Source organism: Mobula birostris, chromosome 18 (genome assembly GCF_030028105.1).
Source record: "Mobula birostris isolate sMobBir1 chromosome 18, sMobBir1.hap1, whole genome shotgun sequence".
NCBI lineage: Eukaryota > Metazoa > Chordata > Chondrichthyes > Myliobatiformes > Myliobatidae > Mobula > Mobula birostris.
In genome coordinates this window covers 62,278,549-62,560,062 of record NC_092387.1, presented here as the reverse complement: position 1 = coordinate 62,560,062, position 281,514 = coordinate 62,278,549, and the positions used below count along the sequence as shown (strand labels likewise).

The window sequence follows — 281,514 nt, the reverse complement described above, 5'->3', positions numbered from 1 at the left end:
CCATTTTTCTTTGTTGTCATTCTGTTGAATTGGCCACCTGTTGCCGGGACGGAATGCAAATCATTTCGTGTCGGCTCTCAGTTTCGCAACTGTTCTCCCGAACACATGCTCTTTAATTTTACCTACCGAGATCTGAACGTTAATGGCAAGCAAAAGGATCGCCTTACTTCAGCCGCAGGAGAGAGTGAAGCTACTAAGAAATGAAAGACCCTGTACACATTTTGCTTGAATATATTTCTTGTCAAAAGTTTTTGAACTTTTATTTTACATAACCTTTGATGTTGATGGCAGCTATCCTTTACAATTTCTTTTCATTTTGGTGTATGAGATCTTCATTAGGGCATAAGATGGACGTCTGTACACACTCTTCAAACTGTCATTCCATTTCAAACGCTCTGATGAGAGCTTCCAAAATGTTTTGAGTTCTATTTTAAAACAAATTATACCTCAGGTTTTCCCCTCCCCCAACCATCTTCTGTTCCGCACTCTAGCTTCCTACCTCTTCTCACCCCCCCCCTCACCGTGCCCCATCTCATTTCCTTTCTCCTACGATACATTCTCCTCTCCTATTAGATTCCTACCTCTCCAGCCCACTTACCTTTCCCACCCACCTGGCTTCACCCATCACTTTCCAGTTAGTCTTCCTTCCCCTCCACCCCCCCCCACCTGTAGATTCTGACGTCCCTTCCTTTCCTGTCCTAAAAAAAGGTTTTGGCCCAAAAGGTGGACTGTTTATTCATTTCCATTGATGCTGCCTGACCTGCTGAGTTCCTCCAATATTTTGTGAGTTGCTTTAGATTTGCTGACTCTGCAGACTTTCTCGTGAAAATTATACCTTGGCTCACTTTACTTGGTTCACCTTTTGCATTGGGATACATCATAAAAATGGTTAAAGATTTTTAAAAATGTGTGTTAATTGATAAGTATGTTAATATTATTTTAATTTAAGTTTATGTTAACATTTGGTGTGCTGTAGTAGTGCTGCTGCAAAATAAACTGATTTTCATTACATTTATACCCTGTGTAGCTATACCTATTACAGCAATAAACTTGTTGATTAAATGAAGCCCGTACCAGATTTTTGATCTATTCCTTCCTAACGTGATATATTACAGATATTTGGAAATAAAAGGACAGTGGTAATTTGCCACACTTGGAATATTGTCAAAGGTTGTGGGTCCCATATCTCAGAAAGGATGTGTTGTCATTGGAGAGAGGCCAGAGGAGAGGTTCACAAGGATGATTCCAGGAATGAAGGGGAGCATTTGGCAGCTTTGGGCCTGTACTCACTGTAATTTAGAAGAATGTGGTGGTGGTGGTGAGGAGAGGGAATCTCACTCAATGTTGAAAGGACTAGATAGGGTGGATGGGGAGAGGATGTTTCCTATGATGGGGGTATCCAGAACTAGAGGGCACAGCCTCAAAATTGAGGGGTGACCTTTTAGAAGAAAGGTAAGAAGGATTTTTTTTTTTAGCCAGAGAATAGTGAATCTGAGGAATGGTCTGCCACAGACCGCGGTGGCAGGTATATTTAGGGTAGAAGTTGATAGTTTCCTGTCGGTCAGGGCATCAAAGGATATGGCGAGAAGGCAGGAGTATGAAGCTGAGTGGGATCTGGGATCAGCCGTGATGGAATGGCAGAGCAGACATGATGGGCTGAATGGCCTAATTCTACTCCCATGTCTCATGGTCTAATATATGATAAATATATTGTTAGCATGAGGCTTGATATAGTATATTTTAAATAGACTATTAATGTAAAATCAAATACAGGGGTTACTGTACATCTGTAATCAGCAAAATCAAAGAAATCCAAGCTTTAGCGTACTCCATCCATGATTAAGAATAAGTAAATGGAGGAAGTCTGGGACCAGTACACAAAGGTTTAAATTTGGGGGTGAAAGGCAGATATGGAAAAATGTTTTTCTTTAAATTCTGAGAATAACTATGGCTGGGAATTCACTGCCTGAACCAGCGACAGAAACAAAATCAACCCAAGTTCAAAGTATATTCATTTTCAAAGTACATATAGGTCACCATATACAACCGTGAGATTCGTTTTCTTGCAGGCATACTCAGCAAATCCAATACCCATAAGATAAACAGTGAAAACCTGCACTCAAAAGGGTGGACAGCCAATGTGCAAAAGACAAAAAACTGTGCAAATACAAAAGATTTTTAAAAATAAATAAATAAGCGATAAATATAAAGGACATGAGATGAAGAGTCCTTGAAAGTGGATCCATACATTGTGGGAATATTTCAGTGATGGGGCAAGTGAAGTTGAATGAAGTTATCCCTTCAGGTTCAAGAACTGGGTGGTTGAGGGGTAATAACTGTTCCTGAAGCTGGTGGTGTGGGTCCTGAGTCTCCTGTACCTCCTTCCTGATGGCAACAGCAAGAAGAGAGCACATTCTGGGTGGTGGGGGTCCCTGATGGATGCTGCTTTGGTGCAAAAACACACTGTGTAGATGTACTCAATGCTGGGGAGGGGTTTACCCATGATTGGCTGGGCCGTATCCACTATATTTTATAGTCATAGTCATACTTTATTGATCCTGGGGGAAATTGGTTTTCATTACAGTTGTACCATAAATAATCAAATAGTAATAAAACATAAATAATTAAATAATAATATGTAAATTATGCCAGGAAATGTCCAGGACCAGCCTATTGGCTCAGGGTGTCTGACCCTCCAAGGGAGGAGTTGTAAAGTTTGATGGCCACAGGCAGGAATGACTTCCTATGACTCTCTGTGTTGCATCTCGGTGGAATGAGTCTCTGGCTGAATGTACTCCTGTGCCCACCCAGTACATTATGTAGTGGATGGGAGACATTGTCCAAGATGGCATGCAACTTGGACAGCATCCTCTTTTCAGACACCACCGTCAGAGAGTCCATTTCCATCCCCACAACATCACTGACCTTACGAATGAGTTTGTTGATTCTGTTGGTGTCTGCTACCCTCAGCCTGCTGCCCCAGCACACAACAGAAAACATGATCACACTGGCCACCACAGACTCGTAGAACATCCTCAGCATCGTCCAGCAGATGTTAAAGGACCTCAGTCTCCTCAGGAAATAGAGACGGCTCTGACCCTTCTTGTAGACAGCCTCAGTTCAGTTTATTGTCAATTCGTATCCCCAGGTATTTGTAATCCTCCACCATGTCCAAACTGACCCCCTGGATGTAAACAGGAGTCACTGGTACCTTAGCTGTCCTCAGGTCTACCACCAGCTCCTTAGTCTTTTTCACATTAAGCTGCAGGTAATTCTGCTCACACCATGTGACAAAGTTTCCTACCGTAGCCCTGTACTCAGCCTCATCTCCCTTGCTGATGCATCCAACTATGGCAGAGTCATCAGAAAACTTCTGAAGATGACAAGACTCTGTGCAGTAGTTGAAGTCCGAGGTGTAAATGGTGAAGAGAAAGTGAGACAAGACAGTCCCCTGTGGAGCCCCAGTGCTGCTGATCACTCTGTCAGACACACAGTGTATTTTGTAGGATTTTCTGCTCAAGTGCATTGTTGTTTCCACACCTGGCTCTGATGCACCCAACCAATATACTCTCCACCACACATCTATAGAAGTTTGTCAAAAGTTTTAGATGTCATGCCAAATCTTTGCAAACTTCTAAGGAAGTAGAGGTGCTGTCGTGTTTTGTTTGTAATTGCACTTACATGCTGGGCCCAGGGCAGGTCCTCTGAAATGGCAACACTGAGGAATTTAAGGTTGCATATTCTCTCCACCTCTGATCCCCTGATGTGAAATTCAGAATGCACTTGTAAGGGAATAATTTACAAAGCAAGAGGAGAGAGAGCAAAGAATCAGAACCATGTTTCTTCTCATTTATATGGCATGAATTTCAAATAGCCTTCTACACTGTAATAATTTTATGATGCAACCAGATTGCTGCTTACTGGCTTCCTCTCTCCAACTCAATGTCAGTGAGTTCCTCCAGCAGACTGTTGCAGTAGATGAGGTGTTGTACCTCAAGCTTCCATTAAACCTCACTGTAACAGCATGGTCTTAGACTGGTAGGTCAGAGTGGAAGTAGAATTGTCATGGGCCCTGTGAACCTCTGTGGCTAGCCATAGAGCATTGGGCTTCTAGGTTTCTTGAGCATCTGTATTTACTAATTGTTGTCTTAACGAAAGTCATTAAGCCCTTACATTTTCTGTTTAATCTCGTCAAGTTAATTGTGACTGGCATGGGTTTTCTGCATACTGTGATTACTTGAAGTGGTTTCTTGTTTAGTGCTTCGCGGAGTCCTTGTGTGTGGAGGATGGCTTATCTTGCTGTGCTGTTTGGTCTTGCCACCCATGCTTTGTTGGTATTCCTATGTATAACCTCTTGCTTCTGTCTCTACTTGGGACTCTGCCATTCCTCCACACCTGGGTTCAGTCATTCCCAGTGCAAACTGTGACAGGAATAAAGAATTTAAGTGGCAGATTGGAGTGCATTTCTATTAATAAGGGAAGAGATAAGAATTGATCTCGACAAGATAGATCTTGGTGTAGTGTTAGTTCAAGCTAATTACTAGCAGAGGACGGAAAACATTGGTAGATATTACTTAATGGCCACCACAATGTTGTTTTAATGCTAAGCATGGCAAATCAAGATATTAAATATTCATGTTACATGAGACTTTAATCTATATATAGACCAAATAAAGCCATCACTGAAATATTGAACTGCTGAACTTGAGGCACTTCTTCACATAGGAATCCATCCATGTTATTTATTGGATCCAGTGCAGACTCCTTTACATTGGTGAACCAGGTATAGACTGGGGGAACTATTTCATGAAGCAACTGCAATCCATCTACTTTGCCAGCTGGGATCTCCGGTTGGCCTGGCCATTTCAATTTTATTCCCATTCCCACACCAATATGTCTGTCCACAGCCTTTTCCAATGCCAGGTCACAGACAACCAAAATTAGAGGAACATCACCTCATGTTTTGCCAGACATTCTCCAAGCTGGCTGCATGATCAACAAATTCTCAAACTTGCAGTAACTGTTGCCCCTCTGTCTCTTTTCGCCATTTTCCTTTTTTTCTTCTTCTTTTTCTCTCCTGATCCAATTGACCCCATCAAACTATGTCATTTCCATCCTTTTATTTCATATTCCACCATCCTCTCCTATCATATTCCATCATCTTCCGCCCTTTGTAACTTCACCTATCACCTCCAAATCATCTGACATTATTCCCACTCTCATCTTTCAGACTTGCCCCTCTAGATCCACTTATCACCCATCAGCCCTTCTCCCACCCCTTCCCTCACCCCATCATTTTATACTGGCTATCTCCCCCTTTCTTTTAAATCCAGATGCATAGTCAACTGGCCCTCCCTTATAGATGCTGGCTGACTCACTGAGTTTCGCCAGCACCTTTTGTGTTGCTCCAGATTCCAGCATTTGCAGTCTCTTTTATCTCCAATAATCACGTCAGAAGACCTTTGGAAGAAAGTGGCCATAATCATATATTGAGTTTGAAAGAAGTGTCTACAATATGAAAGTAGGGTCTTCAATCTAAATAAAGAAAGTGATGAAGGCATGAGGGAAGAGTGGCTGTGCATAAATGGGGGAACATATTGAAAAGTCCTCGAAGAGGACCACAACCTTGTCGTAGGGTTTGGAGGCTTGCCTACCTCAATGACCCTGAGGGCTATATTGGCTGGAGTCAGGGCTTTGTGCTTTGGCTCTTGGTAGGATCAGCCATGCCAAACAGGTCAAAGGGTAGAGGTCAGACTAAGAGAAGTCCATAGGTCCTCTAGGTTCAGAGAACACTTAGAGAGAATCTGAGAACACTTCTCCTGTCATGCCATCTTGGAGCAGGTGGATGAGTGTAGTGAATTTCTGCGGGCAGCCAAGCTTTCTAAGGATGATCCACAGCACGTTTCTGTTGACCGTGTCAAACACCTTCGTCAGATCAATGAAGGTAGAGTATAATGTCATGTTCTGTTCCTGTATCTGCCTCACTGCGAAGATCATGTCGACAGTGCTGCGTTCGGGATGAAAGCCGCATTGCGACTCGGGAAGGTTCTCTTCTGACACTGTTGGAATCAGTCTGTTGAGGATGATGCGGGTGAGGATTCTTCTGGCAATGGAAAGTAGTGAGATGCCTCTGTAGTTCCCGTATGCAGTCCTTGAATCTTTATTTTTTTAGAGGGCGATTATCATTGTGTCTCTGAGGTCAGGGGGCATCTCTCTTCTTCCCAAATGCTAGTCAGGGTGCTGTGGAAAGCATCTTTTCAATATTTTTATTAGTTTCTACATAAAAGAATACAGAGTACAATGAAGTATATATAAAGGTCGAAAATAACAACTACCAATTACATTATAACTATTCATAATAACAATCTCATTACCCCATATTCATGTAGGTTAGTCAAAGTTTAGATTAGATTATGAGGACACGCAGTCCTCTTTTATTGTCATTAAAAATGATACAATATTCCTCCGGTGTGATATCACAGAAACACAGGACAGACCAAGACTGAAAACTAACAAAAACCACATAATTATAACATATAGTTACAACAGTGCAACAATACCAGAACTTGATGAAGAACAGACCATGGCACAGTAAAAAAGTTCAAAGTCTCTTGAAAGTCCCACATCTCACGCAGACGGGAGAAGGAAGAAAACTCTCCCTGCCATGCCCGACCACAGTCCGACTCTGAGTCATCCGAAAACTTCGAGCTCCGACACCGAGTACCGAGCACCATCTCTGCTGAATGCTTCAACCTCAGCCTCGGTCACAGCAGTAGGCAAAGCCAGGGATTTTGAGGCCTTCCCTCCGGAGATTCTTGATTGTACAGTAGCAGCGGCAGCGAACCGGGCATTTCAGAAATTTCTCCAGATGTTCCTCTGCTTCTCACGTCTGTCTCCATCAAATCAGAATTGTGCACGGCATCCTACTTACAAATACGATATCATTTCACCGGGGAGCTGCGCGTGCTGCGTCGCGTTGCCATCTTCTCCTCCCGCCTCCTCCAAAGTTATATTGAAATATACTAATTTATTACAAAAAAAAAGTCTAACTCCTACCAAGACCAAAGCTGTTTATTAAGGAGAAAAAAAAAGGTAAAATATCTTCTCGTATAATAAAAATTAATAATAGCCAACATCTAAATTTAAACAACGAATTGAGGGTTTTGAAAGTTTTGAAAATAATTCAGAAAGGGTCCCCACGATGTTTGAAAATCTTGACGAGATTCAGAAATTGAACAACGAATCTTCTCTAAATCTAAACATGACATAACATCGCATAATCATTGAGCATGAGTAGGAGGAGAAACATCTTTCCATTTAAACAAAAATGCCCTCCTAGCTATAAGAGAGCTAAAAGCCAAAATATGTAAATCTGATGTCTTCAACTTGATATCTTGTCCAGCAACAATACCAAATAGGGCCGTCAGAGGATTAGGCTTAAAATTGACTTTGAAAAGTAAAGAAAAAGCTTGAAAAGCTTCCTTCCAATATTTTTCAAGACATGGACAAGTCCAAAACATTTAAATTAATGAAGCTTCACTATCATTGCATCTGTCACAGTAGGGAGATATATCTGAATAAAAACGAGATAGCTCATCTTTAGTCATGTGGACTCTATGTACAACCTTAAATTGTATGAAGGAATGGCGAGCACATAGCGATGATGTATAACCAGTTTAAAAATTTCATTCCAAGTTTCCTCAGATATTGATGTCTGTAAGTCTTGTTCCCAGAGATTCTTAATTTTGCCTAAAGGAACATTCCTTGTCTCCAGTAACATACAATAAATATTAGATATTGAACCATTACAAAAAGGTGTCAAATTAAAAATTACATCTAGTAAGTTCTTATCTGGGCTTATAGGAAATGTACATAATTGAGATCTTAGAAAGTCTCTAATCTGTGGGTACAGTATCTAAAAAAGTGAGTTTTGAGTAGGCTATATTTAGATGACAATTACTCAAATGAAAAAAGATTTCCTCCAACAAACAGATCCCAAAAACATTTAATACCCAACCTGTCCCATTCTTTAAAAACTAAATCAGTCATGGAGGGTTTAAAAAATCAGAATTAAATGGGACTAGAAAGGGAAAATCTCAATAAACCAAAATGTTTTCTAAGTGCATCCAGATCCTCAGAGTATGTTTAACTATTAAAATTATCAGTAAGTTTACTTACAAATAAAGGAAGTGAGGATCCAAGAAGAGAAATAATAGAAAATTTATTAACAGAATTAGCTTCTAAAGAAACCCATACCAGACAGTCTGCATGATTAATATAATATAGCCAAAACATAAGCTATCGTATATTAACTGCCCAGTAATAAAACTTAAAATTAGGTAAGGCTAAACCTCCAGACTTTTTAGGTTTTTGAAGATGAACTTTATTTAAATGAGGATGTTTATTTTTCCATATATAGGAAAATAAAATAGATTCAAGAGAGTCAAAAAAGGATTTAGGAATAAAAACAGGTAAAGCCTGAAAAAGATATATAAATTTAGGTAGAATATTAATTTTAATAGAATTAATTCGTCCAATCAACGATATTGAAAGAGGTGACCAATTTAATAATATCTTTTTTACATGGTTCAATAAAGAAAGTTTTCTTTAAACAGGTATTTGTAATTCTTAGTGATTGTTACACCCAAATAAGTAAATTGATTCCTTACAATTTTAAAAGGAAGATTAGTATTAATTGATACCAAATTATTTAAAGGAAATAATTCACTTTTATGTAGATTCAATTTATATCCTGAAAACTGGCTAAAATGGGAGAGTAAAGAAAGTACACAAGGTAACGAAATCTCAACATTAGAGATAAAAAGCAATATATCATCAGCGTAAGCGAGATTTTGTGGGTGATACCTCTCCTTGAAATACCACAGATATCATTAGATTCTCGAAAAGCAATAGCAAGAGGTTCTAAAGCTAAATCAAAAAGCAAAGGAATCAAGGGACAACCTTGTCTAGTTCCGCGGTGAAGTTTAAACGGTTTGGAATTTTGAAAATTAGTAAGAGCTCGAGCAGAAGGAGATAAATAAAGTAATTTAATCCATTGAATAAAATCTGGTCCAAAATTAGGTTTTTGTAAGGTTTTAAATAAATAATTCCATTCAACCTGATCGAAGTCCTTCTCAGCATCTAAGGATATCACACGTTCCGATATCTCCTGAGAAGGAGAGTAAATAACATCTAATACACAGTATATATTAAAATAGGAGTGTCGGTTTTTAAGAAATCCAGTCTGATCATCAGAAATAATAGAAAGTAAAATATTTTCAATCCTATGAGCCAGAACTTTAGAAAGAATTTTAGTATCTACATTAAATAATGAAATTGGCCTATATGAAGAGCATTCAGTTGGATCCTTGTTCTTTTTTAGGATAAGTGAAACAGAAGCTTCATAAAAATATTGAGGCAATCTACCCAATTTGAAAGAATCCAAAAAGACTAAGTGAAACTGACGAAGAAAATGCCTTATAAAATTCTCCAGAAAATCCATCTGGACCCAGAGCCTTCCCCAGGTGTAATGAACGTATAGCCTCGGCTATTTCCTCATAAGACATGGGTTGATCCATCTGTTTGCAATTTGCAGAAAGTGCAAGGATATTTAATTGATCTAAAAAAAATGTTCATTACAGTACTGTATTATCTTTAGGGGAGTCAGAACTATAAAGTTTAGAATAGAATTCTCTAAAGGTATCATTTATTTCAGAGTAATTATTTGTCCTACGTCCATTAGTTTTGCAAATTTCTTTAATTTGTCGTTTAACTACAGAAGTTTTTAATTGGTTGGCCAATACTATGCCTGATTTTTCTCTGTGAATGTAAAATTGAGTTTTATCTTTAAGAAGTTGAGTTTCAATTGGATATGTTAACAGAAGATCATACTTAGTTTTAACTTCAACACTTTTATATAAAACAGGATCTGGAGATATAGCATATTTTTGATCTAATTGTTTTAATTGATTGGCTAATTCAATCCTTTCTTTATTATCTTTATTCTTAACACCCATAGTATAAGAAATAATTTGTCTTCTAATATAGGCCTTGAAAGTATCCCATACAATAAGATTAGAAGTCTCTTCCTTTTTATTCTCTTCAAAAAACAAAATAATATGCTTCTCTAGAAAATTTTAAAAATTCCTTATCAGATACCAAAGTTGTATTAAAACGCCAGAATCTGTTGGTTTGAAGAAGACCAGGGAGTTGTAAAGTTAAAAATATAGGAGCATGGTCTGAAACAGCAATCTCTTTATATTCACAGGAATGAACTGATGAGATCATTTGACTATCGATTTAAAAAAATCAATCCTGGAATATGTGTGATGAACATTGGAAAAAAACGAATATTCTCTATCTAAGGGATGTAAAAAATGCCAAATATCAACTATACCACACTTCAATAAAGAAAATTGAATAAACAAAGCTGATTTATTAAGAGACGCTGGTTTAGAAGATGATCGGTCTAAGATTGGGTCTAGCCAACAGTTAAAAGCTCCTCCCATCACCAAAGAATAAAGATTCAGATCTGGTGAAAAAGAAAAAAAATGTTCAAAGAATACTGGGCCATCTACATTTGGGGCATACACATTGGCAAATACTATTAACTTATTATCTAGTTTTCCCAAGACTAAGACAAAACATCCATTAGTATCAGCCACTACCTTATGTTGGACAAAGGAAAGTGTATTATCTATTAGAATCGAAACTCCTCTAGATTTGGCCTGAAAAGAAGAGTGAAAACAAAGTTCATTCCAACAGCTAAAAAAACCGTAGATTATCACATTTGCGTATGTGAGTTTCTTGTAAAAAATAATAGGGACCTTAAATTTCTTAATATAAGCAAAAATCTAATTACGTTTAACAGGGTGATTTAACCCTTTCATGTTAAAACTGAGTAAGTTAATAGTTTGGTTCATTTTTAATATTATTTAAAGGAAGGGTTAAAATGTAAGTTAAAAACCAAGCCATAAGCCTTGAGAAATGGTAATCAAGCAATAAATTGGCTAAAAATTCGAAAACAGCTTATAGGGGGGAAAAGACCATAACCCCGCCCACCTCCCAAAGAAAGAAAAACGACCAATAGAAAGTCGGCATCTACAACCTACTGACAACCCCCCAAAAAACCTGGTGATTGCTCCAATTAGTTCAAGGATATTTATTCCTACCTAGACTAAACAAAACCTAAACAAGAGATTCAGCTCTCGTATATCAAAAACATAGTATTAAAAAATACAAAAGGAAATTAGTTACAAAGGTTTAGCAAAAGTAAGAGATACAATTATTCATACAAATAGACATTGAACATTAATCTTATATCTTCATGGGAAAAAACAGACTAAGCAATTAGCTTTCAAATTTAAAAAAATCTTTGTGCTTCAACATTCAAATGAAGACATTCAAAGGATCCATCTTTAATTAGATTCTCTGTCAAACTGGGTAGCCAAGGGACGGGTTAAAATCCTTGCTAAAAAAAAAATTCCAACAGAGCTTGTTTAAACTTAACACAGTCCTGCATAACCTTAAGCGAATAACCTTCGAGAATTTTAATATTCCATCCTATAACCAGGATTTGCGAATTAAAAGTTTCTCATTTAATCTTATGTCTTTATGTAAAGAGAAATTAAACAGTTAGCCTTGGGATTTAACCTTCAGATTTTAAAAAAACTTTTGTGCTTCAATAGTCGAACAGAACCATTCGAAAGAACCGTTTTTAAGTGTAATTCTGAGTCGGGCTGGGTAGCAAAGGGAAGGCTTGAAACCCATATTAAAAAACTCGGACATAGCTTCTTTGAATTTAACACGTTCCTGCATAACCTCAGGCGAATAATCTCCAGCAATTCTAATCTTGCGACCATTATAGTCAATCATGCCCCTTCAACGAGATTCACGAATTAAGAGTTCCTTTGTTTTAAATTTATGAAAGCAGATTATCACTGATCTTGGTTTCTGAGCGTTAGGAGACCTAAACGGAGGAGATCTGTGAACTTGTTCGATCATAGGCACAGACGTCAAAATCTCTGGAAATAATTCTTGCAAAAAATTTGCAAAAAACTCCATAGGATGGTTACCTTCGACTAACTCTTCGAGACCCAGAACCCGTAAGTTGTTCCTTCTGCTTCTATTTTCTAGGTTGATAATCTTCTGTCTTAACTTTTTGTTGGACTTCGATTGCTTTTCACAAAGCTTCTGCAATTCATCCACTTCCGTTTCCAGAGACAACAAATTTTCCTCATTATTCCTCATTATTCTTGATACATTTATCATGTTTATTAAGGGTTTGTTGAATAGAGTCCAATTTACCATCTATTTGTTTAAATTCAGCACTGAATTGTTGAAACTTCTCAGAGGCTATTCCATAATAGAATCCAAAGAAGTAGGAAAATCATCCTTTTTAGTATCTCTGGCTCTCCTTCCAGCCATAATGAAAGATTATCACACTTAAAAAAAAAGAAGTTTCAAGACAGGCTAGAAATAGTAAGGTAATTAAAATTGGAGCAACGGCAGATTGCTGTTACTCCATCAGCCACCACCAGGAAATCTCGGAATGCCTCAAGTAATTCCTTGCTGAGTGCCTTGTACAGTTCAGCAGGTGTTCCATCCTTGCTGGGCGCCTTGCCACTGCTCAGCTGTGTTATAGCCTTCTTGACTTCATCTATCGAGGGAGGATCATCTAGTTCCTCGTGAATAGGCTGTTGGGGGGTTTGGTCCAGAGCAGACTGGTCAATCAATGAAGGGCAGTTCAGGAGCTGGCTGAAATGCTCTTTCCATCTGTGTTGGATGCTCTCTTTGTCCTTTAGCAGTGTGGTTCCGTCAGCGGACAACAGTGGAGATGAGCCAGATCTTGAGGGGCTGAAGATCATCTTGTTGGAGTTGAAGAGCAGCTTCGAGTTGTTGATGTCATCTTTCCTATCTCACCACAGGTCGTGCATCTTGAGAATTTCCTGTTGGGCATGGGCCTGAAGGGACTTGAACCGCTCTTTTTTAGGAATGGAGCTTGGGTCATTTTGCCACTCCATGAATGCTTTGTTCTTCCTGGCCAGTAGATCTTTGATGGCACTGTCATTCTTGTCAAACCAATCTTGGTGGTTCTGGTCCTTGGGGCCGAGGACTGATTTTGCTGTCTCCGTCACCATCTCTCTAAACTGATTTCACTTCTGGGTTGGCCCGCCAGTTAGTGGTCCGTTGGCAGACAGCTTCTCATCAAGGGTGGTCTGGAGCTTGCGAAGATACAGCGGCTCTTGGAGTCTGGAGGTGTTAAAAGCTGTTCTGATTAACTTAAGGCGCTTGGGATGGTGGGGAGCAATATGTAGCTTCAATGTGGTGCGGACAAGCCTGTCGTCAGTCCAGCACTCCGCTCCTCGCATGGTTCTGGTGATGAGGACATCCCAGATGTCTCGGTGACGTACTATAATGCAGTTGATCATGTGCCAATGTTTGGATCTTGGGTGCATCCATGTTGTCTTGTACTTGTTCACCAGCCTGAACACTGTGTTTGTGATGAGGAAGTCGTATTCTGCACATTTGCTAAGGAGCAAGAGGCCTTTGCTGTTCATATTGCCAATACCATGTTTGCTTAGAACCCCTTCCCAGCGACTGTGATCGCAGCCTACTTGGGCATTGAAGTCACTGAGCAGGATTAGTTTGTTGTTGGCCGGGACTGAGCACAGAACAGAGCTAAGGTCGGCGTAGTACTGTTCAATGGTCTCGTATTTGCTGGTCACGGTGGGGGCACAAGTGCTGATGACTGTTGCATGACGTTTGTGGCTGAGGGGCAGACGTAGCCACATAAGCCTTTCGTTGATTCCCACAGGCAGGTAGGAGAGTTGTTTCAGGAAGCTGGACTTGACTGCAAATCCAACTCCATGAATCCTCTCTTCATCTTGCCCTTTTCCTTTCCAAAAGAAAGTGTAGCCGCTGGTGGTTTCAGTCAGGGATCCTTCCTCCACAAGCCTGGTTTCACTTAGGGCTGCGATGTCGATGTTGTAACGTGAAAGTTCCTTGGCAACAAGGGCATCTCTTCTTTGGGGTCTTGCTGAGTTCTCTCTGTCCATGAGCGTGCGGACATTCCATGATTCTAACAGAAGTTTCTTTCTTCTCCTTTGAGTGTAACCGCATTGGCAGATGAACTGCCACCCGCCGCAAGCTGGCCGGCTATCCATCTTCTTAAGTGCTCTGCCATGCCCTACACGCTCCACAGTGCGCTGCTGCAATGCCTTCTCAACCGTTGAACCTCTGGAGTTTCCTCTGCCTGATCCACTGAAGCAGTCTTCGCATGCTGGGATGAGCAAATTCCTATCTCACCAAGGGTTTCAGACCCATTGGCTACCCTCACCTGCTTTAGCTGGCCTGTCGAGGCCGTTGCCCGGGGTGTGGCAAACAGCTACGAGGAGCCACAGGCGAGAGCTGGGCGTTGGTGGGGACCAATAGATGACGAGCCACTCCAAGGAGTGAGACAAGCCCCCGCATCTAGAGGTGCTACCCCTCCCATGCACCACATAGATATACACTTACACTTACAGTAATTCACAGTCTTCTTTCTATTATTATGCATTGCATTGTACTGCTGCTGCAAAGACAACATATTTCACAACATATTCTGGTGATATTAAATCTGATTCTAATTCTGACTCTCCTTGTGACTGCGTGGGATTCCCCTGCTAACTTAATTTTCATTCCACGTACCGGTTAACTTGTTACTGTAAATTACCTGCATTGCGGTTGGTAATAGCAGAAATGGTTGGGAGAGAGAGAGGGGGTCAGATAATATGATGGAGATCTGAGTGAAAAACAGAATGAATGTAGACAGCACCTAGACGGTTGATGATTAGCTTGGATGCAGCTGTGTACATACATCTATTGATGCTTCTGGACACATCTTCAGTGATGTCCCTAGAATCATCGGGTGTTTCGGGTCTTTCAACATCATACAACCTCCTCCAGGTGACCCAGCCAGGGCCGATCAGACCCCAACTTGTGTCCAGATGGCTAGCTACTTATGACTCCATGGCTCCCCTCTTTTGAGCCACAGCCATCTTGAGGCCCTCTCTGCTGCATCGGTGGTACTGCGGATGGCTCTCCTCTTCCTCTCTCCCTCGATGCCCAAAATGCTGAGGGCTCTAACTAAAGAACGGGCTACGAATCCCCTACAACCAACCACCACTGGGAGACACCTCGCTCTCCATCCAGCCTGCTGACAGTTGCTGACCAGTCCTGCGTACTTGAAGAGCTTCCTTTCAAAGGCCTCCTCCAAGCTATCTTCCCATGGGACTGTCAGCTCCAGCAGCACCACTTGCTTAGTCGACTCAGACACTAGGACAATAGCTGGTCACAGGGCCGTGGCTGCGATATGGTTGGGGAACTTCAGCTGCCCTTCGAGGTCCACCAACAGCTGCCAGTCCCTTGCAGAGGTCAGAATGTCTGCAGATGTTCATTTGGCAGGTATTGGCTGCTCCCCAGCTCTGACAAAGGCAATGGTCTGCTTGGAGGGTCGGGACCACTTCGCCCACAAAACTCCTGCGCTGACGGCTTCAGCAATGTTCTTCAGGACCTGATCATGCCTTCACCTGTCCCGTCCCTCACCAAGTGTCCTTGCACTGGTGGCATGACTTACTTAATACACCATTCAGTGTCAAATAGTTAGTAACATCATTCCCCTTTTAAGGAAAGACTGCCTTTTAATTTTTGGGATTGTTGTTGATCTTTTGTTTCTTTCCATCACCTGGGAATTTGAAAGAAAATGGGATTTTCCAGCCAATGGTTTTATTGTTCTCATGAAGTTAGATCGTGCATAACAATGTATCAAGAAACTATGGCATTGGAACGGCAATTAACAATGTTTAATCAACTTTTCTTATTTAACATCTCTGACACAGTAGCTGAACATGACAACATATAGATATAAATAGTTTCAGTAGTCATCTGTGAAACATTAGTGATTCATCCTTGCTCTAAATATTTAGTACACTCCATAAAGTATTCTCAAAAATGATTAGATTTATAGGGAATCAAAAAGGCTTACATAAAAACACGCATACAACCAACTCTTTATTCAATATCCACTCTGGCTACCGTCAATCTGACTGTTCACAATCTTGACATCCTCCCTGACCCTGAGGTTAATGGGCTTCACATTAAGTATCATCTCTGTCACAATATGAGCCTGTATCTATCTCTTAAACTTTGCCTGCCTGAGCTCAATTCAGCTTATGTTCTCATGTTATCAATGTTATATATTTTTACATTTTTATTATTTTTTATTTGCACAGTGTGTCTTCTTTTGCATATTGGTTGCTTATCAGTCTTTGTGTGTAGTTTTCCATTGATTCTGTTGTATTTCTTTGTTCCAATGTGAATGCCCACAAGAAAATAAATCTCAGGGTAAATATGGTGATATATATCTACTTGGATAATAAATTTATTTTGAACTTTCAAATAGTCATCGTTGCTTTGGCTACCTCTCAGCATCAAAGCTTTACTACTTCTTGTTTGTCTTCCACACCAAATAAACACGAGCTGCCTTAACCCATACCAGGTTGTGCTTGTCTGTCACGTCCATGGATCTTGACTTCAAAGTCCAAAGTACAAGCCTTGCACCAGCTGTTGAGTATCCTTTGTAAATATAGAATTGCCACTTTGCATGTGAGATGGCTTTCCGGAGGTCATGCCTGGACCTCTTGTATTTTACCAGTTTGTCAGATCTGAACGCCTCTGATCTGGCTCTCAGCAGATTGCAGATATCTTGGTTTATCCAGGGGTTCTGGTTAGGGAGCACTCTGAATGACCTTGTGGGGACACACTCATCCACAATTGTCTTTACACCTGCCCTACTCATGGATATTATGTTTCTTAACAGCAAATTCAAATCCCTCCCTATTTCTGTAACTCACCCTTCATACTTCCTCTCTTCCAGATCTTACTACCTTCTCCACTCATTCAGCTGCATATTGGAAGCTTCAATTTAAATAATTTAAACTCTGAATACTACTCCTAAATTTCCATCTTCCTTCTTCCCTTATGGCGCTCCTTAATAGTTACCATCTTATGACAGTGTTTAGCTACCCATCATACTTCCTTTGGCTGATTCTTCAAGTTCAAAGATTCAAAGTACATTCTCAAAGTATGCATGCAGTACACAACCCTGAGATTTGTCTTCCCATAGCCATGAAACAAAGAAAGAAAACCATGGAACCTGTTCAAAGAAAAACATCAAACACCCAGCACACAAAAAAAGAACAAATTGTGTAAACAGCAAAGAAAAACAAGCAAGAAATAAAACAGAATATAAAACACGAAACCACAAGGTCATTGAAAGTGTCCAGGCATATTCAGTCCAATTCAGTTCAGCCCAACCCAGTGCTGTGATTTTGTTACCTGCAGGTCAAAGAGCCAGTCTGCCCCGATCAAAATCGAACGAAATAACAACAACAAAAGGAGCAATCAGAAACCAGACACACACCATAACATGAACTACAGAGTGCAATCCATAAACCATGTCGATTCAATGATGTCACTTGAGCCAATCCCCAATTTTAGAGGTACAATATAAGTCTGTCAATTGTAATCACCCATTAGAACAATAATTTGTGCCTTTATGTGAATAATGAAAGGGCTGTATTGATACATTATCCTAACACATCTCTCAGGATATAGCCAAAACACTTCAAATACAATTAATTTCTTTGAAGTGTGCTCACAGTTGTCAGGTATGCAAATATAGCAAATATTTTGTCTGAGAAATTTATCTCACTAGGAAGAACATACTTAATTGAGCTTTGAGTAGTAACTATAAAGTTTGGTATGAAGTTAGTGGCCACATTAATAGCTACGGGAAATACCTAATAAAGTGGCCACTGAGTGTATCTTCGTGGTCTTCTGCTGCTGTAGCCCATCCACTTCAAGATTTGATGTGTTGTACATTTAGAGATGCTCTTCTGCACAGCACTGTTGTAACCAATGGTTATTTAAGTTACTATCACCTTCCTGTCAGCTTGAACCAGGTTGGCCTTTCTCCTCTCATCCCTCTCATTAACAAAGCATTTTTGCCCACAGAATTGCTGCTCACTTGGTGTATCTTGTTTTCTACACCATTCTCTGTAAAATCTAACTATTGTGTGTGAAAATCCCAAGAGATCAGCAGTTTCTGAGATACTCAAACCACCCTGTCTGGCACCAACAATCACTCCACAGTTAGATTTTATTTCGTCCCTATTCTGATGTTTGGTCTGAACAGCGAGTGAACCTCTTGACCATGTCTACATGCTTTTATGCATTGAGTTGCTGCCACATGATTGGCTGATTAGATTTTTGCATTAACGAGCAGGTGTACAGATGTACCTAATAAAGTGGCCACTGAGTGTACATGCTCACTTCACAGTTAAGAGAAAAACTGATTTATTCTCTGTAGATTGCTTTTGTAAGTTAGTATAATAAAATATAACTTTTTTTTCTATGTATTAATTTTAAGTTAAATTGGAATAGATAAATGCTTTTAGTAACACGAATGACAATTAAGTTTTGAAAATGTATAATCAAAAATTGAAATAATATTTTCCTAAAATGAAATGTTTTTCTTGGTTACAGTTTCCCTGTTTCTTGAATTTCAAGATTGTTCACAATTGTTTAATAAATACAAATATTTATTTATTTTATTGTTTATTTTATTTGGAGATACAACATGGAACAGGCCCTTCTGATCCAACAAGCAGCACTGGACCACAACCCACCTTTTTAATAATAATAAATAAGTAAACAAAAACAAATGTCTTCTTGCAATTTTATAGAATCTTAGTGAGACCACACTGGAATATTGTGCACAGTCCTGGAGTATGAGTCTTAAGACTGTAAGATATACTGTAGAATCAGAAATTAACAGAATTCACAGAATATATACTGGGACCAATTAACCAACTAATCGGTACACCTTTGTAATGTGGGAGGAAACTAGAGCACCTGGAGGAAACCCACAAACTCACAGGAAGGACATACAAACCTCTTGCTGGTTGTATCGGAACTGAACTCTGAACTTCGACGCCCCGAGCTGTAGTAGTGTCTCATTAACAAGTATGGTACCTGGCACCAATAAATAGGTAAGTACTTCCTTTGATCGCAATGATAGTTTAGTCAGAGCTGCATCTTGTTAATGTAACTCTGAATCACAGTAAATGTCAATGAACAGGACTGGCCAATTACTAAAGGAGAGGGTGCATTTATTTATGTTTGTCAATAATTATACTGTCTGAGAAAAGAGAGTGCAATCTCAAGCAAATTGCTCATAAGTATATATTTCTGAGGTCTCCATCAGTCAGGGTTGACTACAGATGTTGCGCCCTAGCTGTCAAGATATGCAAAGCTAGGGCAGTACGATATGGAGAGCAAGCTGTTGCCCATGTAGCAAGCTCCCCCTCTCCTCACATCTGATGAATCCAAAGGAACAGCAGAGACCAATGCAGTTTGGCACCAGCAGCTTCGCAGGAGTTGCCAGTCAGCATTGAAGTCAACATAGGACTGCCTTAGGTACTCCAGCTCCGGATTTTCCCTCAGGGTTTACTCCTGAAGCCTTCCCCATCACTGGATATAGCTGCGAGGCAGCGGAGGTTTGAGATCAGGGTTTTCCTTCTCCTAGATGAACCGCCTGTTGTGTCTATTCACATAATGGGCGGGGGGGGGGGGGTGATAGCTCTAAAAGAAATAGATCCATACATTACACTTCCTCCTCCTTTAGATTAATGTAACGTAAAACTGTGTATGCACAAAACATTCAATTTCCCTTTCATAAACCCATATTCCAAATAAACATACTTCCACAATAGCAGTCCATAACTAACTTCACAGTTCTAAAGATTTAATCTTTTGGATGGCGCTCTATTTCTCTCAGGGTAGTGCCTCTGGGCCTGCGGACTGGCATCAGATTTGGTAGGTGACTTGTCTAAGACAAGATTCTTGAATTTTGGTGTCACATTGCTGTCAGTGATATCATCACTGGGTGGTAAGTTCAGTGACTGTAATGTGCCCATCTTGTTGGATGCAGTTGACTCAGGTGTGTTCTTCGGTTGAGCATCCGGGGTCTGGTCCACATGATGTCTCCATGTCTGCTCTCCAACATCCATTGTGTACATCAGTGGTCCAGTTCTTGTAGCTATCCCACTTGATGTCCATTTGTCCTCTTGGTAATCTTACGCAAGGACTTTATTTCCAATCTCGAAGCTCATTGCTGCTTCAGTTGGCAACTAGCTGCACTGTTTATCCTGCACTTCCCTCCGGAGATCTAGTTCCAGGAGTCTGCAAAATCTCAAATTCCTGTTCATGAAGAGCATTGCAGGTATTTGACTTGTTATTGTGTGAACAGAGTCCTGATACACGAAAAGGAAGTTGTCCACCTCGAGCTGTAGAGGAATGTCCTCCTTGTCCATCACTTTAATGGACTTATTGAAGGTTTGGATAAACCTTTCAGCTAACCCATTTATTGCTGGGTGGTGAGGGAGGGAGAGTGGGAGGGGGAAGCAGAGAGGGAAGGGGTGGGGAGGGGGAGGGGGAGGCGGAGGGGGGGAGAGAGAGAGCGATTTAAATCCTACACCAATTGTGATTTCCAACAAAGTTGTTTGAACCCTCATTACTGTAAGATAGTCTGCATTTTTGCTTGCTAAATCTGTTAGCTGCCATGAAAGGACATACTGCTTTAAAAAATCTGTGAGTGAGACATAAATTTGATTTGTGTTTGAACAGAACACTAATTCTATTCAATTCAAATTTATCTTTACTTTTGTTCTGCTTAATCTTAGTTTGGTTAAAAAAATCTCTGTGCAGGAGGTGATTAAGGTTAATCCGTTTCAGAACAGACATTTAATCAAGGTAAGATCAATGTTAGCATGATTTTCAAGATTACATTTAATTTTTGCATAGAATCAAAGAACTAGGTCACGAAAGGCACTTGAGACCATTGGAATCAATGGGTCTATATCATTGTTTCCTCCGGGATTGGAGGTCCAATTTTCTCATGAGATTGAAATCGCTCTCAAGCAAAACCAAGAAATTTAGTAACAGATTAATGGCAAATGGATCCAGTGAATTGATGGGTTCCAACCTGTTGCACCATGCATACTACAGCACTGGCTTGCGGTGAAAAGGGAGCTTCAACTTTGCTCAGGTTCAACATTGAGATAAAGATGTTCAACAGAATGCATTTAATTATATCAGGCTGTACAAAATGAGATAGGCTAGGCACGTGTTTTTCCAATGCCTCTATTCCAAACACAGCCTCTAACTACTTAGCTGAGAAGCAATGGCATGACTGTGGTTGGCACTATTAGACACAGTCTTAGTAAAAGGCATCAAATTAATTTTATTTTTCAGGTGAGAATGGAGTTTAGTACAGAGGACTACAAAAGTCAGGTGGAGTTTATTGTCATGTGCACAAGTGAGGTACAGTGGTATGAAAAACTTGCTTGCAGCACACACTGAACATCGCCTTGTCATTCTGCTGTCAATGCACTCAGTGTGCACACTTCAGTGTTTTTCCTGATATGGGTTCTAAACCAAGGTGATATGTCGGGTTGGCTTTGTGGTATCCTTCCCACCATACATGATGAAATATTCCATTTCTTTAGTCATGGGGATGTGTAGATGTTGTTTGTATAATGTAGTTAAGGGTAGATACTCTTGTTTATTTTATAATATGATTGTAACTACATTGTGTGCTGCAACATATTCTAATTCATGTGTAGTCTTAAGTTAACTTTGTGGGTAATTAAAGATGATATGTCTCGGTACCTAATAAACAGGGCTCTGTTCTCAGTAGGAGACAGAAATAGAGACTGCCAGGATCCAATCACAAACAAAAGGAAATCTGCAGATGCTGGAAATCCAAGCAATGCCCACAAAATGCTGGAGGAAATCAGCAGGTCAGGCAGCATCTTTGGAAAAGAGTACAGTTGACGATTCAGGCTGAGACCCTTTGGTAGGACTCAGGAGTTCACACGGGACAAATATCGTACGGAGCTATTATTGTGTATTTTATTATTGTGTATTATTGTCTATTTTGTAAATATTGGCAGTTTTCTTTTTGCTATTTTCACTAGTTTGTGTTAGTTTGATTTTTGAGATACCTAATAAACACCCTTACACTAAAGTGCTGAGTGACTCCAGCCATTTTCCTTTTGATCAAAATCCACGTATCTAACTATATAGGCATCCGTTAGTCTCATCTGACCATGGATTTGTGCCTTGGAAGGTTTCCAAGGCGCAGGCCCGGGCAAGTATTGTACGGAAGACCGGCAGTTGCCCATGCTGCAAGCCTCCCCTCTCTACACCACCGATGTTGTCCAAAGGAAGGGCACTAGGCAGATACAGCTTGGCACTGGTGTCATCGCAGAGCAATGTGTGGTTAAGTGCCTTGCTCAAGGACACAACACGCTGCCTCAGCTGAGGCTCGAACTAGCGACCTTCAGATCACTAGACCGACGCCTTAACCACTTGGCTAAAAAAAGACAAAGATAACTGAAGAGAAATCCATGGTAGAGCAAGTGATGGTCAAGTTAAATCCATAGGTTAGAACAAAGCAAACTATTATTATTTTGTATCTCTTAAATTAATGGAAAACTTAATTTAAGAATAGAACTATGAGTTCCAGAATCATTCCAAGTTTATCACAAACATGGGACCACAATACTTTTGCAAATGAAGAAACCGAGTCCAACAGGAAGGACGTCATAGTAATAAACTTACACAGCATACTGATTTGGTCTTACCTGTGATCAGTTCTGGCCAAGCCATTTTAGTAAACATGCTAAGTAAGAGTGTAGGATTTGCTAGAATTAGGTACTTAAGTAAAAGGAGCAAATAAAGAAGCTGTTTAGTTTTGTTCAAAGGATAGATTACCAAAGATTGTTTTGGTAAGTAATTAAAGAAAAAAAGATTTCAGCAGTAGTCGTCTCTTCAGTCAGCAAGATTTAAGATAATTGTTGAAAGGTTGAGAGACAATATAGGATGTGGTAGGTTTGAAATGAGGACTTCGAATGCTTTGTCGATAAGGATGGTGAGGTAAAATCCAGACATTTAAAATTTTATTATCACCAACTTACATAATGTGATTTTTTTTGTGGCAGCAGTACAGTACAAAGATCTACAAGTTACCAATGACAACTTGCAAAAAATCTTGATGGGGATACTTTAAAAGGGCTGTCAGTAATGATTTTGCAGTGGGAAAAATTAAGTTGCTCTTTGAAAGAAACATTATGAACCAAATGGGCTGTTTTCTTCTGCTGCACTATTCTTTGATAATTCTAATTTCCTCATTTATGAAACATACTGTGAATTCAGTTCATTTCATGGGGAATGAGTCTTTCTACAATATGAGTTTTATCAATGACAGTGCTTTTAGTAAGCAGGAGAAAAGGAATATCGCATCACTCTAATGAGCAAAGTTACAAAGTGGATGTTATTGAGATATTGTTACAAAAATTAGAAAACACTGGAAATCCCCCACAGATATATTTATTAATAAAGTTTATCATCAGTCTCTAATTGCTCTTGTAATGAGGGTTAACCACATGGGTGGATCGGTTGTCACACGGAGGTCAGATTACTGAGGACAGAAAGATTTCCTTCCCGCAGGACTTTAGTGAATCAGATGTATCTGAATGATAATTCTGATGTTTCCTGCTTTCACAAGAGTCTGCCAATGCTGGAATCTAGAGCAAAGCACAAGGTAATCAATAGGTCAGTTAGCCACTGTGGAGGCAAGATTTTGAGTTGGGCCCTACATCAGGACTGCCAGTGCTGATTTAATCAGAGTCAGGTTTAATATCACTGGTGTATGATGTGAAGTTTGTTGTTTTGTGGTAGTACATATATCATCATCTTCATTATGTGTCAAGTCACATGACGCATTTTCATGACCATGATTGTTCTTAGCAACTTTTCCTACAGAAGTGGTTTGCCATTGCCTTCTTCTGGGCAGTGTCTTTACATGACGGGTGACCCCAGCCATTATCAATACACTTCAGAGATTGTCTGCCTGGCATCAGTGGTCGGATAGCCAAGACACTTGTGATCTGCACCAACTGCTCATTCGACCATCCACCACCTGCTCCCATGGCTTCACATGATCCTGATTTCGGGGTGAGGGGGTGGTGGGGTGTGGTGCTAAGCAGATGCTGCACCTTGTCCATGGGTGACCTGCTGGCTGGTGAGGGAAGGAGCACTTTACACTTCCTTCAGTAGAGATTTATCTCTACCCTGCCACTCTAGTAGTACATTACAATACATAATAATAAATTATACATTACAATAAGAAATACGTGTGTGTGTGTGTGTGTGTGTTAATAAAATTAAATAAGTAATGCAAAATGAGAGCAAAAAAATGGTAGTGTTCATGGGTTCATTTTCCATTCGGAAATCTGATGGCGGAGGGGAAGGAACTTTTTCTAAAATGTTAACTGTGTGTCTTCATGCTCCTGTACCTCCTCCTTGATGGTAGCAGTGAGAATAGGACTTGTCCTTCTTAGCTGTCATAATGGAATGCAAAAACATCCCTGGAGCCGTGGTCCAGAACTGCAGCTTGTGTGTATTTTGTTGCATAATCAACACACTGCAGTAACCTCACTTGCTTTGAAAAAGTTGACCTCAGATATTTAACTATTTCACTGTTCACAAGTGCAGCCTGACTTGCTGACTGTTTCTTGCAATTTCTGTTTTCCAGCTTCTGCAGTACTTTGCTGTTGCTTTACACTGAGATCTTGACTCTTGCTATATGATGACAGATGTTAATATACATAAAAAATCAACTTCAAATAAAATGATTATGAACAATAATATCATTGCTTGTTTTCCCCTTTCCTTTTCAGTTCAGAAGAAGGATCCCAGTCTGAAATGTTGACTGTTTATTCATTTCCCTAGATGCTACCAGATCTGCTGAGTTCCTCTAGCATTTTGTGTGTGTTGTTTAACATTATTGAATTGCTGTTACAAGTATGTTTTTTGTTGCACCTGTACTCAAGTAATGCTTAGCTTGAGTGTTTTTTAGGTTGTCTCTTTTGCTTTTTGAGATCACAGTGGCATAGTAGTAAATGATCTTTAAATGACAACTCATGCTTGATCCTGACTTCAACTGCTGTCTGTCCAAAGTTAGTGTGTTCTCTCCATGACCATGTTGGGCTCCCCTGGGTACTCTGGTTACCTCCACATCCTAAAAGCAAGGTAGTGAATTAAACAGATGCGTTGAGTACTGCTTATCCAAAATTCCAAAATCTGGAATTTTCTTTGAGCGTTGACATGATAGCACAGATGGAAAATTCCACAGGCGCTGGGGAAGTTCCCAGGCGATGCACAGGTCTCTGCGCACTACAGACAGTTGTGAGAAGTGACCTCAAATACAGTATGTAATGAACAGAAGTTAATGAAAAATAGAAAAACACTGCATAAAGCGAAAAAAGATGTTGATTTCTACTGAAAGAATGGATTCATCAGCATTGGAGTGAACATGTGCTGCTCAATGGTACGCTGATTCATGAATCAAGCAAAGATCTATCATGATGACTGAAAATTGAAGGTAATTGTGAATATTCAGATTTTTAAAAATTTTACTGATAAAGTATCTGCTGATTAGGAAACAACAGAGAAGTTCATTGATAAGTTTGCGAAAATTGTCATCGATGAAAATCTTACACCAGATCAAGTCTACAATGCTGATTCTTTTTATACCTTACATAAAACCTAAAATAAAGTAAAATACAAGTACAGTGGACAATAACCTTTTAATCAAAACACGGCATCATAGGTGGAGACTGAAAGCCTGCCATTGTTTTTGTTGTTCAGTGGCTGATTCAGGTATTCTTCCGATGGTGCTGTACTGCTTCCATTACCCTGCACACATTATATTTTCATTATATTAATGTTATGTAATAATTTTACTATTAAGGAGATATATGTGATGAACAAGTGTAAAACAAATACTGCTTACCAATAAGACATAAATTCAGAGTAAGAAACGATGGTGATTCCAAGCTGCCTCATTACATGTATATATTCTAAAATCTGAAAAAATCTGAAATCCGAAACACGTCCGGCCCCAAGCAATCTGTACTATAACGTATACGTTAGCTCAAGTTAATGACAAAAATAAATAAATGTACCAGTATAGGTGAGATCATTTTGAGGGTATAGGGATATAAGGAGATAGGAAATAGAACAACGAGATTTCTCCCTTAGGAGCTGGCATTGTTTAGTATTTCAATAGTGCTGAGCCTATTTTGCATGACTGTAAATTTAGTCACTTGTGTGAGCAACAAACAGATCATTGACAGGAGTAACGTGAACATGTGAAAATGAGTCTAAATCTTTCTGTAAAAGTGTGCCATTCAACCATAAAATCTATAGCTTCTCAATGCCAGAGATTATGATTTATCTTACACTTTATCCCATGTAGAATACACAAGTTTGTCTCCAATTTCCCAGACATTCAGATCTAATTCCTTGGATATTTAGCTTGGTGGAGTTCTGGCCTTCATGCATTTATGGAAAGTTGGGTTTGTTCTTTATCTTTCTGATGTTTATTTTGCCCTCTCATTTTTGATGTTTGCCTTTTAGGAAGCAATTCCAGATGCAGCAATCTTGATGGACATTCTTATGAAGGCAATAACAGAGCAAGGAAGAGCTGGTCAACTGACATGGTTCAACCAATAAGAGATTCTGCAGCACACAGAATGCTGGAGGAGCTCAGCAGGTCAGGCAGCATCTATGGAGGGGAACAAATAGATGATGTTTCGGGCTGAGACCCTTCATCGGGACTGGAAAGGACGGGGAAAGATACCAGAATAAGAACTTGGAGAGAAGGAAAGGAGTACAAGCTAGAAGGTGATAGGTGAAGCCAGGTGAGTGGGGGAGCAGGGATAGGAGATGATAGGTGTAGAAGGTAAAGGGCTGGAGAAGAAGGAATCTACCAGGAGAGTAGAATGGACCATGGGAGAAAGGGAAGGAAGAGGGGCACCATAGGGATGTGATAGGCAGATGAGGAGAAGAGGCAAGGGGGGGGCAGAGTGGGGAATTGAAGAAGAAGGAAACAGGAAGAGGAAATAAATTACGGGAAGTTGGAAAAATTGATGTTAATGGCATCTGGTTAGAAGTTACCTAAACGGAATATAAGGTGTTGCTCCTCTAACCTGTGAGTCACCTCATTGTGACAGAAAAGGAGGCCATGGACCAGTATGTTGGAACAATAATTGGGGATTGGAATTGAAATGGTTGGTCACCTAGAAATCCTGCTTTTCACGGATGGAGTAAATGTACTCAAAAAAGCGGACCCTCAATCCATGTTGAGTCTCAACAAGGAAGAGCAGTCCACATCAGGAGAACTGGATACAGTACATGACCAAAACAGATTTGCAGGTGAAGTGTTGCCTCACCCAGTTGGGCTTACAAACCCAGAAATTGGTTCCTAAATTGTTTGAAAAGATCTGCCTTATCAGGAAGGCAGCATTTTATTTCATTTGTTCATGGAATATAACTACTTACAAGGAAATTTATGGTCAGTTGTGACCCCCAATATTGTGTCCAGTTCTGGTTGCCTCATTATAGGGAGGACGTGGAGGCTTTAGAGAGGGTGCAGAGGAGATTAACCAGGTTGCTGCCTGGATTAGAGAGCATGCCTTATGAGAATAGGCTGAGAGAGCTGGCACTTTTCTTTTTTATTGAAGGAGGGCAAGAGATGACTTGATAAAGACATACAAGATGAACAGGGCCATATATAGAGTAGCCACCCAACACTGTTTTTCCCCAGGGTAGAAATGGCTTTTATGAGAGGGCATAATTTTAAGGTAACTGGAAGAAATTATAAGTGGGGTGTCAGAGGTAATTTTTTTAATACAGAGAGTGGTGAGTGCATGGAACCTGGGGTGGCAGCAGGAGCTGATACATTGGAGAAGTTTAAGAGACTCTTAGATATACACATGGATGAAATAAAAATGGAGGGCTATGTGAGAAGGAAAGTTTAGATTGATCTTAGATTAGGTTAAAAGGTCGGCACAACATCGTGGGACAAAGGACCTGTACCCTGATGTACTGTTTTATGTTCTATATGCCAATGATTCTAGAACTGCCTAAAGAATGTCACTGAGTGTCACCAGGAATTGTTTACATTTCCTTCTATCTAGCATTGCTGAAAGAATGCTTTCATACTTCCTTCTGAGAAAGGGTTAAAACGAGCTAGTAGCTTTGTCTCTCTGTACAATTCTTTCTACAATAGCAAAGTGTTGAAAATGTCCCTTTACAGGTGCTGATCTCTTTGCTCTTGTATAATTTTACCTTTCTGACATGATAGCTAACCCTGAATTCTTTGACCTATATCTACCTGCTTTAATTTCAGGGAAAAACATGCAAATGAATGAGACATATTCATCAACATGTATCTATAATATCTTTCCCTCAGGAAAACCAATTCCTGATTTTATCAACTTTGATACATACATTAAATAGGTTTTAAACAGCTAAAATAAGAACTAAAGATAAAGGGCAAGGATTAATTTGGAATCACAGTTACACTTCTTTTACAAAGTCGGCTAAAATTACTTGATTCATGACTAAATATGAATCACTACCTTGCAAAAAATAGAATCACTACAAATGTTTAAGGGGGAGTGAATGAAAATGTTCTGAATTTAATAGATGTTTTATACTTAAACTAACAATGATCATTTCTACATGAAATATGAATGAATCATTAGAGGAAGTGTTCTCAGGTGCTATATTGGTTATGGAGTGAAACAAATTAAGTACAGTATTAATCAAACCCATTACATGGTATGTGCAGGTACACTTTCACAGGCTGGGTGACTCTTAATCTCAAAAGCACATCTTTTTAAAAATTTATTGTGTTCATAGCCATTCAAGCAGGCCTCACTATTTCAGTAATTCCAATCTGAGATAAACTCATCAACGGCACCTTATCTCTAAACAGTAATCCTCTTATTACTAACCAGTTCCCATATTGCCAGACTGTTTGCATCTTCACTGATAGAAACATATTACTGACACATCCATGAAGAAATTTCTCACTTTGTGCTTTGACATTCACAATGTTTCTGGTGCTGTGAGGAGTACCACAAGGTGGTGTACTAAATACATTTCGATAGTTTTAATGCCTGCTGCAGTCAAAAGCTATGATAATTTCTGAATTATTGCATTGATAAAATTGGTCTAAAAACATATCTTTGTTTCTTGTTCTGATTATTCTTCTCACCATCAAAATCACCCCCGTTTGGAGGTTTCCTCCTTCCCTCTTCTTCTCAGTTATTTGTGATTAAGAAGACATGGTAAATTTTAAATTGTCCCATTCAGGCCAAAATATTTAATCGCTGTGGGGGATTTCTTACTCTTGTGGGACAATGTCTTTTCTGACAAGTGAGATCTCTCTGCATAGCAGGCGAGACTTGTGGCTGTGAAACAATCTCAGATTTTGGGGCCTCCTCCATGGTGGTTGTAGGAGTTGCCTCTGAAACTGTAGGAAGTGGTTCTGGTCATGGTAGCCACCTTTCTTCTCCTTCAATCTAATTCAATCCCCTTTTCTTTTTCACATTCTGTATCTCTTTCACACCATTCCCTTTCTCGTTCACATTCTTTCTCTCCATCTCCTCCCTCCTTTTTCTTCTTCTAGTTTGTGCCTCTTGATCTTGGGAAAGTCCTTTAGATCCCCAGAGTATTCTCTTATCAGTCATTCTATTACAATCTTGGTCTTTGCATCTACTTTTACAAGCAACTTTTTGTCTCCCACTTGAAGTTCATGGAATAACCTTAATACATGCTGAGTAGATTCTGGTTCTTTATATTCACAAAAGCTGAATGCTTGCAACTTTCCTGAAGCTCCTTGAACTCTCTTCCATCTTAAAACCAAGCCATATTTTGCAAATAACTACCTGATTAACATATCAGAAGTTTTCTCAAATATATTGCCTACAAAAACTTTGTAGTTGAACTGCAGCTTTCGTCACTTTCACGCTTCCTCTGAACAACATGGTCCTTTCTTGGTCCAACATGCTTTCCAACCAGAGGCACAGAGGTAGGCACCAAGAGCTGTTTGTTCTCTGTTGGTCAATGGTTCATGGTGTTCAACATGGAGACAGTTGTAGCATGACCTAGTACATTTCTCAATTTGCTTTCATACGGCTTCAATGCAGTGGATGTGGCATGCAAATTGTGGATGGATCACCAATCAAGTTGCAGTTGTCTCAGCCAGTCACACACCCACAATGCTGGTCCTTCTGTTTTTACTACATACAAACTCAACATGGCTTGTTTGTTGTTGTATTTCACTGTCACTAATGTCATGCCACAGGAGTTATCTTTTCTCTAGTATACTGTAAGTTCTTAGTTGGATATCTGAAGGATTCAATTTAGTACCTTTGTAATGCCGTTCAAACTCATTTTGTGGAATGACTGAAACAGCTGAGCCAGTGTCCAATTCCATTTTAATTAATTTGCCATTTACTTCTGGCGTAAGCCATATTGCTTGTCTGTTGTTAATTTTCACACTGTAAATCTCAAGGCTACACAATCCTGTGCCAGTCTCATCATTATCAGATTTGTCATCAACAGCATGCAGATTAGTGCTGTTTTTGAAACTGCAACTTGACTTTTAAGTGTAAGGGGTTTCTTCTTTTATGTTACTGTGAAGGCTAACAAAATGGCTTATTTGTTATGTTACAATTAAAATTTTTTTTTGTAATAATAACTGTGATGTAAGGAATTCTCTCTCTCTCTCTGCTTGTTTGGGTTATACTATTGATAAGAGAGGGAACGAACCAATTGGGATAGATGTTATTCTTTCTTGTGTGTCTGTAAGCTATTGTTTTGCGGGGTTTTGGCACAGAAAGTGGATGGGGACAGAGTGAGGGGACACGATGCTGTAAGCTGGGCGATGGGACGGACCCCGAGCGGGAGTCCGAGGCCCAGGGTCTTCGGCGAGGAGAGGAGACGAAGACAGACTCGTGTGGAGCATCTGGTCAACCACCGTGTTTGGTCCCAGGTGGCGGGTCAAGGGAGTCGGAGGGGATCGAATGGTGGAAAGAAGACTCCGTTACTTGAGCTCCAACTGTTGTGCACGAAGTGGTTGAACTTTGATAAGTTTGGCACCTTTTATTTTCCTTTTATATTTTATCTCTATTAATTACATAGTTCCAGTAAAATCTATAAAGTGTAATCATTTAATCGCATACGGTGTATTGTCTGTTATTTGGCGGGGTGGGGTACATCACACAGCATCCATACAAACTTGATAACTTCAAAACAAACTGTGTGCCTTTAAACCTAATGATCTTAGCAAAATTGGTACTTACTTCTCATTGGTTATTTTATTTGCTTCTAGGTACTGTTCCAATAGCTCAGTATAATTTGCAAGAGCCAATTACCCGTTGTGTAATGAAACTGATCAATCTTTCTGATGTAGCTGCCATTTATAGAACATAGAACATAGAACATAGAATAGTACAGCACATTACAGGCCCTTCAGCTCACAATGTTGTGCCGACCCTCAAAACCTGCCTCCCATATAACCCCCCACCTTAAATTCCTCCATATACCTGTCTAGTGGTCTCTTAAACTTCACTAGTGTATCTGCCTCCACCACTGACTCAGGCAGTGTATTCCACGCACCAACCACTCTCTGAGTAAAAAACCTTCTTCTAATATCCCCCTTGAACTTCCCACCCCTTACCTTAAAGCCATGTCCTCTTGTATTGAGCAGTGGTGCCCTGGGGAAGAGGCGCTGGCTATCCACTCTATCTATTCCTCTTATTATCTTTTACACCTCTATCATGTCTCCTCTCATCCTCCTTCTCGCCAAAGAGTAAAGCCCATCATAATGCATACTCTCTAAACCAGGCAGCAGCCTGGTAAATCTCCTCTGTACCCTTTCCAATGATTCCACATCCTTCCTATAGTGAGGCGACCAGAACTGGACGCAGTACTCCAAGTGTGGCCTAACCAGAGTTTTATGGAGCTGCATCATTACATCGCGACTCTTAAACTCTGTCCCTCGACTTATGAAAGCTAACACCCCATATGCTTTCTTAACTACCCTATCTACCTGTGAGGCAACTTTCAGGGATCTGTGGACATGTACCCCGAGATCCCTCTGCTCCTCCACACTACCAAGTATCCTGCCATTTACTTTGTACTCTGCCTTGGAGTTTGTCCTTCCAAAGTGTACTACCTCACACTTCTCCGGGTTGAACTCCATCTGCCACTTCTCAGCCTGCTTCTGCATCCTATCAACGTCTCTTTGCAATCTTCGACAATCCTCTACACTATCTACAACACCACCAACCTTTGTGTCGTCTGTAAACTTGCCAGCCCATCCTTCTACCCCCACATCCAGGTCATTAATAAAAATCACGAAAAGTAGAGGTGCCAGAACAGATCCTTGTGGGACACCGCTAGTGACAATCCTCCAATCTGAATGTACTCCCTCCACCACAACCCTCTGCCTTCTGCAAGCAAGCCAATTTGTGATGTATTTAATTATTATTATTATCTGTTACTCTTTATAAACCCGTGAATTCAGCTGTTTTCTTCGTTTCTTTTTAATTGTTCATGTCTTCCCTTCCGAAGAATATGGCTCCACTGCTTTTTGCTTAAAACTTGACTGTCTCCACATGCTGGGCTGCTTTTTTTAAACACGATGTTCCTCCACATTTTTTTTAGTTTGAACATCTCGCTGCACTTTGACAGGTTGATAGCCATGTCAGGTTCATTTAAAAAGTAACTCATTGCCAATGTTGTGTTTTGTAACCTCAAAACATTCAACTAATTCAGTGAAACTCATAGCAGTCCAAATGAAAATGAAAATGAGGGCTATTAGATTGAACGATTAAAAATTGCCAGATTCAAGAAATAAAAATAAATACAGAAAATGCTGGAGATACTCAGCCAGTCAGGCAGCATCTAAGGGAAACAGCTTAAGTTTCAAGTTGACAGTCTCATCTGAATTAGGAAAGTAAGATAACGGAATTGGTCTATATAATATGGTTTACATTAAAATCACAAAACACTTGCTTTGAAAATTCATGAGTCACATTGTTGGTCAAGAAAAATGTACAAGCGTAGGCAACAAAAAGTTCAAATACATTGTAGGACAATTATTACTAATACAGATGCAGTGGATTGTGTGCAATTGTGACCTATGTTGCTGTGTTTTGTTTTTTAGAAGTGGCCTATTAAAATAATGCAATTTTATATATTGTAAAGAATCTGGAGACAAATTATGAACATACGTTTCTTTACATGTGAATGTAAAGGAAAATGATGGAGAAAGAAAAAGCCCTAAGTGGAAAATAAAATCTGCTTCTTTACCATGTATTTTCCAGCACTAATAAGTGTGTCCTTGAACTTTCTAAAAACATTGAAAATAAAGGGGGAATCTTGGCTGGATCATGCTGCTGAGATACATCTTAAGATATGCCAGAACACATCATCAGTAATGTAACCTGGGATCTTCGGGTGCTTCAGGTCTTTCAACATTAGACGCTCTCATCCAGGTAACCCAGGATCAGGCCCTGACTTGTGTCCTGCAGCATTGGTCCACGGTCACACCTCTTGATCCGTAGCCATTTGGAGGCTTGCTCAGCAACCTCTGTGATGGTCCTGTTGGCTCTTTTCTTTGCAGCTCCCGCATGCCAAGCAGAGAGTAGGTTTTGCACAATGAGCAGCCAGAAAAACCTCTACATCCCCCTCTGTAGGCTCACATTGCACCCTCCACCCTTGTCTCTGGCACTGCTCTACCAGCTCCTGGTACTTTGCTTTCTTACATTCAAACTCCTCCTCAATCCGGTCTTCCCAAGGAACTCTCAGTTCTACCGTGACCAACTGTGTTGAGGTTTCTGATAGAATGACCCTGTCAGGCCTCAGGGATGATGATGTGATGAAGTCAGAGAACTTTAATTGCTGGCCACGATTGACTTCAGTTGCCAGTCAGATGCCCAGAGTACCACAAACCTAGGTTGTGATAAATTACAAACATTCCTGCACACCCATACTGGCCGATGAAATAGAGGTGAGAGTCACTGTTTGTCATTTTCTCTTGAATTTCAGCAAAAAATGTATACTGTAATCTTCATTTTTCTCAAAAGTTATCAGCTACCCCATTCCATTCCAATCCCATCCCCATTCTTAAGTCATTTGGAGCTTCTCCTAATGCAAACCTAGGAAAATAAATGTATGGAAATCCCCACCGAGTTTATTTCCTGGTCAACCATACTCCTTCCACTAATATTACAATGACCCCAGCTGAGAAGAAATGAAACAACATGCACACATACAGCAGTCTTCCTGACCTCAGGGCCTTCTAAAAAATCTTTCAGATGAATCACTGTTGAAGACTGCAATGTCCCTTATAAAACAAAGAGAAAGAAAGAATCATCTATTTCACTGAGTCTGGTTCAAGGTAACATATTGGGCAGGATTAGATCTTTACCTCACCCTCACCTCTGCTGCACTGCTTTCCAGCCTTCGCTAATTGATCTTTTCTTCCCATGCATTGTCCGATTTATTGCATATGGTATTGAGTTCAACCTACATAGCCACCCAATTCAACAAAGATGTTGATTGAATAATATATGATGACAGCTATTAAAGAGTAAATGAACTGCCTGAAATTCTAAGGTTGGGGTGCAATGAATGCTTTTAAAACTGATCTCCTAGACTCTCTTTCTGTCCCTGGCAGTGATGTACCAAGATCTCCAAATTTGCCCCATTTTATGAATACCCTTTCCTGCACTTTGGATTAGTGCAGTGGGTCCGTATAGGTGTTCCATAGTGAACAACCTAAGCAGCCACAATATTGCTCAAGGGCATAACAAGAATCATGGTTGAGACATGAGTTTGTGGTATGCTGTAGTTTGGAGCTACATGCCAAGTTTGCAGAGGGTACACCTGGTCTTCCAATGGCTATCCAATAGTTCTTCATGTGATATGAGCAGGTGAACTGACAGCCCATTGAGATTATTTGTATTTCCTGTACAGTAAACATTTACTTACGGTATGCTGTATCTGGTAGCCTGAATTGATTATATATTACTTATATTCAAGGAGATTATGAGAATGATATGTGGAACATATTAGTGCATTCCAAAGCCAAAGTCAAGTTTATTGACAGATGGACAAGTCCAGTGAAAGACTTGCAGCATCACAGGCACAAGTAAAAACATAAACATAAATTATACACATTTGTTACAAGAAAGGACATAATTAGAACAAAAAAAATTTAGTGCAAGGTTTTCAGTGTTGCTAAACTTTAGTGATTAAGGTTTTTCCGTCTAGTAACAAAATGGTTGAAGGGAGGTCCTGCCGAAGGGTTTCGGCCCAAAACATTGACTGTGCTTTTTTCCATAGATGCCTACTGAGTTTCTCCAGCATTTTGTGTGTGTTGGTTGGATTTTCAACATCTGCAGACTTTTTCTTGTTTGTGGTTGAAGGGAAGTAGCTGTGCTTGAACTTGGTGTGGGACTTCAGGCTTCCTTATCTCCTGCCTGATGGTAGCTGTGAGAAGAGGGCATTGCCCAGAAGATGGATTTTTGATGATACATGATGCCTTCTTGAGTATTGCCACCTATAGATACTACCCTCGTTACTTGTTCCACTATATGAGACAGGAAAGGAGACCTGGAAGATCAAAATGCCGCAAAGTTCAAAGTTTAAAGTAAATTTATTATCAAAATACATATTTGTCACCATACACAACACTGAAATTTGTTTTCTTGTGGGCATACTCAATAAATACATAATAGGATAATAATAATAGAATCAGTGAAAGCACATAGCAGCTTCACATTTTATGATTATACAATAGATATGAGGGTTTTTTTCAGTTTGTTTGGATGAATGTGTGATCAGCAGAGGGGATAGTTAATAGAACATGGTATTTGTAGTACAGGAAACATTTGAGTGGGGGCAGCAAACAAGAATTAAGTGATAGTAGGGGCAGGAATCCAGTGGAATTGTGATTCTCCACTACAGCAAAGAGCAAGTGTCCAGAAGGCTATGTTGTCCAATTGATGCCAGCATTCAGTTCTACAATTAGAACTGCTTTTGATCAAGATGTGGTATCAAATGTTCAACTTTTTACAATTTATACAAATAATTTTCCTTCTGTGGGAAGATTGCGCTTGCAAACAACACAACCAAGGGCAACATCCTTCGGATGGTTCACGAAACTACCTCTTTCACTTCTTTTACTTAATCTTTTTCTTTCAAATGTGGTTCTACGTTTGTTGGAGCCTGTAATCTACATTTTGGTGGTGTGTTTTCAGCCCGATTGAGTGATCTGGCACTTTGCTGTTTCTAAAGGGGTTCAGTGAGGTTTCAAATGAAGTGTGCGGCCTCGAGGCCAAGAGGGCTGGATATGGGGAGCTAACCTATGATTGACTCCACTTTTTGCCATTTTTGCTGATTAAAGTGTTGAGGACAACTGAAATGATTGAAGATGAGAGCAGCAGGTGAATGAGTGTTCAGCACTGTCTACCTGCAGGTGATTGGTCTCTCTCTCCCTCTTGCCTGCTGCTTCTGGAGGAAGGTCCCTGCATTTGAGTGGTTTCTGCCTCCCTCCTCGCTACATGCTGCCAGAGGTTGGTGCTGGAGTCCTGGCTCTTGAGCTAGGTTTGAATGACACAGTTTGGGATTGGACCCTGTGGTTAACATTATGATGTGCTTCTGTTTTCTGGTTGCCCTCTTTTGTTGCTATTTTGAATGATTTTGATTGTGCTGGACTGGCTCTGCTACCTGAGGTTAACGAATGACACACAGCTGGATTCAACTGAACTCAGCCAAACTGAATATGCTTGGACTGGTTTGTGTTTCATGTGGTCTAGTATTTTAGATTCTGTGTTTTTCACTCATTTTTTTGCTGTTTGCATGATTTATTCTTTTTTTGTGCAATGGGGTGTGATGGTTTTCTTTCTTTCTTTGCTCTGTGGCTGTCTGCGGGAAGACAAATCTCAGGGTTGAATACTGCATATACTTGAGATAAAAATGTACTCGAATAACTGATGAACAGTCCAATCTTGAAGAAAGGTCTCAGCCCGAAATGTCAACTATCTATTCATTTCCATAGATGCTGCCTGACCTGCTAAGTTCCTCAAGCATTTTGTGTGTGTTGCTTTGATGAACAAACCATTATGGTCATATATTAAAATATAAATTTATCAGTTGTCTAAATGATGAGAGATTGCAGAGCTTTGAGGTCCAGAAGGATCTTAGAGTCTTAATGCATGATTTGCAAAAAGCAAATGTGCAGCAATAGCAAGTAATAGGAAAGCTAACCATTGCCCTTGAACACAACAGTAGGAAGGCAGCGGCATAGTGCACTGGAGAGTTCACATCTTCAAAAAATTGTTCAGGACTGTTCTCCTTTTTTCAGGATGTTAATGAGTTAAATCCAATTCAGGGTTCAACAGGGGAATTAAGGGTTATGGGGAAAAGGCAGGTAGGTGGAGATGAGTCCATGGCCAGATCAGCCATGATCTTATTGAATGGCAGAGCAGGCTCGATGGGCCAGCTGATCTACTCCTGCTCCTATTTCTTATGTTCAGAGAGGGTTAACATAGAAATATAGAAATGTACAGCACATTACAGGCCCTTTGGGACACAATGATTACCTAATTCCTGGAATAGGCAGGTGACCTTCTGAGGAAAAGTTGGGCAAGCTGAGCTAGTCTCTGCTGGTGTTTAGAAGAGTGAGTGAGGACTTGATTGAAACAAATAATGCCTGGGGATCTTAGCAAGACATTTCCTCTTAGGAAGAACTAGGAGTCATGAATCATTAGAATGAATCCTGGGCTGAATTGGCGTGTATCATTCCAGGAGGAAAGATGTAACAGACTGGATTCATGATGTAAGTACAAAAACAAGAGGTTTCAAGATTGAATGAGGCAGAAACAACATGGAAGAAATGGTTCATTGGGGATAAATAGGAAGTTAATCACTGCGATAGAAAACAAAAGACATTAAATATTCATAAATGGTGAGCAATTGGGAAATGTTGATCCCCAAAAGGATCTGGATTCATGTCCGACCAGCAGTTGGAAATGCAAATGATAAGTTCACCTTTATTATTGTAGAACTTGAGCACAAGAGTAAAGATATTGGATCACAACTCTACATGTTCTCGGCATTATTTATTTATTATTTTTGTATTTGCACAGTTTATCTTCGTTTTCACATTGGTTGCTTACCAGCCTCCCAACTATTGAGTGCAACTATGTGAAATGTTGCCATAGAAAAGCAGCATCCATCATCAAAGATCCTCACCACCCAGGCCATGCTCTTTTCTCGCTGCTGCCATCAGGTAGAAGGTACAATTGCCTCAGGACCCACACCACCAGGTTCGAGAACAGTTACTACCCCTCAACCATTAGACTCTTGAACAAAAGGGGATAACTACATTCATTTAAGGACTCTTTTATCTTGTTATTTCATTATCGTTATTTATTGCGATTTATTTATTATCTGCATTTGCACAGTTTGTTTACAGTTTACAGATCCTGTTTACAGTTACTGTTCTATAGATTTGCTAAGTATACCTGCACAAAAAAGAATCTCAGGCTTGTATGTGGTGATGTGTATGTACTCTGATAATAAATTTTACTTTGAACTTTTGAACTTTAGTTTTTCATTGATTCTAATGCACTTCTTTGTTCTACTGTGAATGCCTGCAAGTAAACGAATCTAAATGGAAGTACAGTAGTCAATGGTGACGTGCATACTTTGATAATAAATTTACTTTGAACTTTCAACAGTTATGATGGGCATTGGGTGAGATCATACAGAAAATATTCTATGCAATTTACCTGGGGGTGTCTTTACCTAACAAAAGGATATACCTACAATAGAACTTTCATCAGACTGTTTCCTGGGAAGACTGCTCTAACATTTGTGAATACACTGACTAGATGAGGCATCTTTCTTCGTACTTCAGAATGAAAGATGATCTCAGTGAAAAGTGCAATTTTTTTAGAGGGGTATACCAGATAATATTGGGAAGAATGTTTCCCCTGGCTGAGAAGTCTTGTTTCTATATACATGTATATAGATAAATGACAATAAACGACTTGACTTAATATTTAAAGTGGAGGTTAGAGTTATAGAACACTACAACGCTGAAAGAGGCCTTTGGTCCATCTAGTCTGTGCCAAACTATTAATCTGTCTAGTTCCATCAACCTGCAACTGAACCATAGCTCTCCATACCCTTCCCACCTACGTACCTTTCAAAATTTCCCTTAAATGTTGAAATCGAAACTGCCACTTCTGTAGGCAGCTGGCAGTTTGATGGATACTTAATTAATAAGGGCATCAAAGGTTGTGGTGAGAAGTCAGGAGAATTGAGTTGCAAAGGAAAATGAATCAGTCATGATCGAATGGCAGAGCATTAGCTAATTCTGCTCCTATGTCTTATGGTTTTACAAGGCTGAAGAATGGCATTGGATGGTGAAATAATCTCTAAGGGCTGAGTGATCTGCTCCTGGTCTTAGTTCTTATATTATTTCAGATTTCCAGCACCTATAGTGTTGTGGCTGGGAGTGAAGTCATCAGAGAGACACTGAAGCTTGGCGATATAAAAGTCTTCATTTGAAGTTCAAAGTAAATTTTCTTATCAAAGTACAGATATGTCACTATATACAAACCTGAGATTCATTTTCATATGGGCATGCTCAGCAAATCTATAGAACAGTAACTGTAACAGGATCAATAAAAGATCAACCAGAGTGCAGAAGATGACAAACTGTGCAAATGCAAATATAAATGAATAGCAATAAATAATGAGAACCTGAGATAATGAGATAAAGAGACCCTGAAAGTGAGACATTGGTTGTGGGAACACTTCAATGATGGGGCAAGTTAAGTTCAGTGTAGTCATCCCCTTTTATTCCAGAGCATGATGTTCTTGAACCAGGTGGTGCAAGTCCTGAGGCTCTTGTACCTTCTACTTGATGGCAGCAGTGAGAAGAGAGCATGACCTGGGTGGATGGGATCTCTGATGCAGCTTTCCTATAACAGCATTCTATGTAGATGTGCTCAATGGTTCATCACAACAAGTAGGTGTTCTTCTGGAGACTCTCATAGCAAACAGAAGTACATCACATTTTCATACCCTTAAGATCAACAGGTGATTCAATACAGTTTCAATAGTTACAATGACATTGTTTACTTCAAAACCTTGGGTTGATAATGCTTCCTTTGAATTGTATATCTACAGTGGGAGACAACTGAATGTTCAAATACCTTAAATGGGACAAGCTAATTGCAAACTTCCCTGAATTTATTTGCAATAGTACAAATTCCTTAAACCCATTGTTGATGCAGGACAATTAATACAATCTCATTGTCTTAAGTTTGATTGATGCATATGCAAACATTTCATGGTCATCACTATTTTGCAAAGCATATCTCTTAGAATGTGGGCAAGCTTGCTTGCAATTTACAATTAGAACTTAAGAATGGTTATTGCTTCAATTAATATATGCTATATTAATAGCATAATCCAATAATAATCGTAATCATAATCAGAAGCGCAGAATCAAATATCGCTGTGATGATTGTATGTTCTAGTATCAATTGTTTGGCGACAATAAAGTATAAAGTATTCACATAACTGCAGAATACTCCCTAACACAGTACATTAGTGAAACTGTTACATTCATTAGCATGTGATTGTGGACTTCAAAAAGAGTGAAATGAAGAGACACCAGCCTGATCGGAAGTGGAAAGAGTAAGCAGTTTCAAGGTCCTGGATGTGCTGTAGAAAGCATTCTAACTGGCTGCATCACCATCTGGAGGGGGTGGGGTGCTGTTGCGCAGGGTTGAAATAAGCTAAATAAACTGCAGAAAGTCGTAAACTTAGCTCCATCATGGGCACGAGCCTCCGTAGCATCCAGGACATCTTCAAGGCACAATGCCTCGAAAAATGCGGCATCCATTATTAAGGATGCCCATCACTCAGGACATGCCCTCTTCTCTTAGCTACCATCAGGGAGGAGGTACAGGAGCCTGATGGCACACACTTAACAATTCTGCAACAGCTACTTCCCCAATTTCTGAATGGATATTGAACCTATGAACAGTACCTCACTACTTTTTAATCTTTATTTTTGCAATATTTATTTAAACTATTTTAAACTTACTGTAATTTTTTTCCTATTATTATGTATTACATTGTACAGCTGCTGCAAAGTCAACAAATTTCATGACATATGCTGGTGACACTGGACCTGATTCTGATATTGCAGTCTAATTGCAAACTGGCAGCAGTATTTCCTACATTGAAATGTGATCAAACTTCAACAAGTATTTAAATTCCCTGGAAAGCAAGTTGGGGCCACTGATAGGGCCAGGTAAGGTGTAACAAAGATATAATATTTTTCATATTTAAAATATAATAGATTACTACTCACTGCTCTAATAGTCAATGTATATAAATAACAGAGGAAACTCAAGAGATTATAGATACTGGGATCTGGAGCAATAAACAAATTGCTGGAGGGGCTCAATGGGTAGCACAGCATCTGTGGGTGGAAAGGGATTGTCAAAATTTCTGGTCCTGATATAGGATTTCCACCCAAATTTTGAAAACTAATTTCCCCCCACAAATGATGCTCCAGCAGGCTGTTTCGTTTAAAAAAACAAGAAATGTTATTCTGAATTTGGATAAAGCCACAGTAACATAATTCTCAAGTAGCAATACAGTAAATGGCAGGAAGTTAAATTTTTTTTGTTTGATAACAAAATGTGGCATTCTTTTTATTTTTGGAGTACTGTCTTGTGTTCTTGGAGTATTATTTTAAGAGTATTATTTTCCGTTCTGATTACCTCTCTATAGGAAGGATGTGGAAGCTTTAGAGAGTGTGCAGAGGAGATTCATCAGGATGCCACCTGGATTAGAGAGCCTGTTTTATTAGCTCAGGCTAAGCAAGCTAAAACTATTTTTTAGCATTAAGGAGAATAAGAGGTGACTTCTTCAAGGTATATAAGACTATAAATGAGGCATAGATAAGAGTGGACAGCCAGAGACATTTTCCCACGACAGAAATGGCTAATATGAGGTGACATAGCTTTCAAGTGTTGGGAGGGGGATAAGGGGGACGTCAGAGGCAGTTTTGTACGGAGAGGACATGCATGAAACCGCTGCAGCGGTGCTGGTAGAGGTAGATACATTATGGACATTTATGAGACACTTTGGCACAGGGATGAAAAGTGGGAGGGAAGGGTTATTTTGATCTTGGAGTAGGTTAAAAGTCGCGCAACATTGTGGGCCGAAGGGTCTGTTCGCAGGTGTGCTCCTTCTCAACGAAGATTTGTAACTCAGTTTTCTCAGGTCTTGATTATACAATGTAGAAAACTTGGCCTGAAACTGCATACATAAGGCCCATCAGCAACAAGAAAGGGGAAATAAACGCAATCATCACAAATTGTTGTACTCTTACTCCAGTTTTCACATACTTATGTGTGAGAACCCGTTGCCACCACATCAACGCACTTTAACATCGAATAAAATGAAAGGCGCTTGCGCAGCAAAAAAAAGCCGAATTGGGTTACCGTCTGCTCCAGCCGGCAGATGAGCAGTCGCGCCTGCGCAATGTGCGATCCCTGCGAGGTTCGGTACGTCAACGCATCAAGCCCGGAGTTACCTGCGCACGCGCAGTGGGGAGTTGCGCTCAGTTTTGCCCTCCCCGACCTGCGCGCATGCGTAACTAGCGCCTGGAGTTGGCGTCACGCAGTGGCCGAGTGGAGAGAGACAGCGCGCCCTCGGAGCGGGAATGGGGCCGAGGAACGGCCTCTGTTACCGGTACCGAGCAGCGCCGGCTTCTCGCCATTCAAGTTCATTGCAGAGCAGATAACAGAGGATCGCTGGGGAGCGCTAAGGTAAGCGGGAGGGCGGTGCTGGGAGTGTCCGTGGTGGCAGCGGCCCGCCCGGGGGCAGGGTGGGTGGGTGTTCGCTGTGTGTCCCCACCACTGCCAAAGCCATCGCAGACTCCCGCACCCCATGCACATCATCTCCTGCAGATCACCTCTTTACTCAACACCACCCCTGCACATCGTCTCCTATAAATCACCCCTTCCTGCACAGCATATCGTGCAGATCACCCCAACACAACACTCTCCTGCACATCATCCCCTACAAATCACAACACACCTTTTTGTCGCGCAGATCACCCTAACACAACTCCCCCTGCTCATCATCTCCCGTAGATCAGCCCAACACAACCACCACACACTTCCCGAAAAGATCATCTTCCAACATAACACTCCCCTGCACAACAACTCCCGCACGTTACCTCCTGCAGATAACCCCCCAAACACAACATACTCTCTGCAACCACCACCTGCACATCCCTTCCTCAGATCATTTCCAGCATGCCATCCCCCCAATTCATTGTCGTCTTCGTGCAACCTTCCTGCCGAACTCTCTATACACCCTCCTCATTCATCCAGCAGTTACCACATCCTCACCGGCAGATCCTCACTCCCTCCCCCACAATCCAGCAGTTCTCCATGGTCTTCATTCCGCCTACACTCCCCAAAACATCCCCTCTAAACAACTTCCTACGCTTGTCGTCTGCAGCGGTGTCATCGTGCCCCTACTCTCTATTTCCTTGTACCCCTCCCTATGCAGCATCTTCCTTGCCCACCTCTCTCACTTTAGGTTCACCTGACCCTGATCACTCCTCTCCCTGCCCTCTTTTTCCCCATTATGTGACTCAGCAATCTCACCCATTTAGTTCCCACTCTACTCTCTACCTGATCTACTACTCATCTTGTGCATGTGTTTGAATGCATAAGGTCAGAATATATGATCTTTTTTTTCGGTGGGGGGGATAGAAACAACTAATTGTTGGAGAAACACAACAGGTTAAGCAGTGTCTGTAGCGGTTGTTGGTGTGTCAGGTGAACATCTGCGTTGGGATGTCTTAATCTAAGAAGTTCTACTCTTGTGTCTTTCATTTTTATATATGGTGGTTAGGAGGGTGGTTAGGGGAGCAGACAAGGTTATTGGGGTCTCCCTACCTTCTGTCGAAGACCTCCTTCAGAGTCGATGCCTCCAGAAGACTCGGTACATCATTAAAGACCCCTCACGTCCTCTCCATGAACTGTTTGTTCTTCTGCCATCAGGCAAACGTTACAGGAGCATTAAAACTAAAACCACAAGGCTAATAAACAGCTTCCTCCCACAGGCAGTCAGACTGCTAAATAGCTGCTCCACCTGACTCTGCTTTGGACACTTTTAACTTGCACTGGACACTTATAACTTGATTTTAACTGACATGTGGCTGTTGTGTTTTACTATTTATTATATTTATTACTTAGTGTTGCGTTTGTTATGATTGCACTGCTCCTGGGAAACGCTGTCTCATTCTGCCCTGCAGAGCTGAAGTACGGTTAGAATGACAATAAAGTTTTTTGAATCTTGAATCTTGGTAGTAATCCAGTTCTTATTCAGTGTTGTTTAATGTCATTTCAGAACTAGAATCAGGTTTAATATCATGGGCATATGTTGTGAAATTTGTTGTTACACGGCAGCAGTGCATTGCAATACATAATTAAAAACTGTGAATTACAGTAAGAAATAAGACAGTCCTTTAATTTAACAAGTTAGATTAAAAAAGTAATGCAAGAAAGTAGTGAGGTAGGGTTCAGTGTCCATTGAGAAATCTGAAGGCAAAGGGGAAGAAGATGTTCATGAATCATGCAAAGTGTACCAGTACACAAATGTAAAGGAGAACAAAATAATTGTTACTCCAGCTCCGATGCAGCTAAAAAAAACACAATAAAATAAAGGGAACAATAATAATTTAAAAAACAAAATAAAATACATTAATTGTATGTCCATAAAGTGACGCAAACACAGAAGTGTCTGTACATAAGATGATTGACAGGAAATGATAAAGTACTGGTGGTGGTGTGGAGGAGTGTGTATTAGTGAGCGGATATGTCCATCAGCCTTCTGAAGCTCTCCGTTGGTCAGGGTTGACCATGGATATTGTGTCCTAGCTGTCTTAGGTCATATGCAAGCCAGGGCAGTATGATATGGAGAGCAAGCTGTTGCCTGTGCAGCAGGCTCCCACTCTCCATGCAGCTGATGAATCCAAAGGAATGGCAGAGACTGATACAGTTTAGCACCAGTGGCATTGCAGGAGTTGACAGTCAGCATTGAACTCAACGTAGGACTGCCATAGGGACTCCAGCTCCAGATTTTTCCTTGTGGTTTACTCCCGAAGCCTTCTCCATGAGGCATAGCCACAAGGCAGTAGAGGTTTGAGATCAGTTTTCCTTCTCCTAGATGAGTTGTCAACCGTGGCTGACGAGCTCCATCTGCCCGAATCGACTGATTTTGAGATGCCAATAACCTGCTTTTGCCCCTTCTGTTCATAGAAACGGTTCTTCTGGGCTTAGTAGCCACATGTGAATGCCAGGAGATGGACTTGGTTGTCAGATGCTATTTGAGACACGCGCCATTGTGAGCATTTAATAGGTAGTGGGATCTTATTCCCACGACCAGTCCCGGCTATGACTACCTTAAGGAACTAAAGTTTACTGCTTGGGGAAAGTAACTGTTTTTGAGTCTTTTTTTGGAGTTTTGAGAGTCCTGTTGAAATTCCCTGTTTCTGTGATGAAAGACAAGCTTGTCTTTTGGAAAATGTATTTGTACACTTGTCTGATTTTTGAGACTGAGGTTGTTTACCTATGCTTTGTCTCTATTGGTGCCTAACTTTGTGTATGTTTATGTGTGACTTTCTGCATGAGTGTGATGTACATTCTAACATTACAGGAGCTGGCCCCAATATGTAGCTGAATGGACATTTGTCTGCACAGAACAGACGTTGGAATGGTCATTCTGTCTGTGCATTGGTGATTTATGAGAATAAAACTGCAATTTATGTATGTTTTCCATTGCTTGTGTCCATCTCAGAGCCAGAGACAGCTTTTGCCTGTTGACATAGTAATGCATTTCTTTACTTGAGAGATACTGAAAATAGAATGACATTCATGGTGCTAATTTAACTGAGTAATGATATCTGCCTATGAAATTCTGAATGAGTGTGTGAGATTGGGGAAGCATGTCGTAGTAGTAATGCGATCACTGAGTCGAGTAAAATGTTCTCCGAAGGGGGTGTCTGTTGCTGGGTACTCAGGCCACTGTGGAGACCGATCTGGGATCCACATACTCTGGTGCAGTGTGGGCATCTGTAAGTAGTGGCTGTTGGTTAGTGGTTGGGTCTTTTGGTTGTTCAGTCCTTCCTTTCATATCTGCCACTTATTCTCTGCTGCACAGCGAAGGTCGCTCTCATGTAGCGCAGCCTCCTCTTGAACCGATTTCCTGCAGGTGTATCTATTGAGTGTTGGTGCGTGGCCAAGTGGTTAAGGCGTTGGTCTAGTGATCTGAAGGTCGCTAGTTCGAGCCTCAGCTGAGGCAGCGTGTTGCGTCCTTGACCAAGGCACTTAACCACACAGTGCTCTGCGATGACACTGGTGCCAAGCTGTATAGGTCCTTGCCCTTCCCTTGGACAACATCGGTGGCATGGAGAGGGGAGACTTGCAGCATGGGCAACTGCCCGTCTTGCATACAACCTTGCCCAGGCCTGCACCCTGGAAACCTTCCAAGGTGCAAATCCATGGTCTCACGAGACTAATGGATACCTATAATAAATCTATTGAGTACATTATCTTCCCAGTGGTTAGATGTAATGTTGAATTTCTTCAGGCTGATTTTGATGTTATCTTTGAAGTGTTTCCCTTGTCCACCAGAGGCTTACTGACCTTCCTTCAACTGTGAGTAAAGGATATGTTTGGGGAGGTGTGATTTAGGCATCCAGATGACATGACCTATCCATCGGTGTTGGCATGGCTTTTATCATGGTGGAAATGCTGTTCATGTTGGCCTTCCCCAGAACACCGGTGTTAGTGCGTCTGTCCTTCCAGCTGATTCTCAAAATCTTTTGTAAAGCTCTTTGATAATTTTCCAGGGCTTTCTGGTGCATATTGTAGGTTGTCCATGATTCAACTCCATTCAGTAGAAAGGACAACTTTTTGTTTGGACCTGGAGGTCGTGGTCTTCAAAGACTCTTTTCCTTAATCTTGCATAGGCTCCACTAACACTACGCAGGCAGTGACTAATCTGAGTTGATGCCTACTTTTGAGGAGAGAATGCTGCCAAGGTAGGGAAATTGGTCTACACCTACAAGGGTGATATCTTCATTTTTTATGTGGTTGACAAGAGGAAGCATGTGCCACCTTACGAGAATATATTTTGTCTATGTTGGTCTCGCTGTCAGACAATGTATACGGGTGTTTCTGTACTTGTGCTTCAGTGATGCCATGCGCATGTCTGAACCTGCCAGTTTGCGAAAGCGTGTGCTACTTTGTTATGTCGTAGCGTGTACCTGTGCAAGAGTTCTTGTGTTTCCTTATGTGAGAAAGTCTGCAAACGAGTACAGGAGCTTTTCACGATCCTGCATTTGAGTAAAAAAAGGTTTTGTATCTGTTTCTGAATAGAACTTTAAATCTGTGTGTGCACAGCCAGTGTGCAAATTGACTCTATCTGTCCTTGCACAGCTCTGAGGGAATATTGTGCTGTTATGTCTTTGCTTAGATATCTATGTGTAATTGATTCTTTGGTTGAAAGAGAGAAATTTGCATGTATGATTGTGTACCTTTCTGTTTGAATGCTTTTGTTTACAAAGGTGAGGCTGCAGCTGCCAGCAAGGATAAGAGAGGGGGATGATGTTTCATTTGTGGCTGTTGGTGAGGCTTTGAATTAAGGGACATGCAAGTAAAACTAAAGCATTAAATTTACATTTGTATGTTACAAGTGAAAGATTTGCTAATCAGATTTCATTTTGTGTTTTAAATTTTTGCTAGTTGCTTGCAAAGAATACTCAACACTTTTTCATTGTACAGTAGTTTACAAGGTGACAACTTGGCCAGTGCTATGGTTAGTGGTTAGTGTAACACTATTACCGCTTGGGTTGTTGGAGTTCAGAGTTCAATAACGATGCCATCGGTAAGGACTTTGTACTACATTCTTCCCTGTGACTGCATGGGCTTCTTCCAGATGCTCTGATTTCTTCCCATGGCCCAAAGATGTACTGGTTAGTGAGTTAATTGGTCATTGTAAATTGTCCTGCGATTAGGCTTGGGTTAAATAGGTGGGTTGCTAGGTGGTGTGGCTTGTTGGGCCGGAACAGCCTTTTCTGTGTTTTATTTCTATAAACAAAAATAAAAGTTGAGGGAAGGAATGGTTCTGTAGTTGAGGAACATGAGAATATTTATAACAACTCATGTTTACTTACTGTCAAATTTGTAATACTGCTAAACACAGATCCGTAGAATATTCTGGAAGATAGATTATGATGGAAAGTTGTGCTTGCAGAATCAAAGTGCAAGGTTAGTTTACAGTTGAGAGGAAATTGGAGAAATGTTCTGGCTTTTTCTTCCTGAGCATGCAGAGTTCATTGTGATTCTCTTGCTTGCTGGATGTGCTAAATACACAGCAAATGTAGGAGCGATGAAACATCTTTCATAATTAAAGTATTGTCACTTGTGTTAATTGTGGCATCCAATTAGTACGTGATAAATTCCTAATCACAGTAATGTAATACTGATCAGAACTGTTCTTAATTTCATAAATAGATTTCTTTATATTCATTTACGCAGCTTTCTCTAATCTTGCTTTGCCATCAATTCAGTGCATTCTCTTACAGTGCAAGGGATCCTCGCATGTTTTTCTCTATAAACAGTGTACCTATGAAGTATTAGAAAGGCTATTATGCAGGGTTCAGCTTATCAATGACCAGGAGTGGCAAACCCTAGACTGTGGTCCTTCTCTACTGAGCATTCGCAGTGTCCTTCAATGTGTTCACCTGCACTTTAAAATCTCTCTTTTTATTGGAAGGCCAATAAGTTTTTGTCAGCCCAAGGGCATCTTTTGATCAATTTCTGATCTAACAGCAGCAATTGATGTTTGTCTCAGTATGTATCCCTGAGAGCAACCTATTGATTGCAGAGTCCTCTGTTATGTACTGCTGGGAGTGAAATGTGACAAGGACCATGCCATTCTTTCCCAGACCTTGGCAAATGCAGAGTCTGCGAGGAGCTGGACATTAGTTTCATCCACACCAATGCCATTTTAAGGGAAACGTACGGTGAGTCTGAAACTCTGAATACGCAGGAAGGATCTGAAGGGGAGAGCTGATTTCAGTACCAGGTCTTGGTGTTTGTTTGCGAGTACTGGTGATGAGGCTTCAGTTATACCATTCAAAAGGATATCCCAAGTCAAATCTCAGGGCTGTCAGGGCATTCTCCTGACTATTGCATGAAGGACTGATGAAGAAGCAATGTTTTTCTGCAGAAACTTTTCTTTGAAAGACAGGCACTGTGACAAAATCAGGCCCATGCTTCGCAGAAAGGGCCGATAGAAACTCAGCAGGTAATGGTATTTGCCATTTGTGTACTTGGCTCAATTCAAAGCTTCATGCAGCCACACACAAAGTTGCCATAAGAATCTCGCCTGTGAGTATGTTTCTTCCTATTCTGTCCCAAATACTTTAAAATCACAACATGATCCATTCTGGGTCTCTAGATGAAAAGATGATTCAGCTGATTGCTGTGATACAGTAATTGGGAATGGAACTCTTAAGCTACATGCTACGACAATGAGAGCAGCTCTTACTGATCATCAGGTTTTTGCCAACCACTGTGAGGGTGAATTGTTGGTGTGGCATTGTTTTAGCCTGAGTGATTTGTCTGTCTGAAGGCAGACTGGATTCAGTTGATAATTCCTTTTTCTTTCTACATGTAGATGAGGGTGATCTTGCCCTTTCTACTGGATTCTGTCATGGTGTCAGAAGCTAGTGTTGTATGCCTCCAGCAGGTCAGGCCTGTCCTGTCTGAGAGAGCCAAGTTCAGTGCTCCCTGGACATTTTCCATGTCAAAGAAACATAAAGCAAATTAACCTCAGGTTATATCTATGGGAAAACAGATGTATTAAGTTAGTACTGTGAAGGAGGGAAAAGAACTTCAATAAGCTGCAGGGAAGGTGGGATGTCTCTGATAGAGTAAAAATTGACAAATTATGCAGATAATTTAGTGAACAAGGGGATCTAGTGGATGAGTGAATAAGGGCATTTAGAGACTGAGAACATAGACATAAGAATGCAGCAATGGACACAAAATGCTGGAGGAATTCAGCAGGTCAGGCAGCATCTATGGAAAAGTGTACAGTCGATGTTTCGATCCAAGACCCTTCATCAGGAAAGTCCAATCTCTTTTCCATAGATACTGCCTAGCCTGCTGAGTTCCTCCAACATCTTGTGTGTGTTGCTTGGATGTCCAGCATCTACAGATTTTCTCATGATAAAAAAAAGCAGCAGTTGCAAAATGCAGAATAGGAATATATTCTGACAGGTCAAGCTGGGCATTTCCTCCACTTCCAGGGGCGGGGGTGGGTTGTGGAGGATAAAGAGGTAAAAACAGACAGGCTGAGCCAATGTCCTAGTTAGATACACCAATACAGACAGAGACTTCACATTACCTGAAGATTCAAAATATTATCAAAAAAGGTATTGTATTCAGAATCAGGTTTATTATCACCAGCATGTGTCTGAGAAAATATGTGTAATTAAGGGTGTAGCACACATTTAACACACAAAACTGATCAGTATCCTTAGAGAAATGTGAAAAATATTAGTTGAGGGGTTTATTATTGATCAGGGACACCCCTCTGCTCTGCATTGTCATCCACCTTGGATTTTGGTTTATCTGCTTTTTGGCTACACAGATTTCTCTCAGTACTGCATCAATGACAATGCACCATTTTACCTGAAATTCATGACTGTTGGAAAGTATGACTAGTGTATTTTTATTCACATCCTTTTTATCACATTGTCACTGATGAGGAGGCATGAGCGCTTGGGATGTTCTCCAATCAAAGCTTGGGGAAGGGTGGCCACATCATGATCTCATCCTTGTGAGATACGTGCTATGAATTGCAAATAATTTGTATTATCATGATTCATTTGACTTCTCTAGACGGTACAGAGAATTTTGAAATGATACAAAATCCTGCTGCATTTTATGTTCCAGCAGCCAGATAATTTCTTTTGTGATAACACTTGACATAATTATTCATATTTTTGATCTCACCATGTGAGTTAAGGTTAATCAATTTTACTTTTAATACGGTAAGGCTATTTAAGAAAATACTTATAATGAAACTATTAAAGTTCATTGGTTGCAATCCTGCAGCTGAGTTCTGTGATTAAGGTTTGTGCAAAGGCATTGTTTCCCACTCCATCCACTGTAGGCTATTGCAGACTCTGTTCAGGTGTTGATTGTAAATATCAATTTGTTTTTTTTATATATATAATGTAATCTGATACCTGTGTTTTAAGGTATAAATCTGTAACAGCTGTATTTACAGTTTGAATAAAATTTCAGAATCTGTAATTATCTTCAAAATTGTTTCTTATGAGGAATGCACAAGCTACTTTGATACTTCTTTTTCTGTTGACATATCTGCGAAATGTACACACTGACTGTAGTCTTGCATAGGTTTTGGACTGTGACAGACCAGAATTAAACATTTTTCTGATCATGTCTTTGTTACTTTATTCAATGCTTGTTTAACTTTATTTGGTTCCAGTGTGGCATTTTTATTAATTTTTAAGCAATGATATGCATGTAAAGACATCTGCAAGCATTCAAAATTCTGATTTTTCAGATGTCAAAATCAGCATCAAAATATATCTTGGATTGGGACCTGTTATTAAAAGCAGGAAGGCTGTCAGATGGATGTATTATACATCTTTACATTCCTTTTCATAAAACAACAGTTTGTAAGTTTAAAAGCATTTTTGGAAACTTTGCTTCATAAGCTTATTGGTGGTGTGGTGAATTCTACATTTGTACTGCCATCTTTGTAACTTTTTAATCATATTTTTCTTCCTTTACTTTAGCACCAATCTCCAGAAACAATAATATTGTCCCACAACCCTTCCTAATCTTGAAGATCTGTATCAAGTCATCAGCCATCAAAGTCGTTGACTCATTTTTTGTATCTTGTCATTCATGGATGTTTGAGTGGTTAGCAGCCTTACCTCTGAGGAAGGTTTAAGTATAGTTATCAAAACCTGAGCACTGATTTGAACTGATATAGCAGTTGAATCCCATAGAAGTGATCCCCTATTGACATCAGTGGATCTGGGGTTGAGAAGGTAAACAGCTTTAAGTTCCTCGGCATCCACATCACCGAAGACCTCAAGTGGTCTGTACACACCAGCTGTGTGGTGAGGCACAACAGCGCCTCTTTCACCTCAGACAGTTGAGGAAGTTTGGTATGGGTCCCCAAATCCTAAGAACTTTCTATAGGGGCACAATTGAGAGCGTCTTGACTGGCTGCATCACTGCCTGGTTTAGGAACTGTACCTCTCTTAATTGCAGGACTCTGCAGAGAGTGGTGTGGACTGCCCAGCGCATCTGTAGTTGTGAACTTCCCATGATTCAGGACATTTACAAGGACAGGTGTGTAAAAAAGGACCCGTAGGATCATTGGGGACCCGAGTCACCCCAACCACAATCTATTCCAGCTGCTACCATCTGGGACACGATACCACAGCATAAAAGCCAGGACCAACAGGCTTTGGGACAGCTTCTTTCACCAGACTATCAGACTGATTATCTCGCGCTGATTTGAGTGTACTGTATATTACATTGACTGTTCTATTTATTATAAATTACTATGATTGCACATTGCACATTTAGATGGAGATGTAATGTAAAGACTTTTACTCGTGTATGTGAAGGATGTAAGAAATAAAGTCAATTCAATTCAAGTGATGTTCTGGTACTTGTGGTGTTTTGGTAAGATGATTTAAAAAGGTCAGATCTGCCATCTCTGTTGGACTTGAACAATTCTGTGCTACTGCCTCAAAAGCAGTGATGGAAGGATATTCCCTCAATTGCATATCACTAAAATATTAATCAGACTTTGTAGTATTCTTTTTCTAAGATACTGAAGATTATTGTATTTCTTGTATGAAAATACTGTCCTGTGCTTTGGGATGTCCTGAGGTAATGCAGATCATGACATAAATTTAAGTTATTTTCTTAACACAGCACTTGTGATGAAATTCATGAAACTTCCTTCAGATCTCATTCTTGAACCATAAACTTTATTGGTTATCCTGCTCCTAAGCTGGGACAGAAAATGCTTAAAAAATATATTGGAGCCTGTATCCCAATGTTGCTGATATTTTCAGAATAAATGCATAGGGAGTGCTAGTTTCATTAATTAGCATTTGAATCTTGAATCAGAAGCCTGCTTGGAATTGTCTGATATTCACTTGCAGCGTTGTGAGGAATACTACATTAATGATGTATGGCACTCCTCAGTTGAGATGGAATATTCAAATCGTGTGTGCATGTTCCAGTTAGGTTAGCTGGTCATTAATCTCACTTGAATTTTGTAGAATGACTGCTTCATTTGTCCACATAAGTAATTGCATTTTAAATTATTTAATTTTAGAAGCATTATGAATTACAGGAGCAGAGGTGTTGTTCTTTTGAAGTTCTTATCATAACATCTGTCAAGTTTTACCCATAACTAAGGTGGAGCTTGCCAGAGTTCTAGAGGGTGACTGACTCTATTTAAACGAATCCTACCAATGAGTCAACTCCTTTGGTAAGTCCTGAAGATGGAAAAAAAATCCGTATTCACAAACACAAGCGATTCTGCACATAATGGAAATCCAATGTAACACACGCTAAACACTGGAAGAACTCGGCAGGTTGGGCAGCATCTACCGACAGGAATAAACAGTCGACATTTTGGGCCAAGACCCTTCATTTTAGAGGATCCATATCAAAATCATAGGCAATCATCATTTTTTTCCTTCGTAATTGCGACTGTTTTCTTCCAAGTTGAGAATCAAATTACTAACAATTTCTGATTTGATCCAAGATTTATTGATGTTGTCTTTAGCAATTACAATTTGGATTGTATGGGAAATTTAAGAGCCTTCTTTTTTTTCTATGAACTGGATATGTAAATATGAGACTTAAATATCATTTTGTTCATCCTGTATCTTTCATTAGTGTCCATTTCTGAATGTTTTGCAAGTGAAACCAGAAGGCTCGCACTTTGGATATTTTTGATCTGTTGTAACTAGCAGTGCCTAATGCAGTTTGGAATTTAAAGATTCGAAATTGAGTAACTTTTGAATCTAAGCTGTCTTATTGTTATAACACAGTCCAGAAGAGGCAAGGATTCTTCCTGTTATAACCAGAATAAGCATATGGTAAAACCAGTAGGTACTTTATGGATTCTTAAAGGACATATTGTATTGCAGTTATTAAAACAAGTGGTTTACAGCGTGTATCAGTTTTGTAAAATACTGAACTGCAATTTCAGCATTTCAGAAGGTGAATGAATGGTCTAGTTTTATTTCTGAGTGTAGTTGATGTACTTGCAAAGTGAAAAAGCCTTGGAGGACTATGGGGACAGGTTAGTCATTTTGGAATATTGGTCAGGGTGTGATGGAGTAACTCTTAAATGAGTTTAGTTTAAAACAACTGATACTCTATTCCTCATCTTTTTTCTCCAGTCTTGCTGAAGGCTCTCAGCCCGAAACGTCGACTGTACTCTGTTTCCATAGGTACTGCCTGCCCTGCTGAGTTCCTCCAGCATTTTGAGGCTGTCGCTTGGATTTTCAGCATCTGCAGATTTTCTCTTGCTTGTGATAGACCCTGTTACAGTATTATCTTTAAAAAAAATTCCCTTGTTTATTTCTCTTGAAACTGTCAATACACACAGTGTAGAAGGTCCAGTATACTGACCATAGATCAGAGGTTCCCAACCCATTTTGAATGAAAGCCCCATTGCTTCCAATGGTAAAATACATAACCCCCTTTAGGAACACTTGATGATTCACAGGGTACCATTTTGTAAAGATTTGGGAATCCTCAAAACCAACCAAATACATAAAAAATGTTTTTGATATTCAACCTGCTCTACTCTTAACTCTGATATATTGGGGAGTGATGGGAGGGGTGTAAAGAGATTTGAGATTGGAGATGATTGCCACTGCTGCCACCATCTCCAATCCCAGATTAGCAACTTTTCTTTTACAGGATTGATACTGGAATATGGAATATTTGAATATGGAACTGCCTGTGTGTGAATGATAATTTACAGAATTGAATATCACAATGCATTAATATGCTCCTCAGTTGAATGGGATTGTGGGCAGTTACACAAATAGCTTACTGGGATCAGGTCAAAGAGTATCCACAGCTTTTATGGTACAAAGAACTTTCTGTAGATAAGGAGGTTGGAAGTTCCCACCTGTTTCAAAAAGCCAACTATTATACGAGTGCCTAAGTAGAGTAGTGTGAGCTGCCTTACTGATTATCTGCCAATAGCATTCATATCTATGGTGATGAAATGCTTTGAGGGGTTGGTTATGGCTAGAATGAACTTCTGCCTCAGCAAGGACCTGGACCCACACAATAGGCCTATGGCAGGTGTAATCTCGATGGCTCTTAATACAGCCTTGCATCACCTGGGCAATGCAAACACCTATGTCAGGATGCTGTTCGTTGATTATAGCTCAATGTTTAACACCATCATTCCCACAGTCCTGCTCGATAAGCTACAGAACCGGGGCCTCTGTACCTCCCTCTGCAATTGGATCCTCGACTTCCTAACTGGCAGACCACAGTCTGTGCAGATTGGTGATACTATCTCCTCCTTACTCATGATCAGCACTGGTGTACCTTGGGGGTGCGTGCTTAGCCCACTGCTGTACTCCCTCTACACACATGACTATGTGGCCAGGTATAGCTCAAACACCGTCTATAAATTTGCTGATGATATGACCATTGTTGGTAGAATCTCAGATGGAGATTAGACAGCATACAGGAACGAGATATACCAGCTAGTTGAGTGGTGTTGCAACAACAACCTTGCTCTCAGCATCAGTAAGACGAAAGAGCTGATTGTGGACTTCAGGGAGGGTAAGATGAGGGAACACGAACCGATCCTCAAAGAGGGATCTGAAGTGGAGAGAGTGATCAGTTTCAAGTTCCTGGGTGTCAAGATCTCTGAGGATCTAACCTGGTCCCAATATATCGATGCAGCTATAAAGAAGGCAAGACAGTGGCTATATTTCATTTGGAGTTTGAAGAGATTTGGTTTCTCACCTAAAACACTCAGACTTCTATAGATGTACCATGGCTGCATCAGTGTCTGGTGTGTGTGTGTGGGGGGGGGGGGACGAAATGCTTCTGCACAGGACTGAAAGAAGCTACAGAAAGTTGTAAAATTAGTCAGTTCCATCTTGTGTACTAGCCGCCGTAGTATCCAATACATCTTCAAGGAACGGTACCTTGGAAAGGCAACATAAGGATGCCATCACCCAGGGCATGCCCTCTTCTCACTGTTACCATCAGGAAGGAGGTACAGAAGCCTGAAGGCACACACTCAGCAATTCAGGAACAGCTTCCCCTCTGCCATAGGATTCCTAAATGAACATTGAACCCATAAGCACTACCTCACTTTTTAAAAAATGTATATTTAATATACACAAATATACTTACAGTAATTGATTTACTTATATTTTCTTTCTGTATGATCATATTGAACTGTATTGCTACTGCTAAGTTAACAAATTTCACGACGCATGCTGGTGATAATAAACCGGTGATTCTGATATGCCGTGATGTTTGTTGTTTTTTTGGCGGTGATACAGTACAAAACTTAAAAATGATCATATGTCACAAAAAATAAATAGGATTTGCGAAGGAACATAAGATGATAAGTCATAGGAGCAGGATTAGGCTACTCAGCCCATCGAGTGGTGTTCATGGACTATTCAGAAGTCTGATAGTGGAGGGTAAGAACTTGCATGCTTTTTTTAAATGTCTGTCAGCATTTAGCTGTGGATACACATTTTGTGCAAATAAGTTGCTCAGTAACGTTTTCAGTTGTGAGTGGGATATCCATCACTGAAGGTAGGATGATCATCATCTGGGACATGCCCTTTTCATCAAGGAGCAGGTATGGGAGCCTGAAGACAGTCAGTGATTCAGAAACAACCTTTTCTCTGTCATCAGATTCCTGAATGGTCAATGAATACTGCTTTAGTAATTATTTTGCACAGTACTGCTGCCACAAAACACCAAATTTCACGCTATACAAGTCAGTGATAATAAATATGATGCTGATTTTTTTTTTTGTGTTGTTGTTTATCTGGCAATCCGAGAGTACCTTTTCCCCACAGATGGTGGTGAATATCTGGAATGAGCTGTCAGAGGAGGTAGTCAAGTCAGCTAGAATTACATTATCTAAGAAGCATTTGGACAGTTACTTAAGACCGGAATTGAGGGATTCGGGCCTAATAAGGGCAAATGGATTGATGTAGATAGGCGTCTTAGTTGGCATGGAAGCTGTGGACCAAACAACCTGTTTTTGTGCCGTATGTATAAATGAGGTAATGATTCTATTATATGTTAAACATTAAACGTAGAGGGGTACAATAAGCAGTTTCATATAAATTTCTATGCTATGAAGTACAATTTACATATCCATTTGATATTCTTGCAGCAAAAATTAATGTTTTCAGACAATCATTTTTTATATTACTAAATTACCCACAGCTAATTCTCGGTCATGAGTTGACAGTTAGCTAATATTTTATCCTTTGATGGCATGGTATCAGTTTACATCTTACAAATGTTAGACAAATTAAAGTTGTGTTCAGCAAAATATTTAGCAGCTTCCTTTGCAAAGAATATAACAAATTTGTCCTACACCTTGAATAGTTTAAATAGATTAATTATTGGAATGAATTGTTCTAGTTCTGTATGGAAAACGCCTGTGATATTTTATATTTGCATGTGGCATCAACTGAAGTATGATGGTCTGGCGGTAGTTTTATTTTTAATCTCCCTCAAAGAAGTATTCTGAGAAACGTCCTGTGCATAGATGTCACATAGATGGGATTGTTAATATTATAAACCTAATCCAATTTGTGGACCATGAGTGGTCAGTTTCTACTAACAGATATGTAATTTTGTGTGGCTTAGCTTGAAAATGTGCATATTGTGTGATGTACTGTTAAATACTTTTGGATAATATTATATTAGTTTTCCTGTACAATATTGAAAAGCTAAAACAGGCTAATTTTGTTAATAACGGTCTGAATGTGTCCATTAAATTCTAACACAGCCCTTCCCACAGACAGACCAATGCAAAGAAGAAGAAAAATAAATTAACAAATCAAAGGGTGCCTTAAGACATTGGAGCAGAATTAGGCCATTCAGCCCATTGAATCTGCTCTGCCATTCAATCATGGTTGATTTTATTTTACCTCTCAATCCCTAATCTACCAACCTCTGTTCCTAAGTCCCAGTTGCATCAACAAATAGATTTTTTTGTTCTCAATTAGTCTTTGACTGCATCCCTTAAAATGTACATATTTTCTCCTCTTTTTACATGAATGATAATCATTCAAAATAAATATTTTCCATGTTTTTTCTTCTTGTTGAGAAACATATGCCATTAATTTACTTCTCAATGCCAGTATGATGATATTCTGTCTATCCATATACTTTGTATTTTAACTTGTTCATTTGTAGAATTCTGAAGTCACTGGTAGTCATCTTGTAGTTTGCCAAATGGCCGTTCTTCATTTGTGAGGTCAGCAGGCAAACCAGTCACACAGACCATCTCAGCCAAGTCGAACCTTGTCTTTGCCAAAAGCCACAGATGTGAGCTTTCCATATGTGCGTAGTCAGTAGCAATTAAAAACAGGAATTGTGGTAAATCTCTTTTTCTTTTCCCCTGCCTTCTAGAGTGATATGGGTAAATGTCACTGAGATCAGTCACAGGATTTAACATTGTGGTCAATGTAACTTAATGTAGCATTGGTGGAGTTTAGAAAGAAAATTCCCCAATTACACAGTTGGGCTGTATATTATTAAATCTCTATCTGTTCTTTCCATATTTGATTGTGGAATTATCTAAATCATGATTACAAAAAATCTTCATCTCTCAGAGTAGTACCTTATCTGTGTCACATATTTTCAGAAGCCTGATTTTTACCAAATTATATTTATGAGACTAGAGCACTAATCGCTGTCTAGTGAATGTTAAATAAACATCTTGTTTGCTGAATTCCACCTGAATGCATTAACTCAAATGCCAAATCTCTCCATCTGCACTGATTACATAGTTACTGTAATTAATGTTGCCTTGGGTGCTTCTGACTGTGTTCTAATTGCAATTCTTTCAATCTGTCTTATAGAATGCGAAATTTGCTTCCTTTGTGGTTTTTTCTAATGCACTGGAATCAGAAAACTACCCTGTTCACAGCTAGACACTAGCAAAACAACTTTTAGCTTGAGGTCGTGGAAACCTTTTTTAAGGTCTTCTCTGATATTGGCACACATTTATTGAGATCTGTATAATTATTGATCTCCATATATTTTTGTAGTCAAGCAATGTTTTTTTTCTCCCTTGTCATCCACTCCCTTCATCATTTTTTTCCGTCATTTTTACGTGAAGTGTGTGAGTTGGTAGAAAGATGAAAAAGTAGAATTTGTAATATCTGTAAATGCAAAGTGAAAGAATATGGGTGGAGAGTCAGGTTTACTTGCTGCCATCATATACAGATCTGCACAATAAGTGTCGAGAACATGAAGGAGGGAGTTTTTATTTTGTATAGTTGGTGTTTTCTGGATGTCCCCTTCTCTGTTCTTTAACCAAATCCTTTCTATCAGTGGAAATTAACAATAAGTTGACTAAATGATGAATAAATTGTTATATACAGATTGGACTGCAAAGACTTGTAAATGAAGCTATTATCTATTAAATATATGTGGTGTTAATTATGCTTAGCTTGGGGTGTTACTGAGTATTGTGACTAATATAATATGTTGGGTTTATCAGGTTTCATCCAGTACCATAGACTTATGGTCTGGCGATATAGCGGTTAAATTACTGAGCTTGCATCAGAATTTGGAACCATTGATCTATATTTTCATGTTTGACATGGCAGTTTGTGAATGTAAAATAATTTAAATGTGGAATTTAGATAAAAAGCTATTTTCCAAAATTCCTGGACCATTATAAAATTTCATCTAGTTCAATTGTCATTCTTATTTGCCTATCCCCTAAAACCCTCACTAATTTTTATAGGTGCACTGTAGAAAGCATTCTTCTAGGGTGCATCACAACCTGGTATGGAAGTTGTCCTGTCCAAGACCGGAAGAAGCAGCAGAAGATTGTGAACAGGGCGCAGCATATCACACAAACCAATCTTCCGTCCTTGGACTCACTTTACACCGCACATTGTCAGAGCAGTGCTGCCAGGATAATCAAGGACACGACCCACCCAGCCAACACACTTTTCGTCCCTCTTCCCTCCGGGAGAAGGCTCAGGAGCTTAAAGACTCATACGGCCAGATTTGGGAACAGCTTCTTTCCAACTGTGATAAGACTGCTGAACAGATCCTGACCCGGATCTGTGCCATACCCTCCAAATATCCGGACCTGCCTCTCGGTTTTTTTGCACTACCTTACTTTCCATTTTTCTATTTTCTATTTATGATTTATAATTTAAATGTTTAATATTTACTATCAATTTGTAATCCAGGGAGCGGGAAGCGCAGAATCAAATATCGCTGTGATGATTGTACGTTCTAGTATCAATTGTTTGGCAACAATAAAGTATGAACTATTTGGGCCCCTTAACTCCAAGTGGAGCTAGAACATTGAAGACCTCCTGCGTTCATTGTCCTCCGAAGTCGATGGTATGGTTGGAGTTTGTCAATGTTTCTGCAATCCATTGCATCCACTGTACAGTGGCTTCACCAGCTGTCCGGCCTTACCCGTTTCCACCACAAGTGATGGGGATATAGGGTTGGACTTTTGAGAGGCTCAAATATCACTCAAGGGTGGAAACGTGTCAACCTTGCTTACCTAGATATGTGCATAAGACCCACTGATGTATTTAACTTCTTTTAAAAAAAGTTTTGTTGTGAAAAAGCAACCTTAATGTTATTTTGTTTTCAGTTGAAACAATAAACAAGTATGACTTACTGTATTAGCAGATGTTAACAAAACCATAAGACTTGCATTCAATGTTTCATTTTATGTTAATCAACTCAAAATTATTGTTTAAAAATTAAGAATGGTAAAGGTTAATTATATATGTGTTCTTAAATGGTCTTTTATTTTGTAATAGTTAGAAGTTCTTGTATATTACATTTGAAAAATAAATCTAAGTGATTTTAGCTTCTTCTTCATCCAGAATCTTAGCAATTCTTTTGATCAAATGTCAGGAAGGATTTATGAAATGCACCGGTGTGATTAATGTTTTGCATCCACTTTATGGTTCAAAATGAATTTTCATGTTGCGCTGTCAGATTAGTACAGCACATTAATCATATCCAAAATATTGCAGCAATCTATGTGATTTGATTAAATCCATGGTAGGAATTGGAGGCTAGTAGATTGGGTATATTTAAAGCCGAGGTTGATTTGTTCTTGATTAGTAAGGGCTTCAAAGGTTATGGGGAGAGGGCAGGAGAGTTGGTTGAGAAGGGTAATAGATCAGCCATGATGGACTGATGGAGGAGATTCGATGAGCGGAATGGTCTAATTCAGCTCCTTTGTCTTATGGTCAAATTGGAATTGGATTATTAAAGTCATATGTATTGGGGTACTATTCATACAGATCAAATCATTACACAATGCATTGAGGTGGAAAAAGATAAAACAAAGACAAAATGCAGAATAAAGTGTAACAGCTACAGTGAAAGTGCAGTGCAGTTTGACAATATAGTGTAAGATCATAATGAAGTAGGTTGTGAGGTCAAGAGTCCATCTGATATTCTAGTTTCAGAACAAGAAAACTCTAGAAATGCAAATGTGTACAGGAAAATGAAATACTTGTGTGTTTGAAGCATAAAAACCAGGACATATCTGACTAAGTGAATTTGCTTAAGAGTTACAGAAAGTCTGTTGAATGATTGGACATTTTCATTTCACTTTAGCTATGCTTAATATTTAAGACATTGAATAACTAATTTCTGTAAACCATGGAGGCTGTGGGATTAATTTGCATAGTCTCAGCCTGGCCAGCCTGCAAGGTATGATGTCATAGGAAAGTTGTGAGAATTATAATCATCATTTAGTGGAAGCACCTTGCGTGGCTCTTGGTTAGAGATGTGGTTGTGCTGGATTGTAAAGGCATTTATAATTGAAGTTGTTAGCCTCTCTTTATTATGTACAGATTAGCAAAGGTATTTTGGATAAAGTAGCAGAGATTAACGTGTTTCTGCGGAACTGCATTTCACTTGTCTAGGAGGCATGATTTTAAAATTAGAAAGATGGGTCTGTTTTGTTCTATCTTCCTAGGGTCAAGGATGACTTGCTCTCACTTCAGTTCTGTGAGTTCTGAGGTGACTGTTGTACCTCACGGCATTCACGAAGTGGTGTGCTCCTGCCATTTCTGATGAGGTACAGTATTTTGTTACATTATGAAATTAGTGCAACAGTTAGTACATGCATGTGTAGCCCAACAGGGGAATTCAGACAATCCTGCCACTGATGCATTCTGGTATGTCTGCTAATGTTGTAGAAAGTATAAGTTTTAATGGTGCACTAAGTGCTTTACACCTTCTCTGGTCCTAATAAATGAATCTTGGGTAGCAAGGATTGTCAAGTTACCAGCTTATTTTACAGAGCGCAATGTGAAATTAGTTAATCATTTTAAAAAGTTTCATTTTCAGTTTCAACGTTAATTATCCACTCTTCATTCTGCACTGTATAAAGTGCTTTAGAAAGTTAGATATTTGTGCTTTACATTTCCTTGTTTCCTTGATTGCCTTTGAGAGGTCTTCGTAGTGACTAGCTACTTGGTCTCTTCACTGCTGGATGTCACAGATTTCCCTGTAACTGACAAGGGGAGAGGTGAAATACATGTAACAGAGATTTGTAGGTCTTAATAGGTAACTGTATCCTCATGTTATGGTAGTTTGGGCAGCAGAAATTAACTTTTACAGAATCTACAGATCACTCCCAAAAGCTTTGAGGTATGGAATAAGAATTTGCTGTGACGCAGTTTATGTGTGGGTTGGGGGGGTGGGTAGAAAAAAAAACAAAAAATGCCCATGGTATCTGAGCTAATTTATCCAGGACAATAATCGTAGGCTGCCAGTTCTTAGTGGCGGGCCAATTAAACGATTTTCTTTGGAAATTGCCAAGGTGATATCCTTTTTTATACAATGCTACTTTATCAAACAACTTAACATTCGCTTCTAATGAATTAAAAAGACAGCCCTTTCTCCTCCGCCTACAATACAATCAGAATTCAATTAATTACAGATTGCATTGAAAAACTCAACAGCATCTCCACTTATATCATGGGATTCAATGGGACAAAGGGGTTTGCATAAAAGAAGATCACAAAATAGACTATTTTCTTAGAAAGCAACCCCTCCATAACATAAGGCAGCCTGTACCTTTTATTTGAGATTAGGAATGGTTATTATGCTGTTGTCTTTAGGAGATGGTTAGAGGTGAGAAGGGTTTTCATTATTGCATAGTACTCTGAACCAAATACCCCAGTGCAGTTCAGAGCAGTGCTGTTAACCTAATTCCAGTATTCTCACAGGTATATATATTGCCTGCAGCCACATGACATGGTGCAAATTAATGCCAATCATACGTTGAAATGTACTGATTCTAGAATTGAAGCATAGGTAGCCTACAATATACAATCTATCTATTGCCCTAAATATATAAACAACAGGAATTCTGCAGATGCTGGAAATTCAAGCAACACACATAAAAGTTGCTGGTGAACGCAGCAGGCTAGGCAGCATCTCTAGGAAGAGGTGCAGTCGACGTTTCAGGCCGAGACCCTTCGTCAGGACTAACTGAAGGAAGAGTGACTCACGTTCACCAGCAACTGTTATGTGTGTTGCCCTAAATATATAGAAGGCTTTGTCAGTCTCTTACAGATGATCTGACACGAGCTGTTACTGATCCTGATGCACTGTATATTAGTAAGCAACATTGCTGTTCATTAATTTTGGTTTTCATTTTGTGGAAGGAGATATTAATAGCAAGAGGATGACAGACTTGGATTATTAGTTTATCTTTATGTGACAATAAAAACTGAAATGATTTTAGATTTTAGCAAGTGCCAAAGGCTTAACACAGGGTTTTGTTTGATTAATGTTATACTTTCAGACTTATTTTTAAAATAGAAAGTGCTTTATATGTTCAGCTTCCTGGCAGTTTTAACACGTCAATCAGGTTTGGCTGCCGGTACATATCAGATAGGTTGTCTTTATGGAAGTTGGAAGCTTAATTTTCAATTATTTCACAGTTTCAGCAATGAATGTGAGAAATTGAATATATTATTTGTACCAGAAAGTCAAATGCATACTCTTTCAGTCTGACTTAATTGCAGCCTAGTCCTGGCAAAGTTTACTTTCAGGGGCGTGTATTTGATTGTTAATTCTGTTTAGTAAGTTCTGTTTAGGTGGTTAAGCTATTCTGTGTTAAAGCCTTTATAAAATGAGGGTCTTGCTAAGTCTGCAATTGTTCAGGTTTCATTGCAATGTTTCAATGTTATACTGTACCAGTTTGTGAATTACTTGCTCGGGCTACAGTTCCTTTTGCTTCACAGAGTTTCTCTTGCTTCACAGAGTTTCTCAGCTGTAGTGGAACAACTGGTTCCACCACTGAACCAATGGGTCAGATAACCTTTCTCAAAAGTTTGGTTACCAAAGTACACTCAAGAGTTGGGTGGATTATAAGGAAATAAAACAGAACTCGGGAACTAAACTGATGTGTGTTTGGGGTATGAGGAAATTTTTTTTAAAAAACCTAGCATTTCAATTTCTTTTCATTAATTCAGGCATTGAACAGTCACAATTATTAGATTAATTATGGATTTTGCATTCTAATTTTGTATACATGTTGAAATTTCAAATCGATAATCAGAATTATACCAGTCATTGTATTTTTAATTCTTGTGGATGATGGTATTAGTCATTTGAGCAATTGTCTAACAATGTAGTAACTACTTAAATTACAATATTTATTCCCTGTAGTTCAGATAACTTGACTGGCATTGCTTTGCTGCATTGGTACTGAAAGAAGAAATGAAGCCATTGTGCACTTGTTCTCAATATCATCTGGAGGCAATGGTAACCATGGCAAGCTGCCTAATTACTCTCAGTGTAATTTCTGCACTTCTAGTGCTACAATAAAATCTTGTTCATTGCAGCTGACACAACGTACCATTTGTGTACCCTGTTGGCGGCTTCACATCCCTGAGCATCTTGCATATCACTATGGTAACTAGTTTTTGCCTTACAATCCAATATATACTGTCAATACTCAAAATGCATACCTGTAAAATCTATGGTGATTTTTATTTCTGTCTGTGTAGCATTGTGACTTGGACATTGCAAGCAAGGCCTGCATTTATTGCTTATTCCCCGTTCCCATGGGAAGTTAGTGGGTAATAGAGAACTAAAGTGTTACGTCCAATTATGGTCATATTGGGAAGGATATTGAAACTTTGAAGGTGAGAATGCCTTGAATGGTGCTCAGGGTGGAACAATTATGGAAGCTTGGGCTGTTGTTATAGTTAGTTATTTGTGTGTTCAAAATTGCAGTGGTTTTGCTGAAATTAAAAGGAATAAAATGTTCTTTTGGCAGAAATATTGATGACAGAAAGCAATAGATATAATTAGCTGAAAAGCCAGAGACATGAGAAAAATGATATTTGTACAAGAAATTGTTACTGTATGTTTCCAAAAGTGATGCCTGAACCACAGTTGGAGGAACTTTGAAAAATGGAATTGGAATTATATTCTTCAGAACTCTGGGAAAAGAACAAAGAAGTAGATAGTTGTTAACAGTTAACACATGACATAATTTGCCAATGGATAGTCTGCTTCCCCAAATAATTCCAATTTAATCACAAAGTGTAAAGTTACATTTTAAAATTTGCAATGTATATTGCTTAATTTTCCAATCTGTTATATTAGAATTTGGATCCTGAAATGTTTAGTCAGATTTTGATAAAGTATAATTTTGTGAAATGCATAGGATTTGTTCAACTCTGTACCAGTTTGACCTTGGTGTTGTCTTGATTGAAGTACTAACAAATTATTGCTACTTTTAAACATTTTACTCATCTCATGTGCAATTTCTTTGTGATAACCAACTATATACCCCCAGGGCAATTGTAATTTTTTAAAAAAATCTCAGACTGATAATGTATTTACCACATTAGGAAATAACTACAGAGGTATACGTCTATGTGCATTGACTGGGTCTTAAGGCTATTCATTTAAAAGCTCATTGTGTAGTGTTCTGAAATATTACTATAAAAAATGACAGATTTGCATTTATCGTGCCTAGATCTGCGAGTCATATTTTGGAGAGCTGTCAGTCTCTCTACTGTCATGATGAGACCACACTTACGTTGGAGGAGCAACACCTTGTATTCTATCTGGGTAGCCTCCAATTTAATGGCATGAACATTGGTTTCTCAAACTTCTGGTAATTGACCGTCTTTCTCCTTCACCATTCCCCATTCCCCATTTCTGTTTCCCTCTCTCACACTAGCTCCTTATCTGCCTATCACCTCCCTCTTGTGCTCCTTCCCTTTCCCTTTCTTCTATGGTCTTCTGTCCTCTCCTATCAGACTCCCCCTTTTCCAGCCCTTTATCTCTTTCACCAATCAATGTCCTAGCTCTTTACTTTACCCCTCCCACTCTCCTGGTTTCACCTATCATCTGCCTTCCTCCCCTCCCCCCCATCTCCTTACTCTGATTCGCCTTTTTCTTTCCCATCCTGATGAAGGGCCTTAGCCCAAAACGTCGACCGTTTGTTCTTCATCATAGATGCTGCCTGATCTGCTGAGATCCTCCAGCACTTTGTGTTTGTTGCTTTGAGTTTCCAGCATCTGCAGATTTTGTTGTATTGAAAGCTCTGGTTGAACATATGTAGAACAGCTAGTGTAACATTCCTGAATTGGACTTAGGCTATTTTTGGCAATTATATAAACAAACCAATATAGCTATTTATCTTGCTACCAAGTTAATTTTTTCTTGTAGAAACAGACATAAGAAATAACATTTTCACTGCAATTCCTTCAACGCAGTGTTTCTGCTTAGCCACAGCGCTCTCCTGTTTTTACGCATGAAACCAAATTTTTGTTAAATTGCTGACCAGCTGAACATAGCATTACTTCAGTTTAGCTGCCATAGCAGGATGCGGGCATCATGGATTAACACTTGGCATGAATTAACAATTAACTGACATCCTTAGTGCAATCGAACAACAAAACCAATAAAACTTGAGTACTTCAGTGCTCAAGTGATCCAGTTTCCAAGAGGAGAAAAGGTGGATCAAACCTCCAGAAATTTAAAATCCTTCAAAATGTTGTTTGGCCAGAATTATTTAAATTGCCTGAACACTTTATGTTCAGTGTGACTGTAGACAGCAATGTGAAAGGTGGACTCTCTTTTATGACATCAGTGACACACAGATTATCCCATCATCTTCCAGGATTAGTAGTGTCACTGTGTGCAGCCATTTCCTAACACAATAACTGTAGCCTTGAGGAAAGTGGCATGGACTAAATGTATTTTTAAATACTGCAGTCAAGTAGATGTGAGCAAGTACCACGTCATATTTAGTGTGGCCAGATAGTGGTAATTGAGTGTTAATTTGACTGTGATGTATTCACCGAAACAATATTTTGTACTATTGCTTACTGCTTTGACTTGCAGTAATTAAAAGAGGTGAAATTGCTGATGTATACAATAGTTAGTCAAATTGTAGTTTCTGTTTGCTAACATATAGAAAGGTATAGCTTAAAGGTCAGGATTATTTTACTTTTTATTATACCTAGTGTAGTAGAATAAAGAGGAATAATTATGTGTCAGCTGTATATAAGATTTCGTAATTTACAAATGGACTCTGTTATATGTGAATTTGTATTCTTTTGTTTGTTTCTTTCAAACAAGTGAGCAGAGTTGTGCAGTTTCAACCTGGTTACATAGGTTTCAATATTGATAGTTCCAAAATATTTAAAATATGGGAGAACATTTACTTTCTGTATGAATATAGAACATAGAACCATAGAATAGTACAGCACAGAAAACAAGCCATTCGGCCCTTCTAGTCTGTGCCAAAACTTTATTCCGCTAGTCCCATTGACCTGCTCCCAGTCCATAACCTTCCAGACCTCTCCCATCCATGCATCTTTCCAATTTATTCTTAAAACTTAAGAGTGAGCCCGCACTTACCACGTCAGATGGCAGCTCATTCCACATTCCCACCACTCTCTGAGTGAAGAAGTTCCCCCTAAACCTTTCCCCTTTCACCCTAAAGCCATGTCCTCTCGTATTTATCTCTCCTAATCTAACACAGAATACTACATTACAATAGAGGGCCTTCAGCCCCAGAAGTTAGACCATAAGACATAGGAGCAGAATTAGGCCATTCAGTCCATCAAGTCTGCTCCACCATTCTATCATGGCTGATCCCGGATCCCACTCAACTCCATACATCTGCCTTCTCGACCTTCTAACCTATTCTAATATAAGTCTAACCCGGGGGTTTCCAACCTTGAGTCTTTTGGTCCATTGCATAACAAAGGTTGGGAATCCATGATATAACCCTTTCCTCCTACGTAGCCTGTCATTATTCTTTCATCCATGTGGCTCTCTTAAGAATCTTTTAAATGTCCCTAATATATCTGGCTCTACCACCACTCACCACTCTCTGTAAAATAAAATTACTCCTACATCCCTTCCTATACTCTCTTCTAATCACCTTAAAATTATGCCCCCTCGAATAAGCATTTCTGTCCTGGGAAAATGTCGCTGGCTAGTCCCGCGACTATCCGTTTTATTATCTTGTTCACCTCTATTGAGTAGCTGTCATCCTCCTTCACTCCAAAGAGAAAAGCCCCGTTTGCTCAACCTATCCTCATAAAATATGCTCTCTAATCCAGGCAGAATTCTGGTAAATACCCTCTGCATCCTGTCTAAAGCTGCGACATACTTCCAAGAATAAGACAACCAGAACGGAACATAATATTCCAAGTGTGAATATGCATACAATTTAAAGATGCACACTGCTATGCAGATCAATGATTATCAAATCCATAAAATTGTTTGAATCTCTCCCATTGGGTTAATACAGCTGTGACCCATGTGAAATGACCTTATTAGATTCTGTGTGACAGAGATTATGGCTTTATTACCTCTTGGCCCATCTGAATTTCTTTACCAATGCTTGCATTCTATCACAGCATGTGAAATGATCAGTTTGCTACATTAGATATGTTCTGGTGATGCTGCAAGTGATGTGTGCAGGTGTAAAACAATCGAGGTGTTATTCTGATGTTGCATGCCAGCTGACTACATGATATTGCAAGCTAGTACATAAGCAAGCCAGGGCAGTACGACATGGAGAGCAAGATGAATCCAAAGGAACGGCAGAGACCAATATAATTTGAAGCCAGCAGCGTTACAGGAGTTACCAGTCATAGTTGAACTCAATGTAGGTCTGCCGTAGGGACTCCAGCTCCAGCTTAGGGACTTCAATTTTTCCTCAAGGTTTACTCCCCAGTCTACCCCATAAGTGAGCAGGGCAGTCAGGGTTGGAGATCAGAGTTTTCCTTCCAGGTGAGCTCCCAATCATATCTGATAAGCCCCATCTGCCCGAAGCAACTTGTTTTGAGGCACCAGTAAACTGCCTTTGCCCCTTCCTCTGTCAGTAGAAACTTGGTTATGCTGGTCTTAGTAGCTAAGCCACATGTGAAGGCCAGGAGTTGGACTTGATTGTCAGAGGCTGTTTATGTTGTATGCCATTTGGAGCATTTAATAGATAGTGGGAGCTTGTCCCCACAACCTCCCACAGCTATGACAACCTTAAGGAACTAGAGTTGTTATTACCTGGCTAAGGAAATGTAACTTTCACCAATTTCACATGCCCCATCATTGAACAGTTCCCACAATCTTTGGACTCACTTTTAAGGACTCTTCATCTCATGTTCTCGATACCTATTGCTTATTTATTTATTATTATTATTTGTTTTCTTCTTTTGTATTTGCACATTTTGTTGTCTTTTGAACATTGGTTGCTTGTCCATCTTGATGGGTGCGGTCTTTCATTATGGTTCTATTCTGATTCTCTGATTTACTGAGTTTGCCCAAAGAAACCAAATCTCAGGGTTGTATATGGTGATATATATGTACTTTAACAATAAATTTACTTTGAACTTCGGATTTGTGCAAGAAGCTGTTCAGATCAGATTTACTGCCTTGTTCCTTGAAACACCTCAAGATTAGTGGCATTAAGCAGGCATGCTAATTGGTTGATAGGATTCTGATAAATATCCATGTAAGCATGTGGGACTTGGAGAATGCTTTTATATTTGCAGCTTTCCCTGTTTTGTTTTTCCGAGTGATGCAAACTTCGACTTATCTCTTGAAAAGCAAGTTAATTTCCAGATTTCAGCAGTCACTGACCCTTAAACTTCACTGAAAACTATTACTGGCACTTCCTGGGTTATGATTAACTGTTTGCCATATCTGGAAACAACAGATCGTCAGAAAGATATTGGCTCAGTTTTTCTCTCGTTACACAGTCCTTTATGGTGGCATGTCCTCTGACCCTGCATTTTTCACCTTTTAAGAGTTCTTTTGTTTGAGTTTGTGCTCTGATTGACCTCATCCTTATAGCTTTTTGTTTTATTTTCTCTCTCTTTCTCTCTACCTGACTGGATGACTTGTCCGGTTTATCCCCACTGCAACCCTGGCTCCATTCTAGCAGAGTCCTATCCATCTTTTACCCACCATCTCTGCAATTTAGAATTATCTCGTTTTTTTTGTCTTTAATCTAGTTATGTTCAGGTATCAATTGTTTGGCGACAATAAAGTATAAAGTATCTTCAATCTGAAATTTGTTTCTCTGCATATTTACTTCCTGACCTGTTGAGCATTTTCTGTTATGTCAGATTTCCGCCTTTAGCCATGCTTTTATTTTTCATCTAAGTTGATATAATTGTTTATTTATTTTTATTTTAACTTTTATTTATGTAGAGATAGAGCCCAGAGGAAATCCACGTGGTCACAGGGAGAACGTAGGAACTCTTTACAGATGGTGCCGGGATAAAACTCTGAACTCTGACTTCATGAGCTGTAATAGTATTGTGGTAACCGCTACACTACCGTGGCACCCCATTTGTTTGAAGAGCTTGATCAGAATCAGGTTTATTATCCCTGGCATACGTTGTGAAATCAATGCAATGCATAAAAAATATGATCAGTTACAATAGAAAATAAATAAGTAAGTAGTGCAATAGAGGAGGAACAAGGTAGCATGATAGAATAACATCGATTTATGTGTCATTCAGAGAAATCAGATAGTGGTAGGGAAGAAGTTGTTCCTAAAATGTTGAGTGTTCATTTTCTGGCTCTTGTACCTTCTCCTTGATGGTATGGTGTGAGGGTCCTGTTTGTTGACTTCAGCTCGGCGTTCACCACCATTATCCCAGAAACCCTCCACTCCAAACTCACGCAGCTCACTGTCTCCCCCGCCATCTGTCAGTGGATCACAAGCTTCCTGACTGAGAGGGTGCAGCAAGTGAGGCTGGGGAGCATCGTTCCTAGCACCCGGACAATCAGTACTGGTGCCCCCCAGGGATGTGTGCTCTCCCCACTGCTCTTCTCCCTTTACGCTAATGACTGCACCTCACAGGATCCATCTGTTAAACTCCTGAAGTTTGCAGACGACACAACTGTCATTGGCCTTATCCGAGACGGTGATGAGTCTGCATACAGACAGGTGGTGGAACAGCTGGCCCTCTGGTGTGGTCAGAACAATCTGGAGCTAAATACACTCAAGACTGTGGAGATGACAGTGGACTTCAGGAGGAGCCCCCCAATACTCGCCCCACTCACTATACTCAACAGTATTGTGTCTGCTGTGGAGACCTTCAGGTTTCTGGGTGTCACAATCTCCCAGGACCTGAAGTGGACACCCAACACGGACACTCTTATCAAAAAGGCTCAGCAGAGGTTGTATTTCCTACGTCAACTCAAGAAGTACAACCTGCCTCAGGAGCTGCTGATTCAATTCTATTCAGGAATAATCCAGTTTGTTCTCTGTTTGTTCATCACTGTCTGGTTTGGATCAGCTACCAAACAAGACCAGTATAGACTCCAAAGAATCGTCAGGGCTGCGAAAGGATTATTGGTGTGAAGCTGCCCTCGATCCAGGACTTGTATGCATCTAGAGTCAGGAAGCGAGCAAGCAGCATCATTGTAGACCCATCACACCCTGGACATCACCTGTTCCAACTCCTTCCTTCTGGTAGGCGCTTTAGATCACTGTATGCCAGGACAAATAGGTACAAGAACAGTTTCTTTCCGTATGATCAGTCTTATGAACACTTGAATTTTAGTCTATTATAAACCAAGTCCACCTGTACATACACAGGTATACCTCATTGTATATAGTGCATGACTATTTGCACTGTTGTTTTGTTTGCTTTTTGGTTCTGTACAGTGAGAGCTCAGGGAAACCGGCATCAAATTCTCTGTATGTGTCCACATACTTGGCGATAATAAAGGATTCTGATTCTGATTCTGAACCAGTTGCTGATAGTCCTGAATAAAGCTTGGCTTTATATTCATGGTTTTCAGAGGGTATCATCATGCACAACTTGTCCAGTATTTTGGCTGCAACCGACTCTATTGGATCTATTTAAAGTGGTAATTTGTCATTTTGACAGAATGTGCATTATCTTAGTTATTCCTATTTTCTTCAATACAAGTTAACAAGAAGAAGAATAGCCCTTAACTCGGCAGTGGAGTTATCGGGGCACCGTCTTTTTGACAATGTTTCCGTAGCAAGCTATTCTTGTTTTTACGAGGCCAAGTTGCTAGCTCGACTCTCAACCCAACTTGGATTCGAACTCGGGAACCTTCACTCCGGAGTCCGGCACTGATATTATTGCGCCACCAAGGGGGACAAGATAACAAGGATATCAGATTTTATTAATCAAAGAGACTTCTGCAAGTTTTACAATTTCAACATAACTACTAGGATGAGAGGAAAGTTTCTGCTGTGAATGGGCAGCATTTATTACTGCATTGTATTTCTGTTCCATTCAATATAAATGTTAGTACAGGTGTAGTTGAACCTTGAATCAAAGATGGAAAATATTCCAACAAAGCTATTTATTTAGAGATACAGTGTGGTATAGGCCCTGTGAGCTGCACTGCCAGCAACCCTCGACAGCCCTCAATTTAACCCTAACAGAATCAGAATCAAATTTATTATAGAAACATAGAAAATAGGTGCAGGAGTAGGCCATTTGGCCCTTCGAGCCTGCACCGCCATTTATTATGATCATGGCTGATCATCCAACTCAGAACCCTGCACCAGCCTTCCCTCCATCCCCTCTGATTCTCCTAGCCACAAGGGCCATATCTAACTCCCTCTTAAATATACCCAATGAACTGGCCTCAGCTGTTTCCTGTGGCAGAGAATTCCACAGATTCATCACTCTCTGTGTGAAGAAGTTTTTCCTAATCTCAGTCCTAAAAGGCTTCGCCTTTATCCTCAAACCGTGACCCCTCGTTCTGGACTTCCCCCAACATCGGGAACAATCTTCCTGCATCTAACCTGTCCAATCCCTTTAGGATTTTATACGTTTCAATCAGATCCCCCCTCAATCTTCTAAATTCCAACGAGTACAAGCCTAGTTCATCCAGTCTTTCTTCATATGAAAGTCCTGCCATCCCAGGAATCAATCTGGTGAACCTTCTTTGTACTCCCTCTATGGCAAGGATGTCTTTCCTCAGATTAGGGGACCAAAACTGCACACAATACTCCAGGTGTGGTCTCACCAAGGCTTTGTACAACTGCAGTAGTACCTCCCTGCTCCTGTACTCGAATCTTCTTGCTATAAATGCCAGCATACCATTCGCCTTTTTCACCACCTGCTGTACCTGCATGCCCACTTTCAATGACTGATGTATAATGACACCCAGGTCTCGTTGCACCTCCCCTTTTCCTAATCGGCCACCATTCAGATAATAATCTGTTTTCCTATTTTTGCCACCAAGATGGATAACTTCACATTTATCCACATTAAGTTGCATCTGCCATGAATTTGCCCACTCACCCAACCTATCCAAGTCACCCTGCATCCTCTTAGCATCCTCCTCACAGCTAACACTGCCGCCCAGCTTCGTGTCATCCGCAAACTTGGAGATGCTGCATTTAATTCCCTCATCCAAGTCATTAATATATATTGTAAACAACTGGGGTCCTAGCACTGAGCCTTGCGGTACCCCACTAGTCACTGCCTGCCATTCTGGAAAGGTCCCGTTTAGTCCCACTCTTTGCTTCCTGTCTGCTAACCAATTCTCTATCCACATCAATACCTTACCCCCAATACCGTGTGCTTTAAGTTTGCACACTAATCTCCTGTGTGGGATCTTATCAAAAGCCTTTTGAAAATCCAGATATACCACATCCACTGGTTCTCCCCTATCCACTCTACTAGTTACATCCTCAAAAAATTCAATGAGATTCGTCAGACATGATTTTCCTTTCACAAATCCATGCTGACTTTGTCCGATGATTTCACCGCTTTCCAAATGTGCTGTTATCACATCTTTGATAACTGACTCCAGCAGTTTCCCCACCACTGACGTTAGGCTAACTGGTCTATAATTCCCCGGATTCTTTTTCCCTCCTTTTTTAAAAAGTGGGGTTACATTAACCACCCTCCAATCCTCAGGACCTAGTCCAGAATCTAATGAGTTTTGAAAAATTATCACTAATGCATCCACTATTTCTTGGGCTACTTCCTTAAGCACTCTGGGATGCAGACCATCTGGCCCTGGGGATTTATCTGCCTTTAATCCCTTCAATTTACCTAACACCACTTCCCTACTAAATTCCTCCATCTCACTGGACCCTCTGTCCCCTACTATTTCTGGAAGATTATTTATGTCCTCCTTAGTGAAGACAGAACCAAAGTAATTATTCAATTGGTCTGCCATGTCCTTGCTCCCCATAATCAATTCACCTGTTTCTGTCTGTAGGGGACCTACATTTGTCTTTACCAGTCTTTTCCTTTTTACATATCTATAAAAGCTTTTACAATCAGTTTTTATGTTCCCTGCCAGTTTTCTCTCGTAATCTTTTTTCCCCTTCCTAATTAAGCCCTTTGTCCTCTTCTGCTGAACTCTGAATTTCTCCCAGTCCTCAGGTGAGCCACTTTTTCTGGCTAATTTGTATGCTTCTTCTTTGGAATTGATACTATCCCTAATTTCTCTTGTCAGCCACGGGTGCACTACCTTCCTTGATTTATTCTTTTGCCAAACTGGGATGAACAATTATTGTAGTTCATCCATGCAATCTTTAAATTATCACTGGCATGTGACGTGAAATTTGTTAACTTAGCACCAGCAGTTCAATGCAATGCATAATCTAGCAGAGAGAGAAAAAAATAATAATAAATAAAATATAATAAATAAACAAGTAAATCAGTTACGTATATTGAATAGATTTTTTAAAAATGTGCAAAAGCAGAAATTAAAAAAAGTGAGGTAATGTCCAAAGCTTCAATGTCCATTTAGGAATCTGATGGCAAAGGGGAAGAAGCTGTTCTTGGATTGCTGAGTGTGTGCCTTCAGGCTTCTGTATCCTACCTGATGGTAACAGTGAGAAAAGGGCATGCCCTGGGTGCTGGAGGTCCTTAATAATTGACGCTGCCTTTCTGTGACACCACTCCCTAAAGATGTCCTGGGTGCTTTGTAGGCTAGTGCCCAAGGTGGAGCTCACTAGATTTACAACCTTCTGCAGCTTTTTTCAGTCCTGTGCAGTAACCCCTTCATACCAGACAGTGATGCAGCCTGTCAGAATGCTCTCTACGGTACAACTATAGAAGTCTTTGAGTGTATTTGTTGACATAGCAAATCTCTTCAAACTCCTAATAAAGTATAGCTGCTGTCTTGCCTTCTTTATGACTACATCAATATGTTGGGACCAGGTTAGCTCCTCAGGGATCTTGATGTCCAGGAACTTGATACATAATCATGGGACAATTTACAATGACCAATTAACCTACTAACCCGTACGTCTTTGGACTGAGGGATGAAACCAGAGCATCCGGAGAAGACCCATGCATTCCATGGGGAGAATGTACAAACCCCTAACAGAAGACACCAGGATTGAACTTTGAGCCGTACTGGCATCATGCTAACTGCTATGCTACCGTTGCTTGTGTGTGATAACAGCGCGGACGACCATGGCTTCCATGTGGTTGTTCACAGACAGTGGTAGCATGACGGTTAGCGCGGCGCTATTTTTCAGGAAATCAGATTTCAGAGTTCAATTCTGACACCACCTGTAAAGAGCTTGCATGTTCCTTCCTGTCGTCGGGTGGGTTTCCTCTACCTGCTCTGGTTTCCTCCCCTAGTCCTGGTTAGTAGGTTAGTTGGTCATGAAAAATTGTCCTGTGATTAGGCTAGGTTTAAACAGGCAATTTGCTGGGCGGTGTAGTTCGTTGGGATGGAAGAACCTGTTCCACGTTGCGTCTCCAAATAAAATAAAATAAGAAAGGGAGCACAGTACTTGAGAAGAAGTGCACCTGATGCCAAAATCAAAATGTATATTGAGGCTGAAAATACTTTTATCACACATCATAAGTTGGGTAATCATAAATACCTAATAAAATGTCCACTGAATGCATGTTCATGGTCTTCTGCTGCTGTAGCCCATCTACTTCAAGGTTCAATGTGTTGTACATTTGGAGATGCCCTTCTGCATCTGAACCTCTTGACCCCGTCTGCTGCATGCTTTTATCCGTTGCGTTACTGCCATGTGATTGGTTGATTAAATATTTGCATTAACAATCAGGTGTACCTAATAAAGTGGCCACTGAGTTTAAGTTTTTTTCTGTGGTTTTTGGTTACAAGTTTAACCAGAAACTGGAAGTATGTTGCAGTCTGTGTGTACACCTTTTTAGTCCTCTCTATAGAGGAAGTGGACTGTGGTAAATCTTGAACTACACCACATAACTTCCTGAGATTACCGCAAGTGCCACAGAGTATCTGTGGGCAGATGTTATCTGATAGATTAAGATTTCACGCTTTTGTGTACAGTGATATAAAGAAATAGCAGGAATCTAAAGCCCATTCATTCTACATTTTATGGCATTGCAGATTTCAAGCATGTGAGACAGTATAGTGATGCTGCAGATTGTTCAGCTGTCTCATAGCTCTAGTAGCCTGGGTTTGATCTGTACAATATTATACTGAAGACCATATGGATTTCCTCCAAAGTTCCAAAGGTGTTAGTTTCGTAGGACGTTGTAAGTTAATATTGGTGTTTGCAGGAAGAATAAGAGTTTGTGGGCAATTGGGGGAGTGGTAATTTTGGGGTTGTTCTGAGAGCTGGCATAGAGATGAAGGGCCACATGGCCACCTCCTGTGTCATAAGAAATAAATAATTTAAATGAATTATTTTCAATATGGAGCAAACTGCACTCATTTTAAAGAGCTGCATTTGCTCCCAAGTTTTTATTATCTCATGAAAAAGGGGTTTGCATTAAATTCAACTGATCACCTTAACTTCAGCTAAGTTTCAGTTCATGTCAAGTCAGATTTCTTTTTGTTCTGTGAACATGTGCAGCCTCCCTACTTGAAAAGGGTTGAATGCGTCTACTCGAAGGTTTTTTAACTGGATTCTACTCAATGACCAAACAACTTTTCCTTTTTCCTCCTGTTATTTTTCGCAAGTGCGGCAGTTTGATAGTTCCATTAGTTCCATCAACCATTTGCCATTAGACATTAGTCACTAGTTATTAGACATTAGTCACTATCATTAGTTATAAGAGAAGTCATTAGGTGAAAAAACTGGTTACCTCTCCAGACTTCGTAGACGGATTCCGACCTGCACCTCTCCGCTCCTAATAGACCATTATGTTTTCAAACTGGGCGACCCTTCCCAAAGGTTCCCGAGCTCTTCTTAAACCTCGTGCCATTTCCTGGAAGCTCCTGCACGTGGTGATCCCCATGACGCGAAGCTAGCGCTGACCCAAAATGCAGTGACAGCAGTGCTCTCTTCCATGGAAGATGTCTCTAAAGTTATTTAAAGCTCAGCATCTTACCACAGATTCCAACACTGCTCCCGGACTGCCGCTGTGATGCTGCCGGGTCCTCCCGATGTTCTGGACAGAAGCAGCACTCAGGCAGTGGGTTCCATCTGGTCTATCAGTGGATTCTTGCTATTACTTTTAAATTTTATTTTCTTTTGCCTCTAGGGCCCAGTACTTTCTAGAAACTCTAGTTTGACTTGACAATTCATGATCAAACAGGATGAAGCAATGCAGGGCCAGAGGTGACTTGATCGAGATTTTCCAATTAGACATGGTTTTGATGCATAATTAGTAAGATATTTCCTTTGGTTCAGGAAGACTCTTAAAGAGGCGTGATAGCATAGTGGTTAGCACAATGTTTTACAGTACTGGTGACCCGGGTTCAGTTCCCACCACTGCCTGTAAGGAGTATGTATGTTCTCCCCATGACCACGTGGGTTTCTTTTGGGTGCTCTGGTTTCCTCTCACTGTCCAATAATGTACCAGTTGGCAGGTTAACTGGTCATTGTAAATTGTCCTGTGATTAGTCTAGGATTAAATTCAGATTGCTAGGTGGTGTGGTTCGAAGGGTTAGGAGGGCCTATTCTGCACCCTATTCAATAAATGATTAAATAAAATCATTATATTGTGTTTTTTTTTGTTATTATATGTATGATGTATCTTTCTCTTCTATCTGTAGCTATAAAGTAGTTGATATTGGTGCTTAGAGCAGGTCAGTTTTCAATAGACAAGAAAGCTTATGCATGTGGAGTTTGCAATACAGGGTATGTTTGCATTGTCTTGAAATGGTAAAAGCAGTATTGTGCTTTGAGGTGGGCTGTAAGGATTCGAGTTTGCACGAAGTCCACTTAAGAACTCAATGTGATTTCCATGAATTCTGTTTGGAATTTACCTTTTGGCTGAGTTATGTAAGTGAGTGAGTGAGTGAGACCTCTGTCATTCAGGGTCAACCATGGATATTGCGTCCTAGCAGTCTAGATATGCAAGCCTGGGCATTATGATATGGAGAGCAAGCTGTTGCCTATAGAGCAAACTACCCCTCTCCACACATCTGATGAACCCAAAGGAATGGCAGAGACCGATACAGTTTGGTACCAGCAGTGTCACAGGAGTTGCCAGTCAGCATTGAACTCAATATAGGACTACCTTAGGGATTTTTCCTTTGGGATTTACTCCGAAAGCCTTCCTCATGAGTGGTTATAGCTACAAGGCAGCGAAGGTTTGAGATGAGAGATTTCCTTCTAGATGAGTTGCCAACTGTGGCTGATGAGCCCCATCTGTCAGATGTAACTGGTTTTAAGTTGCCAGTGACCTGCCTTGGCTCCTTCTGTCAATAGAAATGGTTCTGCCAGGCTTAGTAGTAGCTAAGCCACTCATGAAGACCAGGAGCTGGTTTTCATTGTCAGAGGCTTTTTGAGGCACATGCCGTTGGGAGGATTTAATAGTTAGTGGAAGCTTATCCCTATTACCACCCCGGTTATAATAACCTTGAGGAACCAAGCCTGAGTTATGTAGATCATCGTGAAATAAAAGTTCATTGTTGCTGAGAACACAAATTCTATAGATAAATTAAAGATCCTGTGTTTTTATTGACAAACATTATTCATGTTGAAATGAAGGACTTCCACTTCTGCAGAACCTCCCACTGCTCTCTCTCTATTCCCACGAGCACTTGGCAGCCAATGAAGAACTGGAAATATATTCACAGTTGCATTGTAAAATTTATGGTAAATGGTTTCCACAACTACGTCCATAAATAGCGGTGAAGTGATAATCAAAATTAAATATTGACAAAGGCATTTGAGGTAATTTTTTTGCACTTCTAAGAAATTATACCATGAAATGAATCTACTTGAAAATGCAGGCAGACCTTAAAGTTAACAGATCTGAAAGATGGCACTTCCAATGTAGCATATCTCTGCTGGAGTGTCAGCCATTGTTTTAAGTTTGAATTATTATGTTTGACTCAGAATGAGTCACTGAGCCACTGCAGAATTGTTGAGATTCAACTGTCTTCTTATTAGTTTTAAGCATTTGTTTCAATGGGTCATTAAAGCCATCAATATTGAAAGAAACACTATGATATTCATCCATTCTTTACCGTCCTTGCTCCTTGCAATGACGTAGGTAGGAAAAGGGAAGAGGTCCTGAAAAAAGACTACAGGGAGTTAGGAAGGAGGTTGAGAAGTAGGACTGCAAAGGTAGTAATCTTGGGATTACTGCCTGTGCCACACGACAGTGAGAATAGGAATAGAATGAGGTGGAGGATAAATGCGTGGCTGAGGGATTGGAGCTGGGGGCAGGGATTTAGATTTCTGGATCATTTGGACCTCTTTTGGGGCAGGTGTGACCTGTTAAAAAAGTACAGGTTGCACTTGAATCCCAGGGGGACCAATATCCTGGTGGGGAGGTTTGCTAAGGCTACTGGGGAGAGTTTAAACTAGAATTGCTCGGGGGTGGGAACTGAGCTGAAGAGACTGGGGAAGAGGAGGTTGGCTCACAAATAGAGAAAGCTTGCAGACAGTTCTAGAGGGAGGATAGGTAGGTGATAGAGAAGGGACACGCTCAGGCCGAAGGTATGAGATGTGTCTATTTTAACGCAAGGAGTGTTGTGAAAAAAGCGGATGAGCTTAGAGCGTGGATCAATACTTGGAGATATGATGTGGTGGCCATTATAGATACTTGGATGGCTCAGGGACAGGAATTGTTACTTCAAGTGCCGGGTTTTAGATGTTTCAGAAAGGACAGGGAGGGAGGCAAAAGAGGTGGGAGTGTGGCACTGTTGATCAGAGATAGCGTCACGGCTGCAGAAAAGGTGGACACCATGGAGGGGTTGTCTACAGAGTCTCTTTGGGTGGAGGTTAGGAAAAGGAAGGGGTCAATAACTTTACTGGGTGTTTTTTATGGGTCGCCCAATAGTAACAGGGATATCGAGGAGCAGATAGGAAACAGATCCTGCAAAGGTGTAATAATAACAGAGTTGTCGTGATGGGAGATTTTAATTTCCCAATTATCGATTGGCATCTCCCTCTAGCAAGGGGTTTAGATGGGGTAGAGTTTGTTAGGTGTGTCCAGGAAGGTTTCTTGACACAATATGTAGATAAGCCTACAAGAGGAGAGACTGTACTTGATTTGGTATTGGGAAATGAACCTGGTCAAGTGTCAGATCTCTCAGTGGAAGAGCATTTTGGAGATAGAATTATGATCACTATCTCCTTTACAACAGCATTGGAGAGAGATAGGAACAGGCAAGTTAGAAAAGCATTTAATTGGAGTAAGAGGGATTATGAGGCTATCAGGCAGGAAATTGGAGGCTTAAATTGGAAACAGATGTTCTCAGGGAAAAGTACAGAAGAAATGTGGCAAATATTCAGGGGATATTTGTGTGGAGTTCTGCATAGGTACATTCCAATGAGACAGGGAAGTTATGGTAGGGTACAGGAACCGTGGTGTACAAAGGCTGTAATAAATCTAGTCAAGAAGAAAAGAAAAGCTTACAAAAGGTTCAGAGAGCTAGGTAATGTTAGAGATCTAGAAGATTATACGGCTAATAGGAAGGAGCTTAAGAAGGAAATTAGGAGAGCCAGAAGGGGCCATGAGAAGGCCTTGGCGGGCAGGATTAAAGAAAACCCCAAGGCATTCTACAAGTATATGAGGAGCAAAAGGATAAGACATGAGAGAATAGGACCAATCAAGTGTGACAGTGGGAAAGTGTGTATAGAACCAGAAGAAATAGCAGAGGTACTTAATGAATTCTTCAGTATTCACTATGGAAAAGGATCTTGGTGATTGTAGTGGTAACTTGCAGCAGACTGAAAGGCTTGAGCATGTAGATATTAAGAAAGAGGATGTGTAGGGGCTTTTGGAAAGCGTCAAGTTGGATAAGTCGCCAGGACTGGATGAGATGTACCCCAGGCTACTGTGGGAGGTGAGGGAGAAGATTACTGAGCCTCTGGCGATGATCTTTGAATCATCAATGGGGATGAGAAAGGTTCTGGAGGATTGGAGGGTTGCAGATGTTGTTCCTTTATTCAAGAAAGGGAGTAGAGATAGCCCAGGAAATTATAGACCAGTGAGTCTTACTTCAGTGCTTGCTAAGTTAATGGAGAAGATCCTGAGAGACAGGATTTATGAACATTTGGAGAGGTATAATATGATTAGGAATAGTCAGCATGGCTTTGTCAAGGGCAGGTCGTGCTTTACGAGCCTGATTGAATTTTTTTGAGGATGTGACTAAACACATTGATGAAGGAAGAGCAGTAGATATAGTGTATATGGATTTCAGCAAGGCATTTGATAAGGTACCCCATGCAAGGCTCATTGAGAAAGTAAGGAAGCATGGGATCTAAGCGGACATTGCTTTGTGGATCCAGAACTGGCTTGCCCACAGAAGGCAAAGAGTGGTTGTAGACAGGTCATATTCTGCATGGAGGTTGGTCAGCAGTAGAGTGCCTCAGAGATCTGTTCTGGGACCCTTACTCTTGGTGGTTTTTATAAATGACCTGGATGAGGAAGTGGATGGATGGGTTAGTAAGTTTGCTGATGACACAAAGGTTGGAGGTGTTGTGGATAGTGTGGAGAGCTGTCAGAGGTTACAGCAGGACATTGATAGGATGCAAAACTGAGCTGAGGAGTGGTAGATGGAGTTCAACCCAGATAAGTGTGAAGTGGTTCATTTTGGTAGGTCAAATATGATGGCAGAATATAGTACTAATGGTAAGACTTTTGGCAGTGTGGAGGATCAGAGGGATCTTGGGGTCCGAGTCCATAGGACACTCAAAGCTGCTGCGCAGGTTGACTCTGTGGTTAAGAAGGCGTACAGTGTATTGGCCTTCATCAATTGTGGAATTGAATTTCGGAGCCACGAGGTAATGTTGCAGCTATATAGAACCCTGGTCAGACCGCACTTGGAGTACTGTTCTCAGTTCTGGTTGCCTCAGTACAGGAAGGATGTGGAAACCATAGAAAGGGTGCAGAGGAGATTTACAAGGATGTTGCCTGGATTGGGGAACATGCCTTATGAGAAAAGGTTGAGTGAACTCGGCCTTTTCTCCTTGGAGCGACGGAGGATGAGAGGTGTATAAGATGATGAGAGGCATTGATTGTGTGGATAGTCAGAGGCTTTTTCCCAGGGCTGAAATGGTTGCCACAAGAGGACACAGGTTTAAGGTGCTGGGGAGTAGGTACAGAGGAGATGTCAGGGGTAAGTTTTTTACTCAGGGAGTGGTGAGTGCGTGGAATGGGCTGCCGGCAACGGTGGTGGAGGTGGATACGATAGTGTCTTTTAAGAGACTTTTAGATAGGTACATGGAGCTTAGTGAAATAGAGGGCTGTAGGTAAGCCTAGTAATTTCTAAGGTAGGGAAATGTTCAGCACAGCTCTGTGGGCTGAAGGGCCTGTATTGTGCTGTAGATTTTCTATGTTTCTGTGATTCTATGTTCCACATCTTCTCTGTTGGCACTGTTTTATTATTTTATAAATAAACTTCAATCATAGTATAGTGAGAGAGGAGCATTGCTTTGTTACAGTATAATCCAGTATACAATCATAGAGTTGTCAAGTTAGTACATTGGTAATGTCATCCATGTACAGATCACAGATGCTCCCCCATAGGGCTCTCTGAACAGTTACACTTGAATTGTTTGCAGGGCTCTTAATCAGTGTCCAGTGATGGCAGAACCTTAGATTGCAGTCCTTCCAAACAAAGCCTTTGAATTGTCTGCCGTCAGCTTCCCAGTGTTGCAACCTGAAATATGCAGGGAGGCAGAGTTGGAGGTAGTCTTCATATGCTGTCAGCTCTGTTTAAATGTCCAGCACATAGATGATGTAGTTCAAAGCACCTGTCAGCATTTGCTGGGAGCTGATTTGAGGGCAACCAACAGCTTGTTCTGTAGATGCAAGGTGTACAAAGTGATGAGCTGAAGTGGAGTATTCTTGTACATTACATCTATCACGAGGGAGAGTCCACCAACTAGCTCTTTGACCTCAGTAACTGGAAAGCTGCCTTCCTGTACCAATGGTGTTACATAGGTACAAATAGTTCAGCCACTGCCTCACAGATCCATAAATGGGTTCAATCCTGACCCTTCGTGCCGCCTATGTGGAGTTTGCATGTTATTCTGCAGACTACATGGTTTTCCTCCCGCATGCTATAGATTGTGTGTGTGTGTGTGTGTATGTGTGTGTATGTGTGTGTGTGTGTGTTGCTGGGTTAATTGGCTGCAGTTATTTGCGCACACACACACACACCTTTTTATTCTGGCTTTTGCCCCTTTCCTTTCCAGTTCTGATGAAGGGTCTCGGCCTGAAACATTGACTGTTTATTCCACTCCACACATACTGCCTGACTTGCTGAGTTCTTTCAGCACTTTGTGTGTGTTGGTCAAGATTTTCAGCATCTGCAGAATTTCTTGTGTTTAAAATTTTTAAAACCAGAGGTTGGTTTTTCCGTGTGTTTGTCTGCATGGACTTGCTGGTCTGGGTTTGCTACTTCTATGCTGTTTCTCTATGAAACCCAGGCTATGTTGTGTCTGACAAAAACTATGCCACACAGAAGCTTTATCTGGGAAATATAGAAGTCTTTATTCACACAGGAAACATTCAGGAAAGAGATAATCCAAGAGTATCTCACTCTCCTGACACGATCTTTTATTCCGATTCAGCACAAAGATAACAATAAATAATTAACTACAATTTCTTTGCCATGATCACCAACTTTAACATTTGGTATATAGTCCGATACATTTATAGAATTACATATTTTCAATGGTAGCACATCCCAATAGCAGAACCCTTTGAATGTTGAATACAGTGTCTGTTCCAAAAGCCCCTGAATACAAAATCCAGACACCCAAAACATGTCCCTTTTGTTAGAGCATTGAAGAATGGCGCCATGAATATACGGCAGACCAGAAGGTTGAGTGAGAAAACAAACCTGTCCTGAACTGCACATGAAGTGGCAAGGATACACCTTTAACAATGTGCCAATAACAAGATCATTCATCTATTGTCTTCCTCTGTGTAGTTTCAGTGGGTCAGGACAAGCCCTCTTCTCATTGCTGCCATCAGAGAGGAGGTACAGGAGCCTGAAGACACACACTCAAGGAACAGTTTCTTCCCCCCGCCATCAGATTTCTGAATGGACAGTGAACCCATGGACATTACCTTGGATTAAAGCATATGCGGATTTTCTGTAGTTTGTGATAATACCACTTCATTATTGTTTCCATTCCTTTTTGCATAACTTATTTATTTCTTCTCCGTGGATTGTCACCTTGTCGTGGTGGAGAAGCTTGTGTGGTCCTGTGATCTCGAGAGCATTGCCGTCTGGAGCTATGCTCCTGGTAGGGTCACCCATGGCGGTAAGGTCGAGGATGAGGTCTCCCTGACAAAGAACAATCCAACCAAGACCTCAACAGTGGAACAGGCGGACGAAGTTACTTCAAACTCAACGGTTGTGAAGGCGGATGAAGGCTGCAACAAATCCATCAGCTCCAGTCACGTGGTTTCCATGCCATTGGAATCAGTTGGTTGATTTGTGAAGTATCGTGTGCTTCTTGGAGTGCAACATCAAGTACACGTTAAACAAATACACGCACAGGTGTCTTCACTCTGTGGGCCACTTCTTCAGAACGAAGACCATCATCCTCGACCTCGACTTATTTAATTTGTTTTTATACAGGTTTCCCCCGCCATCCGAAGGTAAAGCGTTCCTATGAAACAGTTCGTAAGCCGGAATGTCGGAAAGTGAAGCAATTACCATTTATTTATATGGGGAAAATTTTTGCGCGTTCGCAGACCCAAAAATTAACCTACCAAATCATGCCAAATAACACATAAAACCTAAAATAACAGTAACATGTAGTAAAAGCCGGAATGATAAGATAAATACACAGCCTATATAAAGTAGAAATTCTTTTCTGCAATCACTGCTGCACTGTCCACCGTAGCGAAAATCTCACGCAAGTGCTTTCGGCAGAAACACTCTCTTCAGTAACCTTTGAGCTATGAAGCTGCCAAATCATACCAAATAACACATAAAAATACACAGCCTATATAAAGTAGAAATAATGTATGTACAGTGTAGTATCACTTACCGGAATCGGGAAGACAGCAAGCACACTGATGATGGTGTGTTAGGCTGAGTCGTTGGAGGTTGGGGTGGTGGGACACTGGGGTGTCATCTCATCATCGTCTGTTTCTATCATGGCAGATAGGTCATCTTCTTCTATGTCTGCCTGCCTCGGTGTCGAAGGTCGAGGTTCGTTGTCTGCTGTGGCTGATGTGGAAGGCTTGAAAAACGACAGTATGCTTGACTGCTTAGCCGCGCGCATTTTTCTATCATACAGTTCTTCGTAAGCACTCAAACTATCCTGCAAATATGCCCTAAACCTACGTACCCTTTCAAAATTAAAGTCGTACTTTTCTGCAATCATTGTTGTCATTTGCAGCGAAAAACTCACGCAGTTGCTTCACGTTCAGTTCCTGGATGACTTCACTTTTGGTCCGTTTGCTACTGCATTCGGTTTCGATTGTTATCCTTTCCTCTTCCAATTGCATCAGCTCTTCATCTTTCAGTGCTTGGTCATGGGATGCCAAAATCTCTTCAACATCATCTTCGTCAGCTTCCACAAGCCGAACTCACTTTGTCCTTACGTCGTTCACCACGAACGAAACACTTAATTATGTCTAGTTTTACACTAAGTGTAACGCCCTTATGAGCTCTCTTAGGCTTTTCCGATACCTTAGAATTTATCTTGCTAACGGATGCTCAAAATAAATTGACATAAAGCACAGATGCTCACAGTCACGTGTTTAAGCAATGCCGGCTAGAGTGCAGTTCTGGGGGAGGAGCTTGGCTGCTCCGGGCGCGCGCTGCCTTTTTTCATAACAGTGAAAACACCTTCTGTTAGCGAAAACAGGTAACTAATGTAGGTCTTTCGTAACAGCGAGGTGTCGTAAAGTGAACGTTCGAAACGTGGGGGACACCTGTATAGACTTATTGTAATTTATGGTTTGATTACTATGTATTGCAATGTACTGCTGCCATAAAATGACAAATTTCACAACATAAGCTGATGATATTAAACCTGATTCTGAATGTCCCTCCTCAATGATTTGTTTAACTAACCATGGAATATCAGAAATTAAATTGTGTACAGATTTTATTTCCTGAAGACTGGTTCTAATTTTGGTTAATCCATAATTATGCTATCCATAATATTATAACTCCTGAATGATTCCTGATAGGCTTGACAATGTCATAAGTTAACACGAGGTTCTGCACACAAATGTAAGTAATACCTACAAAATGCTGGAGGAACTCAACAGCTGAGCTTGAATAAACAGGTGACATTTCAAACTTAAACCCTTCATCGACTGGAAAGGAAAGGGAAAGAAGCCAGGTATTAACAGTCGTTTTGACCACTACCAGTAGTTTCAGGGTTGTGATATTCCACTGTTGCTGAAAAGTCACAACAGCCTTGACCTTGGCAAGGTATTCCAAGATGGCAATACTGTACATGTTGAATGATACAATTTTCACATCCATAGTTCATGTTTTAAAGCTTTTTGTCATTTAAATGTTTAATTTTTGTGGGCAATTGTCCTGAACTGCTGTTTCTACTGTTTTTATGTACTGCCACGTTGTTTAATTTTTTATTATAATTTTTGTATTATTTATTTATTATTATTTTTGTATTTGCACTGCTCATCATCTTTTGCACATTGGTTGTTAGTTATTCTTTATAGTTTTTCATTGATTCTGTTGTATTTCTTCTACTGTAAATGCCTGCAGGAAAATAGATCTTGGGGTAGTGTATGGTAACATATATGTACCTTGATAATAAATTTACTTTGAATTTTGGTTTCAGGCTAGGGTACTGGCACTGATCTCCTTTTGGGAATGGTTTCCCCTGTGAAGCTGGAAGTGTTGCTGAGGGAAGTCAGCTTATTTTCCCTTTTTTTTTTCGTATCGAACTATGTCTGGTCCAAGTTAGTATTCTCGGTCTCCTGATGCCAGTGTGCTCTAGGCACAGTACTGCTCTTAGTGTTTTGGAGATACGGTGTAACGGACAGTGCGCTGGTCCCCACATTCAGGATCTGGGCTGCAATGGGCTGGTTTCCTCCTCAACAGAATCCTAACTGAGATTTTCCATTCTCTGCCTGTATCATGGAGCTGTTGAGGCATCATCTTCAGGTGAGCAGAAGTTGCTGACACCTGACATGGTCTTTTCATTGTGGTTGTTATCTGAGGCCTGTTGCCTTTTGGGTTGTTCAGCCTATGTTCTTTTCTCTTAGCCTCATGCCAATCTCCTTCTTGTTTGTACGCAGGCCCCTCTTGTATTGAATCTACCTCCTGGGGGAGAGGTGTTGACAGCTGGGGCTTGCAACATGTAAAACATTATCTGAACATCATATTCCTGCTTGTGTGATTCTGTGCACAAGGTGATCAACTTTCCTCTCTCCTCCAGTTCTTATTGTCTGCTGAATTCTCCACAGGAGGAGGGATGATGTTTGTATTCCTTGGATGTTGCCGGGGTGGGGGAGGATAGCTTTTGCACAAGTACAAGTGTTTTGCAGATTATAGTGCTTGGTCTCTTTTGATGTCCTTGGTCTGTTGGCCTTCACATTTGTGTACAACAAATTCAGGACATGTGTCAGTGATATTAAACCTGATTCTGATTTTGGCCTTCCTGCTTGCTGTTCCTGCAGATGATTGCATTGCACTGAACTTTACGTGCCCAGGTCTGTTACAGGTTTTAATGTTCACAAGGATGCCTGTAATTGTTAAGGGTGGATTTTTAAAATAAGAGTTCATGATTCTACTTTATAACTTCAATTTTTATATAATTCTTTATAATTGTGAATGGTGTTTTTTATTTCATATCACACCCCGACCAACACACCACAACAAATTCCTAATGCACGTAAATGTATATGGTAAATAAAGTTGATCCTTGATGTTATCCTCCTTATTTCCTACTAACACTTATAGGTACATTGACATTAGTATCTATATTGGTTAATTAACCAGCCTTTTGGTAGATTCACATTCATTAAGTTCTTGCATTTAAATCCCAAATCCAGTACTGCATTATCATTTATTTATTCTTACACATGTTAACTCTTGCATTAAACCTCCTCAAAACCATTACATCATTTATTCTTTTGGAAGTCATTAACTACTCTTACGTGTTAGATCTTGTGATGAGTCCTGTTACAACGAATTTCATTTGGTCCCATGTGTCTCAGATTACTGTAAATCACTTGATCAAACTAATGTTAACTATCACCCTAGAGTAGTAAAAGATTTACTTTTTGCTTGGTTTCAACATAAGTTGGTTGGCGGTTTTACTATAACAATGTTATTTGATTCCATCATAGGAAGAAGCATGACTGGCACTACTGTTGTATTCAGAAATTCAAAAGTTGCAAGCTGAATCATTCTAGACCAAGCAGAATGTTGTAAAAGAAACATGGCTGAGGATTGTGTTGGTGAGTACTATGTCACAGGCTGTTTTGACAATTAATTTTGACTACAGTAAGCTTTAAACACTGAACTACATAATAAGTCACCTATAAATGATCTGCAGTTAACAATCCATCTTTAGGCTTAAGGCGTTCGATCCAAATTCGGTGTTTATACTTTTCCTCCTAGAAGGTAGCCAACTTTGGCAATGCTGTGCTAAGAAAACAGACCAGCAGAAAATAATCAAGCAGCAACTGTGGAGAGTGTCCCTTTTAAAGGGCACATGGCAAAGCTGTATTTTGTTCAAAACCATACAACTGTTTGGTTTGCAAAGTTATCTCAAATTCAGAATAAATGTCTGTGATCTTGTTTCCTTCTCTAGAGCATCATTGAACCGCGTGTCATTTTCCCCATCCAGCCTACTAGATTCATTTTAGTGTTGCTTTAATATTCACTACTTAAATGTTCTCCGTAGCACTAGCTGTTACTGAAGCAATATTTTAAATACATTATGTGCATATTTAAAAAGAGATGCTGTTTATACATGAGGTAAAAGAAAACACCTAGCTTTGGTTGTCATGACAATGGTGATATTAATTAAATAACTAAATGAAATTAATAACAGTTTATTGAGTACTTTCAGATTTGTATTGCTTTTTTCTGAAATCTCAATTTGTTAGAATTTGAGAAGGGTTATACAAGCAACACACATCAAAGTTGCTGGTGAACGCAGCAGGCCAGGCAGCATCTCTAGGAAGAGGTACAGTCGACGTTTCAGGCCGAGACCCTTCATCAGGACTAACTGAAGGAAGAGTTAGTAAGAGAGTAATCGCTTAGTAATCTCTTACTAACTCTTCCTTCAGTTAGTCCTGATGAAGGGTCTCGGCCTGAAACGTCGACTGTACCTCTTCCTAGAGATGCTTCCTGGCCTGCTGGGTTCACCAGCAACTTTGATGTCTGTTGCTTGAATTTCCAGCATCTGCAGAATTCCTGTTGTAAGGGTTATACAAAGCTGTTTTGAGTTAAAAAAGCTGATATTTGGAAGATAGACTATTTGCTTATGAGATAGACAATACACTTGGGCCTTTAGGTTCTGCTGCAATGAAGAACAGTGTTGTATTATCAACAATAAAGAAACAATGTCATATGGCACTCCACAGTCACCATTAACACAAAAGGACAATTGCTCTTATAATGTGGACAAACGTGCCATCCAATTTGTGTACAGAATCACACAAGCAGGAATATGATGTTCAGATAATCTGTTTTACATGTTGATTGAAGAATAAATGTTGGTCTGAACACACAAAGTACTGCCGTCTTTTGAGTAGTATCAAGGATAACTCTTAAGAGTGTCTCAAGGTCTCAGTCTCATCTGATAGTGGAGCTTTTCGTTAGTGACAAACTGAAATGTCCAGATTATTGGATGCTGATTATGAACTTTAAACATTTTGAAACTGCAATAAAATGAATGAAGGGGGTCCCGAATATGAAATGTAAAAGGCAAGCTGGAAAAATTCTGATTGTTATCCAGGAATAGAATTTCACTGAAATACAATCTAAAAACATTACATACAAGCAAAATACCATCGATGCTGGAAAATTTCAAAATAAATCATTATGTTTTGAAACGCAGGCAGTGTCTGGGAGCAGCAAAAGTGCCGATGATAGTTTTTGCTTAATAACATCTTGTAAAAAAAAATGCTGTCTGACTTCCTGAGCACATGATAGAAATGTACAAACCTGAGTGAGCTTGGCAGGATACTTGTGGAGAGGAAGTCTTCTCTTGTGGGAGAATATAGAACTAAAGATAACAATAAAGAGTTGCCCATTTAAGGCAGACGACTATGTGGAAGCTTATGCCTCAAAGACCAGTGGAGTCTTTGAATATTTTTAAGATATACAGGTTGATAAGCATAGAGGTTACTGGGGTAGGTGAGAATACAGAGGTAAGGTACAATCACATATTATTGACCCGTGGAGCAGACTCAAGCAGCTGAGTGGCTTGCCCTCTGCACCTGATTCATGTTTGTATATATTTAATAATTCAGTCTCCACCACTCTGCAGCAGAGAATTCCAAAGATGCATGACCCTCTGAGAAGAAATTCCTCCTCATCTCTGCCTTAAATGGGCAAACTTATATTCTGAAACTGCTTCCTAGTTCTATACTCCCTGTTGAAAGGAAACATCCTCTCAGTTGCAGCAAGGCTTCCCTACTTTTATATACTTCAATCACTAATAGCTGGCCAGTGGTGTAGTGACGTCAGCACCAGACTTCGAGGCCAGTGGTCCCGGGTTCAGATCCAGGCAGACCCTTACATGCTTTCCATCCACGCTGGGTTGAGCATTGAGCTAGCAACTAGGCCTTGCAAAAAACAGTCAAAAGCTACAGAAACAGCAAAAATGCTGCCTGATGTGCTACAAGGTGTGAAAAGGAACAGCAATCACTTTAATGAAGGTCAGTATTCTATTTACCTTCCTAATTACTTGCAGTATCTCCTTTCTATGTTATATAAATGGAATTCAATCTCTCAGTACTAGAACATTTTTAGTCCCTCTCCTTCTAAATGACCTGTTTTTTTCTTTCTGTTGGGATGGGTAACTTCCTAATTCCCCCCATTCAACCCACGTGCCAGATTTTTGCCCACTTACAAACCTCTTTCCCCTTGCAATGTCCTTCCGACTTTCTTTCCTACTTACCTTTGGATCATCAAATTGGCTGCAGTATATTCAGATATCCAAGTCATTTGCAAAAATAAAGTTGTGTCCTCATCACTGATCTCAGTGCCACTCCATTGTTTACATTTTGACAGTGACCAGTTTATCCAACTGATTTTTGTTAGTTAATCCTCTGATGATCATGTGAATACTCTTAAAAACTTCAGGTTTTCTCCTTTGTGTTACTTATCATATAACTTCCGGAAATCCAAGTGCAACATTACTGTTTCACTTTTAATCTAGCTTGTTCATTATATACTTAAAAAAACCTAATTGTTTGTCAAATACCATGTTACTTCAATAAACATATGCTAACTTTGATTGGTTTATGATTTTCTGAATGTACTTTTAAGTACGGTGCTTTGTTTTGGGCTAACTGCAGGAGGATTCTCAGAGTTGTATTCTGTATACATACTTTGATAACCAAAGATTCAACATACGTTTATTATGTTTCTTTAATGGATTCCAGCATTTTCCAAATGATATGTGGTGTGCTAACTAATCTCTTGTCTCTTGCTTTATGCCTCTATCCCATCTTGTAAAAGAGTGTGATATTTGAGGTTTTCCAGTACACTGGGATCCTTTCAGAAGCTTGGAGAATTTTGGGAGGTTATGCACACCCCTCCACCCATGGTCTTTAAAGCTAGTATCTTTAAAATCCTGGGATTCAGCTGAATAATTTGAAAATAGATAAAAATATTTTATGAGATGGTCAATGTTCTCTGTTTCTGTGGCACATATGTTTTTCTTTGCTACATCCCTTGCCTGTAAGTCACCGAGATCTTGCTTCATATCACCAGAGACTACTTCATTTGCTGAAGAGTTGTAAGTGGAATTGAATATTGTAATCTCTGTGAAGCAGTCCACTTCTGAGCTCAGGGTGGCAGGAAGGTCACTGATGAAGTGTCCAAAGATAGTTGAGTTCTTGATGAATTGCTGCAGCGACGTTCTTGAGCTGGCCTGATTGATCTGAGGAAAAACAATCATACTTCTTTATGTGACTGGACTGTTTTCCCTTTGGCGCTTCTGACAAGTTTTACCAGCACTCTTTGATGTCCCACTGGGTCAACAACTGTCTCAATGTCAAGGACTATCACTCTCAGTACACAGAGGACATTGTGTGCTGTTATTACTTTAAGTGCTGTTTAGAATTGTTATTCAGCAAGGAAGAAGCCTGATTCTATAGCTGAGGACGGACTGTGTGCAGGAATCAGGGAAGTTTCCTTTTTCGTCTTTGATTTGATAGCATAATAATTAATGGGTCAGGAGTTAATGTTGAGGATCCTCCAAACTGCTCTGGTTCTGCCTGTGTACCATAATGCTGTCACCTCTGGTTGGACTGTATCCCCAACCCAAGATGCATCCAGGAAATGTACTGTAGGAGTCTGACATGTTGGCAGGGTTTGATTCTGTGAGCTTGATTAGTCTATGGGACATTTATCCCAATTTAGACACCAGTCCCCAAATGTTTAAAGAGGACTTTGCAAGGTTGTCTGCACCTGGAATGACTAGTGTCTGGATTGTGAATGGATAAGACTACCTGACAGTTTTATTTCAAAGTAAATTTATTATCTAAGTACATATATATGTCACCATATGCTACCTTGAGATTCATTTTCTCGCAGGTATTCACAGGAAATACAAAGAAACACAATAGAATCAATGAAAAACTACACACAAACATGACAGACAAACTGCAATGTAACACATTGTGCAAATACAAAAGAAGAAAAAATAAATAGGCAATAAAAATTGAGAACATGAGGTGAAGAGTTCTTGAAAGTGAGTCCATAGGTTGTGCGAACAGTTCGGTGATGGGGCAAGTGAAGTTATTCCCACTGGTTCAAGAGCCTGATGGTTGAGGAGTAATAACTGTTCCTGAACTGGTGGTGTGGGTCCTGAGGCTCCTGTTCCACCTTCCTGGTGGCAGCAGTGAGGAGGGAGCATGGCCTGGGTGGTGGTGGGAGGGAGGGGTCCTTGATGATGGATGCTGCTTTCCTGCAACAATGTTCTGAGTAGATGTGCTCAATAGTGGGGAGAGGAGGGGAGGTCTCCAAAGTCAAGGCAAAATTATGTTGCCAGTTTAATTCAACCAAATCAGTATTTAACATAACAGTTGGTTAGGCTTCAGTGTTCTAGGACCAAGTGCAGAGATCCAGGTTACTTGTGATCCTTGCCCTTGATTTCTCATTTACAGATCTACACAGTCATTTAGAATAGGATTTTGTTTGTTCAGTTATGTTTTGTAGACTCTGGCTGCAATTAACCTTTTAAACTTGATTCAATGCACATTTACTCTGCATTATATAATTTCCATTGCAATTGAACATCCAAGAATTCTTGCTAAATAAGGGCAATCTCTGTTGATTTTGTTATTAAAGTCAGTTCTGTGATTATGTTTTGGTAGGAAAATAAATAATTTTACTAATTTAATAAGCAGCCTTATTGCTACCTTGCACCATGGCTTTCCATAGCATTTGGCATTCTTCCAATTGTAATAAAATTCTTGTGCACACAATGCTCTGAATGTCCCTGGAGTTCTCAGATTTTTGTCTTGCCATGCCTGTAACAACAGCATAAACCTCAGTTGTAATGTTTAAATTCATAAAACAACCTTTTAGTGCTTTTCTAGAACTTGTATAGAAAAGAGTTCCTTAGAATGCTATGAATACCTGTTTAACAGACTTGATACCATAAGACCATAAGGTGTAGGAGCAAAATTAGACCATTTGACCCACTGAGTCTGCTGCTCCATTTCATCATGGCTGATCCAATTTTCCTCTGGGCCCCAATTTCCTGCCTTCTCCCCACATCCCTTCATGCCTTGACCAGTCAAGAATCTATTAAACTTTGCCTTAAATATACATAAAGACTTGTCCTCCACAGCTACCTGTGGTGAAGAATTCCACAGATCTGTTGTATGTTAAATCACTGTTGTATACAAAGAGCCACTGGCTGTCAAGTTTATAACGAGGCAAGTAATTGGAATTTGTACCAAGATTCACGTTTCTTTTTATTAATGCTGTGCTTCCTGTATCTAGTACTTTGAACTATTAAAGCCCATAAAATATCATGTGGACTAGATAGAAAATGACAGATGTTTTTCCAACCAGACATTGGTCAAAATACCAAAGATTATCATAACAAAGTGTTGGCGTCACAATAATAATAAAATGAGCTTTAATTTCTTCTGCTGTCTGCCATTGCCAATGTTACGAAAATTACCCCCAAACTGTTCTGCAGTCAAAAATAACTAGCCTTCCTGAGCCAAGTTTCTCTGTATATAAACAATGAAGTTCAAATTCTTTTGATGTTAGCGCATTTGTTAACATATTACTAGAATGAGATTGAATCCTTTAAAAAGAACTTTAAATAAAGTTAATAACTTTAAATTTATTTGTTGCCCTTGGGAAGTGTGCTTTTTGGCTGTATAAAAATGACTGCAATACTTTGTAAACTGTAAATACTTTTGTTACACTACTTTTTTGTTATCTTTATTTTTGTACTTAAGGAGCAACTTGTTTTTATGCAAAGAGTGATATGAATGTGGAAATCAGCTGCCAGAGTTAGTGGTTTGGGCAGATACAGTAACAACTTTTAAAAGACAGGTACCCAAATTTATAAAATGTTATGGGCTAAACTTTGGCAAATTGGACTAGTGTGAATAGGGCATCTTGATTGGTATAAACCAGTTGGGCTGAAGGGCCTGCTTCTGTGCTGCATAACTCTATGGCTGTGACTTGCGTAGATTAACTTCAGGTTGACTAATTTTAGCCTTACATCTTCAGTTTTTCAAAGTTTTGGAGAAGTAATCAAGTCCAGATTTTCTGCTTTTTAAAAGGCAATCAACTTTACTTCAAATATAAATTTTGCACATGTTTTATATAAGACTTGTGTTCAGCTTGAGTTCAGAAACATATTCATTCAGGTGGTTAATACACTTGGGTTTGAGGTTAATTGCACCTTAAAACAAAAATGTAGTTTGCATATAGATGAATGCTGTTTCATGTACAGGACCTCAAAATTGTTTATTTAAAAATTACTGTGATATTCCTTTGAAACATTATTCTTCTTCTAATGCAGAGATTCCCAACCTGGGGTCCATGGTGTTGGTCCATGACACAAAAAAGGTTGGGAACCCCTGTATTAATAGCTCACTGTATGCATTATTGTATGGTATTGAACAGAAAATGCCAAAAATACTCAGCAGGTCAGGATGTATTTGGAAAACAAGTTGAGTTTGTTATTTGATGCTGCCAGGGGCTGGGTATTTTCAGAATTACCTTTTTTCCCCCAGATTTACAGCATATGCAGTTAAAAAAAAATACTTTATATTTAAATGGTTCATTTGAAATCTTCTACAAAAATTAAACTGTATTTACTCATGACTAAAATGTGTGTAAATCTAGTGGAAGAGAGCCATGCATTTTACTATGATGAAATTATAAATTCCAATTCCTTAACTTCTACAGTTGGGTAAATGTAATTTATTGACATTTGAAAGTTGATCTTCAATTTGTTCTTGCGATGAAAACTTGTTGATTATTTCATAATAATCGTCATTTCAATTTGAAGTTACTTTGATATAGTTAGGAAATATTCTGGTCTTGAAATTGATTTGAGTTTAAAGTTTTAAGAAATTTATCTCAATTGAATAAAGGTACCTTTCTGTACATGGGCATTACAATCTTAATATATTCCTAGTTGAAGGACAAATGAGGAAATGTTACTGATAACTATGTTGTATGCTGGCCTTTTCAAAATTATGGAAAATTTGCACCTTCAGAAGCCAATTAGCTCACCATGTTCATACTACTTTAAAAAACAGGGGTTCACTATCTTTTTAATGCCATGGGCCCTACCATTAACCGAGGGGTCTGTGAACCCCAGGTTAGGAAAGGAAAAGGAAAGGTACGTCGCATCCGGAGTTTCTCCGTTTAGCGGACGATTTCCCTCCACACCTCTGTGATGTAGTATGAGGTAAGTTACAGCAGTGGTTTGCCATTGCCTTCTGCCAGGTGAGTTTCCAAAGAGATTGCCAGCTCATAACCCAGCACGGATGGAAAGCGTGCAGGGAAAGCTGGCTGGATTCGAACTCGGGACCTTTCGTCCCGAAGTCTGGCACTGATGCCACTACACCACCAGCCGGATCCCAGGTTGGGAACCCCTATTAAAAAGAGAACCGTCTGGCTTAATCCCATTATCCAGAGTGGTTAGAAGCTGATGTCTCTTCAGTTGTGTATCAAATTTTTATTTACACGTTGTATCTTTTAATTACCTCCACCATCCTTACAGGTGGCATTCCATACCTTCAATATCCCATTATCCAGAGTGGTTAGAAGCTGATGTCTCTTCAGTTGTGTATGGAATTTTTATTTACACGTTGTATCTTTTAATTACCTCCACCATCCTTACAGGTGGCATTCCATACTTTCAATATCCTCTGGATGAAAATATTTTTATCTCTAACAGTTTAAATGTTTGATCCCTAGTTAAAAGCCCCTCCCTATTTTCTCCTATCTGGCCTAAACTTATGCCTTTTTACCACCTCTGCTGCTGAACATTTGATGAGTACTACTCTGTGATACACTTCTTAACTAGTTTTGACTGGTGCTTTTGTCCTTGGTCAAACTGATATTTGCTTCAGCAGTGTCAATAATGTGAATAATTAAGTAGTCTATTCTCCACAACATTCAAAATGAGGTGCCATAGAATAAACTGATCTATTTTTCTCTGGGTTTAAAAAAACTAATTAGTATTGCATGATTCTGCATTGAAATCTATTGAATTTTGATAGAGCGAATGTGATGTGTCCTTTGGTAGTGGAGTTTAAGAGCAGATGGCATCGCCTCTGAATAGAGGGGTGTCCATTTAGAACAGAGAGGATTTTTTTTAGCCAGTGGGTGATGAATCTGTGGAATTCATTGCCAGCTGTGGAGGCCAGCTCACTGGGTGCATTTAAGGTGGAGGTTGATAGGTTCTTGATTAGTCGGGACGTGAAAGTTTACGGGGAGAAGGCAGAAGACTCTGCAGAGTATTTTGTGAGAAGAATGGTGTTGAGAGGGAAATAGATCAGCCATAATGAAATGGCAGAGCAGACTCAAGGACCATACAGCTCCTCTGTCTTATGCTCTTATGGTGTTACATACACTTGTAGATGTGATAGTTGAATCCTACTTGGATTTCTCCAAAAACTTTTATTATTTTGTGCTTGAAAATCAGCAATGCTGTTGTAATACAGATATCCTTACCTTCTGGATTAACATCATTCACCCAACACAAATTTCGTTGCTGTCAATTTTTTATTTAATCAAGAGAATTTGAAACTTATTATTCTAATTACTGCAATAGAGACCATAAAAGGTGGTGTTGTATTATAGCTACAGATTGTATATTATATTATGGTCCTTGGCCAAAAAGCCGAGAAATTATATGTTATTCAGAACCAGAGTATGGTAGATTGAAGTTTCAAATAAATTTTAATTTTATGTATTCCTGAGTTAATATCTATCAAAATCATTAAGACTATATTATTATATAATTTCCTTAACTTGCAATTTCATAATTAGTCCTAAAATAAAAATTCTACTTCAGAATGTCCTAAAGGCTTCACTGAAATATACCATTGATTCCAATTTAGGAAGTCTGGCAAGCAATTTTAAATAATGTCCAAGTAGATAAAGCAATTTTAGTATGGTTGGTGAGGAATAGACAATCTCATCACAACTCTTCCATCCATCAGAGGAGTGGAATAGATTCTTTAACCATTTGAGAGGGAAGACGACCTTTGATTAATGTCTCAGCCAAAGAAAAGAACTATTGCAATTTCAGTTTAAAAGTTCAAAGTAAATTTATTTTCCAAGTATGTATACCATATACAACCCTAAGAATTATCTTTTTGTGGGTACCCACAAAACAAAGAAATATAATAGAATCCATGAAAATCCACATGCAAGACCGAAAAACTTCCAGTGTGCAAGAGAGGACAAATTGTGCAAATAATAAAAAAGAAATCAAACAATGCATAGAATATGAACTGTAGAGTCCACAAGACCAAAAGGAGCATCCTCTTTGATATTATTGGCTAGCTTACCTTCATATTTAATCTTTCCTCTCCCTCTGGTTTTTTTTTTTAGTTGCCTTTTGTTGGTTTTTAAAAGGTTCCTAATCCACTATTTTACAATTAGTTTTTGCTATATTATATGCCCTCTCTGTTGCTTTTTTGCTGCCTTTGACTTCCCTTGTCAGCCACAGTTGCTTCACCCTCCCTTTGGAATTCTTCTTCATCTTTGGAATATGCCTATCCCACACCCTCTGAATTGTCCCCAGAAACTCCGACCATTGCTGTACTGCCGTCATCCCCACTAGTGTCCCTTTCAAATTAGCTTTGGCCAGCTTCTTGCTCATGCCTCTGTAAATTCTTTTACTCCACTGTAATCATGATACATCTGACTTTATCTTTTCCCTCTCAAACTGCAGAGTGAAATCTAACATATTACGATCATTGCCTCCGAAATGTTCCATTACTTTAAGCTCCCTTATCAAATCAGTTCATTACACAACACCCAATCCAGAATTGTCTTTCCCTAGTGGGTTCAACCACAAGCTGTTCTAAAAAGTCCTCTGAGGCATTCTACAAATTCCCTCTCTTGGGATCTAGCATAAACCTGATTTTCCCACTACCTGCAAATTTAAATCCCCTATGACTATCATAACATTGCCTTCATTTCATGCCTTTTCTATCTCCCATTTTAATTTGTATCCCACATCCCTGCTACTGTTTAGGGGCCTGCGTATAACTTTCATCAGGGTCTTTTTACCCTTGTAGTTTCTTAAATCTGCCCACAAAGATTCTGTATCTTCTGATCCAATGTCACCTCTTTCTAAGATTTGATTTCATTTTTTACCAACAGAGCCACCCCATCCCCTCTGCCTACCTGCCTGTTCTTTCAATACAAGGTGTAGGGAAAAGAGTAGCACTTGTTCTGCTTACAAGGATAAGTGCCAGGACAGAGATCAAGGAGTGATCCCTGTGGAAAGCAGAAAATGGGCGGGGGGGGGGGGAGAGGAAAATGTGTTTGGTAGTGGGATCCAGTTGGAGGTGGTGGAAGTTTCGGAGAATTATATGCTGGACGCGGAGGCTGGTGGGGTGGTAGGTGATGACAAGAGGAACCCTATCCCTGATAGCGTGGCGGGAGGATGTGGTAAGAGCAGACGTGTGGAATGGAAGAGGTGCAGTTGAGGGCAGCATTGATGGTTGACGAAGGGAAGCTCCTTTCTTTGAAAAAGGAAGACATCTCCTTCATTGTAGAATGAAAAGCCTCATCTTGAGAGCAGATGAGGCAGAGTGAGGGATTGAGAGAAGGAGATGGTGTTTTTATAAGTAAAAGGATAGGAAGAGGTATAGTCCAGGTAGCTGTGAGAGTCCATGGGTTTATAATAGACATCAGTGGATAAGCTGTCTCTGGAGATAGACAGTGAGATCGAGAAAGGAAAGGGAGGTGTCCGAAATGGACCAGGTGAACTTGAGGGCAGGATGGAAGTTGGAGGCAAAGTAGATGAGGTCAATGAGTTCAGCATGGGTACAGGAAGCAGCGCCAGTGCAGTCGTCGATGTAGTATAGGAAAAGTTCAGGATGGTCACCAGTGTAGGCTTGGAACATATAATTTTCACATAGCTGACAAACAGGCAGGCATAGCTGGGACCCATGTGAGTATCCATGGCTACCCCTTTTGTTTGAAGGAAGTGAGATGAGTCAAAGGAGGAATTATTTAGAGTTCAGCTAGGTGTAGGGGAACTTGTTGGGTTTGGTGTCCAGATGCAAATGGAGAGCTTTGAGGCCTTCCTGGTGGGGGATGGAGGTGTATAGTAACAATAAGATGATGGGGGCCAGGGAACCTGAAATCACTGAAAAGATCCAGAGCGTGTGAAGTATCACGGATGTAGGTAGGAAAGGACTGAACTGGGGGGATAAAACAGAGTTGAGGTATGCAGATATGAGCTCAGTAGGCCAGGAACAAGCTGAAACAATGGGTCTACCTGGAGAAGTGGGTTTGTGGATTTTGGGTAGGAGGTAGAAACGGGAGGTGTGGGGTGGCACCTCTATGAAGTTGGTGGCAGTGGATGGGAGATCCCCAGAGTCAATAAGGTTAGTTATGGTGTGGGAAACAATGGCTTGGTGTTCCTTAGTGGAGTCCTGTTCGAGGGATAAGTAAGAGGGAGGTGTCTGAGAGTTGGCACTGGGCGTCAGCAAGGTAGAGGTCAGTGCACCAAACTACTACAGCACCCCCCCCCCTTATCTGTGGGTTTGATCCGTTGGGATTGGTGTGAAGGGAGTGCAGAACAGAGAGTTGGAAAGGAGTGAGGTTGGAATTGGAGAGTGGAGTGTTGAAGTCTAGACAGTTGATGTCCCATTGGCATTTGGCAATGAAAAGGTCCCGAGGGTAGAGTGTCCAGGAAGAGGAGGAGGGCTGAAGATGGGAGAAGAGGTCATTGGTGTGGGGTGGAGTGTTCTTGCCAAAGAAATAGGCTTGGAATTTACTGAGGTGTGGGTGCAGAGGGACAAAGGTGAGGCCCTTACTGAGGGCAGAACGTTCTGCCTCAGAGAGGGAAGGTCAGAGGGGATGATGAAAACCCAGATTGGATGTGAACTGGAATTGCAGGGGGGAAGAGGGTTGTTTGTGTGAAAGTGGATGGATGTTTGGGATGTTCAGGGATGGTGGGGTGAGAGGAAGCTGGAGTCTCCAAGGATTGAAGCAGGTTAGCAGCATCAATGAAGTGGGATAAACAGTCCATGTTTCATCAGAACTTGGAGAGGAAGGGGACAGAAGCCAGAATAAGATTCTGGGGGAAGGGGAGGGGAAGGATTATAAACTGGCAGGTGATTCGTGAAACCAGGTGAGGTGGGAAGGTGTGGAATGAAATAAGAAACTGGGAGCTGATAGGTGGAAGAGGTTAATGGCTGAAGAATGAATTTGATAAGAGATGACAGGGGACCAGGGAAGAGAGGGAAGAAGGAGGAGCACCAGAGGGAGATTATGGGCAAGTGAAGAGAAGGGATAGGAGGGGAGCCAGAATGGAAAAAGAGGATGGGAGGGGGGAGGAGAAACTATCAGAAGTTGGAGAAATCGACTTCTGATGTCAGATTGGAGGCTACCCAGACAGAATACGAGATTTTGCTCCTCCAACCTGAGTGTGGCCTCATGGCAGTAGAGAAGGCCATGGACCGACATGTCAGAATGGGAAGTGGAATTGAAGTTGTGGCCGCCGGGTAATCCTGCCTTTTATGGCGGATGGAGCGACATGCTGTTTATTCCTGGAGCAACCCTGTCAATGAACCAATCAATCTCCAGTATTGTGCGCAGTATCTTTTTCTGTAATTTTGTTCAATAACCTTTTTATGTGGCAACTTAGTGAAGCTTCTGAAAGTCCAAGTAGTTCTGATGTAATACGTCTCATGACACAAGATGAAGTTGATGAATTAGGGAACACTATTTCTGCAAAATACTTATTAATTTTAATTAATTAAGAGATTTGGATCAGGAACTAGAGAACAATTTAAGTGTTACTTTGGAAATTGACAAGCAGGAAAAAGCTGTCTTAGGAATTAAAAACTGTTTCCGTGTAACCTCCCTTCCCGCAGTAATCAGACACCATTGTCACTTTAAGAACACAGGCTGCTAGTTCTACCATGGGAGGCCATGGAAATTACAAGCAATTTTTCTATTGTCTTGGGCAAGGATACTTTATTAAACAATGTAACATATAGCCTTTAATGTTTTTAGCTTGCAGTAACAAAGTGAACTTGTAGCTAATTAAAACATCTTTAGTTTTGAAAATCCTGTGGGGGAAATAGCTTTCCTATTGTGAGTCTGAAACATTCCAGCCCCTATGCCCGTTTTCCCCATTTACACAATTGTTTTTATAACGTGATTTTCTATAATGCAAGGTTTCTTAGGATCAACTTTATTTGTCATATACATTTATATGTATTAGGAAGTTGCTATGTTGTGTTGGTCAGGCGTGATATGCAACAATTTAGTATAGATATGGAATAAATTGCGCATAAATACATAAATACCAGCATGAATTTACAATGTAAGTAGCATTCATAAAAAGTGGTTTAAAGTGCAGTGCAATAATGGGGTAATAAAGGGTGGGGGTGTAACTAAAATAGCTGATTAGATTAATTGTCAGGGGAATGAAACCTTTGATAGTCCTATTCCGGTTTCTGGAAGGGACTTCTGGAAAAGACAGTTTGCAGAGTGGGCAGTGTCCGCAACACCCAGCCTGCAAACGGAACTACCTGCGCACCGCGTCAACAGCTTTGCCCTTATCTATTCTGTTAGTTACATCTTCAAAGAATTCAAACAAATTTGTCTTCATAAACCCATGTTGACTCATTTCAATCTGGTTATTACTTCCCAGGTGTCATGTCACCACTACCTAAAGGATTGTATATTAAGAGTGAAAGTAACTAAGGAGAGAGTAGGTCCCCCTTTAAGAATCAGCACAGTCATCTATGTATGGAGCCATGGGAGATGGGTGAAGTCAGAGTACTACAGCACAGAAACAGGCCTTTCAGCCCATCTTAAAAATGCTGAACAATTCAAGTTCAAAGTAAGTTTAATTTCAAAGTGCATATATCACCATATACTACCTTGAGATTAATTTTCTGTGGGCATTCACTGTAAATACAAAGAAACACGATAGAATAGCTCAGGTGCAAGTCAATGGGACCAGGCAGAATAACCTCCTCTGATTTTACTGTGGAGAACAGTACGGAAGCAAGTAAGTTCAGTGAAGAAGCCAGTATAATCCTGAAATATATTACTATTATGAGAAAGAAGATGTTCACAGTCTTTATTTAATGATACAGCATGGAGTAGGCCCTTCTAGCCCTTAGAGCTACATAGCCCCAGCAAACCCGGACAATCCCGATTGACCCGAACCTAATCACGGGACAATTTACAATAACCGATTAATCTACCTGATACATCATTGGATTGTGGAAAGCAACGAGAAAACCCAGAAAAAAACCCACGCAATCCACAGGTACAACATACACACACTACTTATAGAATGACACCAGTATTGAACTCTGAACTGCGGAACACACTGAGCTGTAATAGTGTTGCGCTTGCCACACTGCCCAGTCTTGACGCGCATGAAGGTAAATCAGTTTCCAGGACCTGACCAACTTCCTAGGATCACGCACAAAAGAGTCTCAGCCCAAAGCGTTGACTACGCTTTTTTCCATAGATGCTGCCTGGCTTGCTGAGTTCCTCCAGTATTTTGCATGTGTTGCTTGGATTTCCAGCATCTGCAGATTTTCTCTTGTTTGTGATTGAACTTCTAAGGTGTTGTGGGAAGCAGGGGAAGAAACATGCAGGGCCCTCACAGAGAGTTAGCCAGAGGTGAGGTGTGGGAGCACTGGATGATGGCTAATATGTCTTTATGTTAGAAATCTGCAAAGACATGCCAGGAAATAACAGTCTTGCCTTCCCCCTTTTTTAAATAGTGGGGATATGCTATATTTGCTATCTTCCACTCTTTGCGCATTGTTATAGCATGAATGCAAATTTAAATGGTGACAATCATTGCATTTTTCTCTCTCCATAGCTACAACCTTCAAATCACTTGGGTGCAGCTTATCAGATCATGAGGAATTATTACCTTCCAGTTGCACTAATTTCTCAAATTTCATCTCTCCTCACCTCCACCTTCCCAGCACCTCACCTCCACCCTCCCCACACCTCACCTCTGTCCCAGTCCCTGTCCCCGCCCCCAACTCGGGACATTTTACAATGATTAGTTAACCTACTCGGCATATCTTTGGATTGTGGTAGAAGACAGGAGCACCCAAGGGAAACCCCATCCATTTTACAGGGAAGGCGTACAGACTCCTTACAGACGATGCTGGATTTCAACTCCAAACTCTGACGTCCCAAGCTGTAATAGTGTCATGCTAACAGCAGTGCTACTGTGGTGTTTTAGTTGTTTAACTAATGCTAATTTCTTTGAATGCATTTACTTTATATTAATAGTCCTCCAATATTTCTTGGGGTTTACTGCATCTCTTGTTGTTTACTTTCTGGTATCTTTAAATTGTCCATGTAGTTTTTTTTTATCATCTAAAGTAATTTCTCCAGTCTATAAGCCTCCCATATTGCAAGCTAATCTTGCTCTTTTTGCAAATCCAGTGAAACCCATGCACTCTTTATAAAAGGTAGTCAATTTTTACAGCAAAAAAAATTAATTTGAGTTATCATAATTAATCCTAGGACATTTTTAGTTTCAGGCATCTATCTAATTAGACCAAATGTAGGTGATATTTTCAAATGGTGGGTGATAGTTTTAGTCACAAGGATTAACACAGTGGTGGTGCCTTTGAACAACAAGAATGCAGTTGTGAATGTAATTTCTCTTCTCCCCTCCTCCTTTCATTCCCCATTCTTGTTCCCCTCTAACCCCATCTCTTCTCATCTACCTAGCACCAGCGTTTGGTGCCCCTCCTCCTTGCCTTTCTTCCATGGTCCACTGTCATCTCCTATCAGATTACTTTCCTCCTCAGCCTCTTCCACCTATCCCTCACAGCTTCTTACTTCAGCTAACCTTCCCCCTTACCTGCTCTCACTTTGGAAAATCTGATCATTTGGCTGTCCTTCTCCTATCTGCATTCAAGCGGAGGATAAAGAGCAAGACTCCAGATATTAGGATAACAACAAAGAGGTGGTCACAGCAAGGAGAGGAGCGGCTATGGGATTACTTTTGAGTTGGTGGATTGGGCCATGCTCAAGGACTCATCTGTGGATTTGAATGTATCCACCACAGTTGTATAAAATCTTTAGAAAAACGCTTGTAGACAAGTATGTCCCCAGAATCAGAAGCCTTGGATGAACCATGCATGAGATTCACAATCAGCTGAGAGCCAGATCTGAGCTATTCAAGTTTGGTGACCAAGAAAGTTATACGAAGTCCGGGTACGATCTCCAGAAAACCATCTCACTGGTGAAGTGACAATTCCTGACTAAGTTTGAATCAGGAATGCTCGACAGCTGTGGCGGGGCTTGAATGCTATTACACCTTAGAAAGTGAAATCAAACAACATAGATGGCAGCAGGAATGGCTTCCAGATGAGATCAATGCCTTCTATGCTGGCTTTGACCATCAAAACATGGAGGAATCATCATAAACTCCAATAGCCCCTGGTGATCCTGCGATTTCAGTCTCTTGAGACCAACATGATAGCATCCTGCCCAGATGGGGTACCTGGCCGAGTACTGAAGACCTGTGTTGAACAACTGGTTAGAGTGTTCACTGAGAACAGTAACTTCTCACTTCGACAGTCTGAGTCACCCACCAGTTTTAAGCAGGCTTCAATTATTCCGGTGCCTAAGAAGAACTTGATAACCTGCTGCAATGGCTTTTGTCAAGTAGCACTTAAATCCACTTTTATGAAGTGCTTTGAGAGGTGATGACATTTCTGCCTGAAAAGTGTCTTGGATCTGCTTCAATTTGCCTGCCAGCACAACAGGTCCATGGCAGATGTCATTTCATTGGCTCTATACTCTATCCTGGACAGTAAAGATGCATACATCAGGATGCTCTTTATTGACTACAGCTAGGCATTCAATACCATCATCCCCTCGATACAGATCAATAAGCTTCAAGACCTTGGCCTCAATATCTCCTTGTGCATTGACCATAAGAGATAGGAGCAGAATTAGGTCATTTGGCCCATCGCATCTGCTCCATCATTCAATCATGGCTGATCCTTTTCTCGCCTTCTTAACCCCACTCCCCGACCTTCTCCATGTAACCTTTGGTGCTGTGTCCAATCAAGAACCTATCAAGTGCTTAAATACACCCAACAACCTGGCCTCTGCAGCTGTCTGTGGTAACATTCCACAAATCCACCACCCTCTGGATAAAGACATTTCTCCACACCTCAGTTTTAAAGTTTTGCCCCTCTATCCTGAGGTTGTCCTAGTCTCCCTCACCATGGGAAACATGGTTTCAACATTTATTCTGTCTCAGCCTTTCAACATTTGAAAGCTTTCAATGAGATCCTCCCTCACCCTTTTAAATTCCAGCGCGTACAGACACAGAACTATCAAATGTTCCTCGTATTAAAAAGCTTTTGCTCCCGGAATCCTTGTGAACCTCTTCTGAACCCTCTCTAGTGCCAGCACATCTTTTTTTAGATGAGGAGCCCGAAACTGTTCATAATACACAAGATGAGACCTCACAAGTGCCTTACCTCAGCATCACATCTCTGCTCTTTGTATTCTAGACCTCTTGAAATGAATGCTAACATTGCATTTGTCTTCCTCACCACCAACTCTACTTGCAAGCTAACCTTTAGGGTGTTCTGCACAAGGACTCCCAAGTCCCTTTGCATCTCAGAGTTTTGGATTTTTTCCCCATTTAGAAAATAGTGCACACATTTATTTCTACTACCAAAGTGTATGACCATGCAGTTTCCAACATTGTATTTCATTTGCCACTTTCTTGCCCATTTTCCTAATCTGTCTTAACTCCTTCTGCAGCCTACCTGTTTCCTCAATGTTATCTGCCCCTCCACCGGCCTTCGTATCATCTGCAAACTTGGCAACATCTAAATCATTTGCATCATCTAAATCGTTGATGTACAGCATAAAAAGAAGCAGTCCCACCACTGACCTCACGAGTCACTGGCATCCAACCAGAAAAGGATCCTTTTATTTCTAGTCTAGTCGTTGCCTTCCACCAATCAGTCAATGCTCTAACCAGGCCAGTAGCTTTCCTGTAAGCAGCCTCATGTGTGGCATCCTGTCAGGTTTTCTGAAAGTCCACATATACAACATCCACTGCATCGCCTTTATCTATCCTACTTGCAGTCTCCTCAAAGAATTCCAACATGTTCGCCAGGCAAGATTTTCCCTTAAGGAAACCACGCTGACTTTGTCCTATCTTGTCCTGTGTCACCAAATACTCCATAACCTCATCCTTAACAATTGACTCCAAATCTTCCCAACCATTGAGATCAGGCTAACTGGTCTATAACTTCCTTTCTGCTGCCTTCCTCCTTTCTCAAAGAATGGAGTGACATTTGCAATTTTCCGGTCTTTGAAAGACCATTACTCATGCCTCCACAATCTGTACTGCTTTGTGGTAGCTATCACATTAGCTTTGACTTCCCTTGTCAGCCATGATTGTACTATTTTGCCATTTCTTTGTTGTTGGAGTACATCTATCCTGCACCGTTCTCATTTTCCCAGAAATTTGCGCTATTGCTACCCTGCTGTCATCCTTGCCAGCATCTCCTTCCTATTTACTTTGGCCAACTCCTCTTTCATACCACTTGCAACTTTTACTCCACTGAAATACTGCTACATCAGACTTTACTTTCTCTCTATCAAATTTCAAGTTGAACTCAATCATATTGTGATCACTGACTCCTAAGGGTTCCTTTATCTTAAGCTCCCTAATCACCTACGTTTCATTACATAACACCCAATCCAGTATAGCTGATCCCCTACTAGGCCCCATGACAAACTGCTCTAAAAATCCATCTTGTAGCCATTCAACAAAATCACTTTCTTGTGATCTATTACAGACCTGATTTTCCCAATCTTCCTGCATGTTAAAATCTCCCATGACCATCATAACATTGCCTTTTTGACATGCCCCTTCTATTTCCCATTGTAATCTATGGTCCATATCCCAGATACTGATGGGAGGCCTGTATATAACTGCCATCAGGTCCTTTTACCTTTGCAGTTTCTTAACTCAACCCACAAGGATTCAACATCTTCTGATCCAATGTCACATATTTCTACTGATTTGATGCCATTCTTTACCGGCAGAGCCATGCCACCCCCTCTGCCAACCTTCCTATCCCTCCCATACAACCTGTAACCTTGGACATTCAGCTCCCAACTACAATCATCCTTCAGCCATGATTCAGTGATGACCACAACATCATACCTGAACATCTGTAATAGTGCAGTAAGATCATCTACCTTACTTCTTATATTCCGTGCATTGAGATATAATACTTCTGAGTACAGTATTTGCTACCTTTTTTCATTTTGCAACCCTAATGCACTGGTACCCGCCTTACTGGCTGCAATTTTGTCCTATCATCTGCCTGTCCTTCCTGATAGTCGAACTTCATGCTATCTTTGCTTTTTTACTGTCCGTCCTATCCCTGAGTCCCTTCACTCCGGTTCCCACCCCTTACCAAATTAGTTTAAACTCTTCCCAACAACTCTAGCAAACCTGCTCGTGTGAACATTGGTCCCATTCAGGTTCATGTGCAATCTGTCACTTTTGTACTGGTCATACGCCAGAGGAGATCGCAATGATCCAGGAACCCGAAGCCCTGTCCCCTGCACCAGCTTCTCAGCCATGCATTAATCTGCCAAATCATCCTGTTTCTATCCTCACTGATACGTGGCACAGGCAGCAATCCTAAAATTACTACCCTGGATGTCCTGCTTCTCAGCTTTCTGCCTAGCTCTGGCTAAATTCTCTTGGATCCTCACTTGCAGAACCCAGTCAGTTTGGAGTGGCAACAACATCTCCTCCACTATTTCCATCAGCACAGGTGCACTACAAGGCTGTGTGCTTAGCCTCCTGCTCTACTTGCTTTTCACTTATGACTGTGTGCCTAAGCACCGTTCCAATGCCATAATTAAGTTTGTTGATGACAGCACTGTTGTAGGCTGAATCAAGGGAACTGATGAATCAACATATAAGAGGGAGACTGAAATTCTGGCTGAGTGGTGCCACAGCAACCTCTTACTCTATGTCATTTGTTATAATTTCAGAGGATATGTCCTGGGCCCAGCACGTAGATACAATTACGAACTTTTGCAAGCTCTTACTTCCTTAAGAGTTTGCGAAAATTTGGCATGAAATCTATGACTTTGACAAACTTCTATACAGTAGATGTGTGGTGGGGTGTATACTGACTGGTTGCATCATGCCCTGCTATAGAAACACCAATATACTTGGAACAGAGAATCCTACAAAATTTAATGGATACGGTCCAGTCCATCATGGGTATAACCCTCCCTACAATTGAGCACATCTACATGGAACATTGTCACAGGAAAGCAGCATCTGTCATCAGGGTCTCCCACCACCCAGGGCATGTTCTCTTCTCACTGCTGCCATCAGGAAGAAGGTTCAGGAGCCTCAGGCCTCACACCACCAGGTTCAGGATGATTATTACTCCTCAGCCATCAGGTTCCTGAACCAGAGGTGATAATTTCACTCAACTTCACTTACTCCATGACTGAAATTACTGAACTGTTCTCATAATCTATGGGTTCTTCATCTCATATTCTCAATATTTATTTATTGCTTGCTTATTTTTCAGCTTATTTACTTGTTAATTAATCATTTTTTTTCTTTTTTTCATTCTATATTTGCACAGTTTGTTGCCTTTTGTACGCTGGTTGTCCGCCCTGTTGTCTGTCATTGAGTCTATTATGGTTATTGGATTTACTGGGTATGTCCACAAGAAAATGAATGTCAGGGTTGTGTATGATGACATGTATGTACTTTGATAATAGATTTACTTTGGACTTTGAACTGTCACTTGCTAGTTTATACTCTTTCCCTCTCTGTCCCCACCCCAACATCATCTTATTCTGGCTTCTTCTCCCTTTTCAGTCCTGATGGCATGTCTCGGCCTGAAACGTTGACTGTTTATTCGCATCTATAGATGCTGATTAACCTGCTGAGTTCCTTCAGCATTTTGTGTTTGTTTCTGTGGATTTCCAACATCTGCAAAATCTCTTGTGTTTTAGTTTATCCACCTACAAAAGGAGAGCAAGTGAATATCAACTGAGTCTCATTTTATATATTATTGCATTAATACATACCTCTCTATGCCCTTGTAATTGCCGGATTGTTTTTGTCAGTTTGTTTGCCACCTAAAATGTAACCTGAATGCATTGTAGGTGTTTTGCTACTTAAGTCCAAGTTCATTCTAAGGAGAGTAGCAACAGTACTGAATTTCCTCTATTTGTAGATAATTTTTCTTACTGTGTGCTGATGAACATTCAAGTCTTTAGAAATGCTGTTGTGGCTTTTTCCAGGTTCATGCAGCTCCACAATTCTTCTAAGGGCCGCTGAAAGTTGTTTTGATTGCGGTATGGTGTATATAAACATCTTGACTTCCAGTCAAGATGGTGCCTGTATGCAATGCTCCTTTGGTCAAATCTGGATAGATAATGAAACCATATATTTCACTTCTTTTATGTCTTTTACGCTTGTTTTTTTTTGTCTGGGATGTGATTCTGGAATTGTTGGAGCCTGTGATTTGTTTCTTGGAGATCTTTTCGGAGTTCCAACTGTCTGCAGTCTCCAAGAGGGTTCCAGAAGGCAAAGGCAGCATGCACGAACCTCACTGAAGGCAGGCTACGAGCTGAGGTTCGACTCCATTTCACCGATTAAAGCTTCCATCATTTACCAATTAAAACAGTGAGGGAGATTGAAACATTGAGGCAAATGTGTCAGCTTGGATGTTATTTGGATGCTTCAGCACTTTGCAGTCTCTGAGAGAATTCCGGGAGACAGAGGCCGCATGTGTGAAAATTGTGGCGAGAAAGCTGCGGGATGGGGCGCAAGGCATTGTTAGACTCCATTTTGCCGATTAAAGCCATGAGGGAGATTGAAGCATCAAGGCAAGAGTGGAGGACGAGTGCCAGCTGCCTGTCTTTTGATTGATCTGCTAAAGAGAGAGAAAGGTCTGTCGCTGGGTCCAGAAAGTTTCTCTGCTTTAGATGTGGACTTGGACGATAAACTTTTTTTTAGTCTTACAGTTTCATATATTCATATATTCTGTGATTTTCGTCTGATCTTTCTTGTTTTTTTTGTGCAGGGATGGGCCAATGTGCCTGTTCTGTTTTCTTAGTTTTTTTTGTGTGTGGGAAGAGGAATTTGACAATAGACAATAAGTGCAGGAGTAGGCCATTCAACCCTTCGAGCCAGCACCACCATTCACTGTGATCATGGCTGATCATCCACAATCAGTACCGTTTTCCTGCCTTCTCCCCATGTCCCTTCACTCCGCTATCGTTAAGAGCTCTATCTAACTCTTTTTTGAAAGAATCCAGAGAATTGGCCTCCAGTGCCTTCTGAGGCAGAGCATTCCACAGAACCACAACCCTCTGTGTGAAAAAGTTTTTCCTCAACTCCGTTCTAAATTGTCTACCCCTTATTCTTAAACTGTGGCCTCTGGTTCTGTACTCCCCCAACATCGGGAACATGTTTGGGGATCAATGTGCCTGTTGCATTTTTTCCCTTTTTTTTGGTGTGGTGGGGGGGGGGTCGATGATTGTGCTGCTGTTTTTTTCTTTCTTGGTTTCATGGCTACCTGGAGAAGAAGAATTTCAAGTTGTATACTTCGACAATAAATGAACCTTTGATCTTTCTTAAGAAGAGCAGGCTCTGTCAGTAACCTGATATTGTGTGTCTTTTTTATAGGGTAGGGCACCTCTTTAACCCATTTTTCCAAGCTCATCTCATCGATTGGGATATCTGACTCCAAATTACTTTTGTAGAAGGCATTACTCCAGAGGTTCACATACTTTTTGAATCTAGACTGATTGTTTAAATTGTGTACTTAGTATTGACCAGAATTGTTTTGTACAGTTCTTTGTGGGTTATTAGTGTTTGTCTATTATTATGTCTTAGATGAAGGTCAGACCACATTTTATGAGTAATTAATGCAGAAAACCAGGTAATTGCAAAGGGTTCACAAACTTTTTCTTGCAACTGTGTATAATTTATTCACAGGACAGTGATGTCTGAGAGTGCAAAGTGAAATTACTTTATCACATTATAAATTAGGCCTGCAGTACATTATTGCATGTACAAGTATTCTATTTTGTTAGCTTTAGTCTTCTTTGCATTTACTGTGCTCAGTCATGTGACTTACTGGAATAGTAATTGTGTATACTGCTTTCTGACAGTTCTTGGTAACACAGACCCATGGGAAAGAACTGTCACTGAGATTCAGTGTGGCACATTCATGTGATGTCTTCTCTTCAGCCACATTGTTTTTGATGAAGAAATGTGAAAGAACTTTACAAGCTGGGTCTCTTCCAATTTTAGTCCAAACTGCTGGTACCCCACACCAAGCTGGATTGCCTCCAGCTCTTCACTTTGGGTAGCTACATAGAGTAAACTGAAGTGTTTGTCTGACTCATAAAAATAGTGAACATTAGGTCTCACAAAACAAGAGAAACTGAGAGCTGTTCATAAACTCAAGGAGTTCTGCAGATGCTGGAAGTTCAGAGCAACACACACAAAATGCTGGAGGAACTCAGGTCAGGCAGCATCTATGGAAATGAATCAATAGTCGGTGTTCCAGACCAAGAACCTTCATCGGGATGAGAAAGAAGGAGGAAGCAGCCAGAATAAGGTGGTGAGGGGAAAGAAATTCCTTTTGAGGAGAAGAAATACATTTATTTCAGAGGCTAACAACTCTTACAGTTCATTTAAAAATTGATCTTTCTAAGAATATAAATCTTTCAACTTAATATTCTCAAAATCAGCTGTATTTTTATAATCTCTTGCAATACTGAATAAAATTCAAAAGTAACATTGAAGTTTGGTGTGTTAGTCATTGTTAATGTGGATGTTGCCTGGAGGTGTACCTGGGTAAACTGAAGTTTTTTTTTATATGGAAGACTAATGATCTGACATGTCTATGTTATGATCATGTCTTAGATGATTTAGCAATCTCCTACACTGATCCAAAAGTGCATAATGTGGAAAGGGACACTGCATCTTCCATCTGGATATATTGCAGCACTTGGGACTCAAATATTGTATTCAACTGTTTTGGCTACCAGACCTTTCATTGTTGGGTAGTTCACTTCCAGTTTATTTCTTTGATATCTAATTGTAAGTATTTAAAATATATGGATATTTTAACCACTCTTCTTTCTGCATTTTAAAACACTTTACGTTTCCACTCCTCTGAAGGTATACTGACCTAAGGCTGTTTCTTGGTCTACCAATACTGCCTGACCTGCTGAGCACCAATGGCATTTTCCGCCAATCTTTATTCTTAACTACAATTCTCCAATCCTGCAAATGTCCTTGTACATGCCCTCTACACCCTGTCTAATGCAGCAACATTCCTGTAACGTGGTCAGAGCCAAAAGTTGTACTGGAGTCTTGACATAACTGGTTTCAATTACGGATCGTACGATAGTGGTTAGTGTAACACCATCATAGCTCCAGTGACCTGGGTTCATTTTCCGCCACTGTCTGTAAGGAATTTGTACTTTCTCCCCTTGACCGCATGGGTTTTGTACAGGTTAGAACACAGAACATAGAACATAAAAATCTACAGCACATTGCAGGCCCTTTGGCCCACAATGTTATGCCGACCATGTAACCTACTCTAGAAACTGCCTAGCACTACCCTACCACAAAGCATTCTATTTTTCTGAGCTCCATGTAGGTATCGAAGAGTCTCTTAAAAGACCCTATTGTATCCACCTCCACCCCTGTTGCCAGCAGTGCATTCCATGCACCCACCAGTCTCAGTGTGAAAAACTTAATCCTGATATCCCCTCTGTACCTACTTCCATGCACCTTAAAACTATGCCCCCTCATGTTACCCATTTCAGCCCCAGAAAAATCTCTGGCTATCCACATGATCAATGCCTTTCATCATCTTATACACCTCTATCAGGTCACCTCTTATCCTCCGTCGCTCCAAGAAGAAAAGGCCAAGTTCACTCGACCTATTCTCCTAAGGCACATTCTCCAATCCAGGCAACATCTTTGTAAATCTTCTCTGCACTCTTTCTATAGTATCCACATTCTTCAAGTCATGAGGTGACCAGAACTGAACGCAGTACTCCAGGTGGGGTCTGACCAAGGTCTTGTATAGGTGTAACATTACCTAATGGCTCTTGAACTCAGTCTCACAGTTGATGAATGCCAAAACACCATACACCTTGTTAATAACAGTAGGTGTATTTGGGCAGCATGGGCTCTTTAGGCCAGAATGGCCTGTTATCGCGCTGTATCTCTAAATAAATAGCATCTACTCCTTGTCTTGTATTAGTGTTGCCTGTGATGAGTTTTTTCAAAGCTAACCACCATCTTTGTCATTGGTTAGTTTTCCTTTACTTTGAAAGGTAGGTCTTTGAAGTAGTTGAAAGAAGTTCTGGACACATGAAAGTTGTGTGGATGTGTGTTGTAAATTCAAGCTCTTCTCATTTGCACCTCTTGTCCCTTGATTTATTATGGCCTTAAATTACCTTCAGAAGATAACCATGGACACAGGAAGCATTCTGCATGGAACAGTGATATTCTTGAACTATGTGGAGTGTTCATAAATTTAAGTATTGAATTATGTCATCTTAATTGTGATCATCCCTCTATCTTTTCACAGGAGTCTAGTTTCATAGTTTCAGATATTGTAATGGTCATATTTAATTGAAGGCTTTTTGCTGTGAGAGTACGTCAAGTCCACAGACAGCCACAAGGTAGCAAATTAAATAATAGTGAAACATAAATAAGAATGGGTCAGCCAATTTTTGCAGAGCAAACTCTCCCTTATAGCAATGTAATAACAACAAGGTAATCTGGGATGAGTATTGGCACGAAAATTAAAATAACATCAGGATGTTCTTAATGTCCACCTTGGGAAATAGATTTGATCTTGATTTAACTGCTTGTCTGATGGCACCTCTGATTGTGCAGCACCTCTTTGGTGCTACAGGATTGTGAATTAACTAAAGGAAGCCATTTGGTATTGAGTTAATACTCTCTTCATGCAGAAGCACTCTAGCTAGTGTCAATCTCCCCACAGCCTTGATTTTTATTTCCTTTGAATTCACCATGATAACACCATGATTGAATTCACAACTGAGACATTGGTAATGTTCCTTTTGAGTATACTTAAGTTCCCTGGCTTTGTCATTACAAGTATTAGGTCACAAGACATTAGAGCAGAACTAGGCAATTCAGCCCATCAAGTCTGATCTGCCATTCGATCTGGTTTGTTTGACGCTCTTGCTAATCAGGAACTTATCAACCTCTACTTTAAATGTACCCAAGACCTAGCCTCCACAGCTGTCTGTGGCAATGAATTCTGCAGATTCACCACCCTTTGTTTAAAAAAAAAATCCTCCTCACTTCTGTTCTAAAGGATCATCCTTGACATATGTTTCGCTGTTGTCTGGGTGCTCCAAAGTTGAGTGTAGAGCCAGTGATTTTGCATCTGTTGTCGACCTGCTGTGGTGATCCGAGACATGAGTGCTATCAGGTGATGGTCACTGAGGCAGCTCATCGTGTTCTTCTTGGGCATTGGTATGATTCCTACTCATTTGAAGCAGGTGGGAACCTCCAACTGCAGCAGTGAGAGATTGAAAAAGTCCTTAAGCATACCAGCCAGTTGGTCGACATAGATTTTCAATACACCTCTGAGACAGAGATCACAGAGGTCTCCAGATGCTGCGGGGATTCTTACAGGCATGATGTTCTTCTCCCTTTCAAAGCATCACCTGTGATTGTTGTCACAGCAACAACAATACCTTCTATTTTCGTAACATCTTTAATGAAACCAAAAAAATTGGAGAGCTTACAGAATTGCTTAGTGAGAAACAATCCCCAACAGATCCTACAAGCACCAGCAATGTTTTTTTTTACCCACACCTGTAATTATAGTTTCATCTCTGGGGAAATTGATCTCGGAATTCCCACATCTCACGCAGACGGGAGAAAGAAGAAAAACTCTCCCTGCCGTGCCCGACCATGGTCCAACTCTGAGTCATCCGAAAACTTCGACTCTGATCAGCTGTCCGACACCGAGTACTGAGCGCCATCTCTGTCCGAACGATTCGACCTCCTTCTCGGTCGCCAAAAACAGGCAAGGCTGGGGATTTTGAGGCCTACCCTCCAAAAGATTCACGACATCACAGTAACGACAGCAGCGAAGGGGCATTTCAGAAATTTCTCCAGATGTTCCTCTGTGCTTTCACGTCCATTCTTCATCAAATCAGAATTGTCCACAGCCCCTATGGGTATTACATTGAAATTCTCAGGAAGCACATAAGTGTATCAGTGTTAAGATGGGTTGTTAAGTGAGAACCACATCTTCCTTCAATATGAGGCTTGTTCCTTGACATTGTTGGAAGGGGAGCGGTGTTATGGTTCGCATCTAATCTTAGAAACTGTTCACAATTAAAACATTAGCTGATTATTTGTTGTTGCTTGTTAGTTAACTAGCATATTTTCCTATGCTACAAGCATTTACACATGAATAGCATCCTAGGTCTATTAATATCCACTTAAAATTTATTTTGCAGGATCTACCTATAGTGTGCTGTCAACAATGCCTTCTGACTCAGAAAGTAGCAGCTCCCTCAGCAGTATTGGTAAGTTCTCAGCTTCCACTCTGATTGATCCCTGGAATGACAGATTGTATTAAGCTTCTTTAATATGTGTGAATCCAAATGTGAATATGTGAAAATGGTGTGAATAGATTCATTCCAATCATACCACTGAAAACTCATCCCTAATAATGCAGCCCATCCATAGCACATTCCAGAAATCTCCCTGCAACTCTAAAGCAATTACATGAGACCTTGGGTGGTTTAGATTGAGATGCACCACAACAGCACCCAATCACATTGTCCCTTTCCTCCTTGCTCTTTTTGCAGCTACTAAACATTTTGAAGCTCATTCAAGAAGGCTGTGTTTCAAAGAAAAGTGTATTTTCTGGTACTTACTATAATTGTTGTCCTTAATAAATTTTGTAACCTGCCGTTAATATGGCTGCAAAGCAGATTTACTCAAATAGATCCAGGGATAAGGGATTTAAGTTGTATGACTGAACTGGAAAAGGCAGGGTTCAGTTTAGAATAGATCAGTAAAGACTGGGCATATTCCCTGGAGATAGTTAAAATGTTTCCAAAGGCAGAAGGGAGTTAATGAAAAGTTAAAAACTCAAGGAACTTTTCTACAGAATGAATGGTTACAGATTAGAATGTTCTGACAGGTTGATGCAGTTTGATTCAGTTAATAACTTACAGAGGGGAAGTGAATAAATGCTGTGAGGAGAAATTGCCAGATTATTTGAAAATGTGACTTAACGATGAAATATGGAGTTGAGTGACTTCCTTTTGTGCCATGCAAGTCTATGAATTGCATAATTTTTTTAGACGTCTCCATGTATCTATTTCCTGTAAGTCTAATTCAATGGTGTCAGTACAATATACTAATACAAGTTATTAGACCACAGAATTCTTTACATATCCTTTAAAATGCAGGCTACCCAAAAAACGTCAAAACCATAAAGATGGGGCAAAATAGATTCACAGGTTTGGTCAAAACCAAAGGCAAGTTTATTGTCATATGTACAAATACAGTGGATTCCAGTTGTTTGGGCCATTGGTTAATTGGGCCAGTTGCTTATTTAGGATAACTCTTAAAGAATAAAAACTAATTGAGAAAATAGTCAGGATTTTCTGTGTTTAGTTGCAACACTTTGGGATACTGTGGCAAGCATTTGGTCTATGATGACAGATGACAAGAGCTCGTTTAACAGAACAGCTGCTTCTTTGTGACAAGCACAAAAACAGACTAGGTACTATAACCTGGGGAGAGAACCCACTCCTCCACATACACACAGGGGAGTTAATTATTACATATCCCGGCTACAGTCAGGGTGACCCACAAAAACACGTGTGAATAACTGTATAACCCAAACTAAAATAAAACAACAAATGAACATCCCCCCCCATAAACCCACAATAGCATTTTAACGCAAAAGCAATAAATAGTGCTGGTCATTAGGAATGCTGGGGTGGTCTGTTGACCACACCCCCCACCCCAGAGCCACACTGTCCCCACCTAAGGGGTCAGCTGTCCCCAGCAACCCCAGAGTCCACAACAAAGTCCAAAAGTCCCGGTGGTGGTCAACGCTGCTGCCTGGGGCGCTGTGTGGTGTCTGTAGATTCTTCCCCCAAAGGGAGGCTCTTTTTGGTGAGGCAGGGCACCCAGAGTGTCACTTCCTTCCTTTGGCCCCGCTGAGTCGCTGGTGACCGAGGGTCAATTTGGTGTCAGCTAGTCCTCATGCAGCACAACTGCCTTCTGCTGCTCAGGCAACCCCACCCAGTATACCATATCAGAGGTATGGTTGAGCACCTCTCCAGGCCCCTTCAGCGGCTTCCAAGAGTGGGGGATAGTCCCTTATTCCAGATGGGGCAGTGTAGACCCATACTCCGGCCCCCCACCATGTAAGCATTGCAGCCGTGCGTGAACAGCTCCACGTCCTGCCTGTACCTAGACCAGGAGAAGCGTTCACGCAGCTTGCCCAACGTCTTTGCGACCCTGAAATGAATGTCCCCCACCGGTCCATGCATTGACCGCAGCACTGTTGAGTGGAGCCCCCGGGGGACTGTCACCTTAGAAAAACAGTCACCACTGAAATAGCAACATCATACATCTCCAGCGTACCTCACTGAGAGTATAGGGCTTTGATCTCTAGATCCAGGGTGGAGGCTTGTGCCCACTCTGGCCACCATCCCACGCTCAGCCATCCCCTTGCCTAGGACAGAATGGGATCACTGATATTACTACCCATCCCGGTGCTTGCTATGCAGTTGCTGGTCAATGGTGGGGAAGTCTAATTCGCTGTTGGCTCCCACCTGAAGTGCTACCATCGCTGCTTGCCCCTGGTTGTTTGGTCACTGCGGGATGTGCTGCTTGATGCTTAATTCCCAGGTCCTCCCTCTGGATTCCATCTTCAGGAGCCTGGCCTTGAGATCCGGGGGAGGCATACTGCTCAGTTTCATGACTTGTTCCCCAGATCTTAAGGCACTCCATCAACATCGTAGCTCTTCAGTCTTGTCATTCGAATCCCACTCTTGACACCAATGTGGTGAGTATTTGGTCCATGATTACAGACGAGAAGAGTTCATTTAACTCAACAACTATTTTATTGTGACAAGCACAAAAACAGACTGGGTATTATGACCTGGGGAGAGAGCCCATTGCTCCACATACAGGCAATAAAGGTGATTATTGCACACCCGGTGACCACAAATATAACAATAAATTAACTTCAATGTTGCCCCATAATCCCACAAAAGCATTTTAACACAAGATCATTAGGATTGCCGGGGTGGACTCTCAACTCCCCTGCCCCCAGAGCGCCACAATACTATGCTGCTTTGTTGGGGCAGAAGACTGTTGCTGAACAGTTTCTAGCTAGCTTCAGTCGCGTGCACTTTTGTGGCCGTTAAACACTACACTGTGCTTAGAGTGAACAGTTTTTAAATAGCATCAGTTGTATGTGCTTATGTTATCCATTTTGGACCAATGAAAGCCGATTCAAATCAGTGATTTTTGATAATCTTGTTTTTAATTTTGACTTTAAAAAAATTCAGACCCTTGCCAAGATGCCATAGAAACATTTGACACTAGCCAAAAAAATTACCCTCGGTGTTTGCGCTGACTTTTGTTCATTTACAGTAAATCAAAAGAACATAACAACGTAGACTGGATGAATTCCTGTGCTGCTAACTATTACAAATTAATACACAGTTTTCTAGTACTGTAGTGTTCTAATTTCTTTATTGTATTTCATTTAAATACATAATTTGTTACTCAGGTGACTCAGATAATTGATAGTTTGCCTTTTTTATATATTTTTAAACTAGTTCCATGAACTTCAGCTAATTGGGGTAGCCGTTTAATTAGGCCAAAACGTACTGGTCCCGATGTGTCCCAGGTATCCCAAATCCACTGCATATGTATGCAATGAGAAACTTACCTGCAGCAAGAATAAACATCAATTAAACATAAACTCTACACAAATTTGCCTTGAAAGAACAACACAAAGTCACTTGTAGGGAAAAGTGGTCATAATGTTACTATACTGAGATCGTGACTAGGGATGTGCAGGTTGGTTCAAGAGCTGTTTGGATGAAGGAAGTAGCTGTTTTGAACCTGACGGTGTAGGACCAAAGGCTTCTGTATCTCCTACCTGATGGTAGCTGCGAGAAGATAGCATGGCCTGGACAATGGAGATCTTTGATGATAGATGTTGCCTTCTTGAGACAGTACCCCATGCAAATACTACTGACGGTAGGGAGGCATGCGCCTGTGATTATTAATCAGAGTTCACAACTCTTTGCAGCTTCTCACATTCCCACTTATTCAAATTACTGGACTAGACCATGAGGCAGCTGGTCAGGATGCTTCAACAGTCTATCTGTAGAAGCTTGTTAAGAGTATTTGGTGAGATGCTGAACCTCCGGTTTTCTGATACATTAATGCCCAAGTATTTAAAGCTTAAATATTAGATATAAATCTTTTAAGTTTGATTTGCTGTATTTCTAATAAGTAAACAAAAAGTAGAGTCATTGGTGGTGATCATGAAATTAATGAATAACCATAAAAACTCATTTGGTATGCTCACAAGCTTGAGGATGGAAATCTGTCATGCTTCCCTATTCTGATAAAATGCAACTCCAGACATGCCAATGTAATTGACTCTTACTTGTTCCCTCAGTTCAGTGAGAGACACTAACTGCGGCATCCACATCCCCTGAAGGCATTAACATATGTAACTGGAACTCTTCATTGGAATGAAGAGGGAGGCAGATACAGTTGAACTGTTCACAATTGGGGGGTAGCATGGTAACATAGTAGTTAGCACAAAGCTTTGCAATACAGGCAATCCACGTTCAATTCCCACACTGCCTGTAAGAAGTTCCTACTTTTTGCCTGTGGTTGCATGGGTTTCCTCTGGGTGTTCCAGTTTCCTCCTACAGTCCAAAGACTTATGGTAGGTTAATTAGTCATTGTAAATTGTCCTATGATTAGGCTCAAAATAAATTGGGGATTGTGGGGTGGCGTGGCCCGAGGGGTAGAAGGGCCTATTCCATGCTGCAAGTCAATAAATTAAAAAATAAAACTAAAGTTTTGATCAAGTAATTTGGAACTAAATACTGCGAGGTTTATATTGAATCACTGAATCTGTAAAAGAAGGTATTAGTCTTCATGACAACCACGTCTGAAGGAAGAGGCTGGGAGAATATGTTTTCAACCCAAGCTATTATTATGATAAAAATATGGGGAATAACCTTTTGTTGGCACCAACAGTACTCTGAGCAAAAAGACGAGGATATCTGCAGATGCTGGAAATTCAAACAACACACACAAAATGCTGGTGGAACGCAGCAGGCCAGGCAGCATCTATAGGAAGAAGCACAGTCGACAAAGGGTCTCGGCCTGAAACGTCGACCGTGCTTCTTCCTATGGATGCTGCCTGGCCTGCTGCGTTCCACCAGCATTTTGTATGTGTTGTCTGAGCTGTAAGTTTGTGTTTTTGTTTTATGGAAGGTGAATATGCTATAATGAGCATGCCACAGAATGTTTAAGAGCATAAAGTGAAAATTAAATACATGTGAATCAGTCTTTTCAAACTCAATGCCAGATAACTCTGCAGTTTGTAGATTGGAATGATTTTTAAAAGAAACTTATATTTTTGTATTTAAATTTCAGTACTTTGATGCTGGCAAGAGATTTGTATCATTTTATATAGTAACTTAAGTTTCTAATGAGTTTACCACTTTAACATTGTAATAAATAGATGTTCATTTACAGTGGTTGTTTTGTTTTACATAGAACATAAGAAATAAGAGCAGGAGTAGGCTGCAAGTAGCTGTGGTTGAAGGAAATGTGCAGATTCATTGAAATCATTTTGGGGAAAAACACAGAAAAATACATAAGTGGTCTACATAAGTTTCATAAGGAAATGTACATGTATGTTATAAGTTGTTTTACTGAGAAGGGAAGAGTTAGCATTACATGGTTTTACAGTGCCTTTTGTTTTCTAACACTTTTTTAATCTTTGAAACTGACAAATTGTATGCAAAGTATTCAGGGATTATTGTGTGATGGGATCAACCTTATTGTGGTTTCCTTGATTTTTTAAGGATTTAACAAAAGGCTTCTATTCTAACATTAAGAAGTTTTGGAACAAGATGATTGTTTATATTAATATCTTGTTTCCACAACTGCAAATAATAATATTGTGTATATATGGATATATGAGTAACTTATGAAATAAAAAAAGGGTAGATTTCTTTTGCATTTAAGTAGTTCTGGTATTTGTGCAGTGCCATATCATGTCTCACACTGTAAGTAAATAAATCTTTGCGTGCAGAAACTGTTGCTCTGGCAACTGTGGGATTCATTTTGTGCCAGCAAGTTCCCAGAAGCAGCAATAAGATTAATCAGCAATTAATGTATTTGTTGTTTGAGGAGGGTCGTTCACTTGGATTGTGTGCTGATGTCTTGATGCGGGGGTATTGAACATCAAGCTATGTTAGCAGAGACTTTAAGCAAACTGACTTTTGCTCAGTAGTCTGTGTTGCCAAGAGGCTAAAACACCAATTTAAAAATATAATGCATATTAATTTAAAATACATGAATAGTTTGTTTCTTTTCCCTTTATTTTCAAAGGTGTGTTATGCTCAGATTACAAATAAATAATTATTTAACAAAAGTACTAAACATAGTATGTTCCCCAGAAGGTGAAATTTAGACATCATAATTTTGTTTGGTCTAAGTACATTACTCAGCTTATCAATATCCAAGATTAAAAGTTTCTGTTGATAATTGGTTAATAATCTTGAAGAACAACAATTGTGCATCTTTTTATTCTATTTTTCCTTACCACATAGAAATAGGCCATTCGGCCCATGGAATTTATGCCAGCTTAGAGAATATGGACCACAGAAAAGTACAGCACGGTACAGGCTCTTCAGCTTACAGCGTTGTACCAGTTCCTTAACCTACAATAATATCAATTTTAACCTCTGCCTCCCACATAGCCCTCTATTTTTCTTTCATCCATGTGCCTGTTTAGTGTGTCTCTTAAATACCCCTAATGTATCTGCCTCTACCACCAACCCTGGCAGAACGTTCCACATAACCACCACTTTCCATTTAAAAAAAATACTGCCTCTGACGTTCCCACCTATACTTTCCTCCAATCACCTTAAAGTTATAGTCCCTTGTATTGGTTGTTTCTACCCTGGGAAAATGTCTCTGGTTGTCCACTCTATCTGTGTCTCTTGTTATCTTATACATCTTTATCAAGTCACCTCTCATCCTCCTTTGCTCTAAAGAGAAAAGTCCTAGCTCGCTCAACCTATCTTCATAAGGCATGGTCTCTGCTCCTGGCAGTATCCTGGTAAATCTCCTTTGCACCCTCTGTAAAGCTTCCTCATCCTATAATGAGGGGACAAAACTGAACACAGTACTTTGAGTGTATCTAACCAGGGTTTTACAGAGCTGGAGCACTACCTCGTGGCTGTTGACTCAATCCCCTGACTAATGAAGGCCAACACACCATACGCCTTCTTAACCACCCAATCAAATTGCACTGCAACTTTGAAGGATTTAGAGCCATAGACTCCCCAACATCCCTCCTTTCCTTCACACTGCTAGGAATGCTGCCATTAACCCTGTATTGTACCTTCAGGTTTTGCCGGATCTACACTGTTTGCACTAAAGAAGGTGCCAATCAGTATTAGGGAAGTTGAAGTTGTGCTCAAACCCTGTTATTTTTGCATCTTTCTGCTGATTGATGTGTTCCTCAGTGTCTCTCTTGCTGTGGTTGGAGGGCGGGGGTGGGGGGTGGTGGTGGTTTATAGAACACTTCCAAAAGAGTAATTGCTCCCTTTCTGCTTTTGACTTCTACCCACACTGACTCAGTAGACAATCCCTCCATGATCTCCTGCCTTTCTGTAGTTGTGATTAGTAATGCCACTCCCCCACCCCTTAAACGCACTCTTCTTGTCCCTTTTGAAATATCAAAAGCCTGGAATATCCAGCAGCCATTCCTGCCCTTGTGACAGTCATTTCTCTGTTATGCAATAATGTCATAGTTTCATGAAGTGATCCATGCTGTTAAGTTCATCAGCCTTGTTCCTGATAATAGACACATTTCATCCCACCCACCCTATCCACTGGCTATCCTCGCTCAGTCTCTCTGTATGTACCTTTACACCAACTGCTCCATCCTCTAATCTATCACCTTGGTTCCCATCCTCCTGCCAAACTAGTTTCAATTCACCTCAGCAGCTCTAGCATGGAGTCATCGCATTTTCCCACTGATTTGCCTTGTAACCTATTCTCTCCATATTTGTATTCTGTTTCCACTGGGGGCAGTTTAGAGTGACTAATTAACCTATCAACCCTGTACATCTTTGTCATGCGAGAGGAAACTAATGAACCCATGCATGTGGGGGGTGGGGGGGAGGCACTATACAAACTCCACACAGACAACACTAGATTGAGCCGGGCTTGCTGGAGTTGTAATACAACAGCTTTTCCAGCTGCAGTGTTTTGTGCTGCAAACTTGTTTAACAACCAGCACACCAGAGCATAATTTCTGATCTTAATGTAATGGAAAGTATGTAAAACTGCCATTATCAATTACCTGTGCTTGTAAATCCACAATGCAGTGGGCTAGATACTGGAGTATTTCAAATGGTTCAATCTAATATCAGAGAATGTATACCGTATACAACCTGAAATTCTTATACTTCACATACATCCATGAAACATTTGATAAAAGCGAAGTTCTATTTTTAACCTGGAGCCAGGAATCAAATAGTTCAAAGCCTGGGGCTTTTCAATACTGTCCAGATTGTCATATTGTCTGCGATTATGTAGTTCAGCTTCAATGCCAGCTATTGTAAAAATAGTCAAAGTTCGTAGGGCCTTTAGATCATTGGAGGAGGGGAGTGAAAGGAGTTGGGGAATTGGTAATGGAGCACCAGAAACTGGGGGGCTTAACTTTGTGGACATAGAGGATCATTCCATTGGATCATAGACAAAAGAAAATTGAATTACTTAACTGGGCCTTTGGTCTTGATCTTGATTGAAAAGGCCTCAGCATCATTCCTAAGGCATCTTTAAGGGAGATTTTTTTCTGTGCGATTTCCAGTGGGCAGCTTTCTCAATGGGTCAGATGAACATGTTAAAACTAAAATATGGAACTGTGCAGGATGTTGACAGCTAAGTGAGCAGCAGTAGTGCTACTGCCTCAAAGCTTTGAGGACCCATGTTCAACCCTGACCTTGAGAACTGGATGCATGGAGTTGGTTACTGCATGAGTTTCCACTAGCATCTCTGGTTTCTTCTCTCATCTCAAGGACATGCTGCTAAGCCCGTTGTAAATTATCCCTTAGTGTAGGTAATTAACAAAAGATTCAGAAGAAGTTAATGGGCATGTGAGAAAGAACAAGTTGAAAGGCTATTGGAAAATGTGACTTGCAGCAGTCTCTGCCAGGAGCAAGCATGGACTTGCTGAGTTAAATGGAGACTTCCTGTACTGTAATAAGTAAATAAATCCTGAAGCTGATTTTAGTCACATGTCGAATTCCCACTAGGCTTAGCTTAAAATATGACTGAAAATATTTCACAAATATTTTATTTGTGCGGCACGGATATTACTTGCCAAAGGGTCTGTGTTCTAAATCACTTACTTTTATTTCAATTAATTTAATTTCTAGCAATCATCTGTTACTTTACTTCCCTGACCAGGTACAGGCACCTCTGGGAAGGCAGCTTCTCCTCCACCAACACACATGGACACCAGGCAGATGAGTGAGAAGTTAGAAGCCATTGTGTACCAACTTCGGCAAGTCACTCGTGAACGGGATGAGTTACGCAAACAATTAGCACTTTCTTCCCCTGGCTCTACGTTTGACGATTGCAGGTATAAGTCATACTCTGACACTACAGTGGTCTTATAAAACTGCTCTTTAAAGCTTTGAAAGAGTCACCTGTAAGATTGTCATTTTCAAAGTTTTATTCAATGCACTCTGACCTCTTCTGTTCCCGATCCTGTAATTTTCTCCAAGTTTATCATTGACTCAACAATAGTAAATTCTACTTACAAGGTGGCTTTTATGTCATAATGTGCTTAATGTCGTCAAGGTGCTTAAATTTTCTGAGAACTTTGTGTTTCTTCTGAGAACACTGTGGCGTGTGGCCAAGTGGTTAAGACATCAGTCTAGTGATCTGAATGTCGCGAGTTCGAGCCTCAACTGTTGTGTCCTTGAGCAAGGCACTTAACCACACATTGCTCTGCGATGACACTGGTGCCAAGCTGTATCGGCCCTAGTGCCCTTCCCTTGGACAACATCGATGGCGTAGAGAGGGGAGACTTGCAGCTTGGGCAACTGCCAGTCTTCCATAAACCTTGCCTAGGCCTGCACCCTGGAAACCTTCCAAGGCGCAAATCCATGGTCTCATGAGACTAACAGATGCCTATTTGTGTTTCTTCACTTCAGAATTACGTTTATTATCACTGACTTGTGTTGTGAAATTTGTTTTGCATCAGCAGTGCAGTGCAATACATAAAAATATTATTATAAATTACAATAAGAAATGCGAATGTAAAAAAATAAGTAGTGCAGAAAGAGAGCAAAATATGAGATAGTGTTTATGGGTACACGGTCTGTTTAAAAATCTGATGATGGAGAAGAAGCTGTTCCTAAAACACTGAGGGTGTGTTTACAGGCTTCTGTACTTCCACCCTGTTGGTAGTAATGAAAAGCAGTCGTGTCCTGGACGGTGAGGGTCCTTTGAATGGGCCCATGATGGACAAGAGAAAATATGCAGATGTTGGAAATCCACGGTCCTGCTGAAAGGTTTCAGCCTGAAACGTCAACTGTACCTTGTTCTGTAGATGTGCCTGGCCTGCTTGGTTCCTCCAGCGTTTTATGTGTATTGCCCATGATGGAACTGGCTGAGTTTGCAATCCTCTGTAGCTTTTTCTGATCCTGTGTGGTGGTCCCTCCTATCAGATGGTGATGCAACCAGTCAGAATGCTCTCTGCGCTACATCTGTAGAAATTTGCTGGTCTTTGGCGACATGCCAAATCCCTTAAACCTCCTAATGGTGAGCCTGCTTCTTCTAGACTCTTGTCCATGATGAACCTCTTTGTCTTGTGCCTGGTGACTATATAAAGGCCCAAGCTCTGAACTGCTCTAAGGTACAGAGATGAAGTGGGGATGTAGCTTGCCTTGTGCAGAAATCATCATTGATGAGTATCTGAAGCTGCCCTCAGATAATGTGCTATGCAAAATTCCTGTCAGAATTCCAAATACCTTTGAAAGAGATATCAGCAGTATTTTACACCAATTGATAGCCAATTTTAAAATAAATCAACACATGAAGTGCACTTACTTATAAGAAAAGTATTTTGCACTATGATTCAAGGCTTAAACAGCCACAATGGCTATGCCATAAAACTAATTATTGATATGTTTCAGTACAATTTTTGTAAAATTTAAATTACTTCTGCTAACAGATCATAGTAAATCAAACTATCAAGTGGAATACTTGTGAGTTTGGTTCAGACTTTTTGTTAATTAAATTGTGAAGAGCTATTTTTAATTTTGCTTATGGATATTGTAAAACTTAGCATTAACTCACATTGGAAAGTAATCAGCATGAGCATGTTGAAAAGTACATGATTTAAAATGCAGCACTAAACTGCAGTTTTTTTTTTACTGTTTACCTAATGTCATCTTAAAATTCTTGTAAAATCTGAACTGAGACCATGTGTGTTAGGATCCATTTTATTTAACTGGTACTGTTTTCAACAGCAGTATCTCGGCTTAATAAATGACCTGTGTGTTGACAAAATTGAAATGTGTACTAATGGGCCATTTTAACTGTAACTTAGAATTCATTTAAAAAAGCTCAGCATAACAACCCAGCCAGTTCCCTCTTTTGTATTTTTAGTGATGCTAAAATAACCTGACAGAACAAAGAAAAACTATTATGCCAAATGTGGAAATTAGAACATAATTTTAACGTGTGCCAATAATGAAGCACATTTTCATACCCAAGGTTTTAAAAAATGGCAATGTTAATACAGAAGGTGCTGCATTTAGAGGTTCATTTAAAGCTTTCAAGATGGATTAATTCTTCTTAGGTTTGTTCAACAGTATTGAACAGAGCCAGGGAAACGGATTGGAGGTATAATAATGTCATACTGAAATAGATTTCACTAAATTTTGAGGCAGTTGAGGACAGGATGCTCTGTTCATGTTTCTGATGTCTTCACTCTCATGTTGGGGATTAATTTTGCTCGTGTTTTTTCCTTGCCTCTCCAGACCCAGCCCAAAGCCAAGCCATGACTATGAGAGACTGAAAATGCAGTGCATGAAAGCCATGTCAGATCTGCAGTCTCTGCAGAACCAGCATACAAAAGCGCTGAAGAAATGCGAGGAGGCAGTCAAAGAAGCAGATTTTTATCAGTAAGTAGAGTTGTAGTCACAAAACATAGTAGCTGCCACTTCAGCTCACTGAATCACTGCCAATCACCATTTATACAAAAGCTGTACTAATTCCTGCATTCAGATCAGCTCACAGCAAATTCTACCAGTCTCCTCCACACTTGGGGCAATCTGCAGTGCGTCAATTAACCTCCTATTTTCTATGTCAAAATGTAAAACAAATTGTTCTACATTGCTAAGACTTTACAATCAGCAGCAAAGTGACAGCATTTGCCCCTGACCTCGAAGGAACCTGCCCATGAAGATCTGGTGACCTGTGATTTCCAGTATAATTTGCTGTTGTGCTTTAGATTCCTGGTGTACAGCAATGCCGATCTTAACTGAACAGCCAGTCCAGAATAAAGAAATTTCATAGCAGTGGCATCAGCACTGGACTTCGAGGCGAGTGTCCCAGTTTGAATCTGTTTGGCTCCTTGCACTCTTTCCGTCCATGCTGGATTGAACAGCGAGCTAACAAATTGGCCTCATGAGAAACATAGAAAATGCTAGAGAAACTCAAAAGGTTGCCGCCCAATGCACCACAAGGTGTGGAGACGAATAACGACCTATCAGGGTGGAAAAAGTACATTTTTCGCTGATGCAAACATTTTACTTAGCAAAAAAATACAGAAGCACAAAGATAATTATGGTAGAAGCTGGAATATCATACATTTCCAAGCAAAAGTAATTACTCTGAATACATTGCATTTAGAAATAGTTGTTTTTTTAAAAAAATTACTTGTTGAGATGCAGTGTGGAATAGGCCCTTCCAGCCTTTCAAAGTCTGCCGCCCAGCTATCCCCGGATTTAATCCCCACCTAATCATGGGACAGTTTACAATGACCAATTAACCTACCAACCAGTATGTCTTTGGCCTCTGGGAGGAAACCGGAGCACCCAGAGGAAACCTTCACGGTCACAGGTAGATCATACAAATTCCTTACAGCGGGTGGCGGGAATTGAACCTGCGTCACTGGTACTGTAAAGCATGTGCTAACCACTACAGTACCATGCTGAAAGGAATTACATAAAATCAGATTTTTTTACCCAGAGGGTTAGAATAATAATTATCCCTTTGTATGCTTTTAGTAACTTACTAATGTCTGATCCAATAAGGTTCATTTTACACCAAAAACAATTTGAGAATGCTTTAAAATTTCATCAGTTTTCTGATTTCTGCAATTATGCTGGAGGGAACTGCAAATATGCAGCTTGTCATTGAGAGGAATTTGGTATGTCCAGGTTAAACTATGTATGAGGGGATTCCTCAAATTTACTGTCAATTTCATGATGTAAATAAACACAACAGCCACTGGTAATTGTGAAATTCTATCCGATATATTTTGTGCATGTACATCAATAATTGGTGTTCATTGATCTGCTTCAGTTCTGCAGATGCATAATATAGGAACATGAACTTTATGACCTTCATGTTCCTGGTCTGCAAGTCCTTTTGCAATCAGACTATTTTTCATATTAGAAAATTCTTGGAAGTGATTGCTTTCAAAACAAAATATACTCTGCATACCTTTGAAATTTAACAGTCTTGTAAGCTTATATTTGGAGAGAAGTTGAAGTCAATGCACCATCTTTAAGGCCTAATCTATATTGGAAGAACCATTGTACAGATATTGCTAACAAACATTCAGAGCAATGCAACTCAGTAAATTTAATGAGAAATCTTGGACTGCAGGCTACTGGTTGGAATAAAATTAAAACTACTGGAGATAATCAGCAGATCAGACAGCAACTGTAGAGAAAGCAACAGATTATGTTTCTGGATGATGAGTTCCTCAAAACTGGAAAACTGAGAAGAAAAAACATTGGCTGAAGTTGCAAAGAAGGACAGGGGTGGTAGGAACAAAGGAAATACCTGTGCTGTGATGGAGACCAAGCAAATACAGGTGACACGCATGCTATTAGGGTGTGCCATAGAAAGGGCCGCAAGTTCCTTTTTTCATTCGTTGGTGAGCTGAATGGAGGAACTGTAACTAAAGGTAGATGAGTAAGGTCAGAGGAGAGAAGGGAGAACATAAAAACGAAGCTGGAATGCTGAAACAGCTGTTAGAAATGTAGCTCAATCGTGATAAAGGGTGCACTGGCATGACCTTGCCTAGTTCAGTGTTAGGAAGAAATTGACTTCATTGACAACAAACCTAGTGGAGTATCTGCTTCTAGACCTCAGTTTCCTCTTTAGTGGCTTCTGTGACAGCATGCACACTGACCTGGTGTCTCTCATTCAATGAAACTTGCTATTGTAGTTTAAAAATAAGGAGCAATCTGAAACTCATTTTTGTATAGTAACATATGCAAGTGAGAAACTTGAGGTAATAATGGTGAAGATTGCTGGAAATGCTTAGTGGATAGGCAGTATCTGCAGAAAGAGAATGTTTTAGGTTGAAGACCCTTTGTCCAACGAGCTTTGGCCTGCAATGTTAAAAGGCCCCATTCTGGCCTTTTACCTCTTCTCACCTGTCACTTTTCTGTGTGACCCCTCCTCCTTCTCTTTCTCCTACGGTCCACTCTCCTGTCCTGTCAGATTCCGCCTTTTTCAGCCCTTTACCTTTCTCACCCTCGTGGCTTCCCCCTCACCTTCTAGCTAGCCTCCTTCCTCTCTCCCACATTTTTATTCTGCCATCTTCCTCCTTCCCTTCCAGTCCTGAAGAAGGGTATTGGCCTGAAATGCCAACTGTTTATTCATTTCCATAGATGCTGCCTGACCTGCTGAATTCCCAAGCTTTTTGTGTGTTGCTCTAGATTTCCAGCATCTGCAGACTTCCTTGTGTTCACGTTAACTCTATTTTTCTTCTCACAAATAAAGCCTAATCTGTTGAGTATTTTCAGAATTTTACATCAGATTTCCAGCATCTGTACTTTTTGATTTTTATTAGCAGAACACATGGCAGATGAGTGAAATGGTGGTATTGGAATAGGTTCTGAAACTGAAAGGAAGGAGCAGGTGTTGTAATATCAGTATTATTATCAAAATCATTTTAATATCAATGTATTTCCAGCTATGTGAGAAAACAGTATTTGTTGCATCCAGTGTAGTCACACAAAATATAAAAGCATTTTGTATTTATGCAATTAAAAATCAATTGTACAATCTACTTACAGGCTGTTTAGTATATTTATTAAACACATTTTAAGTAATCAGAAATTGAATAGTTAAATGCAAAATATTAGACTTATGTACTAAGCAAATGAATAGATTTTGAAATGATTCATGAATTGTTAGGTAATGTCTTTTAGTGAAAAATCTCTGTGGAATATCAAAAATATTTCAGTGTATCAATGCAGGGTTTATTGAGCACAGTGTATGAAATAACTCTTGAAAAAGCTCAATACACTAACGTACAAGGAGCAATGAAATATAGCATAAAGGCTCTTTGGAAAGCAGGTACCAATGGAAAGTCTCTGTTTATGGTACATTAAGGCATATAAAACGATCAAAGGAGGAGACTGGACCCTTCTGTTTAGATTCCAGTATTACCCAATTTGTTTTGTGATGGCAATCTGATGTGTTGGATTTTGGCTTGTGTTAAACCCTGAACAATTTTTGCATTCATCTTTGGAAGGTAATAGAAACACCCACACTAAAATGAGTGGGCGTATTTAAAAAAAGGTGGCAACTTATTTTGTGTTGTTGTGTAAGAAATCAATCCAAGATTGCTAGGTGATGGGCAAATGAAAGAAATCCATTGAAAGAGTCACATTTGCATTATTTGAATTTGTTTTTAGGATATCAATGTAGACAAAGCAGTCTTTATTCCCCATCCCTCATTACTCAGAAAATATTAAGAATCTACTAAGCAGTATGAAATATAGGCACCAGACTAGAACGATCTCTTTTAACAGCAATGCAGTGACTTTCATGCCAATGTTTGGTAGTACCAGCCAACAAATTTTGATGTGTGTTTCTAGATTTATCATATTTATTTTCACAATCTGTCGTGATGTTTGAGCTTTTGATTTCTGGGTAGTTAACTGTTAGGTATAATACAGTACTTAAAATTTTGTTAGACTTTTTGCTTCTCCTTTATATTTTTCCTGTGACTTATCTTTGTGTTATTCCATATCATCACTGCCTGCTTTTAATTCTCATCTTTAGTCTACGTGCATATTTTGTTTCCACATTGACAATTTGCCCTTTCCTTTGCAGGTGTGACTGAGTGACTAGTAAATGGAAGCTTGTAGCTATAAAAGGTCTTTATTCATTGCAAGCAGGCTTTCTGGAGAATTTAATTCTCCTATCCCAACAGTATAATGATGTTTCATATTTTTTAAACACAAAGACAAGTGCAGCATCCATCATCAAGGACCCCCACTATTCATGTCCTGCTCTCTTCTCATTGCTACCATAAGTCCCACACCACCAGGTTCAGAAACAGTATTTGCCCTACTCAGGCTCCTGAACCGACATGGATAACTTCACTTGTCAACTGGAAACTGATTTCACAACCTCACTTTTACTTTCAAAGACTCAGCAGCTCATGTTCTCAGTATTATTTATTTTTATTTGCACTATTTCTCTCCTTTTGCACATTGGTTGTTTATCAGTCTTTGTTTATGTATTTTTAATAAATTTTATTGTACTTCTTTATTTTCCTGTAAGTCAACTTATCTCGAGGTAGTATATGTAATATATCTATACTTTGATAATAAGTTTTACTTTGAATTTGACTTTGAGCCTTGCCTTTAGCATTCACCGTAGCTATGGATGGGGATATTCTTGGACATCTCCTCTTGTTAGCTATTCATTTGTCCATTTAGATATGGTAGAACTACAGAGCATCGATCTGATCTGTAGGTTGATGAGGCAGAATTCTGGTAGGATGTTGATCATTTTGGTAAACAAATTTAGCTGGATGCTAATGCTGCCCACTTAGAGTAAAATTACAATGATTATGCATCTGTATGAGACCTGCTTTTGTTTGGTTCTGCATATATAGCTCATCAAAATCTATTTGAGACCTTTGTAACATGTCCCAGTTTCCCATTATTTGCTATAATTATTGTGCTTTTGTAACTTTACACGTTAATTTGCAACTACATATTCTTAGTGCCAGAACACTAAATCACCTTGCTCATAAAGAATAGAGTTTATTTTTGAGTCTTGAACCATTTCAGCAGTAGGTGAGCTGCACAATTGTGCTACAAAAATAATTGTTAATCAATCTGACATACAACAGCCAATGGCAAGGTTGGATAAGTGTAGCACTATATATATAGAATTCAAATTGCTCTTTGGTTGGATGAATCTGGTTTCATTTTGCACTGCTGGTTGCAGAATAAAAAGAAATCTATATTTCTTTCAGGCTGCTTTCCTTTCAGTAATCTATGAACTGGCGTCCTGTAATTAATTTTTCAACTCCCTGTAGTTATCTTTTCCATTGCAAGTTCTTATTCAGTGAAGTATAATAATGAACCATGTCATTTCCTTAACCCTTTGACAGCATAGGTACAGTTATCACATGGTAGTTAGGCCATTGTGACTGTATGGGATCTTTGAAAGAGCTAACTAATTAATTTACTTCCTCTTTGTCTACCATGTAGCATTCCAAATTTTTCCTTGTTAATTGCATATTGATAATAAATTATAATCATATCGAGTTCAACTGTGCTAAGGGATTTCACTGAGTATAATAGAATTTGACTATATAAATGTTTTGGAATCAATGGTTCAGAACTTGTGTAGGATTGAGAAAATGTCAACAATATAATGTACTTCATTTTTCAGTTTTCTTCAACTTTTTTGCTCTTCATTCAGATTCAGATTAATTATCACTAACATATTGTATGTTGTGAAATTTGTTATTTGGCAGCTGCAGTATAGTCCAATTCATAAGAATGACTATAAGTTACAATAAGAAATGTATAAAAATATGAGTGTAAAAAGAGAGTAAATAGTGAGGTAGTTTTTATAGTTCATGAAATCTGATGGTGATGGGGAAGAGGCTGTTCCTAAAATGTTGAGTGCACATCTTCAGGTTTATATACTTCCTCCCGGATGGTAGCATTGAGAAGACGGCATGTCCTGGATGGTGAGGGTCCTTAATGATGGATGCTGCTTTCTTGAAGCACAGCCTTTCAAAGATGTCCTCGATATTGGGTGAAGGGGGGGGATGTCTAGAGCCCAAGATGGAGCTGGCTGAGCTTACAACCCTCTGCAGCTTCTTACGATTCCATGCGTTGCAGCCTCCATATCAGATGGTGATGCAACCAGTCACAATCCTTTACGTGGTACATTTGTAGAGATTTGCTAGTCTTTGGTGATATACCAAATCTCAAATTCTGAATGAAGTATAGGCACTGGTGTACTTTCTTTGTGTTTGCATCAATATATTGGGCATGGATAGATCATCTGAGATGTTGACACCTGGGAACCTGAAGCTGCTCACTCTCTTCACTGATGACCCATTGATGAGGACTGGTGTGTGTTCTGCTGACTTCCCCTTCCTGAAGCCCACTGTCAATTCCTTGGCCTTCCTGGTGTTGAGTGCAAAGTGTTTGTTGTGGCACAGCTCCCCCAGGCAATCCGTCTCTATAATGGAGTATGATTCAATTGCTCCCTTGTCCAGATAACTGTTGTTTATGAATGTAACAGATGTGGATAATGCTGATTCCACATTGTTTAATGTCATTTCCAGTATACAAGTGTAAAGGAGAATGAGATAGTTGTTACTCCTGATCCGATGCAGCACTAACACACAGTAATAAAAAAACACGATAAATGTAATTACATAATATAGTTAATAATCAATATATATAGATTGATTATATGTACATAAAGTGACACTAGGCACAGGAGTGTGTGTGAGGTAACTGACAGGAAATGATAAAGTAGTGGTGGTGGAGGGTGTGGTATGGTACGATAGTGGGTGGAGGTGTTGATCAGCTTTACTTGTCACAGTAACTGTTTTTGAGTCTAGTGGTCCTGGCGTGGATGCTAAGTTGTCTTCTCTCCGATGGGAGTGGGACAAACAGTCTGTGAGCAGGGTGGGTGGGATCGTTTATAATATTGCTAGCCTTTTTGCTATCTTCCTGTATATTCATATGTCCTTGATCTTGAAATACATGTCTAGTTCCATGAGGGGCTACTGAACAGAGAGCAGGACTAGGATTCATCATCTTACTTTAGCTAACAGACTTGGATAATGAGTTGTATTTCTCTGTACTGACTCGAATCCTTTGCTTTGCTGTACTATGTTCTGGAGCAGTTGGTAATCTTTGGTAACTTACTTAACTGGCTGTTATTTATACTAGAGCATTAACGATGAGTGTGAAGAGGTTGTTAAATTCCAGGGGTTCATCATCAAGTCTTATTCTGCAGATCCTGGAAATCCAGAGTAACACATACGAAATGCTGCTGGAACTCAGTAGGCCCTGATGAAGTGCCTCAGCCTGAAACATTGACTATTTATGCCTTTCCATAGATGCTTCCTGACCTGATGAGTTCCTCCAGCATTTTGTACGTGTTACTCTATCTATGGAAAGTCTTCAGGAATGAAAACCAGTGAGTTGTGATATCTACCGAAGAGTTGAAGTTTAATTAGGGCAGCAGTTTCCATATTGAGACAACACAGAGATCGTGATTTTAATCACTGAAGCAACCTGTTTCCCCATTTTTACTTAAAAGGCTGCAATTTGCTTTCAGCTTACACAGAGCCCGAGACATTCTGGATTAGTGTCAAGACACTCTTGTATGTAAGGTTTGCTGTCAAGAGAACATCTACACAAAGTTGCTTCGTGAACAGGGCAAACAGCAATGCATTTTTTTAAACCCCAGTGTGTTTGACTATTAAATGCTCTCTAAAATGGTTTGAGCAATTTTTTTTAAAGATATGTTTATTATTGGTAAGACCAGAATCTATTGTGTATCATTTGTTATCCTTGAGAACTGTTAACCTTAAATTCTTCTGGTGAAGACACATTCACGGTGGTGTTGGGTAGAGTGTTCCAGGATTTGGATCCATTTATAATGAAAGAATAAATATATTTTCTACTTACAATCATGTTCAACTAAGAAGGGACTGACAACTGGTGTGTTACCAAGTGCCTTTTGCATTTAAATTTTGATGGTAACTTGAAGTTAAAGAATCCTTAATGATTGATGATCATGAGAATCTTGAACAGGAATTGTGCATTAGCTAAGTGTGTAAAAACTTTGGGTATTAAAAGTAAAATGAAGTTAGAAGAAGAGAGTTAGATTGAGAGCATAATTGGGGAGAAAAAAACAAGTGTGGGGCTAATTCTAATGCCTTCTGTGGTTCCATTCAAAAGGAATGCTCCAGTCCAATACTCAGTGCCAAAGAAGCTGGCATTAAGACCCGTCAATTCACAAGATCACAAGATCACAAGACAAAGGAGCAGAAGTAGGCCATTCGGCCCATCGAGTCTGCTCCGCAGCTCCCCCATGAGCTAAACTATTCACCCATCTAGTTCCAATTTCCGGCTTTTTCCCCATATCCCTTGATACCCTGACTAATTAGATACCTGTCAATCTCCTTCTTAAACACCCTCAATGATCGGGCCTCCACAGCCATATGTAGCAACGAATTCCACAAATCCACGACCCTCTGGCTAAAAAAATTTCTCCTCATCTCTGTTTTCACTGGATACCCTCTAATTCTAAGATGATGGCCTCTCTTCCTGGACTCACCCACCAAGGGAAACAACCTTTCTACATCTACTCTGTCCAACCCTTTCAACATTCGAAACGTTTCTATGAGATCCTCTCTCATTCTTCTATACTCTAATGAATACAATCCAAGAGCTTACAGACACTCCTCATATGTTAGCCCCTGCATTCCAGGAATCATCCTCGTAAATCTTCTCTGAACTCTCTCCAACATCAGTATATCCTTTCTAAGATAGGGGGCCCAAAACTGCACACAGTGTTCCAAATGAGGTCTCATTAATGCCCCATAGAGCCTCATCAACACCTCCTTACTCTTATTCATTATTCCTCTTGAAATGAATGCGAACATAGCATTCGCTTTCCTTACCGCCAGTCCAACTTGGTGGTTAACCTTTAGGGTATCCTGCACGAGGACCCCCAAGTCCCTTTGCACTTCCGATTTTTGAATTTTCTCCCCATCTAAATAATAATCTGCTGGATTATTTCTTCTTCCGAAATGTACAACCATACATTTGTCAACTTTGTATCTCATCTGCCATTTCTCTGCCCACTCTCCTAAACTGACTAAGTCTCTCTGCAACCTTTCCGTTTCTTCAACATTTCCTGTTCCTCTACCTATCTTGGTGTAATCCGCAAACTGGGCCACAAAACCATTTAATCCATAATCCAAATCATCGATACACATTGTAAAAAGAAGCGGCCCCAACACTGACCCCTGCGGAACACCACTAGTAACCGGCAACCAATCAGAATAGGATCCCTTTATTCCCACCCTTTGCTTTCTGCCTATCAGCCAATGCTCCACCCATTTCAATATCTTTCCTATAATTCCATGGGCTCTCATCTTATTAAGCAGCCTCATATGCAGCACCTTATCGAAGGCCTTTTGAAAATCCAAATACACAACATCCACAGCTTCTCCCTTGTCAATCTTATTCGAGATTACCTCAAAAAATTCCAATAAGTTGGTAAGGCAGGATCTTCCCTTCATGAAACCATGCTGGCTTCCGCCTATCTTGTCCTGCACCTTGAGGTATTTCTTAACCTCGTCCTTGAGGATTGACTTCAATATCTTTCCAACCATCGATGTCAGACTAATAGGTCTGTAATTTTCTTTTTGCTGCCTCCTTCCTTTCTTAAATAGCGGAACTACATTTGCGACCTTCCAGTCCTCCGGAACCATGCCAGAGTCTATTGATTCCTGAAAGATCATTTCCAATACTTCCACAATCTCCAAAGCCACCTCCTTCAGAACCCTTGGGTGCACCTCATCCGGGCCAGGAGACTTATCTATTCTTAGTCCACTTAGCTTCCCAAGCACTTTCTCGCTAGTTATCTTGACCGTACCTAATTCTATTCCCTGATACCTCTGGCTATCAGGTATATTGCTCATGTCTTCCACTGTGAAGACTGATGCAAAATACTCATTCAGTTCCTCCGCCATCTCTTTGTTATCCATTATAATTACTCCAACATCATTTTCAATTGGTCCCATATCTACCCTTGTCACTCTTTTACTATTCATATATTTAAAAAAAACTCTTAGTATCCTTTTTTATATTAATCGCCAACTTCCTTTCATAATTCATCTTTTCTTTCCAAATGACTTTCTTAGTTTCTTTCTGTAAGTTTTTAAAGGTCTTCCAGTCCTCATTTTTCCCACTAATTTTTGCTTCCTTGTACGCCGTTTCTTTTGCTTTTATTTTTGCCTTAACCTCTCTCGTTAGCCACATTTGTGCCATTTTTCCGTTCATGATTTTCTTTTTTCTTGGAATATATTTTTCCTGCATTTTCCTTATTTCTTGTAGGAATTTCATCCAATTCTGCTCTGCCGTCCCTCCATTTAGTTTACTTTTCCAATTGACTTGGGCCAGTTCCTCTCTCATACCACTGTAATTTCCCCTGTTCCACTGAAATATCGATACACCTGATACCAGCTTCTCCTTTTCAAATTTGAAACTGAACTCAATCATATTATGATCACTACTTCCAAGAGATTCCTTTACCTCCAGCTCCACAATCGCCTCAGGTTCGTTACACAGCACCCAATCCAAAACAGCCGGTCCCCTGGTGGGTTTCTGGACAAGTTGCTCCAAAAAGCCATCCTGTAGGCATTCTACAAACTCACTCTCCTGAGATCCATTACCTTTCTGACTTTCCCAATCCACTTTCATATTAAAATCCCCCATAATTATCTTGACATTGTCCTTCTGACATGCTTTTTCTATTTCCAGCTGCAACTTGTAGTCCACATCCCAATTGCTGTTTGGAGGCCTGTATATAACTGCTATTAGTGTCTTTTTACCCTTGCCATTTCTTAATTCTACCCATAAGGATTCTACCTCTTCTGATCCTATGTCCCTTCTTTCTATTGATTTGATATCGTTACTCACCATCAGGGCCACTCCACCCCCTTTACCTACCTTCCTATCTTTCCTGTACACTGTCTATCCTGGGATATTCAGCTCCCAATCACATCCATCATTTAGCCATGACTCGGTGATGGCCACAATGTCATATCTTTTAACCTGCAGCCGTGCAGCAAGGTCATCCACTTTATTTCTAATGCTGCGTGCATTTAAGTACAGTACATTTAGATCGGTACCTGTTGCCACTTGTGCTATATATCTATTTTGCAGCAAATTATCCTGTATATTCACCGGCCTGTCCTTCTTACCATCTTTGCTGCACAGTATTTTTGACTTATTTCTATTTTCCTCTTCCTCGATCCTAACACCTTGGTTTCCTTCCCCTTGCCAACTTAGCTTAAACCCTCCCTAACAGCTATATTAAGCAATCCCGCTAGGATATTAGTACCTTTTGAGTTCAAGTGTAATCCATCTTTTTTGTACAAGTCATACCTTCCCCAAAATAGATCCCAATGATTCAAGAATTTGAAACCCTGCCCCCTGCACCAGCTACTTCACTAAAAGGGTGCGTAAACTGGAATAACTTGTCTTGGTGGGAAGTTGCCGTTCAGCCTGTTTTTTTGCTGCTTCAAGTGTGGGATTTCATTCTGGGTTAGCAGAATTTAATCACCTGACATTGGATTAGATTAGATTAGATTCAATTTTATTGTCATTGTGCTGAGTACAGATAACAAAGCCATTGAAATGCAGTTAGCATCTAACCAGAAATGCAAAGGATAGTATTATTTACAAAATAACTGCAAATAAAAAGTAAGTGCTGCAGCACACAAATATAAAAGTACTGAGACAGTACAAGCAACACACATCAAAGTTGCTGGTGAACGCAGCAGGCCAGGCAGCATCTGTAGGAAGAGGTGCAGTCGACGTTTCAGGCCGAGACCCTTCGTCAGGACTAACTGAAGGAAGAGCTAGTAAGGGATTTGAAAGTTGGAGGGGGAGGGGGAGATCCAAAATGATAGGAGAAGACAGGAGGGGGAGGGATGGAGCCAAGAGCTGGACAGGTGATTGGCAAAAGGGGATACGAGAGGATCATGGGACAGGAGGTCGGGGAAGAAAGACAAGGCGGGGGGGGGGCACCCAGAGGATGGGCAAGAGGTATATTCAGAGGGACAGAGGGAGAAAAAGGAGAGTGAGAGAAAAAATGTGTGCATAAAAATAAGTAACAGATGCGGTACGAGGGGGAGGTGGGGCCTTAGCGGAAGTTAGAGAAGTCGATGTTCATGCCATCAGGTTGGAGGCTACCTAGACGGAATATAAGGTGTTGTTCCTCCAACCTGAGTGTGGCTTCATCTTTACAGTAGAGGAGGCCGTGGATGGACATGTCAGAATGGGAATGGGATGTGGAATTAAAACATGTGGCCACTGGGAGATCCTGCTTTCTCTGGCGGACAGAGCGTAGGTTTTCAGCAAAGCGGTCTCCCAGTCTGCGTCGGGTCTCGCCAATGTATAAAAGGCCACATCGGGAGCACCGGACGCAGTATATCACCCCAGTCGACTCACAGGTGAAGTGTTGCCTCACCTGGAAGGACTGTTTGGGGCCCTGAATGGTGGTGAGGGAGGAAGTGTAAGGGCATGTGTAGCACTTGTTCTGCTTACACGGATAAGTGCCAGGAGGGAGATCAGTGGGGAGGGATGGGGGGGACAAATGGACAAGGGAGTTGCGTAGGGAGCGATCCCTGCGGAATGCAGGGGGGGGGGGAGGGAAAGATGTGCTTAGTGGTGGGATCCCGTTGGAGGTGGCGGAAGTTACGGAGAATAATATGTTGGACCTGGAGGCTGGTGGGGTGGTAGGTGAGGACCAGGGGAACCCTATTCCTAGTGGGGTGGCGAGAGGATGGAGTGAGAGCAGATGTACGTGAAATGGGGGAGATGCATTTAAGAGCAGAGTTGATAGTGGAGGAAGGGAAGCCCCTTTCTTTAAAAAAGGAAGACATCTCCCTCGTCCTAGAATGAAAAGCCTTTTTTAAAGAAAGGGGCTTCCCTTCCTCCACTATCAACTCTGCTCTTAAACGCATCTCCCCCATTTCACGTACAGCTGCTCTCACTCCATCCTCTTGCCACCCCACTAGGAATAGGGTTCCCCTGGTCCTCACCTACCACCCCACCAGCCTCCGGGTCCAACATATTATTCTCCGTAACTTCCGCCACCTCCAACGGGATCCCACCACTAAACACACCTTTCCCTCCCCCCCTCTCTCTGCATTCCGCAGGGATCGCTCCCTACGCAACTCCCTTGTCCATTCGTCCCCCCCATCCCTCCCCACTGATCTCTCTCCTGGCACTTATCCGTGTAAGCAGAACAAGTGCTACACATGCCCTTACACTTCCTCCCTTACCACCATTCAGGGCCCCAAACAGTCCTTCCAGGTGAGGCAACACTTCACCTGTGAGTCGACTGGGGTGATATACTGCGTCCGGTGCTCCCGATGTGGCCTTTTATATATTGGCGAGACCCGACGCAGACTGGGAGACCGCTTTGCTGAACATCTACGCTCTGTCCGCCAGAGAAAGCAGGATCTCCCAGTGGCCACACATTTTAATTCCACATCCCATTCCCATTCTGACATGTCCATCCACGGCCTCCTCTACTGTAAAGATGAAGCCACACTCAGGTTGGAGGAACAACACCTTATATTCCGTCTGGGTAGCCTCCAACCTGATGGCATGAATGTCGACTTCTCTAACTTCCGCTAATGCCCCACCTCCCCCTCGTATCCCATCTGTTACTCATTTTTATTCACACATTCTTTCTCTCACTCTCCTTTTTCTCCCTCTGTCCCTCTGAATATACCTCTTGCCCATCCTCTGGGTCCCCCCCCCTTGTCTTTCTTCCCGGACTTCCTGTCCCATGATCCTCTCGTATCCCCTTTTGCCTATCACCTGTCCAGCTCTTGGCTCCATCCTTCCCCCTCCTGTCTTCTCCTATCATTTTGGATCTCCCCCTCCCCCTCCAACTTTCAAATCCCTTACTCACTCTTCCTTCAGTTAGTCCTGACGAAGGGTCTCGGCCTGAAACGTCGACTGTACCTCTTCCTATAGATGCTGCCTGGCCTGCTGCGTTCACCAGCAACTTTGATGTGTGTTGCTTGAATTTTCAGCATCTGCAGAATTCCTGTTGTTTGAGACAGTACAATATGGGTGCAATACTGCTTAGCGCTGTGATGTCATAGTCATACTTTATTAATCCCGGGGGAAATTGGTTTTTGTTACAGTTGCTCCATAAATAATAAATAGTAATAGAACCATAAATAGTTAAATAGTAATATCTAAATTATGCCAGTAAATTATGAAATAAGTCCAGGACCAGCCTATTGGCTTAGGATGTCTGACCCTCCAAGGGAGGAGTTGTAAAATTTGATGGCCACAGGCAGGAATGACTTCCTATGACGCTCAGTGCTGCATCTCAGTGGAATGAGTCTCTGGCTGAATGTACTCCTGTGCCCAACCAGTCAATTATGTAGTGGATGGGAGACATTGACCAAGATGGCATGCAACTTGGACAGCATCCTCTTTTCAGACACCACCGTCAGAGAGTCCAGTTCCAACCCCACAACATCACTGGCCTTACGAATGAGTTTGTTGATTCTGTTGGTGTCTGCTACCCTCAGCCTGCTGCCCCAGCACACAACAGCAAACATGATCGCACTGGCCACCACAGACTGGTAGAACATCCTCAGCATCGTCCGGCAGATGTTAAAGGACCTCAGTCTCCTCAGGAAATAGAGGCGGCTCTGACCCTTCTTATAGACAGCCTCAGTGTTCTTTGACCAGTCCAGTTTATTGTCAATTCGTATCCCCAGGTACTTGTAATCCTCCACCATGTCCACACTGACCCCCTGGATGGAAACAGGGGTCACCAGTACCTTAGCTCTCCTCAGGTCTACCACCAGCTCCTTAGTCTTTTTCACATTAAGCTGCAGATAATTCTGCTCACACCATGTGACAAAGTTTCCTACTGTAGCCCTGTACTCAGCCTCATCCCCCTTGCTGATGCATCCAGCTATGGCAGAGTCATCTGAAAACTTCAGAAGATGACAAGACTCTGTGCAGTAGTTGAAGTCCGAGGTGTAAATGGTGAACAGAAAGGGAGACAAGACAGTCCCCCTGTGGAGCCCCAGTGCTGCTGATCACTCTGTCGGACACACAGTGTTGCAAGCACACGTACTGTGGTCTGCCAGTCAGGTAATCAAGAATCCATGATACCAGGGAAGCATCCACCTGCATCGCTGTCAGCTTCTCCCCCAGCAGAGCAGGGTGGATGGTGTTGAACGCACTGGAGAAGTCAAAAAACATGACCCTCATAGTGCTCGCTGGCTTCTCCAGGTGGGCGTAGACACGGTTCAGCAGGAAGATGCTGGCATCCTCAACTCCTAGTTGGGGCTGGTAGGCGAACTGGAGGGGATCTAAGTGTGGCCTGATAATAGGCTGGAGCAGCTCCAGAACAAGTCTCTCCAGGGTCTTCATGATGTGGGAGGTTCAGCAGGGTCACAGCCTCAGGGAAGAATCTCTTCCTGTGCCTGCTGGTGTGGGAGCAGAGGCTCCTGTAGTGCCTACTGGATGGGAGGAGAGTAAAAAGTCCATGGTTAGGGTGAGATGCATCCTTGATAATGCTTTTCACCCTGCCCAGGCAGCGTTCATGGTAGATGTTCTCAATGGTGGGCAATTGGGTGCCGATAATCAGCTGGACAGTTTTCACCGCACGCTGGAGTGCTCTGCAATCCGATTCGGGACAATTGCCATAACACACTGAGATGCAGTTGGTGAGTATGCTCTCAATGGTACAGCGGTAAAAGTCCGTCAGTATCCTGGGACAGAGGTGAGCTTTCTTGATGCTTCGCAGGAAATAAAGGCGCTGTTGCGCCTTTTTGATCAGGATGGAAGAATTCAGAGACCAGGTGAGATCCTTGGAAATATGGACACCAAGGAATTTGAAGCTTGATACATGCTCTACTACAGCTCCGTTGATGTAGATGGGGACGTGAGTGTGGCTCCTAGCATGCCTGAAGTCCACAATGATCTCCTTGGTCTTCTGGGTGTTAAGGGCCAGGTTGTTGTCAGCACACCACACGACAAATCCGTTGTTGTTTCAAAGTTTATTTGAGACTCATGTCAGCAACTTTTGGGTGTAAATATGTATGTGTAGTTCTGGATTCTTGTTCTCAGTAAACACTCAAGAAGATTGCTTAGCCTCCTTAACTTGTGGTAAATTAAAATGGTTTATTATTGTCAAATGTGCCAAAGTACAATGGAAGATTTTGTTTAGCATACAGATAATTTCAACACGTAAGTACATTGATGCAGTATAAGGGAAAAGAAATAGCAGAATGCAGAACATAATGTTGCAGTTATAAAGAAAGTGCAGTGCCGGCAGACAGTGAGGTCCATGGCCAATACCAGATAAATTCTGAGGTCAAAAGACCACCTTGTCATGCAAGGCACTGTTCAATAGTCTTTTACAATGGATTCGAAGCTGTCCTTAAGCCTGGTTATACGTGCTTTCAGACTTATGTATCTTCTGACAGATGCAAGATAGGAGATGGGAGAATTCCCTGACTGGGTGAGATCCTTGCTTATGTTGGCTGTTTTTCCAAGGCAGTGAATCCATGGAGGGGAGGCTTATTTCTGTGTACACAGCTGTCTGCTATTTCTTCTGGTCTTCAGCAAAGCAGTTGCCATACCAAATTGTGATGCATCCATATAGGATGCATTCTGTGACGCATTGATAAAAATTGGTGGTGGTCAGCGGAGGTGTGCTGAATTTCTGTAGCCTCCTGAGAAAGCTGATGTGCTTTGTTAGCCATGTCGTCTATGTAGTTGGACCAGGACTGGCTATCTCACACCCAGGCATTCAAGCTCTCAACCCTCTGAAGTTCAGCATTAATGTAAACAGGAGCATATGTGTTACCTCCTTCCTGAAGTTAATAAACAGCTCTTTTGTTTTGCTGACATTCAGGGGAAAGTTGTTGTGATAGCACTGTGCCACTCAGCTCTTATCTCCTTCTCATACTCGGTTCAACACAATTTAAGATTCAGCCCACGACAATCTTGTGAATAGAGTTAGAGCAGAATCTCTCCATGCACTCATGAGTGTCTAATGAGTAAAGTAATGAGTGCCTTGTTGGGGGGGGGGTGGCAGCCTTGTGGGCCACCAGTATTGAGGATTGTCACAAAAAACTGTGGGTCAGTTGTTTAAGAAAAATAACAAGATGGCTTGAGTGGCAAAAGTAGATCGAGGTGCTTTCATTTACCTCAAAACAAGACAAAAAACTGGGGAAAAAAACTATATGCATTCTATATGCATAACTATATATATAGCCACCCTCAGACTAAACATAAAAGAAAACTAACTCCAAAGCCTTGGTAACTTGAAGCTTATAACTGCTAAGCCCCTCCCCCTAGACCAACCAAAAGCTAATTAACTCAGTTATCCAATTAAAGATGGTATCCTCCACCATCAGCACACCTGTGCAGGTTGCTGCTGCCTCTATATGAGACAGATCCATGCAGCAGCTCTGTTTCAGAGCCAGTCACTATTTCTGCTGGGGATGAGTGTTTTACTGAGTGTGCCATGTGCCGTCCGTAGTCAGTGACAGGCCTTCGTCACAAGGATAATTATGGTGAGGCTGTTGCAACCTATCTTTCCTGAATGCAGTCTGTTGGCCACAAAGTCAAGGATCCATTTGTGAGCTTGTTTAGGGGTCTGTAGTGGATTTCATTCAGCATCAGATGATAATTGTCCAGTCCATGCATCAAACAAAAACATGGTACTACACTTCAAAAGGTATTAAGAGTAAAACATGTAATTTAGGATTAGATTTGCACAGTACACGAATTGGGTGCAACACAAGTGCTGGAGGCACTCAGTGGGTCAGGTAGCATCAATGAAGGGAAATGAACAGTCAATGTTTCTGGTGAAGACCCTTCTGTTTTGTACATTTTTGAAACCTAGCTGATGCAGATTTTATATTTCAGCTTTAGCTTTGTTGGAAATGTAAAGTATATAAACAATAATTCGCAACTCAAGGAATTTGTGTTTTCTATTAGATAAAATTAGCAAAGACTTGAGACTGCAGATGCTTGAATCTGAAATAAAAAGCAAGTTGTTGAATGAACTCAACAGGTCAGGAATCATCTGTGGAGCCAAAGAGATAGTGGATATTTTGGGTTGAGACTCTCTATCAGAACTTGATTAAAGAACTCGAGTGCAGTTTCAGAACTGCTTCAGCTTGTAGTTTACTTTTGACTGCAACCTATGTATTTCTTACATGTGCAAGCAGTCAGAGACACTCTGATTCTGCTTATACTGCAGTTATTAAAACTTAGAAATCAGGTTTAATATCACTGACGTATGTTGTGAAATTTGTTTTTGCAGCAGCAGTACAATATATAAAATATACTATAAATTACAAAAAGAAATATATATTTTAAAAATTAAATAAGTGGTGAAAAAGAGAGCAAAATTAGTGAAGTAGTGTTCATGGGTTCATTGTCTATTCAGAAATCTGATGGTAGAGGAGAAGAACCTGTTCCTAAAATGTTGAGCATGTCTTCAAGATCCTGTACTTCCTGATGGTTATAATGAGAAGAGGATATGTCCCGGATAGTGGCAGTCCTTATTTATGTTTTTTTTTCTCTCTTTCTCCCTCTGTCCCTCTCATTATAACTCCTTACCTGCTGTCCACCCTCCTGGCTCACCTCTCCACCCCCCCCCCCTTCTCTTTCTCCCCAGGCTTCCCGTCCCATGATCCTCTCTCTTCTCCAGCTCTTAGATCCACCCCTCCCCCTCTTGTCTTCTCCTGTCATTTCGCATCTCCCCCTCCCCCTGCCACTTTCAAATCTCTTACTACCTCTACTTTCAGTTAACCCTGACAAAGGGTCCCGGCCCGAAGCGATGACTGCACCTCTTCCTATAGACGCTGCCTGGCCTGCTGCCTTCACCAGCAATTTTTGTGTGTGTTGCTTATTTATGGTTGCTGTCTTTAGGATTGTCTTACACTTATGAGTCCTGCAGACTCATTGCATTGCAGATAAATAAATCATATAATTTTTTCTGACATCTGCATATCTAAATCTAGACATACAAATCTACCTAGATGCAGTTGCACTCTGGCAAATAAAGGTTTAGAGGTTTGAGCTACTTCTGCAAAGTTGCTGAGTTGAAAATGAGAGAACATGAATTAACATGAACAAGGAATACAGTTCTTTATTCCATGTAAGATTAATTCATGGAATCAGACTACAGGCACAGGTTTTAAAATATTAGGTGGATAAATAATTTTTAAAAAAGGAAAGCAAAAAAAGGTAATAATTGAATAGCACTTGCTGAGAGCAAGTGCACGTTTAATAGATCTGTGAACAGATTGTATTTCAAATTACTTAAAAATCATATATATATACACACACACACACACACACACACACACACACACACACACACACACATTTATTTATTTATCTATCCATTGCCCCTTATGGGTGCTGTGTATGTGTTACTTTTCCCCCAATCTCAGGTCCTCTACCAGTGGCCTGGGAGCTTGAGAATTTAGTGCAGCATCCTTGCTGGTCCTAGTAGTGCACTCTTCTGGACCAAAATCTCAGATGTTGTTTCCGGGATTTGTTGGAACCACTCTCCCAGTCCAGGAGTCGCAGCTCCAAGTGCTTCTATCACTACCAGGATTACTCTGGTGTTAACCTTTCACATCCTTTCTATTTGCTCTTTCAAGCCCTGGTATTTCTCCACCTTCTCGTGTTCTTTCTTCCTGATGTGGCAATCCTGAATGACAGTAACAGCTATTACTATTGCTTTCTTCTATTCCTTGTCCATTATTACTATGTCTGGTTGGATGGTCAGTACCCGCTTATAAGTCTGTATTTTGAAGTCTCACAGTACGTTAACTCTGTCATTCTCCACCATCTTCCACAACCCAATCCATACTTAGTGCAGACGTTCCTGTACACAATTTCTGCAACTTGGTTGTGCCTTTCAGTGTATACTGTCCCTGCCTGCATCTTGCATGCTGCTACTATGTGCTGGATGGTTTCCAGCAGATTCCTTGCACAGTCTGTATCTTGGGTCTTGTCCACTGTGATGGACCCCTGCTTCTACTGCTCTGATTTCTGGCGCTGGTACATTCTGTGCGGTGGCTTGTCCTGCCATGGCCTCTGGTCCTCTGGCTCTGCTTAACCCACATCCATTTCCATATCCCCTGCTTGCTGTCTGAGGTATTCTCCTAGTTGTCCTTAGGGAGCCATCTCCTTGACATCCTCATGGATGTTTTGCATTTCCTCCAGGACTGTGGCCTTGGCATTTCCAAGTCCCCATCCTCCTTTATTCTGGCAGGTGTATAGTTGCTCATTGTTGGACTTTGGATGGAATCCTCCATATAGTGTTAGTAGTTTCTGGGTCTTGATGTCAGCGGCTTCCAGGTCGTTCCTTGGCCAGCACACTATTGTGGCTGGGATCTGATGACTGGTAGGGTGAATATGTTGATGGCTCTGATCTTGTTCTTCTCATTCAGCTGGTTTTTTAAGACCTGTCTCACTCTTTGGAGGTACTTGGATGTTGCAGCTTTCCTTGGGTCCTCATTATGGCTTCTGTGCACCTGCAGGATCCCCAGGTATTTGTAGCTGTCCAGTATGTCTGTTATGCGGCCTTCAGGTATCTCAATTTCTGCAGTTTTGATGAGTTTGCCTCTTTTCACTACTATCCAGCTGGACTTTTCTAGTCCAAGTGATGTCCTGATGTCTCCGCCTTACACTCTTGTCAGGTGGATTAGTGCAGGAGTCCCCAACCTTTTTTGCACTGCGGACTGGTTTAATATTGGCAATATTCTTGCTGGCCGGCCAACCCGGGGGGGGGGGGGGGGGCGGGGGGTCGGCGGCGCTGGGTAGGGTTGCCAATGGACAAGAGTAGCAGTCAAATACGTTGTGTTTACTCAGGGAAAAACTACAATGACCATGAAGCCTTGCGCGGGCACCAGTGCGCATGCGTGACCCGCCCCTGCGTTTACCTGCCGATTTTTTTTCTGCAAATACTTTTTGGCGATTCTGTTCGGTGGTGGGGGGTGGGGGTGTTAATCACAACCAGAATATAGGTGATAAGTGGCTAATACACTCAATTTCGTTTGTAAAAGAGTTTATCTAACGAATTTAATATTAAACACACAGCGCATATTTTCCTTGTATGAATATAGTGATAAGTCAAATATCAGGGGAGGACAGGGGAGCTTGAAGTAAGTGTTGAATGAACTTCCAATAGAAGTGGCAGAAGCAGGTTCGATATTATCATTTAAAGAAAAATTGAATAGATATATGGACAGGAAAGGAAAGGAGAGTTATGGGCTGAGTGCAGGTCGGTGGGACTAGGTGAGAGTAAGAGTTCGGCATGGACTAGAAAAGCCGAGATGGCCTGTTTCCATGCTGTAATTGTTATATGGTTATATAAGTAAGTCAATAGCATCATAACATTTTACGTAACGTTTGGATATTAAACACACAGCATATATGTTCCCCGTATGAACATATAAGATCATTGCAACACACCAATATCGCTGAATCAGTGGGAGCCCTGGGCTTGGTTTCCTGCAGCCACACGGTCCTATCGAAGGGTGATGGGAGACAGCGATACTTGAAGGGGATTCCTTATGTCCAATCTATTCCGCAAATTAGTTTTTGTTGCATTCATTGCAGAAAACTCCGCTTCGCAGAAAAATGTTGGAAATGGAAGCAATGTTTTCAGTGCCTTCGTGGCTATCTCAGGATATTTAGCCTTGACTTTGATCCGGAATACCGGCAGAGATGTTATGTCAAACATTCTTTTCAGCCCACTGTCATTTGCAAGCTCGAGGAGTTGATCTCCTTCCTGCGCTGATATGGATGACGCGCGGGTAATGACCTCGCATGCGTTCAAGATCAACAGTGGCTGTGACAGGGAATGAGGAAAGGTGCAGCTGACTCATATCGCCAAATCATATCATTTCTTCGCGGCCCGGTAGCACATGCCTTGCGGCCTGGTCGTTGGGGACCGCTAGATTAGTGAGTCTCTTTCATTTTTGGTATACAGCTTGATGTCATCCATGTACAGGAGGTGGCTGATGGTCACTGCACGCTTGAACCTGTACCAGTACTGTGTGTTTTTGAAGAACTTGAATGATATTTTGTTCGTAAAGATCTCCATGACAATTTGGCAGCTTAATTTCTGGCATTTTGTTTACACATGGCCTCCTAAGGCTAAAATTGAAGAAACCATCTGAATCAGTAAGATGGCAATTTCTACAATTTTCTAGGGTCTGAGGGACCAGACTTAAAATGTCAGTAATGATGCTAAAATGTAATAATTGGAAAAAAATAATGTGTGCAGCAGGTGGAATATGAAGTCTGTTATTTTGCAATCCAGCAATCTCTCCTTATCAGTCTTCTGGCAAAGTTTTGTGTACGTGTGATTCACCTCTGTTGAGGCATTGAAGGGATCATAGGTCAATTCATCTTTCATAAACAAGAGCTCATTTAGCTTGCAAAATGGAGGCAGTGTTTTGATTAATTGTAACTTATTTACAGTAAAATTTTAAATTTGTGTATCATTGTTCAGTGTTTTCAACTGATGCTTTGATGATGTAGTCAGTAAATCGTGATTCCCAAAATATTTTTAACTCCCTTCTCAGCACTTTACATAGTCGCCTGCGAATTGATCAGTCTCAACTCAAGGAAGATATGGAGGTCATCAAGAGGGAGAACTCCCAGCTGTTACGGGAACACAATCATGCACAACAGACCTGTGAGGAACTGAAGAGACTCCATGAGGAAGATCAGAAGGAAATCACGGACCTGCGCAGTCAGCAGCAACAAGTAAGTGTTCAGTATACGCTTTTGGATTTTCATCACCAACCAGCTGAATTAAAGAGTGCATGTTTTTTTGAATTGTATGATAAGGGTATCCTGGTGATTTTTATTTTAAAATTCCTTCCCTCTGACACACAGTAAATAGAATGGACATAGGACAGCATATTGCTACAAGAGCTGGGATTTGCCACTGATCTGTTTCCAAGCAATAAGTGACAGTGAAAAGGATTATTGTTATTTTGGTTTGGGTATAAAATGATTATTGTTTCTATTCTGCCCCAGATAAAGTGCTGGCTGGAAAATGAATAATTGAAATGGAAGGGACCGGGGAAAAGTTCACTGAGATAAGATGAGGGATTATCAAAATTTAACAACTAAGTTCAGTCTTTCTTGAGCATTGCAGCTTGCTTCTCTAATGTTTCTTAATGGTTCTTAAAAAAAATATGCACTATTTCCATTCCAGTATCAATAAGAGTGTGAATTTACTTTGCCATCCTACTTGTCCACAGAATTTGTTAGTTGAATTGTGTCAAGTGCATAACATAATATAGATTTCTTTTTTTGAATATGATTTTCAATCTGTGTCTGTACATTTAAAGCCATCCTTGTTGTTATCTATGTACGAAGCAAGAACGACAACAGGAGTGGTATGATTAAATGTTTTTACTGAGTCATGCTAGTAATAGTACATGCTGGGCAACTTGCAGTGCAGGAACCACAAACCAGGCCTGTCTGCACCAAAAGAGAGTACCTCCCTTGCTTAGGAGGCCCAGTCGATCCACCGCACTATCAGTCGGCCACGTGTGCACTTGCCACATTCTCGCAGTCGATCCAATACAGTTGCTTGTGTTTTAAGTAATTGATGCTAATACATTGTTTGCTCTTTATAAGATACCAATAGCGTGAGCACAGGGAAGTGGGCTTGAGCTGTGCTTTAAGACATGTGATATCAGTTCTTTGTTGGAGTTGCACTTGAGTGACATTGATGATTTCCGGAAGTTCACTACCAAGTTCACCCTTCAGTCATAATGCACAGTACAATGTGTAGCGGTTAGCATAATGCTTTACAGCACCAGATGCAAGATTATTTGTAAGGAGTTTGTTCATTCTCCCCATGACCACGTGGGGTTCCTCTGGGTTCTCTGGTTTCCTCCCACATTCCAAAGACATATGGGTTATGGTTAGTAAGTTGTGAGTGTGCTCATTGGGGTCAGAAGGAAGGAGACAGTTGTGGAATACTCCCCAGCACACCCTTGATGCAAATAGCACTTTCACTTTATGCTTTGATATACACGTGACAGACAAATAAAGCTAATCTTTATCTTTGAACTCAAAGATCCAGAGCTGGATTGGGATGGCCACAATTCCAGAGGTTTAGAAGTCAGCAGGGAATAAGCTGTAAGACAATTTCAGTTTCTGCTAATTCTGCAAGATAGAAGACAGAACATAGAAAACTACGGCACAGTCTAGGCCCTTTGGCCCATGATGTTGAAGATGCCCAATACATTTAATTTTCTTCAATTCCTTTTTCTGTTTGCCCCACCTAAGTAAAAGAAAACATTCTAAGGTTCATATGGTAGGAAAAACAATGTGGTAGATGCCTCTGTTTAGTTCAATGTAGCAAACAGGATTGGGCAGCCTGAACATCAGGGACTTTTACAAAGTACTTTTATGGAAGAAAATCTGACAAACTGGTGTGCAGGGGTTTGTACTACCTGCAGTTTTGCTTGTGAAATGGTGTATGTTGAAATTAAGGCAATTTAACCAATAAAAAATTTTCATGGGTTTTGGGGAATACTAGGGACAAGTGAATAAAGCTCAGAAATGCCAAGGATGCAAAGGGACGTAAGGGAGGAGATTGCTGTCTGCATCTTTGGTATCCATGTTGCATTACTGCACGGTATGGAAACTGCACTTCAGTGGACAGGAAGGCTCTATCACAGGTAGTTAAAACTTTCCACTGGCATCACCAGTACCCAGCCTACCCACCATCAAGAACACGTATACAGAAAGGTGCCAGGAAAGGGCCAGTAACATGAAAATCCCACCCTTCTTGGGATCCTCCTTGGACTTTTTGTCCCACTCCTATCATTGAGGATGCTATGTAGCATCCACACCAGGACCATCAGACTCAAAAATAGTTACTTTCCCCAAGCAGTAAGACTGATCAACACCTCAAACCACTGACCCACCCCTCCACACCCCCAACCACCATAACTTTATCATATCCTGTCAATCACCTATGTACAGGCACTCCTGTATACCTAGTGTCACTTTATGGGCATGCAACCAATCTATGCATATAAGATATCTTATGTATTTATATTTATTGTGCTTTTTTATTGTAATTGTGTTGGTGCTTTTTTTGTGCTGCATTGGAGCCAGAGTACCAATTATTTTGTTCTCCTTTATGCTTGTGTGCCAGAAATGATACTAAACAATCTTGAATGTTGGGCTAATGTACCAGAAGACTGGAGGATAGTTAATGTTGACTCTTTATTCAGGAACGCCGGTAGGAATAACTCGGTAGTTACTGGTGAGTGAGCCTTAACATCAGGGACAAGAATAATATTTGCATGAAGTTAGGAGTAGACAGCACAGTTTTTTTTTTAGCCGAGATTATCTTACTCAGATCTTCAAAGCATAATTTTCAAGAGCTAAATGTTGTGATCTACCCAACACAGCACCATGAAAAAGGCTGTACTTTTATAATTGTGTAACCTGATCAATTTGAAATTCAGTGGTGTTATATATCTGCAAGACTCTGCCAAATTGAACCACTTTAGAACTTAATTGAATCATATTCTTTGTGAAGGGAGTTAAATGATTGAATACATCGTTTTTTGTTGTCAGGCTGAATAATGGGTGAAAGAATAGATTTGCTTTCTGTAAAGTGTCTGGGAAGATCTATGAACAATGAGCAGTGCATTAATTATAAATCATTTGCTCATGTTCTCTGATCTGCCAAATTGTAATCATCCTTTACAAATCAAATGTCCTAACAAAGATTCTCAGCCCAAAATGTTGACTGTTTATTCCTTTCCATAAATGCTGCCTGACCTGAGTTTCTCTAGCATTTTGTATGTGTTACTGTGGATTTCCAGTATCTGGAGAATCTCTTGTGTTCTTGTTACCCAATATGGTTCCAAAGGGTGAGTGCATCATGAGCTAGCAGTAGTTTGTCAACCTTCTTACAGGAAGCCTTCAGATAAAGAACTATGATAATATTCCCCTTCTTCCATTTCCCACTAGAAAACTGTTGATTGAACTAAATGGATACAGATCTAGTGAAGGTGTGAGAGTACAACTACAGACTCAGAGGGAGGCAGTGCCTCTGATCTAGACAGTGTTTGGGACTGGAGGGAAATGTGAAACAGAATAAGCGCAAACCACAGCCTTGGGATGAAAGGACATTTATGAAGGGGGAAAAAGCCAACAGTATACTGAATGTGGATCAAACTCTTATGTTGTATTCATTATTTCAATCTATTATCAAATTATATGTATGTCAGAATATACTACCCTGGTTTTGTGTGCGAGAGGCCACATCTGATGAATCTTTTGGAGCTTTTCAGAGAGCTAAGAGAATAGCTAAAAGTAGGGCAGTGAATGTTGTTGGGATGAACTTTAAGGCCTTTGACAAGGTCCCATGTGGCAGGCTGATCTGTATGGTTGGGTCACACGGGATTCAAGGAGAGCTGGGGAGGTGGATTCAGGATTTGCTCGATCTTAAGAAGCTGAGGACGATGGTTCCCGGTCAACTCTCTCACTGGAGACCTGGGATCAATGTTGGATCTCTTGTTCATTACTTATGTAAATAATGAATGACAGAGACCTTGTGGTGGCACCTGCTACAATACCCTCTGTATTCTTCGGCCTCCAATTCTGCCTATTTAATCATCTCAGTGAAGGACTGCATTATCTGCACTGTATCAGTTACTCATGACTGCTGCACTAACCTTCACTCAATCCACACTTGTGTCTCCATTAACCCGCCCCTAAAACAGCAATATCATTTGAAAGGTTGTCTTATAGCACTTTACCCTGCAAAGGGAGCTCCTTCTGAGCAGTACCTCAGAGAAAATCTGTCAACTTCTAAACTGAAGCCACGGTATCCAGAGTAACACACACATAATGCCGGAGGAATTCAGCAGGTCAGGTACCATCTGTAGAGAGAAATGAAGTGCTGATATTTTGGGCTGAGGGCCTTCCATTAGGACTGGAAAGGGAGGGGGTAGAAGCTAGAATAAGGAGGTGGGGAGGAAGGGGAAGGAGTACAAGCTAGGAGGTAATAGTGAGGGAGAAGGTAGTTGAGGGGAGGGGGGAATGAATTGAGAAGCTGGGAGGTGATAGGTGGAAAAGGTAAAGGACTAAAGAAGTAAGAATCTGATAGGAAAGGAAAGTGGACCATGGGAGAAAGGGAAGAGGACCAGAAAGTGGTGATAGGCAGATGAGGAGAAGAGACGCAAACACGAGGAAATCTGCAGACACTGGAAGTTCAAGCAACACACACCAAATGCTGGTGGAACGCAGCAGGCCAGACAGCATTCACAGGAAGAAGCACAGTCGACGTTTCGGGCTGAGACGCTTGAGTCCTGACGAAAGGTCTCAGCCCGAAGCGTCGACTGTACTTCTTCCAGTGGATGCTGTCTGGCCTGCTGCGTTCCACCAGCATTTTGTGTGTGTTGCTTGAGGAGAGGAGAAGGAGTTTCCAGTCTATTGCCTTGCAATCCATAATAGTTGGTATTTGTGAAGAGATTTTTCGCTTTTCTACTATGATCTCCCAGGATAGGTATAATGAGAATGATCAGAATATCCTAATTAATTGTAGCCGTTTCTGGCTTGTAAGACTTGCCTTGCCTCAAGACCAAAGAAAGAATTCCACTGGTACCTGAATTCCAAGGGCAACAGAAAACCCATACCCTTAAGGACAGATCAACACACACAAAATGCTGGAGGAGCTCAGCAGGTCAGTCAGCATCGATGGAAAAAAGTAAACAGTCGAAGTTTTGGGCCGAGATCCGTTAAAGAGTCCCTAGTGCACCACGTTTCATTGACAGTGAACACATGTATCCGTTCTTCAGTGCTGTCAAGGTATCTATGGCCCATGATCCCAAGGCTTCCTACCTTGGTTAGTTCATCTACATTCTTAGATCTCAGTGGGACAAAGTGCAATCAACACCCAGCAGAAGGAGCACTCTAAATACCATATCAACTGTGACTTAATCCTTGACATTAGTGTCCTTGACTACAACCTGCAGCAACCCATTTGAATCAGGCTTGCACACTGTTGACTGATAAGAATTCAAAAGCACATATGCCATCTAATAAGCAAAATCTTGGGAGAAGCGTGTTTCCCTTCTGTGGTTCTAAAAATTGGTTACCATGGGTTTCAGTCACAAATTCACTGGTTCATGGCCCACATGTGGGAAGAGGAGGATATGTCACAGGATCCAAGGGACTTGAAAACACATACTGTGAGATGTCAAGCTGCAGTAATGGTAGAAGGTCCTTTGTGCTCTCTGCCTTGAGAGGTCACACTCCTCAGCTGCTGTCTCCCAGTGGCAGGAGAGCTAGACCTCAATTGGTAGTTTGGATTTTGTCCACCTAGAGGAAAAGATCTGCACATGGCAGGAAGCAGCACCTGTCACAACTTGTGGTTTTTTTTTTTGACCTCAGTAATCCCTTGACGCCAGTGTGCAGGAGGGACTATAGAGAACCCATTTGAAAATTGTCTGCTTGCAGAAATTCATCTTGATCTTGTTTCACAATTGCATGCTTGCACAAGAAAGAAGCTATGCTGGAATCTGGAGCCAAAATCAAACTGAAAGCCGGTAAGTCAAGCAGAATCCATGGAGGGAAAAGGACAGTCGATGTTCATGGTCCATAAATATTTCCAAAATGTTGGTGAATCTCTGGAATTCTCTGTCTCATGGGGTTGTGGAGGCTAGCCCTATGCCCGTTGTGGAGAAGTACTTAAAGTGGAAGGTGATTTTTTTCAAAAATTGGGAGTAAGGGTTTAGTGTGGATCTGCCATGATTGTATTGAATGGTGGTGGTGGGGCGGGGGGGGAGCTTCAGGGGCAGCTGGCCTGTTTTCTTGAATGTACTTGTTGTGTTTTAGATTCAAATTCATTTATTTATCACATTTCACATATAGTGAAATGAGCCTTTTGTGTTAACAACCAACTCATCTTAAGGATGTGCTAAGGGCAACCCGCAAGTGTCAACACACATTCCAGTGCCAATTAGCATAAGCAAGCCTTACCTTCCTCCCATCCATCCATCCATCTCCTCTCCCTCCTCCTCTCCCTCCCTCAGGTTAGGTTGCCTCCCAGTGTCCAGGCTCCAGACTTGTGGACTCACTGGCATCGGGCCTCCAGACTCACCGATGATGGGACCCAGAACTCCAGCCCTTGAGCTCTGGACTCACATACCAGGGAGTCACCAGCCCTCATACCTCCTACCTGCAGAGACCGTTGATCGTGTGGGGGTCCCTCTGACCTTCTGGGTGGGAGCACCAGGCCTCATCCTTGCTGGTCTTTGTACATAGCATATGATGCCTCAACATCTGTCCATTGAATGTCCTTCGTCCATGCTGGGAAAGACACATGGGGTTAAAATATACCAGCAAAATTTATTGTGGCCCAGTTCTGTCACTCTGTTTGATTAATGAACCTTGCATTTTGTGCTGTTTCAAATCAGTTTCTCCATTTCTAGTGGGAACTTTGTGATTTCTGAGCAGTTTTGACCATATCTGATGAAAATTTGCAGATCTCTCTCCAGCTGACAAAACCAAAAGGCATCAAATCAAATTCTTGTAGATACATAGGGTTCTTTATTTCTATAAATGAACAGAGTTCATAAGATACACTTAGACTTTCCTTCTCTTCATTAACTATGAAGAAACTATTATTTTTAAATAGTATAATCAAAAGAACCTTTTATTTTACAAATTCTGATGAGGACTTTCTTTGGATTCTTGATTTAGCTGTGTAAGGAGAAAAAAATTCGATGGTGATATTTTTTCGTGTAATGATCTTTGAAAACAGTTTATTTTCTAACCATGTTTGCACTGAAGTAAAAATTTAAACAAAAAGGGGTAAAAAAAAGCTTTGATTAAGGTTAATTGTTGGTGAATGTTGGTGTTTTCGTCCCTGATATGACGCATTAGATTTGTTTGTTTTCCCGAGACGTTGCAAAAGATGATTTCTCCCTTTAGCCTGAGACACTTAAAGGGCAAAGGAATGATTGAATAAAGCTGCTCATTCAGGTTCACAGCTTCCATTCATGTCGGACAATGCTGCTTGTTTGATGAATGCTTTTTAAATTCAGATTAGAAACAGAAAACCATTGCAAATTGAATGAAGTGAACATTCTGGAACTATATATAAACATTTAGCTGACACATCTCCAAGGGGGAGATTTTATAGAAAAGTTCATGGTTTGCAAAGAGAGAACTGTGGCAGCAAAGCCAAGGTTCTTGGAAATGTTAAGCCCACGCTTCATTTGATGTAAGAAAAGAACTTAGTATGTATAACCAACCCCTGTGCATTCAAATAATGTGTGAGTGGAGCTGACTTTATTTGACTGCAGAAAGTGATTCCTGAATTCCAAGTTAAAACTAAACTTTAGGAATCAAAATAAAGGTTTGCACAAACAGAGTAACCCACTTAACAGTCCAGCGAGTCAAAGGTCACTGAACAGCACAAGTGAAGGTTTGTCCCTCCTGAATTTGTTTTTTCTTCACATTTGGAAAGCTTCTAAAATTGAAAGACTGCTTGTAATTTTAATGCCTGTTTTGTACGTAAATTAGATTTTTATAAATGCTACTTTTTAATATGTATTAATTTGTGGCAAATCTGTGTGATACTTGGAATTTAATTTGTCTTTGCCAAGTATACACATGTTCTGCACCATATGTGATGAACTGTGATTGATTAGTTGTAGTAGATTATTTTGATAATGTTGCTAGCTGTTCCAGAACTTTGCTTGGCATTTTTATTGCATGATTTTATCACAAGCGTCCTTTTCACTGTTTTTCTTAAAATTATTTAATTTTGCATGTTTTTCCTCAGCTTTTCTTTATATACCTGTACCATTGCACATCAAATACAGAGGCCGTTAAATTCCCCCGGTGGCATGTAATATCTTCATGACTTAGATTACTTATTGAAAGTGAGCATTGATTATCCTGTAGTCAATGGTTTCCTACCTAAACATTCCTCCTTAGCACTATTTGAAGGAGACCATGAGACGTCATAGTTCTCTGAACTCAGTTGCAGATAATCAGTCCTTTTAGTTTGTGTCAGAACTGGCCAGTCTTCAACCCTTAGTATTAATGCAGTTTTTCTCTCCACAGATGCTGGGAATTTGTAGTATTATTTTGCTTTGTATATATTTTCTATCTCACAGTTCTAGCAGTATTTTTTTCTTTCTCATCCCCTTTGTCATTAATATACTTTCATCATCTACAAACAGATTTTGATTGGCCTTTGCAAATTCTGAGACTAACAACACCTCATTTTGTGTCATTTAGTCTTAAGTCCATCCATCCAACCACAGACATTCTTGTCAGTGTTACTTTGAACCATTGTCATTGCCTTTGTTCCCTTTACATCTCTGCTTGATGGAATCATATTTATATATTGTTCGTCCATCGTCGTCGTCGATGAAGACCTCGGCACCATTGATGGTGTCGAGACTAGCGCGTGATTTGGATTTAAGTGAGGGAGAGTTGCGCAGTGTCAGCCTCACTCTCTCTTCCCAATTCCCATCTGGATCCAGTGGCAAGACAGAGTCGAGACGGCTGGAGATCATACTGTATATATATATATATATATATATATATATAGGCTGTTTCCTCCAACTCATCCATGTGATTTATTTTAATCTCATTTTCCTGCAAAGGTTGCAAGGCCTGCACCCTTTTCATTCATTTCGTATCCACCCACCCGTCCAAAGGATTTTTAAATGCTTTGATTGTACCTGCCTCTATCATTTCTGGCAATTTGCTCCAATTACCCACCAGCCTCTGTGTGGAAAAACTTGCTCCTTTTTCCTTCTCTCCCCTTAAACCTTTGCCCTTTAGTTTTAGACTTCACTACCCTTGGAAAAAGGCTGTGACTGTCTTCTCTATGTCCTTCATAATCTTATAAACCTCTATGTGGTCACACCCCCAAACAAACCTCCTGTGTTCCAGTAAGAAAAAATCCAGTCTATCCAGTCTCTCCTTTCAACTAAAGCTTCCAGGCAACATCCTGCACTGTTGTTAGCATCACCGCATACTTTCTATAATATGGTGACCAGAAGTGCATACAGTATTTCAAGTGTGGCCTAATCAATGTCTTGTACTGCTCCAACATGATGTCCCAACTTTTATGCTCTTGCCTAGGTAAGCATCACCTTCACTACTCAGTCCACCAGTGCCAACATTTTCAGAGAGCTTTGAACTTGTGGCCCAAAGTCTTTCTTCATATATCAATGCTTTTGTGGTCCCTGCCATTTACTAAATATATATGGCCAGTATTGGACGGCTCAGAGAGTCATTACCTCACACTTGATTGGATTAAATTCCATTTGCCACTGCTCTGTCCAACTTTCCAGCTTTATTTGACACACATACATCAAAACAAAGTGAAATGCATCATTTTCGTCAGTGACCAACATAGTCCGAGATTGTGGCACAAGTTTTGCCATAAGTCCACTGCCAACATAGCATGCTCACAACTTGCAACTCCTAACGTACATCTATAGGGTGTAAGAGGAAACTGGAGCACCCAGAGGAAACCAGTGCAATCATGGGGAGAACATACAAATTCCTTACAGACAGTGGCGAGAATTGATCCCATTTGCTGGCACTGTATAGTGTTACACTTACCGTTCTGCTACCGTGCTACCCCAGCTGCTTGAGCAATCGTTCTCTTTATCCACAACTCCTCCGATCTCTGTGTCATCAGCAAGCTTACTAATCAGACCACAGATATTCTCATCCAAGTCACCATTTTCGATTAAAAACAAAGGTCGCACCACTGATTCGGAGATTACTACGCTGGCGGTCCTGCTTTTCAGCTTTTTACATAGCTTCCTAAATCTCTCTTCTGGACCTCCTCACCTTTTCTACTTATGTCATTGGTGCCAACATGTAGCAAGACTTCTGGCTGTGGACTGCTGCCTGTGCCATGTACTAGTGAGGGTAAGAATAGGATGATTCGGCAGATAAGTACATGGCTGAGGAACTGGTGCAGGGGGCAGGGATTCAGATTTGTGGGTCATTGACATCTCTACTGGGGAAGATACGACCTGTACAAAAGGGACGAGTTTACACCTGAACCCGAGGGGCAGGTTTTCAAGAGCTGTTTGTGAGGGTTTAAACTAATTTGACAGGGGGATGGGAACTGGAGTTATAGGGCTGAGGAAGGGGAAGTTGGTTTACAAACAGAGGCAGTGTGTAGTGAGACTGCTAGTAAGGATAGGGCAAAACTACAGTCAGCAGGATGAGTTGCAGTGTAAAAGGGGGTCAAAATCGAAAAGGGCAGTAAATACAGGACTGAAGGAATTGTATTTGAATGCACGCACTATACGGAATAAGGTAGAAGAACTTGTTAGAAATTGTCAGATTTGGCTGAGTTGTGGCTGAGGGAAGCTTATAGCTTATATAACATTCCAAGGATACATAATGTATCGAAAGGACAGGCAGAGAGGGGTAGGGTGTCTCTGTTGGTACAAAAAATATATAGAGGGATACCCATTTAAAACGGAGAGTGGTGAATCTGTGGTGTTTGTTGCCACAGGTGGCTGAGGAGGCCTAGTCTTTGGGTATATTTAAGGCAGAGGTTGATAGGTTCTCGATTAGTCAGGTCATGAAGAAATGCGTGGAGAAGGCAGAAGATTGTGGCTGAGGGGGGAATTGAACTGCCATGATGAAAGTGGCAGGGCAGACTTGATGGGCCAAATGGCCTAATTTTGCTCCTATGTCTTATGGTCTTAACGGTCTTATTCCTGTGCTATACCACTGATTACAGACATCCAGTCAGAACAGCAATCCTCTACCACTTCCATCTACCTTCAATCACCAGTTCAATTTTGGATCCAGTTTGTCAAAACTCCTTGGACCCCATGTGTTCTAACTTTGTTGACCAACCTTTATGCAGGATCTTATCAAAAGACTTCCTGAAGTCTACATCTACTGGCTTCCCTTCATCAATTTTCTTAAAAACTTCATGCACTCAGTGGCCACGTAATTAGGTACCTTCTGTAGCTAATAAATGGTTGTGTTTCGCTGTAGAAACCCACCCCCCCCCAGTTCAAGGTTCAAAATGTTGCAATTCAGAGCTGCTGTTCTGCACACCACTGTTGAAACATGTGGTTATTTGAGTTACATCACCTTCCTGTCAGCTTGAACCAATCTAGCCATTCTCTTCTGACCTCTCTCATTAATGTAGAATGGGAGACCTCTTCGCCAAGCACCTGTGCTCCGTCCACCAGAAAAAGTGGGATCTCCCAGTGGCCACCCATTTTAATTCCACTTCCCATTCCCGTTCTGACATGCCAGTCCATGGCTTCCTCTACTGTTGCGACAAGGCCGCACTCAGATTACAGCAGCATCACTTTATATTTCATCTGGGTAACCTCCAATCTGATAGCATGAACATTGGTTTCTTAAACTTCGGTAGTGCTCTCCCCCCCCCCCCCCCCCCCCTTCACCATTCCTCAATCCCATTTCCATCTCTCACCTTATCTCCTTACCTGCCCATCACCTCCCTCTGGTGCTCCTTCCCCTTTTCTTTCTTCCATAGCCTTCTGTCCTTTCCTTTCAGATTCCCCCTTCTCCAGCCCTGTATCTCTTTCACCAATCAACTTCCCAGCTTTTTACTTCACCCCTCCTCATCACCTTGTGTTTCTTCCTTCCTTCCCCCCACTTTCTTACTCTGACTCCTCATCTTTTTTTCTCCAGTTCTGATTAAGAGTCTTGGCCCAAAATGTCAACTGTACTCTTTTCCATAGATGCTGCCCGGCCTGCTGAGTTCCTCCAGCATTTTGTGTGTGTGTTGCTTGGATTTCCAGCATCTGCAGATTTTCTCTTGTTTGCCCTAGTTATCATCTGGCTCCACTCAAAAACGTCCCTTCTGACCCTTGAAGGGACCTAATCTTTCCCTAGCTACCCTCTTTTTCTTCTAAGATATTTATAAAAGTTTTTGAAGTCTCTTTAGTTCGGTACACCATTTCATGTCCCTCTTTCACCCTAATCTGTTTGATTTCTCTAGCCACTAAATCCTTTCTGTTATCTGATTATTTCCAGCATTTAATGTTTTTAAGTCAAAATGTTTATGATTGGTTCTGTTATGCTTTATGAGTACTAATGCATTTTCAATCCAATTTGAGATTAATCATGTTGTCATTGAAAGAGACAAATGAATCTCCTGTCATTAAGGCTCCAGATCCTGGTTTTTCTTAAGCCTATGGTATCTGTTTCTAAACCCACTGGTTTCCTATATTTGCTCCTAAGCCCACTGTGCAGTTTTGTCACCTCAGTGTATAACTGTGTTTGTACTTCCTTTCATGTAACTTCATGCATGTTTAAAATTTGATAACTTCCAAGTACATTTCCTCTCTTAGGTACTTATGATTTCTTGATAATATAGATGTATTTCTACAATCAAACATGTTTGATGTCTTTACTATCAAACATGTCTAAACTACTTTCAACTTTTGTAATCTATTAACTATATTAATGTTAAGAACCATTTACAGGCTAACTTGCAAGCACAGTGCTCCAAAAGCCAGATTTCTTGTTTAAAATGTAAATGTTTTCCTTTTCAACTTTTAAGAGACCAAAATTGCGTGTTTATAATTTCCTGTTTTGTACTTATGGTAGGATTTGCCTGGCGGACCTGAATGGGAGGGGGAGATCTCATTGAAACCTTTTAAATGTTGAAAGGCCTCAATACAGTAGATTTGGAGAGGATGTTACCTATGGTGGGGGAATCTAGAACCAGAGGATGTAGCCTCAGAATAGAGGGATATCCACTTAGATGAGATGAGGAGGAACTTTTTGTAGCCAGTTAGCAGTGAATCTGTGGAATTCACTGCCTCAGGCAGCTGTGGAGGACAAGTCTTTGGATATATTTAAGACACTGGTTGATAGATTCTTGATTAGTTAGGGCATGAATTTACTAAATGGTCACCAATATCTTTGTCTTTGATTGGTCGGATTAATGCTATTAAAATGATTATTTTGCCTAAATTTCTATGCATTTCAATCGGTTTCAATTTTTATTCCAAAATCTTTTTTTGATAATGTTGTCTCAAAATTTTCCTCATATATATGGCAGAACAAAAATCCTAGGCTAGGTAAAAGGCATTTACAGAAATCTAAAAAAGAGGCGGGGTTAGCGCTCCTGAATTTTAGATTTTATTATTGGGCAATTAATATTCAATACTTAAAATTTTGGTTACGAGATTTGGATGCAACTTCAAGTCCACATTGGGTAAATCTTGAATGTAATTCATTACAAGGGTTTTCTTTGGGTTCGGTTTTAGGAATTTTGCTTCCTTTTATTTTTTCTAAATTGTATAAACAAATGAATAATCCAATAGTTAAGCATACTTTACATATATGGTTTCAATTCTGAAAATTTTTTGGGTTGAATCAATTTATTTTAGCAAGTCCTATCTTGTCTAATTTTCTTTTTCAACCTTCTACTATGGATCAAGCTTACTTTGATTGGAAAATCAAAGATATAGTATGATTTCGTGATTTATTTTTGGATAATTGTTTTATGTCCTTTGATCAACTTTCTAATAAATATAATTTACCCAGATCTCACTTTTTTAGATACCTACAGGTTAGAAACTTCTTAATTACTGTTTCTCCTAATTTTCCACACTTATATCCAATGGATATTTTGGAAAAAAATTTAGATTTAAATCTCTCTCAGGTGTTGTAGCAATTATTTATAATATAATTATGAATTTATGTCCTGATGTATCTAATAAAATTAAAACTGATTGGGAAAGAGAACTTAAGATTATTATACTGACTGAAAAATGGGAAAAAATTCTTCAATTCGTTCATCTTCTATATGTGCTAAACATGCGTTGATACAGTTTAAAGTAGTGCACAGGCCTCATATGTCCAAAGATAAACTATCTCGTTATTACTCTTATATAAATCCTATATGCGATAGATGTCATTCCAAGATAGCTTCTTTAACTCACATGTTTTGGTCATATCCTTTGTTGGAAAAATATTGGAAAGATATTTTTGATATTATTTCAACGGTTTTGAATATAGACTTACAACCTCACCCAATTACTGCTATTTTTGGGTTACCAATGATAGAATCAAATCATTTAACCTCTTCAGCTCGTCAGATGATTGCATTTCTTACTTTAATGGCTAGAAGATCCATTTTACTGAATTGGAAAGAGATTAACCCTCCTACTATATTTCACTGGTTTTCACAAACTGTGTTGTGTTTGAATTTGGAAAAAATTAGAAGTGTGGTTTATGACCCTTCCATTAAATTTGAAAAAACTTGGAGGCCATTTATTCAGCATTTTCATATGATGTAATTTGACCATTTCCAAACTTATTTTACTTCTCTGTAGTGTTGGTTGAGAGGAATGGAGTCGTCGACACTAAGGTTTTCTTTTCTCCCATTTTTTACAATGTTAAAACAGCCCAGGTCTTTTTTTTTACTTTAGTTGATTAATTCTGTTTAGATTAGTTTTTTTTTGAGGGGGTTATATATATATTTTTTTTTTTTATTTTTTCATGATTTTTGTCTAGATTTTTTTTGTTCTGTATTATTCATTGGTATCCTATATGATTGGGAGTTTTGTCAATTAAGTACTATTTGGTTTTATAATTACTCATGTTGAGTATAACAATGTATTCCCAATAACTTTGTACTATTATTATGTCATGTTTATATTTTATGAAACTAATAAAAAGATTGAAAAAGAAAGAAAAGAAAGTTAGGGCATGAAGGCATACGGGGAGAAGGTGGGAGATTGGGGCTGAGAGGGAAATGGATCAGTCATGATGAAATAGCAGAGCAAACGATGGGCTAAATGGCCTAATTCTGCTCCTATATCTTATGGTCTTGTCTGAGACAAAGTTGCAGCTACATAAAAATTTTTGGTTAGGCTGCACTTAGAGTATTGTGTGCAATGCTTCATTATAGGAAAGATCTGGAAATTTTGGGAAAGGTATAGAAGAGATTTACCAGGATCCTGCTTGGATTGGAAAGTATGAGCTTTCAGGAGAGGTTGGCCAAACTTGTGTTGTTTCCTCTGGAGCATCAGAGACTGATGGGTAACATGATAGAATCTATGAAATGATGAGAAGCATAGTTGGGATAGATGATCACCATCTCTTTCCTAGGTTGGATATGTCAAAAACTAGAGGACATACATTTTAAGGTAAAGGGGGGAAAGTTTAAAGGAGATGTATGGAGTGTGGTGGATGCATAGTATTATGCTACCATGGGTGGATGCAGGTACGATATTGGCATTTAAGTCTTTTTCATAGATGCATTAATATGGGGGAGGGATATGTGCTGGAAGAACAGATTTAGTTTAATTTGGCATCATGGTTGCAGTTGGCATCAATTCAGCACAGACATTGTGGACCAAAGGGCCTGTTCCTGCACTATACTGTTCTGTGTGCTGTAAATTGATTGTATGTACCTTTATCAAACACTAGAATGGTAGGTAATTTTTAAAATTTAGATAAATGTCTCCTAAAAAGTAACCTGTGAAAATTCTAAATTGAATTACAAGAGATATTTCAAAAAATTCACAGAAATTGTTTCCTTATAGTATAGTCAAACCAATGTTGTAGCCTTTGCACAAATACGGCAAATAAGTGACTAATTTTTCTTAAAACTAGTTGAGGGAGAGTAACTGGCTTATAATTCTAGGCAGTGAATTTTACACAAATGCTAAAAAGTACCAGTGCTGGAAACCTGAACCAAAGAAGCAAGGCAATAGGTTAATCAGCATCTGTGGAGAGAGAAAATAAAGTTGATGATTTGGGTTATTCAAGCTCTTCCAGTTAGGTTTGGTAGAACAAAAGTATCAGAGATTTGAAGAGATTTGAAACTATGGGGGTAGTCTATTTAATAAGTGAGGGAGGGAGATGGTAGTGATTTGTCAGAAAAAAAGCTAGGAACTAGTTTTTAGAAGTGTGATATTTAGTCACACGGAAAATGATATAATTTTAAGAGTCAATGTGATTTTATGTAAGAGGAATTGTGTTTGATGAATTACATGCTTTTTGAGGCTGTCAAATTTGGTTATAGTCTGATTAATAAGTAAGAGGCAAAGGTTGCTATATAGTAGGATTTTAGGAGGCATATGCTCTGGTATTATACAAGGTTATGATGCAAAAATATTGCAAGGGAGCTTTGGCAATAATTAACATAATTAAAGTACTGACGACTGCTAAGAATGAACAGATTATTTTTAAGTGGATAATTTCATATATTCCTCATCTATTCTACCTACCACTGTTCTGCCAACTGAATTAACTGGTCTCAGTCATTTAATCTTTGTAACACTCACCCATCTTGCTTTGTCTGTCAGCAGAGCTTGGATATTTTACCCTTAGTCCCCTCTTTTGTCATGGTTTTGGTTTCAAATTGTTGAGGCCCCAAGAGCCGATTCTTCTGGGACATCATAGTTCTGATTTGTAATTCTGGAAAAGACCTATTTATGTTAAGTTTTTTTTCTGTCAGTGAATCAAATCTCAATTTGTACAATGCATAACCTCTAATTTCATAGTCCCTGATTTACAAAAACAGTAAATTATTGCTGGATTGAGAAGCCGAGATCTCCTGTGAGAACTATATGTATCCACGCTTGTTAAACAATGAATTCTGTGCTGAGATAGGAGATTAATGCACTTTCTTAAAGCTTCCATCTGAAATTCGTTAATTCTGAAATATGTCAAATCCAAAATAACCATTCCTGGCATCAAACCCTCATTGAAAATCATAGCATGAAAATTGTTTAAGGCACTTACCCTTATCAGACCATGGTGCTTTGTTGCATTGTATTCCCGCTTGCAAATACATACAGAACAAAAAAAGGAATAGAATAGGAAAGCAACACACAAAATGCTGGAGGAACTGAGCAGGCCAGGCAGCATCTATAGAAAAAAGTACAGTCGACGTTTTGGGCCAAGACGTCAATTGTACTTTTTTCCATAGATGCTGCCTGGCCTGCTGAGTTCCTCCAGCATCTTGTGTGTGTTGCTTGGATTTCCAGCATCTGCGGGTTTTCTCTTGTTTGTAATAAAATAGGAAATCTTGATTGCCTTTGGTTAGCTTTAATTACTTTTTTTTGGGTAATCAGGCTATGAATGTACTCCAGCTAATGTTGAAAAAGGATTGGAAGCAGTGAGAGCTTTCCAGTTATCCTTGGTATTTGGTAGTCCGTTCAAGAGACTTACAAATTTAGAGACAAATATTTAAAGTGAAGATGAGAGTGAGCTATGTATTTACAAAAAAAGCATTAATGCTAATGCCCTAATAATTTTGGTGGTTTCTTGCAGCTGACTAACAAGATAATTATGCCTAGTGCCAAGCATTACCTGGACTACATTAACTGAACAAAAAATATTCTAGGGTTTGCAACTGTTCAGATTTACCGAATAGTAACTAATTTATTTTCTTTCATTTATGACATGTAAGTGCAATAAGGCCCAAAGTGCCTGAAGATTCCTCATGGTTGGGCATCTGGTACAAATAAAATCAGACACTGGAAAATATTGTCATGCTTTTACAAGTTTTGATTGTTAATTTAATTTTGAGGTGTACCCAGTGATGGAGCACCCAACAGTATTGTCATGTCCTTAAAAGGCTCCATTTAAACAAATACAAGAACTTCACTTCTGATTAAAACTGTTGTTTTAAGAACATGTGGTCCTTACCTACCATCAGCCTCCATGTCCAACACATTATCCTCCACAACTTCTGCCATCTCCAAGGAGAACCTATCACTAAACATATCTTAACCCCCACCTGTGCTTTCTGCTGGGATTGTTCCCTCTGGAGTTCCCCAGTCCATTTGTCCTTTCTGGCACTTACCCCCTGCTCCCTGCAAGTGGCCCAAGTGCTACACCTGCCCATACATCCTCCATGCCGAGCCCCTGTCAGTCCTTCCACTTCTCCTGCAAATCTGCTGGGGTCGTCTATTGTGTCAGGTCTCCTGATGCGGTCTGGATGGCCTCCAACCTGAAGGCATGAATATCATTTCTCCTCCCCCCTGTTCCCCGCTCTGACCTTTTACCTCCTCTCACCTGCCTATTACTTCCCCCCTGTGCCCCCTTCTCCCCTTTCTCCTATGGCCCACTCTCCACTTCTATCAGATTCTTTCGTCTTCAGCCCTTAACCTTTCCCACCTGCTTCGCCTCACCTACTTTCTTTCCAGCTAGCCTCCTTCCCCTCCCCCCACCTTTTTATTCTGGTGTTGTCCCCCTTCCTTTCCAGTCCTGAAGAAGGTGCTCAGCCTGAAACATCATTTCCATAGATGCTGCCTGATCTGCAGAGATCTTCCAGCACTTTGTGTGTGTTGCTCTGGATTTTCAGCATCTACGGAATTTCTCGTGTTCATGTTTTAAGAAATGTTCAGCTTGACTCAGTAAAGATAACATTTTGAGTGCCCCTGCTGTATTCCTTTTCTGATTTCTGCTGCACATTGGTTTCCAATACCGAGTTGGTTGCTGCACTGAGTGAAGTGTAGCTCCACCTATTGTCCGTTGAACAAACTGCAGGTTTTTGAGTGGTTTTGAAAATGGATGTAGTTTCTATGCCAATTGATTTTGCCCTTCCTTTCTGTGTGCCCAAATTTCTCTTGCATGCCATTGTAATTTGGAGCAGAGATTATCATTGATTAATGAATTAGTAACAATAATTTTTGATGTTTTAAAGGAAAAGTTCTGTTGCTTATTTATGTGTATTCTTTGATTTACTATTAATAAAAGGGCATCACCATTATCATTATGTGCCGTGTCATATGACGCGGGCTATTGTGGTCTTCCTCTCTCTATCCGTGACCATTATTGTTCTTGGCATAAGGAAAGCATAACAGAGACAAATTAAAATAAGTGAAGCATTTTAGAAAACCTGTTCAAAAATTATTAATATTAATGTTTTTAGAAGACAACTGAAAAATAACAACATTTCTAAATGGTTATTTACTATCCACATACTGATGTGTACATCAGGTCTGCAAAGATCGTCCAGCACGTTCTCACAACCGTCTAGCTGGCGTCAAGCCAATGTGAGACGTTTCCTGTGAAGACATTTCTGTTGTTGAGTTGTAAAAGAAAAAATCATTCACTGCTTCATTTGTCAGTAAAGATAATCATTACGCATCTTTTCATTATGGGTGGGGTTTGAAGAATTGAGCAACATTGCACATCATGTGCCAACAAAATTGTATGGCATCTTGGGTATGTATGCCATAGGTTTGCCTGCCTGATTTACCCTGTTACCCTGATTAGCCAATTATTGTTGCAGAATCAAAGTTATTCAAACATATTATCTAATAACATAAGAAATAGGAGCAGAATTAGGCCATTTGGCCCATCGTCTGCTTTTCTATTCAATCATGGCTGGTCCTCCCCCCCCCCCCCCCCCAGCCTTCTCCCCATAACCTTTGATGCTGTGGCCAATCAAGAACCTATTGATCTCTGCCTTAAATATACCCATCAAACTGGCCTCCACAGCTGCCTGTGGTAACAAATTCCACAAATATAACTCTCTCTGGCTGTGGAAATCACTCTGCATCTCTGTTTTAAATGGACGCCCCTCTATCCTGAGGCTGTGCCCTCTTGGCCTAGACTCCGCACCATGGGAAACATCCTTTCCACACCTACTCTGTCTAGGCCTGTCAACATTCGAAAGGCTTCAAAGAGATTCCCCCCCCATCCTACAAAATTCCAGCAAGTACAGGCCCAGAGCTATCAAACGTTTCTCATATGATAGCCTTTTATTCCCAGAATCATCCTTGTGAACCTCCTCTGAACCCTCTCCAATGCCAGCACATCTTTTCTCAGATGAGGAGCCTAAAACTGTTCACAATACTCAAGGTGAGGCCTCACCAGTGCCTTATAAAGCCTCAGCATCACATCCCTGCTCTTGTATCCTTGACCTCTTGAAATGAATGCTAACTTCATTTGCCTTCCTCACCACCAACTCAACCTACAAGTTATCCTTTAGGGCAGGGGTCGGCGACCTTTTTGCCTCTGTGGGCCGGATCGCGTATTAATGAGTGGACGGTGGGCCAGATAAATGCCATAAAAACTTGAAATATGAGAATTATCCATTTAAATACATCTAGTTATGTTTTGCCTCAAATTAATGAATAACACATGCTAGAAAATCATTTGTGCTTAACCAAGGATGCCATTAGTAATCAAAGATGTCAATTTAGTTTTTCTGTCCCACCATTGCTGGTGCCCCATCAGTTGTGCTGCCAATTAGCTTTGACACATTAAGTTTCATTTCTGACATCATTTTCAGCAAAGCTTCAAAAATGTCTACTCCAGTAACCGTGTCTTTCATAGGAATTAATTGAATAAACTCTTCAAAAATTTGAAAAGTTGAGGTCACTCCTCGCACAAATACTGCAAGTTGAGCAGTGTCTCTCAAGTCTGTACTCTCATCAAGTGCAATTGAAAAAAATGCAATTTGTTGCAGGCATCCCCTTTCATCTGCTGACATTTCTTCAACTCGCTGTGTGATCGTTCTTGCTGACAGGCTGATAGATGCAAATAAAGATTTCTTTTCAGGACAAACAATATCCACCACAGCCAGTAAACATTCTTTGACAAACTCTCCATTTGTAAAAGACTTCATCTTTTCTGCAATACGTTTTGAGACTTTGTAGCTGGCACGGGTATTTCCTTCATTTTCACTGCTTTTTCGACACTCAGCGCCTATCTTTCTGCGTTTTGCATTCATTGCCATTGGAATTTTTTTCTTTGATTTTATTTCGAAACGCGAGTTATTCAACAAGTATCGTAGCACATGTAAGTATCTGGATATTTAGCGTGGATTTCTTGTTAAAACGCAGTGACACTGTTTCTGGTTACAAATTTGAATGATCCCATCAGAAAACCTGCACGTGCATGGAGAGTATCTACTACATATTAATAAGGTAGTCTGCTTTCCCATCATTCGTATATACCAGTGTTTGGTTTGGAACAAAACGGAACCTGGGGCCGGTGTAACAAGACGCCATACATGTCCATCAGTGTGGTCGTGTGAAATACTCAGAATAAGGAAAAGTCACTCGCAGGCTGGATAAACATAGTATCCCAATATTTGCTCGCGGGCCATAGGTTGCCTACCCCTGCTTTAGGGTGTTCTGCACAAGGACTCCCAAGTCCCTTTGCATCTCAGATTTTTGGATATTCTCTCCGTTTTGAAAATAGTCTTCACATTCATTTCTTCCACCAAAGTGCATGACTATGTATTTTCCAACATTGTATTTCGTTTGCCACTTTCTTGCCCATTCTCCTAATCTGTCTAAGTCCTTCTGCAACCTACCTGTTTCCTCAACACTACCTGCCCCTCCACCAATCTGCATATCATCTGCAAACTTTGCAATAAAGCCATCTATTCCATTATCTAAATCATTGATATACAGCATAAAAAGAAACAGTTAAAACACTGACCCTTGCAGAACACTACTAGTCACGGGCAGCCCACCAGAACCCTCTTGCTGCCTCCTACCAACTAGCCAATGCTTTAACCATGCTAATGACTTTTCTGTAATACCATGGGCTCTTAACTTGGTAAGCAGCTTCATGTGTGGCACCTTGTCAAAGGCTTTCCGAAAATGCAAATATACAACATCCACTGCATCACCTTTACCCATCCTATTTGTAATCATCTCAAAGGATTCCAATAGGTTTGTCAGGCAAGATTTTCCCTTAAGGAAACTATGCTGATTTTGTCGTATCTTGACATGTGTCACCAAGTAGTCCATAACCTCATTCTTAATAATTGACTCCAAAATCTTCCCAATCACTGAGGTATTCTATAATTTTCTTTCTGCTGCCTCCCTCTTTTCTTAAAGAGTGGAGTGACATTTATAATTTTCCAGTCCTCCAGAACCATGCCAGAGTCCAACAATTCTTGAAAGATTATTACTAATGTCTCCACAATCCGATGATTATTACTTTGCTATTTTTTGGAACTTGCATCTGTGCAAAATTTGTTTCTTCATTTAGAAAACCTCAATAAAATCCATATTTCAAAAATACTTCGCATCCTCACAAAACACTTTGGTCTTGAGATAGTGAAAGACACTAAATACTTGCACATCTTTTTTGCATTGTTTCTTTTCCAAGTAACTGCCACCTAAACCCACTTCTGTCTACTTTATATCACTCACGATTCTTCTGTTGTTTCTTTTAAACATGCTAAATTAGATCATACCTCATTGGTCAGCCTATTAACAGTACAAGAAAAAATATATGCATTTTAAAGTCAGCAGGCCAGGCAGCATCTGTAGGAAGAGGTGCAGTCGACATTTCAGACCGAGACCCTTCGTCCTGACGTTAGTCCTGACGAAGGGTCTCGGCCTGAAACGTCGACTGCACCTCTTCCTACAGATGCTGCCTGGCCTGCTGCGTTCACCAGCAACTTTGATGTGTGTTGCTTGAATTTCCAGCATCTGCAGAAGTCCTGTTGTTTGCATTTTAAAGTGATGTCTTCACAGAAATTTTTTAAAAGGAGCTTTTATGTTACAGTTCCCTCCTTGTTTGCTCCAAGAATTAAAGTGGTGCTAGAAAGTTTGTGAACACTTTTGAATTTTCTCTATCTCTGCAAAAAATATGACTTAAAATGTGATCAGATCTTCACCGAAGTCCTAACCTAGATAAAGAGAACCTAGTTAAATTAATAACAGAAAAACAGTTTTTTAATTTATTTATTGAGAAAAATAATCCAATATTACATGTATTTGTTGGAAAAATTATGTGGATCTCTCAGATTATCAGTTCAGTTAAAGGGGAAATTAGAGTCAGGTGTTTCAATCAATGGGATGACAATCAGGTGTGAGTACGGGAGACCCTACCCTATTTAAAGAACATAAACCTGAGTCTTCGCTATCAAAGTCTGATCTTCACCACACAGGTTTTTGGAAGTATGTCATGCCTCGATCGAAGGAAGATCTCAGGAAAAAAGTTGTTGATGCTCACCGGGCTGGAAAAGAATACAAACTGTTTCTGAACAGTTTTCACTCCAATCCACAGTCAGGCAGATTGAGTACAAATGAAGGAAATTCAACACTGTTGTTACTCTTCCCAGGAGTGGTCAACCAATAAAGATCACTCCAAGAAGAAGGCATGTAATGTGCCAGGGGGTCACAAAGAACCCCAGGGTAACATCCCTTGCACTGGCTGATGCCAGTGTTCATGAGTCTACCATCAGGCAAGCATTGAACAACAATGGTGTGCATGGCAGGATTATAAGAAGAAAGCCACTACTCCAAGAATAACATTGCTGTCCGTCTAAAGTTTACTAAAGACCATGTTGGTAAGCCAGAAGGCTATTGGAAGAATGTTCTGTGGATGGATGAGTCCAAAATAGAATTTTTTGGCTTAAATGAGAAGTGTAATGTTTGGTAAAAAGCAAACACTGCATTCCGGCAAAAGAGCCTCATCCCATCGGTGAAACATCGTGGTGGCAGTATTTTGGTTAGGCCCTGCTTTGCTGCCTCGAGACCGGGACGGCTTGCCATCATTGATGAAACTATGAATTCTGAATTGTACCATCAAATTCTACAGGAAAATGTCAGGGTATCCATTCGTGAATTGAAGCTCAAAAGAAAGTGGGTCATGCAGCAAGACAACGACCCTAAACACATGTCAGTCTACCAAAGAATGGTTAAAGCAGAAGAAATTTCACATTTTGGAATGGCTGAGTCAAAGTCCTGACCTTAATCCTATAGAAATGTTCTGGAAGGACCTGAAGCAAACAGTTCATGCAAAGAAGCCCACCAACATCCCAGAGTTGAAGCAGTTTTGTAAGGAGGAATGGTCTAAAATTCCTCCAAGCCGATGTGCAGGACTGATCAACAGTTACCGGAAACGTTTGGTTGAAGTTATTGCTGTACAAGAGGTCACACCAGTTACTGAAAGCAAAGGTTTACATACTTTTTCCAACAAATACATGTAATATTGGATAACTTTTCTCAATAAATAAAGAAAAAGTATAATGTTTTTGTGTTATTTATTTAATTGGGTTCTCTTTATCTAGTTTCAGGACTTGCGTGAAGATCTGATCACATTTTAGGTCACACTAATGCAGAAATGGAGAAAATTCTAAATGGTACACAAACCTTTTTTTTTTTTTTTAGCTCTGCTGTACCTACCTAGGTTTGATGCCTTATTACCACTTGCTGGACCTTTGCTAAAATGAATGCTTTGATTTCTGACTCTTAGTAGTGGGTTTCAGATGTGGAATATGTCAAAAGTGTCTTTGATCCTTGTGTGGTGGCCCAACACCAATTAGTCCTCAGTTTTTTTAAAATTTCATTGCAATCGGAGAAGCGCATCCTGTCATATCATTGCAACCTCTGCTTGGCTTAGCTTAGGCAACTTGATGCTAACCGATTCAATTGGATATTCCCGGTCTGCAGAGATCAGAGTTAGAGACCTTTTTCCTTTCAGTCCTCTACTGAGAAGAAAAATACCAAATTTAAAAAGTAACATGTAGGGGTTTTCTTTTTAGCAGCATCGATCAGGAATTCAGAGTCAGCATCGGGTGTATTATTACTGACATACAGTATGTTGTGAAATTTGTTGTTTCATTGACCGTTCAGAAGTCTGATGGCACAGAGAAAGAAGCTGCTCCTAAAAATGTTGAGTGTGTGTCTTCAGGCTCCTGTACCACCACCTTGATGGTAGTAATGAGAAGAAAGCATGTCCTGTTTGATGAAGGTCCTTAATGACAATTCTTTCCTTTTATGAGGCATTGCTGTTCGTTTATTACTGATTTAATTCCAAGCCTACATTCCTCTCTATTCATTGTACTCTTCCTTTCTGCATGCCTTTGAGAAGTCAATGGTGAATTGTCACCTAGAATGGTTGTGGTTCTTTTGTTGAAGCTGCTCCCACAATGCTACTGGATGAAAACCTCCAAGATTTAGACCCAGCGACACTGAAGAAGTGGCAATATATTTTCAGCTCAAGATGGTGTGTAACTGGCAGAGGAATTTACAGGTGTAAGGTTGCTATCCTTGTACTTAGATATAGGGTTATGAAGTACTGAAAGGTGAGTAACTCACATCTTCACTGATGAAGCGGGAGGAGAAGATGGTGGCGCTTGCGTGTGCGCAGCTGTCCGGTGAAAATGATATCGTATCCGTTAAATAGGGACCGTGGACAATTCTGATTTGTTGGAGAATGGACGTGAAAGCACAGAGGAATATCTGAAGAAATTTCTGAAACGCCCATTCGCTGCTGGTTGGGAATCTTTCGGAGGGTAGGCCTCAAAATCCCTGGCCTTGCCTGCTTTTGGCAACTGAGAAGGAGGTCGAATAGCTGGGACAGAGATGGCGCTCAGTTCTCGGTGTCGGAGAGCTGATTGAAGCTCGAAGTTTTCGGACGACTCAGAGTCGGATTGTGGTCGGCATGGCAGGGAGAGTTTTTCTTCTTTCTTCCGTCTGCGTGAGATGTGGGACATTTGAGAAACTTTGAACTTTACTGTGCTCACGGATTTCTTCATCAAGTTATGGTATTGTGCACTGTTGTAACTATATGTTATAATTATGTGGTTTTGTCAGTTTTTTCAGTCTTGGTTTGTCCTGTGTTTTGTGATATCACACCGGAGGAAATAATGTATCATTTCTTAATGCATGCATTACTAAATGACAATAAAAGAGGACTACGTGTCTTCATAATCATATATTAGTAGGGATTTAGGTGAAATAAATTTTTTTTAGTATTATTTTCTCTTCCATTCTAGAAAGAATGTTTAATACAGGCAGTACAGTTATACAAAACTGATGTAACATCTATACTAATCTCTCACTGCACCAACAAAAGATTCTAACAAAGTATATATTTGGTCATATATACAGGAAATAGGAAACAGAAACTCACTGAGATGTAGCACACCATGAGCAGAATATAGAGAGCGATGCAGTGCAAAAAGTCTTATGTGGCTGTTTTGGACTGTGATAAGATCCATCATGTGAACATTTTAAAATTCAAATTTTGTCTCTTAAGATTTGGACTTATTAACTTTACTCAATTTTTGTTTTGCAGGTTATGAGGGAAAATGGCTCATCTGAGATTCTAAATAAACTGTATGATACTGCCATGGATAAATTAGAAAGCTTAAAGAAAGATTATGATACACTGAGAAAACGGTACAATGACAAGGTTGCCAATCATAATACTGACCTCAGCCGTTTGGAGCGGATGGAAGAAGAGAATCGGCGTTTCCAGAAGCAGAATGAGATGCTCATGAAGCAAACAGATGCCGCTGTTGTAGAGAAGACATCTGTCCAGCAACAGTATTTATCCACACTGAAAAGGTGATGGTTATCCTGATGCACAGTGGTTCTAAGTTCTAGCCTGATGTGTTGAAAAGTCATGTAGTTTTAATTAAACTTTGAGTCACTTTCTTAAAGTTGCTTAGCACATAAATTGACCCTTTGGCTCATCACGTCCATGCTGACCATTGTACCTATCTGTGTGCTACTCCCATTTGCCCATGTTGGGTCTGTATCCTTCTTTCCTTTGGCTATTTAAGTGCCTGTCTGGATGCCTCTTAAATGTTGGGGTTGTATCTGTTCTCCATCACCTCCTCTGGCAATGTTTTCCAAATAGCATTCGCTTTCTGTAGGGCAAATCTTATCCATCAGATTTGCTTTTAAATTTCCTCATCTCACCTTAAACCTGTACAATCTTATTTTACACACCCACACCATGGAAAAAGGATTCTTATTATCTCCCTTATCTATGCCTGTCATAAATTTTATACTCTCTCCAGTCAGCCCTCAGCTTCCTGAATCCATGTATACTACCGTACTATTTTTTCTTTATTTTTTGCTCTCTTTATGCACTACTTATTTTATATCTATATAATTGTAATTTATATTTTTTTAAGATGTATCGATGTACTGCCGCGCAAAACAACATAATTCATGATATATGTCAATGATATTAAACCTAATTCCTTTAATCAGGGTACACGAACCAAGCCTAACCTATCTCTTTTCATTCCTAAAGCCTTGCAATGAAGGTAACATCCTAGTGAATCTACCCTACACATTCTCCAGAATAGTCCCATTTTCCTACAATGTGGAAACTAGAACTGCAAACAGTATTCCAAATCAAGTCTAAGTCAAATCAAGTCAAGTGAAGTCAAGTCACTTTTTATTGTCATTTCCACCATAACTGCTGGTACAGTACACTAAAAACGAGACAACGTTTTTCAGGACCATGGTGCTACATGAAACAATACAAAAACTACAGTGAACTACGTAAAACAACACAAAAACTACACTAGACTACAGACCTACCAAAAACTGCATAAAGTGCACAAAACAGTGCAGGCATTACAATAAATAATAAACAAGACAATAGGCACAGTAGAGGGCAGTAGGTTGGTGTCAGTCCAGGCTTTGGGTATTGAGGAGTCTGATGGTTTGGGGGAAGAAACTTTTACATAGTCTGGTCGTGAGAACCCAAATGCTTCGGTGCCTTTTGCCAGATGGCAGGAGGGAGAAGAGTTTGTATGAGGGGTGCGTGAGGTCTTTCATAATGCTGTTTGCTTCGCGGATGCAGCGTGTGATGTATTTGTCTGTAATGGTGGGAAGAGAGACCCCAATGACCTCAACTGACCTCACTATCTGCTGCAGGGTCTTGCGATCCGAGATGGTGCAATTTCTGAACCAAGCAGTGATGCAGCTGCTCAAGATACTCTCAATACAACCTCTGTAGAATGTGGTGAGGATGGGGGGTGGGAGATGGACTTCTCAAAGCCTTCGCAGAAAGTAGAGACGCTGCTGGGCTTTCTTTGCTATGGAGCTGGTGTTGAGGGACCAGGTGAGATTCTCTGCCAGGTGAACACCAAGAAATTTGGTGCTCTTAACGATCTCTACGGAGGAGTCATCGATGTTCAGCGAAGAGTGGTTGCTCCATGTCCTCTTGAAGTCAACAACCATCTCTTTTGTTTTGTTCACTCTTGCTGATGAGAACCACCACAGTTGTGTCATCGGTGAACATGATGATGTGGTTCTAGCTGTGTGTTACAGCACAGTCGTGGATCAGCAGAGTGAACAGCAGTGGACTGAGCACACAACCCTGGGGGGGCCCCGTGCTCACTGTGATGGTGTTGGAGATGCTGCTTCCAATCCGGACTGACTGAGGTCTCCCAGTCAGGAAGTCTGGGATCCAGTTGCAGAGGGAGGTGTTCAGGCCCAGTAGGCTCAGCTTTCCAATCAGTTTCTGAGGAATGATTGTGTTGAATGCTGAACTGAAGTCTATGAACAGCATTGGAACGTACGTGTCTTTTTTGTCCAGGTGGGTTTGGGCCAGGTAGAGGGTGATGGCAATGGCGTTGTCTGTTGAACAGTTGTGACGGTACGCAAACTGCAGTGGGTCCAGTGAGGAGGGCAGCAGGATCTTGATGTACCTAATGACGAGCCTCTCGAAACACTTCATGATGATGGATATGAGTGCAACGGGACAGTAGTCGTTGAGGCAGGACACTGAAGACTTCTTCGGCACGGGGACAATGGTGGTAGCCTTGAAGGACGTTGGAACGATGGCACTGCTGAGGGATATGTTGAAGATGTCAGTGAGAATCTCTGCTAGCTGGTCTGCACATCTTGTAAGCACTCTGCCAGGAATTTTGTCTGGTCCAGCAGCCTTCCGTGGGTTGACCCTGCACAGGGTTCTCCTCACATCGGCCACGGTAAGACACAGCACCTGGTCATTTGGAGGAGGGGTGGTCTTCCTCGCCGCCATGTCATTTTCCGCCTCAAAACGAGCGTAGAAGTTATTCAATGCATCTGGGAGGGAGGCATCACCAGCACAGGCAGGTGGTGTTGCCTTGTAGTTGGTGATGCCCCGAATGCCCTTCCACATGCGCCGCGTGTCGCCGCTGTCCTGGAAATGGCTGTGGATTCGCTGGGCGTGTGGACGCTTTGCCTCTCTGATGGCCCAGAACAGTTTGGCCCTCGCTGTTGTTAGGGCTGCTTTGATGCCTGCTCTGAAGGCGGAGTCACGGGTCCTCAGCAGCGCATGCACCTCCGCGGTCATCCATGGCTTCTGTTTTTTTTGTTTCAAAATATACTTTTGAATTTTAATGTGGCATGGGCCAGATTAAAGTGGCTCCACTATGCTACCCTATCCACCATAGCACCTCATACCTCACCACACAACCTTATCTCTCCCAGGCCCATATATACATCCACTAGTCTTACCATCAAACCTAATGCTAAGGTCCAAGGGGGCAGACACCCCCACTAACCCAAGGGACACCCCCACAAACCCGCAGCCACTACACTACCCTATTTACCAGAGTCCCACATCCTGACCACACAAAACTCCACAACCTTATCTCACCCAACCCCACATATACATCCACCAGCCCTACCCCTGAACCTAATCCTAAGGTCCAAGGGGGCACACACCCTCACTAACCTAAGGCAAACCCCGATTAACCCTGGCCACACTCCCACAAACCCGATGACTTGTGTAAGGATCCAGTAAAGGCAAGTGTTGGACCTGGTTAATGAAGGCATGGGCCAAATCAAAGTGGCAGGGTTGCATGACACTGTATCTCAAGTGACGAGATCAAGAAGCACAAGAGGGCTGATTCGCCCACTGCCTGAATAATCTCAGAGAATCACTGCTTTTGGAACACAAACACATGCAACTGATACTATCTGAAAACTGTTTGCTTAAAGCACAGTGTAGTGTCTAATAGCTACGCAAGTGCATGTGATTGACACAATTTAGAAAACTGCAACAGACTCCTGTTCTCAATTAAGCAGCATAGTGTCCTAAATAAACAAAAGGAATCCTGGCTATTTTCTCAATTTGTTTTTATTCTTTAAGAGTTGTCCCAAATAAGTGTCTATTCCGATTAACTGGAGCCCACTGTAATTTTTATTTTGTGTTTAAAGGTATGATTCAGTACAGCATGAATTAAGTAAAGCAACAGTACAGAACAAAGAACTCCAGAGGGAAATGGAACGATTACAAACTGAGGTGACCAGATACAAGACGTTACAGCTGAAAGCAGTGAAGGATGCAGAGAAATACAAGGAAGAAAGGGATACGGTGCTAAATGAATATCGACTAGTCATGAGTGAACGAGATCAGGTACACAAGGAGATTGACAAACTGCAGACAGAACTGGAATTGGCTCAGGGTCATCTGAAAAACACCTCATCAGAGAGAAAAGTGGCTGGTGAAGAGCTTGAAGCTCTGAGACAGGTAAGATCTTAAGGCACCTTCCTGCTCCTTAGTATTCATTCTAGCACTGTGGAATCCCTTAAAATATTCTTGTTCTCATTGTCTACAAAGTCTTCAAGTGGAAATTGTATTACGAACTTCAAAGAGGGACGTGAGTTTCTGATTGAACTGGGTGATTACTGGGCTCATTATTGTCAGCTGATATTCCAACCACTGCTGGAGAGGGAGCTTGGAATTGCTAATTCTGTGAGGTGATTTGTTTTAGTGTTTTGATTAAAAATTTGAAAACTGTCAGTAGTAGAATGAACGTTTGGAATTTGTCCTCTTAGAATGTCAGAATCCAGAATTTAAATCTTTACCCATCTGGCTGTAGGAAAGCTGCATGTAACTTTTAAAATTGTTATGCAAACTGCTGTGTAAATGCAATGTTCTGACAGTGAAAAAGATCAAAAATAAAAGGTGTTTGTGATTATATGAAAGGAATTAAGATTTTGTTGAAGAAATAACGAAGTAAAGCTTGAATTTTTCTCTCATTCTATTAGCAATTACAGTTTTAGGATGAAAACATCACTATTGTTTGGAATTTGAAAATACCTGAATTTATTAAACTAATAACAATGAATAAATTCAGTCAAGAAATAAAGTGGAAAATTCAAACGCTTAATGTATATGTGCCCTCATTGAGGCTTTTGAGAGAGCTGAGCTTGGCTAGTTTATTTTTCTATCCTTTTCCGTGGTGCAGGGCTAAAATGCAGTTTTGCTTCTGAAACAAAAGTTCTAGGTGGAGAAATATCCTTCATTATTGGTGAGATTTTCAAAGAAACAATTTGAGCAAAACAGTGTCAAGGCAACTAGAGTCATAGAGCACTACTGCATAGAAACAGGCTCTTCCGCTCATCTGGTCTGTGCCGAACTATTATTGTACCTCGTCCCATTTGACCTGCATCCAGCCCATATCCCTCCATACCCTTACCATTCCTTTTACTTATCTAATTTCTTCTTAAATGTTAAAATCAAATCCACATCCACCACTCATGCTGGCAGTTTGTTCCACACTGTCACTACTCTGAGTGAAGAAATCCCAACCCCACCCTCATGTTCTCTTTAAACATTTCACTTTTCACCCCAAACTCGTAACCTCTAGTTTTAGGAAGAGTGGCATCCTTATGTTCATAATCCTCAAATTAATTAAATTACTGTTTCTGACACTGGCACATTGACCTTTAAGCTTCCATGATTAGAAACTGGATGGAGTTCTGTATTTTTAAAATAGCCATTGGTGCAAAGAAGTCATTAATGTACGGTTTAAGAATGGTGCCACTGGTGAAACAATGTAAGTTTTCTTATTCTCTAGCTAATTGAGATTTGAGTTTAATGCAAAGCAGACAGAATAAGATAATTTGATTTTAGAATTAATTCATCTTGGTATTTAGATACCTGGGAGACACAAGAGACTGTAGATGCTGGAATCTGGAGCTACAGACAATTTGTTGGAGGAGCTCAGCAGGAAGGAATAGTTGACTGATGCAGGGTTTCAATTTGAATTGTTTACAGTTCCTCTCTTCTCTCCCTCTCCCCACCCAACAGATACTGCTCAATCTACTGAGTTCCATCAGCAGATTGTTCATTTTAAATACCTCCACTGTTCAATTTCCACATTCTCTTCAGATTGATTTTTTGGTGAGCTGCTTAAACAAACTCAAATTTATTATTTCAGGTATTTTACTCTTCAACCACAAATTTGCCTTAAGTAAAGTAGTGCTCTGTTTGGTAATTCCTCTAGCAGTGATAACTTTGCTTTTGTTAAAAGCATTAGGTTTGAATCAAAAATTTCCAGCAACGGTATTACATGATTTCGGTTCCTCTATCAGTTTTTGGGGAGATACAGTGGATGGTAACCTGAAGTCGATAACACTGCACAAAATAGAAAGCTTCTGACTTTTATTCTGCTGCAAGTCATCACATGGGCATAATTTTTACAATGCAGGGTATCTGCTCCCAGCTGATTTTCTTATGGGAGTGAATTTTAAATGCATATCTCTCCTAACTTCAGTGCTGTCACACCACCCCTTAATTGGTTGGCTTTTGACAATCTTATTTGCATTCAGTGAATTTTTTTGATATTCAGGAGGAATGCTTGAGGGTTACTTTAAGGTCCAGGATTTAATCTAATCTTGGTCTGAAATACGATGAGTTTCATGCCAGAATTCTGATGAGATGAGTTCAGTTATTTTGCTGTCATATGTCAGTCTTCTATTCTTTATCCATATCGTCCTATTGCTGCATATGCAATATTTAAGATAGAGTGGAATTTTAATTAATATCACAACCATACGGTGAGCCAGGCCTTGCTGGATTCGGTATCTCATAGCTTTATTGACAGCACAGTACAGGCCCTTCATGGCTGATCCAATTTTCCTCTCGGCATCAATCTCCTGTCTTTGCCCTGTATCCCTTCATGCCCATGACCAATCAAGAATCTTATCAACTTCTGTCTTAAATACTTGGCCTCCACAGCTGCTGTGGCAAAGAATTCCACAGATTCACTACTCTCTGGCTGAAGAAATTCCTCCTCATCTCCGTCCTAAAAAGATGCCCCTGTATTCTGAGGCTGTATCCTCTGATCTTAGACTCTCCTCTCAATACCCTCTCCACATCCACTCTATCAAGGTGTTTCACCATTCAATATGTTTCAATGAAGTCACCCCCCATTCTTCTGAATTCCAGTGAATACAGGCCCAGAGCCATCAAGTGTTCTTCATATGACAAGCCATTCAATCCTGGAATCATTTTCATGAACCTCCATTGAACCCTCTCCAGTTTCGCCACATCCTTTCTAAGATAAAGGGCCCAAACCTGTTCACAATACTCCAAGTGAGACCTCACCAGTACTTTATAAATTCTCATCATTACCTCGTTGCTTTTATATTCTAGTCATCTTGAAATGAATACTAACGTTGCATTTGCCGCCTTCACCACAGACTCAACTTCCAAATTAACCTTTAGGGAATCCTGCACAGGGACTCCCAAGTATCTTTGCAGCTCAGTTTTTTGTATTTTCTCTCCTTTTAAAAAATAGTCAACCCTTTCGTTTCTTCTACCAAAGTGTATGACCATGTATCCCGACACTGTATCCAACCACCATTTCTTTGCCCATTCTCCTAATCTATCTTAAGTCCTTATGTACCCTCCTTTCCTCAAAACTACCTGCCCCTCCATCTGTCTTCATATCGTTTGCAAACTTCGGAACAAAGCCATCAGTGCCATCTTCCAAACCATCGACATGTAACGTAAAAAGAATCAGTCCCAACACAGACGCCTGTGGAACACCATGAGTCACCGACAGCCTGCTAGGAAAGGCTGCTTTATTCTCACTCTTTGCCTGCCGCCAATCAGCCACTGCTTTATCTATGCTAGAATCTTTCCTGTAATATCATGGGCTCATAGCTTGTTAAGCAGCCTCATGTGTCGCACTTTTCTCAAAGGCCTTCTGAAAATCCAAGTGTGCAACATCAACTTTGTCCATCCTGCTTATTATTTCTTCAGTGAATTTCAGCAGATTTTTCTACTTTTAATGTCTGCAATTAAGCATAGAACAGTACAGGCCCTTTGGCTCACAATGTTGTGCCAACCTTTTAACCTACTCTATGAAGGGAACACAGCATCTGATGACCTCACAAATCATGAGACTAAAAATGTATCTCCTTAACTGATGAAATTTAAGATTGCAAACTATACTTGGCTAATTCTCGTATTGTGAGTGACAGCGAGGAGCTTTTTGAACAATGTGTTAAGGGATATTATATTTTGCATCTTATTCTTGCCATGGTAATTGCGCAAGTTTGTAGTGTGGTGTTCTATTCATTTCAAGTGACTTGAATAAAATCTACATCATAATTCGGCAGTATTAAAATACATTGCTGTTTGGTTAGCAAGCAGTTCTGAATCTTTAATGAAGTAGAGTATAATATTGATCAAAATAGTAAAAGTCTGTGGATTCCAGTTAATTGGGACACTTTAGGACCCGTACATTTTGGCCCAATTAAGCGGCTACCCAAATAGCTGAAGTTTCATAGAAGTAGTTAAAAGGTATAAAAAGGGAAACTGAATAATAAATTATGTATTTAAATTAAGTGCAGAATAAATGAGAACATTACCAAAACTAGTGCAGTACTATAGAACTGTATTAGTTCCTAATAGTTGTCAACAGAAGAATTCATTCAGTATATGCTGACATGTTCTTTTGAGCAAAATTAGCAGACACCTAGTGCAGATAGTGGACTTGCTTAAAACAATGCTTTCAACAATTGCATCCAAATCTTCATTTTAATTGTAAAATTCATGACGATTGTCAATACCTTCAAATTCTTTGTAGTTTTGACTTACTGAAGTAGTGAAATTGTTTCATTTTCACTCCAGCCATTTCTGGCATCTCCAAGCTTGAGTGATTGAAACCGCAGCGAGAAAAAGTTCTGAATTTTCTTACTGTTAATTACTCTCCAACTATCAACAACAAAAATCATTGTTTTGAATATACAGACACACATGCACACACAAGTGACACTATTTAAAACTGTTAGCTATAAGCATGGTGTAGTGTCTTAACGGTCACACGATGTGCTCACGACTGATGCTAATTAGAAAATGTTCACAACATTCACCAGCCATATTTAAGCAGCTTAGCGTCCCAAATAAACAAAGGGAATCTAGGCAATTTTGTCAATTTTTTTTCCTTTAAGAGTTGTCCCAAATAAGCAGTTGCCCTGATTAACCAACGGCCCAGTTAACCAGAATATACTGTATATGATTTAAAGAAAGATAGTGCACTTGATTCCACTTAGCAATAAAATAAGGAACATGCTCACAATCTGCTAAATTCTAGGCGTCAGTTATGGTGTTTGCTGTAAAATCCAAGGCAAGAGTCAAGTTTCCCGACATAGTCATGGAAACCTGTCAGCATGTGTGTCTTTGTCACTAACAGTAGTGAGGAAGGGAAAACATTGTTGCTGTCATATCAGTCCCAACCTGGATCTCTGCCCTCCACCCTGCCTAATCTCTCAAACAGAAACAATATACATGAAGCAGAAAATGCTGTAAACTCTCAGCAGATCAGGAAAGAGAAGCAGGGTTGATGTTTCTGATGAAGAGTATTGTTCCTGGAAGATTAGCACTATTTCTCTCTCCATAGATGCTGCCTGACCTGTGTGTTTCCAGCATTTGATGTTTTCATTCATGTTTCTGGCATTTGGACTGGAAAGGATAAAATAAATTAATAAATCTGAACTAATGGGGTTAGACAAAATATGTCTCATCAGAGTAGTTTAGGGAAAAGATTAGCTTTATTTGTTACATGTACATTGCAACATAGAGGGAAGTGCATCATTTCGTGTGAACAACTAACACAGTCCAAGGATGTGTTGGAAGCAGCCTGCAAGTGTCACCATAATTCTGGCACCAACATAGCATGCCCACAACTCACTAACCCTAGTCCCATATGTTTTTGGAATGTGAGAGGAAAGTGGAGCACCGGGAGGAAACCCACACAGACATGGGGCAAATACAAGCTCCTCACAGACAGTGGTAGGAATTGAATTGGTGGTGCTCGTGTTGTAAACCGTTATGCTAACTGCTATTGTATCGTGCCAACCCGTAGTTGCTAGTTGAGCATTTCATTAACTAATGTCATTGCTGGTTGGCAATGCTCATGCTTTTGTAATATGTTTCTTTTGAAAGGGTAAAAGGGGATCATGTAACATATTCCCTACATATTTACATGAATATGAATGTGATATTTAACATCAAAACCATCTGTTACATTTGTTGCAGCAAACATTTTCCAAAAGTAAGATTGTTTATGAGTTCAAAATGGGAGCAGCATATGAGATGGTGCTTTTGTCATGTTTATCAAAATGGTGACATCACTTGTGTTGCAACTAAATTTCAGGAGCTTCATTCTGCGTTGGTAGAGCGAGATCATGCTATCTGTGAGAGGAATGAACTGCTGGAGAAATACTGCCATGAAGTGAAGGACAAAGCAGAAGCTCAAAAGGAGCTTGATCAGGCTTGTAAGGATATTGAGACTGTGAAAGAAGAGAGAGATGTTGCTAGGAAAGAAAGAACAGAAGCTATCATCCAGAGAGATCAGTTACTGCGGGAGTACTACCAGGCTCGACAGGTGAATTTTGCCCTTATACAGAGTTGTTTTATGCACTGCATGTACTGTAAATTTCTCTTAATCATGTGGGTGCTCCATTGTGTTTTGTGTAATATTTACAAGCTAGATTTTCTTTAAGAGATACAAAGTAACAGCTACTTCCAGAGAGCTGCCCAATTATACTCGTGTGACCATTTAATCTACCAAGCTCTGTGATTTGGAATCTGGGAGGAAGCCACAGTATCTGGAGGGAACCAACGCAGTCACAGGGAGAACGTGAAATCTCCTTACAGGCAGCAGCAGGAATTGAACCCAGGTCTCTGGCACTGTTACTGCGTTATATTAACCGTGCCGCCCTCATATTTTTCATCTTTGAAAAATTAATGATACCAAATGTATTTCTAGTTGCTTAAAAATTGAGTTTTCCTTTAAGAAAATGAACACGCTGATCCAGATGTGGAATACTAGCTATCTCACTCTCGCACAATCTGGCGTATGTAATAGTATTTACTGCCAGTAGTATTGTGGAGATGTTGCTCAGTTTGGTCACTGGATACCAAATCTACAAGAGATACGGTTCTTTCTGAGCTTAAATCTGAATTAGTAGTGATTTGAATGTTTTTCCTCAGTGGAACTTGAAATTATAAAAATGTAAAATCTAAAACGGACAGCAAACTTTTTACCTGGGCTATGGCAATCTAAGTATGGTCAATCAGTAAAAAATTAAAAGTAGGATTGTTGTGCTAATGTGCATCACGAAAGCTAAAGTGGGAAAATCTAGGTTCCAATTTCCATAACAATTCTTATCATTGCAACATAATTGAGCGTTCAGTTTCCAACACTGACTTGAACTCTTTTATGAACAATTGCCCAGAACTTGGCTCTATGATAGGACTTTATTCTGAAAGGAAAGGTTGTGGGTTTAAGTCCAACGTCAGGGGGATTTGAGTTGAAAATTCCAGGTTGATATACTGGTGCAGCACTCTAGGAATGATTCATTAAAAATACATTTGAACATTAAACATAATACATAATAACAGGCTCACTTTTAAGTTTATAACTGTGACCACTTGGATCTTTACTGAAATTGTGAGCGAAGCTGTGAAGGTGGAAGTTTTGCTAGGGGTGGAAGTAGTCAAATACAGCAGGTGCAATGACAGGTACTTCCAGCCTATCTTTTAAGCTCTTAAGATAAGTTTAGTTTGGAGCAGAATGTTTGCAGAAGAACTTTGAATTTATGAACTCACATGATATTCAGGCTTGGCATTTATTTCGTCCTGGACTTCAACATCATTTTCAATAGCTGATGTCCCAGCTATTGAAAGCATGGATCTCCTTTTCCATTGTTCCTTTCTCCTATGCCAAATCCTGACACATGTCTGATTCACTAGTTGTAAGTAACTGGATATTATATATGCTGTTTTAAACTTTACCTCTACTGATGAAGTTGAATTTTTTTATTATAGTGAGCTTTTATGAGTCTTGTTTCCTGTATAACCTTTGAGTAATAATTGCTGGTACATTTTTTTTATTGAGCTCCTTTACAGGAGTGGCAATGTTAGAAGATTAGAAGAAAGGTGTTTCTTCTGACTTTCATCTTCATGGTGGACAGGGGGATATTCCAAACTGAAAATATTTTTTTAAAGTCTCTGCTGTTTTTTTTAAATCTCACCCACTGTAGGCATTTCAAATTAAGTTGAGAGCAATGACACAGTACATATTTATACCAACATTTGAAGTGCAGCTTGCTTTCTTGGAAGTCTACACTCTGGTCACTTTATGAGGTACCTCATAATGAAGTGGCCACTGAGTATATGGTTATGGTCTTCTGCTGCTGTCAAGGTCCAAGGTTCGACATGTGTATTCAGCGATGTCCTTCTGAACACCACTGTTGTAACATGTGGTTATTTGAGTTGCTTGTTAGCTTGAACTAGTCAGGCCATTCTCCACTGATCTCTCTCATTAACATGGTGTTTTCGCCCATAGAACTGTTGCTCTTTGGATGTTTTTTTGTTTTTCGCACCATTCTCTGTAAAGTCTAGAGACCATTGTGCGTGAAAATCCCAGGAGTTCAACAGCTTATGAGGTACTCAAGCTGTCCCATCTGGCATCATCAATCATTCCAAGATCAAAGTCATTTAGATCACATTTCTTCCCATATTCTGATGCTTGCTCTGAACAACAACTGAACCTCTTGGCCATGTCTGCATGCTTTTATGCATTGAGTTGCGGCCACATGATTGGCTGATTAGAGATTTGCTTTAACAAGCAATTGTACATTATAAAGTGGCCATTGAGTGTATTAGGTTATTATATCCATTGTTCATTAACACCATCTTGTTGGCTTTGTTTCATCCTGGAAAGATTATGAGATCACTTACTTTGCTTGTACCCAGCAGTGGCTTAATTGGCAACATATATTTTGGTGGTAGCATTTTGCAGAATCCTATCATTGTAATTATAGATTCCCATTGTGATGGCCTTCCTTTTTGTGTGTGTGTCTCTAAAGTTGTAAAGTGAGGTGGTAATTTCTGTCCAAGGAATGACAAATAATTTCTATTGTGACTCTCCCATTTATCTGGAGTTTCTCTGTGAACTTTTTCATTCAGTCTTTTTGAGTTCCTTCTAAAAGTCTACCCCATCAGTGAGTTGCTCATTGGTAGAGAAACTGAAGGAGCTGGTGATGCTGCCTGCAACAGAGAGGCATCAGTGCGTGAAGGAAGTGTGAAGTTTTAAAAGAGAGTTAGTCATTTTTCTTCTGCTTGCAAGACCCTCTTGGACATTGGTGGTGTGGAATGTTGCAAATCCAATTAATTGGCTTATTGGCAAACGGCAGGGGAGCTGGGTGGCCTTAGTTGTAGTGAAGACTAGGCCTCAAGCCAAAGTGTCACATATTTGCAGCCGCCCGGGGGAGGTGTTGGTGTTGTATGCACCACGGGGTACATTTCTTTCAATATACAGAACAAAGTTGTTAAGTTTAAGCAATGTTCGTTTATACCTATTCAACACATACAGTGGGAGAGTGTGACTTTAGCTCAAGGACAAGAATAATTTGCAATTAAATATCTTAAGATTAAACAAAGCTCTATTATTTAATTGAGCTACTTTTGAATGTTCAAAAAGCAGGAATTCTTCAAGTGGTGTATATATATTCACAGATCTCAAGAAAATAATTTCAGGCCAATCAACAATCTTTTTACATTAGCTGAGGACTACTGAATGCTTGGGGGTGACTATTAATTATATTATCTTAATTTCAATAAAATTAGGAACATTTGCTATAAACATTGTGGCCCTGGTTATTTTTCATAATGTAATCAGACTCCACTTGACATCCTTGTTCCTTTACCATTACATGTTTTGTTTTGTGGCATCTTGCTATATGCAAGTTTGTTACTGTACACATACATTGGTTTTCCTCTCAAAAATTGTGGGTATAAAGGTCCTTCTGGAGTCCTGAATGTACAATAGATGCTTATATGAATGTCAGTTGTCTGTTTTGTGTTTCTTTACTTAATGGCAAAGGAGTGTGTAGGATTAACTGCCCAAAAAACTTTTTCACTTTAATTTTGGAACAGTGGCCATTAAACTTGGCATTAATTTGCAAAGATTAAGTAACAATATTTTGTACCTAATTCGAGTTATCAATATTGTATATATTTTTAGTAAATGTGACCATCAGGCATCTGTCACTGAAGATCCATTTTGTACTTCTAGCCATTTTTTTGTGCAGAAATAGTCTTTTTATGAATATTTTGCTTTTTAATCATTGTCTATGATAATAGAATTTAAATCACTAGTGAAGTTTGCAAAGCAGCACAAATTGTTTAGTGTTTGAATTTACAGAAACAAGACTCGGCCACGTTGGACATGGAAAGGGCTGGTAAAGAAATCGAGATGCTGCGGAAGCAGTGTGAAGCCATGTCCCAAGAACTAAAGGAAGGAATACAGGAGGCAGAAGTAGCTAAACGTAGGCGAGACTGGGCATTCCAAGAGCGAGATAAAATAGTTGCAGAAAGAGAAAGCATAAGGTAAGGTGCACCCAAAGTCCTTTAAATCTGCAAATGGCTTACTTATTAAGCTTCCCTACTCAGTTCACAATTTCCTTTCAGTCTAAAATTAATATATTCCAGGCATAGGTCTAGTGGCAAAACAGGGAAAACAATGGCAAAAGTCAGACATCAGCTGTGGACAAAGAAATTATTAAATCTTTGGTCAAAGACCCTTTCTCAGAACAAGTAAAGTGAAAAAGCAAATCTGCTTTACATTGCAAAGAGGGACAGGGTAGAGTGACCTAAGAGAATGTCCTTGAAAGTTGGAGGAACGGGTGTTGGAATTCAATGTTGAATTCAACCATTTCAGTAAGTCAGCCTTTCCTGTTTGTGTCAGAACTGATCATTTCCTATCTAAGTCATGGACTTAATGGCTTTAACTCAATGTTTCTCTCACTAGTTGATCTATTGAGTATTTTCTATATTCTCTTTTATTTCAAATCACATGTCCAGCGTATTTTTTTTTCTTCAGTACCTGCCCTTACCTGCCTGTGCTTATACACCACCTGACTGATCAGCTGTGATTAATTAGATGGTATCAAAAACAACCGTGTCACCTGGACAACTTAGATTTTTGTCCTGTCACAGGCATTCCCTTAGTATTCATTTCAAAATGCAGCGCAAAACAAGCCACACCATTCAACAACCCATCTATGTCTGTTTAACCCTAGCCTAACCGCAGGACAACTTACAATGACCAATTAACCTACTAACCGGTACCTCTTTAGTATGTGGGAGGAAACTGGAGCAGCCATTGGAAACCCACATACTCACGGGAAGGACATACAAACTTCTTACAGACAGCGTCTGAATTGAATTCTGATCTCTGCCCCAACCTGTTACAGCGTCATGCTAACCACTATATTATCATGGTGTTCCTCCAACCACTCTGTCTGCAACTTAAAATGTAATTGTGTTATCCCTTTCCTAGTTCTAATAAAGGATCATGACATCATGTTTCTAAGCTCTCTATCTCCTTTCTGTACTCCGACTCATTGCTATTTGAGAAGGGGCCAATGTAGTGGTATTATCTGCAAACTTGTAGGTGGAGCTAGAGCAGAATCTGGCCACACAGACATGGGTGTACAGGGATTAGAGATGGGGGCTGAGGCCACAACCTTGTGGGGCATCAGCATTTAGAATAATGGTGATGGAGACGTTGCTGCCTATCCTTACTGATTGTGGTACTGCTGATCAGAAAGTCAAGGATCCAGATGCAAAGGGAGGCATTAGCTCCCAGGATCTGGAATATACTGGTGTGTTTGCATGGAATAATAGCACTGGAGGCAGTAGTTAATAAAAATAGTCTGATATGGGTGCTTTTACTGTTCAGATGTTTCAGAGATGATTACAGACCCATTGAGATGGCCTCCACTGTGGACCTGTTTTAGCGAGTTACCAGTGATTTCTCCATTTCCCCAAGTGTTGTTTGCAACTGTGTTACAGCAAATGCTTTAGGTTTTGGTTTACTTCGACAGAAGGTGTATTTTCGTGTTTTGTAGAACCTTATGTGATAACTTACGACGGGAAAGAGACAGAGCTGTGAGTGATCTGGCAGAAGCTCTTCGGGATCTCGATGATATGATGAAACAGAAGAATGATGCCGTTCGTGAACTCAAAGAATTGAAGTAAGTAGTAATGTTTTCACCTTCAAATGTGGTTTGATGGATGCAAATCTACTCTATCGAGGAGAGCACATTTCTCAAATTTACTTCTTAGATAAAGAAGGGGGCAATTTCTGAAGCTTCCCCACTAAAAGTGTTTTCAAATAGGTCCTTAAAACCTTTCTCTAATTCTTAATATGGTATTCTGTAAAATTCTCCAAGCTTTTTGCTATCATACTGCAGCCATACGGACGGCAATGGTGAATTTCAGCATCTCTACCTGCCTTCTTTGAAAGCTGACTCCCGAGGTATGAGAAACATTCCACAGGTTTTAGTCCCTGATTAGACCTTTGTGTTGGGGTAATGTGCATCAGTGGTAAGTTGGTCAAGAACCAGAATAAGGCCTGTTCTCTTGTAAGCTTCAGTGAATGAGTCAAGTAAAGACAACAGGTCGTTTAAGTTGAAGCTTTTCCTCTGTATTTTGGTTCATTGACCAATTATGAATAAAGAAAATGTTATGCTCTTCTGTTAGATGTGTGCCACTGAAATTATTGGGACCCATCTATGCTGCCCATGCAATTTATATATTTACAAGTTATTTTTAAAATTTATTACCTTGGCCAGTTGCAAAATCAGTCTTATTTGGTACCAGAAAATGTAGTAATTTCACATACTTTATATATATATATATATACATATATATTATTTTTTTTTTTCTCTTTTCAATGAAGAAACTTGCAAATTGTAAAAATAAAAACATACTAAACAAGTAATACGTTTTGGGCAATTATAGAGTCAATATTTGAGTGACGTTGTATTTGTTTTGATACAAAGTATATCTAAATCCTGAGGTAGGTTTTCTAATTTTTCTCATTTGTTAAGGGAGAAGATGGAAAACCAGTTGGAGAAGGAAGCACGGATTCGGCAGCTGATGGCTCACAATTCACATGATTCAGCTATTGACACAGATTCCCTTGAATGGGAGACAGAAGTAGTTGAATTTCCAAAAGATAGGGTGTGTTTTAAAACTTCACTGAAAATATTTTGCAGTGTGACAAGTACGACTGGAGGTCTGAGTGTTTTTTTTTTCAGTTCTGTACATCTTGTGTTTTTCTTGGTAAAAGTTATGTTTTACTGTACATGCAGGCTTTGCTTTGGTTATAGGTTTTTCAATAAAATTAGGTCATTGGAGATTAGTAAGCAATGTATTAATTCAATAATCATTAAGATTTTTCAAAGGATTTTTGTCACGCTGGCCCTCACTTGAAGACAAGTGAATGTCACTGGCTGAGGCAATAACTGTTATTTCCAGTTTGCAGATGGTATACATTGCAGCCTCTGTAAGCCAGCAGTGGAGTGACTGAGTATGCAGAGTAATGAATAGGGTACTACTAATCAAGCAAGTTTCTTTGACTAGAATAGTGATAAGTATCAGCTGTCATTGGGGCTTCACTCATACAGGCAACTGGAGAATGTTTCATCTCACCCTTGACGTGCTCTGTAAAATAAAATAAACGTTGGGGAATTGATCATTGTTCATCTGCCTCTGTCCTTTCAGTATTTAATACATTTTGTTCAGTTATGTTTCAGAGATGTACTCCATGTACTAAATTTGTGAAAGAGATATGTCTGCCATGATAATTTTTTTGTATTGGAGGCACTAAGAGTATATCATACAGTTGTAAAAGTATGAATGTGCTAAAGAATCCTTTGCCTACTTTAGGATGACATGGATTTGAAGGCATTGGGTTTCGATGTAGCAGGAGGAGCTGAAGAACCTTATCTACCTGGAGACTCTGGCATATTTGTGATTAAAGTTGATAAAGGAAGTATTGCAGATGGAAAGTTAAGGTATAGCCAGCTAATTAATCCATTTCTGCAAAAAGAAAAGTTTCATTTTCAAACTAAAGTGGTACAACATTCTTTTATGACTTAGTCCAATATATCTTTTTTTAAACTTCTCTTCCAGGGTGAATGATTGCTTGCTCAGGATAAATGATGTAGATCTTACCAACAAAGACAGAAAACATGTTATAAAAGCTGTACTGAATGGTGGAGGGGTCATTAATGTGGTAGTTCGCAGAAGAAAATCTTTGGGAGGTAGAGCTATCACTCCAGTTCATATCAACCTTATGGGGCACAAAGGTAATTTAACTTCTCATGTATCCAAAGTAGTTTTGTCTTTAGGAAACTGAAGTTAGACACTAAATATATCTATAATGGTCAAGTAAAAGTTACGACTTACCTTGATTGCTTTTCCCCAAACCACAATGTTTTGCTCATCTACATAATACACTCAGTGGCCAGTTTATAAAGTACCTACTGTACTGAATAAGGTGGCCACCGAGTGTATATTTGTGATCTTCTGCTACTGTAGTCTATCCACTTCAAGGTTCAATATTTTGTCCATTCAGAGGCACTCTTCTGCAAACCACTGTTGTAATATGTGGTTATTTGAGTTACTGTCAGCTTGAACCAGTCTGGTCATTCTCCTCTGACCTCTCTCATCAACAAGGCATTTTCTCCCATACAACTGCTGCTCGCTGGATGTTTTTTTGTTTTTCACACCGTTCCCTGTAAACTTGTGCATGAAAATCCCAGGAGATTAGTAGTTTTTGAGATACCAAGATATTAGGTTGGCTGGTGGCTCAGTGACATCAGCGCCAGACTCCAGAACGGAGGTTCCCGGGTTCGAATCCAGTCGGGCCATTCCTGAGTACACTTCCCATCCGTGCCGGGTTGAGTGTTGAGCTCGCAACTTGACCTCGTAAAATAAAGAAAGTACTGTACTGCGAAATGCCTGTGCGAGGAGTGGTGCGCCACACAGTCTCTCATCCTGTGCCTTGTAAGACATGAAAATGCTCAACGCTGGCCTCTCAGTCGACGTCATCATCACGAGATACTCAAACCACCCTGTCTGGCACCAACAATCATTCCGTGGTCAAAGTCACTTAGATTGCATTCCTTCCCCATTTTGATGATTGGCGTGAACCTCTAGACCCTGTCTACATGTTTTCATGCATTGGGTTGCTGCCACGTGATTGGACATTTAGATATTCGCATTAATATGGATGTGTACAGGTGTAACTAATAAAGTGGCCACTGAGTGCATATTCTCACTGTCAAACTGACTCATCTGCATTATTGTTTATAGTGAAGCAAAACATCCCTATTACTGATGTTGGAACATATTGAACAGGCAGGTTTTAGTATTGTTAGGGAGATGGGTTAAGAGAATAAAAGTTGTATATTTATTGTTAACCGAGAGAGAAGAAATGTGGTATTGAGAATGGGTTTTTAAGTGAGAGCTGGTTTTCAATCCATTAGTTAACGTGTGAGCATATTTATGAATCCTATCCTTTGTAAGAATCATTTAGACTGAGAATGAGTTGCATTTCAGACAGGAAGGTGACTTATTTTTCAACTTACAGTAATCACAAATTGTCAAATTGCATACAGTGATGATCACAATAAAAAAGCCTTATAAATGATTTTATTTTGCTCCTGGTTGGGAACAGAATTGCCAGAATTATAGTGGTTCCTCCTTTTCCAAATATTTCTTGAACCCCTGATGGTTCTTCTGTTTGCACTTTTACTTTGTGCTACCTTTTCCTGTTTGAAAAATGTTGCCTGGAAATTTGGGAAGGGCTCTTTTTAATAGTAGATAATTTATGGATCTGTAGTAGCAGAATTAGGCCACTTGGCCCATTAAGTCTGCTCCATTATTGAATCATGGCTGATTTATTTTCCCTCCGAACCTCATTCTCTTGCCTCTTCCCAGTAAGCTTTGATGCTCTTACTAATTAAGAACCTCTGCTTTGAAATATACCCAATGACTTGGCCTCCACAGCCATCTGTAACAAGGATTTCCAATGTACCTAGAATCAGTGTGCCAATGAATTAGTGTACCTAAATCTTTGCCTAGAACCAGAGATCTTTGAGGATTTAATGGGAACATGGAGTCCATTTTAAGAACCCTAAGAGGCAACCTGATATTTACCAAATAGCTTCCAAGAGGCAAAGCCTATGACCTTTGATATAGAAAAACAATTAGCCACCTTGATAAGTGAAACTTAACAGTACGTATTTGTATTTAACGTGTAAAGGTTTAATTTGATGTTTGAATGAAGGGTGATTAGCTAGTTCTGTGCTCACATTATGTTTTTTTTCTCTCTTTGCAGACATTGGAATCAGCTTGGAGACGGGAATATATGTAGCTACTGTTTCTCCCGGCAGTTCAGCTGCCAGAGAAGGATCCTTAACAGTTGGAGACAGACTCATTACAGTTAGTCTGAAATTTTACAGTTCTGTGAACCACATGTCAGAACTATAATGTACTGTGTCATGGGAGGAGTAGGGACATTTTATTTGTTTAATTTCACAGAATTTCTGATCTCACTAATGATCGACATGAAGGTCAGACATACTTCTAAATGGAAATAAGGCAGGTTGAAATATGGAATAGATTAGTGCAGAGTTAGGCCATTTGGTTCCTCAAGCCAGCTGTATCTCCATAGATGTACAGCTTGGAAACGCGCTACTCAGCCCAACCTGTCCATTCCAGCCAAGAAGTCTATTAAGGCTAATACCATTTACCTGTGTGTATAATTGCCCCTTAAATGTTGCTATTGTATCTGTTTCCATCACCTCCCCTGGTGGTGCAGTCCTGGCACCTACCACTCTGTGGAATAAAAAAAAGAGCTTGCTTTACAAATATCCTTTAAACTTTCCTCCTCTCACCTTTAAGCTAAGCCTCTAGAGTTTAATATTTCCACCTTGGTAAAAAGGCTACATCGTCTACTGTATCTATACCTCTCATGATTTTATATACTTCTATCATGTTGCCCGTAGTCTCCACACCCTTCCAATAATGTGGGAACCAGGACTGCAAACAGTACTCTAAATGTGGCCTAACCAAAGTAGAATTCAAAAGCTCAAAAAGTCAGAGGAAGAAATATTAAAAATGTTCACAATTCTGAGAGAAGAAATTCCTGCTTGCATCCATTCAGAATCAGGTTTATTATCACTGGCATGTGATGTGAAATTTGTTAACTTAGCAGCAGCAGTTCAATGCAATACATAATCTAGCAGAGAGAGAAAAAATAATACATAAAATAAAACATAATAAATAAATCAATTATATATATTGAATAATTTTAAAAAGTGCAAAAACAGAAATACTGTATATTTAAAAAAAAGTGAGGTAGTATCCAAAGCTTCAATGTCCATTTAGGAACAGGATGGCAGAGGGGAAGAAGCTGTTCCTGAATTGCTGAGTGTGTGCCTTAAGGCTTCTGTACCTTCTACCTGATGGTAACAGTGAGAAAAGGACATGCCCTGGGTGCTGGGGGTCCTTAATAATGGACGCTGCCTTTTTGAGACACTGCTCCCTAAAGATGTCCTGGGTACTTTGTAGGCTAGTGCCCAGATGGAGCTGACTAGATTTACAACCTTCTGCAACTTCTTTCGGTCCTGTGCAGTAGACCCTCCAGACCAGTCAGTGATGCAGCCTGTCAGAATGCTCTCCACGGTACAACTATAGAAGTTTTTGAGTGTATTTGTTGACATGCCAAATCTCTTGAAACTCCTAATAAAGTATAGCCGCTGTCTTGCCTTCTTTATAACTACATCGATATGTTGGACCCAGGTTAGATCCTCAGAGATCTTGACACCCAGGAACTTGAAGCTGCTCTTTCTCTCCACCTGATCCCTCTATGAGGATTGGTATGTGTTCCTTCATCTTACCCTTCCTGAAGTCCACAATCAGCTCTTTTGTCTTACTGATGTTGAGTGCCAGGTTGTTGCTGAGGCACCACTCCACTAGTTGGCATACCTCACTCCTGTATGCCCTCTCATCCTGAGATTCTACCAACAATGGTTGTATTGTCAGCAAATTTATAATGGTATTTGAGCTATGCCTAGCCACGCAGTCATGTGCATATAGAGAGTAGAGCAGTGGGCTAAGCACACAACCCTGAGGTGCACCAGTGTTGATCCTCAGCGAGAAGGATATGTTATCACCAATCCGCCCAGACTGTGGTCTTCTGGTTAGGAAGTCGACGATCCAATTGCAGAGGGAGGTACAGAGGCCCAGGTTCTGCAACTTCTCAATCAGAATTTTGGGAATGATGGTATTAAATGCTGAGCTGTAGTCGATGAACAGCATCCTGACGTAGGTGTTTGTGTTGTCCAGGTGGTCTAAAGCTGTATGGCGAGCCATTGAGATTGTGTCTGTCGTTGACCTATAGTGGCGATAGGCAAGTTGTAATGGGCCCAGCTCCTTGCTGAGGCAGGAGTTCAGTCTAGATCATAACCATGACCCTTTTTACTTAAAATATCCTTCCTTGTTCTATATTTCCTCAGAGTTGTACTGCATTGAAACAGGTGATTCTGCTCATTGAGTCTGCACTGACTCAAAGAGGGGAAACATCTTTTCAATATCTCCTCCCCCAGAATTTTTTTTTCATTCTTCTGAATCCTAGTAAGTATAGGATCGAACTGCTGAATCACTTGTAAGATTGTCCCTCCTTCACTGAATGCAAGTTGGTCACACTAAAGATCTGCATTAAAAGTAATTAAGAGATTTGAGTGATTATTCATGTTCTGAACACATTTAGGTCAGCATGGGGCAAGTTGTATATGGACAATGTCGAGTTGATTGTTACGGCTGCATAGTTGACAGACCTGCTGGAGATCGCAGAGTTCAAGGAAGTAAAAGTTGTGGAAAAATCTTAGGAAAGCCATGACCAGAAGATTGAGCTTTGAAATTAGGCTTAAAGTAACCCAACATATTAAGAAAAACACTGAAGATCAAAAAAATCAATGTCTGGATGTGCATAAGGTCACCATCATAAATAATGCATTAATAAAATTCTCATCAGCATAGTGATTAAAAATTTGGAAGCTGCAGAAAAATTGGCTTTTGTATGTAATAATTTACTATATGTTCCTAACTCATATTTGTCTTTCACAGATAAATGGTATTGCACTAGAAAACAAGTCGCTGACAGAATGTGAAGCTTTGTTACGAAACTGCAGGGATTCTGTCAGTCTTTCGCTGATGAAGGTATGGTCCATGTGGAATTGGAATTAGTTTATTGTTGTTAAACGTACCAAGATGCAGTGGAAAGCTTCCATTTCCAGGCAGATTAGTCCATGCACAAGTACATCAAAGTGACAAAAAGGAAAACAATGCAGAATATAGTGACAAAAAGGAAAACAATGCATCTATAGAAAAAGTGCAAAGCAGGTAGACAAAAATTGCAAGGAGCACATGGGATAGAGAGATCAAGAGTTCACCTATTAGCATATAAGAGTCAGATAACATCAGAATACAAACTCTAAATGTGGCCTAACCAAAGCAGACTTCAAAAACTCAAAAATTCAGAAGATGAAGAATATCAGACTGTTCTGAAACACACTTTGAAATGTTTGCGATCTTTGAAAATTCCACATTCAAAACTGTCTTGCATTGCTTTGTTCATATACTTTCAGTTGTAGTTGTTTACCATGTCTCAGTAAAAAAGACATACTCAACAGGAAAAAAAAATCACATAAGTTATGTAAGAATTTTACAGATATGGTACTCTATCCAACACAGGATGAAACTGTTAATTTGGGTGGTAACTTTATTTCTCTTTTATAGTATAGGTAATGTCCATTGTACAATTAAACCAGAATACTTAAGTAATTTCATACCTCGATTGTTTGAAGTTTGACATGGTTCTTGTGGGTGATAATATGCTGGGCAGTTGAGATAATTGTACGTTTTTAAGTCGAAATCTTAGAGCTGCCTCAGGTTAACAAGCTATCTCTACATATGAGAATATATTAAAAAAATCTGAATAGGTATTCCATTTAGAAAGACAAGCTAACAGCCAACTTAGTTTTGGTTGCTTCACAGTTTTCTAAAGTAAATAAAACAGCCAATTCTGTTTGCTAATTGTTAGTTTATCCTTCTGTAGGAATATCCAGCCAGACTGTTTACCACAGCATCAGATCTGGACAAACAACAGATCTTACACTTCTGCAGAAAATTTGGCAAAGTTATCACTAGACCACATTTAATCATATACCTTACTATTGTGCTAGAGGAAAGATATCCAAATATTGATTTTGGAAAGGAATTAAACACTTTTCAATACTTATTACATTCCAGTGTACAGAATTCATGGAGTTAGTGCATGGTATAGTTCCCATTCGCTCATTAAGCATTAATATTTTCAGTAGGTCAGTCCCAACAGCTGGTGTTAGTAAAATAGAAAATGCTGAAAACACTCAGTAAGTCAGGCAGATTCTGTGGCAGGAGCAACAGTATTAACATTTCAGATTGGAGAGTTTTCATCAGAACTGGTCAAGAGATTTTAAAAGGATGGTTTTAAGTAGTTGAGAATGTGGCAGAAGGGATGGAAGAGACAAAGGGAATATCTGTGAAAGGACAACCACATACACAACCTTCCCAATCATCAAAGGCATCTTCAACAGGTGGTGTCTCGACAAGGTGACGTCAATCATTAAGGACCTTGCCCATCTGAACATGCCCTCTTCTCATTCTATCATCAGGGAAGAGATAGAGAAGCCTGATGACCCTCACTCAGTGATTCAGAAACAGCTTCTTCCCCTCTGGCATCAGAGTTCTGAGCAGTCCATGAACACTACCTCATTATTCCCTTGTTTTGCACTATTGATTTAGTTTGTAACTTATAGTAAAGTTATGTCTTTGCATTGTACCGCCCCTCAAAACATCAAATTTCACATCATGTAAGTTAGTGATACCCAACCTGATTTTGATTTTAATTTTGCCAGGTCAAATACATTAGTGGTGATAGTCAGAGGATAATTATAAATACAAGAGGTTATGCAGATGTTGGAAATCCAAAGCAACATACACAAAATACTGGAAGTACTCAGCAGGTCAGGCACCATCTATGGAAATGAATAAACGTCGCGGTTTCAGGCGAAGACCCTTCTTCAGGACTGGAAAGGAAGGGGAAAAACAAAGTAGTAAAAAGTTAGGGGGAGGGGAAGGATGACTAGCTGGAAGATAATAGGTGAAGCCAGGTGGGTGAGAAAGGAAAGGATAGAGAAGAAGGAATCTGATCAGAGAGGAGAGTGGACCATAGGAGAAATGACAGAGGAGGGGACCTTGGGGAGGTGATAAGCAGGTGATGAGAAGTAGGAGCCCAGAGTAGAGAATAGAAGAAGAGGGAAAGGGGGAGGAAAATTTTTACCAGAAGGAGAAATCGATGCTCATGCCATCTGGTTGGAGGCTAATCAGATGGAATATGAAGTGCTGCTCCTCTACTCAGAAAGTGGCCTCATCGTGGCAAAAGAGGGGGCCATGAATTGATATGACGAATGGGATTGGAGATAGAAATTAAAATGGTTAGCCACTGGGAAATTCTGCTCTTGGCGAATGGAGCAGAGGTACTTGATAAAGTAGTCCCCCAATTTATGTAGGGTTTCACCAATGTAGAGGTGGCCTCAACTTTCAGGAGCGCTTCCACAAGATGCAACATCCATCGTCAAGGACCCTCACTGTCCATGCCATGCCCTCTCCTCACTGCTGTCATCAGCAAATGGGTACAGGAGCCTTAGGTCCTACTCTACAAAGTTGAGGAACGGTTATTAGCCTTCAACTGTCAGGCTCCAGAATCAGTGTGGATAGCACTGAATCACAACCTATAGATTGATTTTCAAGGATCCACAACTCATATGCTCAATATTATTATTGCTTTTTTTATTTGCATACTTGTCTTTCTTTGCACATTGATTGTTTGTCCATCTTTGTGTAGATTTTCATTGATTCTATCGTATTTCTTTGTACCTATTGTAAATGCCCACAAGAAAATGAATCTATAAATGTTTATAAATGTACTTTGAAAATAAAAATTATTTTGAGCTTTGAAAAGTAAGGCCCATTCTCTCCTGTTTCAGTGAATGAACTGACGACAATAAGCTGTTCTGGCTAGTTGATGTACCCATCCATAGGTACAGGATGAATAATAATGTCCATTGTTGAATATTCATCAAAAATATGTCTTGGAGAAGCATTATAATTCTGTCTGTTCACATTGGAAGTGAAGGCATTGCAGCTTCATTGAGTAGCTTCTTCATGACGTTTCTGCCCACTCTAGTGAATGCAGTTCTTTTTCATAGCATAACTAATGGTTATTTTGAATGGTTGCAAGTCTCTTCAGTTGCTGCAAAAGTACCGTTTGCGATGTATTAGATGCAGAGGTTATTTTGGGCAGTTGCACTGTACATTTCTTTGACTGGAGCCTGTTAAAATGCGATTAATTTAATTCTCTGCGATCACAGTTTTAAAATTCATTGCAAGGAAAGCTTTCAAACTTCCTTGGGGAGATACTGCAAATCAAAAGCAGATACTTAATGTCTGAAAAGTAGATCTCTTAGCATTTGCGATATCTATCCCTTCAGAGCATTTAATGTCTTTTCATGAAAATGATTAAAGAAGAGTACTGCTCATACAACATGTCCAGCCTGTAATTTAACATATCTTTACCTTCCCCTCTACCCCTCCCCTACACTTTCCACAGGGGTCACTTCCTCCACGATTCCCTTGTCCATTCGTCCCTCCCCGTTAATCTCCTTCCAGGCACTTTTTCCCTGGCAAGTGGTCTAAGTGCTACACCTTTCCATGTACCTCCTCCCTCACCTCCATTCAGGACCCCAAACAGTCCTTCTCGGTGAGGCAACACTTCACCTATGAATCTGCTGGGGTCCTCTATTGTGTCCAGTGCTCCCGATGCGGCTTGCTCTACATTGGTGAGATCCGTTGTAAATTAGGGGAACTGCTTCATTGAGCACTACCACACCATCTGCCACAACTAGCAGCCAAGCATTTTTTTTGCGATTCCCATTCTCATTCCGATGTGTTGGTCCGTGGCATCATCTTGTGCTATGGACTAACACATCAGGGTGGAGGGAGCAGCACCTTATATTCTGTCTGGGCACCCTGCAACCTGATGGCGTAAATGTCGATTTCTCATTCCAGTGAACAAATTTCCTTCTCTCCACCCCCCCCCACCCTTATTCCCCACTCTGACCTTTCATTTCTTCTCTCTTGTTTGTCTTACCCTGGTGCCCTCCTCCTCCATTTTCTCCTATGGTCCAATCGCCACTGCTATCAGATTCCTTCTTCTCCAGCCTTTGACCTTTCCCACCCACCTGGTTTCACCTATCACCTTCTAGCTATCTTCTTTCCCCTTCCCCTGCCTTTTTATTCAGGTATCTTCCTCTTTCCTTCTCAGTCCTGAAGCAGGGCCTCAACCCAAAAGATTGACTGTTTACTCTTTTCCACAGATACTGTCTGACCTGCTGAGTTCTTCCAGCATCCACAAACTTTCTTGTGTTTGTATATAATCTTTTACATTATTATAGAATGTTGTCCATCAGTTATAGCAGAGAAGATTATTTTAATACCTCTGTGCCCACATCAGTCATTGTGGATTTTTGTGATGATGTGTGTGGCAGTAGAAGAGGAGCAATTGAAATTGCGATTTACTTTATTTGTCCATTTAGATTAAACATACGGTGAAATGTGTCATCTGCATCAACAACCAACACGGTCCAGTGATGTCTTTGGGGCAGTCCAAGTGTATTGCCATGCTTCCTGCGCCAACATAGCATGCCCACAACTTATTCACCCTAACGAGCATGCACCTGGAGGAAACCCATGCGGTTACGGAGAGAATGTATGACCTCCTTAGTCATCGGCAGGAATTGAACCCATGATCTTTCAGTCACTGGCACTGTAAAGCATTATGCTAACTGTTGCGCTACTGTGTCATTTGTAGCAAAAAATCAGAAAAAAAAAGATATTTCTGCTGAGGCTAAACTATAAAATTTTACATTTTCAAGTATGTTGTTTAAATTTGGGAGAACTTCTTTTAGCTACATATTCTATAGATTTATTTGAAGATATGTTATCCTTTCTGAAATACAAATATTTTCTTAACCATATTTTTAGTTTTGTTGCATGTACAACCATAAAATTGTTACACATGATATTAAAGATTGGTCTTGGTGGTAAAAACTTTGTTATTAAAATTAAACACTAACATTCTGTCTCTCTTTTAAAGGTGGTTCCTCAGAGTTCATCTTGGAGTGGGCAGAATATACTTGAAACATTAAAGGAGTCTGAAAAATCTGGTAACTGTAGGATTCAGGAGTCGGAGGTACAGGTTCCCAACACTCGAAACTTGAAACACAATTGCTCAACACAGACGGACGTTTTCATTACAAATTCAAACATACTTGATGACAAAAGTGACGGAGATCACAAAGATGGCTCTTATTGTGAACACAAACAATTTTCCAGCTGTTCTTTACAGCCCAGTACATATCGGACAGCTGAACACACTTGCTGCAACTATTCAGACCTTAAAGCTCCTATGAGCTCGGAGGTTTTTTCTGATAGAGGATATGGGATTGCGGAACATGAGAAAAGGCGTTTCACCTTTGACCCAGCAGTTGCAGATTGTGTGGTAGTAGATACTGACATTGAAAAGGGACACAGTCCTAAGCACAATGGTGGCACCTGGCCAAAAACAATGGTAGATGTCTCACCTGAACCTGGGAAACTCTCCATATTCAAAATGCCAAAACAGAGGAAGCCTGTCTTTGATCCAGATACTTTCAAAAGACCACAGACACCTCCAAAGATCGATTATCTCTCCCCAACGCAAAAGCAGACCCATTCTTCACAATCCTCAAAGAGTGAATCTGGCTCTACGCCTCCCACGCCTCCAAAGAGGAGTGATTCGTTTAAATTTAAACACAAACAGCAAAGTAGTTCTGCTTCAGATACTGCGACAACCAGTGGGTCACCTCCAACTAGTCCTGCTGGCCCTCAATCACCCGTTACCCTAGGAGTCAAACAGGACCTTACGCAAGAAACTCATGAGAGGACTGCTGGCCATTATCCGCCAACACCATTCCTAGAAGGGAGTGCTTTAATACCTTCAAGGACTTCCTCTGAAGAAGAAGGTAGTCAGCGAGTTGAGGAGGTAGAACCTGTGAACAGGCGTCGACCAAAGTCTGCTCCTGCTTTAAGACCAAGCAAACTTGCTCCTTTGAATATTTCTGGACTGTCCCCTCAGGTAATTTGTAAATGACGTAAATTTCAATGGTTATTTAAAAATCATTGTGATGGTGTTAATCGTATAAACATGGAAACAGTTACAGATCTGAACTTGCACAACAAGCTGGAGGAACTCAGCAGGTCGGGCAGCATCCGTGGAAATGAACAGTCAACGTTTCGGGCCGAGACCCTTCGTCAGGACTGAAGAGGGAAGGGGCAGGGGCCCTATAGAGAAGGTGTGGGAGGGTGGGAAGGAGAAGGCTGGTAGATGTCAGGTGAAAAACCAGTAAGGGGAAAGATCAAGGGGTGGGGGAGGGGATAGGCAGGAAAGGTGAAGAAAGAATAGGGGAAAGCACAATGGGTAGGAGGAGGAGGTGGAACCATGAGGGAGGTGGTAGGCAGCTGGAGGAGGGGCAGAGTGAAACTGGGATGGGGGAAGGGAGGGGGAGGAAATTACCGGAAGTTGGAGAATTCAGTGTTCATGCTAAGGGGCTGGACACTACCCAGACGGTATATGAGGTGTTGCTCTTCCAACCTGAGTTTGGCCCCATCATGGCAGTAGTATAGACATGTATCTGGTGCTCCTGGTGCGGCCTCTACATCAGTGAAACCCGACGCAGATTGGGGGACCGCTTCGTCGAGCACCTCTGCTCCGTCCACCACAACAGACAGGATCTCCTGGTTGCCACCCACTTCAACTCTGCTTCACATTCCCATTCGGATATGTCCATACATGGCCTCCTCTACTGCCATGATGAGGCCAAACTCAGGTTGGAGGAGTAACATCTCATAGACCGTATGGGTAGTCTCCAGCCCTTTGGCATGAACATTGAATTCTCCAACTTCCAGTAATTCCCTTCCCCCTCACAGTTTCACTCTGCCCCCTCCTCCAGCTGCCTATCACCTTCCTCATGGTTCCGCCTCCTATACCCATTGTGCTTTCCCCTATTCCTTCTTCACCTTTCCTGCCTTTCCCCTCCCTCACCCCTTAATCTTTCCCCTTACTGGTTTTTCACCTGACACCTACCAGCCTTCTCCTTCCCACCCTCCCCCCACCTTCTTTATAGGGCCCCTGCCCCCTCCCTCTTCAGTCCTGACGAAGGGTCTCGGCCCGAAACATTGACTGTTTGTTTCCACGGATGCTGCCCGACCTGCTGAATTCCTCCAGCTTGTTGTGCGTGTTGCTTTGACCCCAGCATCTGCAGAGATTTTGTGTTTACTAATCTGAATTTACTTGATCATTACTTTAGTCAGTTACAAACTAAACACTGGTGGTGAGAAGGGTGTTGGAAAAGGGCAGTGTGACATAGAAGTAGCATTTCTGTAGATTTGCAGTGACTTACAAATGTCGAACCTTTGACTTTTGAGAGAAGCCTGATTAACAAAATCCAAAAAAAAAACAACAAAAATGATTGGCAATAAATAAGACAGATTCTGCAGATGCTGGAAATCCAAAGTAGCACACACAAAATGCTGGAAGAACCAGCAGGTCAGGCAGCATCTATATAGTCCTGATGAAGGGTGTTGACTCAAAACATCGAATGTTTTTTCCCTTCCATAGATGCTTCCTGACTTGCTGAGTTCCTCCAGCATTTTAATACTTTTAAAAATAACCTTAAGAAATAATTGTATAGAGGATGGTCATTGGACATGTGAGTTTTTAAGTCTTATGTACATTGTTGACATTTTTTACCTGAGTTAACAGTAAGGCCCATCTATTTGTTGCATCAGACTCCTCTACAATCTGAATATGCTGACTCCTCTTTACAGAAGGACTCTATTCTACTCTCGTCTGATTAGTTGATATCCATCAATCTTCCTTGAAGAGACCATGTCCAGTGTACCTCTGATAAAACCATTGTCAGTTGCCTTATGAGAATGGACAGAAGTGTGGAGCGCCTCATGTTTGTGAATAAATTAGCAAATTATGGTTATTTTCATAGTTGCCCTTTATCCTTCAAATTGAATTAGTTGATTTGATTAAAAAGCTTTTTTTGTAATTGCAGATTTATCAGGATTGGAACTAAAATGAATGTATACATTATATAGCCTTGAGATTTGCCTCCTAATAGGCAGCCATGAAACAAAGAAACCCAAAGGAACCCATTAAAAACAAGAGAGTCAAACAACCAATGTGCAGAAAACAAAAAGGAAATCATACAAACAATAAATACTGCAAGCAAATAGTGTTCTGGACTGAAGTTCGCAGAGGGACTGCCCACAAACCCCTTAGTTCGGCACAGAGCCGAGCAGCGAGTTGAACTGGCAGTATATTGAAGTAGTACAAGAGAAACCAGGATACAAAAGATATTGGTAGGATAGCCAATGTTGTTCTGCTGTTTAAAAAGGCTCTAAATGGAAACCAGGAAACTGTAGACCAGTGAGTCTGACTCAGCTATGGGAAAGTTATTGGATGGTATTCTAAGGGACCAGATGTATAAGTATTTGGATAGACATGAACTGATTAAAGATAGTCAACATGGCGTCGTGAGTGGTAGGTCATGTCTAACCAATCTTACAGAGCTTTTTGAGGAAGTTACCAGGAAAGTGGATGAAGACAAGGCAGTGTATGCTATCCACATGGACTTCAGTAGCATTTGACAAGGTCCCGCATAGGAGGCTGGCCAAGAAGGTTCAGTCACTTGGTATTCAGGATAAGGTAGTAAATTAGATTAAACATTGGCTTTGTGGGAGAAGCCAGAGAGTGGTAGTGAATGGTTGCCTCTCTAACTGGAAACCTGTGACTAGTGGAGTGCCACAGGGATCAGTGCTGGGTCATTTGTTGTTTGTCATCTGTATCAATGATCTGGATGATAATGTGGTTAACTGGATCAGTAAATTTGCAAATAACACAAAGATTGGGGTTGTAGTGAACAGTGAGGAAGATTATCATGGCTTGCACAGGGATCTGCATCAGCTGGAAAAATGGGCTTAAAAATGGCAGATAGAATTTAATGCAGACAAGTGCAAGGTTTTGCACTTCTCTAGGAACAACCAAAATAAATGTTAGGACACTAAAGAATGTGGTAGAACAAAGGGATCTGGGAACACAGGTACATAATTCATTGAAGGTGGTGTCACAGGTAGATAAAGTCGTAAAGAAAGCTTTTGGCACATTGACCTTCATACATCAATGTATCGCGTATAGGAGATGGGATGTTATGTTGAAGTTATATAAGATGTTGATGAGACCTAATTTGGAGTATTGTGTGCAGTTTGGTCACCTACAGGAATGATGCGAACAAGGTTGAAAGAGTGCAGGAAAAATTTACAAGGATGTTGCTGGGTCTGGAGGACTTCAGATATAAAGAATGTTTGAGTAAGTTCGGACTGTATTCTTTAGAACGTAGAGAGGAGATTTGATAGAGGTATACAAAACTATGAGGGGTTTAGGTAGGATAAATGCAAGCAGGCTTTTTTTCACTGAGGCTGAATGGGACCACAACCAGAGGCCATGGGAAAATGGTGAAAGTTCGGAAGTTTAAGGGGAACATGAGGGAACTTTACTCGGAGGGTTGTGAGAGCTTAGAACGAGCTGCCAGCACAAGTGGTGCACATGAACTGGATTTCAATGTTTGAGAGGTTTGGATAGGTACATGGATGGTAGCGGTATGGAGGACTATGGTCCCTCTGCAGTTTGATGGGAGTAGGCAGTTTAAATGGTTCAGCATGGACTAGATGGGCTGAAGGGCTTGTTTTTGTGCTGTACTTTTCTGTGACTCTATCACAATATAAAATATGAAGCGTGAGAACATCATTGGGTAAACATAAGGTAGCCAGCAGAGGTGGAACATTTAGGAGACAAAAATATGTATTTTTATATGTCTTAAAATATTTTATTACCAGGCCTGTTTTGAATCTTAGCAGATTTAAAATGAGTACACATAGATAAATGCCCATTTTTTTGATGAGGATGCAAATTAGTTTGTAATTTTACACTCTTGTGTTAAGACGCTGATGGTTTGCTTAGATCTATTTTACAGGTACATTTTATCAACATGTGATCATTATTCGGGATTGAATCAGACTATCCCAAATTTCAGCATGTTCATTTACAAGGTCACAGAATGTGAGGGGTTTCAGCCAACTCTTACAGTGGCATGCAAAAGTTTGGGCACCCCTGGTCAAAATTTCTGTTACTGTGAATAGTTAAGTGAGTAGAAGATGAACTGATCTCCAAAAGTCATAAAGTTGAAGATGAAACATTCTTTTCAACATTTTAAGCAAGATTAGTGTATTATTTTTGTTTTGTACAATTTTAGAGTGAAAGAAAGGAAAGGAGCACCATGCAAAAGTTTGGGCACCCCAAGAGATTTGAGCTCTCAGATAACTTTTACCAAGGCCTCAGACCTTAATTAGCTTGTTAGGGCTATGGCTTGTTCACAGTCATCGTTAGGAAAGGCCAGATGATACAAATTTCAAAGCTTTATAAATACCCTGACTCCTCAAACCTTGTCCCAACAATCAACAGCCATGGGCTTCTCTAAGCAGCTGCCTAGCACTCTGAAAATTAAAATAAATGATGCCCACGAAGCAGGAGAAGGCTGTAAGAAGATAGCAAAGCATTTTCAGGTAGCCATTTCCTTAGTTCGTAATGTAATTACGAAATGGCATTTAACAGGAACGGTGGAGGTCAAGTTGAGGTCTGGAAGACCAAGGAAACTTTCCTAAAGAACTGCTCATAGGATTGCTGGAAAGACAAATCAAAACCCCTGTTTGACTGCAAAAGACCTTCAGGAAGATTTAGCAGACCCTGGAGTGGTGGTGCAATGTTCTATTGTGCAGCGACACCTGCACAAATATGATCTTCATTGAAGAGTCATCAGAAGAAAACCTTTCCTGCATCCTCACCACAAAATTCAGCGTCAGAAGTCTGCAAAGGAACATCTAAGCAAGTCTGATGCATTTTGGATACAAGTCCTGTGGACTGATGAAGTTAAAATAGAACTTTTTGGCCGCAATGAGCAAAGGTACTCCCACTTGGAGTGTTGTGCTCAGTTCTGGTCGCCTCACTGCAGGAAGAATGTGGAAGCCATAGAAAGGGTGCAGAGGAGATTTACAAGGATGTTGCCTGGATTGGGGAGCATGCCCTATGAAAACAGGTTGAGTGAACTTGGCCTTTTCTCCTTGGAGCGACGGAGGATGAGAGGTGACCTGATAGAGGTGTATAAGATGATGAGAGGCATTGATCGTGTGGATAGTCAGAGGCTTTTTCCCCAGGGCTGAAATGGTTGCCACAAGAGGACACAGGTTTAAGGTGCTGCGGAGTAGGTACAGAGGAGATGTCGGGGTAAGTTTTTTTCACTCAGAGAGTGGTGAGTGCCTGGAATGGGCTGCCGGCAGCTGTGGTGGAGGTGGATACGATAGGGTCTTTTAAGAGACTTTTGGATAGGTACATGGAGCTTAGAAAAATAGAGGGCTATGGGTAAGCCTAGTAATTTCTAAGGTAGGGACATGTTTGGCTCAACTTTGTGGGCCGAAGGGCCTGTATTGTGCTGTAGGTTTTCCATGTTTCTATGTATGCTTGGAGAAAAAAGGGTGCAGAATTTCCTGAAAAGAACCCCTCTCCAACTGTTAAGCATGGGGGTGGATTGATCATGCTTTGGGCTTGTGTTGCAGCCAGTGGCACGGGGAACATTTCACTAGTCGAGGGAAGAATGAATTCAATTAAATACCAGCAAATTCTGGAAACAAACATCACACCATCTGTAAAAAAGCTGAAGATGAAAAGAGAATGGCTTCTACAACAGGATAATGATCCTAAACACACCTCAAAATCCACAATGGACTACCTCAAGAGGCGCAAGCTGAAGGTTTTGCCAAGGCCCTCACAGTCCCCCGACCTAAACATCATCAAAAATCTGTGGATAGACTTCAAAAGAGCAGTGCATGCAAGACGGCCCAAGAATCTGACAGAACTAGAAGCCTCTTGCAAGGAAGAATGGGCGAAAATCCCCCAAACAAGAATTGTAAGACTCTTAGCTGGCTACAGCAAGCGTTTACAAGGTGTGGTGCTTGCCAAAGGGGGTGTTTCTAAGAACTGACCATGCAGGGTGCCCAAACTTTTGCTTTGGGCCCTTTTCTTTTTCTGTTATTTTGAAACTGTAAAAGATGGAAATAAAAAAGTAATCTTGCTTAAAGTATTAAAGAAATGTGTCATCTTTAACTTTATGCCTTTTGGAAATCAGGTCATCTTTTACTCGCTTAGCTATTCACAGAAACAGGAATTTTGACCGGGGTGCCCAAACTTTTGCATGCCACTGTACAGTGGCTCCATAATTTCCCTGTACTGAATGGATTGCTAGACCATTTCATAGTGGAATTATGAATCAGCCACTTTGCAGTGGTTTGTAGCTACATGGAAGTGCACCACCAGGAAAATGGATCAGTGGTGTTTGCAAAATCTGATAGCTTCATAGTCATCATTAAAAAAATTTTGTAATTCCAGATGTATCGCGATTTGACTTCTAATGCTCAGTTAAGTAGTATTGGTAGATTGGTTTATTATTGTCACATATACTCAGGTACGGTGAAAACCCTGTTTTGCATGCTGTCCGTACGGGGCAAGCATTGTTTCACTATAATACTGCATTGAGCTAGTAGAAGGGACATCAACAACACAATGCAGAATAAAGTGGTACAGAAAAAGTGCAGTGCAAGTAGACGATAAGGTGCAGGGTCATAACTAGGCAGATTGTGAGGTCAAGATTCCATCATAGCATACTACAGGGCTGTCCAATAGTCTTCTAATAGTGGGATAGAAGCTGTCCTTGAACTTGATGGTGTGTGCTTTCAGGCTTTTGTATCATCTGCTTGATGGGAGGGAGAGAAGAGAGAATATTAGCCTCGCAAGCAATGATCCAGTAATTGTACCACAACACTGCTGTGCCACATTTAGTTGACCGTGCCATCCATTGCAAGAAACCTTTAATGAGCCCAAAGTGAGACATTGCACGTGATATTTCCATAACGAATGAATGAATGGGCAAACTGGAGAATAGTAATTCAACACTTGTGGGCTGCCCAGCACAATCCGTGCTGATCTGATTTAACGCAAATGGCACATTTCACTGTATGTTTTGAAGTACGTGTGACAAATAAAGCTAATCTTTATCTTTATGTCTGAATGTACGGTTTCAATGCTAAAAGTTTATTTAATTAGGATAGAACTGGAGAAGCAATGGCAAGTAACTTTATTATCAAAGTACATTTATGTCACCTACTACCTTGAGATACTTTTTCTTGCAGGTATTTACAGGGGAAAAAGAAATACAATAAAATTTTATGTAAAACTATGCGTAAACAAAGACTGACAAACAACAGGTGTACAAAAGAAGACAAACTATGCAAATAAAAATAACTGAGTTGTAAACACTATGTGAAAGTGAAAGTGATCATAGAATTAGTTTAGCGTAGTGGTGAATTAAGTTATCCACACTGGTTCAGGAGCCTGATAGTTGTACATAGAACCTAGAAATTTACAGCACATTACAGGACCTTTGGCCCACAGTGTTGTGCCAACCATGTAATCTACTCTAGAAAATTCCTAGAATTTCCCTAGTGCTCTACTTTTCTAAGCTCCATGTACCTATCTAAGAGGCTCTTAAAAGACCTTATTGTATCTGCTTCCACCACCATCGCTGGCAGTGCATTCCATGCACCCACCACTCTCTGTGTGAAAAACTTACTCCTGACATCCCCTTGGTACCTATTTCCAGGCACCTTAAAACTATTACCTCCTTGTGTTAGCCATTTCAGCCCTAGGAACAGCCTTTGGCTATCCAAACGATCAATGCCCCTCATCATCTTATACACCTCAGTAGTGCGGTGTAGTAACTGTTTCTGAACTGTGTGCTGTAGGACCTAAGGCTTCTGTACATCTTGCCCAATGGTATTGGCGTGAAGAAGGCAAGGCCTAGATGGTATAGAAGTCTTTGATGAATGCTGTTTTCTTGTGGCAGTGCTCCATGTGCCTATGTTGGACTGGAATGTGTTGGCCACTTCCTATAGCCTCTTGCGTTTCTAGGCATTGGTGTTTCCATGCCAGGCTGTGATGCAACCAGTTAGGATACTCTCCACTGTGCATGTATAGGTGTTTGCCTGAGTTTTTGGTGACATGCCAAATTTACATAAACTTCTAAGAATGTAGAGGCCCTGTTGTGCCTTCTTTGTGATGACATTTGTATGCTGGTCCCAGGATGGATCCTCTAATGTATTTCAATTTACTGACACTCTCCACCATCTTTTGAGAACCATCAAGGACCTCCTCCATCAAGGACCTCCATCAAGGACCTCCTCTCTTCTTACAGTTGCCAATAGGCAGGAGGCACAAGAGCCTGAGGTCCCACACTATCAGGTTCAGGGCAAATTATGACCCTTCAACCCTCAGGCTCCTGAACTGGCGCAGATAACTTCACTCACCTCAACACTGAACTGATTCCACAACCTATGAACTCACTTTCAAGGATTCTAAAACTCATGTTTAATTACATATTACTTTATCTATTTATTTATTTAATATTATTTGTATTTGCACAGATTGTCTTGCATGTTGGTTGTTTGTCAGCCTTTGTAATTTTTCATTGATTCTGTTGTATTTCTTTGTTCTACTATGAGTGCCAGCAAGAAAATGAATCTCGGGGTAGTGAAAGGTGACATATCTGTACCTTGGTGATAAAATTACCTTGGACTTTGAATTAAAGGGTGTGGGAAGGCAAGTTCAGCAAATAATCTGGAAATGCTTTTATCTTTATATGAGTGACTGTTGACAACTGATGATTGAGGGTATTGTTTACATTCACAGGAAAATGTTGACCCTCAGTCGCAATATGAGAGTCATGCACCTTGCTCCCCAGTCCCCAGGTACAATACAAGTGAAGAACGTTTGTCTTTGGAGCCACAGGAATGGCACCGTTACACACCAAAACGTTCACACAGGCAAAGTGGTGGCTATGCATCCACAACATATAATTGTTCAACATCAGGTTAGTTCACAAAAACTAAGTGTTGAGATATTTTATTAAGTAACATGATTTCGTCCCTTTGCAATTATTCCCTTTCAGCATTTTTAAAGCACTGACTTGATCCAGTTGGTTCTTGAAGCATTATTACAGAAATGTCTTAACTTTTTGGACAGAGGCAGGAATCGAAGTTAAGTTGAACCAATGTGAAGGAACAGTGAGGCCTCAGCTGAAGTATTGACTGAGATTTTACAGTTAGTGTCAGTTCCACATTCCCCTCTGACAAATGGAGAAATGCTGGTACTAACACAGTGCTGATCGCCTGAGAATAGCTTGCTGCTCAACCCTGGACATTCATCCTTTCCTCCATGGTAAAGCAATTGTCAGAGCCTTCTAGAAAAGATTCCCCTTGTTTGTTTGGGAGGAAGAAGGTTGTGGGGCAGCACGGTAGCATAGTGGTTAGCACAGCACTTTGCAGTACAGGCAACCTGGGTTCAATTCACACCACTGCCTGTAAGGAGTTTGTACATTCTCCCCATGACCACGTGGGTTTCCTCCCACAGTCCAAAGACATACCAATTGGTAGGTTAATTGGTCATTGTAAATTGTTTCGTGATTAGTCTAGGGTTAAATTTGGGTATTGCTGGGTGACGTGGCTTGAAGTGCCGGCAGAGCCTGTTCCATGCTGTATCTCAATTAATTAAATAAATAAATGCTAGCCTATCTGCAAAGATGTCAAATAAGATTCTTTAACAACTGTTTAAGACCTGTCCTTTGGCTTACAAAAACCATTAAGTGTTCAAACATTCAAAAAAAAACTCTAAGCAATTAGAAAACAAATTAAACTTGTTTAAACAAAGCAATCATATTGCTTTTAAAAAATTAAGAAAATTAAATAAACTTTACTTGGTCTTTTGCAGCAATTCTTCTCTACTCCAGATGATGAAGTAAGTTGTCTGACAGGCTCCCAGGCTCCTTGTAAAAGTGATGGGGAATTTCTGCAACTTTGTGCTCTTTCACAGGCACTCTTCAGGAGAATGACATCAGTGTGCAGTCAGAAATGCCAGAAAGTCTGAGACTTCTAAGGGCAAATCACAAGCTTGGTGACAATTATTGCTGACAATGCTTGCAGCAGGATCTGGACCAGCTGGAAAAATGGGCTGATTAATGCAGGCGAGTGTGAGGTGTGGCACTTTGGGAGGACAAACCAGTGTAGGGCACAGTAAATGGTTGGCCACTGAGGAGTGCTGTAGATCTTGGAATCTAGACCCATTATTCCTTGAGAGTGGCATTATAGATAGGGTCATAAAAAAAAGATTTTGGCACATTGGCCTTCCTAAGTTGAAGTATCGAGTGCAGGAGTTGGGATGTTATGTTGAAGTTGTTTAAGACATTTGTGAGGCCTGAGTTGGAGTATTGTGTACAGTTTTGAACAGGAAATAAGATTGAAGGAGTGCAGAGAAAATTTACAAGGATGTTGCCAGGACTTGAGGACTGAGTTGTAGGGAAAGGTCAAATATGCTCGGACTTTATTTCCTAGAGCATAGGAGAGTGAGGCGAGATTTGATAGAGCAGTACAAAATTATGAGGGGTATTGATAGGGTCAATGTGAGCAGGCTTTTTTCACTGTGGTTAGGTGAGACTATATCTAGAGGTCATGGGTTAAGGATGAAAAATGAAATGTTTAAGAGGAATGTAAGGGGTGAGAGTGTGGAATAACCTGCCAGCTGAAGTGTGGATGCGGGTTTGATTTCACCACTTAGGAGAAATTGGGTATGTGCGTGGATGGGAGGGATATGGAAGGCCATGGTCCAGGTGAGGTCGATAGGACTAGTTAGATTAATAGTTCAGCATGGACTAGATGGGCTGAGCGGCCTGTTTCTGTGCTGTGGTGTTCTATGATTCAATGAGTCTATGCAGTGAGTTAGTGTTGCTGAAGATAAAGGACATCTGATGTGAAGCCTAGAGATACCGTAATTGTTCTTCATAGAGAAGAGAAACTGATATTGAAAGAAGTCAAAGCCAGCATAAAAGCCAAAGATAGGGCATATAATAGAGCAAAAATTAGTGGGAAGTTGGAGGATTGGGAAGCTTTTAAAAACCAACTGAAGGCAACTAAAAAGTCATTAACAAGATGAAGATGGAATACAGAAATAAGCTAGCCATTAATTTTAAAGAGGATACCAAAAGTTTCTTTAGATCAGGGGTCCCCAACCTTTTTTGCACCACAGACCGGTTTAATATTGTCAATATTCTTGCATACCGGGCTACGGGGGGGGCGGGGTTGTTCAAGTGGGGTTAAACTCACCTCAACATGTTTTTTACAGTTAGGGTTGCCAACTTTCTCACTCCCAAATAAGGGACAAAAGTAGCAGTCAAATCCAAATCCTGGGACACTTTACCCTAGGAAAGACTACCATGACCATGAAGCCTTGCGCGGGCACCCGTGTGCACATGTGCGTACGTGCCGATTTTTTTTTCCCCACCAAATCGGTTTTGCCTTCATCTTCCCGATTATACTGTATATACATTATTTCTACTTTATATAGGCTGTGTGTTTATCATATCATTCCTGCTTTTACTATATGTTAGTGTTAATTATTTTCGGTTTTATGTGTTATTTGGTATGATTTGTTTGGTTATTTTTTGGGTCTGGGAACGCTCAAAAATTTTTCCCATATAAATTAATGGTAATGGCTTCTTCGCTTTACGCCATTTCGGCACGAAATGTTTCATAGGAACGCTCTACCTTAACGGGGTAAATATGGGACAAACCAATTTAGCCCAATATACGGGATGTCCCAGCAAATACAGGACAGTTGGCAACCCTATGTTCAAGTTCAACAGTGCGTGACAGGGAATGAGGAAAGGTGCAGCTGACTCATATCGTTTCTTCACGGCCTGGTAGCACATGCTCTGGTGGTTGGGGACTGCTGCTTTAGATACATAAAATGTGAAAAAAGAGGCGAGAGTGGATATTGTATCACAGGAAAATGATGCTGGAGAGGTAGTAATGGGGAACAACCAAATGGCAGACAAATTGAATAAGTATTTTGCATCAGTCTTCACTGTGGAAGACACTAGTGGTGTGGTGGAATTTCCAGGTGTCAGGAGTCATGAAGCGTGTGAAGTTACCATAACTAGACAGAAGGTTCTTGAGAAACTCAAAGGTCTGAAGGTAGGTAAGTCACCTGGACCAGATGGTGTACACCCCAAGGTTCTAAAAGAGGTGGCTGAAGAGATTGTGGAGGCATAACCAATTTCCCTGGGGATCAATAAAGTATGACTATGACTAGTGACTATTAGTAATGATCTTTCAAGAATCACTAGTTTCTGGAATGGTTCTGGAAGACTGGAAAATTGGAAATGTCACTCCAAGAAGGGAGAGAGGCAGAAGAAAGGACGTTATAGGCCAGTTACTGGTTGGGAAGGTGATGAGGTTGCAGGGTACTTGGAGATGCATGATAAAATCAGCTGTCAGCATGGTTTCCTCGAGGGAAAATCTTGCGTGACATATCTGTTGGAATTCTTTGAATAAATAACAAGCAGGATAGACAAAGGTGAATCAGTTGATGTGTACTTGGATTTTCAGAATGCCTTTGACAAGGTGCCACACATGAGGCTGCTTAACAAGCTACGAGCCCATGGTATTACAGGAAGGATTCTAGCATGGAATAATCAATGGTTGATAGGCAGGAGGCAAAGAATGGGAATAAAAGGGGCCTTTTCTGGTTGCCTGTCAGTGACTTGTGGTGTTCCACAGTGGTGTGTGTTGGGACTGGTTCTTTTTACATTGTATGTCAATGATTTGGATGTTGGAATTGATGTCTTTGTTGCAAAGTTTGCAGATGATATGAAGATAGTTGGAAGGACAGGTAGTTTTGAGGAAGTAGAGTGGCTACAGAAGGACAGATTGGGAGAATGGTGAGGAAGGCAAATGCAGTGTTAGCATTCATTTCAAGAGGGCTAGAATATAAAAGTAAGGATGTAAAGTTGATACTTCATAAAGCACTGGTGAGGCCTCAATTGGAGTATTGTGAGCAGTTTTGGGCCCTTTATGTAAGAAAGGATGTTCAGAAACTGGAGAAAGTTCAAAGGAGGTTCACAAAAATGATTCCAGGATTGAATGGCTTGTCATGAGGAGAGTTTGATAGCTCTGGGCCTGAATTCACTGGAATTCAGAAGAATGAGGGGTGAGCTAATTGAAACCTATTGAATGGTGAAAGGCCTAGATAGAGTGGATGTGGAGAGGATGTTTCCTGTGGTGGGAGAGTCTTTAAGTCCAGAGGACGCAGCCTTAGAATAGAGGAATGTCCTTTTAGAACAGAGATGAGTAATTTCTTTAGCCAGAGAGTGGCAAATCTCTGGAATTTATCGTCACAGGCAGCTGTGGAGCCCAAGTTTTTACGTATTTTTAAGGCAGAGGTTGATAGATTCTTGGTTGGTCAGAGTGTGATGGGATATGGGGAGAAGGTAGGAGGTTGGGGCTGAGAGAAAGACTGGATCAGCCATAATGAAATGACAGAGCAGACTCCATTGGCCAAGTGGCCTAATTCTGCTCCTTTATCTTATGGTCTTATGGAACTGTTTAAAATTATGATGGGTTTTAATAATTAGTTGCTTCCACTGTGGATGGTTATTACTAAGTTTTCTCTACATTATTAGTAATACTTATAAGCGAATAGCTACTGTATGGAGAGAGAAAATCTTCAACCTAAAACCGTAACTCTTATTTTTCTCTGCAAAAGATTCTTTCCCTAAATATCACCTGTATTTTCTGCTTTGGTTGACTGGATTTTGCTCTCCTATTTTCAGTGCCTTGGGTACAGGAATTATATTTAACAAATAACAGATGAACAAGCTGGTGTTTTTTTTTCCTGATCTTCATTCTCCTTCTCCTATACATTTTATTGAAGAACATCTAAATGAAGGTGTTTAGTTGTTGACATCATTTAAATTATTTTTCTATCTTAAATCCAGGCAGTGCACAGAGAAGCTTTACACCCTGTCCGGCGGTGACAGCAGTTCTGCGAAATCCAAATGTTCCGTTCTTCACTGTCCGCAGCCGCATGGTCCACAGTGCCAACTATCCCTCCATGGCTAGTCAGATGTGCTATCCACATAGGTATTACTCAACTAACAAACTTGGTTAGCAGTCTACACTATCTTCTGCAGAGCCGCATAGTGGTCTTCAGCTGTTCATAAGTATACAGATGAATAAAATTTTTCCATAATTTACTTGGAGCACCTACTGTGCATTTGTGGGTCTCACAAGAACTGTTACCAGGCCCGTGCACGTGGCAATGTTAAACCATTTGTGTATTATTGTTGTTTACAATATATATTAATGACTTAGATGAGGGAATTAAATGCAGCATCTCCAAGTTTGCAGATGACACGAAGCTGGGCGGCAGTGTTAGCTGTGAGGAGGATGCTAAGAGGATGCAGGGTGACTTGGATAGGTTGGGTGAGTGGGTAAATTCATGACAGATGCAATTTAGTGTGGATAAATGTGAGGTTATCCACTTCGGTGGCAAAAACAGGAAAACAGATTATTATCTGAATGGTGGCCGATTAGGAAAAGGGGAGGTGCAACGAGACCTGGGTGTAATTATACACCAGTCATTCAAAGTGGGCATGCAGGTACAACAGGCGGTGAAAAAGGAGAATGGTATGTTGGCATTCATAGCAAGAGGATTCGAGTACAGGAGCAGGGAGGAACTACTGCAGTTGTACAAGGCCTTGGTGAGACCACACCTGGAGTATTGTGTGCAGTTTTGGTCCCCTGATCTGAGGAGAGACATCCTTGCCATAGAGGGAGTACAAAGAAGGTTCACCAGATTTATTCCTGGGATGGCAGGACTTTCATATGATGAAAGACTGGATCGACTAGGCTTATACTCGTTGGAATTTAGAAGATTGAGGGGGGATTTGATTGAAACATATAAAATCCTAAAGGGATTGGACAGGCTAGATGCAGGAAGATTGTTCCCGATGTTGGGGAAGTCCAGAACGAGAGGTCACAGTTTGAGGATAAAGGGGAAGCCTTTTAGGACCGAGATTAGGAAAAACTTCTTCACACAGAGAGTGGTGAATCTGTGGAATTCTCTGCCACAGGAAACAGTTGAGGCCAGTTCATTGGCTATATTTAAGAGGGAGTTAGATATGGCCCTTGTAGCTAAAGGGATCAGGGGGTATGGGGGGAAGGCTGGTACAGGGTTCTGAGTTGGATGATCAGCCATGATCATACTGAATGGCGGTGCAGGCTCAACGGGCTGAATAGCCTACTCCTGCACCTATTTTCTATGTTTCTATTCAAGTTTGATTTGATATAATTGTCTGGAAAGATATGTTAATCTTAGTCACGCAACAGAATCTGCAGTTGCTGGAAATCTTGAGCAACATACAAAATGCTGGAGGAACTCAACAAATTAGCACCTATGAAAGGGTAGAAGTAGTCGACATTTCAGGCTGAGACCCTTCATCAGGACTGGAAATGAAGGGGGAAGAAGCCAGAATAAGAAGGTGTGGGGAAAAGAAGGAGTATAAAGCAGGCTACAAATAATAATTATGCTCTGAGCATGTTAAGAAGTTTTAATGTGCAAAATTTTTTGAACATTTGCAATATTGAAAATTTCAATATCAAAATTTAGCTTTCTGTCTTTGAAATGAAGGACCTGATTTCAGTATTGTTCATTAGGTCAGGAAACATCCTTCAGTTGTTTAAGTTTTGTCTTTTTCCTGTTTAAAACAGCACACAGAACCATTCACCAACCGAGAGTTTTAATGGTTCTCCAAGGGCCCGGCACAGACCTCAGAGTGCAATTTGCTTTCCAGAATCCATGCTTACCTTTGAGGGGTTTAGGTGAGATTATATTCTATAAATATTATTTTTATAAAAACTTGCATCCTAAATTAAAAATTTAAAACACAAGATGTATATAATGGACAAAAGAGGTTCTGCAGATGTTGGAAATCCAGAACAACACACACAAGATGCTAGAGGAACTCAGCAGGTCAGGTAGCATCTATGGAGATGAATAAGCAGACAACATTTCAGGCCGGGACCTGGTGAAATGTCTCAGCCCCAAATGTTGACTCTTCATCCACTTTCGTAAATGCTGCCTGACCGGTTCAGTACCTCCACCATTTTGTGTATTTGCTCCGTATATTATGGAGCTGTTTAAACCGATACTGTAGTAACCGAACACTGAATGTGATGCTCCTATTATGTAGGGTGTTTTATGATTCTGTAGTGACAATTAACCAATTAGTTATCTTTAAGTTATATTTTGCGTTTTATTTCTTTGAACAAAGAATATATAGAGATGCCAGAGCCCAAAAGTGGGTTTTGAAGACACAGATTTAAAAGGAAAGTGGGACAGTACTTGAAGGGGAGGCAGTTATTTGCAGAATGCATTAGGATGGAGGCCAAAAAGAAAGGTTACCTGGTCAGTAATATATTGAAAATGGTTTCAAGGGTCTTTTTATGAGTGTGATATTCTTGTCAGTGAAATGGTTGAAAAGTGAGGAAATAAGATCTATGAAAGAAAAGCAATTTTTGAAAGAATATAACTAGGCCCCATAGTTGCATAGGATTGTATATTATGTATTTCCTGTTAGCAAATATTGCTTAATACTACCGATCTTATACAAAGCTAAGTGCTGATATTTCTATTTCCCAACTACCTTCCTATTTTAATCAATATACAATATTTTGCAACGGTCTAGTTATATGTATATACCTAAGAATTTTGCACAGTACTGTACAATGAAATGCATGATTTGCATCAACGACCAACACAGTTTGATTAAGTACTGGAAGTAGCCCACAAGTGTTGCCGTGCTTCTAAGCCAACATAGCATGCCCACAACTTACAACCCCTAACCTGTACATCTTTGGAGTGGTCATGGAGGAAAAGCACAAACTCTGTACAATCAGAGGTGGGAATTGAACCACAATCTTACATCTGGCACAGTAAAGCAATACGCTATCATGCCGTCCTGGAAACAGAGTGGAGGTCGAATAATAGGTGCTTTTATTCCAATATTAAATATAGGGCTAAATTGATTAAATGTTCATTACAATACAGTTCAATTTTAATGTACTATCTTATTTGATATATAAAAAATTAAGTGTGATGGGCTGGAATATTTTGCTTAGTCCACAGCATCATGCACATCACAGCCTGGATCTGACTGGCCCAGACCACAAACATTCGAGTGATTTGTCCAAATCCTCTAGAAACACAACAACGCATGGAACACAATCTCTGCCAGCCAGTGCACGTATTGGTAATTCTTCACACACTCTTTTGATCTTAGTTTTGATCTGTCTGGTTCATTTACAGAAGAGTTGACCACCGAATGTTTTGACTTTTTTTTTCAGCTGGATCATCAAGCAGCTTGGCTTTTGCTCCCAGTAAAAGTGGACGAATTCGAATCCCTTCAAACACAAGGTATCCTCGATTGACAACAGGCTCAGACAGAGGTAATCTTTTCTAATACTCCATTAAGGTTTACAAGTTATCTGTTTGTTGTTTTTCCTTAAATCCCAGGGTATAGAAAAGAGCCACTTCAGAATAAGGTGTAAATGTAAGGTGCAAACATCTTGGGTATGAAGCATCATTAGCTGAGGAATTTATAGTAGAAAATTATGGCAATGATGTGCTTTGAATTTATTGGCAAGCTTGCTATTTTACTTACATTCTGGTTGTACACTCAGTGGCTACTTTATTAGATACCTGCTATACTTAATAGGGTGGCCACTGAGTGTATGTTCATGGTCTGCTGCAGTAGTCCATCCACTTCAAGGTTTGTGTTGTGCACTCAGAGAGGCTGTTCTGCTCACCACTATTGTAATGCCTAGTTATTCGAGTTACTGTCACCTTGAACCCCTCTCCCTACCTTCTTACTCTGACTTCTCATCTTTTTTTCTAACCCTGATGAAAGGTCTTGACCCAAAATGTCAACTGTTTACTTTTTTCCCATAGATCCCGCCTGGCCTGCTGAGTTCCTCCAGCATTTTGTGTGTGTATCTTTGAGAATATGTTTTGTTTACTCATTTGGAAACTGGCGTGATTTGGGTCATAGGTGTCATAACCTGAGCCAATGTTCTGGCCACTCCCTTCAGTGATGAATTAATTAGTCATTCTGAGAGCAGTGTTGCACTTACAATTTTAGTAAGTAAATATGGAATTCATTTTCATTTAAATAATTTCATTTTAACTCTGCAAGCTCTAAATGTTTGGAAATGCCAGTTTGAAAAATGATCAGAGTAATTTTGTCAGTATTTTATAATCACTTTACAGTATTTACTTTTTTAATTTAGTGATAGTGTATGATAACAGGCTCTTTGGGGCCCAACAAGCCCATGCTACCCACTTATACCCATGTGACCAATTAACCTACGACCCTATTAGTCTTTGGTCTGAGGGAGGGAACTGGAGCACCCAAAGGAAGCTCATGCAACTATGGGAAGAAAGTACAAACTCCTTACAGACAACTGGGGAATTGGTGCTGTAATCGCATTATGCTAAGCAATACACTACCATTGCACCCAAATTGGTTTCCTATTTAATGCAAAATAGCACTTGCTCTTTCTTTTGTGTATAATGTTATGTTGCTATGACAACTGTTTGGCTGTTTGTTAGCCTCCCTGAAACTTTGCCCTATTGGCTCAATAATGAGCTGAACATTTAAATTGTACAACACAACCAGTCTCACCTTGAGAAAGATAAGAGCTGTTTACGACAAAAGTCTTGCTCACAATTATGTGGATTTTGTACTGCTGAGGTGTATTTGGCCTGCCAAACAATTTGTAAAGCTGGAAAACCAAGATACTGGAGAAAAGAAACACAAAATACTGGAAAACTCATCTGTTAAGGAACACTCATGTTAGGGAATCGGTTGGTGTTTTGGAATGATGACCTTTCCTCCGATAAAAGTTGGAAATTATGCATATTTTACGTTGCACATAAGAGGGAAGGAAGCAGAAGAAGAAATTAATGATCTGTGATAGGATGGGACCAACAGAGAATGAATGACAAGCAATTGTGCTGTTTGAAAGAGAATGGTGAAAGCTTATTAATCACACTGCCAAGAGCAGATGAATGATAACAGGAAAAGTGGTAGAGGGGAAAGACATTGCTGGAATTATCAGAGGTTGGTGAGAGTATAGAACAAGCTGCCAATGAAGGTGGTGAATGTGAATTTGATTTCAACAATCTTAAGAGAAGTTTGGATAAGTACATGGATGGGAGGGGTATGGTGGTCTATGGTTCAGGTGCAGATCGATGGGACTAGGCAGAATAATAAGGGTGTACCACACTGAGGATGATCTGTTGAATGTAGAAGCTATTAGTATGGAATGAAAGAACAAGAGGAATACCAAGATAACAGAAATGCAAGGTATGAAACAGTTGTCATTAAAATCCTGTCCCCCTGGGGGGGAATGAAAGCCACTGTTACAGAGAAGTCTCAATATTTATAGATCTGATACCTAATGGCCATTCAGTTGTATTTATGTCTAAGGTTTACTTATTGTATTCTTGCATAGCATGTAATATAATATTGGCAGGTACAAAATTTGACTTTATAGTACCTGACTTTCTAAACAGAAATATGCATAGATTGATTTTCAGTTTGTTCATGTACTCCTTAAACAGTGTGTGTAGTGAAAGTCCACCAGATTTATTCAGCATCAGATTTTTGAACAGTCCATGATTACTACCTCAGTATTCCTTTTATTTGTGTTTTATAGATTTTTGTCTTTGCACTGTACGGCTGCCACAAAAAAAACAAATTTCACATCATGTGTCACAGATTCTGATTAAGTGCAATTTCAATTTGATGTCAGTGTGGCCATTTTGGAGTTCAATGTTCGCTAATGACTATAAACCTTGCATAGCTGAAGGACCTTTCTCTACACATACAATTTAAAGGGATCATCAACCTCAAGTTCAAGTTCAAATTTAATTGCCATTCAACCATTCATGAATACAGCCCAGCGAAACAGTGTTTCTCCAGGGCCAAGATGCAAAACACAGCACCAACACTCATACACAGCACAAGGTACATATAGCACATATAAGATAGCAATAAACATACAGTCACACAAAAAATAAAATATAGCTCGAGTCCCGAGGTAACATGTCCCATAGATTGAAGGAACATGAAAGTTGTCATCAAGAACAAGCCCTCAGTAGTCCGCAGACGAACGCACACATGTATTCACACAGTCCAGCTTGTCTTTCACTGAGCAAACACTGTTGGGCAGAACTGACAGGAGGTGTCCGCCCTCAGTCCAGCATGGACACCTCCTGGTGGTGCAACAGGCAGTATCATGCCATGAGACCTCCTTCTCACTACAACCGAAGCCATGCAGCTCTCCTGCTGTCGGTCTCATCAATAAACCAGTGAACAGGACTTGCAGTATTCTTTGATATCAATGTCCAACAGGGTCTTGCGATCACAAGAAAATGTCCAAGATTTCACTCACTGATAGACTGCGCACTGACTTGATGCCTTTTTGTAGCAGGCACCAACATGGCCTGCACCAAGTCCAGCTCCTCTGCTAACGAGCAGCTCACTGACAGGGTAGACCTGCAGTACTTGTAGTTTTTAATGTCCAGATCTGTCATGCAATCATTAAAAAAGGCAGAAACATCTCTGGTTAGCCCCGGAGAGACCACTGTGATTAAGCACGCTGCCAGCTTACTGAAAGATTAAGTGTTTGTAGATTGCAGATTAGGCTATGTTTGCAATTCGCTTTTTCTGTCATCAGATAACTGTTTTATGCTTTTGTGATTACGAAGTCTGTGAAGTAAACTGTGGCAGATGCTAATGGGCTTTCTCTTTACGTAAAGGCATTTGCACAAGTCATTTGGGTGCAGTGGTTGTTTCTTCTTTTCTCCTTGAAATACTGTGTGACTTGGGGAATGAGCAGAGAGCATGCAAAGTAGGGCCATCTCGAAGAATAGAAAGGAAGAAAGAGGGAGCAAACCCTCAGCAGGAGACTGTATTCATCATAACAATTCTATCGGAACCTCAGTGAGGAGACCACAATTCATGAAGACTGGTAGCAGACTTAAACAACTTCTGTTGTGTGGGCTATAAGATTTGTGATAATTTGTTGTGTGCTGCCTTGAGCAGTGGCAGTCTGGACTAACTGACTGAGCAAAGGCAAAGGAACTGATATAAGTTTTCAAATGTTCAACAGAATAGAAATGTTGAAGGCACTGAGCAAATATGCTCATACTTTTTAAAATGAGTTAGTACTTGGGAGGTGTTTCAGATTAAGTTGAAAATTGCTCAAAGGAAATACTGCAGGTTTTCTGAATTGCCGTTTTTCATATTGATATGTTTGCAATCAGGTTCCGAGCGAAGCAGCCCCAGTCTGATTACGCCCCCGCAATCACCAGTGAATCTAGAGACATCTTCATTTGGCAGCAGCCAATCACAGAGTTCAATTTCTTCTCTAACTAAGATCTCCATCAGTCCTGTGTTAACAGGAGAATACAGGAAAGACAGGTATGAGCAGAATGTCACAGCTGTTTATGGTTTTTAGTTGTATGATTGTTTGTAATAGCCTATGATAGTCAGTGCTCACTGAGATACTCGAGTACTGACACAAGGCTGTGCATAAGTAGAGATTAGTGCCTAGCTTTAGATAATACTTCATTAAAAAAGGGTTTTTATTAGTATTTTGTGTATTCAACAATTGAGGGAACTTAGATATAGCAATCTAGTCCTAAAATATTTTTAATACTTGAGTTAAACAGTGTTTTACAATATATGTTTAAATATTTTACCAGCAAACCTGCCATGATATTTATTGGAAGAACAGACTTCAGAACCATTTCCCTTAAAAAAAATGTCAGTCAAAATTAGATGGCTTTCAGTAATGTGTTTGGCCAATAGCTGACAAAATAACACTACTCAGAAATAACAAGACGTGTTTGAAAAGCACAAAATGTACTTCTCTGAATTGTGGTGAATATCTTTTGTGTATTTTCATACTGAATTTATACAAGCTGTAGGAAGTTACTACTTTTAAATGTATAAATTTGAACCAAATATACTGATAAGCAAGTGGAGTTATAAAGTCAAAAAAGTATCCTGATGTAAACACATTTATTATTTTCCTTTGAATAATTTGCATATTTTTGTCTGTTAGCAAAAATCTGCTTTAAATTGTATAATTTAAACTAAATTGCAACTAGGTTAATGTGTTTTCAGAATCTTTCACACACTTAGCTGAATCAGTGTGTTTTCAGCCAATCACTGTGGCAGTGAAGAGAACAAAAATGGTCTGTCCCTTTGATTGTAAGAGCGATAGTCATAAAAGAAACGGGCTCTTGGCCCACATTAGGACCATATTCTTCTCTGCTTTGCCTATTTAAGTATTTGTCTAAATACTTATTTAACGTAATGTTTATATCATCTCCTCCAGCAGCAAGCTGTAGATATAAACCATTCTATGTAAAACAAAACTTTCTCCTCAGTTCCCCTTCAAAACTCATTGCTCTCACCTTAAACCTGTGCCGTCTTGTTTCGATATCCCTACTATGGGGAAAAGGTTTTGACTATCTCCCCTGTCTCTGCCTCTCTTAAGCCTCCATCACTCCAGGGAAAGCAAGTTATATGTGACATTGCTGTGAAGGCATGTCCTTTGCCTTTTGAGCATAACTTCATGGCTTTCAGATTGTAGTCATTCTTCTTTCATCTTTAGTCTGCACCTGATAGGTCAAAAGATCTACAAGTTTTGATAACTATCAAAACACATACTACATTGTAACTTAATATGAAAATAAATTATCTCAGCTAACAAAATACCTGAAACTTTGTTAATATTGCTCAATTGTAGATCCATAAGTGTGATCTTTAAAAAGTATTTGTGGAATGGACATAGTTGATGGACATAGATAATGAACATAGAATGCACATAGTTGTAATATATCAATAACTCAGATAGTCCAAATTTTAACTGACACTGCTTAAATCAGGGGTTTCCAACCTTTTTATGTCATGGACTCCTACCATTAACGAGGAGTCTGTGGATCCCAGGTTGGAAATCTCTGCTAAATGAAACCAGACTAGTTATAAACGTTATGTTACAATTATTTTTTATTGTTTTGGTTGAACTTTTTTTTGTATGAATACCTCAGTTCTATAGTAATGTTGTCAATGTAACTTGTGAAGTTGTAAACTTGTAAAGTGGAATTATTGGAGATTGCCATTTCACTTTGAGTTAATTTTATGACCCAAAACAAAATCGGATAACAACAGGTCTCAAATCTTAACTTCACAATTATGTGATTTATTGAAAAACTTTTTATTTATGAAATCTTGGACTTTTATCACTGTTTTGTACTTTTCTTAAAGCAGGACATTTTCAAACTTCTTGGTAATTTTCTCTTCGACTATCTTTCTTTTAATTCTGACCTTTTTTAGATACCTTTTCCGTAATAGGTCCTTTCTGAGAATTCCTCTCACTCCTAGACCTCGATTTTCATCACTACGAAGTCTGAGGTTGGCCTGTTACAAATTAGCTTGCTTTCTGCTTTCCTGTGTGTAATTCTCCCTTTCCCTTCTGATGTGTCATTTCCCATTTGTTAATTATTGTACTTTTTATCTGGCAGCTCTTGCATGGCAACTTTAATCCCTTAAAGGTTGATAATTATTTGAAACATCCTGGTCTGCCTGACAGCAGCTAATTAATAACTTCCATGACGGAAAAATAAATAGAAGTAATAAGAGGTATATTATGTCAAGTGGTCCAATGACAGTTGACATAATGTGACTTATTCATTACTTTTATTTATTTCATCAAAAGTCTAAATATTTCACTACTAGTTGTCGAAAGGATTGTTTGTCCTGTAGTTCACACAGTGAACAGCAATATATTGTGCAGAAGAGCAAATTAGTGAAGACCAACAGAACATCTCAGTGTATACTACTTATAGAAACATAGAGAACCTACAGCACAATACAGGCCCTTTGGCCACAAAGTTGTGCCGAACATGTCCCTACCTTAGAAATTAATAGGCTTACCCATCGCCCTCTATTTTTCTAAGCTCCATGTACCTACCTAAAAGTCTCTTTAAAAAACTCTATCATATCCGCCTCCGCCACTGTTGCCGGCAGCCCATTCTACACACTTACCACTCTCTGAGTGGAAAAACTTACCCCTGACATCTCCTCTGTACCTACTCCCCAGCACCTCAAACCTGTGTCCTCTTGTGGCAACCATTTCAGCCCGGGGAAAAAGCCTCTGACTATCTACACAATCAATGCCTCTCATCATCTTATACATCTCTATCAGGTCACCCTTTATCCTCTGTCACTGCAAGGAGCAAAGGCTGAGTTCACTCAACCTGTTTTCATACAGCATGCTCCCCAATCCAGGCAACATCCTTGTAAATCTCCTCTGCACCCTTTCTACGGCTTCCACATCCTTCCTGTAGTGAGGGGACCAGAACTGAGCACAGTACTCCAAGTGGGGTCTGACCAGGGTCCTGTATAGCTGCAACATTACCTCTCGGCTCCTAAATTCAATTCCACAATTAATGAAGGCCAATACAGCATATGTCTTCTTAACCACAGAGTCAACCTGCGCAGCTGATTTGAGTGTCCTATGGGCTCGGACCCCAAGATCCCTCTGATCCTCCACACTGCCAAGAGCCTTACCATTAATACTACATTCTGCCATCATATTTGACGTACCAAAATGAACCACTTCACACTTACCTGGGTTGAACTCTATCTGCCACTTCTCAGCCCAGTTTTGCATCCTATCAATGTCCCGCTATAACCTCTGACAGCCCTTCACACTATACACAACACCTCCAACCTTTGTGTCATCAGCAAACTTACTAACTCATCCCCCCACTTCCTCATCCAGGTCATTTATAAAAATCTCGAAGAGTAAGGGTCCCAGAACAGATCCCTGGGGCACACCACTGGTCACTGACCTCCATGCAGAATATGACCCGTCTGCAACCACTATAAAAAAACCATATAACAATTACAGCATGGAAACAGGCCATCTCGGCCCTTCTAGTCCGTGCCGAACTCCTACTCTCACCTAGTCCCACCGACCTGTAATCGGTCCATAACCCTCCATTGCCTTCCTGTCCATATATCTATCCAATTTAACTTTAAACGTCAACATCGAACCTGCCTCAACCACTTCTGCTGGAAGCTCGTTCCACACAGCTACCACTCTCTGAGTAAAAAGGTTCCCCCTCATGTTACCCCTAAACTTTTGCCCTTGAACGCTCAACTCATGTCCTCTTGTTTGAATCTCCCCCACTCACAATGGAAAGAGCATAATTTTAAACATCTCTATCAAGTCCCCTCTCAACCTTCTACGCTCCAAAGAATAAAGACCTAACTTGTTCAACCGTTCATTGTAACTTAGGAGATGAAACCCTGCCAACATTTTAGTAAACCTCCTCCGTACTCTTTCAATTTTATTGACATCTTTCCTATAATTCGATGACCAGAACTGCACACAATACTCCAAATTTGGCCTTAGCAATGTCTTATACAATTTCAACATTACATCCCAACCCCTATACTCAGTGCTCTGATCAATAAAGGCCAGCATACCAAAAGCTTTCTTCACCACCCTATCCACATGAGATTCCACCTTCAGGGAACTATGCACCGTTATTCCTAGATCCCTCTGTTCTACAGCATTCTTCAATACCCTACCATTTACCATGTATGTCCTATTTTGATTAGTCCTACCAAAATGTAGCACCTCACATTTTTCAGCATTAAACTCCATCTGCCGTCTTTCAGCCCACTCTTCTAACTGGCCTAAATCTCTCTGCAAGCTTTGAAAACCTACTTCATTATCCACAACGCCACCTATCTTAGTATCATCTGCATACTTACTAATCCAATTTACCACCCCATCATCCAGATCATTAATATATATGACAAATAACATTGGACCCAGTACAGATCCCTGAGGCACACCGCTACACACCATCCTCCGATCTGACACACAGTTATCCACCACTACTCTCTGGTGTCTCCCATCCAGCCACTGCTGAATCCACTTTACTACTTCGATATTAATGCCTAACGATTGAACCTTCCTAACTAACCTTCCATGTGGAATCTTGTCAAAGGCCTTACTGAAGTCCATATAGACAACATCCACCACTCTTTGCCTTCTGTGGGCAAGCCAGTCCTGGATCCACAAAGCAATGTCCCCTTGGATCCCATGCCACCTCACTTTCTCAATAAGCCTTGTATGGGGTACCTTATCAAATGCCTTGCTGAAATCCATATACACTACATTTACTGCTCTTCCTTCATCAGTGTGTTTAGTCACACCCTCAAAAAATTCAATCAGGCTCGTTAGGCATGACCTGCCCTTGACAAAGCTATGCTAACTATTCCTAATCATATTATACTTCTCCAAATATTAATAAATCCTGCCTCTCAGGATCTTCTCCATCAACTTACCAGCCACTAAAGTAAGACTCACTGGTCTATAATTTCTGGGGCTATCTCTACTCCCTTTCTTGAATAAGGGAACAACATCTGCAACCCTCCAATCCTCTGGAACCTCTCCCGTCCCCATTGATGATTCAAAGATCATCGCCAGAGGCTCAGCAATCTCCTCCCTCACCTCTCACAGTAGCCTGGGGTACACCTCATCCGGTCCTGGCCACTTATCCAACTTGATGCTTTCCAAAAGCTCCAGCACATTCTCTTTTTTAACATCTACATGCTCAAGCTTTTCAGTCTTCTGCAAGTCAGCACTACAATCACCAAGATCCTTTTCCATAGTGAATACTGAAGTAAAGCATTCACTAAGTACTTCTGTTGCCTCCTCTGGTTCCATACATACTTTCCCACTGTCACACTTGATAGGTCCTATTCTTTCACGTCTTATCCTCTTGTTCTTTACATTCTTGTAGAATGCCTTGGGGTTTTCCTTAATCCTGCCCGCCAAGGCCTTCTCATGGCCCCTTCTGGCTCTCCTAATTTCCTTTTTAAGCTCTTCCTATTAACCTTATAATCTTCTAGATCTCTAACATTACCTAGCTCTTTGAACCTTTTGTAAGCTTTTCTTTTCTTCTTGACTAGATTTATTACAGCCTTTGTACACCACAGTTCCTGTACCCCACCATAACTTCCCTGTATCATTGGAACGTACCTATGCAGAACTCCACACAAATATCCCCTGAATATTTGCCACATTTCTTCTGTACTTTTCCCTGAGAACATCTGTTTCCAATTTCTTGCCTGATAGCCTCAGAATTCCCCTTACTCCAATTAAACGTTTTTCTAACTTGTCTGTTCTTATCTCTCTCCAATGCTATTGTAAAGGAGATAGAATTATGATCACTATCTCCAAAATGCTCTCCCACTGAGAGATCTGACACCTGACTAGGTTAATTTCCCAATACCAAATCAAGTACGGTCTCTCCTCTTGTAGGCTTATCTACATATTGTGTCAAGGAACCTTCCTGAACACACCTAACAAACTCCACCTCATCTAAACCCTTGCTTGCTCTAGGGAGATGCCAATCGATATTTGGGAAATTAAAATCTCCCATCACGACAACTCTGTTATTATTACACCTTTCCAGGATCTGTTTCCCTATCTGCTCCTCGATATCCCTGTTACTATTGGGCGGCCTATAAAAAACACCCAGTAAAATTATTGACCCCTTCCTGTTCCTAACCTCCACCCACAGAGACTCCGTAGACAATCCCTCCATGACGTCCACCTTTTCTGCAGCTGTGACACCATCTCTGATCAGCAGTGCCACGCTCCCACCTGTTTTGCCTCCCTCCCTGTCCTTTCTGAAACATGTAAAACCCGGCATTTGAAGTAACCATTCGTGTCCCTGAGCCATTCAAGTCTCTGTAATGGCCACCACAGTAACCATTCCTGTCCCTGAGCCATCCAAATCTCTGTAATGGCCACCACAAATACTAACGTTTGGAAAACTCATCAGGATAGGAGTGTGTGAGATTACTATTACAGGAGGCTATTAACATGTTTATGGAAAAAGCAATCCAGTTGAAGAGTGATAAGAACAGTAGCAATGAAAGAGTTAAGACATAAGAGCAGAATTAGGCCATTCAGCCCACTACATCTGCTCCACCATTCCATCACAGCAGATTTATTTTCCCTTCTCAACCCTATTCTCCTGCCTTCTCTCATAAACTTTGATGTTCTTCCTGATTAAGAACTTAACAACTTCTACTTTAAATATACTCAGTGACTTGGCTTCCACCCTCTGGCTAAAGAAATTCTTCCTCATCTCTGTTCTAAAGGGACATCCTTCTATTCTGAGGCTCTACCCTCAGATCCTAGACTCTCACACTAGTGGAAACATCCTCTCCATGCCCTCTACATTTTGTCCTAAATTTCTTTTCCTAATTTTGGAGCACTTCAGTATCAGCATTGATAGTTGGCATCATATCAGGTAGCTCAGACACTGATCACCAGAAAAAAATTTGAGAAGACAATATTAGTGCAAAGGCAATTGGCCATAGGATGCTTGCAGTGCTCAGCCAGTTAGGCAGAAGGCAGAGAGGAAGCGCCCTTGAGAGATTTATTGGGCAGTGTACTACTTACAGCAACTCAATTTGAACAACTGTTGTAAAGTTTGTCCAAGGAGTGCAGTTGTGCAATGTTAAAGTTTTTTTCTGCTGGAAAAGACATTATTTTATGTGTAAGATATTCCAAACCATTGTCATTTGTTTTTTTTTAATGTTTTATGGGGCATAGATATAGTTCGAATACAGCAAAGCTGGTTTGGATGAAAAGTGGAGGACTATGTGGCGGGGGGTGGGTGGGGAAGAGTGAGATTGATATTCAAGTAATTTAAAGGGTCAGCACAACATCAAGGGCTGAAGGGCCAGTACTGTGCTGAACTGTTCTATATTCTATGTATTAATCAAAAAAAACATTGCATTGAAAACTGGAGCAATATTACTTCCTTGTAAATCTTACCTTTATGGCTGCTGTCAGGATAGATAACAACACAAGACAATTGTAACTTCCTTCAACTATGATTGCTATTGTGCTGTGCAATATATATTCTGTTTACTTTGTTCCATGCCCAAATTGTAAGAACCTGACCAAGTACATAATACTTTCCCTGGACTATGCATTATTGCATAAGAAAGTTGTATGTGCATGTGTGCTTAATAACATTTAAGAATGATTTTGCTGAGAAAATCATTTTATGCATAGAAAATGATTTGTATTTGGTGTTGCTATATGTTCCATATGGATCATTGCCAGCAATGATCTGTTTGCTTAAATGCTTAAATTTTGGAGGCAGAATAGATCTTGCCATTGTTTCTTTATAGATTGTTCGATACTGCTGACAAGAGGATAAACTCTGCCTATTCCCTACTCATAGTGAATTGGCAGTTTAAATGGTTTCTGCATGGACTAGATAAACGGTGCTGTACTTTTCTATGACTCTATGACAAAACTGTTGGCCACTTGTGCTTCTGTGTCTTTCTGCCAATGCATGTATAAATATGCATATTGGAGCAGTTTTAGTCCCCTTATCTAAGAAAAGTTGTGCTGGCATTGATGAGGGTCTAGAACAGGTACAAGAAAATTATTCCAGGAATGAAAGGGTTGATGTATGAGGACCATTTGATGGCTCTGGGCCTGTACTCATTAGAGTTTAGAAGAATTGGGGTGGAAGGAGGATCTCACTGAAACCTATAGAATATTGAAGGAAATCCTAGACAGAGTGGATGTGGAGAGGATGTTTCCTATAGTATGGGAGTATAGGACCAGAGGACACAGCCTCAGAATAGAGAGTAGTCCTTTTAGAACAGAAAAGAGGACTTAGGGTGCCAGAGGGTGGTGAAACTGTGGAATTCATTATCACATATAGTTGTGCAGACCAAGTTGTTGGGTATATTTAAAGCAGAGGTTGATAGGTTCTTGATTAATCAGGACGTCAAGGGTTCCAGTGATAAGGCAGGAGAATAGCATTGAGAGGGATAATAAATCATTCAATGTGAAATGGCAGAGCAGACTCAATGGGTTGAAGGGCCCATTCTGCCCCATGTCTTATATGGGATAGATTAAAGCCAATATTTTGCACAGTTTAAAAACAAGCTCCATGCAAGATTTCTTAAGTATTAATTTAGAATCAAATCAAATCTCAACAGCTGTTTTTTGTTTTAAAGGCCCTACCTACATGAACCACGTCATGTGACAGTACAGAAAGGAGCTGAGCCCCTTGGAATCTCCATTGTAAGTGGAGAAAATGGAGGAATTTTTGTTTCTAAGGTCATTGGTGGAAGCATCGCTCATCAAGCAGGACTTGAATATGGTGACCAGTTACTTGAGGTAAATGCGAATGACTAATTCTTCAAGTTGGCTAATATTAATAAGAAAAATCTTGCATAATTTAATGCTTCTACAAATCTTACAATACATTTTTGACAAACAAGAGAAAACCTGCAGGTGCTGGAAATCCAAGCAACACACACAAAATGCTGGAGGAACTCAGAAGGGCTGTCAGAGTGCTCAACATCCAAATGAATTAAGTTCAGTTGTTTTTCATTACTTTGGGCAGGGATATTAACACTTGAGATTGTGGCAGAGTCTTGCTGCCATGTATATATGTTGACTTTGACTGGCGAGATTACAGACAGCACCCAAAATTAAGACTGAATCCAGATAAGGTAGTGACTCAATTCACTGCACAAAGTGCTACATGTCATTGATTGCGGAGAATGTGAATCTACCATAAAGTTCTTTTGTTTTCTAAAGCTTTTCATGAACACCTCATTATTCATTTCTTTTGTCACTATTTATTTATTTTGTAATTTATAGTGATATGTCTTTGCACTGTACTGCTGCTACAAAACAACAAATTTCCCATCAAATAAGACAATAATAAACCTGGTTGTGATTCAAGTCTCCCAGACCTTCAGTGAAGAGCTTGGTCAGATTCTGCAATCTAGGTGCATTGCACTTGCTGCTTTAAATACTTCCAGGTGCACAATTACTGTGTAACTGATACTCAAACAGCAGGAATTCTGCAGATACTGGAAATTCAAGCAACAGGCATCAAAGTTGCTGGTGAAGGCAGTCAGGATGAAGGGTCTCAGCCTGAAATGTCGACTGTACCTCTTTCTAGAGATGCTGCCTGGCCTGCTGCGTTCACCAGCAACTTTGATGTGTGTTGTGTAACTGATATTGACAGCTTTGTGCCCAGGGATTTGAAGGAATTTCCAGAGTTGATCTTCCAAATAAACTTTGCTGTTACAGTGTTCATACGAATACAGTGGATTCCGGTTAATTGGGACAGATCAGGGCCAGTATATTTTGGCCCAATTAAGCAGTTGCCCCAATTAGCTGAAGTTTCTTAGAAATAGTTAAAAAGGTATAAAAAAGACAAACTAATTTTAACTGAATTAAATTAATACAGAAATTAGAATACTACCAACACTACTACAGTATTATAAATCTGTGTACTAGTTCCTAGGAGTTATCAATGGAGGAATTCCATTGATTGACTGTAAATGAACAAATTCAGCACAGACTAGGTAATGGACTGCTTTTATACAATACTTTTGATGATTGCGTCCTTCAAATCTTCATTTTCATTGTAACATTCAAAATGATTGTTGGTACCTTCAAATTCCTCATCGTTCAGAACTTGTTGAAGTAGTGAAATAGTTTCATTTTCACTCCTGGCTGTTTCTCACATCTGCAAGCTTGAATCTTCAATCTGCAGTGAGCAGAACAGTTCCAGATTGGCTTACTGTTCATTTCTTGCCAACTGTCAGTGAGAAAGATCACCTCTTTTTGAACACAAACACATGCAACTGACACTATTTAAAAACTGCTTGCATAGTGTAGTGTCTTAACGACCACACAAGTGTGACTGACGCTGGTTGGAAACCATTCGGCAACAATCTCCTGTTCTAATTAAGCAGCATAGTGTCTCAGGTAAACAAAGGGAATCCCAGCTATTTTCTTGATTAGTTTTTGTTCTTTAAGAGTTGTCCCACGTTAGCAGTTGCCCTGATTAACCAATGGCCAAAATAACCGGAATCCATTGTATTGTGTTTGTGGCTTGCAATGCACTGTATCCTCAGAGGTAGAAAATGGAGATCATGGTTCCCAGCAGAGTTTGAATAAGCAATGTAAGCAGGGTCTAAATTGTGCTTTAGTGAAGAGAAAAGTGAGATTGAAAACAGATTCACCTTTTAAGTGTTTCCATGTTATTTTGCAGTGAGCTTCCCGTGTTCGTAGTCAATACTTAGCACTTTTGAATTGGATACCTGGATTATTTAAAGCCTTATTGTTTGTGGTTTGGTGCATTTTTTTTTAGTTTCAGAGTGAAAGATAATTCATTGCCTAGAAATTGTGCAGAACTGTCAATTCATAAAAGATACTTTAAAAAAAGGCTCTTCTCTCACTTTCTTCTGCTTTTTTATGCTTCTTTGTTTTTGTTTTGTCTTGCCCTTGTCTCCCCACCCTCACATTAGAATAATTAAGGAAACAGTCATTTTTGTTGGTCAATATTTATGTAAATGTGATGTTGTTATTTTTCACAGTATAACGGTATTAATTTGAGGAATGCCACCGAACAGCAAGCTCGATTAATTATTGGGCAGACAGAGCCATGTGAAACTATCACCATCTTGGCACAATATAATCCTCACATGTATCAGCTGGGTAACCACTCACGCTCCAGGTGAGACTACAGAAGCACAAAGTAGAACACTGATCTCTTTTATCACTTCAGTGGATAACTCCCAATAACAGAACTTGATAATGATATCTAAAAGATCTACTAACTAAAAGATACTTAGGTAACTGTCAGATTCTTAACAGGACTAAACCAACATGTAAATTGTCCTTAATTACACTTAAGCATTTAGACATCCTTAAGCATTTAAGGATGAGTTGCTGCAGGATTAGAGGATAGCTAATGTTGTTCCAATGTTTAAGAAAGGCTCTATGAATAAGCCAAGAAATTATAGACTGGTGAGCCTGACATCAGTAGTGGAAAAGTTATTGGAAAGTATTCTAAGGGACCAGATATATAATATTTGGATACACGGGATGATTAGGGATAGTTAACATGGTTTTGTGCATGGTAAGTCATGTCTAACCAATCTTGTAGAGAATTTTGAGGAAGTTGCCAGGAAATTTGATGAAGGCAAGGCCGTGGATGGTATCTACGTGGACTTTAGCAGGGCCTTTGACAAGTCCCACGTGGGAGGTTGGTCAAGAAGGTTCAGTCGCTTGGCCTTCAAGATGAGGTAGTAAATTGGATTAAACATTGGCTTCGCGGAAGAAGGCAGAGAGTGCTCGATGATCAGCTCTTTGGAAGTCTGTGCCTAGAGGTGTGCTGCAGGGATCATTGCTGGCTCCGTTGGTGTTTATCATCTGTGTCAATGATTTGGATAATCATGTGGTACACTGGATCAGCAAATTGAGGATAACACGAAGATTAGGGGTGTAGTGGTCAGTGAGGAAGACTTTCAAAGCTTGCAGCAGCATCTGGATCAGCTGGAAAAATGGCAGATGGAACTTAATGCAGACTAGTGTGAGGTGTTGCGCTTTGAGAGGACCAACCCCAGGATAGGTCTTACACAGTGAGCAGTAGGGCACTGAGAAATGTGGTAGAATAGAGAAATCTGGGAATGCAGATCCATAGTTCATTGAACGTAAAGAAAGCTTTTGGCACATTGGTCTTCATAAATCAATGAATTAAGTACAGGAGTTGGGATGTTATGTTGAAATTGTATTAAGACGTTGGTGAGTCTTAATTTGGAGTATTGTGTCCAATTTTGGTCACCTACCTACAGGAAAGATGTAAAGAAGATTGAAAGAATACAGAGAAAATATACAAGGATTTGAGGACCTGGGTTATAGGGAGAGATTGAATAGGTTACGACATTATTCCCTAGACTGTAGAAGATTGAGGTGAAATTTGATAGAGGTGTACAAAATTAAGAAGGGTATAGATTGGGCAAGTGCAAGTATAGCCATAAAAAGCCTACCTCCATCACTAATGTCCTTTGGGGAAGAAAATCTGCTATTTTTATCCATGGTGGTTGAATTTAACAGGTAATTCCAGGTCTACCAAAGTGGTTGACTGTTAGCTGTCCTTGGAAATGACTAGGATCAATCAGGGATGAATAATGACTACCACAATGCCAGCAGCTACATAGATTCATTGAGTTATACTGCATGGAAACAGGCCCTTAGCCCCAACCTCCCTGTCTAAGCTCATCCCATTTGCCTGCTTTTTTTTTTGGCCGAGATCCCTCTAATCCTTTCCTATCATGTACCTGTCCAGATGATTTTTTAAACATTGTAATTGCACATATCTCTCCCATCTCCTCTGGTAGCTTTTTTCCATATATTTTGTGTGAAAAAACTTGCCCACCAAATCCCCCTTTAAATCTTTCCCCAATAACCTTAAACCTACGGCCTCTAGTTTTAGTCTCTCCTGCACTTGTGATTACATAAAATAGAGTATTTTATCAAAAGTTAGTCAGAAATATCTGGATCTAAAGGAAGTATTTAATATATCAGATTGTCCCTCTTAACAGTTAAAAAGGGATTAATTTGTATTATTCTTCTGATAATTGTTTGCAAGTTAATATTCAACATTAATATCAAATAGCAAAGGAAAGAGTTGCCAATTTTTTCATTCACCCTACAGCAATTTGAGAGAGACATTGGCAGTGTATCAGCGTTGGCAAATTAACTGGGTTTGATTTTCTTGGCAGCCATGCTGTTAATCAGTGAATTGGATTATGATGTACTATTAAATCTGATTGATATCACAAAATAGCTTTACAAGTTTGCTGAGAGAAAGCTGTTTGTTTTTTTTTAATAATTGTGTATGTAATACATTTCCTAATTGTGTGATCTGTGTGGCTAGTTCTCGATTGGAGCCAATAAGTAATCATTCAACTCCCCACGGCAGTGGTGCAACAACGCCTGACGATCACTCGATAATCGATGCAGTGAGTGAACAGGATGAAGGGACAATAACACCTCCATCGAAGCAAACTACCCCAACTACTAGTCCACGGAACTCCATTAGGTTAGTTGTAAACACTGCCCTTTTACATCAGGGAGTAGTAATGCAGAAATTTTTGATTCTATCAGTGTTTCAGATTTGTTCACTACCTTATAGTGTGCACCACCCACATGTTCTACAGAGCAGCTCTGCAATTTTGGAGAGAATGGTTCCATTTAACTGAATGATTTCTATCAGAAGCAAAATAAATTTTATTTTTTATTTTTTTATTGAGATGCAGTGCGGTTTAGGTCCTTCAGCCCTTTTAAGCCACGCCTTTCCAGCAGTCTCAACAATTTTAATCTGAGCCTAATCACAGGACAATTTACAATGATCTACCAACCTTTGGACTATGGGAGGAAACCAGAGCACCCGGAGGAATCCCACACGATCACGGGGAGAACTTACAAACTCCTTACAGACAGCAGTGGGATTTGAACCTGGGTCACCTGTACTGTAAAGCATTGTGCTGACCCCTATGCTACCGCGCTGCCCATGTCTTTTAAAAACTATGCTTATTTTTATCTAGCATTAAGTTATGAATTCTTTCTGCTGCTTAGAGTACAATGACAACTAGACTCGAAAATAGTTACTTTTCCGAGCAGTATAGTCGATGAACACCTCCACCCACTAACTCACCCAACCTCCCTTACTTTATCATTTCCTGTCAGTCACCTTATGTACAGACAGTCCTGTACCTAGCATCACTTTATGTTTTGAGGGCTCCATTGCAGGGTCAACCATGGACATTACATCCTTGCTGTCTATATACGCAAGCCTGGGCAGTATAATATGGTGAGCAAGCTGTTGCCAATGTAGCAAGCTCCTCCTCTGCACACATCTGATGAACCTAAAGGAATTTGGCACCAGCAGTGTCACAGAAGTTGCAAGTCAGCGTTGAACTCAATGTAGGACTGCCTTGGGGACTCCAGCTCTGCATATTTCCCTCAGGATTTACTTCTGAAGCCTTCCCTGTGAGTAGGTATAACTACAAGGCAGCAGAAATTTGAGATCAGTGTTTTCCTTTTCCTATTCCTAGATAGCTGCCAACCACGGCTGATGAACCCTATCTGCCCAAAGCAGCTGGCTTTAAGGCACCAGTAACCCGCCTTTGCCCCTTCTCCTGTCAGTAGAAACAATTCTGCTTTATCTACATAGTCAATTCATATATATATATAAAAGCTATTTTATGTATTTATTGTGTTCTTTTCAGTACTGTGTTCTTTATGTACATACAGTCAGTTCATGTACAGTGTCTATAAAAAATATTTACCCCCTTTGGAAAATTTCATGTTTTGTTGTCTTACAACATTGAATCACAGATTTAATTTGGCTTTTTTGACACTAATCAACAGAAAAGACTCGTGTCAAAGTGAAAACAAATTTCTACAAATTGGTCCAGATTTATTGCAGTTATTAAACACAGAAGTATTGATTGCATATTTACTTGCCCCCTTCAATTCAGTATTTAGTAGGTGTACCTTTGGCAGCAATTACAGCCTTCAGTCTGTGTGTGGATAGGTCGCTAACAGCTTTGCACAGCTGGACACTGCAATTTTTCCCCTTTCTTTCCAAAGCTGCTCAAGCTCTGTCAGATTGCATGGGGATCATGAGTGAACAGTCTTTTCAAGTCCAACTACAAACTCTCAGTTGGATTGAGGTCTGGTCTCTGACTTGGCCACTCCAAGACATTAACTTCGTAGCTTTGGCTTTATGCTTGGGGTCATTGTCTTGCTGGAAAACAAATCTGATCCCAAGTTGCAGTTCTCTTGCAGGCTGCATCAGGATTTCCCTGTATTTTGCTGCATTCATTTTACCCTCTACCTTCACGAGCCTTCCAAGACCTGCTGCAGTGAATCATCCCCACAGCATAATGCAGCCACCACCATGCTGCACAGTGGTATGTTTTTGATGATGTGCGGACTTTGGCTTAAACGACAAACATGGTGTTTAGTCTGAAGGCCAAAAAGCTCTATTTTGGTTTTATCAGACCATAGTACCACCTTCTAGCTGACTTCAGAGTCTTCCACATGCCTTCTGGCAAATTCTAGCTGAGATTTCATGTGAGTTTTTTTCAACAGTGGCTTTCTCTTTGCCACTCTCCCATAAAGCTGCAACTGGTGAAACACCTGGACAACAATTGTTGCATGCACAGTCTCCCCCATCTCAGCCACTGAAGCTTGTAACTCCTCCAGAGTTGCCATAGGTCTCTTAATGGGCTCCCTCACTCATCTCCTTCTTACTCCCACTCAGTTTTTGAGGATGCCTGCTCTAGGCAGATTTACAACTGTGCTATATTCTTTCCATTTCTTGGTGATTGACTTAACTGTAAGGGATATTCATTGACTTGGAAATTTTCTTGCATCCATCTCCTAACTTGTGCTTTTCAATAACTTTTTCACGGAGTTGCTTGGAGTGTTCTTTTGTCTTTATGGTGTAGTTTTTGCCAGGATACTAACTCACTAGCAGTTGGACCTTCCAAATACAGGTATATATTTGCTACAATCAATTGAAACATCATGACTGCACACAGGTGATCTCCATTTCACTAATTATGTGAGTTCTAAAACCAATTGTCTGCACCAGTGATGATTTGGTGTGTGATATTAAATGGGGTGAATACTTATGCAATCAATTATTTCGTGATTTCTATTTGTAATTAATAGATCACTTTGTAGAAATCTGTAAAACTTGAAAAACTAATAATTCAAAAATTGAAATGTCTGCAGTTCAAAAGTATTCATCCCCTTTTGCTCAGTACTTAGTTGAACCACCTCTCCCACCTATTACAACCAGAAGTCTTTTTGGGTAAGTCTCTATTAGCTTTGCACAACATGATGGAGCAAGATTTGCCCATTCCTCCTTGTAAAATTGCACAAGCTGTGCCAGGTTAGTTGGGGAGCAGCAGTAGACAACAATTTTGCGGTCTTCCAGAGATGTTGGATCAGGTTAAGGTCAGGACTCTGACTGGACCACTCAAGGACATGAATTTTCTTCATTTCAGGCCACTCCATGGTTGCTCTGACTGTATGCTTCGGGTTGTTGTCAGGTTGATGAACTTCCTCCCCAGTTTAAACTTTTTGGCAGAGGCTAGCTGGTTTTGATCCAGGTTCTCTCTGTATTTAGCAGTATTCATCTTCCCATCAATCCTGACCAAATTCCCAGTCTTTGCTCTGGAAAATCATCCACACAACATGATGCTCCCTTCACCATACTGTACAGCAGGGTTAGTGTTACCTGGCTGATGCGCAGTATTAGATTTACGCCACACATAAATCGGTTGAAGTTAGAAAGTTCCATTTTAGTTTCATCTAACCACAAGATATCACCAAAGACACTTGCAAGCCTGAAGACGATTCAGGAACAGCTTCTTCCCCTGTGTTGTCTGATTTCCGAATGAACATTTAACCCATGAACTTTATATCACTACTTTTTTATTTCTATTTTTGCACTAATTTAACTACTTAATATATATACATTCTGTGATTTGTATTTTTTCTGTATTATTATGTATGGCATTGTACTGCTGTTGCAAAGACAACAAATTTCAAGATGTATGCCAGTGATATTAACAGAGGAACCTAGAAAACCTACAGCACAATACAGGCCCTTCGGCCCACAAAGCTGTGCCGAACATGTCCTTACCTTAGAACTACCTAGGCTTACACATAGCCCTCTATGTTTCTAAGCTCCATGTACCTATACCGGAGTCTCTTAAAAGACCCTATCATTTCCGCCTCCACCGCCGCCACTGGCAGCCCATTCCATGCACTCACCACTCTCTGCAGAAAAAAACTTACCCCTGACATCTCCTCTGTACCTACTTCCAAGCACCTTAAAACTTTGCCCTCTTGTGCTAGCCATTTCAGCCCTGGGAAAAAGCCTCTGACTATCCACACAATCAATGCCTCTCATTATCTTGTACACCTCTATCAGGTCACCTCTCATCCTCCGCTGCTCCAAAGAGAAAAGGCTGAGTTCACTCAACCTATTCTCATAAGGCATGCTCCCCAATCCAGGCAACATCCTTGTAAATCTCCTCCACACCCTTTCTGTGGTTTCCAGGTCCTTCCTGTAGTGAGGCGATCAGAACTGTGTAACAGGTTGACTCAGACCCCAAGATCCCTCTGATCCTCCACACTGCCAAGAGTCTTACCATTAAACCTTATTCTGATTCTGACCTCCTCCCATGCGAAAAAGAATCTAGTGCTTTCCTGGCATATATGACGAATAAACTCTTCTCAGGCTTCCAGCTGGATACAGGTATCAATTTTAACCAATATTTCAATGATGGACTCTGCCATCTTCATCAAGGATGATGCCTGGGCATGTCTAGTCGGGGGTCCACTGGAATTTGATTGTAAACAAGGTAGGATAGCAGACACCTGATTGGATGATGACAGCTGGGGGTATAAATACAGGTCGACCTTCACTAATCCGACTTCCTGTAATAATCCGGCACTGATTGTGCTTAATATGATCCTTCTGTAATTCGGCATTTTCACTGATCCGCACTCCTCAGGTCCCAGTGGTGCCGGATTAGTGAAGGTCGACCTGTACCATTAGACTAGACATGCCCAGGCCTCGTCTCTGATGAAGATGGTAGAGTCTGTCTTCGGAACGTCAGTTAAAATCAATACCTGTACCCAACTGGAAGCCCGAGAAGAGGTTATTCCTTCTTCCACATCTTTATAGTATCTTTTAAGTGACTCTTTTCAGTCTTTCCGAACAAGGATGTTTTTCTTTCTTTAGCAGTATATGTGGCATAAACCATCATACTGCTCATCAGCCAGGTAATACTATCCCTCTGTAAAGTATGATGGAGGTAGCATCATGCTATGGGAATACTTTTCAGCAGTGAAAACTGGAATTCAGCTCCAAATTTCAGCAATGGCAAATGGTAAAGTTTTAAGGGAATTGGGGGATTCTCAGATTCCTGTAAATAATGGTTAAGGTTGGGTCTGTGTATCCTGGTTTGAGAATGGCTGCAGTTTGAGCAGCTGTTGTCTCCTGACTTTTCACACCTTTTGGTTTCATGTTTAAATTTCAACTTTGGGTTAAGTACCAACTATGTCTGTAATTGCAGTGTGTTTGAATAATGTCTCACAGCTGCTTCTTTGGAGCAAGATAAGGGTTAAAGCTCACACAGACCCACAGAAGACATCTCCAAGTTTTCACACATTTTGGTTTCGACAAAGGGTGGACATAAAGCAGGACCTTCCTTACATTCCTTTCTTAATTTTGGTAGATTCTCTTATCTAAGTTATTAAATTCTGCTCTATTTGAGTAGCTGGAATATCCATTGATCTGACTGTTCTTTAGTATTGAGATATTAAAGGATCAATCTGTCCTGCTAACATGTAAATACTGAGTGTCCAGACAAGGACATGCAGGATGTGAGAATTAATTACACTCTGTTCTCTGTTTACCTCTGCCTGATGTGACTAAGTATTCTTTGTCAAGTACGTTTACCTCTGTTTTAGGTGATTAAGTGGCCTTTGTCTCAGACTATCACTGTTGCTAGGCTTTCATGACAAGGATAATATAAAAACTGTATCTCTGTGTTTCGACAGAGAGACTTCCGTGGCTGACACTCTTAAGAGTGCAGATGGAAGGTTCTCTCTTGTAGCTTGCTACTAATAAAGGTGGAAAAAAATCAGCTGTGGTACTTGTTTCATTACATGGGGTTGATCACCATTGACAATGGCTGTCTCTTATGTCTTCCTTTATTCTTATCAGATTCAGTTTTGGGACATGAATTGGAAAAACGTTTGAATATCTGCTAGTTCAGTATTGCCAAAGTCCCAAGTATGCTAGATTATCAGAGTTTTACTGCACAGTTATGCCATGGGGTCCTGGACAAAAAAAAGGAAAGACAGTCACAGTGACCACTATTGATTGAAGATCAAAGATTAGCTTTATTTGTCACATGTACATTTAAACCTTGAAACGTGCAGTGAATCGTGTTGTTTCCATCCACAAGCTCCAACACAGCCCAAAGATTTGCTGGGTACAGCCCCGAAGTGTCACCATGCTTCCAGCACCACTATAGTGTTCCCACAACATACTAACCTGTACAGCTTTGGAACATAGGAGAAACCTGGAGCATCCGGAGGAAACACACACAGTCGTGGGGAGAATGTACAAACTCCTTACAGTGTCAGGATTTGAACCCTAATCACTGGTGTGCAGTATTAGTATTACACTACCGTGCTGTCTTTACAGCATAAGGAGCCATTATCTTTAATGAGAAGGAGAAAAGAAAAGATTACGAGGAGGAACTAAATAATTCATAAGAGAATCTCTTATGATACTGGGCAAAAATCTTAGAATAACTTAAGGACTTTGATAAGAATGTAAATTGATGAATAGGTATGGAATATAGGGAATTTTAAGTTGGAAGCATGATCTTAATTTCTTGTGTATTTATCAATAGTTATCCATCAATGTTTCTTATTTTTAATGCAACAGGAAGTCTGTTGATTCAACCAATCAAACTTTTGAGCCAAGATTTCTATTCCTGAAGAAGACACAGATAGACCTGGGGATCCAAATTTGTGGAGGGAATTTGAATGGAGTGTTTGTGGCAAAGGTAGAAGATGACAGTCCAGCTAAAGGCCCTGATGGACTGGTTCCTGGAGATAAATTACTCGAGGTAAGACCAGATTTTCAGTGCATCATTGATGCATTGAAGCCCTGTGTTTTTCAGAATTTTGTAATTACCCACAATGTTTGTAGGAAATGGTAATCATTATCAGCAGCAATAAAGATTTCTGCGTGGAATACAAAACAAGTTTAAAATTTTAACAAGTTTCACAGGGAATGAAGAGTGAGCCTTTCTTCAGACCTCTGTTTGCCAGTGCATCACTGAGAGATATAGGAGTGAATCTGCACGCCAATATCGGCCCCAGTTCATACTGGTTAATTAGGCACAGATCTGAAATTAGAACATACATAGAATACTACAGCACAGTACAGGTGCTTTGGCCTACGCTATTGTGTCAACTTATTAACCTAATCCTTCCCTCTTTACATAGCCCTCCATTTTTCTTCATCCATGTGCCTATCTAAGAGTTTCTTAAATCCATAATGTATCTGCCTCTACCATCACCCTGGCACTCATCACTCCCTATGTAAACAACTTCATTTTGACATCCCCTCCCCCATACTTCCCTCCAATCACCTTAAAATTATACCTCTTATAATCTTGTACACTTCTATGGAGTCTCCTCTTATCTTCCTTCATTCCAAATATAAAGCCTTAGCTCACTAAATCTACCCTTATAACACATGCTCTCTATTCCAGCTAGCATCCTGGTAATTCTCCTCTGCACCTTTAAAGCTTTTTACATTCTTCCTATAATGAGGCAATCAGAAATGAGCACAATATACCCAAATGTGGTCTAATCAGGGTTTTATAGCTCTGCAACATTGCCGTAGATGCTGCCAGACCTGTTGAGTTCCTCTAGCATTTTGCATGTTTTACTCTGGATTGAACTGTATCCCTCTACTAATGAAGGCTAACACATTCCAGCCTTCTGTCTTCATGGCTTATTTGTACATTCACTTAGTCAACTCTGATTACAAGCCCTTGCTGTAATCACTTACATCAGTTTGCTCACTATGTCAGCAAATGCTCAGTTACTCAAACTGTTGGTTCTAAATCAGATGGTTGCGAGTTGAAGTTTCACTCCAAAAATCTGAGATTGTACTGAGAGTCCAGTGAAGAATTGTTGGCTGTGTGTACCTGTTAAGATGGCATCAAAGTTTTTTTTAAAACATTTTTTTTATGATCACAAGACCCTATTGGAGATTAAGAAATTAAAATACTTCAGTTCTACCCCATCAGCGAGTTGCTTGTTGTCAGAGAAACTGAAGGAGCTGGACTTGGTGTGGATCATGCTGCTGCCTGCGTCAGAGAGGCATCAGAGGAGTTGGTGCGTGAAGGCAGTGTGCAGTCTAACAGCGAGTAATTGTCTTAGCTGCTTTCCTTGTGATTGCAAAGATCTTATTGGACATTCTTCATGTGGAATGCTGTGTGACCTTGTTCGTAGCAAGGACTAGGCTTTTTAAACCATGGTGTTGTCTGTTTACAGCCACCCAAGACAGAGGCGGCAGAGTTGGTGCGCTCCACTGGAGTGCGGGGTGGGTGGTGTGGAGTAGCGCTGCTGCCCTGTGTTCACTCAATAGAATTGTGTTCGATTGCAGACTGCTGCAATATGCATAGACTAGGTGTATATTTTTTTGTGTGTGACTGTATCTTAATATTTTATATGTGCTTGCTATCTTTATGTGCTATATGTGCCTTGTGCTGTGTCGATTAACTGTTGGTACTGTGTTTTGCACCGTGGCGCAGGAGTAACGCTGTTTTGTTTGGCTGTATTTATGGGTATTCATGTATAGTTAATGATAATTAAACTTGAACTTTCAGATTAATCATTAAATTGAGATGACAGCTAAGTAAAAGGCGTGCCATAATATTGCCAAGTAAATTGAGGGTGTTCCTCTTCATGTCTTGGATGTAACAGCACCAAAAAGATTAGCTTTACTTGTCACATATACATCGAACCACAGTGAAATGTATTGTTTGCATCAAATCAGTGAGGATTGTGCTGGGGGCAGCCCATAAGTGTTGCCACACCACGCATGCCCCAACATAGCATGCCCATAACTTATTAACCTAACTGTATGTTCTTGGAGGAAACAGGAGCACTTGGAGGAATTGGGAGAACATACAAACTCCTTACAGACTGCGGCAAGAATCAACCCCGATTGATAATTGCTGGTGCTGTAATGTGGTTGCACTAACCACTATGCTAGCGTGTTACCCAGTAAAGTAGATTATCATCATTAACACTTCACAGTAAACTTGCTGCTTTGCGATAATCTCTGCACTTCAAAATCATATGACTAGAAAATGATCTGAAGTGGACAAGCCATTCCTGTGGTAATTAAACCAGAGGTTGACAGAGTTGTCATATCCTAAGTATTCTTTCTGTCTGCAAAATTTACATATAATGACTCTTCTGGTTAACTGCATAAGCATTCTTTGGTAGTTAATTTGTAAATAGAGGCACATTTTCTCCTGCATTAGGTTCAGTTGTGTCACAAATATTTCACTGATCATTTAATTCTATGAAAAGTTACTAAGATGAAGCAGCTGAGCATGTATGCACTTGAAACCTTTCCGTTGTTCCTGATCATCACCCCTTTCTGTTTGTCTCTGGTGGTGTGTTGAGAATATTTTTTTTCAGCTGAACTAATGTGACACTGCAAAAGGGGGAAAGAAAAGTTTGTTTTTCACACACTCTCTGAACCATGTTTCTGACATGTCAGACATCATTGAGCTCATTATTGTAGGCCATGTTAGAAACCGCAATAGTCTTTCTCTAGTGATTTGTTTTCCTGTATACTTCCACCTGAATTTAAAGTTGTATCAGTTCTAAAAGTATGGTTAAGTAGGTGTGAAAGTGTGCTTCTGCTAAAGTTAGAGTTTGGAGTTCAATTCTGGCATCTTCTGTAAGGAGTATGTCCCCCCCCGTGGAATGGGTGGGTTTTCCCTTGGTGCTCTCGTTTCTGCCTAGGTTAATTGGTCATTGTAAATTGTCCCATGATTAGGCTAGGGTTAATCAGGGGTTGCAGAGGCAGCATAGCTCGAAAGGTCAGAAGGTCCTATTCTGCTCTGTATCTCTAAATTTAAAAAAATAATTATTTTTCTTTTTGGTTCAAATGTTACAGATGGAAGGCAGTTGCTTATCTTATTTGTCAAAGAGTAAAACATTGAAACTGGGCAACAATAGTATTGAAGTGGCACAAAAATTTCCTCCTCTTTGTATTAAACCTTCAGTACGTTTCAGCAATGTTAGTACCACTGGGTTAAGGATCAACTTTTTCACCACGTACATTCAGTGGCCACTTTATTAGGTACAGGAGTGAAACTCAGTGTAGTCTTTTGCTGCTGTAGCCCATCCACTTCGAAGTGCGATCTGTTGTGTATTTAGAGATGTTCTTCAGCACACCACTGTTGTAGGGTGTGGTCACTTGAGTTAATTTCACCTTTCTGTCAGCTTGAACCAGTCAGGCCATTCTCCTCTGACCTCTGTCACTAATAAGGCCACAGAAAAGTGACTCACTGGATTTTTTTTTTATTTCAGCATTCATTGTAAATTCTAGAGACTGTTGTCCCTGTGAATCCCAGGAGATCAACAGTTTCTGAGATACTCAAACCACCCTGTCTGGCACCAACAATCATTCTGTAGTCAAAGTCACTTAGATCACGTCTCTTCCCCATTTGGTGTGGCAACTGAACCTCTGAACCTTTTGGCCATGCCTCCATGCTTACAGGCATTGAGTTGCTGCCCCATGGTTGGCTGATTAGGTGTTTGTATTAACCAGCAGGTGTATCTAATAAAGTGGTCACTTAGTGTCTATTTACATGGAATTCGCTAAGGTTTGTTGGTGTGACATGCAACAAAAAAACAACAAGATTCAACAATTAGAAGAATGAAGAATTATATTAAAAAAACTTAGAGGTTAAAGTATGATATGGAATAAAATGTGCATAAATACTATCCTGCATAAACAGCATTCTAAAAAGCGGTTTAAAGTGTTTACAGTGCGGTGACTGAGGTAAAATATAAAGGCATCTATTGTACTGCCTGCTGCTAGAGAGGAGTGGCAAAAAGAACAAAATATGGTATTCCTCTGAAAATGTTATTATTGTCCTGTATACTGATGTGGTTGAAGCAAATTTTACTTTGTGATTTTATTAGTTGCCCTTTTTCTTATTACAGTACAATGGCATTGATTTACGGAATGTAACAGCGGAGCAGGCCTATGTGGAAATGCTGAAACCCACAGAGTCGATCTCTGTGAAGGCCCAGTATAAGATAGAGGAATTCAACAAGATAAGAGATGAAGCTGGAGATGGATTCTATATCAGGTATCATTTATAGTTGTTGAGTGAACTTCTTTCACTGATCAGTGTCAGGAAAAATTCTGTATAATGTGGGAACGATGAACAAAATGCAGCACCTCAATAAAAATAAATTATTAGGGTTCTGCTATAGTAATATGAACAGTAATTGATAGCAGACAATCAGAAATATTATAATACATTATATTACTTGTTTTGTTCTCAATAATTACAAGTAGATAATATTTTTTTTACAGAGTACAATATTTAATGTAATCTTTTTAATGTTGAAAAGATTGAGTTCATATTTTTAGGTAATTTGCTTCATCCAAATCTATGGTAGTGTTTTTTGTAAAAGATGTTGTTGGCACAGATTCAATATTCAGTTTTGCTATTTTTACATTATTATTTAACTTCGTCTAGACACAGCGATTCGTTTTATAAAAACACTAATTGATTTGTAAAATGCAGCTTTTGTTTGGGTTCATTGAATACTCCTCTGCCTTGTCTCCCAGAGCACTTTATGATCGAGTTGCAGAAGTAGAACATGATCTGAGTTTTAAAAAGGATGATATTCTTTACATTGATGACACTCTGCCACAAGGAAATTTTGGTTACTGGATGGCGTGGCAATTGGATGAAAATGCTCAAAAACTTGAAAGAGGACATATCCCCAGCAAATACATGTAAGTAACCAACGATAAATTGGTAGTCTGGATAAATGTATTTACCTGAAAAGTACACTAAATTTGGAGAATGAGAAATAAGAATGAGAAAGTTACAGATCTCTTTAAACTAAGCATTGCACATGAGTAACTTTTGCTTTTAAGAAGTCAGAGCATTGTAAGTTTGTTCTACTCCAAATCTGAGCATATAAGTACTCTAAGTAAATAATTGTTTATCAAAATTTGGCTAGGCTTAATTCAAGCGTATTTTTCTAAGGAAGGGGTTATGAAGGAAAGGTTATATTCCTTTTCCAAAGCAGTATGATTTGAGGCTAGAAAAAGTAGCACCAATAGGCAGGTAGCAGCAACATTCAGATTAAGTTGTGGATTGTATTTCAAAGCATTGTCCTAAGTCATCCTTAAATATTAGACAACATAGCAAAAGGTATGCTTAAAAATTGAGCTGAAGGTGGTCTTTAATATCATTGTTGCAAAAGAATGTACCATTATTACTGTAAATATTTGATATCAAAACTTTTAATTGAATTGACTTTATTTCTTGCATCCTTCACATACATGAAGAGTAAAAATCTTTACATTACATCTCCATCTAAATATGCAATGTTCAATCATAGTAATTTATAATAAATAGAACTGCCAATGTAACATAAAAATACACTCAAATTAGCGTGAGTTAATCAGTCTGATGGCCTGGCGGAGCCTGTTGGCCCTGGCTTTTATGCTGTGGTACTGTTTCCCAGATGGTAGCAGCTAGAATAGGCCGTGGTTGGGGTGACTTGGGTCCTCAATGATCCTTCGGGCCCTTTTTACACACCTGCCTTTGTAAGTGTCCTGAATCATGGGAAGTTCACAGCTATAGATGTGCTGGGTTGTCCACACCACTCTCTGCAGAATCCTGTGATTAAGGGAGGTACGGTTCCCATACCAGGCAGTCAGTCAGTCAGGCCAGATGCAGCCAGTCAGGATGCTCTCAGTTCTGGACCTGTAAAAAGTTCATAGGATTTGTGGACCCACACCAAACTTCCTCAACCGTCTGAGGTGAAAGAGACGCTGTTGTGCCTTCTTCACCACACAACTAGTATGTACAGACTACGTGAGGTCCTCAGTGATGTGGATGCCGAGGAACTTGAAGCTGTTTACCCCAGATCCATTGATGTCAATAGAGGTTAGCCCGTCTCCATTCCTCCTGTAATCCACAACCAGCTTCTTTGTTTTTGCGACATTGAGAGAGAGGTTGTTTTCTTGACACCACTGTGTCAGAGAGATGACTTCTTCCCTGTAGGCCACCTCGTTATTGTTTGAGATAAGGCCAATCAATGTAGTGTCGTCAGCAAATTTATTTAGCAAATTAGAGCTGTGGGTGGCGACACAGTCATGGGTAAACAGGGAGTAAAGGAGGGGTCTCAGTACACAGCCCTGAGGGGCTCCTGTGTTAAGAGTCAGAGGGGTGGAGGTGAGGGAGCCAGTATATATATTTGTGCTGATTATAACGATTAAAAGGAAATTAGGCCATCTCACTTTCATACTTCCAAAAAATTTTCTGCTTGCATTATCAATAGAGCAACATCTGAGTGTTAACTCCAATACTTGAGTATGTTCCCTACGCTGAGGCATTAATGCATACCGTGATCACAGTCAGAACTGCCATTTCTTACCTAAGGTTTTGGCAGCATTGAATTGTCAATACTCATTTCTTTGGGACCTACAATATCTGCTTAATTTGAGCCTGTCTTTGAGCTGCAACTTGCTGGGCAATTGCTGGCTCCAGTGTCTGGATGATGTATATAGTCACCTTCCTGTCAGCTTGAACCAGTCTGGCCATTCTCCTCTGTCCTCCCTCATTAACATTTTGCCCACAGAACTTCTGCTCACTGGATGATTTTTTTTTTGTTTTTCGCACTGTTGTCTATAAATTGTTCTACGTGAGAAACCCAGGAGATCATCAGTTTCTGAGATAATCAAACCACCTTGTCTGGCAGCCACAATCATTCCATGATCAAAGCCACTTAGATCACACTTCTTCCCCATTCTGATGTTTAGTCTGACGAACAATTGAAACTCTTCACCTGCACACTTTTCTATATTGAGTTGTTAAAACACATGATTGTCTGATTAGATATGTGCATTATGATCAAGTGTAAAGGTCATTTCTTTAAATAGGACAACCTACATATTTTATATTTTCTTCCAGGATGGACCAGGAGTTCTGTAGAAGACATAGTATGTCCGAGGTCAAAGATGAAAATGGGTCTGTTAAGACTCTATCAGCAGCAGCGAGAAGATCATTCTTTCGGAGAAAGCAAAAACATAAACGGAATAATTCAAAAGATGGAAAGGAGATGTTGGCCCTTGATGCCATAAGCACTGATTCTATACCTTTGTTAGAAGGTATTTTGTTCAACTACAGTAAGAAATCTTACTTCATTAATAAAGCCAATGAACATGAAATAGATAGAATGAAAAGATGTAGCTGGTCTTGAGAAGTCCAGCTTCCAAGTTGTTTGGTTGTCTGGATAATGTGGAGTGTGATAAAACCTGGTTAAATTTACTATCCACGTTAATTTTAGGACAGTGGTTTCAAAGGAGTCAACAAATGCTTTTGTTGGAGCAGTGACACAAAAAGAGGTAGGATAGGAAGTTGTGAAGAGAACAGAAGGATTTAGAGAGATTTAGATAGGATATTTATTTATATTAAGATAAAGCAGGTAAAGATAGGTACACTCAAGGATAAAGGAGGAGAATTTGTGCTTGGAGTCAGAGCAAGTAGCTGAGGCACTAAAAGCGCAAGGCAGAGTGAGGCATGCTAATACACTGGGACATTTTGAGATTAAGGAGAAGATATTGCTGGGTCTTCATAAATGGATGAATCCCCAGGGCCTGATGGCATATATCCCAGAATACTGAAAAGAAGCAAGTGAGAAGGTTCCTGGGGCTTTGACAAAGATCTTTCTGTACCCACTACCAACAGACAAGTTCCCGGAGGACTGGAGGGTAGCACATGTTTGAGCCTTTGTTCAAGAAAGGAAATATGGATAATTCAGGTAATTATAAGTCTGAGGCTCATGTTAGTGGTAAGGAAGCTATTGGAGAGGATAGTAAGGGATAGGATTTACGCACATTTGGAAAGACATAGCCGGCTTGCTTAGTCAGCATGGCTTTACGCATAGCCGGCTTGCATAGTCAGCATGGCTTTATGCAGGGTAGGAGATGTCCTAAAAACTTAATTGAGTTTTTTGCGGAGGTGACAAAGGAGCTTGTTGAGGATAGGGAGCTTGTTGAGGATAGGGAGTGAACAAGTATCTACCTTGAATTTCTATTTATAAGTGAAGAGGCAAAGATCTGGCAATTGGAATTTAATGTGGAAAAATGTCAAATTTGCCATTTGGCAGAGAAAAATATGATGCCTATTATCTAAACTATGAGAGATTACAGAACTGTAGAGTGCATAGGAATCTGAGTATCGTGGAGCAAGATTTACAGAAGGTTAGTATGCAAGCCCTACACATAATAAAAGCTAACAATATTATTAAATGGAAAAGTATGGAAGTTATGTTTCAGTTAAACAAGGTATTGATTAGGACCACAGAGGGAGTATTGTGCACAGTGTTGGTCTCCATGTTTACATCAATATATTAATGTATTGGAAGCAATTCAGACAGGTTGGTAGACTGCTATCTGGAATGAGCAGATTATTTTATGATGCAAATTTGGACAATCTGTGTTAGTACCTGCTGGAGTTTAGAAGAGTAAGAGGAAACTTGGATTGAAATATCCATTTAGAATTTGTCCATCAGCCTTTGTGTTTAGATGTAATGTGGATGTCATTTTTCATTTTTCTTTGCTAGATTCTGGAAGTTTTGCATATCAGAGAGTGCAGAAAATCGAATGCACTGCCCCAAGACCTGTGCTTATCCTGGGACCATTAGTGGATGCTGTGAAGGATATGCTTGTCAAAGAATCTCCTGGAAAATTCTGCAGATGTCCATTAGGTAGGTTTAAATGAATTGTTTGTAATATTAAGATTTATAGTTGTACTTATTTTGGAGGTATATTGAAATTTGATTCTTAGTACAGTGGATTCTGGTTAATTGAGACACATCACGGCCAGTACATTTTGGTGATGTACCAAATCTCCTCAGATAAATGAAGTTTCACGGAAATAGTTAAACAGGTATAAAAAAGACAAACTACCAACTGAGTAACAAGTTATGTATTTAAGTGAAATACAGAACAAATTAGAACACTATCAATAGTACTATGCAACTGTATTGGTTCCTAATAGTTATTGATGGAGGAATTCATCCAGTGTTACACCACGTTCTTTTGATTGACTGTAAATGAACAAGATCAGCGCAGATACCTAGTGTAGATAATGGACTGCCTTCATACAATGCTTTCAATGATTGCATCTTCGAAATCTTCATTTTCATTGTACCATTCAAGATGGTTGACAATACCTTCAAATTCTTCATAGTTCCTTACTTGTTGAGGTGGGGAAATCATTTCATTTTCACTCATGGCCATTTCTGACATCACCAAACCTGAATGCTTGAAAACGCAGTCAGCAAAATAGTTCTGAATAACAAGACTTTATGGCCCGGTACTGCTCAATTACACACATTAACCAACCGATTAACCTACTAATCTGTATCACTTCTGAATGTGGGAGGAAACCCCTGAGATCATGTGGAGAACATACAAACTCCTTCCGGACAGCGACAGAATTGAACCTGGGTTGCTGGTACTGTAATAACATTACGCTAACCGCTACAGTACCATGCTGTCCTATATTACAACTGTTTGGTTAATAGAAATTAGCCTTTACATAATTCACAAATCACTATCAAAAATTTGAGATGTGGAATAAAATTAGCTCTAACAGAATTTATGTGGGGAAAGAAATAAACACATTCTGTTTTCCCTGTCTCACATGCAGGATGTTACAGATGACAACCTGACATTACAGGAAAATCTAAAATGGGCTGATCTCTCGGGATGCAGCTCCACTGACACCCCCGCCCCAAAACCACCCTCCATAATCAGAAGGCTGCCTGTTTTATTTAGTGGGAAGAGTGATAAGAGTTAAAGGGAGATTAGTAGAGTAGCTAAAAATACTGAACAATTTTTGTCATCAATTTAATCATCAATCATACTATATATAATATTGCTAAATGATCTGAACATGATTGTTTATACCCATAGTATCATTTAGCCTGTATTTTACAATTCTTTTCTGAGACAAATTAACAAAGTCAGGCCAGTTAGGCAGAAGTATGGTCACAGATGAGTTACATAGAAAATGACTAGGCAGCTGGAAGTTAGGAGGTAGTTAAGATTTGCTATTGTCAACTGTGAGATTAGGTTGCACCCTTCGATACACTCCTTGCAATCTATCGCTGTTTGCATTTTTTTAAATTTTAAGACTATAAGACATAGGAGCAGAATTAAGCTATGTGGCCCATCATGGCTGATTTATTTTCCCCCTCAACTTCATTCTCCTGCCTTCCCCCCATAACCTTTGACACCCTTACTAATCAAGAACATATCAACCTCTGCTTTAAAGACACCTGATGACTTGGCTTCCACAGCTATCTGTGGTTATTAGTTCTACTGATTTACTATTCTCTGGCTAAAAAAATTCCTTCTCATGTCCATTCTAATGGGACACACAGTACTTCTTTTCTGGGACTCTACCCTCTGGTCCTAGACTCCCCCACTATAGGAAACATCCTCTCTCTTTTGTATGAAATTCAACATTCTTCTCATGAAGACTGTCGATGTATTTTGTGTCCTTCAAGCCTATGATATAGAAATAGGACAAAACAATTCTTCTTTTCAAGCATTGTTTACCATTCAGAGTGATCACACTGATCCTCTCCCTCAAAGTGATCTTTCTATTCTATATTCATATACTTTGATCAGTATTCACCCTGCATGTATTCAAAGCTGACCATCTACAGAGAACATTTGTACAGAGAATTTAAAACCCTTTACTGAATGGAGCTTGGCCTTTAAATGAAGAACTTTCTAACTGATCCATTCCTTATGTTGAAACTGCGATTTCTAGCTCTGGATTATCCTGCTAGTCAATCCACCTAGAAAATTTGCTTTAATGTAGATCAACTATGTTTCTAATAAATTTACGAGAGTATAGGTCTACTCAGTGCAATTATTCCACAAAGGTCAGGTTTCCTTATTCCTAGTATCAGACTGCTGTGTCTTTGTATTCTCCGTAAGGTAAGTATATCTTTCCTTAAGTAAAAAAGCCCAAAGTATACAAAGGTACTCTGGATGTGATTTTATTATAGTCCTGTATAAATGCAAAATGACTTCCTTTTTCTTGTACATCCGTGCCTTTGTAATAAACGCTAGCAGACCACTTATTTTCCTATTTGCTTGCAGTGCTTGCATGTTAAGAGCTTTTGTCCACATGGTAGCCCAGAAATAATTTCAATTTGCTGTTTTTTTTTAATGTTTATGTCTTGTTTCTATCACTGTCCATTATGATTAGTCTGGAATCTAATTACTTCATTAAGATAGTGCAGGCAATCTTCAGATAAATCTATAGTCCCATACTTAAAAGCAGCAAATACACACAAAATCACCAACATTTGAATGAGAGTAGCATTTTAGATGTAACACTAATTATATAGCAGTATAACACTCATAAAATGTTGATGTACTCAGCAGTCAGGCAGCATTGAATTGAATTGACGTTATTTCTTACATCCATCACAAACATGAGGCGTAAAAATCTTTGTTACATTTCCATCTATATGTGCAATCATAGTAGTTTATAATAAATAGAACAGTCAATGTAATATAGAGTACACTCAAATCAGCGTGAGTTCATTAGTCTGATGGCCTGATGGAAGAAGCTATCTGGAGCCTGTTGGTCCTGGCTTTTATGCTGCGGTACTGCTTCCCAGAAGGTAGCAGCTGGAATAGATTGTGGTTGGGATGACTTGGGTCCCCAATGATCTTACAGGCCCTATTTACACACCTGTCCTTGTAAATGTCCTGAATCATGGGAAGTTCACAACTACAGATGTGCTGGGCTGTCCGCACCACTCTCTGTAGAGTCCTGCGATTGAGGGAGGTACAGTTCCCATACCAGGCAGTAATGCAGCCAGTCAGGATGCTCTCAGTTGTGCCCCTGTAGAAAGTTCATAGGATTTGGGGGCCAAAATCAAACTTCCTCAACCGTCTGAGGTGAAAGAGGCACTGTTGTGCCTTCTTCACCACACAACTGGTGTGTACAGACCACGTGAGGTCCTCAGTGATGTGGATGCCGAGGAACTTGAAGCTGTTTACCCCAGATCCATTGATGTCAATAGAGGTTAGCCCGTCTCCATTCCTCCTGTAATCCACAACCAGCTTCTTTGTTTTTGCGACATTGAGGGAGAGGTTGTTTTCTTGACACCACTGTATCAGAGAGATGACTTCTTCCCTGTAGGCCACCTCGTTATTGTTTGAGATAAGGCCAATCAATGTAGTGTCGTCGGCAAATTTAATTAGCAGATTGACACTGTGGGTGGCGATACAGTCATGGATAAACAGGGAGTAAAGGAGGGGACTCAGTACATAGCCCGGAGGGGCTCCTGTACTGAGCATGTGTGGAAAAGAATAAAAAGTTGATGTTTTGGGCCAAGCCCCTTCGTCAGAACTGGAATGGAAGGGGGAAGAAGCCAGAATAAGCATATATTAACAGTAAGAATGGTTATTTAATTAGATTAGAAACTTCAAATGTTATTATGAGAGTTGTTATCAATAAAAATAAAATCATTTATGGTCATCTGGGATGGAGGGCATGTTATAAGTGAACAAGACCAATAATCACTTCTGTTTAGGAGAACGAGGGGTTATCTCATTGAAATATGGAGAATTTTTAAGGAGTGTTGGAGAATGGATGCAGAGTTGATGTATCTAGAAACAGGAGTCATCTTCTCAAATTAATGATCTGTGCTAATGAATGTAGGACAATGTTAAGGAAGCATATTCCTTATCCTGAGAGAATTACTATCTGAAAGGACCAGAGACTTGAGTTTCTCAGTGTGTTCAACATTGATTTTTAGGTTTTTAAGGGAATCATGGGATGGGGGTTGGTGATGAGGTCAAAGATCATATTTAATCACAGAGCATGATAAGGTCTGTTGGGTAATTTCTCTCCTCTCTTCATCCTTCTGCCTTCTTCCAATCTGTATTCTGGTTATCCACTCATTCCTTCTCCTCTCCTCTCCTCACCTGGCCATCACCTCTCTCTGGTTCCCCTCCTCCTCCCCTTTATTTCATGGTCCACTGACCACTCCTCCTCCTCCTGACCTTTACGTGTGCTTGCAACACTTTGTGTTCGACAGAGTGATGAGCAGCACTGGGGCTCCACAGGGGACTGTCTTGTCTCCCTTTCTCTTCACCATTTACACCTCAGACTTCAACTACTGCACAGAGTCTTATCATCTTCAGAAGTTTTCAGATGACTCTGCCATAGTTGGATGCATCAGCAAGGGAGATGAGGCTGAGTACAGGGCTACAGTAGGAAATTTTGTCACATGGTGTGAGAAGAATTATCTGCAGCTTAATGTGAAAAAGACTAAGGAGCTAGTGGTAGACCTGAGGAGAGCTAAGGTACCAGTGACCCCTGTTTCCATCCAGGGGGTCAGTGTGGACATGGTGGAGGATTACAGATACCTGGGGATACGAATTGACAATAAACTGGACTGGTCAAAGAACACTGAGGCTGTCTACAAGAGGGGTCAGAGCCATCTCTATTTCCTGAGGAGACTGAGGTCCTTTAACATCTGCCGGACAATGCTGAGGATGTTCTACGAGTCTGTGGTGGCCAGTGCTATCATGATTGCTGTTGTGTGCTGGGGTAGCAGGCTGAGGGTAATAGACAACAACAGAATGAACAAGCTCATTTGTGAGGCCAGTGATGTTGTGGGGATGGAACTGGACTCTCTCACGGTGGTGTGTGAAAAGAGGATGCTGTCTAAGTTGCATGCCACCTTGGTCAATGTCTCCCATCCACTACATAATGTACTGGTTGGGCACAGGAGTACATTCAGCCAGAGACTCATTCCACTGAGATGCAACACAGAGCATCATAGGAAGTCATTCCTGCCTGTGGCCATCAAACTTTACAACTCCTCCCTTGGAGGGTCAGACACCCTGAGCCAATAGGCTGGTCCTGGACTTATTTCATAATTTACTGGCATAACTTACATATTACTATTGAACTATTTATGGTTCTATTACTATTTATTATTTATGGTGCAACTGTAACGAAAACCAATTTCCCCCGGGATCAATAAAGTGTGACCATGACTATGACTATCTCTTCTATCCCCTCCCCAGCTCTTCATCCTCCCTCCCCCAGCCACCCATGTACCCACCCACCCACTTTCTCCCTCATCTATCATCTGCTAGCTTGTACCCCTTACCCTTCTCCTACGTTATTCTGATTTCCACCCCCTTCCTTTCCAGTTCTGATGAAGTGTCTTGGTACAAAACCTTGACTGTTTATTCCTCTCCATAGATGGGTGCTTGACTTGCTGAGTTCCTTCAGCATTTTATGCATGTTTCTCCTGGATAAGGTCCTGATTTCTTCCATGAGCTTATGTTCTCTCAGGTCCTTGGAGATGGTAACTGCCTCTCTGACTGGGAATGTTTGTCTGTACCACATGACTAACCTTTAACGTTTCTACATCTGCCAGAGATGGATACCATTAAAGTTGTCCATCGTACACGAATAAATAATTTTCAAAAGGTTTTTCCAAGATGGTCGGGCCCCATAGTTAGTAACATAATAGAGACCTATGATGCTCCCAGAAGGTTAGAGTCATAGAGAAATACAGTATAGAAACAGGCCCTTTGGCCTAACAGGTCCATGCCAAAACCATTTAAACCGCCTACACCTAACAATCTCCACCAGGACCATAGCCTTCCATGTACCTACTCAAACTTCTCTTAAACGCTGAAATCGAGCTCACATGTACCACTTTTGTTGGTAGCTCATTCCACACTTTCACGACCCTGAGTGATGAAGTTTCCCCTCATTCTCCTTAAACTTCTCACCTTTCACCTTTAACCAATGACCGATGGTTTTAGTCTCACCTAACTCTAGTGGAAAAAGTCTGCTTGCTTTTACCCTATCTATACCCCTCATAATTTTGTATAACTCGAGGTTAGTTCACTTCCACGCATTGTTTTTTTATGCCCTTAGTTTTATTTCAGCTTTTAAAAAAAACAGATATTTCCTCCTTCTACCAATACATGTTTGACTTGCAATATTGTTTTGGAGGAACAGCTTAAAATTTTCATTTAATTTGGAAACACAAGAGACTGCAAATGCTGAATGAGGAACTCAGTAGCTCAAACAGCATCAAATGGAAGGAAATGAAGTCCAGGTGAAGGGTCTTGACTTGAAATGTCAATCATCCATTACCCTCTTGATGCTGTCTGACACACTGAGTTCCCCCAGCGCTTTCTGTATCACTTCCATTCAAAGCCACTTTTCAGAACTTGCTGTCCATTTGCAGAAGATACCAGTGAAGCCTCATTGTTAGCTGAAGTCCACGTTACATTTTAATATTACATTACAAAATACTGATAATGTAATTTTGTCAGCACAGTAGCATGGCGGTTAGCACATCACATCACTTTACAGTGCCGGCTGTAAGATCGTTGTTTGATTCCTGCTGCTATTTGTAAGGAGTTTGTACATTCTCTCCATGTCTTCGTAGGTTTCCTCCAAGTAAAAAGATGTACGGTTATAGTTACACACATCAAAGTTGCTGGTGAACGCAGCAGGCCAGGCAGCATCTCTAGTAAGGGGTACAGTCGACATTTCGGGCCGAGACCCTTTGTCAGGACTAACTGCAAGAAGAGCTAGTAAGAGATTTGAAAGTGGGAGAAGGAGGGGGAGATCCAAAATGATAGGACGCAGACTGGGAGATTGTTTCACTGAACACCTACGCTCTGTCCGCCAGAGAAAGCAGGATCTCCCAGTGGCCACACATTTTAATTCCACATCCCATTCCCATTCTGATATGTCTATCCACGGCCTCCTCTACTGTAAAGATGAAGCCACACTCAGATTGGAGGAACAACACCTTATATTCCATCTGGGTAGCCTCCAACCTGATGGCATGAACATTGACTTCTCAAACTTCTGCTAATGCCCCACCTCTCCCTCGTACCCCATCCATTATTTATTTATTTATATACACACATTCTTTTTCTCTCTCTCCTTTTTCTCCCTCTGTCCCTCTGACTATACCCCTTGCCCATCCTCTGGGTTCCCCCTCCCTCCCCTTGTCTTTCTCCCTGGGCTTCCTGTCCCATGATCCTTTCATATCCCCTTTTGCCTATCACCTGTCCAGCTCTTGGCTCCATCCCTCCCCCACCTGTCTTCTCCTATCATTTTGGATCTCCCCCTCCCCCTTTCAAATCTCTTACTAGCTCTTCCTTCAGTTAGTCCTGACGAAGGGTCTCGGCCCGAAACGTCGACTGTACCTCTTCCTAGAGATGCTGCCTGGCCTGCTGCGTTCACCAGCAACTTTGATGTGTGTTGCTTGAATGTTAACCCCTTCATTTCCTCGTGTAGATTTCCTCGTGTTTATGGTTATAGATAGTAGGTTTTGAGCATTCTATGTTGGCACCAGAAGTGTTCTGACACTTGTGGGCTGCCCAGCACAATTCTCACTGATTTGATTTGATGCAAATGACACACTTCACTGTATGTTTCACTATACATGTGACAAATAAAGCTAATCATATTATTTTTCTATCTGAAGAGCAAGCTGTTCCATGTATTAATTTCTTCTCCCCTCAATTTTTTCCAGAGGTTATGAAAGCTTCACAGCAGGCCATTGAACGAGGAGTAGCAGACTATCTCTTCATTGATTATAAGAGGAGGAGTGGGCATTTTGATGTCACAACTGTTGCCTCCATAAAAGAAATAACTCAGAAGGTGGTTCTGTCCTCTCAATATTTATATAGTTGGATTATCTGTGTTTCTGGATCATAAATTCTGCCAAGTACAGATATTACATTACTTCAAATATATGCACTATGGTATTTTAGATCATTTCCAGTCAACTAGATTCACAGTTTGGCAGAGAAGAAAAGTGATCTTTTTCAATTATAAATTCACTAATTCCTACCACGTTTTTAATACCAATGCATCAAGATATGTCAAAGAGACTAACAGAGGTATTATTTATGCAGGCCACTTTCTGTAAGGCATCTTCGGAAGATCAATTTAGGTCTACTGATTTAATATTTATGAGCATCCCCTTGATGTAATTATTTCTAAAAGTAATTCCAGTAAGTTGAGGGAGGGAGAAGATTACTGATTGTTTACGCTCCATCTACGCTGCACAGTAAAATACAACCAAACAAATCCAGTTATGTATTTGCACCCGGTGGCTGAATGATTTTTTTTCCCCCTCAGACCACTGACAAAGTCAGCAGGTTGCAGACAATCTTCCATTGTCCTCACTTCCATAATCAATGTTATACTTTGCTGTGCAAAGATAATTTTACAAGGGAATTAATTTATGTATGTGGTTCTTAGATAGCTGTTTGGTTTCATTTTTCAAAGCTAGTGTCCAGAAAGTGAATGTTTTCAAAATTAGAATTGGTTTTCAGAGGGCAAGTAGCAGAAAATTGTTTCCAACATCTCATAAATTGGTAATAAAAAGACATGAGTTGTATTATTGCAAGAGTCTATTATTTGTTACAGGGTTATAAGCACACGGCAGCTTTGTCAGATGATTATTGAAGCACAGTACCTGATAGTATTTAATAGGAAATCAGATTAGTGTTTGGATGTGATATAAAATGATGCACAGTTGGGTGGTGAAGTGGAGATCTGTCTCTACCAAAGGAGGTGTAAGGCACTCCTTCTGTCCACCAGCATGCAGGTCACCCTAGGGCAAAGTGTAGCACTTGCTTACCCTCCCACCAATCAGGGTTACGTGAAGCCATGGGAGCAGGTGGTGGATAGTCGTATTCTGATTAAACCAATGCGGATATGACATTCTGATCGTTCTTTTTGTTTCATTACTGTACATATCTGTGTTTTGATAACCAACTTTTGACCTTGTTTGTAGGACTGCCACTGCTTGCTAGATATTGCACCACATGCCATAGAGCGTCTTCACCGGATTCACATCTACCCAATTGTCATATTCATACGGTACAAAAACCTAAAGCAAATCAAGTGAGTGGTTAATTATCGATTATTAAAACTTTGTTTTGTGATTTTGCAAAAATTCTACATAGTTTTAAAGCAAATAAGGATACGTTGGTAAATTTTTGCACTTGGCAAAAGTCTATTTAAAAAGGAAGTAAATTAGCAGGAGCTTCGAAAAAGTTCTGCATATCCCATTTTTAAGACTGGGATAATGTTCTCTGTACATAGAAGTACATATTAGGTCAGCTGCAAGCGTTTTTGTGTTTTATTGAGGGTTAATACACAATGTGTTAAAGGGGACAATCTAATAACACAGTGTATTGTCAGTGCTTTAATGTCATATTACAAAGGATTGACAGTGATTTAAAGACAGAAAATTGAATTACTAGTAGCAAAATAAGTTGATAACAATGTGCTTTAAAGAATATTACAGGGTGCTACAATGTTATAAAATGGTTCAATGGTTCCATTTAATATCAGAGAATGTATACAATATACAAGCTGAAATTCTTACTCGTGGTGGACATCCACAAAACAGAAGAAAAACCCCAAAGAATGAATGACAGAAACATGTTAGAACCCTAAAGCCCCACTTCCTCCTCCCACTCACAAGCAGTAGCGAAAGCATCAACCCTCCCCCCTGCCCACCAACCTCAGCAAAAAAAAGCATCAGCCCCACCCCCCGCTATGTTTTCTTCACTCAGAGGCTAGTTGATATCTGGTTTCACTGGTAAAGGAGAAAGTAGAATCAGACAAAATCATTATGGGGCATTTAGAAAGCTTTTAAAAGGGCAAAGCATAGAAGGATACACTCATGGGCAAATGTGATTAGTGTAGATCTACTGAAGGGCCTGTTTTACAGGTGCATTCACATTTTAGTCCTTTTCCATCATTATTTTTCATTGTTTAATCAAATTCATTGGGTGGTCTTTCATCTACAGAGAGCAAAAGGACCCAGTCTTTCTGCGAGACAAAGGTACACAAAAAAAACATTCCAGGGAACAGTTTGAAGCTGCTCAAAAGATCGAACAGGAGTACAGCAAGTTTTTCACAGGTATTCTACCTTTGATTTTACAAGTAGCATTCCAATTTTGGCATGGTGGGACAAGGGGAGATGTTTCTTTAAATATAATTGTTGGTTTGTTATTTTATGCATGACAATGATAAGCTCTGATTAAGTTCAAAGTCAAATTTATTTTTTACATTTAACTGTACACATGTATACGGCTGAATCAAACTATGTTCCTCAGGGACCGAGGTGCAAAACAGTACATGTATCACATACAGCAAATTAAATAATAACACAATAATATTAGAAGATAATAAAAATGTAGATGTATAATTTGACATAAAATGCTTATATGGCTTATGGTTAAATATACAATAGTACATTGTGTACTGGATGAGAGTAGGGTTTTCAGAAGTCTCGGGCTGGGAGAAGAAACTGTGCCTGATGGTAGGAGGTCAAACAGATTGTCAAGGACCCCTCCTATTCATCCTATAAGCTAGTCCGTCATAAAATTATATAACCTTAATAGTAAATTGCTCAAGTTTAATGCATTGGTTTTTTATGATTATGATGTGTTACAAAACTCTGGAAATTTCCTGTCCCAAATAGATTTTAAGGTTTGTAACATACTAATAATAAAGGCATCCATTAGTCTTGCGAGACCATGGATCTGAGCCTGGAAAGTTTTCACTCTCCAGGGCGCAAGCGTGGGCAAGGTTGTATGGAAGACTAGCAGTTGCCTATGCTGCAGGTCTCACCTCTCCACACCACCAGTGTTCAAGGGAAGGGCAAGGGCCGATACAGCTTGGCACCGGTGTCGTCGCAGAGCACTGTGTGATTAAGTGCCTTGCTCAAGGACACAACACGCTGCCTTGACTGGGGCTCGAACTCACGACCCTTAGATCGCTAGTCGAATGCCTTAACCACTTGGCCACGTGCCCACATGTGGTACATTATAGTATAACGTACTATAATGATAAAAGTAATCAAATCTAAGCTGTTTAATATTAAGATAATATATTTTTTTAATAAAGGATTAGTGTAACACATGCTTATCGGCAATCTCCAATCTATGTATGAATGATGTTCCACAAGATGAAGTGTTAATTGTTCTAAACTGCAGCCACAGGGGCAGCCTTGACTCATTGGCTCTTTTTGCTCTGCACTAACCATGCAGTGACACTAGATGGCACTGCCCGATGCAGTTCTGCTGTGAATTGGCAACTAGTCAACAGCTATAGAAAAACTTGAAACTGAAATTCGTATTGGCTTTGAGTTTCCAATTGATTGCAATTATCAGGCTCTTTTCTTTTGGAAAATAGTCCAAGAGCCAAGTAAGTAGGTTATTTGATAAAGGCTCATACTTATTTGAATGATGAAAAAAGGAAGTGTCAAAGTTTACAGGATTAATTTAAATGTGTGTGTTTCAGAGGGGATGAGGTAAAATTCAATATCCCCACATATTGGATACCAATTACTTCTAACTCAGTGGCCACTTTATTAGATACATCTGCATATCTGCTCATCAGTACAAATATCTAGTCAGCCAACTATGTGAGGCAATAACTCAGTCCATAAAACGTGCAGATGTGGTCAAGAGATTCAGTTCATAAGCATGAAAAAGTCTGAATATGCTGGAAATCCAAAGCAACACACACAAAATGCTGGGGGAACTCAGCAGGTCAGGCAACCTCTATGGAAATGAATAAACAGTCGACATTACAGGCCGAGACCCTTCATCAGGACTTTCAGGAGATTGAGTTGTTCTTCAGACCAAACATCAGAATGGGGAAGAAATGTGATCTAAGTGACTTTGACTGTGAAGTGGTTGTTGGTGCCACAGATTATTTGAGTATCTCAGAAACTGTTGATCTCCTAGGATTTTCACACACAAGTCTCTAGAACTTACAGAGAATGGTGTGAAAAACAAAAAAAACATCCAGTCAGAGGCAGTTCTGTGGGTGAAAGTGCCTTGTTAATGAGAGAGGTCAGATAAGAACGACCAGACTGGTTCAAGCTGACAGGAAGGTGACAGTAACTCAAATAATCATGCGTTACAACAGTGGTGTGCAAAAGAGCTTCTCTGAAAGCACAACAGTTTAAACCTGGAAGTGGATGAGTTTAGGAGCAGAAGACCACGAACATATGCACAGGGTTTACTTAATAAAATGGCAACTGAATGTATATGTTTTCATGTCTGTACTTTGGATTTGACCTTTTAATTAGTTTTAGTGTATCAGGTGCTTTAAGTATGATGTAACTATTTGTTTTGTACATAACTATTGTGTGTCTTAATGTATTTTTACCTTTTTGCCTGGGAGAGAAATATCTGAAGATTCTGTAAGCTGTCAAAAATGCAAGAACTTATTATTTTGTATTGTTAAGGCCCTGCTGTAATAAAAAAAATTCTTTTGTTGTTTAACTAAACATGACACATGGAAAGCTTCCAAATTTGGTGTATATTAAATACATATTCTTTACATTTGGATATTTTTTTCTCCTTTGCCTTTTGCTTCTTCTGAGGGGAAAACTGACGCATAAAGCAGTGTTATCAGTATTCACAGGGTAAACACTAGTTTTAAGGTATGACTAATTTTTGTAAATAAATTTGGAGGATGTTGCTGCAAATGGCACATCGAAGATATTATTCTCATGATTTGTTCACATTGCATCACACAGTCAGATTTCGTCAGGTGGACTGTGCTGCTCTCTGGGGGTTTGTGGTTGTAGAATACAGTCTACATCGTAATTTCCCATAACATCTGCACGTGTGCAAAGACATTCGAGTAGAGAAGCAATAAATTTTCGATTGATTACTTTGTTTTCTGTATAAATTGTGTAAGAATGTATTTTATTTCACATCTCCAATGTTTGAGTAATAATTTGTGAATTCTGTAAGGTTTCCCGAATAGCCGTAACGTGAGGCTTACCTGTATTTATAAACATGAGGAAATCTGCAGATGCTGGATATCCAAAGCAGCACACACAAGATGCTGGAGGAACTCAGCAGGCCAGGCAGCATCTATGGAAAGGAGTAAACAGTCGACGTTTCAGGCTGAAACTCTGCTTCAGGACTGGAAAGGAAGGGGAGGGGTGAAGTAAAGACTGGGAGCTTGATTGATGAAAGATACAAAGGGCTGGAGAAGGAAGAATTTGATAGGAGAGGACAGAGACCAAAGGGAAGGGGAGGAGCACCAGAGGGAGGTGATGGGCAGGTAAGGAGATATTGTGAGAGAGGGAAACAGGAATGGTGAAGGAGACGAGAGGCCAGTTACCGGAAGTTGCTCCAGCATTTTGTGTGTGTTGCTCACCTGTATTTATACTGGGGTAGATTGGGTTTTGTCCTTGATCTGAATAACAGATTCACAGCCAGTGATGAGGACCTAATGAGCAGCAGCTCACTTCCTTTTGAAATGTGTGTGAGCAAATTCAGGTGATGAGAACATCAGGCTCAGCTGTCTTAATTTTTGATGCAGAAGATGCTGATTTATTTGCAAGAAATAGCCATGTTGGAGAGTTCTGTTCCTTCTGTGGTTTCAATACCTGCACCCTGTCATTGCAGATACAGCAACAAGAGAAAGAAATTGGAAGTTGAGAAAAGATAGCTAATTTGGCTTCAACACAGATTGCATTTATCACCATTTCTTTGTATATTGTGTTAATTTTATATTGTAACCCACTTCATTTATATTAAGTAGGGAAGAATGCCTCATCACAAGGTTAAAATTTTGCACATTGGTAATTTGTTCGAAGTAAATTTTATTATCAGAGTACATATATGTCACTACATACAACCCTGAGATTCATTTTTCTGTGGCATACTCAGTAAATCTATAGAATAGTAACTATAACAGGATCAATGAAAGATCACCCAGAGTGCAGAAGACAACAAGCTGTGCAAATGAAAATACAAATAAATAATGAGAACATGCGATGATGTGTTAAAGAGTCCTTAAAGTGTAGTAACTGTTCCTGAACCTGGTGGTGCAAATCCTGAGGCTCTTGTACCTTCTACCCGATGGCTCGTATACCTTCTACCTGATGACAGCAGTGAGAAAAGAGCATCACCCATCTTCATTTATGTATAGTTCTTCATAAGTTCTATTGTATTTCTTTATTTTCCTGTAGATGCCTACAAGAAAAAATCTCAAGGTTGTATATGGTGACATGTACATACTTTGATAAATTTGACTTAAATATTTACTGAGGGGCTGGTGGTTCAGAGGCAGGATTATAACACCCTGGCAACAAGTAAAAGATTTCTTCTTATTTGCCTACTTTGTACCTTTGGTTTAGAAATCCAGTGTGGTGGCTAAACTTTTTTCTGTACCTATTAATTTCTCCTCTCTGTCTTTTGCAGGTATTGTCCAAGGAGGTAGCCTGCCTTACATTTGCACTCAAATCATGACAGTTGTTGATCAAGAACAAAACAAAGTCCTCTGGATTCCAGCTGGGACCCTCTAGGACCTCGGTCGGGCAGCTCATATGCTGGTGTGGAATTGTTTAAGCAAATGATTGCTCCATTATGTTTGAATTAAATCTGTCTGAATATTGCGGGTTACACAGAATAGACAGCGTGCTGGATGGACGTCTGGAGAGCAGAAGTTGTCAACTTGAGAGTGTGGGCGAATGCTGTTTAAAAAGTCCTGGCATCTACTGTACTGCAATATAAAGAAAAACCCTTCAAATTGGATTTTTACAGGACTGATTTTAAAAAGTATATATTTTATTCTGCCTTTTTGACCCCATTTCCCCCCCCCACCAACAAATAAAAGTTGGAAAAGTGATGTTGTAACTTAAACTTAGAAAGACACGTTTACAAATAATAATTCCTGTTTTAAATATTTACTTGAATTTTTTTTTAAATCTTTTTTGTTCTCTTACTCTCCACATTTTGGATAAGACGTCTCTTTTGAATGAGTTTGTGACTGGGCTATACAACAGAGCCCTGATATTCTACTGGCAGGTTAAGTTTTATAAAGATTGGTAGAGTGTGAACTTGTAGCTGGGAAAAGGTATTGTGACTGGTACTATTTGGAGTGAGTTATGAGATGTTTGTGCACTCCCTTGAAGGGCAGACCACTGCATTTGTTTCTGTTTTTTTAATTGTCTGTCAAATATATTTTTCTGCATGGATCTTGATATGTAAACAGCATAATGTATCTGATCATATTGTATAAACTAATACCTTAATTGTTGGGCCTGATATTGTGTAGCAAGGGGAGTAATGAGCTATTAGATAGGCCTAGCATGCTGATATGACACTTTCTAAAAGCTGTAAATATTGAAGAAACTCATGTTGGTGCAATTTTGCAGGTTATGTTGAGCATTTTTTTTAAGAAAAGAAAAAAATCAGTGTGTGTAGCAGTCAAATAGATTTATTTAACTTTAAGAAGATATTTCCCTTGGATGATTTGTCAAAGTAAATGTAGTTATAAGGCACAGTAAATAATTGTAGTGTGGCCACTGTCTGGAGAGCAGTCATTGATCTGCATTGCTTATGGATGTTTCTTGTCATATATTGTGCCAAATTGTCAATATTTGTATCCTCTGTTTCACGTTGCACTTGTGAATCCATGTGTGCCTAACACAGGATTGTTCTCGATCCTCCTGTCTGTCTCATGGTTTTAGCTAGTTCACTGCTGTATCTACCAACTTCAATGCAAATGAATCATTAAAAAACACGACTGTTCGTCACTTTTCAATAACTCTCGCGTGTGACAACCTTTCAGACATTCCACAAAACGTAGGCTGCATACTGTAATGAAAAGGGGCGTTTTCTCACACACTGTGTCAAAAAGCAAAGTACTGCATTTTAATGATTAAAAACTGTACAAAAAGATTAAGTCTGCAAATATAATTTTGGCAAGTTCATTTGATTCACACTGTGCAGGGGTAGAACAATTAATTTAATATTTTCTGTAATAACTCCTAGCAGTGAGGAAGTCCCCCTTTGACAAACAAGGCATTTGGTCCCACTGTTAGAATTGGCTCACTAATCAACCCTAAACTCAGTAATTCGGTGACTAGATTGATAAGCATTCACTGCCAATCTACATTATTGCAGGGCACAGTCAGTGTGTGACAGAGATGGTACAAGTTGACCAGGTACTGATGTTTTTATTCTGTGCTAAAAGATTACTTTGTATCAACTGTAAAGCAATTGATTAGTACAAGAATAAAGATCAATTTCTGATGTTCATTGTGTGTTATTTCACATACCCAGTAGATATAAAGTACGTTTTTAAAACTTTAGGTCATTTTGGCTCCTCTACAGAGCTGTTCAATAAAGACATTGACGAGTGGAGAGTAGTGATAAGTTCATCTGTGGTTTATTGACCTGCAGGGTAATATAAAAGAATGTTATCTTGGCTTAGGTGTGTGACAGGTTTATGCGTATCACTCGAATTGAGATAATGGTGAAAGGTTTTGCTTGGATGCCATCCACTCAGACCAGTCCATCCTTGTGTTGCACTTGAAGAGAAAGTGTGCAGGCAGACCATGAGGTGCAAAGGTCGTGATGAGGTAGATAAGCAGATCAGTTTATTATCATAAAAGAGAATCTGTTCAAGAGTCCTACGAACATGAACGTAGATTTCTCTGATTTTGGTCATTTCTCCTCCCTCCCCTTATCTCTTTTTCCATTCCCTATTCTAACACCCCTCTTACCCCTTCTCACCTGTCCATCAACTCTGTTACTCCTCCTCCCCTTTCTTCCATGCTCCACTCTCCTCCTCTATCAGATTCCATCTTCTTCAGCCCTTTCCCTCTTCCATCTATCATTTCCCAGCTTCTTTCTTCATCTCCCTTCCCCTCACCTCACCTATCACCTGCCAGCTTCTGCTCCCTCTCCTCCCCCACCACCTAATTCTGGCCTCTTCCTTTTCCTTTCCAATCCTAATGAAGGGTCTTAGCTGAAACATTGACTCTTTACTCTTCTCCATCGATTCTGTCTTGTCTACTGAGTTCCTCCAGCATTGTGTGTGTGGCTGTGGAAAAAGAGGGAATGATCTGAGAAGGAAAGGGGTTTGATTATGTTGGCTGAGACAGCAAACGTCTCATGTGTGCATTCTCCTTTTTGCCTAATTTGTTAGTGTTTTCCTTACAGAAATAGATCATTCAGTCCTGTGACACTGTTCTGCCATTCAGCCTCCACAATTCTGTCTCGGTATTTTTTCAGGTGTAGGTGAAATCCTGGCAAGCAGAAGTGTGGGGTATAGAGATCCCAGACAGAACAGCCACCTCAACACAAAATACTCTGCAGATGCTGGGGTCAAAGCAACACTCATAACACGCTGGAGGAATTCAGCAGGTCGGGCAGCATCCGTGGAAACGATCAGTCAACGTTTCGGGCCGGAACCTTTTGTCAGGACTGAAGAGGGAGGGGGCAGAGGCCCTGTAAAGAAGATGGGGGGAGGGTGGGAAGGAGAAGGCTGGTAGGTTCCAGGTGAAAAACCAGTAAGGGGAAAGATAAAGGGGTGGAAGGGGAGGCAGAGAGGTGACAGGCAGGAAAGGTGAAGAAGGAATAGGGGAAAACACAATGGGTAGTAGAAGGAGGTGGAACCATGAGGGAGGTGATGGGCAGCTGGGGGAGGGGGCAGAGTGACATAGGGATAGGGGAAGGGAGGGGGAGGAAATTACCAGAAGTTGGAGAATTTTATGTTCATACCAAGGGGCTGGAGACTACCTAGACGGTATATGAGGTGTTGCTCCTCCAACCTGAGTTTAGCCTCATCATGGCACCTCAATCATAAGATATGGGAGCAGAATTTGGCCCATTAAGTTTGCTCTGCCATTCAATCATGGCTGATTTATTTTCCCTCTCAACCCCATTCTCCCCATCAGCTTTGATGCCCAGACTAATCAAGAACCCATTAACCTCTACTAAACCTATTAACCCATTGACTGGGCCTCCTCAGCCATCTGTGGCAATGAATTCCACCTTTTGATTGAAAGACAAGAGTGAACCCTAAAAAAAAAGTCTGATTCAAGCCTCATGTAAGTGTTGCCAACATTCTGTGGGGTTTTGAATGAGAGGCATTTGCAGCTCGCTGACTACGAAAAGGCAAGTAATTGCTCATCTGGTTAGGGCAAAGCTGAAGAGCGGATCACAATCTTGGGACATTCTAGCAGCGATAAAGGGGAGTAGTGGTGGGGTTTGCTCGGAACTTAAGTTTAGATATCAATTTGGGTTCCATATTATATGGGTTATAATTTTTGCTGCCCTTTATTTGTAGATTAATAGAAATGTTAGAAATCCCCCAGCAAAGATTGATTTCACATTATCAAGTGTTTGACCTTCAACATATGACCGTAAAACCTAGCAGCAGAATTAGGCCATTCAGCCCATTGTCTTCTTCATCATTCAAAACTGTCTGATTTATTATCCCTCTAAGCCCCATTCTCCTGCCTTCTCCCTGTAACCTCTCTAATGCCCTGACTAAATCAAGAACCTATAAATGTCTGTTTTAAATCCACCCAATGACTTGGTCTCAGCAGCTGCCTGTGGCAATGAATTCCATCGATTCACCACCCTCTGGCTAAAGAAATTCCTCCTCATCTCTCATCTAAAGAGACGTCTCTATTCTGAGGTTGTGCCCTCTGGTCCTCGAGGACTCCACTGTAGGAAACATCCTTTCCACATCCACTCTATCTAGGCCTTTCAATATTTGTAGGTTTCAGTGAGATCCCCCCTCATTCTTCTAAACTCCAGTGAGTACAGGCCCTGATAACCCTTTCATTCCTAGGATCACTCTCAGTAACTTCCTCTGGACCCTCTCCAATGCCATTTTCAGGTTCCCTTTCAAAAAAGAAATCACAAAATGCAAATGTACAGGAGAAGAAGATTAACAAAAATTGAAGATCTATAGTGGATTGGAAAGAGGAAGGGATTAAATAACAAAATAGGATTGTAAAAAACAATGGAGAAAGGTACGAGCAAAGAAATAATAATGAGAAGACAATGAACAAAGAATATCAGCATGACAATGAGAACTGAGATTAAAGTATGGATCGTGCTTGTGGACAGAAGTGTTATGCAGACCCTAATGCAGTATGTCTTACATGTCCTCTACCTAATTTATTACTGGAACATTTTTATATCCCTTATTGAAACAAATAATATTCTTATGAAAGATGGCAAGATAACTGCTGACTATTTCCCCTTGTGGGGAATTTAAAACTACAGAATAAATCTTCCTGAAATTAGAATTGGTTTATTAAGTCACATGTACCAAGATGGAGTAAAAGGCTTGTCTTGAATATTCTTCACACAGATCAAATCATTACACAGTTCATTGAGGTAGACCAAGATGAAACAATAAAAGAATGCACAATAAAGTCTAACAGTGACAGAGAAAGTGCAGTGTAGGAAGACAACAAGTTGCAAGATCATAGCAAGGTGGATTGTGAGATCAAAAGTCCATCATATCAGGTTCACTGTCTGTAAAATGCAGAATTCTAAAGGATTCGTTAAGCCCTCTCCAATGCAGGAGTCTACGAGTACCATCACTAAAGGGAGGTGTGGGATCTCAGTGATTTTTCTGATCCCCGGGTTCTTCTAGGAGTCTAGGAATGAGTGAAAACTTTGTAGCTTCATGGTCGTTCATTTTAAAGTTTAAACTAAGGAACAAGTACAGAGCATGTGAAATTAAATACGGAGCTGAGAAACAAAAAGAAACAAGATGATACAAAGATGGCATTTTTGTACTCAAGATAACATCACATTCTTGGGATAAAAAGGACCACTTGAGACACACAGTCAGAGCATGTGTGTCAGAGCTGAGAAGGAGAGGATTCACGGACTTCTTCAGATTTTAAATGGCCAACCAATTGGGAGCGGAGGAGCCGAAGACAGCCGATCAGCTAGCGCACTATAAAAGAAGTTTCGTCTAGCGAAGTGGCCATCGTCAGAGTGGACTGAGTCAGAGTGGGATGGCTTTGGCTCAACAGGCTTCGGCGTACACAGGCAGAGGCGAGGGCAGGTTCTGGTAAGTTGTAGTTTTGTTCTGTTTGTTCAGAGTAGAGAGAATGCCAGGCAGGATGTTGGAATGCTCCTCTTGCAGAATGTGGGCAGTCAGGGAGATCCCCGGTGTCCCTGACAACGACACCTGAAAGAAGTACATCCAGCTGCAGCTCCTAACAAACCACATTAGGGAACTGGAGCAGGAGCTGGATGACCTCTGGGTCATTCAGGGGAATGAGATTATAGATAGTAGCTACAGGGAGGTAGTTACGCCAAAGGAGCAGCACACAGGTAATTGGGTTACCGTCAGGTGAGGGAAGAGGAAAGAGCAGGCAGAGCAGGGTTCCCCTGTGGCCATTCCCCTCAACAACAAGTTTACCGATTTGGATACTGTTGTGGGGGATGACCTACCTGGGACAAGCTGCGGCAGCCGGATCTCTGGCACTGAGTATGGTTATGCAGTGCAGAAGGGAGGGTGGAAGAAGAGGAGAGCAGTAGTGATAGGAGACTCGATAGTTAGAGGAACAGATAGGAGGTTCTGTGGTCGTGACAGAGACTCCCGGATGGTTTGTTGCCTCCCGGGTGCCAGGGTCAGGGATGTCTCTGATCACGTGCACAGCATTCTGAGGTGGGAGGGTGATCAGCCAGATGTCATGGTACACATCGGTACCAATGACATAGGAAGAAAGAGTGAGGAGGTCCTGGAGAGTGAGTATAGAGAGCTTGGTAGGAAGTTAAAAAGCAGGACCTCGAGGGTGGTAATCTCAGGATTGCTACCTGTGCCACGTGCCAGTGAGGGTAAGAATAGGATGCTCTGGCGGATGAACACGTGGCTGAGGAACTGGTGTAGGGGGCAGGGTTTCAGATTTCAGGATCATTGGGACCTCTTCTGGGGCAGGTGGGACCTGTACAAGAGAGACAGGTTACACCTGAACTACAAGGGGACCAATATCCTTGCTGGGAGGTTTGTTAGTGCTATTGGGGAGGGTTTAAACTAGATTTGCAGGGGGATGGGAACCAGAGTGCCAGAGGTGATAGTGGAGTGGGGATGAAAATAAATGATGTTAAAAGTTCATGCAAAGTCACCAACAGAAGGATTGTGTGTGGTGGTAATAATCTTCTGAAGTGTGTCTATTTCAATGCAAGGAGTATTGTGGGGAAGGCTGACGAGCTGAGGGCGTGGATTGACACATGGAATTACGACATTATAGCCATTAGTGAAACTTGGCTACAGGAGGGGCAGGACTGGCAGCTTAATGTTCCAGGGTTCCGATGTTTCAGACGTGACAGAGGCAGAGGGATGAAGGGTGGGGGGGGTGGCATTGCTAGTCAGGGAAAATGTTACAGCAGACTCAGGCAGGACGGATTAGAGGGCTTGTCTACCGAGGCCATATGGGTGGAGCTGAGAAACAGGAATGGTGTTGTATTATAGACCACCCAATAGTCAGTGAGAATTGGAGGAGCAAATCTGCAGAGAGATAGCAGGTAACTGCAGGAAACATAAAGTTGTGGTAGGGGATTTTAATTTTCCACATATTGATTGGGATTCCCATACTGTTAAAAGTCTAGATGGGTTAGAGTTTGTAAAATGTGTTCAGGAAAGTTTTCTAAATCAATATATAGAGGGACCAACTAGAGAGGATGCAATGTTAAATCTCCTATTAGGAAACGAGTTAGGACAGGTGACAGAAGTGTGTGTAGGGGAACACTTTGGTTCCAGTGATCATAACACCATTAGTTTCAACTTGATCATGGATAAAGATAGATCTGGTCCTTGGGTTGAGGTTCTAAATTGGAAAAAGGCCAAATTGGAAGAAATGAGAAAGGATATAAAAAGTGTGGATTGGGACTGGTTGTTCTCTGGCAAGAATGTGATTGGTAAGTGGGAGGCCTTCAAAGGAGAAATTTTGAGAGTGCAGAGTTTGTATGTTCCTGTCAGGATTAAAGGCAAAGTGAATAAGAATAAGGAACCTTGGTACTCGAGGGATATTGGAACTCTGATAAAGAAGAAGAGAGAGATGTATAACATGTATAGGAAACGGGGCAAATAAGGTGCTTGAAGAACATAAAAAGTGCAAAAAAAAAATACTTAAGAAATCAGGAGGGCTAAAAGAAGTCATGAGGTTGCTTTGGCAGTCAAGGTGAAGGATAATCCAAAGAGCTTCTACAGGTATATTAAGAGCAAAAGGATAGTAAGGGATAAAATTGGTCCTCTTGAAAATCAGAGTGGTCGGCTATGTATGGAACCAAAAGAAATGGGGGAGATCTTAAATAGGGTTTTTGCGTCTGTATTTACTAAGGAAACTGGCATGGAGTCAATAGAAATAAGGCAAACAAGTAGTGAGGTCATGGAACCTATACAGATTGAAGAGGAGGAGGTACTTGCTATCTTGAGGCAAATCAAAGTAGATAAATTACCAGGACCTGACAGAGTGCTCCCTCGGACCTTGAAGGAGACTAGTGTTGAAATTGCAGGGGCCCTGGCAGATATATTTAAAATGTTGGTATCTACGGGTGAGGTGCCGGAGGATTGGAGGATAGCTCGTGTTGTTCTCTTGTTTAAAAAAGGCTCAAAAAGTAATCTGGGAAATTATAGGCCGGTAACTTTGACATCGGTAGTAGGTAAATTATTGGAAG

General features: G+C 40.4%; 1 protein-coding gene across 9 annotated transcripts; it reads left to right on the top strand.

The window, feature by feature from the left end:
• The first annotated feature begins 42,735 nt into the window (after positions 1 to 42,735).
• Positions 42,736 to 275,111, top strand: dlg5a (discs, large homolog 5a (Drosophila)). 9 transcript variants are annotated; one of them, XM_072282815.1, is made up of 36 exons: positions 42,736 to 42,899; positions 89,645 to 89,755; positions 117,783 to 117,851; positions 127,045 to 127,219; positions 129,630 to 129,773; positions 152,522 to 152,705; positions 178,995 to 179,266; positions 182,870 to 183,182; positions 189,106 to 189,336; positions 193,162 to 193,346; positions 194,870 to 194,995; positions 195,854 to 195,986; positions 196,695 to 196,822; positions 196,941 to 197,116; positions 199,153 to 199,256; positions 201,945 to 202,037; positions 207,076 to 208,095; positions 216,880 to 217,060; positions 222,017 to 222,161; positions 223,791 to 223,901; positions 225,201 to 225,331; positions 225,426 to 225,527; positions 229,411 to 229,567; positions 231,491 to 231,568; positions 238,235 to 238,397; positions 240,620 to 240,759; positions 242,965 to 243,129; positions 249,577 to 249,760; positions 253,899 to 254,047; positions 254,536 to 254,706; positions 256,898 to 257,094; positions 258,552 to 258,695; positions 266,550 to 266,677; positions 267,822 to 267,931; positions 268,846 to 268,958; positions 273,274 to 275,111. In XM_072282815.1, the coding sequence occupies exons 2-36, from the start codon at positions 89,737 to 89,739 to the stop codon at positions 273,375 to 273,377; spliced, it is 6,045 nt and encodes a 2,014-aa protein (XP_072138916.1). In that variant the 5' UTR covers positions 42,736 to 42,899; positions 89,645 to 89,736; the 3' UTR covers positions 273,378 to 275,111. The 9 variants fall into 9 exon arrangements, with proteins under 9 accessions (XP_072138916.1, XP_072138910.1, XP_072138911.1 ...); XM_072282809.1 differs by having other exon boundaries at positions 256,898 to 257,112; XM_072282810.1 differs by having other exon boundaries at positions 193,147 to 193,346.
• Positions 275,112 to 281,514: the final 6,403 nt, after the last annotated feature.

Coding starts and splice junctions, on each gene's coding strand:
- dlg5a (XM_072282807.1), top strand. Junction 179,267..182,869: donor TATTTATCCACACTGAAAAG/GTGATGGTTATC, acceptor TTGTGTTTAAAG/GTATGATTCAGTACAGCATG. Junction 195,987..196,694: donor TTGAATTTCCAAAAGATAGG/GTGTGTTTTAAA, acceptor TGCCTACTTTAG/GATGACATGGATTTGAAGGC.